Source organism: Moschus berezovskii, chromosome 14 (genome assembly GCF_049115385.1).
Source record: "Moschus berezovskii isolate FMDL1 chromosome 14, NW_MosBer_1.0, whole genome shotgun sequence".
Lineage (NCBI taxonomy): Eukaryota > Metazoa > Chordata > Mammalia > Artiodactyla > Moschidae > Moschus > Moschus berezovskii.
Genome location: NC_142473.1, coordinates 4,605,675 through 4,849,467, shown reverse-complemented (window position 1 = coordinate 4,849,467; position 243,793 = coordinate 4,605,675). Strand labels below are relative to the sequence as shown.

The window sequence follows — 243,793 nt, the reverse complement described above, 5'->3', positions numbered from 1 at the left end:
AATCACAGCACGCCAGGCCTCCCTGTCGATCACCAAATCCCGGAGTTCACTCAAACTATGTCCATCAAGTCGGTGATGCCATCCAGCCATCTCATTCTCTGTCGTCCCCGTCTCCTCCCACCCCCAATCCCTCCCAGCATCAGAGTCTTTTCCAGTGAGTCAACTCGTCGCATGAGGTGGCCAAAGTATTGCAGTTTCAGCTTTAGCATCAGTCCTTCCAAAGAACACCCAGGATTGATCTCCTTTAGAATGGACTGGTTGGATCTCCTTGCAGTCCAAGGGACTCTCAAGAGTCTTCTCCAGCACCACAGTTCAAAAGCATCAATTCTTCGGTGATCAGCTTTCTTCACAGTCCAACTCTCACATCCATACATGACCACTGGAAAAACCATAGGCTTGACTAGACGGACCTTTGTTGCCAAATTAATGTCTCTGGTTTTTAATATGCTATCTAGGTTGGTCATAACTTTCCTTCCAAGGAGTAAGCGTCTTTTGATTTCCTGGCTACAATTAGCATCTGCAGTGATTTTGGAGCCCCCCAAAAATAAAGTCTGACACTATTTCCACTGTTTCCCCATCTATTTCCCATGAAGTGATAGGACCAGATGCCGTGATCTTCGTTTTCTGAATGTTGAGCTTCAAGCCAACCTTTTCACTCTTTCACTTTCATCAAGAGGCCTTTGAGTTCCTCTTCACTTTCTGCCATAAGGGTGGTGTCATCTGCATATCTGAGGTTATTGATATTTCTCCCGGCAATCTTGATTCCAGCTTGTGCTTCTTTCAGCCCAGCGTTCCTCATGATGTACTCTGCATATAAGTTAAATAAGCAGGGTGACAATATACAACCTTGACGTACTCCTTTTCCTATTTGGAACCAGTCTGTTTTTCCATGTCCTGTTCTAACTGTTGCTTAGTATCTGTCAATAGGAGAGATGTACTAAGGCTATATATAGGGAACTGGGAAAATACAAGGTGATCTCATGCAGTGCTTCTCAACTTTAGTGTACATTACAATTATCTGGACAGTAGAAAAATTACCTTTAGGGGACTAAAGACAAATCACCAGATTAAGTAAACCCTTGGTCTCAGAATAATTACCAAAATGACTGACTAAAGATACAAACTTTGTTTCACAGGGAAGAACAAAGACAAAATACATCATGATACATGAAATCAATCATTTAAGAGAAGTGTTACTTCTTTAAGTTTCAGATTCAAGAATAATGATACTACTCTCAAGACTTTTTCTACAGATTAGGTCAGATAGTGTGCAGTAAGTGCTTTCCTAATTCATAATATACCACTACTATCACTATTTCGTCACCATCATCATTACTATTGGATACAGAGGACATTCTCCCCCACCCCCATTCCCAGTTCCACACATTTATTATCTATTTTAAAAATCAAATGTCCACTTACTGAGTTCCAGTTTATTGACTACTGGCACCATTTTTAAACTGGTAACATTCTAACTAGCTTCAACTGCGTATATTAAGATTTCAGTACATGGATGAAATGACAATTTTTGTCTAAACTACTGACTTAGTCAATGGAGTCACAGAAGAAAGCATAAAGCTTACAAAAATGTATACTGTTTCCAAAGCACCGATAGATGAGTGAACTGTTTTGGAAAGTAACCCACTTTAGACAACCTCTGATGTTTCCTACATTGTTTTCTGACTCTCACATTATATACAGATGGAAACGAAGGAATAAAACATCTATAATCTTCATCATTTCATAGTTAAATTTTTGGGCCATTTAAGTAATCCCCACATAAATATCTGCGGTTTTAACATTCTGAAACTGAAACACAGTTAAAGAGGTGCTCAGTCAGGCTAAGACAGGATTCCTCAACTTCAGCAACATTGCTATTTAGGGTTTGACCATTCTTTTGGGGGAGAGGGGAGAGTGGGAACTGTCCTGTGCATTGCAGGATGTAGGCATCCCTAGCTACTATATGCCAGGAGGAATATGCCCAACTTTCTAATTCTGACAACCAAAAAATGTCGCTAGACATTGCCAAATGTCTTTTGGGGGCCAAAGTCACCCCCAGTTGACAACTACTGAGCTAGAATTTTACACAGACATAATTGGAAACTCTGAGTGCATAGATTATAAAAGACGGGTGTGTAATTTTACTAAATTAAAGTGTACAGTACAACAATTTCTGCTATACTGTTTATGCTAGGGCACATAGTTTTCATAGAAGACTTAAGCATATATTACCCACAAATAATTATCTTTTTCGTATTAAAAACACTAATATTCAACAGGGGAAAAACAACAACAATACAGCTAACCCTGCAACCATTTTTAAACCTAAACTTATACTTTACAAACATTTGATAAATGGAGACCTAGATAAATCACTGCAAGTGTCCTTCCTTCTGAATTCGTAGTCTTTCACTACTTGAGTTTCTTTTCAATCTGCAGCTTCTCCAATTCAGATTCGAAAAACTGCAGCCTATCTTTTTCCAGTTGTGAGCGTTCTCTCTCAAGTTTTAACTTCTCAGTTTCTATATCCTGTGGCTGATGTATGGACTTTTCCCCTTGACCAAGTTCACTTTCCAAAGACGGCTTCTCTGAGCTGATTATCTGTAACCTCAGCTTCTCTCTTTCAATCTGCAACTGCTCCTTCTCCAGCTGAAGTTGCTCATGCTCCATATCTAAATGTCGCAGCCTCTCTTTCTCAATGTGTAGGCGTTCCTTCTCGACCTGCAGTCTTTCAGCCTCAATATCAAGTCTTCGTTTTTCCAATTCTAATTTCTGTTTCTTTGTTTACAAGCAAATGGGGCTCATCATATGCAGACCTAGATGGTGTTAAGTTTAGAGTAAAAAATTCATCAATGTGGGGGAAATCAGGAAGTTCATTTTCCCTTCTGCAATCTTGTATGACTGATGACATTTCTTCTTCCTTTTCAATCTCAAATTCAGGACTCTGGGGATCTCTTTCTTCCTCCTTGGCCTCAGGATCCACCTTCATCCCTGAAATCTGCCACATTTTGCCAATCAAAACTTGTATCACTTCGGAATCCAATCTTTTCATCTATCTCTTCAGTGAGTCACCTAAATCAGATGTGGGAACCAACTAGCTTAATGTTCGCCTTCATCTTCTTTCTCTTCATAAGGGCTCGACAGTCAAGGTACCTTCTTTTCACTTCTGTCCTTGTTCTCTGTTCTCCTTCTCCTACAGCATTTGCACACTGTGCAATCTCCTCCCAAGCCATTCACTTCATCACATTAATTGTCGTTATTAAGCTGCTTAGAAAAAATTACTTCCTTTCTGTAATTTCTTTCAAAAGGGTCTGAGTTTCTTATACACTGAAAATTTCCTTTTCAATTGCTTTATTTTCTAACTTCAATGCAGTTTTTACAATAAGGGAAGATGTGAAAAGAATTTGAGAAATGCTACAAAGTACGAAAATCAAGGACAATTCCTTGTTAGTACTTTGTTTAAATCAGTTTTCCATTCATCTACCAGCACAGGGGTTGGATGTTTCCTGCTAGCCTGGTGGCACCTCCTCCTGAATTCAGTATTTTTAATGGGACTCCCAGATGACCTTTTTTTCGGAGGAAACTTTAAGGAACACTGCCTGACACATATATTCCTGGGTAGGCATCCCGTAACAAAAATTATTGGTTAGACCTTAATATTTCATTTATCAAGGAAAGAAATTTAGATGCTTTAAACTACTAGAATAATTCTCTTTGTGACAATTCCTAGAAACAAGTATTTATTAATTTGTGCTTATAAATGAAATGTGAATTGTATTTAAATGGAAGAATATTGTGGTATATTTCACTCCTTCAGGAATAGATCACAAGGTGAACACTATTTGTAAAGGAAACAAACAAACAAACAAAATACTCATTTGTTGAAAGTTTTTTAAAGATTTTTTGAATTCCAATTAATGTTTCATAACATAAAAGGTGGTTAATCTCTAAAAGGGAAAAATTAGACTAGTTGGAATTTTAAATGAAAAGGCTAGACAAAGGCTTTTCTTGGTTGAAAATGTAAACTAACTTTGCACCATGTATTTTACTCAAAGTTAGGTAAGGGTAATTAATTTCCCATGGAAAGACTCACTAATGACTAGTAGAACAGAATCAGGTTAAAGAAGCCCTGAATTTGGAAGAAATGCAAAAATATTTATCAGGTGCAGTGAAATCTAACTCTATAAATACTATGATGATATGCTAAATATTTTAAGATGGTCCCACATATTTCTTAAGTTTTTCATGAATATTAAGTTTGCTAGTTTAGGTTTAGTTTCATCAGGCTTCATAGAAGTCTTCAAAATTGGAAAATTTAATAAGCCCAAGGAAACTTTACCCTGGAAACATAAGTTTTATAAAAGTAATTAAAATAAATTGCAGTTTTAATTAATGTTCACTAGGTAGATTGGTTTAGTGCCACATTGTCTAAAAATTCAATATTTTATAGTTTCAAAAACCTCAAAGCACTTTATAAACATTACTTTGAAACTCCATATTCATAGTGAAAAGAGTAATTACGTTTCAGGATTATTTTTTCTCTGAAAAATGTACATATATATCAATTAAAATCTGTATATTGGCCAAATTGCTAGTTTTTTACAAAACATATTTGCAACTTACACTGTAACTGAATAAGAGCCTGTAACAAAATATTAAGTAATTCTTAAGTTTAAATGTGTTTTTCATTTTCTGAGTACAGAGATTAAATTTTGTCTTTGAGGGGCTTTTGTTTCGCAGTGAGGAGAAGGATAAATTCAGGAAATTCAAAATTTAGGGAAAGAACTTCCCTAAATGCCAATGCATCAGTCTGAGATTATGAACCACTCTATTTAATGACTTAAGAGGAAAACTTGCAAGTATTAAAATGCTGACCAAGAGAGACCTCTGGTTTCAGGGTAGCATCCCCAACAACCTGGTAACAGGCTAATTCCCTCCAGTATCCTTACATTTTAAATTAACTACAGGGATTAAAGAGAAGAAGGTGAATCATTATTTGCTGGCAAAGTAAACTACAGAAGCTGGAAGCACATGGAGAATTGGAGGTAATAAGGGAAGAAGTCTGGAGCAGTAAGGTTGGACCAAGGATTTGATGACAGACTAAGAAATGAAGAGAAAGCAACTAGCATTATGTATGTAAGCATGTGGGATAGAACAGTTGATTTTTTAAGGGTTAGGATTCCATAGATCAACTGTTTCAACCTGAGCAGTATTCTAGAAGAGGGTTTGGGAGTCAAGGTTGTTTAGCAAATCACAACTGATCACACAGGAATACCAGAAATGTGATGGCAAATGGGCCTGTCCAGAAAGAGGAAAAATTGAACTGGAATTAAGACAGCATCTGTCCAATGTAAACATCTTAAAATAAGTCTTGTTATGGTATGATTTAGTCTTTCAGACTCTGGACCTCGTCACTAGTTCACCCGTACATATTAGGTAGGAAGGATGCTTATACCCTGGCATCTGGCTGATTCTTGTGTTGCTGATGTCCATGGAAGTAGGGTTGGACAGTGCCTGACCTTGGACATTCAGCTAGCTTCTACTGCTTTCATTTGTGGCGCAGGGACATTCGGTCTGTTTTTTCTTAGCTCATGCAGCACCTCAAGGTCTCTCTCCATCTATGATTCATTTCAAATTTAGCTGCATTTTATTCACTCAGCCCAACATGTCCACCTTGAAGTCTATGCTGCTCTGTCCACAGTTACAGAGCCAGTTCTAACAGTAAACCCATCTCAACCACCACTCTCTCAGGAATTCTGAGATTCATCAGAGCCACTCAGGGCATCTGGGGAAGGGGGTGGCAAGAAAATGAGAGCCTTAGCATTCACCTTTTTCTACCATTTTTATTTCTAGTAACAATAAATGCAAACAATATATATTCTTTTCTGAGATACACTTTAATACATTAATAATTATTTTATATAATTGAAATGTTTACTACATATTAATATGGTTAACATGGATCTGAAAAAAATGATTTTATTTCTCATTGCATATGGTAAATGCTCATATTCTACTAATAAAAAATGAAATAAATCACTTAAGTATGCAAAGTAGCTTTGCGCACAGTCTCCCCTGTGGGAAAAGGTCACTAAATCTATTATGTTCTTGTAGGGGAAACGGGGGTTGTATGTCTACTAATGATACTTTCAGTCATTGTCTTATCTATTACTGAATTTGAAAGGAAACACAGAATTAAATATTATAATTAAAATTCAAGGAGAACAAGTAATCCTTAAGCACTAAAAAAATTCAATGAGTTAGTTTGAAAGTATAATTTCACTTTCAAGTACCAAATATACATATACAACACAACTATACAACCAACTATACATGTTCTCCAAATGTGGGCAATGTACTATGTAACGCAATTTCATTCTTAAATAAAAAGTACTTCATTATTAATTTACTAACAAAGATATACAACATATACTAACAAAAAGTTGCATAAATTAGCTAGCCCAGACTTTTAACATAAGGATATCAAACATTACAAAAAGAACTAACACATACATTGATAACTAAAGTACAATGTGTAGCACTCTTAAATGTAAAATCCTAATGTAAATAAACTTTTTGTACATGAAAATTGCAAAATATGCAGTTAAGTCTAACCCATTCAGAAACAATATAACTATAATAAATTTTGCTTCATATATTGGCTTGATAGAATGTTAGTTTATTAGATGCGTTATTAATATGCAAGCACTGTGCTGATTGCTAGGTCCAGAAATGATAATATCCCTATTCCTAAGAGTTTCCAATTAAATAAGACAGATATGTAAAGAAGTATTTACACTACAATGTGAAACTCAGAGAATTGTACTCAAGTAATTCCAGCAACCTTGTTACCCTTGGAACCAATAGCATAATTTGTTGATCTAGTTAGTGACTGTTTTGGTTTCTATTTTTTGTACATGCTTTAGTCTCTCTTAGAAGTATTATTAAAATTCTGAAAACCATACCTAATGACAAATGATCAAAACACATTAAAATCTGGCTTCAGAATTCCTCTCCCAGAAAATGTTTGTGATTATGTCGATAGTTGATAGAAGGAGAGATAGCAAGGCTCTACCTCACAATGGATTTAGAAGAGCTGATTAAGGGAATGAAGTGCTTGCTTTATTAGAAGATTATGCAATGCTCATCATGCTCAACACACCAAAAAAGCAACAGAGCTAGGATGGATTTTTCTGAGCAAATGTACAAGTAGAAGGTATGTAACCTTGGCCACTGTGGCAAGTTTTAAAACGTTAAGCATTTGAACAAGAAGGAAAGTGAGGACTTGATTTTAGAGGAATGGAAGACATGCTATTTCCAATACTTATGGAGACAGCAACCTAAGATCAAGGATTGCAAGTTATTACAGGGAGGCAGAGTTGCTTTCAACCTTAGGAAGAACTTTCTAACAGAACTGTTTAAAAATGGAGGTAGTGAGCTCTTTACCCAGAAAGAACTGAATTAGAATGTGAAGAGAAAATCATCTGTCAAGGGTATTTTATAATTTAGAGGGGCTTTCCATACAAGGCTGGAAGCTGTATTAGATTTTAAGGTTATCCTCAAGTTTGAATACGAATCTATAATTTAGAAAAGTTTATCTCTTGATCAGTGTGTAATACCATGCTGTGATTAAAATCCCTACTGTAATATTGTGTTGATTAAAACCCCTATTTGTAAATTAAATTTGATTAAGCATCTTACTGTAATCAAATATATTTATAGACTTTTAAGAATTACAGATATCTTTCAAATCACATAATCTTTAACTAGATTCACTACATATAGCTATATCGCCACATTTGCAGTGAAATAAGAACAATCATTCAGGACAAAATTTTAGGTAATGGTCTTTGTAAAACAAATGTGCACTTATGGTAAACAGAAGGAGAAATCCCTATTAGCAGCTCACTGTAAATGTCAGCACCCTTTACAGAGTTTTTCCTAGGAGATTTTTAAAAAAAGAACAAATTTCCTTCAACAAGAATGCTCCTAAACTGATGTAATTTTATGATTCACATCTTATTGAAATCTTGAGTATGCAGACATTAAAATCAATTACTCAGAATGCCTAAATTCTAAACAAACTGGAGGAAGCAATTAGTCAAAAGGCAGAAAAACATCAAGATAAAAATGTGCAAATAAAACATAGAAATCTTTGGTTGTGTACTCCTGTGTAGGAATTTACTTGGGCTAGTTCTCTGACACATGCCATAGTTTTTGATATTTAGTCTTATTTCAAATATGGCTTTATAAAGTGGAGTGAATTTTGTTAGTTGAACAGAAACTGGCTTCCTTAAAAACTTGAGCCTTCGTTTTTAGGTTGCCAAGAGCTGCCCATTGGAAGGCATTTTTTTGTTCTTACACATTCAATTCTAAATATATGGGTTTCCAAACACTGGATCCAATTAAACTGAGAATGATGATCTAAAATATATTCAACAAAATATTTAACCATTATATTTATTGCTTGCAAATCTTAAAAGGTAAACAGATGTCTCCCTCTATATTTGACTCTGATTTTCAAATCAGATGCCTTCATTTAGGTACCTAAGAAAGGTTGGGGGCGGGAGAAGGGGACGACAGAGAATGAGATGGCTGGATGGCATCACCGACTCTGTGGACATGAATTTGAGTGAACTCCGGGAGTTGGTGATGGACAGGGAGGCCTGGCGTGCTGTGATTCATGGGGTCGCGGAGAGTCGGACACGACTGAGCGATTGAACTGAACTGAACTGAACAGAACACATACTCAATTGCTCTTCTTGGTATCTGGGGAAAATGGAATCATGTTGCAGGATGTGGTTGCTCTCAAATACTATTCTAGCTTTCAAGAGTAACATATAATGAATACTGTTGTGATAAAGACTGCTTCCCAAACAAAAATTGAGAATTATATGAATGCAGTTAATTTGATTATGCAAATATTCTTCATACCGCTTTTGTTTCACAGGGAACAGATGAACAGGTGCTCTACATTATAAATCAAGTTTGAAGATAGTTCTAAAAATGTTCATTAACTTTGATATCATATAAATGTTGAATTTAATCTTTTTTATGCTTAACAGTGACACATAACTATTTTCAATTTTAGCGGACACTAGGATACTCCTATGGACATGAGTTTGAGTGAACTCCGGGAGTTGGTGATGGACAGGGAGGCCTGGCGTGCTGTGATTCATGGGGTCACGGAGAGTCGGACACGACTGAGCGACTGAACTGAACTGAGGATACTACAATACTGCAACTTTTTTGCATGCATAATCCATTTACCAGGGCAAATGATAAACAATTTGGAAATGTTATTTAGAATTTTGCTACAAGAATGAAAGCAATCTGGATAATGAGTTTAATTATTTTGTCTCTTACAATGCAGCACTGACTGAAGGATGATAATGAAAGGAAAGGAAACTTCAAAGAAAAGAAGACTAAGGGAAGAAGTCATAAAGGGATATTGTTTTCTAATCTTACAGACAGGAAAAACGGCTCCTCCTGGGTAGAATAGACTTGAAAGATCACTGAGACTTGTGCAAGAGATCGAGAATAGAGGGCCAGGCCAGAAATAATATATGTGGTTCTTGGTGAAGCCAAAATGATTGGCAAGAAGGGAATGATAATACCAGTTAAGTCACTGACCATGTGTACATGTGCCTCAGTTCCTTGAGGATTTTGAACACCCAAAACCATTTTTCAATAACCATTTAGTAGATCAAATCAAAGTGTTCCCTTTACCAGAGGATGCAAAATTGGAGAGAATAAGATTAACTGCTAAGAGAGCCAAGCCCAGTATAGACTGCTATAATGCCAAGGAAAAAGAACAGTAAGTAAAGGAAGAGTTTGAGGTTTTATGACTAGACAGACTACTTTTTAAAGTTATAACTGATGAACACTCAGGTAAAGATGTAAAGGGATGACAGTAAGTGAAAAACGATCAACAAGTTTCCTGCAGCAATTGAGGAAACTAAAGCAGAAAGCCTTGTGCATTGAAAAGTGTTTAAAATCAAATGTAGAGGGAGTTACTTATGGCTTGGAAACAAGGATACTTCTAGTAACATCAGGAACCAATGGCCGTGGCTGCTCTGTGACAACCCAGAGAGGTGGGGTATTGAGGGAGGTGGGAGGAAGGCTAGAGAGGGAGGGGACGTATATATGCCTATAGCTGACTCATGTTGATGTGTGGCAGAAACCATCACCACATCGTAATTATCCAAGTAAAAATAAAATTAAAAAAAATCAATGGCCAGTGAGAAGAATGGTAGAAATCAAGATATAATAATGAAACAAGATCAGGAAGGGATTCTATTTTGCTTTAGTTTCTCCTTTCTGGAAATATTTGTTTATATATGTCTAAATGAACAATTTTGTCACCCACTGTGTTATGGTCTTTCTCAAATAACTTGTTTTCAAAGTGCCACATAACACACAGAGAAAGCCTCCACTGAATTTTCTTTCTTATGCACACAACACACATCCACAGAGACAGAGAGAGAGAAAAGGGCAGAGCCAACAAAGGTACGTAGGGAGGAAGCCACCAATTCTACAGAAGAATTTTTATGCAACTATCGTCTGATTACAGACAATCCCTGATTTTGGAATTGCATGATAATTTAGTCTAACATTCTATTCCATTTTGAAAAATATATTTGAAATTTATGATTGCATAAATTTATATGGTAAAATAAAAGGACCTTCATTTAGGTACATTTCTACTTCTAAAGAATATTTACAACAGATTAACATTTACTACAGTGTGTGGGAAACTTCATTTGATTCCAGAGAAATACAATCTACACATTACCTGAGATATAAATCAGGTCCTAAAACCTAAAATACCTGTATCGATAAAACTGATTAAAGAAACATATCCTCTTACAAGGCAGAATCATCTTAGCTGAGAACAAGGATGATTCTCTCTCATTGTTTGGGTTACAGATAATTAAACATCTAATAAGTTGCAAGTTTCACATATCTACTATCAATACCAAAAGCCCAGTCACATTTTTAAATTTAGTAAGTAATTCACAATGAATAATGTGCTGAAGAAGAAAACATACACAGCACTTTACAGCTGGTATACATCACCACAAAAAACTGACACGGTACTGAGATGTTGAAATTTCTTACTTCAACTCAAATTTGGACATGCAAAAGTTTAAGAAATGCCAACAGTAGTAGTCCACTTATCTAGAGGTCAGATTTTCTATATCCTCGCTTACACTGGAATCTGGCAATGATATGGAAAAGTATTTTAGGACTACCATCCCAGAATCCAAGAATGTCACTAAAAGGGTTACATGTCAAGATAAAATCAGGTCAGGTATAACTTGACTAAATAAATCAAGAAAGTTAATTTACTGAGCTTGAGCCAGAAAATAAAATACCTCTAAAAACTGAGACCAACTAACACTAAAACTAATAGAATAAGCAAATTTTAAGACATTTCAATAACTGCCAACAGCATTACAGTACACTATGCTCTTAATGAAGAGTTGAATCAAAAAATTAAAACATGTTTAGTGTACAGTTTTAGAAGGCTGGGGAAATACACTTCATTTCAGAAAATTTTCTGACTGAAAAATAGTGAAAGAAAAGAAAGGGCTTAAAAATAGCTAACCAATGATCAGAAAAAAATAGGAATTCAATTACTCTTATACCTGTAGTAACAAGATAGGATTCTCACCTCTAATATATTTTACACTTCATATAGTATAAATAAGTCATTTTTACTACCTAAAGAGACTTCTCCCATTTACATTGTCCAATTCTGTGAAGTGTGATTTGTTTTTCTGTCGTGGTTAAAGTACTTTAAGAATCAAAACATCAAAGCCTGAGTTTTACTTATATATGGAAATACTAATATCCTAGATTCTCCAAGATTAAATTAAATACAGTTTTTGGTAAAACGTATTGTGTATTTTAAGTTTCTGGGAACTGCTAATTCATATATAGTATACATTCATAGTATTTCTCTAATATAGCATACATTCATAGTAATTCTCTTATAGGTCTATTTTATCTTACTCAGCTGTAAAGACCTTTTTACCAATAATTAAAGTTAATAAATTTACTGCAGGCTTCTAGAACTTCAATTGCTTTAGAATGTCTAATCATACACTATTTTTAGAAATGATTAGAAAACCATGGGTCTCTGTATTTATTAAACTGAATCACCTGGCAGTAAAATTCAGTTAAGGCTCTTGGCATTGGTGAAACTTCTTCCCACTCAGACCTGCTGCTGTGATAGACCTGAACTTCATCTGTGATTTCATCTGGTGCATAATCACCACCTAATATATAAATTTTATCTTCAATTCCAACTGCACCGGCATTGAAGCCTGCACATTCAAAAGATCCTTCACCCTTCCAAACACAAGTATCTGGACAAAAACTATAAACCTTATAAGTGGAAAGGTCACATATATAGAGTGTGCAGTTTACTGGGACAGCTTTAATTAGCGTTGCATGAAAAAACTGCCCGAACTCTGCTACTAGTTCAGACCACTGATCAGTTGTAGCATTGTAGTTGAAAAAGCAATCAAGTGATGGGTTAAAGGCATCTGTAATTTCTACCTCTGATCCTAGAACATAAATTACATCTTGGCATGCACTTGCTTCAGGATAGTATATGCCCCTGGGTAATGGGCTAACAGACACCCATTCTTTGGAAAGAGGATTGTAAGATTCAACATCTAAGAGACTTTTAATGTCCTGAGATCCTCTAGTTTTTCCACCTATGACAAATAACTTATTGAGAGCCATAACTGATGTATGCATGGTTCTTGGTGTTTTCATAGTTGATACCAGGAAAAAATCATTTTTGACTGGACAATAGCACCAGGTTTGATCAGTGGCATCATGATATGATTCTGCAATATGAAGCCGAACTGTTCTACAACATGGCCCTTTGCAACCACCTGTCAAGAATATTTTCTCCCCATAACTAGAGAGACTAGATCCTGGCAAATCAATCAGGTGTGACTGTGGCAGTATCTTCCATGAATCACTTTTAATATTATAGCAAAACGTATATTGAGCTTCTCCATTTTCCTCAGTTTTGTGAACAAATATGTATTTTTCAGTTGTGGATGGTCGAGCATCAGGGAAAAGTCCACCAGAACCTTGCACACACTTAATTGCGTCCATGATTATGTCAAAACAGTTTGTGCTTTTGAGTAAACACTCTTCATTGAGTAGACAATCTTGAAGTGTCTCCTCAGATAACTGACATAATCTTACTTTTTTAATCAAATAAGGCAGATGTTTTTGCCTTGATTCTAAGTTATGTTTAGTCCAACTAAGGACAACTTTGAGTACAGTTTCTTCTTCAGGAACATTTAATTCATCTGATTCCAGACACTTTTGCAGTACTCCAAAATTCATCTCTAAGAAATCACTGGATTTAAATAATAAAGAAAAGTGATGTTGTACAAAGTATAAAGCATGGTCAAACAAACGGGCAGAGCCATAACTATCTGATATAGATAATAATTGTAAACAATTGACAAGATTAATACTTTTTATTAAAAAGTCACTGCAAGCTTTGGATAGGAAGGAAACTTGAAGAAATGATGACAACTGGAAGAACATTTCCACATTATCATCTGTTATCTTTGTTTTTCCAGTATAGGCATAATCAAGAAATGCTTTTACTGCTTTGGAGGACAAATTAGTAATGGTAACACTTCCACCATCTCTTTCTTTCATGTTTACTTCAAACATAGCCCTGCAAAAATGAAGAACACAGAAGAACAAATAAACAGGAATATTTTATTCCAAGATAATTTTCAATATGACCTTAAAGAGGTTTCCTTCACTCTTAGGTTGATATAAAATACATTTACCAAATACATTTTTAAAGCATCATAATAAATTAATATCTACATTAGAGACCATATTATTTATCTGTAAAATACACATATTACACAATACCACATTGAAAAATATATGGATTACAGCTTAACCATAGCAATGAATCCAAAGGCTATAAAAAGATTCAAATTTTGTGTCTGATTTGATGTTCTTATATATTATTCATAACATTGGGGTAAAATCTAATGGCTGAATTTATTTACCTATGGATTAATTTAGTTCAACTCTGCAGGTGGTAACTAAAATTACTTAAAATACAGGATAAACTTACATATACATTATCCCCACCTAACAGTGATACGACTCTAAGAAACTGGGAACATTTTTGGCTCATTTTAAGCAAAAATATAAATTATTTGGAAATGTTTAGGCAGGAGACTAAGATATATTTCACGCCTGGCTTTACTAAGAACAATATTGCCATCCATCCTTAATTAACTTTATATCCAGAGTTACTAATTTTTATACTTTAAACAAACCCATTAGGATGGTTTTCAGTAGAACTGCAAATAAAAATTAAGGTTAAAGAGGAAAGAGCTACAACAAAGAACTAAAGGCTGCCAGTTGAACATTCGTCAAGACTAAAGACCATCTGACTTTGGGCCTGGTTTAACACTGGTTTGCTTTTGTACTAGAATTGTTCAGGATACCTTTGTGAGCAGTGCCCAAGTACTCTGCAGGCATGCTTAGTTGGTTAGTGTGTTAGACTCTTTTCAACTCCATGGACTGTAGCCCGCCAGGCTCCTCCATCCATGGGATTTCCCAGGTAAGAATACTGGGGTGGGATGCCATTTCTTCCTCCAGGGTATCTTCCCAACCCAGGTTTCAAGCCCACATCTCCAGCACTGCAGGTGGATTCTTTACCATCTGAGCTATGAGGGAAGCCCCAAAGTAGGACTGGGGGAAAACTAAATTTCATTATTAAAGTCTGTTCTAGAGAGTAACTAAAGCTACTAAAGAAACACTGGGGTCCACCTGAAAAATATGAGGAGGCTTTCAAATACAGAACACTCCTTAGGAAAAGGATGATAAATCCCCTTTCTAATAGGGATATTCAATACTTCTTAATGTAATAACAAATAAACATGGTTACAAAATTTATACATGTTCCACATTGTGCAGGATATTTCAATAATGTGATCAACTTAGAAACATTAACCTGTGGTGATAATCGTATTAGATTATTAAGATATCTATAGGCAGTTTAAGGTAATAATAAGAGGGTGGCCTCTAGATCAGGGCTGCCTTATTAACTGTGTGACCTTGGGGAGGTATCACTTAATCGTACTTCAAATTCTTCTGAAAATGAGGATACTAGTAGTACCTATGTCACCGAGTTATGAGAGGAACAACTAAGTTAACTGATGCAAAATATTAGCTGTTATCGGAGTAGGAAATGGCAACCCACTCTAGTATTCTTGCCTGAAAAACTCCATGGACAGAGGAGCCTGGCGATCTACAGCCTATGGGGTTGCATAGCAACTGAGCACTGAGCACATTAGCTGTTACTATCATTTTGAGGAAAAAAAGTTTTCTAAAATTGTATGCATTTCTAATTTACCATCAGCTTCCACACTGTCTCTGAGAAGACATGTAATGTCTTCTATACTTCATCCTATTCATCTTTAAAGTATTCAGTTAACTTCTATCTCAAATTTACTTGTTATCATAAACTGGTTATACAATAGTGTGCTTCTTTTTGAATCTTGTCTCCAGGGACTCTACATTTCAATCATAATTTTTATTTTCCAAAAACATTATAAAGGGCATTTACCATGCACTGTATACTTTTCTGCTATTTTTAATTTTATATACCCCAATATTCCTGTAAGTTTATAGCCCAATACTCCAGTGAGTTTGATCATAACACAAAATTATGTATTAATGGCCTTATCCACAAGAGTGTAAATTATACAGACCTTCTAACTACATTTGTACACCTTTTTATGTGAACTATATACTCATTTAGTAAAGTATCATATATATCATAAAAGATTCAGGTCATTATAAAACTGTCATTTGTTTTACTTCAGAAGAGGTACAAATTTTACAAAACATTGTTTTAACAGTAATTTTTAAACATTTGAAAACAGACCCCTAAAAAGCTAAGCAGTAGGCATAAGTCCACCATAAAGAGTAGAGGACTGCCAATTCAAATGCTCACATGAACTTCTTATTCTGTTAACATTAAAGCTTTATAAAGAAATAAGACTGTATGTTCACACCAAATCATTTCCATTTTTTGGCTAGATTTGGAAATAATTTCAGCAAAAAAAAAAATTAAGCTAATGATAATAATAATAAATAATAACAAATTCAGCTTAATAACAATTCAACAATAATAACTGAAAGTAGTGGACACTAATCAATTGTTATTATTTAGTCTCTAAGTAGTGTCTGACTCACTGCAACCCCATGGACCATAGACTACCAGGCTCCTCTGTCCATGGGATTTCCCAGGCAGGAATACTAACGGTTGCCATTTCCTTTTCCACAGGATCTTCCCGACCAAGGGATTGAGCCTGCCTCTTCTGCATTGGCAGGTGGATTCTTTACCACCAAGACACCAGGGAAGACTGACCTAATCATTGCATATATGTTATTTCTTTCAACTCTCATTAATGACTTTATGAACAAGATTCTATTTGTCTTATCCTAATTTTTTACAAATAAAGAAACTGAAGCATAACGAGACTAAGTCACATAAGTTCAGTCTAATAAGTGGTGGAGCTGGAATTTAGATTTAGGGCATGTGCCTAAAGAGGCCAAATACTTACCTATTATACTGTACTGCTTCCTTTAATGAAGAGGTGATATGAAGGATAAGGGAACAAAAAAAATAGTTCCTTGGAAGAAAAACTGAATTCAAAGGGAGGTGGAAAGAAACTAGTGGAACCTGAAAATGGGAGAGCATAAGGCCAGTTAGGGCCCCTGTGGAAGCTGAAGAAGAATAACTTAGGTGACCTGAGAGAAGAAATGAAAAGAATACATGAAGACATATAGTCTAGTTAGGCAAAAAGCTAGTAAAAGGTGTAGTTCCCCTTGTCCTCAGTAAACTGTGACGTAGCACTGAGCCACTGCTCTCAAATTCAAAGCAGGAAACCCTAGAGAAACTGGTGTTTAGTGACTTCCACTGGGGGTCGAGTGGGTGGATAAGACTCTACGCTTCCAGTTCAAGGGGCACGGTTTGATCTCTCATCAGGGAACGAAGATCCTGCATGCCACATAGGGCAGTCAAAAAAAAAAAAAGGTTTTTAGTGAGTAGTAGATATCAATAGGAGAAGGAAATGGCAACCCACTCCAGTGTTCTTGCCTGGAGAATCCCAGGGACGGGGGAGTCTGGTGGGCTTCCGTCTATGGGGTCACACAGAGTCGGACACGACTGAAGTGACTTAGCAGCAGCAGATATCAATAAACTTGCTGAATGAAGTACAACCTGTAAGATTTAATCTTGAGCGATAAGGGTGTGGTTTAATTATATGTTGGTAGTAAAACACAAGTTAAATTAAGGGTTAAAACCAGTATAAGTTAACTTGTATCTAGATGCTTTTATATCTTATATCTTGCTCTTTTTTTTTATCAAGTTTGTTAGAGATTTAAATTCTGCTTACTTAGAATTGCTTCTAAAACTGAACTTAATGCAAAATACTGCAATTAGGATTTAAGTTTATTAAAGTATGACTAGGAGGGCTGAAGGTCAGAATGTCAGCAAGAGAGGTTTGCCTGTCTGATGAATAGGTCTCAGAGGCATTACCTTCATACAGTTACCACAATACTAAGGTCATGTGTCTGACCCTTAACCACGAAGAATCAGAAACCCACTGTCATCATAGTCGATTCTAACAGTGTTATGACTAGTGCATTCTTTGCAGGATGATCTACTTGGGGAACTGAATTATACTCAGAATCAGAATCAAAACAAGTTGAATGCTCTCCAGAAATTGCTCCGGAAGTACTTTTCCTCACTTTAGGATGATCCAGGCTAAAGAGCAGAGAAACTCTCCATGTTAGAGTCCCTCTTCCCTGGACAATCCATGGGATACAACCCATGTCCAAAATGTATTTTTTCTCAGATGCTTCATTTTCTTTGAGCTTGGCTTCCATTTCTGCTCAGTCTATCCTTTCCTCTTTTGCCAAATTATACAGTGCAGGGGACCTCCCAAACAAAACTCACCCCACATCAAAACAATTTTATTTCCAGAACAATAAGGACTAATGTTTAACTTTGGGAAATCCTAGCCTGGGAAGACTTGAGCTTTAAAAAAGGTAGTCTTATATTTTCATATTAAAAAAATCATTAGTTAATCTAGGTTCTAAGTATCTCTTTTTAAGTATTAAAGATTACTATTCCATGTTCTTAGGGGAAAAATTGAGTTACAGTCATAAAAATAACTTAATTAGTGGTGTCATAAAATCTGAGGGATAGACAGACAAGGTAAAAGTACCTGAAAAAGTCACTGCATGCTGCTAACACACAACGATGACATGGGATTATTTCATCTTTCATGATTATTTTGAAATCATAAAAGATATTTTGTTCTCGAAAATTCTGTAGTATACTTAAGATTTTCTGTCCATGATCTTCTGACACAAGGAAGTTGCTTTTCTTCTCAGGTGGAATTCCATTACATGAGCCTTTTTGATTGAAATCATATGAATTATCCATAGCCACTTCTATCTGTTCTTAGAACTAGAAGGAAAAATAAAAAATCACTGATTTAGCAGAGTCTTAATGAATTTTCAGATCCAAAATTCGCCCTCTTAGTGTAAATCACAAAAAAGTGCTCACTAAAAACAATCATAATGGTAAATCTTGTCCCACACACTTGTTTTCATGACATGTAATGGTAAATTCCTTTTAAATTTTTATAAATATTAAGCTCACTGAAATAAAAAGTATGCTATTTAGGGATAAAGTTCGAGGCTGTATAATTGCATTAAATAGCACAATTATAAGTTGTATCAAAAACTGACATAGAATCTGATTACATGTCTAGTCTTGTTACATAATAAGAGGTATCGCTTTTATAAGCAAGTATCATTTGAGTATCTATCCAACAAACCTCTCTCTGCTCCCATTCTTTTCCTTCTGGTAGCAAACCAGATGTTAAAATGTTGATGCTGAAGCACAGGTACATGTCTTCTGGGATTACACTTTTAAAAAACTGGTTGAAAAAGAAAAGCTTGTTAAATTAACTGGTTATAGCCTTTAGTATGGAGAAGGCAATGGCGAGCCACTCCAGTACTCTTGCCTAGAAAATCCCATGGATGGAGGAGCCTGGTAGGCTGCAGTCTGTGGGGTCGCTAAAGGTCGGACACGACTGAGCAACTTCACTTTCACACATTGGAGAAGGAAATGGCAACCCACTCCAATGTTCTTGCCTGGAGAATCCCAGGGACGGGGGAGCCTGGTGGGCTTCCATCTATGGGGTCACACAGAGTCAGACAAGACTGAAGTGACTTAGCAGCAGCAGCAGCAACCTTTAGTAAGGTAGGAAAAGTCAACATTGGTTCAAGCTGTAATATTTGAAAGCAGGAAAGCCTTTTAAATGAGGTCAGAAATCCAAGATAGTTAAAGGACAGATTAACTGTGACTTTCCCAAATTTAGTTTTGAGCATAAAAGTTTATACCACAAAAAGCAAGGAAACAGAAAGACAGTAAGACTGGGATCTAGGTGAGTCAGAGAAATAGGAAACCTTGATTGCTTAGCATACTTCTGTTCTGGTTATTTATTGCTTTGCAAATCACCCCAAAACTTAGTGGCTTAAGACAACTTATTCTCTCATGGTTCTGTAGGGTTAGATGGAGCTTCTTATTTGCAGGCTTTCATATGGTCAGTCAGGTGGCAGCTCAGGCTGAAGGCCTGATCAGGTCAGAGTCAGGTGGCAGCTCACCTGAAGGCCTGATTCACCTGGGTGAGATGTCCAGTACGATTTCCTCACTCACATCTCCTTCAGGTGGGATGGACAGCTAGAACAGACAGGGCTCTCTCTCCCTCTTGATGCACTCTCCATGTGACCAGCTTAATGCTTCCTCATAGCATGGCAGTCTCAAGGTAGCTAGACTTCTTACATGGTAGCTGTGTTCTAGAGGAGGAGTTTCAAGCGCAGGTGAAAGCGAGATGCTGGAGAAGTAGTCTGAATTGTCCTACATCATCAATCAAAGCTTCATTCTAAGACTGAGACAGTCAACTCTGTGTTATCCAAAATAGTAAGCATGAGCCATGCATACCAATTTAAACTATTTAAAATTAAATAAAAATTAAAAGTTTAGTTCCTTGGTCTAACCATATTTTAAGTAGACAGGGACGGGGGAGCCTGGTGGGCTTCTGTCTATGGGGTCACACAGAGTCGGACACGACTGAAGTGACTCAGCAGCAGCAGCAGCTATATGTAATATGATGGTTACTTTTATGTGTCAACTTGATTGGGCCATGGGGGTATCCAGACATTTGGCTAAACACTGTGTCTGGGTTTGTCTGTGAAGGTGTTTTTGGATGAGATGAACATCTGAATCAGCAGACTGAGGAAAGCAGGTTGCTTTACTTAATGTGAGTGGAACTCACTGAATCCATTAAAGGCCTGCAAAGAACAAAAGGTCCTGTAAGAAAGAATTTTTTCTGTCTGCCAGACTGTCTTTGAGTTGGAGTATCAGACTTCTCCTTCCTTGGGATTAAAACTTGGATTACAACTTTACTGCTAGTTTTACTATTAGGACCCGTTTTCTGATGTTAGGACTGCTCAGCTTCCAAAAGCACATAAACTAACTCTACAGAGTAAATCAATCTATCTATCTTCCCTCCAATTGGCTCTGTTTCTCTGGAGAACACTAACACATGCGGCTAATGGTTACTGTAGTGTACTGTATGATACAGCAAATAAGGAGTATTTTCATCATCACAGAAAGTTACTGACTATAAAATAATGTGCCTGTGTTAAGAGTGTGTGTGCACACATGGGCAGGGGGCAGTAACATGATGCAATTTGCAGTATTAGAAAAATAAGTTACCTGTAGTCATTTTGTGAGCAGTGTTCTGAGTAACTGTAAGGAGGGAGATATATTAAGAATGAAAGTGGGAGTGAACTTCTGTGGAAATGAAAGAATATGGAAATCAAATAGGTAGAGATGAAAAAAGGGAAACTTTCAAAAACAGTATCTTTAAGGGTATAAAAAATGGATGCCCCATTCTGCAGATTTAGGTACAGGATCATGACAAATCATAAATTGAGGATTCCTGTAGTAGATTTCCATTTTCACTTCTGCGCATGCTACGCATGCTTTAATATATTGCCAGTATGCAAAGGTTTCAAATTGGGTGATTACAGATCTTAGGAAGTCGAATTGTTTCTGATTCTGACAGCATGCCTCACTTTCTGTGTGCCTCACAGATTTGATGTTATTACCAAATGTTGTTAATCTGAATTTAGGAAAATTCCAAATTGGCTGCTTACAAGCTGGAAGGCACAGTAATGATGAGAAACTGCTCTGGAAAAAAACATATTCAAGGAATGGCTCTAAATGTGAGTGCCAATAGTTACAGTTTTACTCTAGCCAGGTCAAAGCTTTGTTTCCACGTTGCCATTGTTTACTCTCTGACCTCCAGATCTTAGAACCTTACTGTTGTCATCTAGGAAATAAAGTCTCAAAGGACATTACTGGTTTCAAATTTCTAAGATCAAACAAAGCAGATGCAAGACACACAATATGAAGGAACAAATGGTGAATTTGTTCTGCCACTCTCCTTTAGAGAGATGCTACAGGCATCTGATGGAACTGCAGTTGCTGACAAATCACGAAAAAAAATCACAAGAAGGGAGAGAAAGAAGGTCAAGTATCACCCAAATTCATCATCAGTAACCACGTCTATTTGGTGAGACAGCATATCAAACTGTTTCTCTAATGTAGCCATGATAATGTAGCCATGGACCATCAAGGGTCCCTGAAACCCTCTCAGGAGCCTGTGAAGTTAAAATTATTTTCATACAAACATTAAGTAGTTGCTTTTCTCACTATTCTGACACTTGCAATGATGGTACAAAAGAAATGTGAATGAAATTGCTACCATCAAGAAATACACCTATTTATTGTATTCACCCCAAGCACTCGGAAGGTGGAAAAAGTCAACTTCACTTAAAACTGTCCTTCAGTTCAGTTCAGTTCAGTCGCTTAGTCGTGTTCGACTCTTTGCGACCCCATGAACCACAGCACTCCAGGCCTCCCTGTCCATCACCAACTCCCTGAGTTCACTCAAACCCATGTCCATCGAGTCGGTGATGCCATCCAGCCATCTCATTCTCTGCCGTCCCCGTCTCCTCCTACCCCCAATCCCTCCCAGCATCAGACCCTTTTCCAGTGAGTCAACTCATCACATGAGGTGGCCAAAGTATTGGAGTTTCAGCTTTAGCATAAGTCCTTCCAATGAACACCCAGGATTGATCTCCTTTAGAATGGACTGGTTGGATTTCCTTGCAGTCCAAGGGACTCTCAAGAGTCTTCTCCAGCACCACAGTTCAAAAGCATCAATTCTTCGGTGATCAGCTTTCTTCACAGTCCAACTCTCACATCCATACATGACCACGGGAAAAACCATAGCCTTGACTAGACGGACCTTGGTTGGCAAAGTAATGTCTCTGCTTTTTAATATAGTGAAGTGCTAAAAATTCCGGATTTTATTAAACCTTGCTCCTTATGGATACATCTTTTAACTTCTGTGTGACCAAATGGGAAGACCATATAGAGCACTTCTGCTATATACCCAAGAACTATGCCGTCTTGAGGAAAAGTACAGATGCAGCTACCATTTATGCAGAATGTCAAATGACAGACACATTATGGCTATTCTATCTTGGGTATTTGGCAGATATTCTCCAAAGTGAAGGAAGTGAACCTGCCATTTTGAGGAAAAGAACCGAGAATATGTGTTGTCAATAAAATTGAGCTTACAAACAAACACTCACAAAGAATGAAGTGTCATAAAGGGAGAAAGATAATAAGAGGCTTAGGCTCCAAAGAAATGTAAGACAGAAAACAGTTGTATTTTCTTCAGAGAAAAAGAACCAACAGGCCATATATTTGGCTATAAGCCTATTTGTTATATACATAACTACTGGTATACGTGTGATATCTGTGTGGGCTGTGTGTGTACATGCATGTAGGTAAATATAGTCTATATGCATATCAGTTCAGTCGCTCAGTTGTGTCCGACTCTGTGACCCCATGAATTGAAGCACGCCAGGCCTCCCTGTCCATCACCAACTCTCGGAGTTTACCCAAACTCATGTCAATCAAGTCAGTGATGCCATCCAGTCATCTCATCCTCTATCATCCCCTTCTCCTCCTGCCCCCAATCCCTCCCAGCATCAGAGTCTTTTCCAATGAGTCAACTTTTCGCATGAGGTGGCCAAAGTATTGGAGTTTCAGCTTCAACATCAGCCCTTCCAATGAACACCCAGGACTGATCTCCTTTAGGATGGACTGGTTGGATCTCCTTGCAGTCCAAGGGACTCTTAAGAGTCTTTTCCAGCACCACAGTTCAAAAGCATCAATTCTTCGGCACTCAGCTTTCTTCACAGTCCAACTCTCACATCCATACATGACCACTGGAAAAACCATAGCCTTGACTAGACGGACCTTTGTTGGCAAAGTAATGTCTCTGCTTTATTTATTTTAATTGGAGGCTAATTACATTATTGTATTGGTTTTGCCATACAGTGATATGCTATCTAGGTTGGTCATAACTTTCCTTCCAAGGAGTAAGCGTCTTTTAATTTCATGGCTGCAATCAGCATCTTCAGTGATTTTGGAGCCCAAAAAAATAGTCTGACACTGTTTCCCCATCTATTTCCCATGAGGTGATGGGACCGGATTCCATGATCTTAGTTTTCTGAATGTTGAGCTTTAAGCCAACTTTTTGACTCTCCTCTTCCGTTTTCATCAAGAGGCTTTTGAGTTCCTCTTTACTTTCTGCCATAAGGGTGGTGTCATCTGCATATCTGGGGTTATTGATATTTCTCCCAGCAATCTTGATTCCAGCTTGTGCTTCTTCCAGACCAGTGTTTCTCATGATGTACTCTGCATATTAAGTTAAATAAGCAGGGTGACAATATACAGCCTTGACGTACTCCATTCCCTATTCGGAACCAGTCTGTTGTCATACACATAATTGGCTCATAAAATTGTGGAGGTCCCAAGATTATGGTTGGCTAGTCAGAGACTCAGAACAGCCAATGGTGTAGTTTCACTTTGAATCCAAAGGTCTAAGAACCAGGACAGCTGATGGTGTCAGTTCTACTCTGAAAGCTGGTAGGCTGGAAACCTAGGAAGAGATTATTTTTCAGTTCCAAGCCAAAGGCAGGAAATGACTAATGTTTTATTCAGGTCTTTGGTTGATTGGATGAGGCCCACATGCATTAGAAGAGGCAATAATTTACTCAGTCTATCTACTCAAGTGTTATTAATCTTATCCAGAAACACCCTCACAGACATATCCAGAATAACCATTTGACCAAATGTCTGGGCACCCAGTGCCAAGTCATCACAACAGTGCAAACAGTGAAACAGCGCAAATCTTAAGAATGTTGATAAATCCGATCTAGGATGCAAAAGAATACTCTAAGTTAGAGGCTACAGAGAAAATCATGGTGCAAATCTTTACTTAAGACTGTTGAGGTTAATTCCCTAGTTGTCCAGTGATTAAGACTCTGTGCTTTCACTGCTGGGTCCTGGGTTCAATCCTCTGTGAGGAACTAAGATTTCCCCAAGCCGTACGTTGCAGCCAAACAAAACAACAACAAAAAAGAATGTTGGTAACATCTGATCTAGGATTAAAAAAATATTCTGAGTAGGGTACAAAATCTTTGTACCAATAATTATATATGGCTATTGTCCCAATGGTAATTCCTTACCTCACAAGATATACTACTTAAGTCACTTATAAAACTATGTTTATAAAATATGCATGCCTTTCCTCCTTTTCTAATAACTACAAAATCATATCTTCCCAGAGCTATGACGTAATATGAAATAGAAGCAGGGCTCTGGAATAGAATGGGCTTACCTGGTGGCTCAGACTGTAAAGAATATGCCTGCAATGCAGGAGACCCAGGTTTGATCCCTGGGTCAGGAAGATCTCCTGGAGAAGGAAATGGCAACCCATTTCAGTATTCTTGCCTGGAAAATTCTGTGGACAGAGCAGACTGGTGGGCTAAAGTCCACGGAGTTGCAAAGAGTTGGACACGACTGAGCAACTAACACACACAGAGTAGGATAGACTTGAGTTCCAATTTTGGTTGTGATACTTGTGATATATTTGAGGCAAGTAACTACAAATCTTTGATTCTCATTTTCTTCATTTGTAGAATAAGGATAAACTTATTTATCTAGTTGTGTCGCTGAGATTAAAAAGTAATATATAATTTAGCATTTACCGTGTGCTAATGAAAGACGCTTGCTCCTTGGAAGGAAAGTTATGACCAACCTTGATAGTATATTAAAAAGCAGAGACATTACTTTGCCAACCAAGGTCCGTCTAGTCAAGGCAATGGTTTTTCCCGTGGTCATGTATGGATGTGAGAGTTGGACTGTGAAGAAGGCTGACCGCCGAAGAATCGATGCTTTTGAACTGTGGTGTTGGAGAAGACTCTTGAGAGTCCCTTATACTGCAAGGAGATCCAACCAGTCCATTCTAGAGGAGATCAATCCTGGATGTTCATTGGAGGGACTGATGCTAAAGCTGAAACTGCAATACTTTGGCCACCTCATGCGACGAGTTGACTCACTGGAAAAGACTCTGATGCTGGGAAAGGTTGGGGGCGGGAGGAGAAGGGGACGACAGAGAATGAGATGGCTGGATGGCATCACCGACTCTGTGGACGTGAGTTTGAGTGAACTCCGGGAGTTGGTGATGGACAGGGAGGCCTGGCGTGCTGTGATTCATGGGGTCGCGGAGAGTCGGACACGACTGAGCGACTGAACTGAACTGAACTGAAATGAAAGTTAGTGTGTGTGTGTGTGTTTAGTCACTCAGTTGTGTTCGAGTCTTTGTGACCCAGGGACTGTAACTCATAAGGCTCCTCTGTTCATGGGCTTTTCCAGGCAAAAATACTGGAGTAGGTTGCCATTTCCTCCCCTAGGGGATCTTCTTGACCCAGGGATCACACCTAGGTCTCCTGCAATACAGGAGCCACCAGGGAAGCCAGTTTTCTATTAGAAGTCCATTTAAAAGTCAAAAAATCATTTAAATGACATTAATCAAAATATTTATGTCTATAAGGTGACGGGGAGAGGAGAGTAGAAGCAGTTGTTTAATAATTCCTTTAAGAGCAGAGAAGGCAATGGCACCCCACTCCAGTACTCTTGCCTGGAAAACCCCATGGACGGAGGAGCCTGGTAGGCTGCAGTCCATGGGGTCGTGAAGAGTTGGACACGACTGAGCGACTTCACTTTAACGCACTGGAGAAGGAAATGGAAACCCACTCCAGTGTTCTTGCCTGGAGAATCCCAGGGACAGGGGAGCCTGGTGGGCTTCTATCTATGGGGTCGCACAGAGTCGGACACGACTGAAGCGACTTAGCAGCAGCAGCAGAGCTTAAGAGAAAGTTGAGCATAAGAGCTATCACTGCAGAGTGGTTCTACATGGAGTATCGATGAAAGAGGAGAGAGACAGCTGGTGGAGACATGAACCAACCTTCTCTTTCTGACTCCATGATGATGGAAAGGAATATTTATAGGGATGAGCCAGGGAGTACTTACACACACAAAAGAGGAGCATAAGAGAGCAAAACGCCAGCATGATTGGCACTAGACAGACAGACATGGGTTAATGCGGTGCAAAGGATCAAAGTATTTTCTCAACAACACAATGAGGTCAAGGTGTTATCCTTGGCTTGTTTCTCAAGTTCATCAACGGGCTGAAGCATCCATACTCTGTAACAGCAATGTAGGGTTTCTCCATGGCCTGCCTCAAAGAATCAGAGAAGTGGCTGACTCAGTCGATAGTGCCTAGACATCCACTGGAATTGCTCCAGCTTCTAATCCACTTACAGACATGTATTTAAAGCCTTCTTTATTAGAGGAAGGTAAATGCTGAAGATGGAAAAATAAATTTATCTCCTACAAGCTTAGATTCTTCTGGGTTTTTAGAAGTTCCCTCAAAGTTTAGGATTATAGGTGTTGACAAAGATATTTGATCCACACGTGACAACAGAACTTACTACCATGACCTCCAAGCCATCTAATCAGGGAGAGATGAAGGAAAAGATGTGGGTAGATACAGAAGACTTGTTTCATAATACTTTCCATTCTGTATGCTTGATTATGTACATCTGTATACATAAAGTTTTTTTTACAATTTACAACTTAATTTTAAAATATATTTTCACTAGACATTTCAGAGTAACTCTATTATTCAACTCTTTAATGTGGTCATAATTACCACTAGAAACTACCAAAATTTAAGTAGTATCATACTGGTTTTCCCCCCATAACTCTATTATTTTTCTAATTCTCATCTAGATGAATAGCTTCTATACTCTCCAAGTCAGACAACTGGAAGTTATATTTCACCAATGATACACACTCATTTTAAAACAACTTCTTTCCCTCCCTATTTGTCATTCTTTTAGTTCACGCTCTCATCACTCTCACTTGGGATTGGATTGGGGTTGAATTGCTCCAACAGCATCCACACTAATATTCCTTATTTTGTAAACTTTTATTTAAAATCTTTGGGTTTTCAAACCGCATATACAGTGAAAATATAAGTTAAATGAGGTACAGCATTCCTGCTCTTACAGGTTTATAGGCTAGTGTTGTGAGAAATAAGTAAACTGTGAAAGTTAGTCACTCAGTTGTGTCCAACACTTTGCAACCCCATGAACTGTATGTAGCCTGCCAAGCTCCTCTGTCCATGGGATGAGGCAAGAATATTGGAGTGGGTGGCCATTCCCCTCCAGGGGATCTTCCCGACCCAGGTCTTGAACCTTGGTCTCCTGCATTGCAGGTGGATTCTTTACCATCTGAGCCACCAGTGAAGCCCCAGGTAAAATGTACAAGGGTCATAAAAGCAATATGAGCAAGTACTATGGATGCATAGAGGAAGAACAACATTCAGACTTGCTGTCAAGAGTGGAGAGGACAGAATTGAGAGGGGAGGACCGAGGAAACCATTCTGATGAGTATGGTACTTGAGCTGTTAACAAAAATGGTTATCAAAGAAGATGAGACTGACATTTCAAAGAAAAAAAAATTAAGTTGTAAGTGCAAAGGCATGGATAAAAGTTATTATGGCCCTATGGAGAAAAACAAAGTTGAGGACAGGGGACAGGATAAAAGAAAGCTTAAGTGGTAAACAGGGTGAAACCTCATGAAAGGGGGTGTGGGTTTCACTCTATAGGTAATAGAGAACATATAGTAAACTTTTAAGAAGGATTGGCATTATACCACTGGATTTACATTTAGAAATTCTGCTAAGAATACATCAGTAAGTAACAAAGATGAGGCTCTTACTCTCACTGAGTTTACTATCTATTGAGACAGATATGCATGTGCAGTGGCACTGGTAATGAGTATCAATTTTTAAAAATCCACTTTAATGAAAAACAACTTTAATTTTGTTAAGTTACTGAGATGCAGCTATTAAAACAAATAGGATTGTTTTTTAAAATTTTATTTATTTCTGGCTGTACCAGGTCTTCACTGCTGCGCACAGGCTATCTTTGGTTGCAGTGACTGGGGGCTCAGTAGTTGCAGTACACAGGTGCTAGAGTACAGGCTCAGCAGCTGTTGAACACAGGCTTAGCTGTTCCTTGGTATGCAGAATTTTACAGGACTAGGGATTGAACCCATATCCCCTGCACTGGCAGGCAGCTTCTTAACTACTGAGCTCCTAGGTAAAACCCAAATAGGATTATCTTAACTGATGACTATTAATTTTAATCTCAGCAACTCATTAAACATTTATTAATCTAAATATTTATCTGTTGATTCTTTACTGTTTGGTTTAATGCATAAAAAATATATCGTTTGTAAATACTGAGATTGCTTTCTTTGTATTATTTTTTACCAATTTCTTTTTTTGTACTACAGTAGTAGCTAAGACCTCCTGAACACTGATGAATAAAAGCAACATGGGTTTCAATACTTTAAAAATATCCCTATATAAGTGTGTATATAATTTATACCTAATTATTTATACTAAGTTATTATATAAATATATAAATAATCTGGAACTTGTATTAGAGTAAGTCTAAATTACTGAAGCTAATATTTCATAGATAAGAAGTGAACACAATGATATATACACACAGTAATTTTATTTCTATGACTAGTAATAAAAGTAAAATGGCTTTATTAGAAATTTTCAAGTATTGAACTAATAATATATTAGTATTTCACAAGGGTATTCACTTTTGGAACGTGCTTAAAAGTTAAAACCCTCCATGTTTACTTTATGTACAGTGGTTAAGCAGAGAAGCTGAAATGTCCTATTTGGTCAATTTGGCTTGAATAAATTTCTGTATGTACACTTAATCAACAATTACAAGCACTATCATAGATAAAGGGCACTGGAAAATATATGAAAGGGAAAGAGGGAACTAATCCACAAGATAAGTAAATCCACTGAAATTAATAAAAATCAATCAAAGAAGACAAGTAGAATTACTAGAGAAGAGTGTTAAGGGTAGAACACCAAGGATAATTAACCTTAAGGGATAGACAAACTAAGCTGAAGAATTGTTTATGCAGCATCTGCTACATACCAGGTGACAGCCTAGATGTAAAAAAAATATGAGAAATATAATCTGTAGAAGACACAGGTGCAAAAGTTCTAGAGCTGAGAAAAAACATAAAAAGAACAGGGAGAGAAATGGAGGAAAATTAATTGGGAGAGATGGTGGAAACCATAGGCGGAGAATTTAAAAAATGAAGTAGCTCCCATATCATCAAAGGCTGAAAAGTTTAGGTAAGGTAAGGACAGAAAAGAAGTCACTGATGATTTGAGGGTGGCATAGGGAGAGGCCAGATTACAGTGATTTTAAGAGAGGATAATGAACATATTTTATATAAATTTTAAGTTCAGTGAGGTTGGAACTAGAGGACCATGTAGATTCTAAGGAATTTTATTTTGCTTAACTTAAATGGGAGATATTTAAGTAAGCAAATGCACTGAGAAGAAAGGGGGGAAAAGTGGAGGAAAAATTTTGATAATGATTACAACAATCTAAATTAAGCACTTTTTATTGTTATTCTTCAGTCAAAAGTTGAATCTGACACTTTGCAACCACATGGAATACAGAACTCCAGACTTCCCTGTCCTTCACTATCTCCCGGGACTTTGCTCAAATTCATATGCAGTGAGTCAGTGATGACATCTAACCAACTCATCCTCTGCTGCCCTCTTCTGCTCTTGCTGTCAATCTTTCCCAGCATCAGTGTTTTATACAGTGAGTCAGCTTTCCCATCAGGTGGCCAAAGTATTGAAGTTTCAGCTTCAACATCAGTCCTAATGAATATTCAGGACTGATTTCCTTTAGGATTGACTGGTTTAATCTCCTCGCTGTCCAAGGGACTCTCAGGAGTCTTTTCCAGCACAATTTAAAAGTATCAATTTTTCAGTGATCAGCCTTCTTTATGGTCCAGCTCTCACATCCAGATATGACTACTGGAAAAACCATAACTTTGACTAGACATCCTTTGCTGGCAAAGTGATGTCTCTGCTTTTTTAATATACCAACATGATTTGTGACAGCTTTTCTTACAAGGAGCAAGCATCTTTTCATTTCATGGCTGCAGTCTCAGTCCACAGACATTTTGGAGCCCAAGAAAATAAAACCTGTCACTGCCTCTACTTTTTCCCCTTCTATTTGCCATGAAGTGATGGGACCAGAAGCCATGTTCTTAGCTTCTTTGAATGCTGAGTTCAAGCCAGCTTTTTCACTCTCCCCTTTCACCTTCATCAAAAGGCTCTTTAGTTCCTCTTCACTTTCTGCCATTAAGAGTGGTGTCATATGCATATCTGAAGTTGTTGATGTTTCTCCAGGGAATCTTGATTGCAGTTTGTAAGTCATCCAGCCCAGCATTTCCTATGATGTAGTCTGCATAGAAGTTAAATAACCAGAGAGACATATAGACTTGTCCTATTCCTTTCCCAAATTTAAATCAGTCAGTTGCTCCATGTCTGGTTCTAACTGTTGCTTCTTGACCTGCATACAGGTTTCGCAGGAGACAGGTAAGGTGGTCTGGTATTCCCATCTCTGTAAGAATTTTCAACAATTTGTTGTGATCTACACAGTCAAAGGCTTTAACACAGTCAAAGAAGAAATATGCGGTTTCTTCCCCTAGAATTCCCTTGCCTTCTCCATATCCAACGAATGCTGGCAATTTGATCTCTGGTTCCTCTGCCTTTTCTAAATGCAACTTGTATATCTGGAAGTTCTCAGTTCATGTAGTGATGAAGCCTACCTTGAAGGATTTTGAGCAGAACCTCATTAGCATGTGAAATAAGTGCATCTGGACAGTAGTCTGAACTTTCTTTGGCTTGCCTTTCTTTGGGACTGCAATGAAAACTGACCTTTTCCAGTCCTAGGGCCACTGCTGAGTTTTTAAAATTCGCTGACATGTTGAGTGCAGCACTTTAACAGCATCAGCTTTTAGGATTTGAAATAGCTCAGCTGGAATTCCATCACCTCCACTAGATTTGTTCATAGTGATGCTTCCTAAGGCCCACTTCACTTCACACTGCAGGATATCTGGCTCTAGGTGAGTGACCACACCATTGTGTTTATCTGGGATAGGAAGATCTTTTTTGTACAGTTCTTCTGTGTATTCTTGCCACCTCTTCTTAATATCCTCTGCTTCTGTTATGCCCTTATCATTTTTGTCCTTTATTGTGCCCATCCTTGTATGAAATGCCTCCTTGATATCTCCAATTTTCTTGACGAGATCTCTTTTCGATTGTTTTCCTCTATTTCCTTGCACTGTTTATTTAGGAAGGTCTTCTTAACCCTCCTTGATATTTTCAGGAACTCTACTTTCAGTTATGTATCTCTTTCCCTTTCTCCTTTGCCTTTTGCTTCTCTTTTTGTATAGCCTCCTCAGACAACCACTTTGCCTTCTTGCATTTCTTTTTCTCTAGGATGGTTTTAGTCTCTGCCTCCTGTACAGTGCTACGAACTTCTGTCCATAGTTCTTCAGGCACTCTACCTACCAGACCTTATCCCTTGAATCTATTTGTCACCTCCACCATATAATCATAAGAGATCTGATTTAGATAATACCTCACTGGGCTAGTAGCTTTTCCTACTTTCTTCTATTTAAGCCTTCATTTTGCAATAAGGAGCTCATGATCTAGCCACGGTTAGCTCCATGTCTTATTTTTGCTGTATGTATAGAGCTTCTCCACCTTTGGCTGCAAAGAATATAATCAATCTGCCTTAGTTACTGACCATTTGGTGATGTCCATGTGTGGAGTCATCTCTTGAGGTGTTGGAAGAGGGTGTTTGTTATGAGCATGTCTTAACAAAACTGTCAGCCTTTGTTCTGCTTCATTTTGCACTCCAAGGCCAAACTTGCCTGTTACTTCAGGTATCTCTTGACTTCCTACTTTTGCATTCCAATCTCCAGTGATGAGAATGACATCTTTTTTTGGTGTGAGTTCTAGAAAGTCTAGTAGGTCTTCACAGAACTGGTCAAATTCAGCTCTTCAGCATTTGTGGCTGGGGCACAGATTTGGATAGTCCTGGGTGTTCATTGCAAGGACTGATGCTAAAGCTGAAACTCCAATACTTTGGCCACCTCATGCGACGAGTTGACTCACTGGAAAAGACTCTGATGCTGGGAAGGATTGGGGGTGGGAGGAGAAGGGGACAACAGAGAATGAGATGGCTGGATGGCATCACTGACTCGATGGACATGAGTTTGAGTGAACTCTGGCAGTTGGTGATGGACAGGGAGGCCTGGCGTGCTGTGATTCATGGGGTCGCAAAGAGTCGGACACAACTGAGCAACTGAACTGAACTGAATATTGGTCTGCATTGGAAACAAACCAAGAACATCCTATTGTTTTTGAGATTGCACCCAAGTACAGGATTTCAGACTTTCTTGTTGACTTGAACATGTCCAATTTACCTTGACTGATGGCCCTAACATTCCATGTTCCTAAGCAATATACTGTTCGTCAGACTTACTGTCACCACCAGAGAGGTCTACAACTGACTGTCGTTTCCTCTTGGACCCAGCCACTTCATTCTTTCTGGAGCTATTAGTAACTACCCTGTGCTCTTCCCCAGTAGCCTACTGGACACCTTCTGATCTGGGGAATTCATCTTTCAGTGTCGTATCTTTTTGCCTTTGCATACTGTTCATAGGGTTCTCACATCAAGAATACTGGAGTGGTGGGCCATTCCCTCCTCCACTGGACCACATTTTATCAGAACTATTCACTATGACCCGTCCATCTTAGGTGACCCTGCATGGCCTGGCTCATATCTTCATTGAGTTACGCTAGCCCCTTCACCACAAAAAGGCTGTGATCCATGGAGGGGAATTAAGAACTTACATCCCTATCAATGCAGATCTTTTTGGACCTTTAAAGCAATAAACTAGAGAAAAATACTATCTGGTAAAACTCCCCTTTCTGTTAATATGTAAACATTAATAAATAAATGAATGATTAGAGACTCAAATTTCATAGTTTGTGATATAACAGACCTGACAGTATTAGACCTTATAATTAGCAATTTATAGAGCTATTTTATTCAATATTCATAATCCTTTAAGATTAACAATTAGTTTTCCAAAGTGGGAAATTGAAGCCAAGATTAAACAATAAGATTTAGACACAAAACTAATAAAACTATGCTTGCTTCACTCAAAGTCCATATTTTTAATACTATTTTGACCATGGATTTTAATATTAAATGAAAGCTCACAAAGTATTTTACTGTTCAAAAGATCCAAATATAAATGTACTGGTCAAAACTTACCATGACAATTTAAGGTCATTCTGAATAAGAAAGACATATATGATGATAATAAGAGCTAACATTTAGTCAGTACCACATGTCAAAGTTACGGTTTTTCCAGTAGTCACGTGAGTTGGACCATAAAGAAGGTGGAGCGCTGAAGAACTGATGCTTTTGAACCATGGTGTTGGAGAAGACTCTTGAGAGTTCCCTGGACTGCAAGGAGATACAACCAGTTAATCCTAAAGGAAATCAATCCTGAGTATTCATTGGAAGGACTGATGCTGAAGCTGAAGCTCCAGTACTTTGGCCATCTGATGCAAAGAAGTGACTCACTGGAAAAGACCCTGATGCTGGGAAAGACTAAAGGCAGAAGGAGAAGGGGATGACAGAGGATGAGATGGTTAGATGGCATCACCGACTCAATGGACATGAGTTTGAGCAAGCTCCAGGAGTTGGGGATGGACAAGATGCCTTGTGTACTGCAGTCCATGGTGTCTCAAAGAGTCAGACAGGACTGAGCGACTGAACTGATGTTGGAAAAGCTTCAATGAACAATTACAAAGTAATTACATTGTTGTTGTTTAGATTCTAAGTTCTTTCTGACACTTCTGTGACCCCATGGACTGTATCCTGCCAGGCTCCTCTGTCCATGGGATTTCCCAGGTAAGAATACTGGGGTGGGTTTCCATTTCTTCTCCAGAGGAATATCACAACCCAGGGGTTGAACCTGTGTCTACTGCATGGCAGGCAGATTCTTGACTACTGAGCCACCAGAGAAGCATGCACACATATATATTATATACATTGGTCCCTTGGTAACCAAAGGGGGTTGCTTCCAAGACACACCACCGCATCTAATACGAAACTCCACAGATGCATCATATTCCATGTTACTGGGTAGAATCAGCAACATCAGACATCAGAAAATGTCTATACTACCAAAGGCAATCTACAGATTCAATGTGATCCCTATCAAATTATCAAATTATCTGTGATGACATTTATCACAGAACTAGGACAAAAAATTACAATTCATATGGAAACACAAAAGACCCCAAATAGCCAAAGTAGTCTTCAGAAAGAAGAATGGAGCTGGAGGAATCAACCTTCCTGACTTCAGATTATACTCAAAGCTACAGTCATCAAGAAAGTATGGCACTGCCACAAAAACAGAAATGTAGACCAATGGAACAAGATAGAAAGCACAGAAATAAACCCACACACCTACAGGTACCTTATTTTTGACAAAGGAGGCAAGAATATAAAATGGGCAAAGATAGCCTCTTCGATAAATGGTGCTGGGAAAACTGGACAGTTATATGTAAAGGAATGAAATCAGAGCACTCCCTAACACCATACACAAAGATACACTTAAAATGGAATAAAGTCCTAAATGGAAGACCAGAAGCTATAAACTCTTAGAGGAAAACATAGGCAGAACACTCGATGATATAAATCAAAGCAAGATCCTCTATAATCCACCTCCTAGAGTAACAGAAATATAAACCAAAGTAAGCAAGTGTGATCTGATTATACTTAAAAAGTTTTTGTACAGCAAAGGAAACGATAAGCAAGGTGAAAAGACAACCCCCAGAATGGAGAAAATAACAACAAATGAAACAACTGACAAAGGTTTAATTTCCAAAATATCCAAGCAAGCTCATATAACTCAAAATCAGAAAAACAAACAACCCAATCAAAAAGTGGGAAAAAGACCTAAGATTTTTCTCCAAAGAAGACATACAGATGGCTAACAAACACATGAAAAGATGCTCCACATGATCATTACTAGAGAAACACAAATCAAAACTACAGTGAGATATCACCCCACACTGGTCAGAATGGCCATCATCAAAAGGTCTACAAACAATAAATGCTGGAGAGGGTGTGGAGAAAAGGGAACACTCTTGCACTGTTGGGGGGAATGCAAACTGATACAGCCACTATGGAAGATGGTATGGAGACTCCTTAAAAAACTAGGAATAAAACCACAATATGACCCAACAATCCCACTCCTAGGGATATACCCTGAGGAAACCAAAACTGAAAAAGAAACATGTATTCCATTGTTCACTGCAGCATTATTTACAATAGATAGAACGTGGAAGCAACTGGATGTCCATTGACAGATAAATGGATAAAGAAGTTTTGGTACATATACACAATGGAATATTACTCAGCCATAAAAAGGAATGCATCTGAGTCAGTCCTAATGATGAACCTAGAACCTATTATACAGAGTGAAGTAAGTCAGAAAGAGAAAGATAAATATCATATTCTAACACATATACACAGAATCTAGAAAAATGGTTCAGTTCAGTTCAGTCGCTCAGTCGTGTCCGACTCTCCGCGACCCCATGAATCACAGCACACCTGGCCTCCCTGTCCATCACCAACTCCCGGAGTTCACTCAAACTCATGTCCACAGAGTCAGTGATGCCATCCAGCCATCTCATTCTCGGTCGTCCCCTTCTCCTCCAGCCCCCAACCCCTCCCAGCATCAGAGTCTTTTCCAGTGAGTCAACTCATCGCATGAGGTGGCCAAAGTATTGCAGTTTCAGCTTTAGCATCAGTCCTTCCAATGAACACCCAGGATTGATCTCCCTTAGAATGGACTGGTTGGATCTCCTTGCGGTAAAAGGGACTCTCAAGAGTCTTCTCCAACACCACAGTTCAAAAGCATCAATATTCAAGAATTTATTTACAGGGCAGCAATGGAGAGACCAAACACAGAGAACAGACTTACAGACATGGGAAGAGGGTAGGAGAGGGTGAGATGTATATGGAAAGAGTAAAATGGAAACTTGCATTACCATATGTATAAAAAGAATTTGCTGTATGACTCAGGAAACTCAAACAGGGGCTCTGTGTCAAGCTAGAGGGGTGGGAAGGGGAGGGAGATGGGAGGGAGGTTCCAAGGGGAGGGGATGTATGTATACCTATCGCTGATTCATGTTGAGGTTTGACAGAAAACAAAATTCTTTAAAGCAATTATCCTTCAACAAAAACAAAATTAATTTTAAAAATGGCTGGCAAAGTATGGTCAGTCCTCTCAATCTGTGGATGCAGAACCTGTAGATATGGAGGACTGAATGCATGTACAAAATATGTAAGTGATGTAATACTTAAAACAACCACTACAGAGTCTATACAAAGAGATACACCCAGAGTCAGGAAAATGGAAGATGGAATCCTAAAAACGGTTCAAGTAATCCACAGAAAGAAAGGAAAAAAAGAAATTAAAAACAGAATAAACATAAAACAAACAACCAGAAAGCAGACTTAAGCACTAAAATATCAACAACTGTACTAAATTTAAATGGTACATACACACACACACACACACCACATATATATATATATATATGTATCAATTTAAGGCAGAGAACAGCAGAGATTTTGTTTTTAAGTTACCCCAATTTTATCCTTCTTACAAGTAAGTCACTTCAAACAGAATGATACAAGTAGCCTAGAAGTCAAAGGATCAAGAAAAATATACTATACAAGCATGAATTAAGAGAAAACAGGTGGGGCTACATGAATATCAGATAGAGAAGATTTCAGCAAGAAAATGTATCAGGGACAGAGAGAAATATCACATAAGGTCAATCTACCAAGAAGACAGGGTAAACTGAAGTGTGTACATCAAACAAAAGAGCTGAAATAATGTGAAGCAAAAAAGGATAGGTCTGAAAAGAACAGAAAAGTATTTATTTTAGCTATAATGCTGGAGACCTGAATACCTTTCTCTCTACAATTAACAGAACAAGAAAACAGTAAATCAGCAATGATATATAAAAACTTGGTAACACCAGCAACCAACAGAATCTAATCAACAGAATATACATGAGTTTTAAGTGCCTCTGAAACATATATTAAGGGTGGCCATATTCTGACTCACAAAAAGAAACTTCCAATGATTTAAAAGAACTGAAATCACACACGCACTATGTTATGTGGCCACGATGAAACAAGACTAGAAATTAAGAAAATGGTTAACACTAAAATCTCCCCCACACCTAGAAATGAAATAACACACTTCCTAACAATCCATGAGGCAAAGAGAAAGTCTCAAGGGAATTTTTTTTAAAAAAATACATTTAATTGGAACAAAAATATAACATATCTAAATGTGTGGGATGTAGCTAATAACAATGCTGAGAGAAAATTTAATCTCAATAAATGCCTATGTTATGAAATAAAGGTCTCAAACCAATAACTGAAGCTCACACCTTAGAAAACTAGAAAAAGAAGAGCAAAATAAATTCAATGTATGCCAGAAAGACGAAATGATGAAGAGCAAATATCTATGAAGTCGAAAATTTTAAAATGCAGAGAAAAATCAATGAAACAAAGAGCTTATTCTTTGAAAAGTTCAATAAAGTAGACCAACTTACAGCAAGACTGACAAAGAAAGAAGAAAAAAAGCACAAACTATTAATATCAGGATTGAAGCAAGGGAATTACTATAGGCCTTGTAAACATCAAAAGGATAAGGGAGACTACCAATATAAATAACTGTTCACATAACAATTTAATAGTACAGATGAAATGGACTAATTCCTCAAAAAGTACACATTAGAACAACTCACTGAAAATGAAATATAAAATTTGAACAGCTATGTTACTATTAAACAAATTAAGTTTTCCAGAAGTTTAAAGAATGGATACTAAACCTATACAATTTCTTCCACAATATAAAAAAGGAGGGAATACTTCTTAATTAATTTTATAAAGTCAGTTTTACTGTAGCACCCCAAAGAAACTACAAAAAAAAAGCCCGAACTATAAATTAATACCTTCATAAATATGATGCAAAAATTATTTTTAAAAGTTCAGCAATAAATAAAAGAAACTTTATATTACAACCATGTAGTTTTATCCAGGGATGTAAGAATTTTCAAGTATCAAAAGATGTAATCCACCTTTGAAGGATTCTGTGAAAGAAAATCAACATAGTAAAAACATTAAAAATTCAATACCTATTAATGAGAAAAACTCTTCAGCCAATAAGAAATAGAGAACTTCCTCAAATTGATAAAGAACATCTACAATAAAATTTATCGATAACATTATATACTAAAGGGTAAGCGAGCTGGACAGGAGGTCAAACCAGTTAATCCTAAAGGAAATCAATGCTGAACAACCCTGGAACGATGGATGCTGAAGCTCCAATACTTTGGCCACTTGAGGCGAAGAGCAGACTCACTGGAAAGGACTCTGATTCTGGGAAAGATTGAGGGCAGGAAGAGAAGGGGGTGACAGGATGAGACACTGGATGGCACGATTGACTCAATGGACATGAGTTTGAGCAAAGTCTAGGAGATAGTGAAGGACAGGGAAGTCTGGCGTGCTACAGTCCATGAGGTCACAAAGAGTCAGACATGACTTAGCAACTGAACAATAACAAGGAACTGAATGTTCTAAGATGAGAAAAAATGACAAGGATATCCACTCTTACCACTGCCTTTCTTTTTTTTTTTTTAGGTAATTAATTTATTTTTTATTGGAGGCAAATTATTTTACAATATTATATTGGTTGGTTTTGCCATACATTGATATGAATTTGCCCCGGGTTTACATAAGTTCCCCCTCCTGAACCCCCCTCCCACCTCCCTCCTCCCTTTATCCTCCCTCTGGGTCATCCCCGCATGCCAGCCCCGAGCATCCTATAACATGCATTGACCCTGAACTAGTGATTCGTTTCACATATGACAATTACCACTGCCTTTCATCATAATACTGGAAGTTCTAGCCAGCACACCAAAGCAAGAAAATACCATAAAAAACATACATATTTGAAAGGAAGAAATAAACTATTTATAGACCTTAAACTTATCTTTGAAAAAGTATTTGATAAAATATATGTGTATATATATATATAAATACAAATACATATTTGTATATGTAAATACATATATATATAGGCTTCCCAGGTGGCACTAGTCGTAAAGAACCTGCCTGCCAATGCAGGAGACATAAGAGACGTGGGTTCAATCCCTGAGTTGAGAAGATCCCCTGGAGTAGGAAATGGCAACCCACTTCAGTATTCTTGCCTGGGAAATCCTATGGACAGAGAAGCCTGGTGGGCTAGAGTCAATGGGGCTGCAAAGAGGTAAACATGACTGAGCGTGCACACGCACACACATACACAAATAAATAAGTTCAACAATGCCACAGGATATAATAACACATGAAAACAGTCATTCTATAAAATAGCCATGAATACATGGAAATCAAAATTAAATAGATAATACTACTTACAATATCAAAGAAGGGAGACAGGGAAAGAGAAATTGATAGGTATAAAACTAACAAAATATGTACAAGGATTCATAAACTGAAAACTACAACATGCTAATCAAATAAGTCAACGAAACCTAAATATATGGTAAGATATGCCTCATTTATGAGTTAGAAAAATCACCATAGTAAGTATGTCAGTTCTCCCCTTACTGACTATACTGGTTTAATACAATTCCTATCAAAATTCCAGAAAGGTTTTTCTAAAATATCAGTTCAGTTCAGTCGCTCAGACTCTTTGAGACCCCATTAATCACAGCACGCCAGGCCTCCCTGTCCATCACCAACTCCCGGAGTTCACTCAAACTCATGTCCATCAAGTCGGTGATGCCATCCAGCCATCTCATTCTCTGCCGTCCCCGTCTCCTCCTACCCTCAATCCCTCCTAGCATCAGACTCTTTTCCAGTGAGTCAACTCGTCGCATGAGGTGGCCAAAGTATTGGAGTTTCAGCTTTAGCATCAGTCCTTCCAATGAACACCCAGGATTGATCTCTTTCAGGATGGACTGGTTGGATTTCCTTGCAGTCCAAGGGACTCTCAAGAGTCTTCTCCAGCACCACAGTTCAAAAGCATCAATTCTTCAGCGATCAGCTTTCTTCACAGTCCAACTCTCACATCCATACATGACCACGGGAAAAACCATAGCCTTGACTATACGGACATTAGTTGGCAAAGTAATGTCTCTGCTTTTTAATATGCTATCTAGGCTGGTCATAACTTTCCTTCCAAGGAGCAAGCATCTTTTAATTTCATGGCTGCAATTATTCCAAAACATATATGGGATGATAAGGAAAGCCGAATAGCTAACACAAATTTGAAAAATAATGTGAGAAGTATCAGTCTACCTGATTTTAAGACTTGTATAGCTACAGTAATCAAGATTGTATGATACTGGTGAAGACTAAAAACACAGATCAGTGGAAGAGAATATATAAAAACAAACAGTCCCACTCAAGTAAAGTCAACTGATTTTTGACCAAAGTTCAAAAGTAATTCAAAGAATGGTACTGAAGCAAATGATATTAAAACAAATGGATATCTACAAGCAAAAGAAAAGTGAACCCTGATCTAACCATCACCCTTTATACAAAAATTAATTCAAAATGCATCATAAATTTAAAGGAAAAAATTTAAACTATAAAACTTTTAGAAGAAAGAAATTATAGGAGAAAATCTTTGTGACTAGAGGTTAGTCAATATGAGTTCTCAGATATGACAGAAAAAGCATAATCCATAAAACAGAGGAAAAAATTGATAGGTTGAATTTTACCAAAACTAAAGTCTTTTCCTTTGTGAAAGATCATGTAAAGATGATGAAAAGACAGCGATGGCCTGTAAGAAAATACGTGCAAATGAAATCTAATAAAAGATTCACATAAAGAACTCTCAAAACTCAATAGCTTGAAAAAACCCAAACAATCCAACCAAAAAATAGCCAAAGGGCATGAAGAAATATTTGGCCAATGAAAACATACAAATGGAAAATAAGCGCGTTAAGAGGTGTTCATATCATTAGTCATTAAAGGCATAATTCATTCTATTAAACTTCACAGATATTGCAGTTTTGATAATCTGTGGCAACCCTGTGCTGTCAGATGATGGTTAGCATTTTTTAGAACTGAAACGTTAAATTATGTACAGTGTTTTTAAACATAGTGCTATTATGATGCTGGGAAAGGTTGGGGGCGGGAGGAGAAGGGAACAACGGAGAATGAGATGGCTGGATGGCATCACCGACTCTGTGGACATGAGTTTGAGTGAACTCCGGGAGTTGGTGATGGACAGGGAGGCCTGGCGTGCTGTGATTCATGGGGTCGCGGAGAGTCGGACACGACTGAGCGACTGAACTGAACTGATTAATATTAATACTTACAGTACAGAGTAAACGTAACTTTTATAAGCATTGGGAAAAACAACAACTACATATAACTGGCTTTATTGCAATACTTGCTTTATTGCAGAGGTCTGGAACCAATCTGTCTATACATCCAAGATATCCCACTATGAAAAAATGTAAAGTTAGGATCACAGTGGAAATATTATTACCTGTTAGAATTGCTAATATATTATTAAAAACAGTGGTAACACCAAAAGCTTGAGAGGATTCAGAGACACTACACCATTCATACATTGCTAATAGAAATTATTTGCTAGTTTCTTAAAAAGTGGTTTAGCTTGTGTTTTCAAGACTATGATGCAAGATCCCCAACAATGCCTTGCTGGCTTTGACGCCTGCTTTGCTGCTGTTGCTGGCCCAGGTAGGGAAGCTAATTCCTAGCTTTACTGGTGAATGCAACCCCAGCCCCACTTACCTGGAAACCTGCCCAGAGCACCCAGGAAACAGAGCAGCTCAGAAACACTTGAAGAGCACCAAGCCAGTGATTCTGTCTGACCAAGGAACTTAGTGAGCAGTTCTGACTGATTAAGATCCTTAGCCAGCAAGTCATACCAGCTGTGAATGCTGTTACATGGCCCCCAGGTTGGATAGCAAATTCAAAACCTGGCCTGAATAGAGCTTCCATGCCTGCCCAATCAGAAAAACTAAACAGAAAACTCAGGAAGCTATGTAGCCCCACCTACCACCCTGCTTACAACAGCAATGGAGCAGAAAGCTGAGCCAAAATGGCACCATCAAAGGAAAGTAATAAAGTTCCAAGCTGACCCTAAAGAAACGGAGACCTCTGAACTGTGTACAAAGATTTCAGAATAATCCCCTCAACGAAGTTTAGTGAGCTTCTTTAGACATTAAACAAAATTAGGAAAACAGTGCATGAGCAAAGCAAGAAGTTCAACCAAGAAATAAGCCATTAAAAAAAAATTCTAGAGTTGAAGAACATGATGACTGATCTGAAGAATTCAATGGAGAGCTTTAACATCAGACTTGGTCAAGCAGAAAAAAGAATCAATGAATAGAAAACAGGGCATTTAAAATCATTCAGTTGGAGGAGCAAAGTGCAAAAAAGTAAAATCATCTATGAGAACCATAAGATAGCATCAAATGAATAACAACTGCATTATGAGAATCTCAGAAGAAAAAAGAACAGAAAATATTTTTAAAGCAATAATGGCTGTGCAAACCTGGGGAGAGATATGGATATCAAGAGTCATGAGTCCCAAAGGATGCCAAATAGACTACTCCAAAACAGCTATAGAGACACATTGTAATTACACTGTCAAAAGTCAGACAAGAAAGAATTTTAAAAGGAGCAGAGGAGCAAAACATCATATACAAGGGACCACTCCCAACAGACTATGGTCAGATTTCTCAACAGAAACTTTGTAGTCCTGGACAGAGTGGGGTGATATATTCAAAATAATGAAAGAAAACAAAACACTGTCTTCAAGAATACTACACCCAACAAAATCATCTTTCAGAAATTAATGAAAGATAAAGACTTTTCTGAAAAGACAAAAACTGAGTGAGTTCATCTCCACTAGATTTGCCTTAAAAGAAATAATAAACGGAGTTCTTCAAGTAGGAATGAAAAGATGATAAAAACACATGAATGTAAGTGTAAAGCTAACCAGGTAAATAGATGAAGTCAGTTTCTCTAATATTATAATGGTGATACATAATTCAAAATTTTAAAATAAATATTAATAGATAACTATAACTAAAATAATGTATTAGATGCACAATATAAAATACATATAAACTAAAACATCAATAACTTAAAATGAAAAAGTAAAAATATAAAGTTTATATATGCAATCGAAATTGTGTCAGATTAAAACAATAAGTTAAAAACATAAATTTTACGTAAGTCTCATGGTATCCAAACAAAAAACCTATAGTAGTTACACTAATGACTATGACAAAAGAGTCAAAGACTGTGAACAGAAAGTTGCTCAACCGTGTCCAACTTTTTGCGACCCCATGGACTATACAGTCCATGGAATTCTCCAGGCCAGAATACTGGAGTGGATGGCCATTTCCTTCTCCAGGGGATCTTACCAACCCAGGGATCGAACCCAGGTCTACTGCACTGCAGGTGGATTCTTTACCAACTGAGCTATCAGGGAAGCCAGTCAAAGAATATTACTACAAAAAGTCAAGTCACAAAGAAGAAAGATAAAAAAGAAATTCAACACTATTAACAAAACAGCAGCAGAAGTCTTTACCTATGTAGAAAATTCCATAGACTCCACCAAGAAATTTAAGCAGTAACAAATTAAGCAAAATTACAGTAAAAATACAAATACAACATACAAACATACAAAATACAATATCAACATACAAAAATTGTTGTTCAGTTCTTAAGCTGTGTCTGACTCTTTGCACCTCATGGACTGCAGCATGCCATGTTTCCCTGTCCTTCACTACCTCTTTGCTCAGACTCAAAGACCACTGATTCATTGATGCCATCCAATCATCTCTTTCTCTGTCACCCCATTCTCATCCTGCCCTCAATCTTTGTCAGCATCAAAGTCTTTTCCAATGAGTCGGTTTTTCCCATCTGGTGGCCAAAGTATTGGAGCTTCAGCATCAGTCCTTTCAGTGAATATTCAGGGTTGATTCCTTTAGGATTAACTAGTTTGATCTCCTTTCTGTCCAAGGGATTCTTGAGAGTCTTCTCCAACACCACAGTTTGAAAGCATCAATTCTTCAGCAATTAACCTTCTTTATGGTCCAACTATCACAGCCATACACAACTACTGGAAAAACCATAGCCTTGGCAATATGAACCTTTGTTGGCAAAGTGATGTCTCCGCTTTTTAACACACTGACAAGGTTTATGATCGCTTTCTTTCAAGGAGCAAATATCTTTTCATTTCATGGCTGCAGTTAACATCTGCAGTGATTTTGGAGCCCAAGAAAATAAAATCTGCACTGTTTCTACTTTTTACCAATCTACTTGCTATGAAATGATGGGACCAGATGCCAGCACTAGTTTTTTGCTTTTTCACTTTCTTTCACTTTCATCAAGAGGCTTTTTAGTTCCTCTTCATTTTCTGCCAATAGAATGGTATCATCTGTATATCTGAGCTTGTTGGTATTTCTCCTGGCCATCTTGATTCCAGTTTGTAATTCATCCAGCCCAGCATTTCACATGATGCACTCTGCATATAAATTAAATAAGCAAGGTGGTCTGGTTTTCCCATCTCTTTAGGAATTTCCTACAGTTTGTTGTGATCCACACAAAGACTTTAGTGTAGTTAATGAAGCAGAAGTAGATGCTTTTCTAGAATCCCCTTGCTTTTTGTGATCCAATGGATGTTAGCAATTTGATCTCTGGTTCCTCTGCCTTTTCTAAATCCAGCTTGTTCACCTGGAAGTTCTCAGTTCACATACTGTTGAAGCCAAGCTTGAAGGACTTTGAGCGTTACTTTGCTAGCATGTGAAATGAGTGCAACTGTACAGTAGTTTGAACACTCTTAGGTACGGCCCTTCTTTAGGACTGGAATCAAAACTGACCCTTTCCAGTCCTGTGGGCAGTGGTGAGTTCCAAATTTGTTGGCATATCAACTGCAGCACTTTCACAGCATCAACTTTTAGGGTTTGAAATAGCTCAGCTCGAATTCCAACACCTCCACTAGATTTGTTCATAGTAAAGCCTCCTAAAGCCCACTTGACTTCATATTTGAGAATGTCTGGTTCTAGGTGAATGACCACAATACTGGGGTTATCCAGCTCATTAAGATCTTTTTTGTGCAGTTTTGGTCACTGTCTCCTGTACAATGTTATGAACCTCCATCCATAGTTCTTCAGGTACTCTATCAGATCTAATCCCTCGAATCTATCTGTCACTTCCACAGTAAAATCATAAAGGATTTGATTTAGGTCATACCTGAATGGCCTAAGGATTTCCCCTACTTTATTCAATTTAAGTCTGAATTTTGCAATAAGGAGTTCATGATCTGAGCAACAGTCAGCTCCAGGTCTTGTATATGCTAAGAATGAAATTAACTATGAAGTAAATAAAACATTCCCACTTATGGCAACATCAACAACAATATAATACTTAGGAGTACATTAACCATGTAGGTCAAAAAATTAACACACCAAAAAGTACAGGATACTAATGAAAGAAACTGAAGAAGACACAAATAAATGTAAAGATATTAAATGTTCTTGGATTTGAAGAATTAACATTATTAAAATGTCTGTACAACACAAAGCCATCTACAGAGTCAATATAATTCCTATCATGATTTCCCAGGCATTTCTCTCTCTCTCTCTCTCTCTCACACACACACAAATAACAGAAAAAAAAAAATCTTGCAATTTATATGGAACTATCATAGACACTAAAGAGCCAAAACAATCCTGAGAAAGAACAAAGCTAGATACATCATGTCTTGATTTTAAACTATATTACAAAGCTACAGTAATCAAAACAGTATGCACTAGGACAAAACCAGATACACAGACTAACGGGAAACATATGAGTTCAACTAATGTTTGACAAGAAAGCCACAACACAGTGGTAAAAAGACAAATTTCTTCAAAAATTGAGCTGGGAAAAATGGACATTCACATGCCAAAGAATGAAACTACATCCCTATTTCACAATATCCACAAAAATTAACTCAAAATTAATTAAACTAAAGACTTAAATGTAAAATCTTATACCATAAAACTCCCAGAAGAAAAATGAGGTATAAGCTCCTTGACCACAGTAATAGCAATGATTTGGGGGGGAGGCGTATGACATCTAAAGCACAGACACAAAAAAATAAAACAAATGGGATTATAGCAAACCAAGAGGTTTCTGTACAGTAAATGAAACAATCTACAAAACGAAAAGGCAATCTATAGAATGTGACAAAATATTCTCAAACCACACATCTGATAAAACATCAATATCCAAACTGTATAACAAACTCAAACAAGTCAATAGCAAAAAAATCCAATAATACAATTAAAAATGGGCAAAGAACTCAAAAAGATTTCTTTTTCCAAAAAAGATATTCAAATGGCCAACAGGAACATGGAAAGGTACTCAACGTTACTAATCAAAACCCTAATAAATCACCTCACACTTGTTGGCATGGCTACTGTCAAAAAAAGAAGCAATAACAAGTGGTGTTGGGGATGTGAGAAAAGGAAAGAAACCTTTGTATACATCTGTTGTGAATGTAAACTGGTATAGTCAAATAGAAAACAGTTTGCACGTTTCCTGAAAAATTAAAGATAGAAGTACCACTTCATGCTTCAGTCGTGTCCAACTCTTCGCGACCCATGGACTGTAGTCCACTAGGCTCCTCTGTCCATGGCATTTCCAGGCAAAGATACTGGAGTGGGTTGCCATTTCCTCCTCCAGGGAGAAGTACCACATGATTCAGCAATTCAACTTCTGGGTATACACCCAAAATACATCAAATCACCATCCTGAATAGCTGTCTGTACCCCCACTTCACTGTAGCATTTTTCACAATAGCCAAGACATGGAGACATTGTAAAGGACCATGGGTAAATGAAAGGATAAAGAAAAAATGATACACACACACACACACATACAGAGGAAAATTATTCAGCCATAAAAAAGAAGGAATATTGCTAGTTGTGACAACATGGATTGACCTTAAGGGCATTATGCTAGGTCAGATGGAGAAAGACAAATATTGTACGGTGTCACTTACATGTGGGATCTAAAAACCTAAAGTCATAGAAAAAGAACAAATTAGTGTTAGCCAAAGGTGGGTGGCTGGGTGTGTGCAGGAGAGAACTGGGTAAAGGGAGTAAGAATATACAAATTTCCAGTCATAAGATAAATAAGTTCTGGAAATGTAACATTCAGCATGATGACAATAGTTAACAATACTATGTGGAATACCTGAAAGTTACAAAGAGAGTAGAGCTTACAAGTTCACATCAGAAGAAAAAACTAACTTCAGGAGAGAGATGCTAACTTATTGTGGTAATTATTTAACAATACATGGATGCGTGTGTTCATCTGCTCAGTTGTGTCCAACTCTCTGTGACCCTTTGGACTTAGCCTGCCAGACTCCTCTGTCCATGGGGTTTCTCAGGCAAGAACACTGGGCAGGGTTGCCATTTTCTCTTCCAGGGGATCTTCCCAATCCAGGGATCAAACCCATGTTTCCTGCATCTCCTGCATTGCAGGAATCATGATGTATACCAAAAATACAATGTTATATATAATTATATCTCAATAAAACTAGGGGGCAGGAAACTAAACACATATCATACAACCCAATAATCAGACCTAGGCATTTATCCTAAGAGAAAAATTTATGTGGGCATAAAAACCTGTATATAACTTTTCATAGCAGCTTTATTTATATAATCAAAAACTGGAAACAACCAAAATGTTGCTAAACGGATGAGTATACAAACTGGTACATCTATACCATGAAGTATCAGTTCAGTTCAGTTCAGTTCAGTTCAGTCGCTCAGTCGTGTCCGACTCTTTGTGACCCCATGAACCACAGCACGCCAGGCCTCCCTGTCCATCACCAACTCCCGGAGTTCACTCAAACTCATGTCCATCGAGTCGGTGATGCCATCCAGCCATCTCATTCTCTGCCGTCCCTGTCTCCTCCTACCCCCAATCCCTCCTAGCATCAGACTCTTTTCCAGTGAGTCAACTCACCTTTAAAAAGGAACAAATTACTATATACACAATTTAGATGAATTACAAGAGCATTATCATGAATGAAAATTCAGTCTTTAAAGGTCACATAATAATTCCACTTCTAAAATATTATTTAAATGATAAAATTATAGGTATGAGAAAGAGATTAGAGGTTTCCAGGGACTGAAGACTCTTGTGGGGGGTTGGAGGAAGTGGATATACACAAAGGAGACTTGATTATGACAGTAGCCACAGGAATCTAACACAGGTGATAAAATAACATGAAATTATACACACACTGTATCAATGTCAAATTCCCGGTTTTGAATTTGAACAATAATTATGTAAGATATAAAATTGGGGAAATTGCGTGAAGGATACATGTGATCTCGCTGTACTAGTTTTGTAACTTCCTGTGTATTTGTAGTTACTCTTTTAAAAATGAAGAGAATAAGACGATGACATATAAATTCAAATCAGAAACTATTTTGACCTTACAGTTTTGTTCTTGTTCAAAACACTCAGAATATTCAAAGAAAATTTCCTTTTATTTTTGGTGTAACTGGTTCCTCAGTTTTTAAAAATAAGTTGAATGTAAAACAACAAGAAGATATACAAATCTGAGACTTTCAAAAGGAAAAATCTCTATTTCTTCATTGTGGCACAGACCTTGAGAACATCAATTTTAAAAACTCAACCATAAACTATTTTATATTAAGTTCACTAATGTTAAAAAGATGAATGTAATTTGGATTGTTAGATTAAGTCAATTACTGAGTCTCACTGTTCATGAAGAATTAAAGAATTAAACTCAATGATATAAGTATAAAGAGTTCTTTGGGGGACTTTCAAAATGGCAGAGGAGTAAGACTATACCATAAAGTAAGACTATACTATAAAGGAAGGTGGGGAGATCACTGTCCCCTGCACATACATCATAAATGCATCTGCATGTGGAACAACTTGTTTGGAACACCTTCTAGATGCTGGCAGAAGGCTCCAGACTTCCAAAAAGGCAAGCTAATCTCCACAGAATGAAGTAGGGCAAAAGATACAGGAAAAATGAAAGACAAAGGACTTGGGATGGGGACCTGAACCTCAGGGAGGGAGCCGTGAAGGTGGAAAAGTCTGCACACTCAGAAACCCCCTCATGGGTGGGGACAAGAGCATCTTCAGAACCTCAAAGGGGAACGCAGCAACATTAGGAAGGCAAAATGAAAGAATTCACCACAGAGATAACTGCTGACCAGTACTTCCCAGTTGAGACGCTGTCTGCATGACCACTACAGTGATTTGGGGCTGGGTGCTGAGGCTCAGGCTTCAGGCACTGGACCCCAGGGAGAAAACTGGGGTTGACAGCAGTGATGCTAATCTGAGGGAACTAGTTCAAGACAGCTGAGGGAGTCCAGGGTAAAGCATGGGCCTTCCGGAGAGTCAAAGGATCACTGCTGCAGGGAAACACTAATTCCACGCATGCACAGACTACAGGACTCTGCCTTTGTGAGAGCCATAGATGGAAAAAGCCACAGATGTGGACTGCAACCCCAGAGGCAGGTACACTGGCCACCACTGTCAAAGCTGGCCAAAGTGTCAGGTGTGGCACTAGCCACAGCTGCAGTTTACGATCCCAGGGTGGGGAATGCAGGCTGACTGGTCACCTCCAAAGCCAAGGCAAGGGCCAGAGGTTGTTGACAAAATGCCACTGTGGTCCCAACCCCAGAGGGAGCAGCTTTCACCAAGCAGTGAGCAAGCACAGGTCACTGCCCACACCTTGCGGGGAGACTTTGCAGCTTGGCTCTGCTAAGGGACACACGAACCAAGGCCAACTCCCCTGAGGGAGCACATGACGGCCTGACTATAGCAACTTCCTGTAGGCCTCCACCTCAGTGGGCACTCCCGCATGTCCCAGTTGTGTCTGCCACATCACTCCCTCTCCCAAGTCAAACTGAGCAAGCGAGCCTTGATCAGCTGCTACTCTCGTTCACTCTTGTCTGGGTGGGAAAGAGACATTGGAGGGTGGCCTACAAGCAGAAGCAGGGCCAAAACCAAAGCTGAGCGCCAGGGGTTGTAGGATGGAAGAAGAGGAAGGGAATGTGCTCCTCTAGCCACAAGTGCAACAGATTAAATCCCCACAAAGAGCCTAAGGCTGTGGACTTTGGGGGCAATTGTGGACTTTGGGAGCAAGAACAAGCTGGAATAAGACCAGATCTGAGTCTGAGCTGACCGTACAGCACCCACAACAGGTCCAGAGACCTTCCCAGAAACGTTGGAGGACTTCCTGAGTAAACAGAATGCCTAGTGCGCACTGGACGCAAGGACAACGGAGGATTCAGGAGGACATTCTTCTCTCTATATATGTATGTATGTATTTTTTCTTTTTCATACTGTTGTAATGGTGTTATTATTCCTTTTTTATTTTTTAATTTACTTTTCCTTTTTAAAAACCTTTTACTTTTGAATAAATTTATCTTTTTCCTATTTTTACAGTACTCTAGTTATAGTCCATTTTTTCCCACGTTTTTGATCTTGTATTTTTGCTACTCTAGTTTTTAGTATTTGTTTTCACTTAGCACTTGTTTATTGGCTTGAATGTACTCTTCCTTTTTTGGTTCCTATTTTTATTCTTTTTTTTTTTTTCTATTCTCTTTATGAGTATGAAAGCTCCTTTGTTTATTCTTGTCTGTTGATTGTTGCTTGTGTTGCTTTCACCATTTGTCTTGGGTTTTGTCTGTCCATTTTTTTTTCTTTCTATATTTGACTTCCTCTTTTTCCTTTTGCTTTTCTTTTTTTTTTTACTCTTTCCCCCTTTTCTTTTTTTAATTAATTAATTTAATTAAAAAGAAGAAATTAAAGATAAAACATTGAGATAAATTTTAATTAAAAAAATTTAAAAAGACACTAGATTGATCTGACATTATTCCTTCCAAAGGGGCATCACTGGATGCCGATGACAACTGGCTTTTCTATTAAGAGCTCAGAAATCAAACCTTCAATAATTGTGTTAGACTCTTATCCACTGGTCAAAGGTATTCAGAATCCAGTCTGACCTTCAGTTCTCTGGTACTTATTCCATTCTTTCTGAGTCCTCAACGGTGAGTTAGAGGGCTTAGGCTAAATTTTCTCAGTTCCATAAGATATCTCTTGCCCCAATAAGGAGATTTGAAAATCTTTACAAATACTATCATTCATAGACTTCCCTGATGGCTCAGACAATAAAGCGTCTGCCTAAATGCGGGAGACCTGGGTTCAATCCCTGGGTTGGAAAGATCTCCTGGAGAAGGAAATGGCGACCCACTCCAGTATTCTTGCCTGGAAAATCCCATGGATGGAGGAGCCTGATAGGCTACAGTCCATGGGGTCACAAAGAGTCGGACACGACTGAGTGACATTCATAAACCTTGAGAATTCTTGGAAAATCAAACCACTTTCAAGTACACCATATGATTCTCATGGAAACTTCATAAATCTCTTGTCTGCCTCATAAAGTAATATTCCCACATATTCCTGTTGAATACTTCCTTCTCTTGTCTAGAAACAGGAGATTTTCCTCTTTTCTAAGGCTTTTTTTTTTTTTTTCTGCTGGCACCGCATGGCATGCAGGATCTGATCCTCACCAGGGATTGAATTTGTGTCCCCACCTGGGTTCGGCCTCCCCTCCGCCTGCTTCCAGATCTGGGTTGCATTGGTAGATGTCAGCTCACTGCCAGGTCCTTCTCCCTTCCTCCTCTTAAAGCTGAGATTATAATGGCTGAAGACTTCACTCTCTCTCGGTCTCCTCTCTCTCTCTCTGCAATAGGTTAAAGTTCAGCCTGCAAAATATTAATTCTGTATTTGAGCCCCATGGCTGCTCTCTCACACTTGGCAGTTGCTCTTTTCACCTCACTGAATCCTTCAGCTTCCTGGTTTCAGGTCCCCTTTGTACAGGAATTACATAAACAATTCTATTGTTAGGACTGTTTTGTTTGCTAGCTTTTCAGGAGGGATGGATTAAATTTGGAGAGAGCAGATGACCACTTTGGTTTTAGTCTTCTTTGTTTCCATAAGGATCTCCACTCATGAAAGCTTAAGAAGGCACAGTTCAGCTCAAGCAAGCAGTAGAATCCACACTCCCTGTCTCCAGGTTGCAGGTGTCTTCGTACTCCACCATCTTTAATTAACTATCACTGATCACCGGTATCTGCTAGAGTGTGAGGTGCCCTAATTATCCTCCCCTCTTATTTTTTGTTTTTTTCCTCTTCTCTCACTCCTTTTTTGTGCCCTTTATGGCTTTTTCTTTCCCTTTTGTGCTGTGTAGCTTGTGGAGTCTTGGGGCTACAGTAAGGAGTTGGGCCTGAACCTCCAAGGTTGGGCCTGAACCTGAGTTCAGGGTGTTGCACCATGAGAGAACTCCCAACCCCATGGAACACTAAACAGCAAGAGCTCTCCCAAAGGCTGCCATCTCAACACTAAGACCATGCAACACACAAAAGGCCAGCAAGCTCCAATGTCAGACGCCTGATGCCAAACCATCAGCAAAACATGAACACAACACTGCTCAGTAGCAGAGAGGTGTCCCAAAGCCATGCCTTGTTTACAGACACCCCAAAACAAACCACTGGATGCAGTACTACCCTTCAGAGAGACAAGATCCAACTCCAACCACCAGAACGCAGGCACCAATCCCCACCAACAAGTAAAGCTTCACAAGGCACTGGTCCAAACCTACCAGCTGGGGACTAAGTCCACAACATGAACTACGACCATGCAGTTACAGAAAGGAGACCTCAAGCACAGTAAACTAAACAAAAGGAAAAGACAGAGAAACATACAGTAGATGAAGGAACACGGTAAAACCAACAAAACCAAACAAATGAAGAAGAAACAGGCAGTCTACTTCAAGAACAATTCAGAGTAATGAAAGTAAAGATGATCCAAAAATGTGGAAAATGGAAGCACTGATAAACAGAATAGAGGCACGGACTTAGAAGATACAAGAAATGTTTAATAAGTACCAAGTAGAAAAAAAGAACACATAATCAGCAATGAAAAACACAATAACTGAAATGAAAAATACACTAGAGAAAACCAAGAGCAGAATAATTGAGGCAGAAGAATGGATGAGTGAGCAGGAAAATAAAATGGTGGAAATAACTGAAACAGAGCAGAATAAAGAAAAAAGAATGAAAAGAAACAAAGACAGTCTCAGAGACGACTGTAACATAATTAAGCACACCCAACATTTGAATTATTGAGGTCCCAGAAGAAGAAGACAAATAGAAAGGGTATGAGAAAATATTTGAGGAGATTATAGTCAAAAACTTCTCTAATATGGGAAAGGAAATACCATACAAGCCAAGGAAGCCCAGAGAATCCCACACAGGATAAAACCAAAGAGAAACAGGCCAAGCCACATATTAATCAGACTAACAAAAATTAGACACAGAAAACCTATTAAAAGAGCAAGGGCAAAACAACAAATAATGTACAAGGGGATTCCCATAAAGCTAATAACTGATCTTTCAGTAGAAAGTCTACAGTCCATAAGGGAGTAGCAGGATATACTTAAAATGATGTAAGGTAAAAAACATAAAACCAAGACTACATTTTAGAGTAAGGATCTCATTCAGATTTGACAGAGAAATCAAAAGCTTTATAGAGAAGCAAAAGTTAAGAGAATTCAGCACCACCAAACCAGCTTTATGACAAATACTAAAGGAATGTCTCTAAAGAGGAAACACAAGAGAAAGAGAAGAGCTACAAAAACAAATCCAAAACAATAAAATAAGTGGTAATAGGACCATGCATATCACTAATTACTTTAAATGTAAATGGATTAAATGCTCTAAGCAAAAGACAGAGACTGGATGAATGGATCCAGAAACAAGACCCCTATGTATGCCATCTACAAGAAACCTACTTCAGACACAGGGACACACAGAGATTGAAAGTATGGAGCTTAACTTAAAAGATATATTCCATGCAAGTGAAAATCAAAAGGAAGTTAGGAGTAGCACTACCATACCAGATAAAATAGACTTTAAAACCATTACTGGAGACAAGGAAGGACACTACATAAATATCAAGGGACTAATCCAGGAAGAAGATATAACAATTAAAAATATCTATACACCAAACATAGGAGAACCTCAATATATAAGGAAATGCTAACAACTATAAAAGGAGAAATCAACAGTAACATAATAATAGAGGGGGACTTTAAAAACCTCACTCACCCCAATGGACAGGTCACCCATACACAAAAATTACTAAGGAAACACAAGTTTTAAATGATACATTGGGCCAGATGGACTTAATTGATTTCTATAGGACATTTCATCCAAAAACCATAGATTTCACTTTTTTCTCTAGTGCGTAAGAAACAAAATCCAGGAAAGATAATATCTTGGGGTCACAAATTAAATTTTGGTAAGTTAAAAAAAAAGTAAAACTAAAAATATATCAAGCATTTTTTTTAACCACAATGCTATAAGATTAGATATGAACTACAGGATAAAACTGTAACAAAAATCACCAACAAAGGGAGGCTAAACAACATGCTTCTACATAACCAAGAGTTCACTTAAGATCTCAAAGAGGGGAAAGCAAAAAAGGAAAACACAACAACTCAAAACCTATAGGATTGAGTAAAACCAGTGCTATAAGGGAAATTTATAACAATATAAACCTCAAGAAACAAACAAACAAAAATCAAATAAACAATCTAACCTTACATTTAAGCAACTAGAAAATAAGAACAACAACAGAAAAAACCAAAGTTGTTAGAAGGAAAGAAATTATAAAGATCAGAGCAGAAATAAATGAAAAATGAAGGAGGCAATAGGAAAAACCAGTGAAATTAAAAGCTGTTTTTTTGAGAAGATAAGCAAAACTGACAGACTGTTAGCCAGACTCATCAAGAAAAAAAAGGAGACAACTCAAATCAATAAAATTAGAATAGAAAAGGAGAAGTTACAACAGACAATAAAGAAATACAAAGGATTATAAAACACCACTATGAGCGACTATATGCCAATAAAATGAACAAGCTGGAAGAATCGGATGAATTATATGAAAAGTACAACCTTTCAAGAGTGAGCCAAGAAATAGAAAAAATGAACACACCAATCACAAACACTGAAATCAAAACTCTAATCAAAAAATCTTCCAACAAAAGCCCAGTGCCAGATAGCTTCAAAGGCAAGCTTTATCGAAAGTTTGGAGAAGAGCTAACGCATATGCTGCTCAAACTCTTCCAGAAAACTGCAGAGGAAGGAACACTCCCAAACTCCTTTCATAAGGCCACCATCACCCTGATACCAAAACGTGACAAACATACAGAAAAAAAGAAAATTACAGGCCAATACCACTGATGACATGTACTGCATGCTTTCAGGTCTGATTCTTTGCAATCCCATAAACTGTAGCCCACCAGGCTCCTCTGTTCATGGAATTTTCTAGAAACCACTAGTTTCCCATTTCCTACTCCAGGGGTTCTGCCTGTCCTGGAGATTGAACCTGTGATTCTGAGTCTCCTGTAATGGCAAGTAGATTCTTTTACCACTGTGTCACCTGAGAAGTCAATAACTAATAAACATTGATACAAAAATCCTCTACAAAATACTAGCAAACAGAATCCAACAACATATTAAAAGGGTCAGACAGCCCCTTATCAAGTGGGGTTTATCTCAGGAATGCAAGGATTCTTCAACACACACAAATCAATCAATGTGATACACCATATTAACAAACTGAAAGAGAAAACCATATGATAATCTCAATAAAGGCAGAAAAAGTTTTTGCAAAATTCAGCAACCATTTATGTTAAAATAAACTCTTCCAAAAAATGGGCACAGAAGGAATCTACCTTAACAAAATAAAGGTCGTTTACAGCAAACCAACTGCAAACATAATTCTCAATGGTGAGAAACTGAAAGCATTCACTCTAAGATCAGAAACAAGACAAGAGTGCCCATTTGTGAGATAGGGTGCCCTATTATTCAACATAGTTTTGGATGTTCTAGCTACAACAATCAGAGAAGAAAAAGAAATAAAAGGAATCCAGACTGGAAAGGAAGAAATAAAATTCTATTTGCAGATAGCATGATACTGTACATAAGAAACCCTAAAGATACTATCAGAAAATTACAAGAGCTAATCAGTGAATATGGTAAAGTTGCAGGATACAAAATCGATACACAGAAAACACATTCATTCCGATATACTAACAATGAAAAATCAGAAAGAAATTAAGGAATCAATCCCATTTACTACTGCAACAAAAAGAATAAAATACCTAGGAATAAATCTACCTAAGGAGACAAAAGAACTGTATTCAGAAAACAATAAGACACTGATGAAAGACATCAAGGATGATATAAATAGATGGAGGAATATTCCATGATCCTGGCTTGGAAGAATCAATATTGTGAAAATGACTATACTACCAAATGCAATCAGCAGATTCAAGGCAATCCCTATCAAATTACCAATGGCATTTTTCACAGAACTAGAACAAAAAATCTCACAGTCTGTATGGAAACATAAAAGACCCCAAATAGCCAAAGCAATCTTGAGAAAGAAGAACGGAGTTGAAGGAATCAACTTACCAGATTTCAGACTATACTAAAAATCTAGTCATCAAGACAGTATGGTAGTGGTGTGAAAAGAAAAGTATAGACCAACTGAACAAGATAGAAAGCCCAGAGACAGACCCATGCACTTAGGGGCACCTTATCTTTGACAGAGGAGTTAACAATACACAGCGGGGAAAAAGATAGCTTCTTCAGTAAGTGGTGCTGGGAGAACAGGACAACAACGTGTAGAAGAATGAAATTAGAACACTTCCTAACACCATACACAAAGATAAACTTTAAATGGATTAAAGACCTAAATGTAAACTATAAAACTATAGTTTTATAGAAATTATAGAAACTATAAAACTCTTGGAAGAAAACATAGAACACTGTATGACATAAATCACAGCAAGATGCTCTATGAACCACCTCCTAGAATAATGGAAATAAAAACAAAAATAAACAAGTGGGACCAAATTAAACTTAAAAGCTTTTGCATAGCAAAGGAAACTGTAAACAACGTGAAAAGACAACCCTCAGAATGGAGAAAATAATAGCAAATGAAACAACTGACAAAGGATTAATCTCCAAAATATACAAGCAGTTCATACAACTCAATGCCAGAGAAACAATCCAATCAAAAAGTGGGCAAAAGACCTAAACAGACATTACTCCAAAGATATATGGATGGCTAATAAACACATGAAGAGATGCTCAACATCACTTATTATTAGAGAAATGTAAATCAAAACTACAATGAGCTATCACCTCACACCAGTCAGAATTGCCATCATCAAAAAGTCCACAAAAAAGTTCTGGAGAGGGTGTGGAGAAAAGGGAACCCTCGTGCACTGCTACTGGGAATATAAATTGACAAAGCCATGATGGAAGACAGTATGGAGATTCCTTAGAAAATCAGGAATAAAACTACCACATAACCCAGCAATACCACTTTTAGGCATATACTCTGAGGAATCCAAAACTGAAAAAGACACATGTACCCCAGTGTTCACTGTAGCACTATTTACTATAGCTGGGACATGGAAGCAACCTAGATGTACAGCAACAGATGAATGGATCAAGCAAGAAGCTGTGGTACCTATATACAATGGAATACTACTCAGCCATAAAAAGGAACACACCTGAGTCAGTTCTAATGAGGTAGATGAACCTAGGTCCTATTATACAGACTGAAGTCAGAAAAACAAATATCATATATTAATGTATATATATGAAATATAGAAAGATGGTACTGATGAACCTACTTGCAGGGCAGCAATGGAGAAAACACAGAGAACAGATTTATGAACAAGGGCAGGAGAGAAGAAGGAGACAGCAAGATGAATGGAGACAGCAGCATGGAGGCACATACACTAACATATGTAAACAGACAGCCAAAGGGAATTTGCTGTATGACTCAGAGAACACACTGGGGCTCTGTAGTAACCTAGAGGGGTGGGAAAGGTTGGGAGGTGGGAGGAAGGTTCAAGAGGGAGGAGACATATGTACACCTGTGGTTAATTCATGTTGATGTATGAGAGAAATTAAACCAATATTGTAAAGCAATCAATCAATTTAAAGTAAATATAATTATAAAAAAATTCTCCAGAATGTAGGTAGAAAAGGAACATACCTCAACACAATAAAGGTCATGAATGTTCATTGGAGGGACTGATGCTAAAGCTGAAACTGCAATACTTTGGCCACCTCATGCGACGAGTTGACTCACTGGAAAAGACTCTGATGCTGGGAAAGGTTGGGGGCGGGAGGAGAAGGGGATGACAGAAAATGAGATGGCTGGATGGCATCACCGACTCTGTGGACATGAGTTTGAGTGAACTCCGGGAGTTGGTGATGGACAGGGAGGCCTGGCGTGCTGTGATTCATGGGGTCGCGGAGAGTCGGACACGACTGAGCGACTGAACTGAACTGAACTGAACAACTAATCCACAGAAAAACATTATTCTCAATGGTGAAAAACTGAAAATGTTTTAAGATCAGGAACATGATTAAGGGTGTTCATTCTTAACACTATTATTCAATACAGTTTTGGAAGTCCTAGCCACAGCAGTAAGAGAAGAACAAAAAATAAAAGGAGTATAGATTGGAAAAGAAAAAGTAAAATTCTCACTGTTTGTAGATGACATAATACTATATATAGAACGCTAAAGATGCCACCAGAAAATTCCTAGAGCTAATCAATGAATACAGTAAAGTCAGAGAATATAAAATTATTAAACAGAAATCCCTTACATTCTTATACACTAAAAATGAAAAATCAGAAAGAGAAATTAAGGAAACAATTCCATTCACCATTGCAACAAAAATAATAAAATAGATAGGAATAAACCAACCTAAAGAGACAAAATACCTGTATGCAGAAAACTATAAGATACAGATAAAAGAAATCAAAGACAACACAAAACAGATGGAATGATATACCATGTTCTTGAATTGGAAAAATCAATATTGTGAAAATGACTATACTACCCAAAGCAATCTCCAGACTCAATGTTATCCCTATCAAACTACCAATGTAATTTTTCACAGTACTGGAACAAAAAAATTTATGATTTGGAAAAACAAAAGACACCTCAATAGCCAAAGCAATCTTAAGAAAACCAGAGGTGGAGAAATCAACCTTGCTGACTTCAGACTATACTACAAAGCTACAGTCATCAAGAGTATGGTACCAGCACAAAAAAAGAAATACAAACCAATGGGACAAGAAAGCAAGCCCAGAGATAAACCCACATACCTATGGGCACCTTATTTTTGACAAAGGAGACTATACAATGGAGAAAAGACAGACTCTTAAATAAGCAGTGCTGAGAAAACTGGACAGCCACATGTAAAAGAATGAAAAGAACACTTTCTACCACCATACACAAAAATAAACTTGAAATGAATTAAAGACTCAAATGTTAGGCTAGCAACTATAAAGCTTTTAGAGGAAAACATAGGTAGAACAGTCTCTGACATAAGATCCTCCTTGACCCACCTCTTAAAGTAAGGGAAATAAAAACAAAAATAAACAAATAGCACCGGCATGAATGCTTGGTGGTGTCGGTGTGGCTGACTCTGTGACCCTATGGGCTGTATGTAGCCCACCAGAATCCTGTCCATGGGATTCTCCAGGCAAGAATGCTGGAGTGGGTTGCCATTTCTTCCTCAAATTGATCCTTCTGACCCAGAGATCAAATTCAAGACTCTTGCCATCTCCTGCAGATTCTTTTTTTTTTAATATAAATTTATTTATTTTAATTGGAGGCTAATCACTTTATGCTAAAGCTGAAACTGCAATACTTTGGGCACCTCATGCGACGAGTTGACTCACTGGAAAAGACTCTGATGCTGGGAAAGGTTGGGGGCGGGAGGAGAAGGGGACGACGGAGAATGAGATGGCTGGATGGCATCACCGACTCTGTGGACATGAGTTTGAGTGTACTCCGGGAGTTGGTGATGGACAGGGAGGCCTGGCGTGCTGTGATTCATGGGGTCGCGGAGAGTCGGACACGACTGAGCGACTGAACTGAACTGAACTGAATCACTTTATGGACAGGGAGGCCTGGCGTGCTGTGATTCATGGGGTCGCAAAGAGTCGGACACGACTGAGCGACTGAACTGAACTAAACTGAATCACTTTACAATATTGTAATGGTTTTGCCATACATTGACACGAATCAGCCACGGGTGTACATGTGTTTCCCATCCTGAAGCCCCCTCCCACCTCCCTCCCCATCCTATCCCTCTGGGTCATCCCAACACTGAGTCACCAGAGAAGCCCCAAATGGGACCTAATTAAACTATAAAGCTTTTGCTAGGCAAGGAAACAATATACAAGATTAAAAGACAACCCTCAGAATGGGAGAAAATATTTGCAGATGAAGCAACTGACAAAGGATTATTCTCCAAAATGCTTAAGCAGCTCATACATCTCGATATCAGAAAAACAAATAGCCCAATCAAAAAATGAGCAGAAGACCTAAACAGACATTTATCCAAAGACATACAGATGGCCAATAAACACATGAAAAGATGCTCAACATCACTCATTATCAGAGAAATGCAAATCAAAACTACAATGAGGTAGTTTTTTGTGACCTCACGCAGGTCACAATGGCCATCATCAAAAAATCTACAAACAATAAATGCTGGAGTGGAAGCTGAGAAAGGGAACCCTCCTGCAAAGTTGGTGGGATGTAAAGTGGTATAGCCACTATGGAGAACAGTATGGAAATTTTTTTAAAGACTAGCAATACAAATACCATATGACCCAGCAATCTCATTACTGAGCATATACCCTTAAAAAACCACAATTCAAAAAGATACATGCACCCTAATGTTCACTACAGCACTTGTTTACAATGGCCAAGACACAGAAATCAATCTAGATGTCCATCAACAAATGAACGGATAAAGTGTAGTACATATATACTATGGAATGAGTGAGTGAAAGTTGATCAGTTGGGTCCGACTCTTTGTGACCCCATGGACTATACAGTCCATGGAATTCTCCAGGCCAGAATACTGGTGTGGGTAGCCATTCCCTTCTCCCGGGGATTTTCCCAACACAGGGATCGAACCCAGGTCTCCCGCATTGCAGGCAGAATCACTACCAGCTGAGCCACTAGGGAAGCCCAAACTCAGCAATAAAAAGGAAGGAATTTGAGGTAGTAGTAGTGAGGTGGATGAAGGCCTGTCACACAGAGTGACGTAAGTGATAGAAAAACAAAAATTGTATATTAAAACATACATATGGAATCTAGGAAATAGTACTGATGCACCTATTTACGGAGAATAAATGCTGACCCCGACATTGAGAATGGTCTGTGGACACTGTGAGGGAAGGAAAATGTAGGACAAATTGAGAAAGTAGCATTGACATAAATACACTATCATGAGTGAAATAGGTAACAGCAGGAAACTGCTGTAAAACACAGGGAGCCCAGCCCAGTGCTCTGTGACAGCCAGAGAGGTGAAATATGGGGTGCAGGGGGTGTGAAGGAGGCTCAAGAGGGAGGGGATATATATCTAACTATGATGCGTCATGTTGATGTGTGGCAGAGACCACCACAACACTGTAAAGCAATTATCCTCCAACTATAAAACAGCATTCTTATTTCTATTGATACAAAGATAGTCACTAAAAGCAAACTTTACTTTTCAAGTATTCTCAAATATATTAGGATCATACACAGCTAGTCACTTTTATAAAAGATAAAGCCCACCAACCATGTACTCTGAACAGGATAAATCCAAGAAGCTGAAACTTTCTAGTCTTAAATTTGGTTTGAGTAAGTCTCTAATAATACAAGGCTCCCCTGGTAGCTCAGAGGGTAAAAGAAAGTGAAAGTTGCTCAGTTGTGTCTGACTCTTTGCAAACCCATGGACTATATAGCCCATGGAACTCTCCAGGCCAGCACACTGGAGTGGGTTGCCATGCCCTCCTCCAGGGGATCTTCCCAACCCAGGTCTCCCACATTGCAGATGGATTCTTTAACCAACTGAGCCACCAGGGAAGCCTGAATCCACCTGCAAGGCGGGAGACCTGGGTTCAGTCCCTGGGTTGGGAAGATCCCCTGGAGAAGGGAACAGTTACCTCTCGAGTACTCTGGCCTGGAGAATTCCATGGACAGAGGATAATGGTGGGCTACAGTCCATGGGATCACAAAGAGTAGGACATGACTGAGTGACTTTTACTTTCACTACCAATATTAGTGTATTTTGAAAATGGCAAACAACCTAGGATTGAGAGGTGAAGGAGTAGGGTCCCAGATGATCCATCACTGACTAGTGACCCCTGCTGACGCTCTTTAAGGCTCTGGTTTCCTTAACTGCAAAGTGGACACCCTAAATTACATTGTACTGCAGTGATACTTAAATGACATTAATATTAATGTTGTCAAGTGGAATAAATAGTAATGGTCAAAATCAATAATAATGTATACTTAGCAATAAACATTATTAAAAGTTAAACAATTCTTAAATCTGGGTAAAAGATTTGTAGGCAATTCTTTCTTTCCAAAATATTCTATAAATTAAATATCATATTTCACTAATTTTAACACACAACTTTTCATACTTAACACATCTGAAATTGATAGAAATGTATCTAATAACCACTTTAGTTAAACAGCAGTCATAACATATTTGTTATTACATGTGTTATGTGCATCAAAATGTGAAAGATGTGTATCAGTCTTGGAAGAAAACCCTGAAAATAAAAATGGACATTGACTTTGTTTAAAAATGATACATCACTAATGCTCCTGATCACAGAGAACAATATTATATAGAAAAACATGGACACTACAACTTTAAGTTGAAGGTGAATAGAAGAGTTAGACTCTGAATGGGAGTATCTCAGCAAATTAATTTTGCTTACTTTTAAATGTGTGTACAAGGCTGATATGATTATTTTTAAAAGGGCTTGCCATAAGAATGAAAACTTCCAAGTCATGAAAAGCTGTGTCACAGTTAAATGACATTTTTCTATTCACCTTCCTGCTGAAAACACTGAATCAATTTTCAAAATTTCACTTGTTTTTTTTCCTTTTAATGTCTTCCATTAAAATTTGACTTAAAAAAATTTAGTCACTAAAAGTACAGGCACCAAGCCTAATAATTAAACCTTTGATATTAAGTAACAACAAAGGAACGTATGCAAATTGATAGAAGGGGAATATCAAACTAAAGCTGTGCTATGACTGATGCAGTCTCTGATTTCTTTAAGTCTCTCACTGATAGAAGTTTGGTCACTGACATTTCTAGCTATTTTATTTCAATATTTATTATAGAGTGCTAACTCTATGCCAGGTACTGAATTACACACTAGAGACAGCAAGGAGAATAAAGGCAGACACGATCGCTGCTTTCCTGATGTTTAGTATATAGAAAAGAAGACTGACAAATTATAAATTATAATAAATGCTGTGAAGAAACAAATTAAAATGAACAGTGGATGGTATTCAATTGCAGATAATGCAACGATAACAGAGAAAACTTACATAACCTTACTCTGTGCCAGACTCTGTAACTGCATCTTTACATACTCTTTAATCTCCAAAACAACTACTATAAAATAGATACTACTATTATCTTGATTTTGTAGACCCAAGGAATATAAGGCTTAACATACCTGAAATTAACATATCACTTTTGTTAGGCAGAAGTCATGCCATATTTGTCATTACCTATGTATGTGAATTAAAATGTGGAAATGGTTTAACAGTGTCTTGAAACAAAATTGTGAAAATAATAATGGATAGCAAGTAAGCAGGGTGATAGGCTATAAACCCAGAAAGTCTGGCGCCAGAGAACACGCTTTCTTCAATCCACTATAATTTCAGGGAGCACTTTCCTGAGTTGGTGTCATAAATTAACACCTGAAGGATGAGAAGGTAAGGGGTGGTGAGAGAAATTATGCATTAAGCCCTAAAGTGGAAAAGGGTCCTTCAGTTTTAGGATATGACATAAGGCCAGCATTGTTGGAGTGTAGTTAATGAGAGCAAATGTTGGAGAGACAAGCCTACAGAAGGCTAGTGCTACCTAGTGCAGGATCTTGTAAGACACAGCAACTGGAATTTTGTTCTAAGTGCAGCTGGATTTCAATTATATCGCTCAGTTGTGTCTGACTCATTGCAACCCCATGGACTGCAGCATGCCAGGCCTCCCTGTCCATCACAAACTCCCGGAGCTTAATCAAACCCACGTCCATTGAGTTGGTGATGCCATCCAACCATCTCATCCTCTGTTGTCTCCTTCTTCTCCTGACTTTAATCTTTCTCAGAATCAGGGTCTTTTCCAATGAGTCAGCTCTTTGCATCAGAAGGCCAAAGTACTGGAGTTTCAGCTTCAACATCAGTCCTTCTAATGAACACTCAGGACTGATCTCCTTTAGGATGGACTGGCTGGATCTCCTTACACTCCATGGGACTCTCAAGAGTCTTCTCCAACACCACAGTTCAAAAGCATCAATTCTTTGGCACTCAGCTTTCTTTATAGTCCAACTCTTACATCCATACATGACTACTGAAAAAACCACAGCCTTGACTAGACGGACTTTTGTTGGCAAAGTAATGTCCCTGCTTTTTACTATGCTGTCTAGGTTGGTCAGAGCTTTTATTCCAAGGAGCAAGCGTCTTTTAATTTCATGGCTGCAGTCACCATCTGCAGTGATTTTTGGAGCCCAAAAATATAAAGTCTGCCACTGTTTCCCCATCTATTTCCCACGACCTGATGGGACCAGATGCCATGATCTTTGTTTTCTCAATGTTGAGCTTTAAGCCAACTTTTTCACTTTCCTCTTTCACTTTCATCAAGAGGCTCTTTAGCTCTTCTTTGCTTTCGGCCATAAGGGTGGTGTCATTTGCATATCTGAGGTTACTGATATTTCTCCCGGCAATCTTGATTCCAGCTTGTGCTTCTTCCAGCCCAGCGTTCCTCATGATGTACTCTGCATAGAAGCTAAATAAGCAGGGTGACAATATACAGCCTTAACGTACTCCTTTCCCTATTTGGAACCAGTCTGTTGTTTCATGTCCAGTTCTAACTGTTGCTTCCTGACCTGCATACAGAGTTCTCAAGAGGCAGGTCAGGTGGTCTGATATTCCCATGTCTTGAAGAATTTTTCAGTTTGTTGTGATCCACAGTCAAAGGCTTTGGCATAGTCAATAGCAGAAATAGATGCTTTTCTGGAACTCTCTTGCTTTTTCAATGATACAGCGGATGTTGGCAATTTGATCTCTGATTCCTCTGCCTTTTCTAAATTCAGCTTGAACATCTTGAAGTTCACGGTTCATGTATTGCTAAAACCTGGCTTGGAGAATTCTAAGCATTACTTTACTAGCATGTGAGATGAGTGCAACTGTGTGGTAGTCTGAGTATTCTTTGACATTGCCTTTCTTTGGATTGGAATGCAAACGGTCCTTTTCCAGTCCTGTGGACACTGCTGTTTTCCAAATTTGCTAGCATATTGAGTGCAGCACTTTCACAGAATCATCTTTCAGTATTTGAAATAGCTCAACTGGAATTCCATCACCTCCACTAGCTTTGTTCGTAGTGATGCTTCCTAAGGCCCTCTTGACCTCATTCCAGGATGTCTGGCTCTAGGTGAGTGATCACACCATCGTGATTATCTGGGTCGTGAAGACCTTTTTTGAATAGTTCTGTGTATTCTTGCCACCTCTTCTTAATATTTTCTGCTTCTGTTAGGTCCATACTATTGCTGTCCTTTATTGAGCCCATCTTTGCATGAAATGTTCCCTGGTATCTCTAATTTATTGAGGAGATCTCTAGTCTTTCCCACTCTATTGTTATCCTCTATTTCTTTGCACTGATCACTAAGGAAGGTTTTCTTATTTCTCCTTGCTATTCTTTGGAACTCTGCATTCAAATAGGTATATCTTTTCTTTTCCCTTCTGGTTTTCACTTCCCTTCTTTTCACAGCTATTTGTAAGGCCTCCCAGACAGCCATTTTGCTTTTTTGCATTTCTTTTTCATGGGGATGGTCTCGATCCCTGTCTCCCGTACAACGTCATGAACCTCCATTCATAGTTTATCAGGTACTCTGTCTATCAGATCTAGTCCCTTAAATCTATTTCTCACTTCTACTGTACAATCATAAGGGATTTGATTTAGGTCATACCTGAATGGTCTAGTGGTTTTCCCTGCTTTCTTCAATTTAAGTCTGAATTTGGCAATAAGAAGTTCATGATCTGAGCCACAGTCAGCTCCAGTTCTTGTTTTTGCTGACTGTATAGAGCTTCTCCATCTTTGGCTGCAAAGAATATAATTAATCTGATTTTGGTGTTGACCATCTGGTGATGTCCATGTGTAGAGTCTTCTCTTGTGCTGTTGGAAGAGGGTGTTTGCTATGACCAGTGCGTTCTCTTGGCAAAACTCTATTAGCCTTTGCCCTGCTTCATTCTGTACTCCAAGGCCAAATTTGCTTGTTACTTCAGGTGTTTCTTGAGTTCCTACTGGATTTATGGAAGACTGAACTAGACAGGGACATAATCTGATTTATTTTTTTTTTAATAATCCATCTGGCTGATGTGTAAAGAATGAGTTGAAAGAAATTAAGATAAATAGAGTCTAAGTTATTCATTTATTCAACAAATATTAGAAAATTTATGAAGTAACTATTATTGTAGTAAGCACTATTCCAAAGACTGGACACAGAGTCAAAAATATTAGAGACAAGGTCCTCCCCTGTGGAGTACACTTCTGAGTTGTGAACACACATACAAACTCATACATCCACAATTTCTCCCACTCTACTGAACATTTTCTATCAGTATACAAGTTTTACTATCTCCCACCTTTAAACAAACATCAAACAAAAATCTTTCATTTGACCTTGCACTCTCTGCTAGCTATCATCCTATTCTTTTATTCCCAGAAAAAATTCTTTAAAGAACTGTCTGCAGTAAATTTGCAACCAGTTATTATCTCAACCCACTACAATCAGGTTCTTCTCTTTCACTCTATTAACATTGCTTATGTCACTGAACCAAAATTTTTTTAATTTGTATGGAAAACAAAAGATCCTAAATAGCAAAACAATCTTAAAAAAGAAGAATGGAGCTGGAGGAATCATGCTCTCTGACTTCAGCCTACACAAAGCTAGAATAATCAAAACAATATTGTACTGGCACAAAAAATCACCCACACAGATCAATGCAAAAGGTCAGAAATCCCAGAAATAAACCCACACACTTATAGTCATTCAATTACAACACAAGAAAGAAGACAGTCTCTTCAATAAGAGCTGCTGAGAATAGTGGACAGTTATAGGTAAAAGAATAAAATTAGAATATTCTTTAACACATATACAGAAAGAAAAAAAAAAACCCTCAAAATGGATTAAAGATCTAAATGCAAAGCCCAATATTATAAAACTCCTAGAGGAAAACAAACTCTTTTACATAAATCCCAGCAACATTTTTTGTATCTCTCCCCTAGAATATTGGAAACAAAAGCAAAAATAAACAAATAGGATCTAATTAAACTTATAATCGGTTGCACAGAAAAAGAAATCATAAACAAAACAAAAAGACAACCTACAGAATGGGAGAAAATATTTGCAAACAGTGCAATGAACAAAGTCTTAATTTCCAAAATATAGAAACACTTTATATAACACAATATCAAAAATAACAACCAACAAAGCTAGTGGAGGTGATGGAATTCCAGTTGAGCTATTTCAAATCCTGAAAGATGACGCTGTGAAAGTGCTTGATTCAATATGCCAGCAAATTTGGAAAACTCAGCAGTGGCCACAGGACTGGAAAAGGTCAGTCTTCATTCCAATCCCAAAGAAAGGCAATGTCAAAGAATGCTCAAACTACTGCACAATTGCACTCATCTCACACACTAGTAAAGTGACACTCAAAATTCTCCAAGCCAGGCTTTAGCAATATGTGAACCGAGAACTTCCAGATGTTCAAGCAGGTTTTAGAAAAGGCAGAGGAACCAGAGATCAAATTGCCAACATCCGCTGGATCATGGAAAAAGCAAGAGAGTTCCAGAAAAACATCTATTTCTGCTTCAGTGACTATGCCAAAGCCTTTGACTGTGTGGATCACAATAAACTGTGGAACATTCTCAAAGAGATGGGAATCCCAGACCACCTGACCTGCCTCTTGAGAAACCTGTATGCAGGTCAGGAAGCAACAGTCAGAACTGGACATGGAACAACAGACTGGTTCCAAATAGGAAAAGGAGTATGTCAAGGTTGTATATTGTCACCCTGCTTATTTAACTTATATTCAGAGTACATCATGAGGAACGCTATGCTGGAAGAAGCACAAGCTGGAATCAAGATTGCTGGGAGAAATATCAATAACCTCAGATATGCAGATGACACCACCCTTATGGCAGAAAGTGAAGAGGAACGCAAAAGCCTCTTGATGAAAGTGAAAGAGGAGAGTGAAAAAGTTGGCTTGAAGCTCAACATTCAGAAAACAAAAATCATGGCATCTGTTCCCATCACTTCATGGGAAATAGATGGGGAAACAGTGGAAACAGTGTCAGACTTTATTTTTTTGGGCTCCAAAATCACTGCGGATGCTGATTGCAGCCAGGAAATTAAAAGACACTTACTCCTTGAAAGGAAAGTTATGACCAACCTAGATAGCATATTAAAAAGCAGAGACATTACTTTGCCAACCAAGGTCCGTCTAGTCAAGGCTATGGTTTTTCCAGTGGTCATGTATGGATGTGAGAGTTGGACTATAAAGAAAGCTGAGTGCCAAAGAATTGATGCTTTTGAACTGCGGTGTTGGAAAATACTCTTGAGAGTCCTTTGGACTGCAAGGATATCCAACCAGTCCATTTTAAAGGAGATCAGTCCTGGGTGTTCTTTGGAAGGAATGATGCTAAAGCTGAAACTCCAATACTTTGGCCACCTCATGCGAAGAGTTGACTCACTGGAAAAGACTCTGATGCTGGGAGGGATTGGGGGCGGGAGGAGAAGGGGACAACAGAGAATGAGATGGCTGGATGGCATCACCGACTAGATGGACATGAGTTTGAGTGAACTCCGGGAGTTGGTGATGGACAGGGACGCCTGGCGTGCTGCGATTCATGGGGCTGCAAAGAGTCGGACACGACTGAGCGACTGAACTGAACTGAATCATAAAATAGAAGACCTAAACAGACATTTCTCCAAAGACACACAGGTGGCCAACAGGCACACAATAAGACGCTCAACGTCATTCATTATAAGAAAAATGCAAATCAAAACTACAGTGAGGTCCACCTTACATAGTCAGAATGGCCATCATCAAAAAAATCTACAAACAAATGCTACAGAGAGTGTGCAGAAAAGGGAACTCTCCTACACTGTTGGTAGCAATATAAACTGGTACAGCCACTATGGAGAACAGTATGAAGGCTTCTTAAAAACAAAATGGAATTACCACATGATCAAGCAATCCCACTCCTGAGCATATATTCAAGAAAGAGGAAAAGTCTAATTAGAAAAGATACATGTACCCTATGTTCACAGCAGCACTATTAACAATAGCCAAGACAAGGAAGCAACCTAAATGTCCATCAGCATATGAATGGATAAAGAAGATGTGATACATATATATAAACACAATATTACTCGGCCATTTAAAAGAACAAAATAATACCATTTGCAGCAACATGGATGGACCTAGAGATTATCATACTAAGTGAAATAAACCAGACATAGACAAATAAATATCATATGATATCACTTACTATGTGGAATCTAAAAAATGATACAAATAAACTTACTTAAAAAACAGAAATAAGCTCACAGACATAGAAAAATAACTGATAGTTACCAAAAGGGAAATAGGGGAAGAGATAAACTGAGACTTGGGAATTAAAGGATACACACTACATACAGAAAATAAACAAGGACCTACTGTATAGCACAGGGCACTATATTCAAAGTCTCGTTTATACACACACACACACATATAATGTAATCATTTGGCTGTATACTCTAAATATTGTAAGCCACCTATACTTCAATAAAATAAATAAATAAAACAAACAAAAATGAAAATAAACTGTTCATGTCAATGTCACCACAGTTTCAACTTGCAGTCAAATGCTAACTTCTCTCCCCTCATCTTATAACCTCTCAGAAGTGTTCACACTGTTAACTAGTTCCCCGTTCTTTTCTGTGCCATAACACTTTTCAGATTTCCTCTCTCCTTAGCTTAAATAAAGAGGCCTATAGCACTGTGCTTAAGAGCATGGCCTTAGAAACTTAGCTCTGAAGACTGGTTCAGGAGTGCTTGTCATGGAGGATAGACACAGGAAGAGAATGTTTCCCTTTCCTGAACAAGATAGAAAACTAATCAGTATTTCAGGTTAGAAATGACTGTGGTTTAGACTAGAGACTAGAAACAGATTTTAGCTCTATTTTAGAAAAAGAACCATAGAACTTTGAGACAGGTCAGATACAGGAACTAAAGGAATAGGGGAAATCAAGATTTTGCAATAGAATAAAAAACTAATGAACACTACCTAAAAAATCACCCAATTTTAGAGATGGATTTCATTTCATACTTTTCTACTAAAACTGATACTTGGGAGAAGTTATGTGATATACCCAAAGTCACAAAGATAACTGGTGATAGAACTGAAAATAGAACACAAGTCTCTCATAATCCTAAGAAGCCACAAATCAGGATCTGGCAAGATGAATGCTCTCAGAAGCTTTAGTCCTTTTGTTCCCCTAACCAATGCAGTAAAAAATACTGCAATACATTTTTGCGTTTATTGCATATAATTAGGCAAGCTATTAACTGCACACTTTATATGTCTTTAAGAAAAAAGTAAAGAAAGTAAAGGTAGAATATAAATATCAGTATTGGTTTAGGAAGAGTAAAATCTATTAAAAGTTCATCAAAAACATTTGCTGAAGTAAGGACAAGATACACAGGAAATCCCCCTTGAGCAGTTTATATTCTAATTTGCAAGATAACACACATATAAATAATTCAGGCCAACAGAAGAGATTTCATAAGATAGTACTAGAATAGCTGTTAAACGAATTGTATAGACTATACATATATATATATATAGTACGCTGTGGTAGTCCTTTAGATTTGAGCTAAGCCTTCAAGGACAAGTAAGAATTTTAAAAGTAGATGGGGAAGGGGATTACATTAAACAAACCTAATAAAGAGTGTCGATTAAGGTAAGGCTCAGGGCTAGGGGTTAGGGAATGGGAAGAGTGAGCTTTTAAAACATGTTCTATGGAGACATTCTCTTTGGTATGACATTTGAGCTGAAACGTGAATGACAAAGAGAAACAAGGAATGTGATGATGGAAGCTGCGGAGAATATTCTGAAAGAACAAGTACAAATAACCACTACATTACCTGCCTACATTAGGCTCTATAGATTGAATACACAGAGCTTAGTTGAATAGTAAAAGGGTAGACCATAATTCCTAAATCTGAGTTTAAGTAATCCCATATATTCTCTTTCTCATCTCAGTTTCTGCATCAGTAAAAATTACTGCATAGAACAAGTGAGATAATGAACATATAAGTGGTTTATAAATTGTAAAAGTCAGTTCAAATAAACAAGAATGGAAAAGTTTTAATATGATGCTTAGCTACATAACGTTAAAAGTAGAGAAATTAGTCACAACCATTGCTGTTATCAGCACCTCATACTTTACCTATCTTTACATTTTCTCTTTCTGTAGTTTTTTGTACATGTTTCATCATCTTTGCCAGACTGTAAGCAGATGATTCATGGGGTCGCAGAGAGTCGGACACGACTGAGCGACTGAACTGAATTGAACTGAAGCAGATAAAGCACCTGACACGGTTTTAGTATTAGCTAAATTGATATGTGAAGCGAGTAATTAATTTTACAGCCTTTTGAGGATTTGTGTTTGCTTGTGTTCAAGATCCCATTTAGTTGGAAATGACTGGAGGGGGCTGATATCACGAAAAGGTAACAGAAACAAATATAAATGAAAACAGAGTAGAACCCGTTTTAAAGAAGACGGAAGTAAGTCGCAGATAACAGTTAAGTACTACTGCTGGCCTTTAGTTAATACTTTTTGGCAGCCAAAGGAAGAAGGGAATTGGCTGAATCACACAGTGTGGCATTTAATCAAGGATGGGCATTTATATTCATCTACAGATCTCAACTGTTCCCTGGCCCCAAACCCGCAAGATCTTTGATCACAAACAACTGAGCAAAGGCGCAGAGCAACTATGAAGGGCTCCTGAAACTATTTAACTTGGTTCCGTTGCTTTTAGAGCCAGGACCCGTAATAACAACGGAACCACCGGCGCCTCAACAACAGAATCCTCAATTTTCTCCCCAGGGCGGTCCGGCCTTGGCAACCGCAGAAACAGCCCCTGGCTCCCTTGACGACCTCGGCACGGCTCCGCTGCTCGCCCGAAATCTCGGCTTCAGGCGGGGGCCGCGCCGCTCCAGGAGTGAGGCAGGGCTCGGGGCCGGGGCGGGCACAGGGCCGGAGGGTCCTCGGGGCGCTCAGGCCTCCGAGGTCAGGTGTTGGGGGGAGGCAACCCGGGGACCGGGAAACAACTCCCGACGCGCTGCGCCCTCTCTCAAGGGAGTCCCCAGCCCCGACGCAGGAGGAGCGGCAGGGGCGGCCGAGGCCAGAGAACCCTCCGCTCTACGGACGATGGGACCTGCCCTGGCCCGGGAACAAGGCGGGCCCCTCACGCTCCCCTGGCGCCCCTCGATCACCCACCTGCACCGCGGTCTCGGAAGTCTCCAGCCCGGCCTCTCCGCTAACGAGGCCTGGCTGCGATTGGCTCCTGCCGCTGTCGCGCTGCCTCTTCTTCAAGTCTGAGCTCCGGCCCGTACGCGCCGCGCCTCCGTCCCGCCCCTCGCGCCCCTGAGGCCCCGCCCCGCGCGCGGTCACGCGCTGCCGCAGAGCGCAGAGGACGCAGAGCGCAGAGATGGGTCCCGGTTTCCGCTCCCGAGGAGGCGGTGGCGGAGCGGGTGACGCGCAGTAAGGGCCGCGGGTGAGCCACATCCCGCGGACGCACGCTAGTGAGCCGCGCCCCGCCCACGCACGCGGCGCCCCGCCCACGCACGCGGCGCCCCGCCCACGCACGCGGCGCCCCGCCCACGCGCGGGAGGACGCACGCGGCGCCCCGCCCCCCGCGCGGCGCGGGGCAGCTGGGAGGGACTCCGCCCGCGTCCGCGCCATAGAGCCCGGGGCGGCGGCGAGGCCTTCGGTGGATGGTTCTCCTCGGCCGGCGACTCTGCGTGCTGCCGGCGATGGAGGGCGTGCGCTGGGCCTTTCCCTGCGGCACGTGGTTGCCCAGCCGCGCTGAGTGGCTGCTGGCGGTGCGATCGATCCAGCCGGAGGAGAAGGAGCGCATCGGCCAGTTCGTCTTCGCCCGGGACGCTAAGGCCGCACTGGTACCGCGGGTCTTTCGCGCTTCGGGTCGGGGAGCAGCCGTCGGGGTGGTGGGCCGCGCAGTAGAGACCCCACACGCGAGCCTCGGCGGCCTCCCCGGACAACTCCGGGGTGTGCCCGGCCTAGTCTCTGCCGCCTTTGTCGTCGCCTCGTCCGCAGAGAAAATCATCCCCTCCCCCGTTGCATTTGAAAAGAGAGGGCCTGCTAAACCCTGAAATAGCTGTTGCGGAGCTCTGTCAATAGGATTTTCCTTATTTTTAAGTGTTAATCACATTTTTAAAATTTCCTTGCATGGGCCCATAGCACAGTCTCAGCCTGTTAAATATCCCACCAGTCTCCCTGTTCGCCGTGCACGTGGTAGGCCCTAAAAAATATTGACAATATCACTTAGTTTAACCTTGCACACCATAGAACTGGAAGAGTCTAGCCTCCTTTTACCGATAAAACCGAAGCCAAGGACGGATGCGGTCTTAGGCCTACCTTGTTAACTATTTAGCTTTGAAAACACTATTTTGAATATAATCGTTTATTTTACGTATATATTTTTAGCAACAAATGGAAACTTGGCTTTCAAAATGATGTCTGCATAGCGCAATATGGCACAGCTTCTGAGTGCCATCTCGTCAAAGACTGTCATTATCCTGAAAATGTCCCTCTGTCAAAGGACTTTTTCGTTTGAAATGCAGACTATTTTTGAAGGCACACTGGTGAATATTTTCGTGAAATTTAAAGTGTTGGAGTATTTAAAAGTCAGTGTTAGAACTGAAGAAAAAAAAACCTGAAAGATTTTGCAAAAGTTGTCTAACTTGTTTTCTTATGTCCTCGGGTATTTTTTGTGATTTTAGACCTTAATCGGAGAGAGACTGAAATGGGTGGGTGTGAAAAAAGATAGGTTATGCCTTGCTGTTGTGGAGGCAAGTGATAAGCACATGTGATCTAGAAACACTTGCACATGTGCACAAAGATGTAAGTACAGCAGGATTGCCCACTGGAGAACTTTTTTTTATATAATAGCAAAACCAGAGCCAGCCTAAAATATCCAGTAATAGCTGGATAGTCAAGTTGTGGTACCTGATACTATGAAATATTATGCTACATTTAAAAATGCACAGGCTAGTGGTTATGTGCAAACATAAAATAATCCCCAACACTTAGATTGAAAAAGTTCATACATGGTAGAATAGTACATATAGTGGGATTTCAAATGGATGGATAGCAAATGAGCATATATTTGGATACTTAGAGAAAAGATGAAGGATGAATACTTGTCAACGTTGGTTACTTGTTGATGGGATGGAGGGAATTGCTAAAGAGGGACTTCAACTTTTCTGTCTTCATAAGCATTTCTTAAATCTTAATGCAGGATATTTAATACCTAGTTTTAAAACTTTAAGAAGTGAGTATTTTAGAAACCACAAAAATAAACTTTGTATGTTATAGGCAGTTTTACTTGAATCTTTAATATAGACAGCAATACTTACCAAATGTTTTATTAACAGGCTGGTCGTCTGATGATAAGGAAATTAGTTGCGGAGAAATTGAATATACCTTGGAATAATATTCGTTTGCAAAGAACTGCAAAAGGAAAACCAGTTCTTGCAAAAGACTCATTGAATCCTTACCCCAATTTCAACTTTAACATCTCTCATCAAGGAGACTATGCTGTACTTGCTGCAGAATCTGAGCTACAAGTTGGAGTTGATATAATGAAAACTAGTTTTCCAGGTAATGTTGCATTTTTGTAATACATGAGTTATTAAATGTCTTGTCTTAGTTCTTGTGCTGTGCTTAGATGCCCAGTTGTGTCTGACTGTTTGTGACCCCAGGACTGTAGCCCGCAAGGCTCCTCTGTCCGTGGCATTCTCCAGGGAAGAAGACTGGAGTGGGTTCCCATGCCCTCCTCCAGGAGATCTTCCCAACCCAGGACTGAACCCAAGTCTCCTGTATTGCAGGCGGATTTTTTTACCCTCTGAGCCACCAGGGAAGACCCAGTTTTATCCCTTTGTCAGGAAGATCAAACTGGTGGGCTTCCCTGGTGGCTCAGACGGTAAAGAATCGACCTGCAATGCAGGACACTCAGGTTCGATATCCTTGGTTCAAGAAGATCCCCTGGAGAAATGGTTACCCACCTAAGTGTTCTTGCCTGGAAAATTCTGTGGACAGAGGAGCCTGGTGGGCTACAGCCCATGGGGTCACAAAGAGTCAAACATGACTGAGTGACTAACACTAATTAACTTGTTTAAAAAATAATAATCTCAATAGTGAAGTATACTATAATCTCTAAGCAGAGATAATATGTATTTGTATTATATCTAAATATAGTTCTTTGTAGCACATTTATATACAGTGAAAAGAAAGAGCAAACAGTTACTAAAATATGTATATTTTGCCTTAGAAATTTGCAGTTGATGACTGTAGGAACTGCTGACATTTATTGTGTGGTTGACTATACTTAAGTAATTTTAATAGAACGTAGGCTCTCTCAACTCCTCTGTAATTTGCATCATCACTAACATCAGTGAGCACTTACTGTGTGCCAAGACATTTTACTCAGTGCTTTATGTATATGTTGAGTGGGACTTCTCGGAAGATAAGTAACAGGATAAGAAGAAAGCTGCTAAAATAAGAGAACCAACATCTTCCTAATTTCATTGTGCAATTTCTTAATCTCCACACTACATCCACCACAGGTTCTTTGCTTGTGTTTCCCTTGGACTGGAATATTTGTGATAATGTTGTGCCCACCTGCATTTCTGCACAGATAACTTATTTATTGGTTAGCTTCCACTTCAGTCTTATTTTAGGGAAGCCTTTGTGGACCTTCAGAGTAAGTGAGGTTGCTTTGTTCTAGGCTCTCATAAAGTATATTTCCTTCATTCCAATAATATACTTCATTTTATAGTTATTCATCAGGATGATTGTCTTCCCACTGTACTATCACATCTAGCACCTTAGCTAGTTTGAAGTAATGCATAATAAATATTTGTTAAATGAATGAATAAGCATTCTGTGCTACAATAGGAAGGCTTCAGAATATGGTTGTGACTCTCATCTCTCCCTTATGTTGAGTTTTCCCACCAGCTGGTTTTTCTCTAACCTGTTCATAAATCTATTACAACTCTATTCTTTGTTCAGAAGGGAGCTGTACTAATTATAACAGGGGTTCTTGACCCCAAATAAGTATCATTTTTTTAACCTCCTGAAATTGTTCTCTACGTTTTGTATGCTCAGGTATGCTTTTCTCAAAGAGGATTTGGTTTTCTGCCGGGTCATAAAAGGTGTATTATGAAAGAACCACTGCTCTAGAGGATTCAGAGTGAGCATGCAAATGAGCCTATAAACTTCACAGTTTTCTGTGTTTCTTTGTGAATTTTCCCTTAAAATCAGAAATTACTGGAGAGGCCATTGCTCCTTAGAATGCACTCAGCACAATTACATAGTAATGGTTGGCTCATCAAGTTGATATCTGCTTGGAAATTATGCCTGTGAGACACAGATTTAATAACAGTTGGTTTAGTGGGCAGTGTTGTGTTATGGTCAATTCAGTTCAGTTCAGTCGCTCAGTCGTGTCCGACTCTCCGCGACCCCATGAATCACAGCATGCCAGGCCTCCCTGTCCATCACCAACTCCCGGAGTACACTCAAACTCATGCCCACAGAGTCGGTGATGCCATCCAGCCATCTCATTCTCGGTCTTCCCCCTCTCCTCCCGCCCCCAACCTTTCCCAGCATCAGAGTCTTTTCCAGTGAGTCAACTCGTCGCATGAGGTGGCCAAAGTATTGCAGTTTCAGCTTTAGCATCAGTCCCTCCAATGAACACCCAGGATTGATCTCCTCTAGAATGGACTGGTTGGATCTCCTTGCAGTATAAGGGACTCTCAAGAGTCTTCTCCAACACCACAGTTCAAAAGCATCGATTCTTCGGTGTTATGGTCAATATTGGATTAACAAGTAATTACTAAAGCAAAAAATGAAGATTCTGTTTTCTGTTAATTATATTTCATTAGCCTTTTTTATCCACCATCTTTTTTCTTTGCTTTGATTTGCCTAATCACAGTATCCAGGCCTTTCATTGCCAAAAAGCTGTTGACATATCCAGTAATGCACTGAGGAAGAGGTATTTTCCAGTTTTAATTAGTATAGTTGCTCTGTCACTAATGTTGAAAAGATTAATGGATGCAACATTATTTCTCAGGAAGTAGACACTGGTTTATTTCACTGGCAATTCGTTGAATTACTCTGCTTCTCAGGGTGAGGAAACTGAACAGGAGACGTTCCTAAGATTTGCTAAATGTTGGAGCGTAAAACAGTATAGCAGCAAGAGAAGTATTGTACTTTGTTCTGAATGTTGTTATTAAGATTAACTAACTTCCATCTCAAGATGAAGTTAGACTTTGGGGGCATCATCAGTATATTGAAAGACTTAGTTCCATTACTTCCATTTTGTCTGCAGGGCATGGTAACCCACTCCAGTATTGCCTGAAGAATCCCACGGACAGAGGAGCCTGGTGGGTTACAGTCCATAGGGTTGCAAAGAGTTTGGACACAATTGAAGTGACTTAACGTGCAAACATCACGTAGGAACTTGTGGAGTCTTTCCTTGTCGCATTAGACATTCCTACTAGGTGCAGATCATTTCCCACCTTCTCCCAGTTCTCTTTGTTGCTGTGGCAGGGTAGGAGAGAATATATCATGGATTAAGAAGTTTTTGGGCTTCTTCCTTCTAGCCAGATGCCCACAGTTAAGGACGCTGTTGCACCTACCACTGTTTTCTCTGGCTAAGGGAGAGTAGAACCTTATACAAAAGTAACTGGTGTATACTTGGCACTCAGTAATTATTTGTTTAATGAATATCCAGAGAAGGAGTTGTTAATATAAGATATTGGGGCCACAGTATAGATAAATTGCCAGTGCAATGTAATCCTAACCCTGGGGGTGGATGTTTTGTAAGTCATCATTATAATCTGCTGTACCCAGTTGGGAAATATTGGTTGTTTTTCCTTCCTTTTCTAATAATTTTAGTCTACCACTAAAGACTTTTGCAGTTAGAAGTATAAGGACAGTTTTGTGACTTGTTCAGTTTTGTACCCATACTTATAAGATAAGGCAAGTTAAGGTGAAAGTGAAAAAGCACCACAATATTGTAAAGTAATTAGCTTCCAATTAAAGTAAATTAATTTTTTTAAAAAAGATGAAAGTTGCTCAGTTGTGTCCGACTCTTTGCAACCCGATGGACTGTAGTCCATGGAATTCTCAGGCCAGAATACTTGAGTGGGTAGCCTTTCCCTTCTTTAGAGGATCTTCCCAACGCAGGGATCAAACCCAGGTCTCCCGCATAGCGTGCAGATTCTTTGGCAGCTGAGCTACAAGGGAAGCCCAAGAATACTGGAGTGGGTAGCCTATCCCTTCTCCAGTGGATTTTCCTGACCCAGGAATCAAACTGGGGTCTCCTGCATTGCAGGCAGATTCTTTACCAACTGAGCTATGAGGGAAGCCCAAGATAAAACAGATAAAGTGTAAAAATTATTAGAATTTGGAAAAAGACCCAAAATACTTTTCCCCATGAGTTTCTACTTTGTAGTTCACGTTTTTGTTATAAACTTTTCTGGATATTAATTGGCAGGACACAATGACTCAGTATTTTGAGATTTAATGCTAATTTAATAGCTTTGAAGTGAGTGCGTCATAGAACTGTTTCTCTTGAACAGTTGCTACCTAAATTAAGAACAGTAAGTATAAAGTAAATGATGGTATTATATGATAGCTTTGGTAGAGTCTGTTTGTTGTCTCCTTCCACCATACTAATGGGCAGCACTGTTTCAGTGGCTTCTTAATTGGTTCCCCTTCTTTACTTCTGTTCTCACTCAGTACCTTGTCTGTAAAGAGTTCGAGTGGTCTTTACAAATTTCTTTAAAGCAATTGTGTTAAAACTTTTAGGTTGGTTCTTAATAAAATTCATTCCTTTTAACATGACTGTGTCATCTTGTCCCTTCTCTTTATCTCTCTTTTTGTATTTTTATCTGTTCTCTGTTCTCCACACCCATCTTTTATTACCTTGAATGTAGCAAATTTTTTCCTGTTCAGGGTCATTTAAAAAATGCTGATCTCTTTGCCTGTTCTTCTTCTTCTCACTGTTCTTGAGTACCGGAGATCTGAAGGCTGAGAAGTAACCAGTTCCAGTACCTCCTCAGAAAGGGCTTTCCTGACAACCTGCTCTTGTTTTCTCTCATGGCCTTTCTCGTTTCTAATTATAACTTAGTTATTGTATTATTATCCTTCATTTATGTTCCCTTCATTAAATAAGTTCAGGAGCCATGCCGACCTAGCACTTGGTGTGTCCAGCACAGTGAAGGTGCTTAGTAAATATGCTTCAAATGTACAAATAATAGAAATTCTCAATTTCACTTAAAATATTCCTTCAATTTGTTGAAAAGTTGGTTTGCAGCTACAGTAAACAGAGATGTTCATATCAGATTCTAGTTGGAGTATAAACGGTTCTCATTAGTGAGTTGTGGTTACAAACAGTTCTTCCTTCAAGTTTTCTTCCTTCAGTTCAGTTCAGTTCAGTCGCTCAGTCGTGTCCGACTCTTTGTGACCCATGAATCACAGCACGCTGGGCCTCTCTGTCCATCACCAACTCCCGAAGTTCACTCAAACTCATGTCCATCAAGTCGGTGATGCCATCCAAACATCTCATCCTCTGTCATCCCCTTCTCCTCCCTCCCCCAATCCCTCCCAGCATCAGAGTCTTTTCCAGTGAGTCAACTCTTTGCATGAGGTGGCCAAAGTATTGGAGTTTCAGTTTTAGCATCAGTCCTTCCAATGAACACCCAGGATTGATCTAATTTAGAATGGACTGGTTGGATCTCCTTGCAGTCCAAGGGACTCTCAAGAGTCTTCCCCAGCACCACAGTTCAAAAGCATCAATTCATCGGCGATCAGCTTTCTTTATAGTCCAACTCTCACATCCATACATGACCACTGGAAAAACCATAGCCTTGACTAGACGGACCTTTGTTGGCAAAGTAATGTCTCTGTTTTTTAATATGCTATCTAGGTTAGTCATAACTTTCCGTCCAAGGAGTAAGCGTCTTTTAATTTCATGGCTACAGTCAGCATCTGCAGTGATTTTGGAGCCCAAAAAAATAAAGTCTGACACTGTTTCCACTGTTTCCCCATCTATTTCCCATAAAGTGATGGGACCAGATGCCATGATCTTTGTTTTCTGAATGTTGAGCTTCAAGCCAACTGTTTCACTCTCCTCTTTCACTTTCATCAAGAGGCTTTTGAGTTCCTCTTCACTTTCTGCCATAAGGGTGGTGTCATCTGCCTATCTGAGGTTATTGATATTTCTCCTGGCAATCTTGATTCCAGCTTGTGTTTCTTCCAGCCCAGCGTTCCTCATGATGTACTCTGAATATAAGTTAAATAAGCAGGGTGACAATATACAACCTTGACGTATTCCTTTTCCTATTTGGAACCAGTCTGTTGTTCCATGTCCAGTTCTGACTGTTGCTTCCTGACCTGCATACAGGTTTCTCAAGAGGCAGGTCAGGTGGTCTGGTATTCCCATCTCTTTCAGAATTTTCCACAGTTTATTGTGATCCACACAGTCAAAGGCTTTGGCATAGTCACTGAAGCAGAAATAGATGTTTTTCTGGAACTCTCTTGCTTTTTCCATGATCCAGCGGATGTTGGCAATTTGATCTCTGGTTCCTCTGCCTTTTGTAAAACCTGCTTGAACATCTGGAAGTTCACGTTTCACATATTGCTAAAGCCTGGCTTGGAGAATTTTGAGCATGACTTTACTAGCGTGTGAGATGAGTGCAATTGTGCGGTAGTTTGAGCATTCTTTGGCATTGCCTTTCTTTGGGATTGGAATGAAGACTGACCTTTTCCAGTCCTGTGGCCACTGCTGAGTTTTCCAAATTTGCTGGCATACTGAGTGCGTTACCCTCCAATAATCTCGCTAGCTGCTTCTCTCCTTTTGCATCTACATCAGATTCAGTTTCCAACTTTGTTACTGTTGCAATCTACAGTCTCCAACTTAAAATGTTTCAACTTTCAATTCAGTTCAGTTCAGTCTCTCAGTTGTGTCTGTGTCCGACTCTTTGCGACCCCATGAAGCACAGCACGCCAGGCCTCCCTGTCCATCACCAACTCCCAGAGTTCACTCAAACTCATGTCCATCGAGTCGGTGATGCCATTCAGCCATCTCATCCTCTGTCGTCCCCGTCTCCTCCCACCCCCAGTCCCTCCTAGCATCAGACTCTTTTCCAGTGAGTCAACTCATCGCATGAGGTGGCCAAAGTATTGGAGTTTCAGCTTTATGATGGTTTAAAAGCAATTCAGTAGAAGCCATACTTTTAATTGTGACATTTTCTCAGGCTAGCCATATGTCCTAATTCTAGGCAGCAGCAGGGAGCCACAGGCCCCAGTCAGCTACAGTCACAAGGTAAACACCCAGTACAGCCTTTGTTTTGTTCACTTTCAGTTCAGTGTTCAGTGCATTTCGTGAGGTATTCTACGCTCCAGTATAAAATAGACTTTTTGTGAAATGATTTTGCCCATTTGTAGGCTAATGTCAGTGTTCTGAACACGTTTAAAGTAGGCGAAGCTAAGCTCTGACGTTTCATAGCTTAGGGGTATTCAATGCATTTTCAATCCTAAAATATTTTCAGCTTAACAGTGGGTTTATCAGGACATAATTTCATCATGAATCAAAGAACTGCATTCCACTGTCATTTCTGATCTACATTTTAATCTGATCTACATTCTTCTGGATTTTGTAAGATATTCTTTGTTAAAGCCTTGTTTTGGGGGTTTTTTGTTTTTTTTTTTTAAACTGGGAGATTTACAGCTGTCAAGCAGCTTAAATAAGTCACACTTCTTTTTGTGCTCTGAACTGCTACTGGAAAAGCAGATGTTTATTGGCAGGTAGTTTTCCTTTTTCCCAAGTTACAGAATAGGTCTTTCCCACTGTGCAGAGGAATTCAGTGGGATCACAACATAGAACTAGTATTTATTGAGCAACGTCTGTGTGTTAAATGCTAAGAATTTGCAGATACAAAATACTGAAAAATTCTATGGAACTCGGTTAAATGAATTTAAAGTCTTGAGGAAGGAACTGATGTCTAAGAAGAGTATGCAAAAGTGAGCTGGAACTTGTCTTACCCTTGTTTAAACTTATACTCGGCTTGCTGCTGGGAAGGAAAGCTATGACCAGCCCAGACAGCACATTAAAAAGCAGAGACTATTTTGCTAACAAAGGTCCGTCTAGTCAAGGCTATGGTTTTTCCATTCGTCATGCATGGATGTGAGAGTTGGACTATAAAGAAAGCTGATTGCCGAAGAATTGATGCTTTTGAACTGTGGTGTTGGAGAAGACTCTTCACAGTCCCTTGGACTGCAAGGATATCCAGCCAGACCATCCTAAAGCAGATCGGTCCTGAGTGTTCATTGGAAGGACTGATGTTGAAGCTGAAACTCCAATTCTTTGGCCACCTGATGCAAAGAACTGACTGACTGGAAAAGACCCTGATGCTGGGAGGGATTGGGGGCAGGAGGAGAAGGGGACGACAGAGGATGAGACGGTTGGATGGCATCACCGACTCGATGGACATGAGTTTGAGTAAACTCTGTCAGTTGGTGATGGACAGGGAGGCGTGGCGTGCTGCAGTCCATGGGGTCACAAAGAGTCGGACACGACTAAGTGACTGAACTGAACTGAACTGAGGTATCCTAAACAAAAAAGCATGATGTTAGTGAAAAAATAGACAACTAGTACTGATTAGTGCTTATATGTAATATTTCAATTCAGTGGTTAAAGATTATTTATTAAATGGTACATTAATCCTTAGAGTAATAGCTTGTTGGCTACTTGAATTTGCTCTTCCATAAACTGCTTATTAATATTGTCTAACCCATATATAAAAGCTCTTTATGTATTTTGGATAGTGACACTTCTTTATTATCTGTTACAACTATTTTCTTTTTTTTTAATTGTATTTATTTATATATTTATTTTCAGCTGTGCTGTTTGTTCCTGCGTGGGCTTTTCTCTAGTTGTGGAGAGCAGAGGCTACTCTAGCCGTGGTGTGCCTGCTTCTCACTGCAGTGGCTTCTCTTGTTACAGAGTGCAGGCTTCAGTAATTGCATTACATGGGCTCAGTCGTTGTGGTGCATGGACTTAGTTGCTCCTTGGCATATGGGATCTTTCTAGATCAGGGATCGAACCCGTGTCTCCTGCTTTGGCAGACAGATTCTTCACTGAGCCACCAGTGAAGCCCCTACAAATATTTTTCCCACTATATTATTTGTTTATCTTGAATTTGGTTTTGGGTTTTTTTTTAATGTATGAATTTTACTTATCTTTTTTTAAATTAATATATCTAACTTTTCCTTGATAAATACTGAACTCTGTCTCATTTGAGAAAAATAAGTCAGTAAAAGATATACTCCAACAATAGGTTGTAGAGTCTCTTAGTTTTTGTTTTAAAATTTTACCTTTTTTTTACCTTTAAATCTTTAATTCCCCTAGAATTTGTGTGTATATATTTTACATCATATGGCACAAAAGTTTTAGCACCATCAGCATAGGATAGATTAGGAATAAACATGTAAAGTGCCTGGAATTATTAAGTACTTTATAAGTAAATGTTAGTCTAAGGTGGTTGTGATAGTTGTTACGTGTATAGAATGGTGTTTCTGAAATAGTGATCGGGTTGTTACAATCAGCCAGGACGCCTGTTCAGGTTCCTTGAAACTATCTCAGACCTCTCAAACTAGAATTTCTTAGATGCAGCCAGTGATTCTATACTCAAAACAGTTTCTCAGGTGATTGTTAGGCATAGTAGTGTTTGGGAAACACTGTATTAGATGTAAATTTATGGAACCAACAAAAAGATTGTAACTTGTCAACTTTTTTTAATGAGTAAGATTATCTGAAAGCCATTAGATCCTTGTTTCATGATGTACAACAAAGTTAATTAGAATTGGGTTTTAACAAAGGTTACTAGAACACAATAGAATTGTATATTTGGCCAGACTTCTGAAAGAAGGATACCTTTTAAACTTAGAAAGGTAAGAAGAACCCATACAGTTAGCGGATGTCATTGATTTCATGTTAAGTCTCTTCTCTCTCACAAATGGGCAGATAAGACACACAGAGGTTAATATGGTTAATATTTCAAGTACTTTGTAAGTATTGCTAGAAAAGCCCCTTAAAACTTACCTAATGAATGGACTAAGGGCTTGATAAAACATTTCACAAAAGAGGAGCGATATATATATATAACAATTACTGCAGCACCCTTAAAGCTAATATTTATTAAGTGCTTACTAGCTCCAGGCCCAGACCATTTAGATGTTTCTTTCTTGAACTACCCAACTCTTTTTTCCCTTTCTTATAGCTTAAGAAACAGCCATAGAGAAGTTAAATAATAGTAAAGAAGTGATGATACCAGGCACAATGGCTGTCATCAAAAATAAATGCTGAGAACTTCCCTGGTGGCCCAGAGGTTAAGACTCTGGGCTTCCACAGCAGGGGGCACGGGTTCCATCCCTGGTTGGAGAACTAAGATCCCACATGCTGTGTGACACGGCCAAATAAATAAATTAAGTAAAAATTTAATAAATACTGGGGAAGGGAACCCTCCTACACTGTTGGTGGGACCTAGAGAATGTCATACTGAGAGAAGTAAGTCAGGTAAAGAAGGAGAAATACTGTATGACATCCCTCATATGTGGAATCTAAAAAGAAATGATACAAAAGAACTTAACTTACAAAATAGAGACTCAGAGACTTAGGGAATGAATTCATGGCTGCCAGGGGGAAGAGGGGAAGGGGTGGTTAGGGAGTTTAGGATGGACATGTACACACCGCTGTATTTAAAATTGATAGCTAGCAAGGACCTACTATATAGCACATGGAATGCTGCTCAATATGTGGTAGCCTGGATGGGAGGAGTTTCAGGGAGAGTGGATATGTGTATGTGTATGGCTGAGTCCCTTCGCTCTTCACCTGAAACTATCACAACATTGTTAATCACCTGTACCCCAATACAAAATAAAAAGGTAAAAAAATTGATAGAGCCAAGATTTGAACATTTGACTACAGTGGCATAACACTAAAGCTGAGTATATGAATGTGTCTGTATATATAAATTAAATTGTTTGCATTTATGTATTAGTTTCCTAGGGCTCCTTTTTCCCTGTATTCTCTCTTGTGTGTCTAAATGTTTCTTCTTAAAGGACACCAGTCATTGGATATAGGACCTACCTAATCCAAGATGATGTCATCTTAACTTCATTACGTCTGCAAAGACTGTTTCCAATAAGGTCACATTTTTAGTTTCTGTGTGGGCATGAGTTTTAGGACAACTAGACCCTCACAGTTCAAACCTGCCTTATTCAAGGCTAAACTATATAAATTATTTTTTTAGTTGTGACCTTGATTAATTGGTCATTGCAGAACACTTCGTTAATATCTAGTGCTGCTTTCTCTAAAGATTTAGCTGTAAGGGGGGAATCCTGTTTTTCTCAACCTGGTTAGTGATTCATTCTATAGAATTTTTTCAGTTATTTTATGTTTATGTATGTACTTTATGTACTTAAGTTCTTACCTGTCTATTAAATCGAAGGTTGTAATAGACATGAATTGTGTTGGTTTTACTTGGCGGCTTTGCCAATTTATGTAACTAATGATTGTTCCATCTTCAGCTAGTTTGAGGGTGTTCTATTCTGATATTTCCTACTGATTTCTTAAATTCCAGTATCGAAGATAAACTGAATCCTTAACAGAGTACTCATCCAGCACGTGTGTATTTTCACTTTAAGTCACAGTGTGGCACTGTGGTTCTTTGGCTGAATATTTACAAAGCTGTTTTCTGTTGCTGTCAGTCTCTTTTTTTGTGGCATATGATGCTCTCAAAAGTATGTGAAAATAGTCATAGCAGAATTTTTTTTTTAGTGTGCATGATCAGTTATGATTACTTTTTTCAGTGATTGTGCTAGATTGCTTTTTTATGTTAAATGAGTGTTTTTACTAGCATGACTAAGTTTTTTCTTTGATTGCCCCATCATATTTAGGTAAAAATCAGAGGACTTCTTGAAGGTTATGATATTTTAGCTTAAAGAAACCAACGAACATAATGACACTATAGATAAGAACAGGCATATCTGTTAAAATTTTAGGTTTTTTTGGATAGTATTCTGTTAAAGCTGCAGTTCCATTCAAAATGGGCTTCCCTTGTGGCTGAGCTGGTAAAGAATCTACCTGCAGTGCAGGAGACATGGGTTCGATCCCTGGGTTGGGAAGATCCCCTGGAGAAGGGAATAGCTACCCACTCCAGTATTATGGCCTGGAGAACTTCATAGACTGTATAGTCCGTGGGGTTGTAAGGAGTCTGACACCACTGAATGACTTTCCCTTCCACTCAGAATATAAAATGGTGTCTTCCAAATTCAAGGTAGCTGTTCATTCTGTTGTTATTATTTATCCTATTTGTAACAGAATCTATTCAAAATAAAACAGTTTATGATTTATTTGTATTTAGTGTTCCTAGTACTTTGGCCACCTCATGAGACGAGTTGACTCACTGGAAAAGACTCTGATGCTGGGAAAGGTTGGGGGCGGGAGGAGAAGGGGACGACGGAGAATGAGATGGCTGGATGGCATCACCGATTCTGTGGACATGAGTTTGAGTGAACTCCGGGAGTTGGTGATGGACAGGGAGGCCTGGCGTGCTGTGATTCATGGGGTCGCGGAGAGTCGGACACGACTGAGCGACTGAACTGAACTGAGTGTTCCTAGTGTTTAAAATCTCCAGATTTTCTTCTGTCACTTTTGAAAAAACAAGCTTACCGTCTTGAAGCTTACTTTCTGTAGTGTTTTACATGTCAAGCCAGGATATACTAGTGATGCTTGCATTTTAACAAGACAGTCTTTATTAAGGGGCTTAAGGAATAAACACCAGGCTATCAAAGAGTGTTCATAGCCCCAAAAGGGTTAGAATCCCCCCCAGAACTCCTAAGATCCCAGTTTAATATTTCAGTGCTTTTGCATGAAATGACTTTACAGCTTTGCAGAGCTATTTTAGAAAGTAACAGCTCTGTGTGTTGGAGAAGGCAATGGCAAGCCACTTCAGTACTCTTGCCTAGAAAATCCCATGGACAGAGGAGCCTGGTAGGTGGCAGTCCGTGGGGTAGCTACAACTCAGACATGACTGAGTGACTTCACTTTCCCTTTTCACTTTCACACATTGGAGAAGGAAATGGCAACCCACTCCAGTGTTCTTGCCTGGAGAATCCCAGGGATGGGGTAGTCTGGTGGGCTTCCGTCTATGGGGTCACACAGAGTCGGACACGGCTGAAGTGACTTAGTAGCAGCAGCTCTGTGTGTGTGTAATCTACCTTTTTAAAAATGTTATGGTCTTTATGAAATTTGTTACAATACTGCTTCTGTTTCAACTTTCTGGCAGTGAGGCATGTGGCATCTTAGCTCCCTGACCAGGAATGGAACCTGCACCCCTTACATAGGAAGGCGAAGTCCTAACCACTGGACCTCCAGGAAAGTCCCAGAAATGATAGCCTTATAACATTAATATGAATACAAACAATAAACATTAGTTGATTCATAAAAATGGATTGTAAAGTTTTCTTGAGAGCCGTAGAGGACTAAGGAGTGGATAGATAAATCAGATGAGTCTGATGAACTTGAAAATAATTGAGGATCTTTGCCTTGAACTGCTGCTGCTACTGCTGCTGCTAAGTCACTTCAGTTGTGTCCGACTCTGTGCGACCCCATAGATGGAAGCCCACCAGGCTCCCCCGTCCCTGGGATTCTCCAGGCAAGAACACTGGAGTGGCTTGCCATTGCCTTCTCCGTTGCCATTTCCTTCTCCAATGTGTGAAAGTGAAAAGTGAAAGTGAAGTCGCTCAGTTGGTCCGACCCTTAGCGACCCCACGGACTGCAGCCTACCAGGCTCCTCCATCCATGGGATTTTCTAGGCAATAGTACTGGAGTGGCTTGCCATTGCCTTCTCTGTTGCCTTGAACTAAAGGACCACATATCATTGGAGGACAAGAGGAGGCTATTTTTATTATTTCGAAGTCGGGATGGTGGGGGAATTATGGGCAATTCTGTGGAAGAGCTGGTTTTTAATATTTTCTACTCTTGAGATAACCATGGAAAAGGTACTTTTGGAGTGGATGATATAGTGTGCATTCTAATTTTTGAGTTCTCATGGGGTTAGTTAGTGATTAAATGCCAGTAAAGCTTGAAGTAGGGGGATTTGACATCCTTTTTCTTTCCGGACATGCTATTGTTTGAGGCAGTTGGGAATGTCAGATTTTGAAGATAAGCATTTTAGAAATGGAAGTTCAGGAGTAGACAAACTATCTTAACAGAACCTGCAGAAGGACTATTTCAAGAGGCTTGCTGGAAGTATTGTAATCATGAAATAAGGATATAGGGCAGTAGAGCATTTAATTTACCAGGTAATAGTTTACATACATTTATTCATATAGTAAACATTTATGATTTACTTACCTTGTTGCTGGGCTTCCCTGGTGGCTCAGACGGTAACAAATCTGCCTGCAATGCAGAAGACCTGGGTTTTGATCCCTGGGGTGGGAAAATGCCGTGGAGGAGGGCATGGCAACCCACTCCAGTATTCTTGCCTGGAGAATCCCATGGACAGAAGAGCCTGGCGGGCTACAGTCCATAGGATCACAAAGAGTCGGACACAACTAAAGTGCCTTAGCACACGTGCACCTTGTTGCCAGATTTTTCTGATAGACCACTTAGGCTGTAATTGTGTGAGAATAAGAACCATTACCGATTTGTTTTTAACCATTAGTTCAGTTCATAATGGTATAATATTTGTACACATTCTGCATAATTGTGAATAAGTAAATGGATGATGATAGAAGGTTCCTGTTTAGTAGTAAAGATAAACACATAATTAGAACATTTTGAAAAGTGTAATATGAAAATCATACTATAATTATAATTTGTAATATATAAACTAAAAATTTAACTTTTTTTTCGTATTTTTTTGTTCTTTTTTTTATTTTTATGTTTATTGGAGGCTAATTATTTTACAATATTATATTGGTTGGTTTTGGTATACATTGACATGAATCCGCCCCGGGTGTACATGAGTTCCCCCTCCCGAACCCCCCTCCCACTTCTCTCCTCCCCTTATCCTCCCTCTGGGTCATCCCCGCACACCAGCCCCGAGCATCCTGTAACATACATCGACCCTGAACTGGCGATTCGTTTCACATATGATAATATACATATTTCAATGCCATTCTCCCAAACCATCCCACCCTCACCCTCTCCCACAGAGTCCCAAAGACTGTTTTATACATCTGTGTCTCTTTTGCTGTCTCATATACAGGGTTATCATTTGCATCTTTCTAAATTCCATATATATGTGTTAGTATGTTATATTGGTGTTTTTCTTTCTGGCTTACTTCACTCTGTATAATAGGCTCTAGTTTCATCCACCTCATTAGAACTGATTCACATGCATTCTTCTTAATGGCTGAGTAATACTCCATTGTGTATATGTACCAAAGCTTTCTTATCCATTTGTCTGCAGATGGACATCTAGGTTGCTTCCACGTCCTGGCTATTATAAACAGTGCTGCAATTAACATTGGAATACATGTGTCTCTTTCAATTCTGGTTTCCTCGGTGTGTATGCCCAGGAGTGCGATTGCTGGATCATATGGCAGTTCTATTTCCAGTTTTTTGAGGAATCTCCATACTGTTCTCCATAGTAACTGTACTAGTTTGCATTCCCACCAACAGTGTAAGAGGGTTCCCTTCTCTCCACATCCTCTCCAGCATTTATTGCATGTAGACTTTTGGATAGCAGCCATTCTGACTGGTGTGAAATGGTATCTCGTTGTGATTTTGATTTGTACTTCTCTGATTATGAGGGATGTTGAGCATTTTTTCATGTCTTTGTTAGCCATCTTTATGTCTTCTTTGAAGAAATGTCTGTTTAGTTCTTTGGCCCATTTCTTGATTGGGTCATTTATTTTTCTTGAGATGTAGGAGCTGCTTATATATTTTGGAGATTAATCCTTTATCAGTTGCTTCACTTGCTATTATTTTCTCCCATTCTGAAAGCTGTCTTTGCACCTTGCTTATAGTTTCCTCTGCTGTGCAGAAGCTTTTGATTTTAATTAGGTCCCATTTGTTTATTTTTGCTTTTATTTCCAATATTCTGGGAGGTGGGTCTTGGAGGATCCTGCTGTGATTTAGTCAGAGAGTGTTTTGCCTACGTTCTCCTCTAGGAGTTTTATAGTTTCTGGTCTTACATTTAGCTCTCTAATCCATTTTGAGTTTCTTTTGGTGTATGGTGTTAGGAAGTGTTCTAGTTTCATTCTTTTACAAGTGGCTGACCAGTTTTCCCACCACCACTTGTTAAAGAGACTGTCTTTTCTCCATTTTATATTCTTGCCTCCTTTGTCAAAGATAAGGTGTCCATAGGTGCGTGGATTTATCTCTGGGCTTTCTATTTTGTTCCATTGATCTATATTTCTGTCTTTTTGCCAGTACCATACTGTCTTGATGACTGTGGCTTTGTAGTAGAGTCCGGCAGGTTAATTCCCCCAGTTCCATTCTTCTTCCTCAAGATTGCTTTGGCTATTCTAGGTTTTTTGTATTTCCATGCAAATTGTGAGATTATTTGTTCTAGTTCTGTGAAAAGTATCGTTGGTAGCTTGATAGGGATTGCATTGAATGTATAAATTACTTTGGGTAGTATGCTCATTTTCACAATATTTATTCTTCCAATCCACGAACACGGTATATTTCTCCATCTATTAGTGTCCTCTTGTACAAGTCTTTTGTTTCCTTAGGTAGATATAGTCCTAAGTATTTAATTCTTTTCATTGCAACAGTGAATGGAATAGTTTCCTTAATTTCTCTTTCTATTTTCTCATTATTAGTGTATAGGAATGCAAGGGATTTCTGTGTGTAGATTTTATATCCTGCAACTTTACTATATTCATTGATTAGCTCTAGTAGTTTTCTGGTAGAGTCTTTAGGGTTTTCTGTGTAGAGGATCATGTCATCAGCGAACAGTGAAAGTTTTACTTCTTCTTTTCCAATTTGTATTCATTTATGTCTTTTTCTGCTCTGATTGCTGTGGCCAAAACTTCCAGAACTATGTTGAATAGTAGTGGTGAGAGTGGGCACCCTTGTCTTGTTCCTGACTTTAGGGGAAATGCTTTCAGTTTTTCACTGTTGAGGATAATGTTTGCTGTGGGTTTGTCATATATAGCTTTTATTAAATTTATCTCTTAATTGTGGGAATCAGATTCTTTGAGTTCTGTTGATTTTTTGGATGCTGTATAATATTTTATTGTCTGGAACAGTGTTTTTTTTTAAATGAGCCAATAGAAGTCAAAATATATTTTTATTTTGAAAAATCATATTAGAATACATATTTAAAAACAGTTATTGTGAAGGGAATAGTATATATAAACTTTCCATTCATGTTATTCACTTGAACACTTCTTAGCTTTCTACCAATTCCCCAAAAATTATAAAGAAATTGTTCCCTGGTTTTCCTGTTAAATAGCAAAGTAAAATTCTAAACCCCAGGACACTGTTACTCTATTTTTTAAGGTACTTATTTTGGATTTCTGATATTCTACTGTATATAGGAAACTTCCCCTAGTTATTTTAAGATTTATAAAAATTTATCAAATTTTTGGTGGGCATCTGTTTATAAAACCATGTTTTTTCTCCTTAATTATTTAGTAATTCAGAGAATTTCACCATTCTCTTAAGTTACCCTTCTATTTCTGCACTAACCCATGCTTGTCTTGTCTGTTATCCTTTTAATTCTCAACTTTCTTTGATATGCTGATACTTTGTTTAGCAAAATTGTGAATGTATTGGCAAGTAAGGTTGGACTATTGTTTCCTTTTGTGTGCTATCTTTAACAGTTTGGTAATTCTCTGTTTCCTCAATTGACAGGTCGTGGTTCAATTCCAGAATTTTTTCATATTATGAAAAGAAAGTTTACCAACAAAGAATGGGAAACAATCAGAAGCTTTAAGGATGAATGGACTCAGCTGGATATGTTTTATAGGAATTGGGTATAATTTCTTTCTAGTTTTAAGAGTAAGCCCCTTTGAAAGCAGGAGCAAAAGTCCATTGGTAACCCTGTATTTTGTACAGTGTTCGAAGTACATAAGTCACTACTTGGGAACTTCATGACTTTTATGTATACATTGTTATAATGACATTTAAGAAAATTTAACATGTTTAATACTCAATTAGAAGATCCTTACTCTTAAAGCTAAAATAAGACATTTTATTTATCATTATTAGTAAAGTTTAATGGTTTCTGTCTTAAAGAATCTCATACATATTAGAACTTATTTTAAAAACACTTACATAATATTTATTATGTACCAGAAGACATTACTGTAAGCCCTTCATAAGTTAGTTAGTTGTCATAAAGAAGGTGCTATTATTATTGTATGTTACACATGGGGTAATGGAGGCATGGGGAGCCCAAATGGTTTGTCTTCAGCTTTCACAGCTGGCTGGCCTCTGTGCTAGTATAAAGGTAAAAATAAGTAGTTTATAGTTGTAATGTAGTAGAGAATTTAAAATTCATATGTTTTGACAGTTGAAGATTTTATGAACAATTTTATCTACTAAAGCTCTAAGAGAAAATGTCTGTCTGTATCTTAGGCACTGAAAGAAAGCTTCATAAAAGCAATAGGTGTTGGATTAGGATTTGAATTGCAACGGCTTGAATTCGATATATCCCCGTTAAACCTGGATATAGGCCAAGTTTATAAAGAAACACGTTTATTTTTGGATGGAGAAGAAGAAAAAGAATGGGCATTTGAGGTAAGAAATTTATCAGAATTACTATAAGAATTTTCTTATTTTGTGAGTGTGAATATAAGCTCAACTTGGGAAGGCTAGTCGTTGAAACTTGACGCATTTGGAATCCAGTCTGGGTTCTCTGAAGCGGAAGTCAGACATACTGGGAGCACATGTAACGTCCAACCTGATGTGTGAAAGATAAGTCATGGTACATAAAGTAAATGAGAAAGGGCAAGGAGCCCCTGTCATAGAACCACCAAAGGCTGCCATCCTGTCACTGTGCTGAGGTGAGCGGGGTGGAGAGAGATGCTGATTCAGGCTGATAAGATCATGTAGGGCATTACGAGTCGGTTACTATTTTGGTCTCTTACTTGTTTGATTTCTGTCACTAGCAGTTCTTGGTTGCTAATGAGAGAAATCTTAACAAACTCATTTTAGCCAAAAAGACATGATAGGTTATTAGAGTGATTCATATAACCAAATTGTAGAATTGGCTAGAATTAGAGACTGGAAAACTCAAAACTCTTTTTATCTTTTCTCTTTTGCCTTCCTGGCTTCAGTTTTCTCCCACCCACATTTCTCATTCTGTGCACCAGCTTTCTTAACCTTATCTAGTTAAGGTTCCTTATATGGCAGGAAGCATGACTGTCTACCACTCTTACGTGTAACAATTTACAGTTTAAAAACCCGCAGAGATTGGTGAACTCATTGGTTCAAGCTGTAAAAGCTCCAGAAAAGAGATTCCATGGCTTAGGTTAGATATTAGTTGCCTTTCTCTTGACCAGACATAGCCAAGGAGGTGTGTAACAACTGGTATCAAGTGTCCATAGCCCAGCCAAATGGTCTGTACTATAATGTGGTGGTTCTTGCAGTCATCACCTGAATTGTGTGCAGAGAACGTCCGTATCCAGAATAGAGAATTCATAATGAGTAGGTAAAATAGGAGATGTTCATTCATTTTCTCAAGGGAATTTAACAAGTTGTAAATAGAGAGTTGTAAGATCAGAATCGTATTTTAAGACCACATTCTCTGTATGGTGGTATCTGGAGGTTAAGGAAGTGAAGTGTCAGAGAAGTTATCAATTTTGTGACTTACCGGACTGTCTGTTGAGATACTGAATATTAGAAAACAAGTGGGATTTAAGTGTGAGATTCCATAGAAACATCTAAGTGAGCAGGCGAATAGAGTGAAAGACTGGGCTAAAGGAAAAAAGGTAATCATTAACATGTGAGTGGTAGCCAAAACCATGGGATTTACAGTTGCAGCAGTGAGTGTACCTAAATTAGAATTTAGAAAGACCTAGTACAGTCCTGAGAATGCTGTTTAAAGGTGGGGTGGAGAGGAGACAGAGGAAGAATAACCAAAATGTAAATTAAGAAAGTAGAGGCTTCCTTGGTGGTCCAGTGGTTGAGAATTTATCTTTCAGTGCAGAGGACACAGGTTCGATCTCTGGCCAGAGATCTAAGATCCCACAAGCTGCAGAGCAGCTAAGCCTGAGTTTCCCAACCACTGAGCCCCTTTGAGCTCTGGAGCTGGTGACTCAACAGAAGAACCCGCACAGCACAAGGAAGATCTCATGCTGCAATGAAGATCCATGCAGTCAAATAAATATATATAAATATTTTTAATGACAGAAAGTAGTCTTCGGTGATCCAAAGGCAGAAAGTTAACAAAATTGCTGATGTACCAAGTAAGATAGGGATTCTGTCTGTTAAAGAGTAAATTATATTTAGCACACTGTGTTTTTTAATACAATTAAAATTTTTTTTCTCATTATGAAAGGGGCAGATGTCAGCCATTTCATTAATGGAGATTCCTTTATTCTTAATGGTGCCAGATGGAATAGACCTAGTAGCAGGTTGAGGAGGAAAGAATCAGTGATTGGGCCAGCCATGCTTCAACTTTTTAGGTGACAAAGATGTCTGAGTTCCTGTGGGCCTGTGAGATGCTGTAGTAAAAGGGCCTGAAGTATCTTGAAAAGATACCTGAGGATTTCCAAAAGAAAGAGGCAGTGAGCATTCTACTGTGTATTAATTGCTGAGGGTAGGAAATACAAGAAGTCAGCTCTTAAATGCACTACTAGGCCCACGCAGTGGTATAGGGCAGAGGAACAGGTAGTGTTTCTCTGAAAATCCCTCAGATGCCCACTAAGCTAGCGTTTGGATACTTGATGTGACCCAGGGTTCTAAAAAGTGGGTTGCAACAGTGTTGATCATGATTTTGCCTGTTCTCCATCACTTTCCTCTCTGCCACCTGCCTGAAGGAAAGCAGAGGGAGAGGAAGGGGAGTCCAGGAAGAATGTATCTTAAGAATTGAAATAGGATTTTTTTTTAAGCTGAAAGTGACTGAGAAGCTATCAGGTTTGCCTCAGAGCTTGTCCAGGAACTGGGAATGGAGATCCAGCAGGGCACATTTGAAAACATCTATGGAAGAAAAATTCTTTATTGAATTGAATGTACTTGAGCGTTTTGTCCGTTCAGTGTACCAGTTAGGAAAATATACAAATAATATGTTCAGTTCAGTTCAGTCACTCAGTCGTGTCCGACTCTTTGCGACTCCATGAATCGCAGCAAGCCAGGCCTCCCTGTCCATTACCGACTCCCAGAGTTCACCCAAACTCATGCATCGAGTTGGTGATGCCATCCAGCCATCTCATCCTCTCTCATCCCCTTCTCCTCCTGCCCCCAATCCCTCCCAGCATCAGAGTCTTTTCCAGTGAGTCAGCTCTTCGCATGAGGTGGCCAAAGTATTGGAGTTTCAGCTTTAGCATCAGTCCTTCCAGTGAACACCCAGGACTGATCTCCTTTAGGATGGACTGGTCGGATATCCTTGCAGTCCACATATATTTAAGTGTGGACTATTTATTATACTGTAAACAGGCCTAGGAAGAGAGAGTGATCTTAACAGAATGAGTCTGGTGGTATGGACAGCCAGAAGCCAGGGTTTGAGGGGAGAATGATGAGCCTAGAGTCAGGGGAGGCATGCCTTGAGTCAAGGAACACAGATGGGAATTCCTGTTGGGGCATCTCTGAGTACCTGCACAAGATAAAGAACCAGCCTTTAGGCATGCAGCGGAAGGATGTCTGTGATCACAGTGGACACCTGTGGTGTAAGTGATCTTCACTGGCCTTTCCTCCCCTTCTGCACTCTTTTCATCCACTGAATTCACCCACACTGGATACTTGATATGACCCAGGGTTCTAAAAGCTGGAATACAACAGTGTTTTTACCTTGCCTGGTGAGGCATAGTGAATGAGGGAGCACCCGGAGTCAGGAAGAGATGTATCTCATGGAGTTTCCCAGGGTGCACTAGTGGTCAGGAACCCGCCTGCCGATGCAGGTAGACTGAAGAGACTGGATTTGATCCCTCAGTCAGAAGGATCCCCTGGAGGAGGGCATGGCAGCCCAATGCAGTATTCTTGCCCGGAGAATCCTATGGACACAGCAGCCTGGCAGGCTGCAGTCCGTATGGTTGCACAGAGTCAGACACGACCCAGGCAACTTAGTAGGCACACATGTATCTCACAGCTGGAAAACTAATACTCTGGAAGTATGAATTCTTATGCCAGTGTTTTCATAGGCTCTCAGTTTTCATAACCAGTTTCTATTTGGAAAGTTAAAGTTACCATCATAGTTTAAAATGATGAGATTAGATGAAACAAATTCTTTGCTTTACTTTTGAAAGGAGGCGTTTTCAACAGTAGAAAGAATAACATTTATGACAGATTTTATTCAGCACTTTACCATTGGGAAAGCATTGTAAAACTTGAATGTTTTAAGTTAAAACTTTGTATTTTATCTTATAAACTAAAATTATACTAAGAAAATGACATATAATTTAACTGAAGCAGATTAATCTTTGTAGTCTAATGCTAAACTACCTCTTGAAAAAATAAAATATTGTTTCTTTGGATTTGTTGGCAATTTTAAGGAAATTTTTGCTATTCATAATTTTATGGATAAAAAGCTGTAAACTTAGAAAAATCTTTAAAATTTTGAAAGTCTTAAAATTAAGTCTTAAGTTCAGTAGTATTGAACGTATTGCCTTAACTTTAGCTAACTAGTTTGCTAGTTTCATTTCCTTTTTCAGCTAATAGACATACTTGGCAGAAGGGATTTAGGGTAAAGTTAATTGCATAGAACTTTTATTCTGGTGAGACATCGAATATTAATGTTTGATAACTGGAATCATTGTCAAATAACTTCTTTAGTTTTGTGGTGTTAATTTTCATATTTATGTGATGTAGATGTGATGTGGTGAGTAGATATGGTGGATCTTTATTTGAAATCAATCTCATTGAATTTTGGCTCATTGTGAGGTAAATAGACAAATTGAGCAGGGTACCTTGGCATTTTAGAGGACAGACTGAATGAAAATGATGTGCTGCCCATGGTTAACACTGATATTCCACCTTAGATACAGACACCACAAAACTGCTGGTCTAAGTAGTTTTCCAAAAGTAATTATAGCCAAAACACCTCTGTGTTACAGTGTTTGTATTATCAGTATATTCAGTGTAAAGAATGGGAAGACTGTGTTCAAAAAGAATAGTTCTGTTTATAATGTTAATAACAAACTTTAGCCTATTAAATCTTTCTCATACTTAGTTATTTTTTTCTCTTGAAATATTTTCCTAAATTTATCTCATTTGAATTTCTTTTATTTGTTTTTTACAAATTTGGATACCTTAAGGTATAAAGATACACAGAGGAGGATAAAGGATGAAAAGTTTCTAACATTATTTCTGATTATAGTTTCCTATTTCAAATGATTTCTTATGGAGTACTGCCTTAGTAAAGTGGCTTTTCAGTGAAATTTTGTTTAGTTGTTAATAGTTGTTCATACTTTTCTCTAGTAGCTGCCTCAGTGTATATTTTAAAGCCCCCTCTCCATTTGTCTCACACATAGGGGAAAATAGGAAGTTGCATATTTTTTAAGTTGTACCTATGAGTTTCCACATGATTTTCCTTAAACTATAATATGTAGTTAACTAAATGCTTATAAACCAATATTGCAGACTTTTTTTTAAAATCACTTTAAGCATGTACAAAACTAGCATCACCAATGAGGGCAGGTGGCTCTCTAGACATGCCTCTAGGTATGATGCTTTATCTATATGGTATTCCTATTAAGAATCTATAATCTAAATAAACATTAACAGCCATCAGAAAAAAATAAGCAGTGTTTATTAATAAAAAAGTGGGGCATGGAGCTTATATCTTAAAATATTAGTGTCATAAAGGACTAAAAATTTAGCAAGACATGGCAACTGAATGCAATACTTGACCACAGGCTGGTTCCTATACTGAAGGTGGGGAAATGGTATAAAGGACATTATTGTATTATTCACAGAATCTGGAATACAGAGAGTAGATTTAAGTATTATTTCAGTGTTAAATTTATTGAAGTTACTATTTATTGAAATTATTAACTACTGTGGGTATGTCAGAGTGTCCCTATTAGAAAATACATTGCAATATTTCAGTGTAACGGGCCAAAATGTATGTGACTTTACCTTAAACTATATGTGTGTGTGTATGGTGGTTGGTTGTGAGATTTTTTTTAGATGAAAATAGAACTGTATTTAAGTTTCTGTATTTAGTATTCTCTGTTTACTTATGTTTTCTTTTTCAGGAAAGCAAAATAGATGAGCACCATTTTGTTGCAGTAGCTCTTAGGAAACCCAGTGGATCTCAACATCAGAATGTAAGATTTCTCTGTTTGCCTTTTCTTTTTTTTCCTAAAAAGCATGTATTAAAGTTGAATTTGTTATTGATGGAAATAATTGTTTGTTTTATATCAAGTAGAGGTTTTAGCTTTTTGGTTTTTTTTAATGATAGACTTTAGAAGTGTTAATTATCTAATCCTTAAGATCACCTGGGGTTTCACAGAAATGTTTTTAAAATATATTACCTGCTACTTCACATTCAAATACACTTAAATATTACAAAGAAAAAATTTTGGTAATACTGTTCCAATATTCATATTTTCAATAGAAATTCAAGATAATTACTATCTTGGTCATCTTAACAATGGTTTTTTTCCTGGTGAAGTGGGGCTGTCTTGAATGTAAGAAAAGTTATGACTAGCCTAGACAGAACATTAAAAAGCAGAGAGGTTACTTTGCCAACAGAGGTCTGTCTAGTCAAAGCTGTGGTTTTTCCAGTAGTCATGTATAGATGTGATACTTGGACCATAAAGAAAGCTGAGTGCCAAATAATTGATGTTTTTGAACTGTGGTGTTGGAGAAGACTCTTGAGAGTCCACCGGACTGCAAGGAGATCCAGTCAGTCCATTCTAAAGGAAATCAGTCCTGAATATTCATTGGAAGGACTGATGCTGAAGTTGAAACTCTAATACTTTGGCCATCTGATGTGAAGAACTGACTCACTGGAAAAGACCCTGATGCTGGGGGCAATTGAAGGTGGGAGAAGAAGGGGTGAACAGAGGATGAGATGGTTGGATGGCATCACCAACTCAATGGACATGAGTTTGACTAAACTCCGGGAGTTGGTGATGGACAGGGAGGCATGGTGTACTGCAGTCCATGCGATCGCAAACAGTCCAACTCGACTGAGCAACTGAACTGAACTGAATATAATGGTACTAAGTTGAGGAGTAGTGAATAATGGGATTTTCTGTCAAATTGATCTCCTTCCCCTTTTTATAGTGCTCTCCTAAATTATTCCCAAAGTGTCAAATGTGTGAGAGACCTTATGATATATTCTAGCATAACATCAATTCTTCCAATTAAAATCTGTTTTTACTTTCTTTTCCTATTAATTGGTAAGTTGGGAAATTTTTTAAGAGAAACCTTAGGGTCTTGACTCTCAGTCTACATACAGTTGTGATTCTATAGAAGTATTTATTTAAGGAATACTGATAATGTTACAATAATTGAAATTAAATGCATATGATTATTTTAGGGAATCTGCATAAGGGAATGTAGTGTGATCAGTATATTTTCATCATTACTTCTAGGATAAAAGCTCAATACAGATCATGCCTTTGATTGATTAAAAAAAGTAAAATTCTTCATAAATTATTTTATTTTAAAAGGGACGACATGTTAAAATTGACTCCTTTTATCTGAAGATGTTCTGAAACAGGTTAGCTGTCCTTGTATGCTGAAGTCTCAGCATTGCTCTTTCTGCAAATACCTTATGATTCCTTAGAGCTTTATATTTTTTGTAACATTTGCACATAGCAGTACTGTATTTCCTTGAAGAGAGTCTGTTTGGGCAGCAGTATCACAGTGAGAAAAGGGCAAGGGTTCCAGTCCCAGTAAGCTTGTATACATTGACTGATCTTACTGAGCCTGTTTCCCCATCTACAGAATTGAGGTAACATAACCATATCAACGTCGGAGAAGGCAATGGCAAGCCACTCCAGTACTATTGCCTGGAAAATCCCATGGATGGAGGAGCCTGGTAGGCTGCAGTCCGTGGGGTCGCTAAGGGTCGGACACGACTGAGCGACTTCACTTTCACTTTTCACTTTCCACTTTCACACATTGGAGAAGGAAATGGCAGCCCACTCCAGTGTTCTTGCCTGGAGAATCCCAGGGACGGGGGAGCCTGGTGGGCTTCCGTCTATGGGGTCACACAGAGTCGGACACGACTGAAGTGACTTAGCAGCAGCAGCAGTAACAACGTAGTAATGAGAATTAAATCATGTGAAACATATTGACCCTGTAAAAGCACTGCAGAAGACCCAAGTACTGTCTTTACTAGAATGTATAGAATGTTAAAGACAGTCCACACTGGGCTGAGTTTATGAACAAGGGCTGTATCAGAGTGTAAGATATAATTTCGATTTAGTGTTGAATGAATCACTTACTAATGAAGTGCTGCATCTCTTAGTAGTTATGGGAATTTTATTAGATGCACCCTCTAGAGTATTTCTCAGAAGATTACCTGGTGGTCTCTCCCTGTCAGAATAACCCACCTGTTAAAGTTATCTATTTGGGGATCCTTTTCTATTGAATCAGAATTGTTGGACGTATGGCTCAGTAAATCTACATTTTAAACAAATACCATAGGCATTGTTATCTACAAAAAGTTTAAGAATCAGATTATTTCATATTATTCTTGATTTGTTTATATTGACAACACTAATAGAAACAATTATCTAAAATCCCACTGTTTTTTAATGTTATTGAAGTGTAATTTAATATTACTGAAATGTGATTACTGATTTATTTTCCTAATTATAAAATTGACCATAAGATTAATATGCATTATAATTTTGAGGTAATCTAAGGGTCTTTTTCCCCCTTTTAGGTTACATCTCAAGATGATTCTAAAGCAACCCAGAGGCAGTTTACTATTCTCACCTTTAATGATTTAGTATCATCTGCAGTTCCTATGACCCCTGAAGATCCTTCATTTTGGGACTGTTTTTGCTTTACAGAAGAGATTTCAATAAGAAATGGTACAAAATCATGATATGATTTTCTGAGTAACAAAGGGAAGTGAAAACTAGTCTTCTGTATTCACTAAAAAATAAATGCCTGAGAGTATCAAATTTTATTTCACAAAACATTTTTTAAAAGAAGAAACAACTTTTCCTATTAAAAAGGCAGACTCCCAGATCAAGAATACATGTTTACCTCTTCTTCCTCCCCAAAGTCACATTGGATTTGCTAAAAAAAAATTAGAAATCGATGGTAGAGTGTTAAAGTGATAAAACGGAATACACAAAATAGAGATTGTTCAAATTCCTATTTTTCAGAGATAACTATTTTAGAGGTACTTATCCTTAAAACATGGAGTATCTTCCCAGATCTTTTTCTTGGCAAATGATTCCCTATTAATATACTTTTTTTTAATAGAACATACTGTATCTCATTTTTCCCTTGACTCTACGTCTGAGGTCCATAAATATACTGGTGTAGCATAACTTTTAGTGCTGCTTAAGTATTCTGTTTTCCAGCTACTATCAAGATGCAATTGACCAGAGGTAATAAGGTTTAACTGTAATTGACTTAGTAACCAAGCACATTTATTGTGTCACATACAAACAATTTAGAGTTGCCATTAGGGCCTTTATTTTTGCCTCCACCTTAGCTTATTTGTTTCGCTTTAGGCTGGTCTCCCTCATGCATCTGAAAGGCAGAAAAGGCTCTTTTGCCTCTCACATGTCAGTTTTGTTGGTGAGGAAGGTTTTTTCCTCTTAAGAGCCCCCAGAAAATTTACAAAGTTTCTGGTGACCCTGATCAGGTCCCTGAGAAAGCCGAACTTGACATTCTTGGCTTCTGTGGAAAGGGAACTCTTGGTAAGGAAGAAGCCTAAGGCAGAGTCCAGGGGGAGTGATACCTAGGGTAGGCCCACTGCCTGCTGTGAGAAAAGTGTGCCGCCACAGCTGACTTATTCTGTCCTCTCTGCTAGGCATTTTGAATGTCTGCACGTTTTACTGTAAGCAGTGGTTTATTGAATATCCTTATAGCCACATTTTGAAGTATATGTTTAATTATGTCCAAAGGAAATATATTTAGAGCCTCGATAAGTATTGCCAAATTGTTCTTAAAAAAGGCTGCATAATTTATACTTCCAGTTAGTATTATATGTTTGATCATTCTCTCACCACCCCCACCCTCTCAACCTACAGAGTCTGGTCATCTGTAGATAGGATCTTCTTTAAAAAAAAAAATTTAATCTTTGCCAATATAGGTTAAAAATGGTACCTTATATTTTAAAAGTGTGTTTCTTTCATTACAAATGAGGTTGCTATGGCAGTGTTATTATTGGCTGTTTGTATTCTTTTTGTATGAACTGCCTGTTCATTATCTTAACCTGTTTTTATTTTGGTAAATAAGACTTAAAGTACAAACATAATATGTAAGATGCAAGACCATCATATTGATGACAGAATCTATTCTATGGTTGTAGTGCATGTCTTGGGGAGTTTGAAGTCTTATATTAATAATTGTTAAATGTCAGAAGTGAAATAGTTTCATTGTTTCTATTACTAAAGTGAAAAGTTGTGTTTAAATTGTATAAAATTAGGTATTTTGCTTAAGTACAAGAAAAATTTTGAACATTTTATTTTTTACTTAATTAAGCATGTGCAGATATTCCAAGCATAGTAAATACCTTGTTTTAAAAGGATCGAGTAGCATTTGTAGCAGAGGAAGCGTTGTTATCCGTAGCATGAGTATAATGGTGATATGAAAATGCTGCCATCTGTCTTGTTATAACATTTCTGAATTTTATGGATCAGGCACCGACTGTGCTGCGTTTCCGGGGGTTGCGGGGGACAGTGGGTGGAGATCTGTTGTTTAAGATTTCACATAGAATCAAATAAATACACGTAGTTTAGATTCAAGTAGGTCTATAAAAATTTTTTTCTAATAAAAATTACCATTCCCTTGACCTTCTCCTATTTCCTGTCCCCAGAGTGAGCTGTTTCACTGAATTTTTTGTTGTTATTTATTACCATATCTCTAAATAGCATGCTTATATTGCTTTACCTGTTTCCAGTTTGAGGCATTTCTTTAATTCCTAATATAAAACTTTGGTCTGCTGCTTCCCAGCCATTACACTTTCCCTTCCTGCTCCCCTTTTCCCAGTGTATGTAATTCAGTGTTTTCGTTATTGACTGTGATTAAGAATGTATGCACGATTGAGATTATGTAGCACTGTACAGCTAAGTGATGTGTTACTCTTACCCTGTACTGCCTTTTTATTTCTTTCACTTAATAATTAACTTTGTGTAGGTTTCTGTGTACTTATTGCTAATTAAACCCAAAACTCAACCTTCAGACATTCCAGTTGTTTATTAGTTTCATCCATCTTGAAGAAGTTGCTTCTGAAGCAATAATCCGTTTTGTCCATTCCAAGCTTTTTGCCTTCTGTGGCTAGTGCACAGCTGTCATCATGGGATCTCTTTTCACATCATCCTAGGAATTACTTCTGTCTCCCTTATGTTGGGGGCTCACCAGGTGGCTCAGTGGTAAAGAATCCACCTGCCAGTGCAGGAGATGCAGGTTCAGAAAGATGAGTCAGGAAGATGCCCTGGAGGAGGAAATGGCAACCCACCATTATTGCCAGGATAATCCTATGGACAGAGGGTCCTAGAGACCACAGTCCAAGAGTCAGGCAAAACTAGCACACACCCCTATGTTGGATTCCCTGATGGCCCATTTTGTGTCTCATGTCCTTTACTGCTTCATTTGTGTGGGTCATTATCAAGTAACTTCTTCAGAACAAAGGGGGTATAGGGATACATTTATTTGCAGAGTGGTATAGGAGATCTAATTTCTTCTTACAGATTACACCATTCAGTTCCCCCACCAAAGCACCCTGTCGCCAATTTTTGAGTCCTGAGCTGGGCTGGACTACAGCACTGTTTCATACCCGTATTTTGCTGAGTCCAGAAGCATTCTTTGCATTGTACTATACTGCCCAGTATTTATAGCTTCATTGGTTTCTGTTAATATTTTCAAGTGAATAATAAGTCTCGGGTATATTGTATGGTAAATGTTGCTAATTCAGATATCATAGAAACAATTTATATATAAATTCTGATATATTCAGGTAAAATGTTGCCTTAATTCTGATTACTATCTTAAAGTGTTGTTACAGCACTAACCAAGTTTCTTGTGAAAATGCTTCCTCTTCCAGAAGATTTATAAAAAGTATTTTTGGATAAATACAAGTTTCTGAACTGGGTAAGAAAAGATTCTGGTGAGAAACCTGATGACTGTACAAAGGTTAACAAAAGGACCAAATGAATTGGCAAATATGCTTATAACTTTTATGGTTTCTGAAAAATTACTGGTTTGAATCTGTGTTTTCTAATAGTAATTTGGTAAAATGGTATTTTGGAGAAGGAAATGGTAACCCACTCCAGTATTCTTGCCTGGAGAATCCCATGGACGGAGAAGCCCGGTAGGCTACAGTCCACGGGGTTGCAAAGAGTCGGACACGACTGAGCGACTGAACGAACAAACGAATATTTTCCTACCTAGGAACTCTGATGGATTGACTTTTTAAAATGAATCTGTGTGTGTATGTGTGCATATAAACATATTCACGTACCCTGTGTTCTTCAAACTCAGGAAGTGAAAATATTTGGATATATTTTCAATTAAAATATTTGCTATCCTTACTACTAAGTATCTGAAACTCAAACTAATTAGATTTGGGTAACTAAATAGCCCCTCACTGACTGAATTTGAATTTAAACAGCTCAAGAGATTTATGTGTGTATATATATAAAAACATATGTATGTTTTTGTATTTGTATATACATAAATATATGTATACTTAAATATATTCATCTTTGATCACATATTCATAAGGATAATTCCATCTAATACTTGTACTTCCCAGGTAGCGCTAGTGGTGAAGAACCTGCCTGCCCGTTGAAGGAGACATAAGATTCAGGTTCAGTCCCTGGGTCAGGGAAATCCCCTGGAGAGGGGCATGGCAACCCACTGCAGTATTCTTGCCTGGAGAATCCCATGGGCAGTGGAGCCTGGCAGGTTACAGTCCATAGGGTCGCAAAGAGTTGGACACGACTGAAGGAACTTAGCAGTAGCAGCAGTTCTTGATCATTTTAATTTAAAAGGGCTATGAGGAGAACTAACAGTTATTTTATGGGGAAATATGCCACCAGAGTTTGTGAATTTGAAATTGGCAAAAGTCTTTGCACATAAAATATCTTTTGTCTGTCTTAGAGTATCTATGTTAGAATACCTATCTTCCATTATAAGTGCTTCACATGTATCAAACAGTCCTCATAACTTTGCAGGGTAAGTCCTAGTATCCCCTTTTTACTGATGGGTAAAATAAGGTACTGAGATGTTAAGCAGTTTACTAATAAAGTAGATGGAATTATATAGTGGACTCCACATTTAAACCAGGTAGCCTAGATCCAGAGTCTGAATTGAAGTGTACTGAAATACAGTTGATATGCTGTAAAGAATGAAAGTGATCCTGGGGCAAGGATGATAAAACCTGGGAGCCTTAATTTGTAGCTTTTGCTGATTTCATTAAATAATACCAGGTCACCAACACCTAGGTTTATCACTGTCTTGCCACATTTGCCTCAAATTTTTTATCCCAAAGATAGTGCCTAATAGCTCCCACCCCTGAAACCAAGCAGGACTATGTGGGGCTCCTGGGCATGGAAGCCTTTCCATGTTTTCCGTTTCTTGTTTGTACAGTATAGACTTCAGCCTCCATGACCTCTGAGTTCCAAAGGATGGGTTCAAACGGTTGCTAATCAAGGAATGGAGGGAGTGCCGAGACAGGAGGAACAATTAAACAGTAGTGTGCAGGGTCATGATTCTGCCTCAAGGGATACATATAACAATATCTGAGCTCTTCCACAGAACTAAAACCCCCAACAAGTGGAAGATGTTTACTACTTGCGCATTCTTTATTCCAGAGAAGGTCACAGTTTGAGAACCACAGAAGCTCATCAGAAGACCACCTGAGGCCAGATTAAAGCAATGCAGGCCATAAACATAACTCATTCTCATCAGCAATCCTACCCTTGAACCACTGCTATTAAACTCTTCACCAAATCCTCCCTGACTTGGGGTACACAGTTTTGAGGGCATTAGCCCACTGTGTTCCCTTTACCCAGAAAGGCAATAAAGCTCTTCTTTTCTACTTTGGGATTCAATTTGGCACTGATGCACAGAGTCTGAGTTTTGCCATCACCCCCAGTCCTATTCCTTTTTCCCTCTCCAGGGATAACTTGTATCACTTGTAGTTTTGTGGACTTAACTACTTGTGTATGCATCCATAGTCTATGGGTAATGTTATATACTTATACAGCCTATGTTTTCCTATTATAATTGAAACATCAGGATTGGATGTCTTCAAAGTGCCAACAGTAGGAGAATATCCACTCAATTGAATTATACATACCCTTGAGCCATCCCAGATGGTGGTAATGGTAAAGAACCTGCCAATACAGGAAACAAGAGATGAGGATTCAATTCCTGGGTCAGGAAGATCCCCTGGAGGAGAGCATGGCAACCTACTCCAGTATTCTTGCCTGGAGAATTCCATGGACAGAGGAGCCTGGGGGCTACAGTTCATAGAGTCGCAGAGTCAGACACGACTGAAGTGATTTAGAATGCACGTACATACATACATACCCTTAAAGGTAGGTGGTCACCGTTAGGAGTTACCATAGGACACCTGGAGGCATTCATATTTTATCTAAATTTTTGGAAAGAATCTTTATGATGGAAGCAATACAGATAATAGTAAAGTATAATGTAAACTTGCCCAACTTTTAAAAAGGACAGCAGAGGAACTTCCTTGCCTAGGAATATTCAGTCACAGTTCCTTCAGGATCATTTTCCAATGGAAAAATTAAATAGGAGCCAACATTAGAAAGACAAAAAGTGAAGTTTGTTGAATACTTAATCAGAAGTAGAGCCTGATGCTTGGCATAATGTCTACCTTTGCAAATCACCTTCAAGAAAGCATCTATGTGCTAAATGTAAAGCCACTCTACCAGCCTGGAGCTCAAGTAGTAGGTTAGTGGAAGCCCAGAGTTTTGGTGGTCCCATCACTTCATGGCAAATAGATGAGAAAACAATGGAAAAACTGTCAGACTTTATTTTCTTGGGCTCCAGAATCACTGCAGATGGTGACTTAAGCCATGAAATTAAAAGATGCTTGCTCCTTGGAAGAAAACTTCTGACCAACCTAGACAGCGTATTGAAAAGCAGAGACATTACTTTGCCAACCAAGGTCCATCTAGTCAAAGCTATGGTTTCTCCAGTAGTCATGTGAGAGTTGGACCATAAAGAAAGCTGAGTGCCAAAGGATCGATGCTTTTGAACTGTGGTGTTGGAGAAGACTCTTGAGAGTCCCCTTGGACTCCAAGGAGATCCAACCAGTCCATCCTAAAGGAAATCAGTTCTGAATATTCATTGGAAGGACTGATGTTGAAGCTGAAACTCCAATACTATGGTCATCTGATGTGAAGAACTGACTCATTTGAAAAGACCCTGATGCTGGGAAAGATTGAAGGCAGGAGAAGAGGGTGACACAGAGCATGAGATGGTTGGATGGATATGAGTTTGAGTAAGCTCTGGGAGTTGTTGTTGGACAGGGAAGCCTGACGTGCTACAGTTCATGGGGTCACAGAGTCAGACACGACTGAACAACTGAGCAGTAGACTGTCATATCTGTTTGTACTTAGCACACTTTCTGTGCTCTTCCCAGTGCCTTAATAAGGAAGCCTGATAACCTGGCCATCTAAATCTGCTCCATCCTTCACCCTCCTCAGTACCCAAGAAGTTGACTTCTATGCACTATATTAACCAGAATTCCTTTTCCTTGGTAGTGTTGCAAATGGGCGAAGCCATTAGAAGACTGGGTGGGAAGGGAAAGAGGTCAAGGAGTTTATTCTTTTGCCTTTTCTCATGCAGTGATTTGGAAGTTACTGTATTTCTCCACATTACAACTCCTGATGTAGCCCAGAAGTAGATCTCACAGGTTCAGCAAGTGGTTTTCCTTAAATTTTCTCCTTATGAGTAGAAACATGGTGCTTTTGCTTAACCCAGGCTGCTTCACCAACTCTTGTAGTGTCCTTTATCCTTGCCCGCACTCTTTGTTCACCCCATTCCCATTTCCTGGTGCAATCCTGTACAGTATAGTCATTTGTACCACGAGTAGCTCTAGGAAGCAGAGCCTCAGTGTAGGGGAAATGATGTTTGTGGCGAGAGGTGATTTCACCTTTGTTCACATTGTCCCTAATGGTGTTGCGGGGTGTTGGAGAACAATGGGTTAAGATCGAGTGGCTGTGGCATTCAGTCACTGTGGTCACGGTGGGGATTACAGAGGTTGTGAGAGCTAGTCGTTTGGGATTTTTATTTTTTGGCTATGCCACATGGCATGTGAGATATTAGTTCCCTGACCAGGGATCAAACCTGTACCCTCTACAGTGGAAGCACAGAGTCTAAACCACTGGAGCGCCAGGGAAGTCCTGGGCTAGTTTTTTTGAATGTCCAGGAGATAGGCACAGGAAAAAGGATAAATTGAAAGCAAGTGTGAAACTTCAGAAAACTTAACTGTGGCAGCTTTAGGGAATATCTTGTCCTTCATAATTGACAGAAGGAATCCTTCCTCTTTGAGGGATTCAGTCTTACTCCCAAGAAAATAAAGCTTTCAGTGACTTCACCTAAGAAAATTCCCTCAGAGGATATCAGGGTCTATACCTGACATCCACCTTTACATTTTGGAAAACAATAAGTTAAAATGCCAGCATATCCCAAGTGAGTACAAGGTTGAGCCCAAGAGAAGGCACCTGTACAGGATATTACCACTTTGCATTCGTAGGAGTCTAGGAAACAGTGTGGAAGTAGATTCTAAGGGTGTCACACCGAAAGTGTGACGTAGGATAGGCCAGGATTATTGATACTGTTGTACTCACATGGGAAATGTGATTTAATGTATTGGCTTGGAAACCTGGGAATGACAGCAGTATTAACACAATAGCTGCCTACAGTCAGCTCGGTGGAAATGTCAGAACATTCGGAAGGGTCCAGAGTCTTTGGGAGATGGGAATGTGGGCTTGCTCATTACCAAAAAGTTGGTTGCTTACAAGGAGAGAAATGTATTCTCTCACACGTCTGGAGGCCAGATGTCTAAAATCTGGACTGAGATTAAGGTGTCAGCAGGGCTATACTCTCCGGAGGCTCTCGGGCTCCAGGGAAGATCAGTTCCTCGCCTCTTAGCTTCTGGGGGCTGCCAACACCGCTCAGCTGGTGTTCATATCACTCAAGTCTTTTTCAAGGACACATTGCCTCTTCTTTTACTGTGTGTAAAGTTTCCCTCCGCCTCTCTCACAAGGATGGTTGTGACTGAATTTATGGCCCACTCAAATAATCTAGTACTCTTGCCTAGAAAATCCTATGGATGGAGGAGCCTGGTAGGCTGCAGCCCGTGGGGTCGCTAAGGGTCGGACACGACTGAGCGACTTCACTTTCACTTTTCACTTTCACACATTGGAGAAGAAAATGGCAACCCACTCCAGTGTTCTTGCCTGGAGAATCCCAGGGACAGGGAGCCTGGTGGGCTTCCGTCTATGGGGTCACACAGACAGTCGGACACAACTGAGGTGACTTAGCAGCAGCAGCAACGGCAGCAAATAATCTAGGACTCAAATTTCTTAAACTAAGTCATATTTATGGGGTTTTCTTGCCATATAAATTACATTCACAAGTTCCAGGGATTAGGGATTGCTATCTTTGGGGATAGTTATTCAATCTACTATTATATAGTAAATGGTGTAATTATCATATAACTATACCATGGGATACTATCACTTGGCAATAAAAAAGAATGAACTTGATACACACTACAATCTGGGTAAATGGCCAGAAAATTGCACTGAGTGAATAAAAGTTATGAAAGTATACATAGTGTATGTATTTACATTTTTATATATATATATACACACACACGTATATAAAGGATATATATAACATACTTTAAATGATGAAATTATAGAAATAGCAGATTAGTGACTGCCAGGGTATAAAGAGGTGGTGGGAACAGGAAAGAGGAAGGTATGGCTGCAGTAAGACCAGGGATCCTTGTTGAGACCCCTTGTTATGTATCTTGATTGTATCAATGTTATGTATCTTGATTGTATCGATATCAAAATTCTGATTGTAATATTGTTCTGTAGATTTGCATGCATAGTAACAGGATATCTCTAGTATTTTACAGCTACATATGAATTTCCAATTATGTCAAAATAAAGTGCATAATTTAAAAATATCCTACTCAACAACTAAAAAACAACCCAGTCAAAAATTGGGAAGAAAACCTAAACAGATATTTCTCCAAGGAAGACATCTAGATGGCCAATAGGCCATAAGAAGATGCTCAGTATAGCTAATTATTAGAGAAATGCAAATCAAAAGTACAATATATCACTTCACACCAGTCACAATGGCCATCATTAAAAAGTGTACAATTAACAGGAGAAACAAAATGGCAGAGGAGTAGGTGACATGGAGTGCATCTCTCCACTGATGCATCCAGTAATACACCTTCAGACACAGAAGCTTTTGCAGGCCACCAGCTGAGAGCAGGCGGGAATCCTTGACCACTGGAAAGGAATATATAGACCCATGCAAAATTTGGCAGGACAAATGAAGGAGGAGAAAAACCCTAGAGTGAGCAGGACTGGTCCTACACTGCTGGGTGGGGGAACTGGAACTGCAATTGTTTGGGACAGAGGAGAAGCATTTGAGACTGTTGGAGAGTACAGCAGTGATCTGCGACAGGCGGAATGGAATGAGAACCATACAGACAATCTTTGCCACATCTGCAAGACACTGGACAGGGATGCAACTCCCCTGGAATACACGGCGGCTGGGAGCTGACCTAGGAATTGGAGAGCAACCCCAGGACAAAGTCTACTGTTGACTGTAGGGAGACTGCCCAAGGGGATATTAGCGAGGAGACCGCCATGAGAAATGCCTTTGGGCAATACTGCTGAGTTACACACAGAGGGTGGGGCCATCACCGTCAACTCTCTGCCTACATGCCAGCACCAGCAGCTGAACAACAGAGAAAGACCTCAGACAGGGTGGTCCCCGACACACCAAGAAATGGAGAGGAACCCCAGCCGAAGGGGAAGGGCGGTTAAGTGCCTAACCAAGGACCCCAGCCAGGGGGGCCACTTAAGTGCCTGAATGCCTCAAGCAACAGAGAAGGACCAGTCAGGGAGGTCCTTTGAATGCCAGCTGGCAGTTAACTTCAGTTCCTCAGTCATGTCCAACTCTTTGCGACCCCATGAACCGCAGCACACCAGGCTTCCCTGTCCATCACCAACTCCCAGAGTCCACCCAAAGCCATGTCCATTGAGTCGGTGATGCCATCCAACCATCTCATTCTCTGTCGTCCCCTTCTCCTCCTGCCCCCAATCCCTCCCAGCATCAGGGTCTTTTCCAGTGAGTCAACTCTTCCCATGAGGTGGCCAAAGTATTGGAGTTTCAGCTTTAGCATCAGTCCTTCCAAAGAACACCCAGGACCAATCTCCTTTAGAATGGACTGGTTGGATATCCTTGCAGTCCAAGGGACTCTCAAGAGTCTTCTCCAGCACCACAGTTCAAAAGCATCAATTCTTTGGCACTCAGCTTTCTTCACAGTCCAACTCTCACATTTATACAGGACCACTGGAAAAACCATAGCCTTGACTGGACGGACCTTTGTTGGCAAAGTAATGTCTCTGCTTTTCAATATGCTATCTAGGTTGGTCATAACTTTCCTTCCAAGGAGTAAGCGTCTTTTAATTTCATGGCTGCAATCGGCATCTGCAGTGATTTTGGAGCCCAAAAAAATAAAGTCTGACACTGTTTCCACTGTTTCTCCATCTATTTCCCATGAAGTGATGGGACCAGATGCCATGATCTTAGTTTTCTGAGTTTTCTGAATGTTGAGCTTCAAGCCAACTTTTTCACTCTCCTCTTTCACTTTCATCAAGAGGCTTTTCAGTTCCTCTTCACTTTCTGCCATAAGGGTGGTGTCATCTGCATATCAGAGGTTACTGATATTTCTCCTGGCAATCTTGATTCCAGCTTGTGCTTCTTCCAGCATAGCGTTCCTCATGATGTACTCTGCATATAAGTTAAATAAGCAGGGTGACAATATACAACCTTGACGATTAGGTAAGGCTGATAAACATGTAAATTTTTTTTTTTTACACATTATGACTTTAATACATTTTATCTTGGGATTCATTTTTAAAGCAAAAGTCATCTCTATTAGTTTGCAACCTCGAGTTTCCTGGGTGAAATCTGACATTGGCCCCCACACAGGCAGGATGAGAGACCGAGGAAAGCAGCAGACCACTCCAACTTGACAGGTGGCAATTTAATAAGTAAGGGGGCTTATATAGGAAGCCTGTCCAGCAGGGTGACTGCATGATGAGCTGAACTCCCCTCCTGCCCTCCAGAATCTTAAAAATTTGTATAGCGGCCTTAACTGGGTTTAGTCATGTATGGAGTTCAAGGAAGTCCCAACAACGCATTGCTCTCCCAAGGTCACATCCTTGAAAGGGTTCCCATAGTGGAAACAGTAGGAAGAACATACATTCCAAGGACAAGGGTTGGGGTGAGGAGCCTCCATTGCCTGGGTCAGTCCACATGCTCTCAATGACCTTTGCTGAAAGGTCTCCAACAATCGCCAAAATAAATTACACCAAGTTATTTTTCTTTTTAATAACTAAGGGTTCTAGAATGGCAATGACATTACGCGATTATCTTCTATTTCTGCAGTTGTTGACACTTGGAAGATGCCAACTCTCTCTCCATTTCCTTCTCTATAGAACTGGTTGGCTTTTCTCACCCCATTTCTTCTAAGACCTTTTCTAAAGAAAAGACTGTGCATCAATTTCATTGCTTTTTATCCAGCAGTGCAATAAAAATTTTACATTTATAATCGTACAACCTATTAAAAATCAGGATTTGTTTATTTCCCTTGATACCAGAAGTTAGACTTTTTCTAAATTCTCTAGAATTTCTCATCTGACTTAAGGGATAAATTTCCTAGAGGCAAGAGACTTCCCTGGTGATCCAGTGGTTAAGACTGCTTCCTTCCACTACTGGGTCTGTGGGTTTGATCCTTGGTCAGGGAACTGAGATCCCACATGCTGGGCAGTAAGGCCCACCCCAAAGGAAGAAAAAACAAGTAAAGGATGAAAAAGAAAAAGAAAGTAAGGGGTAGAAGAAAAGAAAAAGTGAAAAAGAAAAAAAAAGATTCCCAGAGACTAAATCTGTGAACAGGAGTGTTTTTCTGATATATGAAACTCAGTATTGAAGAGTTCTTTTTCTAACTTTATCAGTTCAGTCTGTTCAGTCACTCAGTCGTGTCCGACTCTTTGCGACCCAGTGAACCACAGCACGCCAGGCCAAGTAATCACTGCAATCAGCATCCACAGTGATTTTGGAGCCCCCAAAAATAAAGTCTGACACTGTTTCCACTGTTTCTCCATCTATGTCCCATGAAGTGATGGGACCAGATGCCATGATCTTAGTTTTCTGAATGTTGAGCTTCAAGCCAACTTTTTCACTCTCCTCTTTCACTTTCAAGAGGCTTTTGAGTTCCTCTTCACTTTCTGCCACAAGGGAGGTGTCATCTGCATATCTGAGGTTATTGATATTTCTCCTGACAATCTTGATTCCAGCTTGTGCTTCTTCCAGGCCAGCGTTCCTCATGATGTATATTTTAGCCCAATTTTTGAATATGTTTGAAAGATCTAAACAAAATACCAAAGATTTTAAGCAGAATCAATGATTATATCATTTTTGAGTGTTCATTCACTGGTGAATGTTTGGAATGCCTAGCAAAATCTAAGAAAAACATGACTTTAAATAAAATTTACTTGAATGATAATAAAACAACTTTGTGGCTAGCCAAATTCTGAAATCTGCCTTAAGCACTTCTGATGACATACGCGGGAAACACTTGGCAATGTCTGGAGACAGTTTTGGTAGTCACAACTGGGTGGTGGGGTGGGAGATATACCTAGACTAGAGGCCAGGAATGCTGATAAACATCAACTAATACACAGGATGTTCCTGTGTATTATATGAATACACAGAATACACAGAATTTGAATACACAGAATTATTTGGCCCCAATGCCAATAGAGTGAAAAACCATGACACACGATTACCTTTCTGTATGGACTTCAAAACCTCATTGTTTAAGGTGCAGACTAAAATCAAAAGCATAGATGAAAGGATCCATGTAAATACCCTTTTCTTCCTTTTGATTCTTCTTGAAAGTCATACATATCTTCAAATAAGAAACATGCAAAGAACAGAGAAGCAAATCTGAACTCTAGTACTTTTTCTAGTATGTGTCAATGAAAGACTATTTCTTGCTCCTAGATTTGGTCCCTTCAATCAGGATACATCTTCTTCGTGAGTTATTATATTTGGGTTTAGAAAAACCTGAGAGACATCTGATTTTTTAATAAAGGTAGGCTCACATTCTCATTTGTTTTTTTATTGCTAAAAATTGCCTTAAGACAGCTGTGTCTGAAAAAGGAATTCCAATGACCACGCAGGAGTCAGTGCCTATGAACAAATATTAATTCTCCGGTGATGTTCTCCTAACTTCCAAGCACTGTTTCAGTCAGTTCAGTTCAGTTCAGTCGCTCAGTCGTGTCCTACTCTTTGCGACCCCATCAATCACAGAACGCCAGGCCTCCCTGTCCACCACCCACTCCCGGACTTCACTCAAACTCATGTCCACAGAGTCAGTGATGCCATCCAGCCATCTCATCCTCTGTCGTCCCCTTCTCCTCCTGCCCCCAATCCCTCCCAGCATCAGAGTCTTTTCCAGTGAGTCAACTTGTCGCATGAGGTGGCCAAAGTATTGGAGTTTCAGCTTTAGCATCAGTCCTTCCAAAGAACACCCAGGATTGATCTCCTTCAGAATGGACTGGTTGGATCTCCTTGCAGTCCAAGGGTCTCTCAAGAGTCTTCTCCAACACCACAGTTCAAAAGCATCAATTCTTCGGCGATCAGCTTTCTTCACAGTCCAACTCTCACATCCATACATGACCACTGGAAAAACCATAGCCTTGACTAGACGGACCTTGGTTGGCAAAGTAATGTCTCTGCTTTTCAATATGATATCTAGGTTGGTCATAACTTTCCTTCCAAGGAGTGTCTTTTAATTTCATGGCTGCAATCAGCATCTGCAGTGATTTTGGAGCCCAAAAAAATAAAGTCTGACACTGTTTCCACTGTTTCCTCATCTATTTGCCATGAAGTGATGGGACCAGATGCCATGATCTTTGTTTTCTGAATGTTGAGCTTCAAGCCAACCTTTTCACTCTCCTCTTTCATCAAGAGACTTTTGAGTTCCTCTTCACTTTCTGCCATAAGGGTGGTGTCATCTGCATATCTGAGGTTATTGATATTTCTCCCAGCAATCTTGATTCCAGCTTGTGCTTCTTCTAGCCCAGCATTCCTCATGATGTACTCTGCATATAAGTTAAATAAGCAGGGTTACAATATACAGCCTTGACATACTCCTTTTCCTGTTTGGAACCAGTCTATTGTTCCATGTCCAGTTCTAACTGTTGCTTCTGACCTGCATACAGGTTTTTCAAGAGGCAGGTCAGATGGTCTGGTATTCCCATCTCTTTCTGAATTTTCCACAGTTTATTGTGATCCACACAGTCAAAGGCTTTGGCATAGTCAATGAAGCAGAAATAGATGTTTTTCTGGAACTCTCTTGCTTTTTCCTAGCAGAGACAAAATGCTGAATATGTTATAATAGAAAGTGAAGCAAGAAAAAAAATTAAGTAGCAGTTTACTTTTATATTTCATAAGCCATTTCTTTCATTAAACACATTTTCGGACCTACAAATTTCTGCTTCTCTGAGATCCCCTGGCAGATGGGGCTATGTCATTCAATTCATGGTGAGGACTATTAGATTTTCCTGAGGCTTGATTGAATAATTAAAGTGATAAACCAAATATGACTGCTTTTATTCCGTTTGCTCAGCATTAATAAGACCCATCATGAAAAGGGAAAATGGCATCAGTTTAGAACTACTCATTTGGTAAATACCAAAAAGTTCCACATATGGAATGAGCAGTGAAGTATTCTGAGTTTCAAGGCTCTGGGCCCACAGTGGAAACAGATTTTCTCTTAGAATCTCATTTCCTTCAAGTCCTTATAATTAGCTGTAATTAGCTAGGTAATGGAGAAGGTGATGGCACCCCACTCTGGTACTCTTGCCTGGAAAATCCCATAGGCGGAGGAGCCTGGTAGGCTGCAGTCCATGGGGTCACAAAGAGTGGGACAGGACTGAGCGACTTCACTTTCACCTTTCACTTTTACGCATTGGAGAAGGAAATGGCAACCCACTCCAGCGTTCTTTCCTGGAGAATCCCAGGGACGGGGGAGCCTGGTGGGCTGCCATCTATGGGGTCACACAGAGTCAGACATGACTGAAGCAACTTAGCAGCAGCAGCAGCTAGGTAATACAGAGTTGACCCTTAAACACAAGGACTGGGGTGCTGACCCTCTTCATAACCGAAAATTGAATTAGCTGCTGAAATTCTTTTGCCTTTTCTTATTCCTTGAAGTTTTTCTTCTGTTGGAGACCTTGACATCTGGCAAGGGCATTTGAAGACAGGAAGCCATTTTGTTTGGATTCTTGAAAGAAATTCTTTGTTGCATATCCTACTAAAGTCATGAGAAAGAATTAAATGAATATCAAGGAAGAACTTTGGGATCTTCAAGGATCCAAATACCTAAAATAGAAAGGGCATTCCTGCTTGAAATGATGGGGAAAGGAAATACCTTATCTATATTACATCTTATTTATTCCTCACAAAACTGTAACAAGATAGATACTATCTGCATATTACATGTGAGAAAACAGGTCATTTGCCATAAGGCAATCATGATTTGGACACAGATTTATCTGGCTCAAAATTTCCTGCTCCTACTCTTAGCCTTCTGCTTTGCCTACAGGGAAAGTTTCAGGCATTTTGCTGACCTGTGCTGAACAAAGTAGCCACTAGTCAAATGGGGCTCATCTGAATTAAGATGTGCCATAAAATACACTAGAAGCAATGACAGATATTTTCTTGGGCAGAGGATGAGATGATTAGATAGCCTCACAGACTCAGTGGACACAAATTTAGGCAAACTCAGGGAGATAGTGGAGGACAGAGGAGCCTGGAATGCTGCAGTCCATGGGGTCACAAAAAGTCTGACATGACTTACTGACTGAACAACCACGTAAATACACATTGCATTTTGAAGATTTACTATAAAAAAGTAAAATATCTCAATAATTTAAAAGTATTTGTATCATACTGGAATGAATGCTTTGGATGTATCAGGTTAGATGATGTGGATTATTAAAATTAATTTCAGTCATTTGTGTTTTAATGCAGACACTAGAAAAAAAAAAATTTAAAATTACCTATGTGGCTCACATTATGTTTTATGTAGCAGCAATGATTTTAATCATTTCCACTTAGGTTCCCAGAACTGAAATTGTAGGTTTCCCCAGGGAAATTTTTAGGAATTTAAAACATCAATATGCTACACTCAATCTTTCTTAGTTTACTGTCTTCTGAACTTAATAAACATGGATCTTTAATTCTCTCTAGAAAAGCACTCTGTCTTACACAAGTTGAATTGTCATCCTATGAACCTACAGAGGGACTAGAGCATCCCATGGTAACTAATGAAGTAAGCCATTATCAATGATTTTGTGATCATGTTTGGTACCTCCCTGAGTCAAAGCAGTGCAATAAATTCCTTGAGTCATTTCAGGTAGGCTGAAGATGGCACATGTTTTCATCAGGAATGGAGAACTGATGCAATTTCATTTTGGTATGGGACATAGGTCTTAGACCAAGTTTTACTTCTCTGAGCCTCTTTTGTTTTTTCTTGACCCCCTCTGGGCCTCTTTTGATCATGATCTCCTAGCATAGTGGTAAATGCAATAATAGATGCCAATGAATTGAAACAAATGAATGCTTTCACATCCATAGTATATGGATTTCATTGTTGTAAGTTGTGAGCCAGAACAAATGTTTGGGCCCTGGTGAAGCACATTTAAGATTTGTAAAAGCAAAGTCAACTAATTTCATTGTGGGTCACTGTCCCTTGAACAATGACAAAGTCACCTCTTCCTCAAGCACATAGAGTTAAGCCTTGTTATGCAAAATAGATTTTATTTTTTGAAAAGTTCTTGAGATAAACTCTTTTAGACTACTGAAAATTTTGTTTGCAAATAGATTTATTTAGTCTTCTTAAAGGCAACTCGTAAACACAGGTAATACAGAGTTGACCCTAAAACACAAGGATTGGGGTGCTGACCCTCTGCATAACTGAAAATCGAACTTTCTCATTGGAACTGTATCTGTGGTTCTGCATCCACAGATTTAACCAACTGCACAGGTTGTGTGCACGTAGGAATGCGTGCTCAATTGTGCCCAACTCTTTGCCACCCCATGCACTGTAGTCCACCAGGCTCCTCTGTCCATGGAATTTTCCAGGTAGGAATACTGGAGTGGGTTGGTATTTCTTTCTCCAGCATGGGTTGTGTAGTACTGCTTATAAATGGACCTGCACGATACAAATTAATGTTCAAGGATCCACTGAGTAGTGAAAAGAATGATTAGTGCACATCTTCTGTGGACTGAGGAGTCAGAAAATACTAAGAAGAGTATCAAATTGCTTTGTTGGGACTTCCTGGCGGCTCACTGGTTAAGACTGTGCACTTCCAATGTGAGGGGTGTGGGCTGGATCCTTGACTGTGGAACCAAGGCCCGCAGGTCATGAAGCACGGCCAAAAAGAAAAAAAAAAAATCACTTTGTTACATACCTGAAATATGTAATATTTTATGTCAAGTATACTTCAATTAAAAAAGAAAAAAAAATAAAAAATGAAATTAAAAAACCACCAAGGAAGGTATAAAGGAAGCAAATAATACAAGTTCCACCCTCAGGGATGGAAGGGATTTCTCTAATATGTAGAAATTTGCTCCCTAGGACTGGGTGAGTGATTGAAGACTGAAAAAAAGGAAGAAGTCACATCTCATTTTCTTAGAAATAAAGCAGCTCCTTTGAAGTCATACTCATAGGGAAAGCTTATATATGATTTTATAATCACGAATGCAACTCATTCCCAAGTAAGAAAGGAGCCATAGGCTCTGTGACTTTCAGGTAACCAGGTAGCCTCATTTAGCAGTCTAATAGGGTAGTTGGGGTCTTATTCTACTGTCATTTCTATCAGCTATACCTTGACATATGGTATCACTACATTCAGTTCAGTTACCTAGTCGTATCCGACTCTTTGCGACCCCGTGAATGACAGCACGCCAGGGCTCCCTGTCCACCACCAACTCCTGGAGTTCACTCAAACTCATGTCCATCGAGTCGGTGATGCCATCCAGACATCTCATTCTCTATCATCCCCTTCTCCTCCTGCCCCCAATCCCTCCCAGCATCAGAGTCTTTTCCAGTGAGTCAACTCATCGCATGAGGTGGCCAAAGTATTGGAGTTTCAGCTTTAGCATCAGTCCTTCCCATGAACACCCAGGACTGATCTCCTTTAGAATGGGCTGGTTGGATCTCCTTGCAGTCCAAGGGACTCTCAAGAGTCTTCTCCAGCACCACAGTTCAAAAGCATCAATTCTTCGGCGATCAACTTTCTTCACAGTCCAACTCTCACATCCATACATGACCAATGGAAAAACCATAGCCTTGACTAGATGGACCTTTGTTGGCAAAGTAATATCTCTGTTTTTTAACGTGATCTCTCACCTGGAGCCAGACATCTTGGAATGTGAAGTCAAGTGGACCTTAGAAAGCATCACTACGAACAAAGCTAGTGGAGCTGATGGAATTCCAATTGAGCTATTTCAAATCCTGAAAGATGATGCTGTGAAAGTGCTGCACTCAATATGCCAGCAAATTTGAAAAACTCAGCACAGGCCACAGGACTGGAAAAGGTCAGTCTTCATTCCAATCCCAAAGAAAGGCAATGCCAAAGAATGCTCAAACTACCGCACAATTGCACTCATCTCACATGCTAGTAAAGTCATGCTCAAAATTCTCCAAGCCAGGCTTCAGCAATACGTGAACCGTGAACTTTCAGATGTTCAAGCAGGTTTTTGAAAAGGCAGAGGCACCAGAGATCAAATTGCCAACATCCGCTGGATCATGGAGAAAGCAAGAGAGTTCCAAAAAAACATCTATTTCTGCTTCATTGACTATGCCAAAGCCTTTGACTGTGTGGATCACTACATTAGGTCAGATTAAACAGAAATCAACCTCTCACTTTCTGCCAAAACCCTTCTATCAAAGGAACTGATACCCTGAAATAGAGTTATCTCCTAGCCAGAGATCACAAAATAACCAAAGCTCTCCTAAGTCTTAAAAACACTGTCAGAATGATTCAGTTCATATGTCATCTTTAACTTTTCTGAGATGATCCAATCTTGTTTTAACCTAAAAACTGCCACATATATTTGATTAAATAACAATGTTACTTAGTTTAAGGTAACTGGGTCACATGGGCTGGGTCAAAAGAGACAAATACTTTGGTGGACATTTAAAAAATATAAGCATAGAGGGTGGTCTAGTGGTTAGGACTCTGAGCTTTCACTGCCAAGGATGCAGAATCAATCCCTGGTTGGGGAACGAAGATCCTGCAAGCCTCAGAGTACAGCCAAAGAGAAAAAAAGTAAATAAATAAATAAATATGTTTATATACATACACACACACACACACAGATACATATAACCGAAGAAAAGGCCCATTAGTTCAGCTCCCTTTCCCCAGTGTGTCAATTCTGGTGCTGAGAAGTTGAGAGGTAACTCTTTTGTTTTAGTTACAGAAGGGCAAAGGAATAGGAAGCTGCTGCTGGAGAGATGGACAGAGTCAAAGCTAAACAAATATATGCTGGATAGATAAGATACACACAGGTATAAGAATTATTCACGCTTTTTCTTGGTTGTTTAAAACCTTTATTTTTTTATTTATACTTATGCTTTTGTTGTTATCTACAATGTGGCTTTTAAAAAACACCTGAGCCACTTTGTGGTTCTCGCCCCAGTATAATCATCTTAGAATTCCTTTTCTCTTGTCAGTTTGACTTTGTGTGGCTTCTATAAAATGAGGATCCTGAAAAAGAACCCTTCCTGTGATCCTGGGAATGAGGTGAGCAGGGCCCAGCTCAGCAGGACTGGACAGGTAAAATTAGCTGGATGGCAAATAGGCTATGATCACCTGGGCCAAGGTACAGTTGTGCGCATGTCTTAAGGGTCGTGCTGACTCACCAGGAGAATAAGGATTATGTAGGTTGACCAGGGTGGGTGAGGTAGAAGGGTCCACAGGATTGTGTGGATTGTGGAAGGAGAGGCAGTATATAACATTCGTAGATTAAACATCTATGGTTCTATTAACAAAAAACAAATATCTAGTTTTCTCAATTTTTTTTAAACTTACGAAGATTCAAGTCATTAATATGTTCATTCTTACAGTTTACAGTGAAAGCAAATGGCTATGGTGATGCAGAGAAGACAGCTGAACTGCACCAGTATATTTAAGATTTTTAAATAAAATTCTGAGTTACCTGACCTTATAAAAATACATATTGATATACTAAATACTCCACAAAGCTCTAGGATGGGGGATATTTTAAATGTAAAAATACATTTCTCTTGGATCAGCACCAAAAATATCATTAGTTTTCTGTACAACCTCGGACAAGTTTTTCAATATAGACAATTTAAAATGATTTGGTAAAAATCACAAACGCCATGGAAATCATTAAAGATAAATCCAAACAACTTTCAAATACATTTTGACATCAAGGTCAGGCAATTCACTTGGAGGGATAGTATCGTGAGTACCACTGAATTACTGTCCTAAGACTTTTGATGTCAACTTTGTACAATGGGGATATTTCACATCTCACACAAAGCAGGCACTCGGACTTAAAAACTTAAGAAAATTATTAGAACCGTTATTAAGACTGAGGTGAACAATTTGTGCAGCCTTCCACAATTTCAAAGAGGTAGTGATAGATACCGGTCCTCCTGGCGATGTCAAATGCCGTTTCCTCCAGGCTGTTTTTCAGACCTGGCTTGATGTAGCGGTTCATCAGGAGGAGCTCCAGGGTGTCTTTGCTGTCTCTGTTCCCAGCAGCAAGATGTAGGGGGGTCAAGAGGCCTTTCGTTTGGGCATTGATATCTGCATCATGCTGCAGTAAGAAAGAAGCCACTCTCGCATTATTCCACTTACAGGCACTGTGCAGGGGTGTCCAGCCATCCACGGTCACCGCATGGACATCCGCCCCGTGTGCAATCAGCTCCCGGACCACGTCTAAGTGCCCACTGTAGGCTGCTCGGTGGAGCGGTGTGTACTTGTCTTCATCTCGAGTGTTCACGTGGGTAGCCCTTTCTGAAAGCAGTCTCCGCACTGTGGTCAGCTGAGAAGAAAACAGGAGATCTTTCACAAACCCAACATGAAACAAAACAGAAAACAAAGAACATGAAACGGTCTAGTGGTGTTAGATTTAATTAAGTTAAATGAAAACTTCCTTGTTAGTAGATGACTGTAAAATAAACATAAGATTTCTTTTGGGGAGGAGAAAAACTGATTTAACAATGAACAAGTCAGTGTTAATTACAAATTCTTTTGGGATTTTTTTTCCCTCATAAACTTGATTTTATGAACGTGATTCTCTGAAAACCAATCCATACGTTTATTCCTGGTCCAATTAAGGCTTACTGCAGTAAAGTTACAGTTAGATGAACAATACAGGCTAGAATCATGTTTGATATATTATGTGTCATTTGTGAAGAAAACATAATAATGGAACATTCATGTTCTGATCTTTCGGTAGTAGGATTATACACCAATATGCATGGTGTATAAAACTTTAAAACATAAACTTTTATCAGTAGAATACAATGCTAACAAGGAAATCTAGAGATTAAGCTCAATTCCTTCTAACTAAAATAACCTCAGACACCTGTTTTCATGAAGTGATTTTTTTTCAGTTTTGTCTGAGGACAAAGCGAGCTTCAGGGACAGGTCCTCTGGCTTCCAATCTAGTAGTTTTTCTACTAAATTAAGGTTTCTTTTTTAACTGTTCTTTTCTTTTTTTACCCGATTTTTTTCAGCAGCCCAAAGAAGCAATTTGCTTGGATCCTTTTCCATTGTTTTTTCTTGCAGCTGATACCACTCTTCAGTTTTTTCATCTTGCTCTTCATCGTCATCAGAATTCCCTACCCAGAGACTTTGGGTACCAGTGGGAATAAGGTGTCCATGTGTTTCCAACAGTTCAAGCTGGTTGAAGTGTTCGGAAAAGTCCAAGGAGTTCTCTGAGTCTGATTTTTCATCATTTACTTTCTCTTTTTCCATTTTTACTACTATTTTACATATAAATCATTTCAACCATCAAGATATAAATAATCTCTCCAGAGATGATTATGTCTGCTTTATTTTATTCATCAAGATCTGAAAACACAAACACAAAAATTAGGAGCAAACCAGTAACTGAGGCTTTATTAATAGCATAAATAAGTCTTGCAAACATACACAAATATACTGTCTAAATTTTTGGTTTTTATTAAACTGGTTTTACTCTTTGCATTCATCAAATATTGGAGCTGACAGATTTCAGTTATCTTTATTTTTAATGGCCTAATACTAATTTTTTATTGTTTTCTTCTACTAAGTCAGTAGTTGTGACTCTGACTTATTTTGAATCTATTGGTTTAGATACTATGTTGTATTATACTAACAGTTGATTAATGCTTGAAGTTTTTAAATTATACAATAAAAACGAGAACATTCACCATTTTTATAAACTAGACACATAGATGCTATAGAAGAGAAGCAAAAATTTTTATTTCCTAAAAACTACTTCCAAGAATCAGATTCTTAGAGATGGAATAGTCCGCAGAGGACACATGTCCCAATCTCTCATCAATGCAGATATCTTTACCATGACATCTATAATAATCATCCTCTTTATACTTGAACAATTTTTGGCTTAGGAAAATTCACAGCTTTAAAAAGTAGTCCTATTCACTGACAGACAACTATTGTTCTTAGTTGGGTTCTTGTTGTGAAACAGGATTTTGGCTGTCATTCACTCCTTCATTTAACAAAGATGACAAAAACACCTGGCATGTGCTAGTCTCTTCGTGTTATGTACTTGTCCTTAGTGGCTCAATCACGTCCAACTTTTGCGAACCCTTGAACTGTAGCCTGGCAGGCTCCTCTGTTTAAGGGATTTCCCAGGCTAGAAATCCCTGGAGTGGGTTGCCATTTTCTTCTCCAGGGGATCTTTCCGATGCAGGGATCAAACCTGCTTCTCTTCTTTCTCCTACATTGGCAGGCAGGTTCCTTACCACTGCACCACTTTGGAAGCCCGCCAGTCTCTAGGTATTGGGATTCAATAATGAACAAAATCCATGTCTTAACTTCATGAAGTTTACCATCTAGTCAGGAAAACTGGCAAAAACAGCATTAAGTACTATGATAAGACTGTAAACAGATACAATAAATATACAGGAGGACCATAATTAACCCAGTCTTACGGGGTTACGGAGGGCTTCCCTGGTAGCTCAGTGGTAAAGAATTTGTTTGACAACGCAGTAGACATAGGTTCAACCCCTGGGTTGGGAAGATGCCCTGGAGAAGGAAATGGCACCACACTCCAGTATTCTTGCCTGGAGAATCCCATGGACAGAGAAGCCTGGTGGGCTACAATCCATGCATTTGCAGAGTTGGACATGACGTAGTGACTAAAATACCACCACCAAGGGATTACAGAGGGCTTCCTGAAGGAAATGATATTTATTCTGCTAGGCTGTCATAATAATTTATAAACAATATCAGCTTAAAGAGTTATGCAGGGGGGCAGTCCCAAGATGGTGGAGGAATAGGAAGAGCAACTTCTCCCCCCACAAATTCATCAAAAGGTCATTTTAATGCTGAACACCTTCCACAAAACATCTGAAAGCTAGTGGAGGACACCAGGCATCTAGAAAGGCAGCCTATTCTCTTCAAAAGGAGGTAGGAAAAATATAAAAGACAAAAAGAGAGACAAAAGAGTTAGGGGCGGAGACCCGTCCTGGGGAGGGGGTCACGAAGGAGAAGTTTCCAAACACCAGAAAACTCTCACTGGCGGGTCTGTAGGGAGTTTTAGAATCTCAGAGGGCAAGATAACCAGGAGGAAAAAAAACACCAAAACCCACAGAATAGGTGTCTAACCACAACTCCCAGCAGAGAAATAGCCCAGATGCTCGCATCAGCCACCAGAGGCTGGACAGGGAGGTGCAGGCTGCATCCTTAGGGTAAGGACCAGGCCTGAATGCCCTGAGGACAATCTGAGGGAGCTAACGTGAGACAGCAGCCCAAACTGTGGGATAGCCAGATAGAGAAAAAAACTTTCCTGCGAAATGCTCTACCTTAATGCACAGCCTGGCCCACTCACACAGCAAAGGATTGAGTAATCACGAAATGAGAGCTAGCCAGCTGCATACAGTCCCCTCCCCGTCAGAGGCAGGGAGGCAGGCGGGCAACAGCCAGAGCCAGAAGGCAAGGAGCTGCTCCAATCTCAGCCTCAGAGACTGGCATCCTCCACCAAACTGTGAGCAGGCCCCCAGTTGCTAACCCCATCTTCCTGGTATCCTAGATGGTTGACATCTGCCAGGAGAGTCATAACCTGAGATCAGCTTCCCAGAGGAGACACATGGCACAATTGAGACCAAAGAGGTGATTAAGATGCATGGCCTACCTGGGGCAGTGTGCTCTCCAAGCATGTGGTCTCCTGAGCTGCTCAGACCTGGGAAGGGCACAAAATGCACGGCCAACAGAGTCCGTGCCCTTGTAGAATACCTGAGAACCTGAACCCAAGCGGCTTAGACCTGGGAAGTGCATGAAACCCAGGGCCCGCTCCGGACACTGCTCTCCAGAGCACCCTGAAGCCTGAGCAGTGTAGAACCAGAAAGCACATACCATGAGCTCGGGCAAACCCAGTGTGGTCCAGACACTGTTAGCACTCCCCAAACACGCCTAGTGATATCTGTTTGCAGGGTTCCTCCCTCCCCAAAACACAACTGAACAAGTGAGCGTAAATAAGTGACCACCTTTGACCCCTTGTGTCAGGGCGGAAATTAGACACTGAAGAGACTTTCAAACAGAGGAAGCCAAAATATACAAAGAAGGGCAAACCACTCTGGAAGTGACAGGTGCAACAGATTAAAACCCTGAAGTTAACATTGAGTAAGCATTAGAGGGGGCCTATAGACCTTGAGTAGAAGTACAAGCTGGAACAAGGAACTATCTGAAACTGAACTGACCCCACGCTGCCCACAACAGCTCCAGAGAAATTCCTAAGTATATTTTATATTATCACTTTTTAATTTTTTAAAAATTTAAGTTCTCTACTACTTTAATTTTCACTTTTATAACCTACTATTACCTTGTGAAACAAAAGACCCTATTTTATTTTTTTTAATTAATTAGTTTATTTTTTATTGGAGGCAAGTTATTTAACAATATTATATTGGTTGGTTTTGCCATACATTGACATGAATTCGCCCCAGGTGTACATGAGTTCCCCCTCCTGAACCCCCTCCCACCTCCCTCCTCCCTTTATCCTCCCTCTGGGTCATCCCCACATGCCAGCCCCGAGCATCCTATAACATGCATCAACCCTAAACTGGTGATTCGTTTCACATATGACAACATACATGTTTCAATGCCATTCTCCCAAATCATCCCACCCTCACCCTCTCCCAGAGAGTCCCAAAGATTGTTCTATACATCTGTGTCTCTTTTGCTGTCTCGTATACAGGGTTATCATTTGCATCTTTCTAAATTCCATATATATGCGTTAGTATACTGTATTGGTGTTTTTCTTTCTGGCTTACTTCACTCTGTATAATAGGCTCCAGTTTCATCCACCTCATTAGAACTGATTCAAATGTATTCTTTTTAATGGCTGAATAATATTCCATTGTGTATATGTACCAAAGCTTTCAAGCAAATTTCAAATATATATTTTTTATAATTTTTGTGATTCATTTTGTTTTGTGTTTTTAATATTGTATTTTTGAGAATCTAACCTCTACTCTATATTTTTAATCTTTGTGTCTTGGTATTTTTAAATCAATTTTGTACCTTTAAGAATCTAATCTTCAATATCCACGTTTGCTTAGGGCTATGCTTAGTGGCTTGATCGCTCTCTCCCGTTCTAACTCCCCGTCTTCTTGTCCTGTTCACCTCTATTTCCTTCCTCCCTCTTCTCTTCTCTATGTAACTCTGTGTACCTCTCCGGGTGTCCCTCACTGTGCAGAATCTTTTCACCATCAACCTTAATGTTTTATCATCAGTGCTGTATGCATGGAGAAGTCTTGAGGCTACTGTAAGAATAAGACTGAAAGCCAGAGGCAGAAGGCTTAACTCCAAAACGTGAGAACATCAGAAAACTCCTGATTCCAGGGACCATTAACAGACAAGAGTTTATCAAAAGCTTCCATACCTACACTGAAACCAAGCACCACCTAAGAGTCAACAAGTTCCAGAGCAAGACATACCATGCTAATTCCCCAGCAACGCAGGAACACAGCCCTGGGCATTAAAAGACAGACTGCCTAAAGTCATACCAAACCCACAGACACCCCAAAACTCACTACTGTACACTTCATTGCACTCCAGACAGAAGAGATCCAGCTTCACCCACCAGAACAGATAAGAAAACTTGACAAGCCACTAGTACAAACCCACCCACAGGGAGCAGGCACCACAATAAAGAGTAACCACAAAGACCCAGCATACAGAAAGGACACCCCAAACACAGCAATTTAAACAAAATGAAAAGGCAGAGAAATATTTAGCAGGTAAAGGAACATGATAAACATCCACTAAACCAAACAAAAAAGAAGGAAATAGGGAGTCTACCTGAAAAAGAATTCAGAATAATGTTAGTAAAATGCTCCAAAATCTTGAAAACAAAATAAAAAGACTAGAGACAAGGATTGAGAAGATGCAGGAAATGTTTAACAAGGACCTAGAAGAAATAAAGAAGAGTCAATCAATAATGAATAATGCGATAACTGAGACCAAAAGTACCCTGGAGGGAACCAACAATAGAATAACTGAGGCAGAAGACAGGATAAGTGAGGTGGAAGATAGAATGGTGGAAATAAATGAAGCAGAGGAGAAAAAAGAATTTAAACAGATGAGGACAACCTCAGAGACCTCTGGGACAATGTTAAACACCCCAACATTCAAATCATAGGAGTTCCAGAAGAAGACGACAAAAAGAAAGGGCATGAGAAAATACTTGAGGAGATAACAGTTGAAAACGTCCCTAAAGTGGGGAAGGAAATATTCACTCAAGTCCAACAAACTCAGAGAGTCCCAAGCAAGATAAAGACAAGTCAAAACACACCAAGACACATATTAATCAAACTAACAAAGATCAAACACAAAGAACAAATATTAAAAGCAGCAAGGGAAAAGCAACAAATAACACATAATGGGATCCCAATAAGGATAACAGCTGATCTTTCAACAGAAACTCTTCAGGCCAGAAGGGAATGGCTGCTAAGTCGCTTCAGTCGTGTCCGACTCTGTGCGACCCCACAGATGGCAGCCCACCAGGCTTCCCCGTCCCTGGGATTCTCCAGGCAAGAACACTGGAGTGGGTTGCCATTTTAATGGCAGGACATACTTAAAGTGATGAAAAAGAAAAACCTACAGCCCAGATATTTATACCCAGCAAGGATCTCCTTCAAACGTGAAGGCGAAATCAAAAGCTTTACAGACAAGCAAAAGCTGAGAGAATTCAGCACCACCAAACCCGCTCTTCAATAAATGCTAAAGGATCTTCTCTAGACAGGAAACACAGAAAGGGTGTATAAACTCGAATGCAAAACAACAAAGTAAATGTCAACAGGATCATACGTATCAATAATTACCTTAAACGTAAATGGGTTGAATGCCCCAACCAACAGACGAAGACTGGCTGAATGTATACAAAAATAAGACCCCTATATACAGTGTCTAAAAGATACCTACCTCAAAACAAGGGACACATACAGACTGAAAGTGAGGGGCTGTAAAAAGATATTTCATTCAAATGGAGACCAAAATAAAGCAGGAGCAGCAATCTCATATCAGATAAAATAGTATTTGAAATAAAAGCCATGAAAAGAGACAAAGAGGGACACTACGTAATGATCAAAGGATCAATCCAAGAAGAAGATATAAAAATTATAAATATATGTGCAGCCAACATAGGAGCACCTCAATACAAGGCAAATGCCAACAGGTATTTAGCATAAAAGGATAAATTAACAGTAACACAACAATAGTGGAAGGCTTTAATACCCCACTCACACCTATGGGTAGATCAACCAAAAGAAAATTAGCAAGGAAACACAAACTTTAAATAATACACTGGAGAAGTTAACCCTAATTAATATCTATAGGACATTTCACGCCAAAACAATGAATTTCACCTTTTTATCAAGTGCACACAAAACATTCTCCAGGATAGATCACATTCTGTGCCGTAATTCTAGCCTTAGTAAATTCAAAAGAACTGAAATCATTTCAAGCATCTTTTCTGATCACAGTGTGGTAAGATTAGATGTCAACTACATGAAACTCCAATACTTTGGCCACCTTATGCGAAGAGTTGACTCACTGGAAAAGACCCTGATGCTGGGAGGGATTGGGGGCAGGAGGAGAAGGGGACGACAGAGAATGAGATGGCTGGATGGCATCACCGACTCGATGGACATGAGTTTGAGTGAACTCTGGGAGTTGGTGATGGACAAGGAGGCCTGGAGTGCTGTGATTCATGGGATCGAAATGAGTCGGACAGGACTGAGTGACTGAACTGAACAGGAAAAAAAACTATAAAATACAAACATATGGATGTTATTTAGATAACATGCTTCTGAATAACTAACAAATCATGGAAGAAATCAAAAACGAAATAAAAATCTTCAGAGAAACAAATGAAAATGAAAACATGACAACCCAAAACCTATGGGATTCAGTAAAAGCAGTGTACATTGGAAGGACTGATGTTGAAACTGAAACTCTAATATTTTGGCCACCTGATGCAAAGAGCTGACTCATTTGAAAATACCCTGATACTAGGAAAGATCAAAGGTGAGAGGAGAAGGGGACGACAGAGGATGAGATGGTTGGATAGCATCACCGACTCAATAGACACGAGCTTGAGCAAGCTCCCGGAGTTAGGGATGGACAGGGAGGCCTGGCATGCTGCAGTCCACGCGGTCACAAAGAGTCAGACATGACTGAGTGACTAAACTGAACTGTACTAAACTGAATTGAAAAGCAGTGTAAAGGGGAAGGTTCATAGCACTAGAAGCTTACCTCAAGAAACAAGAGAAAAATCAAATAAACAACTTAACTTTACATCTAAAGCAACTAGAAAATGAAGACATGAAAAACTCCAGGGTTAGTAGAAGGAAAGAAATCACAAAAATTAGGGCAGAAATAAACGAAAAAGATGGGGAACACATGTACACCCGGGGCAGATTCATGTCAATATATGGCAAAACCAATACAATAATGTAATTAGCCTCAAATTAAAATAAATAAATTTTTTAAAAATTTAACAAAATTAGAAAAAAGAAAAAAGGACTATAGCCAAAATCAGCAAAACTAAAAGCTGGTTCTTTGAGAAGATAAATAAAATAGACAAACCATTAGCCAGACTCATCAACCAAAAAAGGAAGAAGAATCAAATCAACAAAATTAGAACTGAAAATGGAGAAATCACAACAGACAACACAGAAATACAAAGGATCATAAAAGACTACTATCAGCAACTATATGACAATGAAATGGACAACTTGAAAGAAATGGACGAATTCTTAGAAAATTATTACCTTCCAAAACTGAACCGAGAAGAAATAGAAAATCTTAACAAACCCATTACAAGCACAGATATGGAAACTGTAATAAAAAATCTTCCAAGAAACAAAAGCACAGGTGAATTCTACCAAAAATTTAGAGAAGAGCTAACATCTATTCTATTCAAACTCTTCCAGAAAATTGCAGGGGAAGGTAATTTCCCAACCACATTCTATGAGGCCACCATCACCCTAATACCAAAACCAGAAAAAGATGCCACAAAAAAAGAAAACTATAGGCCAATGTCACTGATAAACATAGATGCAAAAATCCTCAACAAAATTCTAGCAAACAGAATCCAACAACATAATAAAAAGATCATACATCATGATCAAGTGGGCTTTATCCCGGGGATGCAAGGATTCTTCAATATCCACAAATCAATCAATGTAATACACCACATAACAAATTGAAGGATAAAAATAATATGATTATCTGAAGAGATGCAGAGAAAGTCTTTGACAAAATGCAACAACCATTTATGATAAAGACTCTCCAGAAAACAGGCATAGAAGGAACATACCTCAACATAATAAAAACCATATATGATCAACCCATCAGTTCAGTTCAGTTCAGTTCAGTCGCACAGTCGTATCCGACTCTTTCTGACTCCATGAATCACAGCACACCAGGCCTCCCTGTCCATCACCAACTCCCGGAGTTCACTCAAACTCATGTCCATCAAGTTGGTGATGCCATCCAGACATTTCATTCTCTGTCATCCCCGTCTCCTCCCGCCCCCAATCCTTCCCAGCATCAGAGTCTTTTCCGGTGAGTCAACTCGTCGCATGAGGTGGCCAAAGTATTGGAGTTTCAGCTTTAGCATCTGTCCTTCCAATGAACACCCAGGATTGATCTCCTTTAGAATGGACTGGTTGGATCTCCTTGCAGTCCAAGGGACTCTCAAGAGTATTCTCCAGCACCACAGTTCAAAAGCATCAATTCTTCAGCGATCAGTTTTTTTCACAGTCCAACTCTCACATCCATACAATGACCACTGGAAAAACCATAGCCTTGACTAGACGGACCTTGGTTGGAAAAGTAATTAGTCTCTGCTTTTTAATATACTATCTAGGTTGGTCATAATGTTCCTTCCAAGGAGTAAGTGTCCTTTCATTTCATGGCTGCAATCAGCATCTGCAGTGATTTTGGAGCCGAGAAAAATAGTCTGACACTGTTTCCACTGTTTCCCCATCTATTTCCCATGAAGTGATGGGACCAGATGCCATGATCTTTGTTTTCTGAACGTTGAGCTTCAAGCCAACCTTTTCACTCTCCTCTTTCACATTCATCAAGAGGCTTTTGAGTTCCTCTTTACTTTCTGCCATAAGGGTGGTGTCATCTGCATATCTGAGGTTATTGATATTTCTCCCGGCAATCTTGATTCCAGCTTGTGCTTCTTCCAGCATAGCGTTCCTCATGATGTACTCTGAATATAAGTTAAATAAGCAGGGTGACAATATACAACCTTGACGTACTCCTTTTCCTAGTTGGAACCAGTCTGTTGTTCCATGTCCAGTTGTAACCTGCATACAGGTTTCTCAAGAGGCAAGTCAGGTGGTCTGGGATTCCCATCTCTTTCAGAATTTTCCACACTTTATTGTGATCCACACAGTCAAAGGCTTTGGCATAGTCACTGAAGCAGAAATAGATGTTTTTCTGGAACTCTCTTGCTTTCTCCATAATCCAGCGGATGTTGGCAGTTTGATCTCTGGTGCCTCTGCCTTTTCTAAAACCTGCTTGAACATCTGGAAGTTCACGGTTCACATATTGCTGAAGCCTGGCTTGGAGAATTTTGAGCATGACTTTACTAGTGTGTGAGATGAGTGCAACTGTGCGGTAGTTTGAGCATTCTTTGGCATTGCCTTTCTGTGGGATTGGAATGAAGACTGACCTTTTCCCGTCCTGTGGCCACTGCTGAGTTTTCCAAAATTGCTGGCATATTGAGTGCAGCACTTTCACTGCATCATCTTTCAAGATTTGAAATAGCTCAACTGGAATTCCATCACCTGCACTAGCTTTGTTCGTAGTGATACTTTCTAAGGCCCACTTGACTTCACATTCTGGCTCGAGGTCAGTGATCATGTTATCGTGATTATCTTGGTCGTGAAGCAAGCAAACATTATCCTCAATGGTGAAATATTGAAAGCATTTCCCCTAAAGTCAGGAACAAGACAAGGGTGCCCACTCTCACCACTACTATTCAAGATAGTTTTCGAAGTTTTAGCCACAGCCATCAAAGGAAAAAAAAAAAAAAGAAATGAATCCAGTTTGGAAAAGAAGTAAATCTCTCACTGTTTGCAGATGACATGATCCTCTACATAGAAAACCCTAAAGACACCACCACAAAATTACTAGAGCTAATCAATGAATATCGTAAATTTTCTGGATATAAAATTAATACACGATATCCCTTGTATTCCTATACTATAGCAATGAGAAAATAGAGAAATTAAGGAAACAATCCCATTTACCATTGTGATGAAAGGAATAAAATACTTAGGATTAAGTCTACCTGAACAATAGACTTACATAACGAAAACTATAAAACACTGAAGGAAATCAAAGATGACACAGATAGATGGAGAAATATACCATGTTCATGGATCTGAAGAATCAATAGAGTGAAAATGATATACTACCCAAAACAATCTATAGAATCATTGCAATCCCTGTCAAGCTACCAACAGTATTTTTCACAGAAGTAGAACAAATAATTTCACAATTTGTACAGAAATACAAAAAACCTCGAATAGCCAAAGCAATCTTGAGCAAGAAGGAATAGAACTGGAGGAATCAACCAGCCTGACTTCAGACTATACTACAAAGCTACAGCCATCAAGACACTATGGTACTTGCACAAAGACAGAAATACAGATCAATGGAACAAAATAGAAAGCCCAGAGATAAATCCATGCACCTATGGACACCTTTCCTTTGACAAAGGAGGAAAAAATATAGAATGGATAAAAGACAATCTCTTTAGTGGTGCTGGGAAAACTGGTTGCTGCTGCTGCTGCTGAGTCACTTCAGTCGTGTCCGACTCTGTGTGACCCCATAGACGGAAGCCCACCAGGCTCTCCCGTCCCTGGGATTCTCCAGGCAAGAACACCAGAGTGGGTTGCCATTTCCTTCTCCAATGTGTGAAAGTGAAAAGTGAAAGTGAAGTCGCTCAGTCGTGTCCGACCCTTAGCGACCCCACGGACTGCAGCCTACCAGGCTCCTCCATCCATGGGATTTTCTAGGCAATAGTACTGGAGTGGCTTGCCATTGCCTCCTCCGGGGAAAACTGGTTAACCACCTGTAAAAGAATGAAACTAGAACACTAACAGCATACACAAAAATAAACTCAAAACAGATTAAAGATCTAAATATAAGACCAGAAACTATAAAACTCCTAGAGGAAAACAGGCAAAACAGTCTCTAACATAAATCACAGCAGGATCCTCTATGACCCACCTCCCAGAGTAATGGAAATAAAAGCAAAAATAAACAAATGGGACCTAATTTAACTTAAAAGCATTTGCACAATGAAGGAAACTATAAGCAAAGTGAAAAGACAGTCTTCAGAGTGGGAGAAAATAATAGCAAATGAATCAACTGACAAAGAATTAATCTCAAAAATATAGAAACAGCTCATGTAGCTCAATACCAGAAAAAAAAATAAATGACCCAATCAAAGAACTAAACAGACATTTCTCCAAAGAAGACATACAGGTGGCTAAGAAATGCATGAAAAAATGCTCAACACCACTCATTATCAGAGAAATGCAAATCAAAACCACAATGAGGTACCATCTCACCCTGGTCCGAATGGCTGGTATCAAAAAGTCTACAAGCAATAAATGCTGGTGAGGGTGTGGAGAAAAGGAAACCCTCTTATGCTACTGGTGGGAATTCAAACTAGTACAGCCACTATGGAGAACAGTGTGGAGATTCCTTCAAAAACAGAAAGTAGAATTGCCATACAACCCAGCAATCCCACTGCCGGGCATAAACACCAAGGAAACCAGAATTGAAAGAGACATGTGTACCCCAATGTTCATCGCAGCACTGTTTACAATAGCCAGGACAGGGAAGCAACCTAGATGTCCATTGGGAGACAAATGGATAAGAAAGTTGTGGTACATATACATAATGGAATATTAGTCAGCTATTAAAAAGAATGCATCTGAATCAGTTCTCATGAGGTAGATGAAACTGGAGCCTATTATACAGAGGGAAGTAAGTCAGAAAGAAAAATACCAATATTAACGCATATATATGGTCATGTATGGTTGCGAGAGTTGGACTGTGAAGAAGGCTAATCGCCGAAGAATCGATGCTTTTGAACTGTGGTGTTGGAGAAGACTCTTGAGAGTCCCTTATACTGCAAGGAGATCCAACCAGTCCATTCTAAAGGAGATCAATCCTGGATGTTCATTGGAGGGACTGATGCTAAAGCTGAAACTGCAATACTTTGGCCACCTCATGCGACGAGTTGACTCACTGGAAAAGACTCTGATGCTGGGAAAGGTTGGGGGCGGGAGGAGAAGGGGACGACGGAGAATGAGATGGCTGGATGGCATCACCGACTCTGTGGACATGAGTTTGAGTGTACTCCGGGAGTTGGTGATGGACAGGGAGGCCTGGCGTGCTGTGATTCATGGGGTCGCGGAGAGTCGGACACGACTGAGCGACTGAACTGAACTGAACTGACTGATGGAATTTAGAAAGATGGTAACAATGACCCCATATGCAAGACAGCAAAAGAGACACAGATGTAAAGAACAGACTTTTGAACTATGTGGGAGAAGATGAGGGTGGGATGATTTGAGAGAATAGCATTAAAACATGTATATTACCATATGTGAAATAGAAGATCAGTCCAAGTTCGAGGCAACATGGCACTCAAAGCCAGTGCACTTGGACAACCCAAAGGAATGGGATGGGGAGGGAGGTGGGAGAGGAGTTCGGGATTGGGGAACACATGTACACCTGTGGATAATTCATGTCAATGTATGGGAAAAACCACCATATTGTAAAGTAATTAGCTTCCAATTAAAATAAATTCATTAAGTATAAAAAAGTACAGCATATCAAAGTTTAACCACTTAAAGAAAATGAGTATAATAAATATTTTAAAAATATTTCTCAGCTTCCTAATTATATTTGTTGAAATCTTTTTAGTCATTTAAGACTCTTCCAAGAAGTTGCCTCTCTCTTAAGTCTTTCTTGAGCCTGCATATTAGATCTCTATATAGTTTCTCCTGTTTCTTGTTGATACATACTGTCTTATCACTAATTTTATTCTTGTTTAGCCTCTAAAAAGATTGTTAGCTTAAGGATAGGGACTATATTTTACTTACATACATTTATGTCCGACTTACATACAACAAGGATTAAAAATATTTGCATAATTAACATGATTAAAGTGCTATCACATGATTTTGCTTGGAATGGATTCTAAGAAATCTTAGAGTTACTCATGCTCCTAATACGGACTTCTTTCTACCTAATTTTCATGAGTTTTAATTGAATTAACCCTAATGCATTAATGCAAAGAAATATAGGAAAACAATAGAATGGGAAAGACGAGATCTCTTCAAGAAAATTAGGGAACGAACATTTCATGCAAGTTCAGTACAGTTCAGTCGCTCAGTCGTGTCCGACTCTTTGCAATCCCATGAACCGCAGCACGCCAGTCCTCCCAGTCAATCACCAACTCCTGGACTCCACCCAAACCCATGTCCATCGAGTTAGTGATGCCATCAAACATTCTCATCCTCTGTTGTCCCCTTCTCGTCCTGCCCTCAATCTTTCTCAGCATCAGGGTCTTTACAAATGAGTCAGCTCTTCACATCAGGTGGCTGAAGTATTGGAGGTTCAGCTTCAACATCAGTCTTTCCAATGAACACCCAGGACTTATCTCCTTTAGGATGGATTGGTTGGATCTCCTTGCATTCCAGGGACTCTCAAGAGTCTTTGCCAACACCACAGTGCAAAAACATCAACTCTTCGGCCCTCAGCTTTCCTTATAGTCCAACTCTCACATCCACACATAACCAGTGGAAAAAGATGCAAAGATCGGCTCAATAAAGGACAGAAATGGTAGGGACCTAACAGAAGCAAAAGATATTAAGAAGAGGTGGCAAGAATACACAGAACTGTACAAAAAAGATCTTCACGACCCAGATAATCACGATGGTGTGATCACTCACTTAGAGCCAGACATCCGGGAATGTGAAGTCAAGTGGGCCTCAGGAAGCATCACTACAAACAAAGCTAGTGGAGGTTATAGAATTCCAGTTGAACTATTTCAAATGTTAAACGATGATGCTGTGAAAGTGCTGCACTCCATATGTCAGCAAATTTGGAAAACTCAGCAGTGGCCACAGGACTGGAAAGTCAGTTTTCATTGCAATCCCAAAGAAAGTCAATGCCAAAGAATGCTCAAACTACTGAACAATTGCACTCATCTCACAGGCTAGTAAATTCATGCTTAAAATTCTCCAAGCCAGGCTTCAGCAATACGTGAACCGTGAACTCCCAGATGTTCAAGCTGGTTTGAGAAAAGGAAGATGAACCAGAGATCAAATTGCCAACATCCGCTGATCACTGAAAAAGCAAGACAGTTCCAGAAAAACATTTATTTCTGCTTCAGTGACTATGCCAAAGCCTTTGACTGTGCGGATCACAATAAAGTGTTGAAAATTCTGAAAGAGATGGGAATACCAGACCACCTGACCTGCTTCTTGAGAAACCTGTATGCAGGTCAGGAAGCAACAGTTTAGAACTGGACATACAACAACAGACTGGTTCCAAATAGGAAAAGGAGTACACCAAGGCTGTATATTGTCACCCTGCTTATTTAACTTATATGCAGAGCACATCATGAGAAACGCTGGGCTGGAAGAAGCACAAGCTGGAATCAAGATTGCCAGGAGAAATATCAATAACCTCAGATATGCAGATGACACCACCCTTAGGGCAGAAACTGAAGAAGAACTAAAGAGCCTCTTGATGAATGTGAAAGAGGAGAGTGGAAAAGCTGACTTAAAGCTCAACCTTCAGAAAACTAAGATCACGGCATCTGGTCCCATCACTTCATGCAAATAGATGGGGAAACAGTGGAAATCGTGGCTGACTATTTTTTTTGGCTCCAAAATCACTGCAGATGGTGACTGCAGTCATGAAATTAAAATACGCTTACTCCTTGGAAGGAAAGTTATGACCAACCTAGAAAGCATTTTAAAAAGCAGAGACATTACTTTGCCAACAAAGGTCCCTCTAATGAAGGCTACAGTTTTTCCAGTGGTCATGTATGGATGTCAGAGTTGGACTACAAGGAATGCTGAGTGCCTAAGAATTGATGCTTTTGAACTGTGGTGTTGGAGAAGACTCTTGAGAGTCCCTTGGAGTGCAAGGAGATCCAACCAGTCCATCCTAAAGGACATCAGTCCTGAGTGTTCACTGGAAGGACTGATGTTGAAGCTGCAACTCCAATCCTTTGGCCACCTGATGTGAAGAGCTGACTCATTTGAAAAGACCCTGATAATGAGAAAGATTGAAGGCGGGAGGAGCAGGGGACGACAGACAATGAAACAGTTGGATGGCATCACGAACTTAATGGACATGAGTTTTGGTAAACTCCGGGAGTTGGTGATGTACAGGGAGGCCTGGTGTGCTGTGGTTCATGGGGTCGCAAAGAGTCGGAAACGACTGAGAGACTGAACTGAGCTGAATGCATCATTAAATTTTAATACTAGTGCCAAGAGGATTAAAGTCAATAAATCTATTATGACCAATACCTTCTCTGGGCCTGTTATTTTGTAGCACAATGCAGTGTTAGTCGCTGAGTCATGGTCAACTCTTTGTGACCCCATGGACTGTAGCCCACAAGACACCTCTGTCCATGGAATTCTCCAGGCAAGAATACTGAAAAGAGTTGCCATTCCATTCTCCAGGGGATCTTTCCCACACAGGGATAGAACCTGGATCTCCTGCATTGCAGGCATTCTTTACCGTGAGTCACCAGGGAAGAACCTATTCACAAAGAAGGACTGCACTAAAGAATTTTCAAAGATTGTTCAGTTTTTCAGATCATTCAAGAGACCCTATTAGAAAGGTTTTTATATTCTAATATTTTCACTTTTTTCTCAAAACTATTCTCTGAAGCTTACAATGCAATATACATCTATTCATTAAACACTTAATAAATACCAGTAAATAATGTAAAGTTCACATATTAATTACAGCATCCACAGTGACATTATTGGGGCTTCCCCTGGTGCCTCAGCAGTAAAGAATCCACCTGCAATGCAGGAGACTCAGGAGAGATGGACTCGATAACTGGGTCAGGATCTCTTGGAGGAGAGCATGGCAATCCACTCCAGTATTCTTGCCTAAAGAATATCATAGATTGAGGAGCCTGGCAAGCCACAGTCACAAGAGTCAAACAGGACTTAAGCTACCGAGAGTGTAGGTACAGCACAGCAACATTATAGCACAGATCTTGTGCCCCTCCTCTCCTTTTTATAAAACTCTTTTTTAAAATTTGAATTTACTGTTCCAAGTAAAATAAATTACATACAAAAATTTCTTAATTTAATTTAAAAAACAAACTCTGGTGCATCTCCCTGATTCAAGATTTAAACAGTCGATCAAGATTTCTACTTGATGATACTGCAACAGTAGGAACTCGGTTATGTTTTTTAAAGATCACATTCCACAAACTAGGTCAACTCTTAAACAGCTCAGCGACACGGGGAGCCATAAGCCCCATTAGACATGCGAAGGCGCGGAAGTTTATAAAGATTAAAACAACTTTCAATAGAACTAAAAGCCCAGATTTTCTAATTCAAAAGTTTCACATTATTATTATTTTTTAATGCACTGTCAGCACAAAGCAATACAGATGTGCTGAACCTGGGGTCCACGGAGACAATAAGGAGACGAAGGGAAAGGCTTGTAAACTAGAGGCCGAATGTTCACTCTCTGAGGAGGGCAGTGACAGAGACGGCCACCAGTCCCGACCCCGGCACTGGCCGGTTACTTCACAGGCCCAGGAGGCGCGTCTGCGGCCTTCCAAACCGCTAAGCCCAAAGAAACCGCTCCAGCCCTACCGAGGACATACTTCGCGGCTGGGTTTGCAGAGCTCACCAGGTGTCCACAGGGGCTCGCCCCTTTCTGTTCAGGAGCTCAAAGGTGGCGCCAAGCGACCAGGAAGTGTGACCCCAGACTAGAAATAGCTACCCACCTCAGAGTCGGAAAATCGCCGCCGGGAACCTCGCTTCCGGGTTCTGTCTCCTCGGCTACTCAGGATTGGCTCCTGTACGAGGGCGGGGCCTCGCTGCAACTTTTCTTGCGACCTCGCGGCACTCGACAGCCAATGAGAGGAGTTGAAGCGCTTGCGTCATCAACGAGGTATCGCGAGAGAAGGCGACTCTGTTACTCTCCCGCCTAATTCAGGTTTACCAACAAGCCGGTTCTGAGACGCCATCCTGTGAGGTGCTGTTGCTTTTTTTGTCGCGATTATCCCTCCTTCTTCCCGGGTAAAAGCCAGCCTCGGGTCCCCAGGGTGCGGCTGTGGAGAGTCCAGGTGTGGGGTAATTTGCGAGTTGCTCTCTCCGTCTGCGGCGTCGCGGGCGGAAGCCTGGAGAGGACTGACTTTGTGGGAAGCCGAGTAGGCTCGGGAAGAGCTTGGAGGTTTCGCGATTTCTGTGGTGCGGGCACGCCGAGGTTTGGGATCATTACCGAACCGGCGATCTAGGCGTGGGAGGGGTCATTCCACGGTGGCAGCCTCTCCTCCTCAAAAGTGAAGGTGAAAGTAAAGTTGCTCAATAGTGTCCGACTCTTTGCGACCGCGTGGACTGTAGCCCACTAGGCTTCTCCGGCTATTTTCCTTCAACGACGTGTTTTTGTTTATTCAAACGTGGACCCCTTATCCTTTCAAAACAAGCCCGTGTTTACGCAGGATATACAGGATCTCCTTAGGCTCCAGAGTAGCCCTTGCATGCAACTTGAACATTGCTGTTCAGTTATTCGTGTGCTAAACCGGAAGTATTGCGTGACTCTTTTGCCCATTAATTTAACAAACATTAGCTTCCCACTGGGCACGCAAAAGGAGCTAGGAGAGTTTAATTATAGTGGTAAAACTGGAGTGGCACTGGAGATACGCTATTTTTGTTTTGTTAACATTAAAAATAAAAATATAGTAGGTGCTTAAGTGAAAATGAGACTCTTCCAAAATTGCCAGTCTGCATTTTAAAAATGTGTTTTAAATAAAAATTTGTTTTAGAATTTGGAATCGAGTGAGTTTTCTGACCTATCTGAGCACCGGACCCAGGGGTACTTGGAGAGGGAACTGGTCTCGGAGGAGGTGGACTGACCATAGAAATGAGTCCTGCGGATGCCCTGTAAGCACCTTTCTTCCGAAGTCTTTGTTGGTTTGGGTTTCTACCAAATAGCCTATCGACTATGATCACCATAGAAGAAAACTTACTTAGGAATTAAAGAGCTTGCATGAACACAAGTGTTAGGCGTCAAACAAAGTATTCGGAATGGTTAACAATTCATACTGTATGTTTATTAATGAAAGATAATATGCAGCTGTGGATTGGGGTTTTGCAGTAGGTTGGCATATTGCTGTATAAATTTATGTTCTTAGGTTTTTGTCTTAAGCTATTGAAGTTATAAATATTCTTGAACTAAGTCTTACTAGCTAATGCAAGTCTTTTACACATTTTTAGAGGGATAAATTGCCGTAGTACTGAAAAAATAGCAAATGAATCTGACTAAAATGAAAATAAAAGAACTAGGAAAAGTAATGTGGGAAAAGCTTTCAACTTGGAGTCTTTCATCCCGGTTTTAATTTCTTGATTAGTATTGTTTGACCCTGAGCCAGTTAGCAAGCCTTTAAACTTCACCTCAATTTCTTCATTTGTATCATCAAGTTAAAATGACTCTCAGATAAATTTTCATATTTTAATGAAAAAGCTCAAGTGAGAATACTTTATAAATTGCTGTGGAAGTCTGGATAGTAATGTGATTTGAAAGTATTCTGACTTAATCTGTATGTATATAGCAGTCAGAACTGTCCATATCATTTTAAAGTTTCTGAAGAGACATCTTTTCTGGAAAATTCTCCTGTGTATAAAGATTTGAATTTTAAAGATATATAAGAGTTTGTTTTTAAGTTCGTATGTTTTAGTGAAAACAGCCTGAATTTTAATCCTGGCTTTTAGTACCATTTCTACCATTCTGTTTCATGATAAATCAATTAATTTCTAGTATTTAACCTTCAGGTTTTTCAGAATCAATAATGCTTAACCTCTTTACATGTGAGAGTTGAGATGAGATCAGAGATACCAAATTATTTTAAAGACAGTTAAAAAGTCACATTAAGTTTAAGAGAGTGTTAATAACTAACATATTGCTGCTTCACATGAAAGTATGGAATCTTTGGAGTACTACCAAATTTAAATGGCATTGTAAACTTGGCCAGATTTGTTAATGGGAAGCTAACTTTGTATGGAGAGTAGTCAAGCAAGCCTCTTCAGGGACCTGGATGTAAGTTACTAGCTTATTAGAATAGAAATCTACTTATAAGAGGAGTGCTTTTTAAATTAACTAGTTAATTCTAATTTTCCTGGAAAAGTGCAGAGTAGATAAATAGCAAGTTTAGATACTGGGATCAAATTCTCTTAGATTTTTCCTGTGGAACAGAGTAGGAAAATAAATTTTCAAATCCAGGTTACATATGAGTGTATAAAATTGCTTGTAACACGGTTATATATTTTTGAAGCAGTTACAGAGCCTTTTAAAAAGTGTGTATATATTCTACATTGTATTAGTGGTAGGAAAATTGTGATGTTAATAAACTAGTGAATGCTTCAAATTTTCAGATCTTGTTTAGAGCTGGAAAAATGATTTTATTTCATAATTGCTATTTTATACATTTAGTTTAGATTTTTTTTTAGATTTAACTTGGTTTAGATGCTCAGTTTGCTTGAACATTCAATTCTTTCAATATTGAAGTGTTTCTTCTTTTTAAATACAGCGATGATGAAAACACATTTAAAATCTTGGTTGCAACGGATATTCATCTGGGATTTATGGAAAAAGATGCCGTGAGAGGAAATGATACATTTGTAACACTTGATGAAATTTTAAGACTTGCCCAGGAAAATGATGTGAGTTTGGTTTGCATTTTTGCAATTTCTACCAAGTTCCTGTACTTAGTCTTTTTACTTTTAGAGTTTTGTTTTATATGTTCTTGTGCTCAGATTGCCTGCTTAAATTATAAGTATGCTAAAAGTCCAAATCAGATTTTGTGTGCCTTATTCCCTGAATTCAAGTAGGAGTGACTTTCGTAAATAAGTCTGTAAAAATTTATGAAAATTGATGAAGTGTTTATTGAGTGCAGCATGTTTCTGTTTGAACTGTAAAGATGACTGTTACAGTTTCTGCTTTCAAAGAACATACAGCAGGCAAGTCAGTATGTGAGATATGATAAATGTCTAAAATGCTCAGATGCAAGGTCATATGCGATAGGAGTCATAAGAAAATTATAAACAGCATTTCCTGGGAGATTAGAGGTAGAAGAGATCACATTTAGAATAGGACAGTAAGATGAGATAAATTAAGTGGCATTTAACTTGGGCTTGGAAGGGATATAGCAGCTGTGTTGGCTCACTGGTGGGTCTTGTGTGAGAAAGAGGGCTGAAAAACTAGAAATGTGGCTTGAGCTTCAGTGAGAGCTTCAAATGCCAGATTGAGGAGTTTGTACCCAATTAATAGAAAGTCTTCTGGCAACAGAGTCTAGCATGAAGTCAAGATAAGATTGAGGCTTTTTTGAAGAGGTGGCTTGCAATGGAAAAAAGGAATACAAGAACTATTACAAAAATAGGGTTTGCATACTTTGATTAGGAGATGTGGATGAGGGAGAAGGGATGACAGTATCTCTGAAGTGTATTAAGTTTGGGTGAATGGTGGTACCGGTAATAGAAGTAAGTTTTAAATAAGGAAGATTTCTTTCTTATTTTCACACTTCCTTATTACATACTTCATTATGTGGGAAGGTGATGAATTTTGATTTAAGCCATTTGAGTTGGAGGTTCCAATAGGATATTCAAGGAAACCTTCTGGCAGACAGACAAAATGCCCATCTAGAGCCCAGAAGACAACTGGGGAATAAACATAAATTCAGGTGACTTGCAAACTGTTATCTTCAACTTTGACTTTTCCTCAGAGTTCTGTTCAGTTTTTCTGAAAGTCCTTTAGTTCGTATTTCTAAATATTTATGAGTGGAACCTCCCCACTATTTTCTGCCTTTATGTCTATAAACTTAATTCAAAACTTTTATTTGCTGAACTACAGTAACTCCCCTTAGGTTTTTTTTTTTTTTTTTTTACAGCATAGCAGACAGAGTGAACTTATAAAATAATAAATCAGATCATGGCACTCTGCTGCTTCAAAATTTAAGTGGCCTTCCATTAAATCTAGAGTAAAAATTAAACTACAAAGTTCAATATGATCTGGCCCCTACTAGAAGACTTCATCTCCTTTGACTCTGGGTGCTTGGCTTGTGCTCCATCTACACCAGGGTGTATGTTCTACTCTGGGACCTCTGTGTGTCTGGTTCTCTTCCTGCTCCGAGCATCTTGATTTTGTCAGGGTTTACTTCTCAGTTCAAGTTTTATCTTTTTGGAGAGGTCTTCCCTGATAACTCCAAACAGTCTTAGCACAGTACTCATTTATTTTTTTATAGCACCATCTGAAATAATTTATTGGATTATCTACTTGTTTATTTTCTTCTTCACTGGAAGGTAAATTAAATGAGAATGAAGATTCTTTTCTGTTTGCTCATGTGTATCCTAGTACTGCGAAAAGATCTGCCAAGCACTAGGCACTCTCATAAATGTGTTCATGAATGAGGGAATGTCCAGTACTGTCTCCTTTTACCCTGAAGGCAAAGTAGGTCAAGGGAGGTTTGTTTCCTGCTAGAGAATCCTGTGTCCTTTTCTATGCTAAGGTGCTGAAGAACTATGTCTTTCCCTGAGTGCAAGCTTTTTTTTTTCCTTTACTGTGTCATTTCCTTTCCTTCTGCTTCCTCTCCCTGCACTGTTTAATCCTAACTGTCCTCTTCTTTTCACAGCCCCAAGCTGGTACCTCCGAATGCATGTTATATTTACTTTCCCCCATCTTTTGTGTCTATTTCTTCTTCCTGAAATCTAAATTTTTCCTGAATTTTAAGTCCTCTAAATTGTGGGCAGTGGCACCCCACTCCAGTTCTCTTGCCTGGAAAATCCCATGGATGGAGGAGCCTGGTAGGCTGCAGTCCATGGGGTCGCTAACTAAGAGTGGGACACGACTGAGCGCCTTCACTTTCACTTTTCACTTTCCTGCACTGGAGAAGGAAATGGCAACCCACTCCAGTGTTCTTGCCTGGAGAATCCCAGGGACGGGGGAGCCTGGTGGGCTGTCGTCTGTGGGGTCGCACAGAGTCAGACACAACTGAAGCGACTTAGCAGCAGCAGTAGCAGCAGGCTTCTAACCAGCCTTATCTCTACTCTTTAGTTCTGTCAGCCTGATCTCTACTCTCTAGTTCTTCAGAGTCTTTTTTTTTTTAACTTTTAATTTTGGAGCAATATCATTCTTACAGAAATATTGCAAGAATCATACAAATAATTTCTTACCCTTCACTGAGATTTTCTTACACTGAATGTGTGTGTGAATATGTATTTGTGTCTTAATCGCTCAGTTGGATCCAACTATTTTGACCCCATGGACTGTAGTCCCAAGCTCCTCTGTCCATGGGATTTTCCAGGCAAGAATACTGGAGTGAGCTGCCATTCCCGTCTCCAGGGCATCTTCCAGACCCAGGGATCAAACCAGGGTCTCCTGCATTGCAGGGAGAAACTTTACCATCTGACCCACCAGCGACGCCCTTCCTCCACTTTTACATTTAATTTATCCTCTCTCTCCATACATACACACACAGACAGACTCACTTTTTCTGAACCATTTGAGAGTAAATTGCCTGTGTAACCAGAGTGCACTTGTCAAAACCAGGGAAACTGATGTTTCTCCAGTACTATCATGTAATTCTAATATGCTGCCAATTTTCCCCACAACAAATGTAGCAGTTTGGGGGCAGGTCAGTGCTGTTAGATCCTAACCCAGAATTACATTTTACGTTTGTCGTGTCTCTTTAGTCTCTTATAATCTGGGACATTTCCTCAGTCTGCCTTGTCTTTCATGACTCTGGCTTTTTTTTTTTTTTTTTAACAAAGTTGTGATAGTTTCAGGTGAATAGTGAAAGGACTCAATGGATATACATGTATCCACTCTGCCCCAGAGTCCTCTGGTGGCTCAGATGGTAAAGAATTTGCCTGCAATGCAGCAGACCTGGGTTCTATCCCTGGGTCGGAAAGATCCCCTGGAGAAGGAAATGGCAACCCACTCCAGTATTCTTGCCTGCGAAATCCCATGGACAGAGGAGCCTGGCAGGCTACAGTCCATGGGGTCACAAAGAGTCGGACACTGAGCACTCAAGCACTCTCCCCAGACTCCCCTCCCATCTAGGCTGCCATATAACTTTGAGCAGGGTTCCCTATTCTATGTGGTAGGTCCTTGTTGGTTATCCATTTTAAATAGAACAATGTGTCCATGCCATCCCAAACTAACTATCCTTTCCCTCCTATTCTTAACCCCTGGCAACCATAAGTTAGTTCTCTGAGCATGACCTTGACATTTTTGAAGAGTCACAGGTTATTATTTTTGTAGAATATTCCTTGATTGGATATGTCTGACATTTCCTCCTGAGTAGATTCATGTAGGGCAGGAATACCTCAGAAGCAAGTTGTGTTCTCAGTGATCACTAGAGTCACAAACCAGTTTTTAAAGATATTAAAAATTTTTTTTTTGCTCTTGATAACATAAAGCATACCACCCTAACCATTTTTAAGGATTCAGTTGAGCGATGTTAAACACATTTGTATGTTTGAGTAACCAACCTCCAAAACTCTTTTAAACAACTCTTTCCCTTCCCCTCCCTTATAAAAATATTTACTTAAGTTGTCTTCTTTATGGCTTTGATTGTGATCATTTTTTTCCTTTGCTCAAATCATGTTTAGTTTTGAAGACCTCACTTAAATTTTAATTGCAGTTTCTCTGACTAGTGTAGGGGCCAGAAATCTTTTCCTTCTTCCCTTCTAGGTTCTCTGACTGGTCTGATGACAGATTAGGGCTTCCCAGGTGGCACTAGTGATAAAGAACTCACCTGCCAATGCAGGAGACATGCGATGTGGGAAGCACCCCTGGAGAAGGGCACAGCAACCCATTCCAGTGTTCTTACCAGGAGAATCCCATGGACAGAGGAGCCTGGTGGGCTATAATCCATAGGATAGCAAAGAGTTGAACATGACTGAAGCAATTTAGCATGCACGCAAGACAGATTAATAGACTAAAAAATTGCATATGTGGGTTGTTGTTCAGTCACTCAAGTCGTGTCCAATTCTTTGTGACCCCACAGACTATAGCCCACCAGGCTCATCTGTCCATGGTATTTCCCATGCAGGAGCCCCACAAAAATATGATACTCCCAGCAGTGAAGTAATGGGGGCTTATCTTCCATCCTGATCTAAGGAGAAGGGGAAGGGAGTCTGGGGCTTTAAAGGGGAGGAAGACAGTGCATAGGAAGATGGGAAGAGCAGATGTTTGTTAAACAAGTGTATGCTGTGCCATGCCCTGTGATGAGTCTTTCTGACCAGAAATTATCTCTGGTAATAGCTCTTCTCCTGGTACATACCCCCTGTCTAAATTCTTTCAGTCAATTAGAAGAGAAGCAAAAAAGCTTTTCCTGACTCTGCTGGATCTTAATTGCCTTCAGCTGAAAACAGTTTACATGCAAACTGGTTGGTTTGGGGTGACATATTCTGCTGGCCCTCACTAGTGTAGCCCACAGTGATCCATACTGCTGGGTTCTTTTGTATAATTAAGAACTTAAGTTTCTTTAAATAGATAGTTCACTTCTTGGAAGTGTGATGAACTTTCTGTGTGATTTCCTTTCTTCTCACTGGTTGTTCCTGAATGCTCTTCCTCAAAACCTCATTTACCCTTCATAGTGCAACTTACATGCCACCATGATAGCCCATCCTTCCCAGACTTTGTCCTCAGATGAATTTCCTCCTCTCATTTAGAATTATTAATAATTGTAGTGTCATCTCTACTCCTGGTTTGTTTATATATCCGTTCTAGTGTGTCAGAGTCTGACTTATGTTTAGATGCATAGCAGTTTTTCTCTCCTACTGGATTTTGAATAGAATAGGGGTCATATTTTATTCATCATACTCAGTATTATGGTACATTGTATTCAGTGAGGGCAGGGACATTTTCTGTTTTGTGGATTGCTATTTCCTGAGCTGTCACTGCCTATAGGAAGTCTAAATAATTGTTGAATGAATCAAGTGAATAATTTGGATTGAATCAGCTCTTCCTTCCATGTTGTCGTTTAGTTATTAAGTTGTCTCTGACTCTTAGTGACCGAATAGACTGTAGCGCGCCAGGCTTCTCTGTCCATGGGATTTCCCAGGCAAGAATACTGGAGTGGGTTGCCGATTCCTTCTCCAGGGGATCTTCCTGACCCATGTGTCAAAGCTGGGTGTCCTGCTTGGCAGACAGATTCTTTACCACTGAACCATTCCTTCTATAGGTTTTAGTAAAGTGCAAAGTTTATGTTTGATTTGGATAATTAAAAAAAGTATCACTTCTGGTAGCATGAGTTAGAGACTTGATATAGTAATTTAATTTGAAGATGGCTTTTTGAAGGTGGCCTGGGAACCTAAGTGGGAGTCAGATTAGTAACCAGATTGGAAGGGCCTTTAAATAAAATATGAAAGTTTCAATCTCCACACGTAATGCTATCTTTTATAAAATTTTTTTCTCTCTTTGGTCTATAGTTTTAAAAATTTTACCTATAAAGCATACTAATTTTCACACTATTTTCTGTTGATTAGGTGGATTTTATTTTGTTAGGTGGTGATCTTTTTCATGAAAATAAACCCTCAAGAAAAACATTACATACCTGCCTCGAGTTATTAAGAAAATATTGTATGGGGGATCGTCCTGTACAGTTTGAAATTCTCAGCGACCAATCAGTTAACTTTGGTTTTAGTAAGTAAGTATATTTAAATGCTTCAATGAATGTTTCCTTGTGTCTATGATATATAACATTTCCTATGTAAGATGCATGAACACATAAACAATTAGTCATCTTCTCTTCATTATAAGCTATTTCCTTGGCAGTTGTAGTTCTTTGAATTTTCTGTACATAATTATATTAATTTGTATTTCCCTAATTAATAGATTGAGTAACTTCTCAGATTTTTATTGTACTTTTGGGATCTCTGTTCATATCCTTTGTCCATTTAAAAAGTTTGGATTTCTTTTTTTTTGTTTTGCTTTTCATGTTGAATTTGCAGGAGCTATTTATATATTCTAGATATCAAGCCTTTGTTATGCATATTTTTTTCCCCAATCAGTGGATTGTCTTGACTGTTCACAGGACCTTTTGTTGACAGAAGTACTTAATTTTGGTGTTCATAGTCAAATATGTGACACAACTGAGCGACTTCACTTTCACTTTTCACTTTCATGCATTGGAGAAGGAAATGGCAACCCACTCCAGTGTTCTTGCCTGGAGAATCCCAGGGACGGGGGAGCCTGGTGGGCTGCCGTCTATGGGGTCACACATAGTTGGACATGGCTGAAGCGACGCAGCGGCAGCAGTCAATATGTTGTTCTTTAAGATTTGTGCTTTGGGGACTTATTGACAATATTTTCCTAGAACCCCAGGTCATAAAGGTATGTCGTTTTTCTTATACATTGTGCAGTACCACACTGCTTCTGGTTAAAATGATCTTAAAGTTGTCTTCTGCCTATGCCAGTGTCTCGGTCTTTTCCTAAAAGACACTGACAGTTTTGAAGTGTACTGGTCAGATATTTTGTAGAATGTCTCTCAATTTGGATTTTCTCATGATTAGACTAGGGTTATTGGTTTTGGGGAAAGAATATTCTTTATAGTTGAATTGCCCTTCTCATAGCATATTAGTAATATATGGCATCAACATGACCTGCGCTGGTGACATTAACCCTGATCACTTGGTTAAGATGGTGTCTTACAGGTTTCTCCACTATCAACTTAATATTTTTCTCTTTACATTCACTGTTTTTTAGAAGTGAGTCTCCAAGTCCAGCCCACACTGAAAGAGGGAGTTACGTTTCGCTTCCTGGAGAGAGTAAGGAGTGTCAAAGAATTTATGGGCATGTTAAAGCCACCACTTACTAAAATTAGTAAAATTTTAGGAGAGGCTCTGCAGCTATTCCCTTTCTCTTTAATGTTTGTCCAGTAATTTTAGCATTTGCCAGTGGTTCTTTCCTACAGCTATTGTAACTATAGTGTCCTCACAGTGATTTCCTGTTTCCCACATTTTTTCTGCCATGTATTAATTGAAATTCTTCTATAAAGATTTGTCCCTTGTGCCCCATTTGTTTATTTATTTATTCAGTTGTCTATATTAGTAAGAACTTATTAAATCATTTATATTAGTATGAACTCATTTTTTTCCTTTGAGTTGTAATTTAACATTATTTTGATAATCTGTTTTGTTGCTCAAATAAATTGTTCCAGCTTTAGCCATTGGACACTCTTTCAGACGGGCTCTTGTGTCCTGTCAACGTACGCTAATCTTTTTTCCCCATCTTTCTTACTTTTGGGCATTGGAAGATGCTCCAGGCTAATTCTGTATTTTCCCAAGCTTTATACTCATGGAGTCTTGGTTCCTTTTGGAATGGTATTTGGAAGCTAGAATCTAGATACTCGGCGTGCATATGGCTATTGTCTTGTGGTGCTTCTGGTTTCTCTTAGTGCACAGAACTTAAATATATATATGTAAAAATGTGTGCGTATGTATATGTGTGTGTATATATGTATATATATGTGTGTGTCTGTACATATGGGTATATGTGTATATGTATACACATATACATATATATATATAAAGTAACCCATGAAAACAGACATCAGTTCAGTTGCTCAATCGTGTCTCTGACACTGCAACCCCATGGACTGCAGCACTCCAGGCCTCCCTGTCCATTACCAACTCCTGCAGCCTGCTCAAACTCATGTCCATCATGTTAGTGATGCCATACAACCATCTCATCCTCTGTCATTCCCTTCTCCTGCCTTTCCCAGCATCAGTCTTTTCCAATAAGTCACTTCTTCCCATGTGGTAGCCAAAGTATTGGAGTTTCATCTTCAGCATGTCCTTCCAATGAATATTCAGGACTGATCTCCTTTAGGATGGACTGGTTGGATCTCCTTGCAGTCCAAGGGATTCTCAAGAGTCTTCTACAACACCATAGTTCCAGAGCATCAATTATTTGGTGCTCAGCTTTCTTTATGGTCCAACTCTCACATCCATACATGACTACTGGAAAAGCCATAGCTTTGACTAGACGGATCTTTATTGTCAAAGTAATGTCTCTGCTTTTTAATATGCTGTCTATGTTGGTCATAACTTTTCTTCCAAGGAGCAAGTGTCTTTTAATTTCATGACTGTAGTCACCATCTGCAGTGATTTTGGAGCCCCCAAAAATGAAGTCTGTCACTGTTTCCACCGTTTAACCCTCTATTTATCATGCTGTGATGGGACCAGATAACATGATCTTAGTTTTCTGAATGTTGAGTTTTAAGGCAGCTTTTTCACTTTCATCAAGAGGTTCTTTAGTTCTTCTTTGCTTTCTGCAGTAAGTGTGCTATCATCTGTATATCAGAGGTTAGTGATATTTCTCTCAGCAGTCTTTATTCCAGCTTGTGCTTCATCCAGTCCAGCATTTCTCATGATATACTCTGCCTAGAAGTTAAATAAGCAGGGTGACAATATACAGCTTTGATAAACTCCTTTCCCGATTTGGAACCAGTCTGTTGTTTCATCTCTGGTTCTAACTGTTGCTTCTTGACCTTCATACAGATTTCTCAGGAGATAGGGTAGGTGGTCTGGTATTCCCAACTCTATGAATTTTCCAGTTTGTTGTGATCCATACAGTCAAAGACTTTGGCATAGTCAATAAACCAGAAATAGATGTTTTTCTGGAACTCTCTTGCTTTTTGGATCATCCAGCAGATGTTGGCAATTTGATCTCGAGTTCCTCTGCCTTTTCTAAATCCAGCTGGAACATCTGGAAGTTCACAGTTCACGTACTATTAAAGCCTGGCTTGGAGAATTTTGAGCATTACTTTACTAGCATGTGAGATGAATGCAGTTGTGTGGTAGTTTGAGCATTCTTTGGCATTGCCTTTCTTTGTGATTGGAATGAAAACTGACCTTTTCCAGTCCTGTGGCCACTGCTGAGTTTTCCAAATTTGCTGACATATTGAGTGCAGTACTTTCACAGCATCATCTTTTAGGATGTGAAATAGCTCAACTGGAATTCCATCACCTCCTCTAGCTTTGTTTGTAGTGATGCTTTCCAAGGCCCACTTGACTTCATATTCTAGGGTGTCTGGCTCTAGGTGAGTGATCACACCATTGTGATTATTTGAAGATCATTTTTGTATAGTTCTTCTGTGTATTCTTGCCACCTCTTAATATTTTCTGTTTCTGTTAGGTCCACACCATTTCTGTCCTTTATTGAGCCCATTTTTGCATGAAATGTTCCCTGGTATCTCTAATTTTCCTGAAGAAATCTCTAGTTCCCATTCTGTTGTTTTCCTCTATTTGTTTACATTGATTAATGAAGAAGGCTTTTTTATCTTTCGTTGCTGTTCTTTGGAACTCTGCATTCAAATGGGTATATCTTTCCTTTGCCTTTTGCTTCTCTGCTTTTCACAGCTATTTCCATTCTTATTTCTTACCTATTTGTGTATATATATATATTTAAAAAGGAGTTTATATTGGGAGGTAAATTTTTAGAGATTTTTGTATGTAAGAAAATGAGTACTTTTAACTTTGGGATTGATAATTTGGCTGGGTATAGAATTGGGTTTCGAAAGATTCTTACAATTTTTAACATATGTCCTTGTTTTAAAAAATTCTAATCACTTGTTAAAGAGATTGTCTTTTCTCCATTGTATATTCTTGCCTCCTTTGTCAAAGATAAGGTGTCCAGATAAGGTGTCCATAGGTGCATGGATTTATCTCTGGGCTTTCTGTTTTGTTCCAATGATCTATATTTCTGTTTTTGTGCCAGTACCATACTGTCTTGATGACTGTAGCTTTATAGTAGAGCCTGAATTCAGGCAGGTTGATTCCTCCAGTTCCATTCTTCTTTCTCAAGATTGCTTTGGCTATTTGAGATTTTTCTGTATTTCCGTACAAATTGTGAAATTATTTGTTCTAGTTCTGTGAAAAATACCATTGTTATCTTGATAGGGATTGCACTGAATCTATAGATTGCTTTGGGTAGTATACTCATTTTCCCTATCTTGATTTTTTTTTTTTTCACTTCACTATTCTTTCATTCCATGAACATGGTATATTTTTCCATTTATTTGTGTCCTCTTTGATTTCTTTCATCCCACTCCAGTATTCTTACCTGAGAAATCCCATGACAGAAGAGGTTGGTGGGCTACCTTCCATGAGGTTGCAAGAGAGTTGGACATGACTTATCAGCTAAACAACAGTAGCAAATGTTTTCAAACCTTCTTTCCTGTTCTCTTTCTGAAAATTATATTTTATCCACTTTTTAATATCCTCTATAACTTTATTTCTTTGTACTACATTTTGGATAATTTTCTGTTCCAGTTTACTAGTTCATGTAGAAAAACAGAACAACAACAAAAAAAAAAACAGGGGAACTCTGAAAGAGAGAACTACTAAGTAGTGTTTAGCTCAGTTCAATCCCTATCAAAATATCAATGGTAGCTTTCATGGAAATAGAACAAACAACAGGTACAGGAAAAGGTGCTCAGCATCACTAATCATTGGGGAAATGCATATGAAAACCACAATGGGATATCACCTCATACCTGTTAGGATGTCTGTCATCAAAAAGATAAGGGAGAACAAGTATTAGGGAGAATGTGGAGAGAAGAAAACCCTTGCGCACTATTCAGAATGCCAGTTTATGCAGCCAGTGGAAAACACTGGTGGTTTCCCCTCAAAGACGGAACCACAGTGTGATCCAATAGTTCTCCCTTGGGTATATATCCAGAGGGAATGAAAACAGTATCTTAAAGAGATAATCTGCACTGCCAAGTTCCCTGCAGCATTATTCTCAGTAGCCAAGATAAGGCAGTGGTGGCAACAGTGTACATATCCATCAGTGGAAGAATGGATAAACATGTAATATATATATGTGTGTGTATATGTAATACATACGTGTTACTCAACTGTGAGAAGAGACATCCTTTCATCTGAGACAACGTGCATGGACCTTGAAGGCTTTATGCTAAATAAAATAAGTTAGAGGAAGAGACAAATAATGTGTAATATCACTTATACAGTATAGGGAATCTGAACTCATATAAATGGAGACTGGAATTGTGGTCACCAGGGCCGGGTGTTGGGGGAAAAGTGGAGATGCTGGTCAAAAAGTATAATTTTGATTAAAAAATAATTACATTCCTGTAAGGTCGAAACGGCCCCGTGCTGTTAAATAAAGGAACCCAGATGCCAAATAGGTAATGTAGCAGGCTTTAATGGCTAGGCGCCCCCGGGCGGAAGACCTAACAGAGCGAGGTCCAGAAGTCCGCGCTGAACAAAGGCAGAGAGCGACTTACATAGCCTCTCAGTAAGGAGTAGCATAAGTCTTCCCAAAAAAGGCGAGGTCTGGAGTGGTGGTCTCTCATAGGTCAGCTAGTCGAGGTGGTGAGACAGGGTTGGTCGCTCTGGAGGTTAGGAGGGAGGGTTGATTTTGGTCGAGAGCTGTTGCGTCAGAGACTTCAGTGGTTTGGTGGGACTTTTTCCCGCCGGCGGGAAATGAAGAGAAGAAGCAGCAGCCAAGATGGCCTCCGAGGTCCGGCCTTACAATTCCTAGGATCTAATGGACAGCATAGTATTAGTTATAGTTAATAAAGTTTCTAAGACAGTAGATCTTAAATGTTCTCACTCAAAAAAGGAGATGGTAACTGTGTGCCATGCTGGCAGCTGTTGAAGGGAGTGTGTGTTAAGCTTACAGTGGTAGTAAGTTACAGTGGTTATCATTTTGCAGTATATGAATATTTCAAACCAACGTATTTGTATACCTTAAAGTAACACAGTGTTGCATGTCAGTTATGTCACAATAAAGCTGAAAAAAAAATCTTATAATGCTACAATAATAAAAAATGTGGTATGACTCATGAATTGATAGGCAGGTAATTGGAAGAGTATGGAAGTTCCAGAAATAGCCTCAATACATGTGGGAATTAGTATTTGATACAGGTGGTGTCACATATCTCTGTCACATATCTCCAGGAAAATATAGCTTATTCAATAAAAGAACTAGAAGAAACTGTTAAGCATTTAAAAAAATCTGGATGTGGAATAGACTTTTCTAAGTATTGCACAAATCCAGAATCCATAAAAGAAAAGATTGATGTTTTTTCCTTTGTAAATTTCTGTATGGCACGAGCTGCCCATGGAAGTCAGAAGTCCAGATTCAACCAGAAAGAACATTTTTAATTCATGGCAAATTAAGGTCTAATTTTCTCAATAGATAAATAATTTTTTTAAGTCAGTTAAAAGAAATTCATGAGTTAATAAAAAAAAGTTAGGTGAAGAATATGGACATTATTCACTGAAAAGGAAATAAAGTGACATTTAAACATATTAAAAGAATATGAAAGATACGGGATGAAGTATACTGAGATACTTTTCTCCTATAGGATTTATATACATCAGTAATTCTCAGTCCTGGGTGTGTATTATCTTTACCTCAGAATCTTAAAAAATACTGATGCCCAGTCTCTAGGTCAGTTAATCTCCCTGATTGTGTCTCAGACATTGGTGGATCTTCAAAGATCCCTAGAGAATTTTGCTGTGCAGCTAGGGTTTAGAACCACTGGCATAAGACTGAAGAAGTTTGATCATACATTGTACTAGTGGAGTAAGGGGAAATGGTCTCATGCATTGCCATTTTATTATATGTAAGTTATACCACCTCAATGGGGGGAAATTGGCAGTATTCAAATTTACAGGTGTACTTTTTGACCTGACAGTGTCCTAGATAATTTCCTATACTCTCACAAGGGCACCTTTGTAGAGGATTACTCACTGTAACTCACTTTGTGAAACAAAAGACTGGAAATGGCCTAAATGTCCATTGATAGGTATCTACTTAAACACATTATAATAATCCATACAGTGTCTGGCTAAAAAAGCCACAAGGAAGCACTTTATATACTGATATGGAATGATTTACAAAGTATGTTAAATGATAAAGGCAGGGTCCAGAGGTCTGTATTGTGCTGCCATTTGTGGAAGAAGGAAGATGTATTTATTTGCATTACAGGTATAAGATATTTTTGCACAGATAAAGTAGAAATTGCTAGTGTCATTTCCTCTGAGAAGAGGAGCTTGGTGACTAGGGACAGGAGTAGTGTGAAAATTTCTCATACAAGTAGTGAGTGATAGAGCTGGAATTCTTAATCAAGGTCTTTTGTATTCCAGAGTAGATGTATTTCTTCCCCTCCCGCTTCTACAATACAAATACAGACCTTACACAAAGACTTTCAAAATTTTGAAAACCTATTAGCTTACTATTCAGATTATCAAATCGTTCGTACAATTCACAAGCATCATATACTGTAAGGTTTTCTTTTCAAGTGCAGTACTTTGAGATCTTTTCAAACTTGAATGTTTGCCTATGATTGAATTTTTTTTTAAAGCTCCAAACTAGTAGTGATCTGCCAACTTAGATCATCCAGTTTGCCTGTAGCAGTATTAAGTTTTTGGAGGAGGAAAATGGAGGAAAGAGCTTTTGTCTCTTACAGAAACTTTTTCTTTCTTTTTTAAGGTTTCCATGGGTGAACTACCAAGATGGCAATCTCAACATTTCAATTCCGGTGTTTAGTATTCACGGCAATCATGATGATCCCACAGGGGTAATTATTGTGTTGCTGAAATTTTAGAAATTTTCCATTTAATTTGTCTATGGGAAGCATTCTTCCCCCTTTTCCCAGCAACTTTTAGTCAGATTGACTCAGAGATTCAAATTGACTTTTTATCATTCATATAGGCTTTTAAACTGCTTTAGATACTTTAAAAAATCTGAGATAATAATTGATATATGAGATACGCTTTTATTTCTTGGGTGCCAAAAAAAGTTAGCAATAAGTAACCAGTAGAAGGAATAACCTTTAGGAATAAATAAATGTTGGGAATAACCTAACATTTGTATAATGCTTTACAGATTACCTGGTGCTTTTATCTCAAAAATCTCACTGTAGGAAATAATTGTTTCATGAACAGTTTTAAATCTAAATTAGATCATCTTATTTGTTTGATAAGGAAGTACAGACCATCTTTAGCTTATGATGTTTCGAGCTAAGATTTTTCAACTTTACAGTGGTGGGAAACTGACATGTGTTCAGTTGAAACTGAATTATGAGTTTTGATCTGTTTTTGGGCTAATGATTTGTGGGAAGATACTGTCTTGTGATGCTGAGTAAAGACAGTGAGGCCCAGCTCCCAATCAGCCACCCCAACCCAAGGGTAAACAGCTGCCACACTTAAAACCATTCTGTATGTGTATGTAAAATACAGCCATTCTGTTCTTCACGTACAGTAGATTATCCAGTAAACAATACAGGATACTCAGTACTTTATTGTAAAATATTTATACTTTTTCCCAACTGTAGGCTCATGTAAGTGTTCTGAGCATGTTTAAAGTAGGCTCGGTTAAGCTATGATTTTCAGTAGATTAGGTACTTTAACTGCATTTTTGACTTACAGTATTTTCAATTTACTATGGATTTATTGGTACCTAAATCCACTGTAAATTGAGGAAGATCTCAAATAATAAGGATCCTAAAATAATCTCAAAATATTATTTTATTTTTTCTGGTCATTAATGTATTATAAATCACTATTTAGCTAGTCTTTTTTTCCTCACCTCTTGAGAGGTCTGCTTAATATGACAACTGATTCCATAACTGGTTTTATTTTTCAGTGGACAAGACATGATAAGTTTTGATGAAATGTTAACTTTGCATTTACCATGTAATTCTACTCACAGTGATAGAAAAAAGGATAGCGCATACTTTACTATTGTAATCTTGTTTTGAAAAGGCACTGTCTTCATCTAGGTTTTTATAACTGCTATATAGAATATACTTTTAATGAGTAATAACATGATATGCAGATTATTTATTTTTAAATATACATTAATATTCTTTGAAAATATTTTGCATAGGCAGATGCACTCTGCGCCCTGGATATTTTAAGTTGCGCTGGATTTGTCAATCACTTTGGACGTTCAGTGTCTGTGGAGAAGATAGACATTAGTCCAGTTTTGCTTCAGAAAGGAAGCACAAAAATTGCTCTATATGGTTTAGGTAAGATGGCTTTATATTACTATTTATGTTGATAAATGTTTAATTGTTTAAGCAACTAGGAAATCAAATTCTGCAGTTCACTTTGTTGCTGTTTGGAAGGAAGTGAGGCAAGTCTAATTATTCCTTATGGGTGACTTTAAAAAATGTTACAAAGTTTTGGTGGACATTTTTCATTATTTTATAAGTGCCAATATGGTAAAGAATCTGCCTGCAGTGCAGGAGACCCAGGTTTGATCCCTGTGTCAGGAAGATCCCCTGGAGAAGGGAATGGCTACCCACTCCAGTATTCTTGCCTGGAAAATTCCACGGACAGAGGAGCCAGGCAGGCTACAGTCCATCAGGTTTTAAAGAGTTAGACATGACGGACCGACTGACATTTCATTTCATTTCAATAGTCCTTGAGATTTGTTTTTAATAGCAGTTTCGATGAAAAAATATTTTTCCCTTAGGCGGGAGGAGAAGGGGACGACCGAGAATGAGATGGCTGGATGGCATCACCGACTCTGTGGACATGAGTTTGAGTGAACTCCGGGAGTTGGTGATGGATAGGGAGGCCTGGCGTGCTGTGATTCATGGGGTCGCGGAGAGTCGGACACGACTGAGCGACTGAACTGAACTGAACTGAACTGATCTATTGTTTATTTTTTCTTTCTTTTTTTTCTTATACTCAGACAAGATACCTGAACATTAGAACTGTAGAGTAATTTAGAAAAACTGCATTTTGATATTTTGGAAGTCTTTGAAAGGTTTAAAGTTTCACTGTCCAATACAGTAATCATGTAGATATCAGGCACTAGAAAAGTGGCTAGTCTAAATTGAGTCATGCTGTAAGTATAAAGTACATATTAGATTTCAATGACTTAGAATAAAGTGTAAAATACCATACTCAGATATTGGGTTAAATAAAATATGTTAAAATTAATTTTACCAATTTCTTTTACTTATTTTAATGTGGCTACTAGAAAATTAAAAATTACATATTTGGCTTGTTTTGGTGGCTCACATGATATTTTTATTAGTGCTAGTTTAGAACCGTCATCTACAATGCTCAGAAAATTTGCTTTATCAAATTCTGTAATTTGTTTAGTTTCCAGTAGGTAAAAGCTTGTTTGATAGGCTTTATTATATGTGAATGGAAGACTATTTTTGTTGTTCTTCAGTCGCTAAGTGTCTGACTCTTGTGACCCCATTGAGTTCATCCTTCACTATCTCCTGGAGTTTGCTCAGATTCATGTCCATTGAGTAGGTGATGTTATCTAACCATCTCATCCTCTGCTGCTCCTTTCTTCTGTCTTCAATGTTTCCCACCATCAGGGTCTTTTCCAGTGAGTTGGCTCTTTGCATCAGGTGGCCAAAAGGAGTTTCAGCTTCAGCGTCAGTCCTTCCAGTGGATATTCAGGGTTGATTTCCTTTAGGATTGACTGGTTTGATCTCCTTGCAGTCCAAGGGACTCTTCAAGAGTCTTCTCCAGCACCACAGTTTGAAAGCATCAGTTCTTTTGTGCTCAGCCTTCTTTACGCTCCAGCTCTTACATCCATACGTGACTGCTGGGAAAACCATTTTCAGCATGCGTTCAGAGTGTATTTTTTGTGTCTTCATTTGGTTAAGTTCAGTTTGATGTTTGTTATATGAATACAGTAGTTTTATTGTTTTTGATGTGTATCATTTAGTCGCTTAATCATGCCCGACTCTTTGCAACTCCATGGACTGTAGCCCACCAGGATCTTGCATCCATTGAATTCTCCAGGCAGAACACTGGAGTGGGTTGCCATTTCCTAAGTGTTATAAAAATTATGCTTCATGTTAAACCAGTTTTAAAGTACCCCAAGGGAAATTGAGAAAAACTCATGCTGTAACTAACCTTAACGTAGTTTTCATTATTTTTTAAGTGATTTTAGTATAATAGAAGCCTTAGTACTCATTTCTCTTTGTATATGTCTTTAAAGAATAATTAAGAAAAATTATGTATATGTTTTTAAAGAATAATTAAGATGGATGGTTTATTTAAATGCTTTCTGTAGGAAGTGTAGAGTCTTTGCCCAAGTTACATAATTTTGCCAACAAATAGAAAAGCATCATGGCAATCTCTATTTTAGAGATACAGAAGATGAGATCAAAATATTGTCTGATTTTTGCAAGTGATAGAACAGGTAGTAAAATAAACTAAAAAAAAAACACTACTGATAGATATTTTAATCACTGTAATGTTAGGGATCATATCTGAAGAAAATGATTGATACTCACACTTTCAAACCAAAGACAAACCCCGTTATGCCTTACTCACTGCCAGAAGCAAACTGCTTCTATCATCCCTTTTTTCCCCAAGCTCTCATCTCATCCTGTTCTGTTTTCCTTAACTGGACTCAGTCTCTACCCTCCAGCGGCTACTGTCACCCTAGCTCTGTATATGCTGCTGTTGCTAAGTTGCTTCAGTCGTGTCCGACTCTGTGTGACCCCATAGACAGCAGCCTACCAGGCTCCTCCGTCCACAGAACTCTCCAGGCAAGAATACTGGAGTGTGATGTCATATGCTAGAGCCCGTTTTAGTTAGCATATTCCTCATATCATCAGTCCCTGAATGCTCCCTGTGCTGTGCAACTGTCAGTGACACTGGCCCACGAGGCTCCTGTGTCCTGTGCAGTTTTCTCCTGGCCTCTCATAGTCTCTAGGGCGGAAGGGCTGGAGGGCAAGTCCCTGCTCTCCTTGCTTCCCGCTGCCACCTCCATCCTTCCTTTTCAGACACCCTTGAAGCTAACTGCCAACCGGTAAACTGCCCTTTCCATTACCTCAATTTTCTTATCTGCTTACCTTCCAATTTTGTCAGTGTTCTCAGTGCTTCTGCAGCTAAGTAGATCAGCCTTCTAATGCCCTGGATCTTCATGTCTTTCCTTTTTTGTCCCAGTCATACATTCCACCATCATTTCATTGGCAGCACTAGAAGTTCTCTCTAGAAGCTAGACCTCTTCTAGCTCTTACACTTCTCAAGTGTTGGCTTTTCTTCCCTAATCACTCTGTGAAGTAGTAACTTTGTCCTCCCACTGATAACTGGCTTCTTAGCATTCTGACTTTTTTTCCTTTTATAGTATTTAAAATTACAATTTGAATGTTTATTTTCTTTGACCTCTACTAGACTAAGATGATCCTTTGGGGGATTAGGAAGAGTTATTTAAAAGTCATTAAATTATTTAAAAGCACACTTCAGTTCAGTGGCTCAGTCGTGTCCGACTCTCCGCGACCCCATGAATCACAGCACGCCAGGCCTCCCTGTCCATCACCAACTCCCGGAGTTCACTCAAACTCATGTCCACAGAGTCGCTGTTTTTATTTAAAAGCATAATATACATAAAGCTATTAAGTACATTTTAAAATCTCACCCCTTTTAATGTCATTTCCTGTGTATTTTACAATGTATATGTTAGATCAAAAGTACACATAGAAAAAATAGAGTAGAAAACAATATTATTAAAAATTTTAATAAGACTGTGAGCATAGAAAACAGATTTTTATTCTACATTTCTAGATTTGAAGGTATGTATGCTTGACATGGAAAACATTCTTTGAATGCAGCTAACTGCTCAGCAGGTTTCCCCAGTGGCTCAGCAGTGAAGACTCCCCCTGCCAATGCTGGACACTTGTAGGAGACTCGGGTTCAATCCCTGGGTCGGGAAGACCCTCTGGAGGAGGAAATGGCAACCCACTCCAGTACTTCCCTGGGAAATCTCACGAACAGAGGAACCTGACAGGCTACATACAGTCCATGGGGTCACAAAGAGTCTCACACAACTGAGCAACTAAACAACTGCTCAGTAGCTATCAGGCATGAACTTGGAACGTTTTCATTTGTGAATGTTGATATCAGATTTCACATATCTCTCTGATAGGAAAACGAGATACTCAGAGAAGCACATAATTTAGAAGCAAAACTTTTAAAATAATGTGATGTCTATTTCAGGATCCATTCCAGATGAAAGGCTCTATCGAATGTTTGTCAATAAAAAAGTAACAATGTTGAGACCCAAAGAAGATGAGAACTCTTGGTTTAACTTATTTGTAATTCATCAGAACAGGTAAAAGTTTTGTCTCTGAAAATTCTTGAGTCAAATATTGAGGTTCCCCAAATCTCTGTTTCTAAGCTTACCTATATTTTAGTAATGGGTTCCTTATTATTTGAAAGCTGTCAGTGCAGGATCAGGCAAACTTAGATATGCATTGTGTGACTGCATCTTGAAATCATTTTCAATATATATTCATACTTATTAATACAAACAAGTATTTCTAGCATATGGGTAAGGTATACCAAAAACTATAAAGTGAATGCTCCTAAATTCAGAAGGAAGTGGAACATGAGCAGTACATTACCCCATGCCCTTTTCTGACTCTTATCTTTTTCCACATACTTTATAGGGAAGCACTATCTTCGCTTTTTATTTAATCTGTCCATAGCTTTCTTTATTGTTCAATTACACACTTATTCATAATGAGTCATCTTTATTTGGTTTTGGTATAACTGGAACCATGCTTTATATTTTGCAGTTGGCTTATTTTTGTTCAGCAGTATGTTAATTCAAAGTGAAAGTGTCAGTCATTAGTCGTGTCTGACTCTTGCGACCACAGGGACTGTAGCCCGCCAGGCTTCTCTGTCCATGGGATTCTCCAGGCAAGAATACTGGAACAGGTAGCCATTCCTTTCACCAGGGAATCTTCCTGACCAAGGGATCAAACCCAGGTCTCCTGCATTGCAGGTGGATTTTTTAGCACTGAGCCACCAGGGAAGCCCTCTGTTACTATGACTCATTTTGCTGCTTAACAGCATAACTCATTTTCACTGATGTATGCATTTCAGCTTTTTCGCCTGTTGATGAATGTTTTGTTATTTCTAGATTTTTTTTTTAATCTTTTTGTTAGGAACGTTCTTTTTTTTTTTTTCTTTTTTTTAGTATATGTGCTGCTGAAGCAAGCACAGGAATATTCTTATACATTACTCCTGGTACATTTATACAGGTGTTTTTCCAGAATGTTAAATATAGGTAGATCAGCTTTTTTTTGTTGGTAGTTTTAAGAAATTTAATCTAGTAGCAGGGTATAAGGTTGATTGAAAGGAAATAGAGATTTGAAGAAACAAGATTTATTGTGTGATAATTATAGTAAAAAAGTGTGAGATGGTAACAGTGGTGGCAGTGAAATGATACATAAGGAACAAAGTTGAAGTTATTGAAAAAGAATCTGAAGGGATCTGTGGCCTGATTATATAATTTCTTCTTATTATTATTAAATATTATTATTTGTTGAAGAGGTATTTATTGACTGTAGAATACTCTGATACTTGTTCATCACAACTCAGTGAAAGAAAGGTTTTAGGCTGCAGTGTTATGTTGCCTTATGTATATTCTTGAATAAACATGGTGAGTTTCAAAGGAGGAACAGGACAGGGTTTTGATACGTGTGGTTTCCATGTAACAGACAGGGAGTTTGTTCCTTCTCTTGCTGAGGGCTTTCCAGTTCTGCTACACTTTCTGCTTTCCCCAAGTAGGGATAAGTCAGAAGGAACAGTCATAAGCCATTTCATACCAGAACGAGAGGTGGAGTGGCAGCATTGGTAGGGGGAATGGGTAATATAATGTTGGTATGGCTGGTTGCTGTTAAGGGTGATGTTAATAATCTTGATCATTTGATTAAGGTGGTGTAGACCAGGTTTCTCCACTGGAAAGGTCACATCTTCTACTTTATAATAATAAATATTTTGGGAAAAATACACTGAGACTGTGAATATCCTGTTTCTCCTTAGACTTTGGCCCACAGGCTTTAGCATCCACTGGTGAATCTTGATGGGGAAGCAGTGGCTGACTTTATTTTTCTGGGCTCCAAAATCACTACAGATGGTGATTGCAGCCATGAAATTAAAAGACACTTACTCCTTGGAAGGAAAGTTATGACTAACCTAGATAGCATATTAAAAAGCAGAGACATTACTTTGTCAACAAAGGTCCGTCTACTCAAGGCTATGCTTTTTCCAGTGGTCATGTATGGATGTGAGAGTTGGACTATAAAGAAAGCTGAGCACAGAAGAATTGATACTTTTGAACTGTGGTGTTGGAGAAGACTCTTGAGAGTCCCTTGTACTGCAAGGAGATCCAACCAGTCCATCCTAAAAGAGATCATTCCTGGGTGTTCATTGGAAGGACTCATGTTGAAGCTGAAACTCCAATACTTTGGCCATCTGATGCGAAGAGCTGACTCATTTGAAAAGACCCTGATGCTGGAAAAGATTGAGGGCAAGAGGAGAAGGGGACGACAAAGGATGAGATGGTTGGATGGCATCACCGACTCAATGGACATGGGTTTGGGTGGACTCCGGGAGTTGGTGATGGACAGGGAGGCCTGGCGTGCTGTGGTTCATGGGGTTGCAAAGAGTTGGACACAACTGAGTGACTGAACTGAAGTGCATCTTGTTTCCAGTAATTAATGCTGTGGTGTTGTTTGTAACTTGTTAAATTTCCCCTATTCTTTCTATAATTATTGACTGAAAGTCTTCTGTTAGGAAAATTTGTCATTCTCATTTATTTATTTATTCATTCCATTCATTTATTTATGTTACTATAGACTCAAGATATTTATTTTATTCTTTGAGGTACAATCCAGTATTACCAGTTTTTGTTGTTGCTTACTTTGTTTCAACTCTGACCATTGAGAGCTTTTTTTATTTTGGCTTCTGTGCTCTTTCAGCAAGCCCTCTTCCTTTTTGTTTTTTGAACTATGTCATTAACCTTCCAGTCCTACAAGATGTTCCAGGCTCCTCTTGTATTTTTCTCCCAAGCCCAGGAATCAACTACTTCTCCAAGGAGCCCTAATTGCTTTCATCAGAGAGTGGTATTTAGAAACTCAGATATGGCGACTAAGTGTGCTTACTGCTACTGCATGTCTCCATAGCCCTCATGACTAGAGTTAAAGGAATATATGTATATTTACTAATTCATGCATACATGTCTGTATGTATATATGTGTTTGAGCAAACTCCCGGAGATTGTGAGGGACAGGGAAGTCTGGCATGCTGCAGTCCATGGAGTCGCAAAGAGTCAGACAAGACTGAGCGACTGAACAACAAATATATGTGTTTAAAAAAAAATACAAACCCTAGCACAAGTTGTACTAATTCGAATCCAGCCCTACATGTTTCATTTTTGTCTTCTCCCTTATTTGAGACTTCCTTTTCTAATGGAAACCTGGATTGTATCATCTTTACTTATTTTTTTAATCTTAATTCACACATAAAATAATTTTAAAATTGAGAAAATTTGCCAGCCAGGATTCAGTGTTTGTATATTATTTTAGTCCATAGCCTTACTATATCTAGTAAAAACACCACTTTCTAAAGTTACTTAGGTCAGTTCCTTTTCCCCTACCCCTTCATTGTGGTTATAATAGGTTTTTTTTGTAATGCTGTTAGGGTCATTTTTCACCTTCAGCATTCTTACATACTTATTGTTTTCAGGGTAAGTATGTTTTCAGGGTCTTGTAAAAAAAAAAAAAAAACAAAACTGATTTTCTCATATTAAGCAAGAATTTTTGAGCCTTTTACATTTTACTTTATTTCCTGTTTGTTTCTATATGTTGATCAGTTTTCTTTTTCTTGCAGCGAAAGAAGGTAAACCCTAAACAGATTTTGTCATGCAAAATATTTCCACAAGGATGTTCTAATCAGCTTCTATGTCATAAGTCAGAGTCAACCCACCAGCGGTAGTTCTCCCTTTTCCAGTGCTCCAGGAAGGCACACATACATCATGTTTATTTGAGTTATTCTGCATCTCTTTAGTCATTGTGATAGCATTATTCATTTTTTACATAAAAGTGTTTTTTTACATAAACTTCCTAGATACATGAGCTTCTTTGATTTCACTTCCTGCTCTTCCGTGCATTCATTCTGCTCAGCTACACTAGTCCCCTTGCTGCTCTTGAATTCACTGGACACATTCCCATGTCAGCACCTTTGCCATCAGTTCCTCCCTCTGCCTAGGTCTCAGGCCTTCCTGGTCCCTCATCTCCATACTCTGCTACTTGTCTCCTGTCAGAGAGGCCTTTCTTTACCACCCTGTGTATAGTAGCCTCTCTTTTACGTGTAACTTTTCCCTTTATTTTTCTATATAGCACCTATCACTATCTGACAAAACTTTATATAAAAAACATAGATATATATTTGTATATGTGTATATGTATGCATGTACATGAGAATGTTGTGTTATTGCTAGTTTCCCCCATTTGATCAAGGACTTTGTTCGTTACTATGTGCCGGTGCCAGCCGGCAAAGAGAACAGGTCCGGACCGCAACGATGTAGAAGCCTGAGAAAAGAATTAAGGAGTAAAGAATGGGGTCAAGAGGACTGAATGCTCGTGAGGCAAATCAGCGACTTTATTGAAAAGGGCCAGGGTTTTTATACCAAGTGAGACAGGGAACAGGGTACATAAAAATACCAAGTCATTTACCAGGTTAGTTATTGCATCTATAGAAGATTACAAAGGCTTGTTTGCTTTCTAACACAAGCTTGGCATTAAGACTAATGCTCAGGAGATAAGAAAAACTAGTCAGAAGGCTATAAAGATTAGGGAGTACATTCTTAATCTATTTTAAGAGATAAGGAAAACATACCTACATAAATCTGGGGGAAAAAACAAGAAACCTAGCAAAGGATTATTTGCTGTGTTTTTCTCAAGGAAGAACAAATAAGGCCTGGTAAATGTTTTATGACTCTCTTTTGGGCTTCCCTTGTGGCTCAGCTGGTAAAAAAGCTGCCCACAATGCAGGAGACCTAGATTCGATCCCTGGGTGGGGAAGATCCCCTGGAGAAGGGAAAGGCTACCCACTCCAGTATCCTAGCCTGGAGAATTCCACAGACTGTATAGTCCCTGGGGTCACAAAGAGTCGGACACGACTGAGGGACTTTCATTTTCACTAAGGGGTGGCGGGACAGGGAACAGCACTTGCAAGGCATTCCCAGGGTCAACATTTGGAGCCTTGTTCAGGCCGGCTCCCCACAACTATGTCTTCAGGATCTAGAAGAGACCTGGGAAACCTGACACATACAGACACTCAGTAAATGTTGAATGAATGAATGTTGACTTGCCTCAAGTTGAAGTAGTTGAAGACTTGTACTTAAATTCTCATTGATATAAATCAGTATTGTGGAAAATTTTTTTCTCATCTTCCTCTCTTTGGGTTTTCAAATACCTTTTAATAATAGCAGCTAATCTAGGTATAAAATAAGGGTTTGGAAATCACATTCATACAATATTTTATTTAATATTGAAAACTCTTATTTCTTATATAAGACTGACATTCTCATTATTTTAATCAGTAAAAGAAACATGTTAAAAGTGATGAGACATATTCAGAGATTTGACTTTAAAGCTTAGGTTAAATTCACTGTCATCTTCTGTTTTCTGTTTGGTATACACTCAGACCAGTTTATAGGTTTTTACTCTTTCTAGAGCTCATGATTTTCTGGCTTTCCCACAGGGAGAATTATTCCTCTCTACCTTTTGTGATCTGCCTCTGTGTAGAACTGACTGCTTTCTCTTTTGAGGCTTTTACTTGTCTGTGTCCTGCAAGCTTGTAAACCCTTTGACATTAGGAATTAGATATTATCTTTGTATCCCCAACCCCTTGAATACATTCTGACTTACAGAAGGGATAATAAGTCTTTAGTGACTGGAGAAAGACTTATTAGGAAGTTTTTTTATATCTCTGGACATTTATAATACTTGTTTTTAAAAATCTTGGCATAGGAGTAAACACGGAAGTACCAACTTCATTCCAGAGCAGTTTTTGGATGACTTCATCGATCTTGTTATCTGGGGCCATGAACATGAGTGTAAAATAGCTCCAACGAAAAATGAACAACAGCTCTTCTACGTGTCACAGCCTGGAAGTTCAGTGGTCACCTCTCTTTCCCCAGGAGAAGCTGTAAAGAAGTGAGTAACGATTCTATTTTCCAAATCAATTCTTAAAAATATTTGCTATAATAATCTGATCATCTCATAGGCCAAAAGTACTGATAGTGCTGTTACTTATATGGTAAATTTCTTTGTAAAGACTGATCATTCCATATACTGTTACTATTTTCCCAGATTTTAAACTGTTTTCAGCAGGAGAAGACCCCAGTGGTATTAATGATTTTGCTGTTCATTAGGCCAATTCAAGGCTAACATGTTTTATTAATTAAATTTTAAGTTAGAATGCTATAGCAGAGTTGATGGATGAGTAGATTTTATTCTGGGGAAGAAGAATGTTTACATTTTTTCCTGTGATATAACATTAAGATCAAATTACTAAAAGTCTTCCTTGGTGGTCCAGTGGTTAAAAATCTGCCTTGCATTGCGCGAGACACGGGTTCAATCCGTGATCAGGGAACTAAGATCCCACATGTCACGAAGCAACTCAGCCCAGGCGCCACAACTACTAAGCATTTCATGCCACAACTAGAAAGTCCACAGCCAAATCAATAAATATTAAAAAAAGATCAAATTACTAGACATTTTAAGGAGGGGTGGTTGTAAGGATTTTGTAGACATTAACAAATATGATCATTTTGATGTGCACATCTTCCTGAGGAACTTTACAATGTGACCAGTCTTTCATTTCCCTCCTCATTTCAGACACGTTGGTTTGCTGCGTATTAAAGGAAGGAAGATGAATATGCAGAAAATTCCTCTCCGCACAGTGAGGCAGTTTTTCATGGATGATGTTGTTCTGGCTGATCATCCAGACATTTTTAACCCAGATAATCCTAAAGTAACCCAAGTCATACAGAACTTCTGCTTGGAGAAGGTAATTCTTCTAGATAAAGGTCAATGAAATCTCTTTTAGTTGAGAGGTTATTTACATTGAATTAAATACTAAAGTAGACTAGAGGGAAGACATTACATTTGCTATATTCTCATGAAACCTTTAAGGAATCACTGGTCAATAAATGAGTTTAAGCGTATCGAAGGTTTTTTTTTAAGTCTTTGAGATGGAAGAATGTTACATATAGAAGAAACTTTAAGCCCCCCTCCCAGATCCTTTCCTCCTTCTCAGAGACGTATGTATAATCGCTTTTCTCTTTTTATCCTGATTTGATAATTTGTTCATTTTATTAATGAAAGCAGTAACTTTGATTAGGGAATGGCAGGATACTGTGGTAGATGAGGAGAACCTTAGCCTAGTAATCTCCCTCACACATCCTTTCACCCTGAAATCTACCTTCAGATAAAACCTTGAAATGTGTCTGCTAGGGCTTCCCTGGTCGCTCAGCTGGTAAAGAATCCTCCTGCAGTGCAGGAGATCCTGGTTCAATCCTGGGTTGGGAAGATCCCCTGGAGAAGGGATAGACTACCCACTCCAGTATTCTTGGATTTCCCTGGTGGCTCAGATGGTAGAGTCTGCTTACAGTGCAACAGACCTCAGTTCGATCCCTGGAGTGGGAAGATCCCCTGGGGGAGGGCATGGCAACCCACTCCAGTATTCTTGCCTGGAGAATGCCATGGACCGAGGAGTCTGGTGGGCTACAGTCCATGGGGTTGCAATGAGTCAGACATGATTGAATAGTTAAGCATAGCACAGGGACCATGTCACTTCAGTGTAAGTCCCGTGCCTCCTCCCATACAGATCACCATCCTTAAACCTCTGCAGAATTTCTTGACCCATTTTGAAGTTGGATGAATGCATTTGATAATATGGAACTTGACATCTTAATACAGTAAGTCTCCTATGCATGAACCTTCAAGTTGCAAACTTTGAAAGATGCGGACATGCGTTTGCATGTCCCGTCACTTTAATTAGTTCACATGTCTGGTGTACATTGTCACATGCATGCATCCTCTGCAAATGGCTGTATTCTGGTGTACTGCACTACACTGTACAAAGGGCTTCCCTGGTGGCTCAGCAGTAAAGCATCTGCCTGCAGTGCAGGAGACATGGGTTTGATAGCGGTTGGGAAGGTCCCCTGGAGAAGGAAATGGCTAGCCACTCCAATATTCTTGCCTGGACACTCCCAGGCAAGAAGAGTATGGCGGGCTATAGTCCATGGGGTCGCAAGAGTCTGACACAACTTAGCGACTAAACCACCACAACCACTGTATAGAGTATAGTAGTACAGTATCTTTATTTCAAGCTGAAGAATGTCTGGAAGGAAGTGTAAAAGCAGCAGTGATGTACCTGGTGCTGTTGTACTTTTCAAAGTGCTACATTTAAGATTAAAAATGTTTTCTTTATTTTTTGTGTTTGTTTTTATGTATTATTTGTGTGAAAAGTATTATAAACCTATTTGTGCATGTGTGCCAAGTCGCTTCAGTTGTGTCTGACTCTGTGCAACCCTTTGGACTGTAACCCGCCAGGCTCCTCTGTCCATGGGATTCTCCAGTCAAGAATACTGGAGTGGGTTGCCATGCCCTCCTCCAGGAATCTTCCTGACCCAGGGATCGAACGTGCATCTCTATGTCTCCTGCATTGGCCGAGTTCTTTACCAATAGCACCAGCTGGGAAACCTATTATAGTACAGGATTATGTAGCCGATTGTGTTAGTTGAGTACCTAGGATAACTGTTGGACTTTCGAACAAATTAGACTTACAGATTTGCTGTTGGAACAGAAGTCGTTCACAGTTCTTACTCTGTGTATGCTCTTCTGCTTTGCATTCTCATGAAAAGCATGATGATAATGATAATTGCTTGTATATTCTGGACACTGTTGACAGCATTTTGTGCTTAATCCACTTAGCAATGCTATAGGATGGTAGAGTCTACCATCCACATTTTATAAAAAGAGGGGCTGAACCTTAAAGTGAGGCAAGTGTGATAACCACTAAACTGCAAAAACGCCCACTGGAGCTGAACCTTAAAGTGACTCACCCAGTGGCACAGCTTTACTAGCAGCATGTAGCTCACATAACTGAAAGGTTTAGGTTTGCTGGTTTCAAGGTGACCAGATCCAGAGACTCAAGATAGCAGGTCCTTCTGTCTCTATTTCCATGTTTAGTCCTGTGCCACCCAGTCCTGTGGGTTTTATCTTAAGCTTCACTATAAGGAAGTCTGTCATGCGGTGGCCCACAGACTTACATTGCCTTTACAGCTGAAAGAATAATTTTTTTCCCAGTGGTTCCAGATAAACCCCTTAAACGTTGAGTTTCCCTGGACTGAGGTCATGTACTTGTCCCTGAACCCGATCTCTCAGGCGAGGGAGATGGAGCATGAGTGAGTGGATTGTCCCGGCCTACTCAGGAAGCACAGGGTCTCTCAGCCTTGGCACAGCTGACAGTTTAGACTGGGAAATGCTTTGTTGTGGGAGCTTGTTCTGTGCACAGTGGGATTTTTACAAGTCCTCTCTGACCTCTACCACTAGATGCCAGCCAGAAGTACCTCTTCCCCCTAGTCATGACAATATCTTTATTTTGAGGTTGAAGAAATGCTTGAAAATGCAGAACGGGAACGTCTGGGAAATTCTCGACAGCCAGAGAAGCCTCTTATACGACTGCGAGTAAGTCCTATTTAGATGAATTCAGCTTTATTGATTTTCAAAGGAGAGTTTTGTACAGTTTACATGAATTTTTTTTTTTTTTCAGTAAAGTAGCAAAGAGAGTTCGTATAGTAAAAAGAGCTATCATCATTGGTGAAGAAAATAATAAAGCAGTCAGTATTTGATTTAATCGAAGTTTCATTCCTTTCTATAAACTTTTTATTTTATATTGGGGTATAGCTGACTAAAAATGTTGTGACGGTTTCAAGTGAACAGTGAAGGGACTCAGCCATACATATATGTGTTCTCCCCCAAACCCCCTTCCCATCCAGGCTGCCACACAACATTGGTAAAGTTCCATGTGCTCTGTATATAGTAGGTCCTTGTTGGCTATCCATTTTAGTTCATTCTGATAGGTTTGATGTTTTTGTTTTCTTGCTTCCTTCATTTCTAAATAACGTTGTCTTGACTAGGTTGGCCGAGCTCTCGGATTTCATCGCTTGCGGCTCCCCACTCTCCCCTCCTTCCAGGCACTCAGACTTCTTGCAGTGCCTCAGACATATCAGACCCGCTCACTTCCTCCAAGTTTGCTCACATCACCCAAGTAGTCACCTCAGTGGACCCCAGCCTGATTAAGATTGTAACCCCCAGACCCTCTCTCCAGCACTATTGATTTCACTTACCCTTCTCTACGTCTTTTTTTTTTCCCCACAACACATCCGCCTGAACTATGACATCCAATTTGTTTGTTTATTTATTTTGGTTATTATTTGTCCTCAGCTACCAAACTATCTGCTTTATGGAAGCATGGAACTTTGTGAATATTGTTAACTAATGTAGCCAAAGATCCCAGAACAGTCCCTGGGAACTGCTGCTGCTGCTGCTGCTGCTAAGTCACTTCAGTTGTTTCCGACTCTGTGTGACCCCAGAGACGGCAGCCCACTAGGCTCCCCTGTCCCTGGGATTCTCCAGGCAAGAACACTGGAGTGGGTTGCCATTTCCTTCTCCAGTGTGTGAAAGTGAAAAGTGAAAGTGAAGTCGCTAAGTCATGTCTGACTCATAGCAACCCCATGGACTGCAGCTGACCAGGCTCCTCCGTCCATGGGATTTTCTAGGCAAGAGTACTGGAGTGGCTTGCCATTGCCTTCTCCGCTGGGAACTGCACGTGCTTGATAAATACATGGCAAGAACTGACATTTCAGAGTTAGAAAATTCTAAGAAATCGACGTGTTTCCTATGCCTCTAAACCTGCTTATCTTTTGCATCATGATACTCACAAATAACAAGACTTCTTTTTTTTTTTCACCCCTGTGCCTTTCTCTTCTAGCTCCTACCTTTTCTGATTTTCTTCCCCCTAAAATAATACATTGTCTATATTGCTCATATAACAGTTTCTTCCTCAGTCCACTATGATCAAGGCTGTGACACCACCATCTCAGGTGGAAAATGCAACCTTCAATTGTCAAATCCAGTAGATTTTTTTCATCTTAGTGAGTCACTCTTCAGCATTCTCTTCTACACGTTTTCTTTGTTTCTTCCTATGTTTTAGTTAGTCCTGTGTCCAGCCTAGGCATATGATCACCTATAGAATGATGACTCCCAAATTTTGACCTACCCCTGAGACCTCCTTGTTGGAGTCCAAGAGTCCTTCTAAAGCCTTGTGCCCAAGGGATATGGCTCTTAAACTGCAGCGGCACTGGCATCACCTGGGAAATTCTTAAAAATACAGAATCTCAAGCTCCATATTAAACCCACTGAATTGCATTTTAACAGCATTCCCCCAAAGATTTATATGCACATGAAAATTTGAGAAGCCCTGGGCAGACTGTCTGGTTTGATTCCGGCTCTGTCACTAGCTATGTGACCTTGAGCTGCTGGGTCTCTTGTCCCTGGGTTTGTGCTTCCTAGATTTGAGTAAATTCTCTCCATCTCGTTGTCATTGCTGTAGCTGAGTCCAGCTTCCTACCTGACTCTGCTCCAGTTTCCTCCTGGCCCCACCTCTAGCCTCTCCAGACTACTGCCAACACTATCTTTCTAAAATATGCTATTGCATGCTTTTCCTGCTGAAAATGACTTAATGACATCCCAACTCTAACAGGAATGAGCCTAAACTCTTATGTGGCTTTCCAGACTTGACATGATCTGGTCTAAACCTACCTCGTTGCTTCTACCTCATTACCTGCCAGCACCTCCTAGACTCCAGTTTCTGACTGAAAGTTGCTGTTTCCTAGGCCTAGTGGAGTTTATTTCACTCTTTCGCATGTTTGCTCACACTGATCCTGCTTCATGGAATGTACTTTTCTTCTTCTGAAATAATCCCCTTTAATACTTAAGCTTCCCTCTTCAACAGAAAGTTTTCTTGACATCCCTTCAGAGTAGCTACTTCTTCCTTTGTGTCCTCAATCTCCTCTTTATGTACTTCTTACAGCACTATTCAGGTTCTGCTTGCAGCTACTTCTTTACATGGTTTGTCTTCCTAGGCAGCTTCTTAGTTTCTTTCCAACCAGGATGCTGTTTTATTTATGTTATATCTGGCCCTTGGCAGAGAACTTAGACGTTGGGGACACTTCAGTAAAGTTTGCTTAGTGAATAATTTTGTAGCGTTTAGAAGCAGAAAATTACTGACTGAAAATAAAACTAGACTGGAGTTCAGTTGTTAAAAATGTGTTTTGGGGAGACTCCCTAGCTTGAACATTTGGCATTTTTTGGTTTAGAACATATCAGCTGTAGAGATGGTTTGTCTGGGTAGTAGAAACATAACTGCTTTAAGAGAATCACACAGATCTCTTTATCAGAGCAGAAGCACCATGTTTCTCATCTATGTCTGCCTGATACTGTTAAAACTAATCAGACTTAAATTGGAAGTTGGGATTCCTTTTCCCAAACACATTACTAGCTCATTAATGATAAAAAGAAGAAATATCTTCCTGTAGGTAGTATTCCAAAATGTATTGGCTAGATGACCCTCACTGATTCACTAATTCAGTGAATAGATGTTTATTGAGTTATTGAGTGCCTTCTTTTCTGCATGTGAGAGTGGGGGGTGAGCAGTGATGATAAAATAGACAAGGCTTACAGGAGGCGGAGGTGTGAGAAGAGATAAAATAAACAAATAGCAAATATGTGAACAGATTCTTCAGTTCAGTCGCTCAGTCATGTCCGACTCTTTGTGATCCCATGAATCTCAGCACGCCAGGCCTCCCTGTCCATCACCAACTCCCAGAGTTCACTCAAACTCATGTCCATTGAGTCGGTGATGCCATCCAGCCATCTCATCCTCTGTCATCCCCTTCTGCCCCCAATCCCTCCCAGCATCAGAGTCTTTTCCAATGAGTCAGTTCTTCACATGGGGTGGCCAAAGTATCAGCTTCAACATCAGTCCTTCCAATGAACACCCAGGACTGATCTCCTTTAGAATGGACTGCTTAGATCTCCTTGCAGTCCAAGGGACTCTCAAGATCTTCTCCAACACCACAGTTCAAAAGTATCAATTCTTCGGTGATCAGCTTTCTTCACAGTCCAACTCTCACATCCATACATGACCACTGGAAAAACCATATCTTTGACTAGACGGACCTTGGTTGGCAAATGTCTCTGCTTTTAATATGCTATCTGGGGTGGTCATAACTTTCCTTCCAAGGAGTAAGCGTCTTTTAATTTCATGGCTGCAATCGGCATCTGCAGTGATTTTGGAGGCCAAAAAAGTAAAGTCTGACACTGTTTCCACTGTTTCCCCATCTATTTCCCATGAAATGATGGGACCAGATGCCATGATCTTAGTTTTCTGAATGTTGAGCTTCAAGCCAACCTTTTCACTCTCCTCTTTCACTTTCATCAAGAGGCTTTTGAGTTCCTCTTCACTTTTTGCCATAAGGGTGGTATCACCTGCATATGTTATTAATATTTCTCCGGGCAATCTTAATTCCAGCTTGTGTTTCTTCCAGCCCACCGTTTCTCATAATGTACTCTGCATTTAAGTTAAATTAGCAGGGTGAATATACAGCCTTGACGTACTTCTTTTCCTATTTGGAACCAGTCTGTTGTTCCATGTCCAGTTCTAACTGTTGCTTCCTGACCTGCATACAGGTTTCTCAAGAGGCAGGTCAGATGGTCTGGTATACCCATCTCTTTTAGAATTTTCCACAGTTAGTGATCCACACAGTCAAAGGCTTTGGCATAGTCAATGAAGCAGAAATAGATGTTTTTCTGGAACTCTCTTGCTTTTTCCATGATCCAACGGATGTTGGCAATTTGATCTCTGGTGCCTCTGCCTTTTCTAAAACCTGCTTGAACATCTGTAAGTTCACGGTTCACATATTGCTGAAGCCTGGCTTGGAGAATTTTGAGCATTACTAGCGTGTGAGATGAGTGCAATTGTGAGGTAGTTTGAGCATTCTTTGGCATTGCCTTTCTTTGGGATTGGAATGAAAACTGACAGAATCTTAGCTAGTGCTAAGTGTGACAGAGAGTCTATGTGGGGTGGAGGTTAGGTGTAGTCTGGAGAGACTGGTGATGTGGTACAATGCTGGTTCCCAGAGCATCCTTTGAGAACAGCTGGTTTAGGAAAATGATTATTTCTGTTAGGAAGAGATGTAGTGTCTTTCTTTGTAAGGGGCTTGGTGCTATAAGAGACGTCTTTAGAAAAAGCCTGCCTTGAGAACCATTGTTAGTTCTAAATAGAAATCGTGAGCCCTCTTGTACCTGCAGTTTCGTATCTGCAGATACGGAGGGCTGAGTGAACAGTGCCATTTTATACAAGGGACTTCAGCATCTGCAGACTTTGGTGTTCCCAGCCAGGGGTCCTGGAATCAATCCCCCTGAAATACCAAGAGAGAACTGTCCCATGTTTTGAAGGTGATCATTTCTCAAAGCTCAGACTTGCTTTTTTTCCTTCATGGATTTTCCCAGTGTTTATTTTTGTCTGATATGAAGGCTTATCCTTACGTGATAAACCAATTAATAAATGTATCTAGTGCCAGCATTCTATTTGGATATCTGTTTTAAAAGTTTAAGAAAACTTGTTTAGAGATGTCACATCCTTTTCAGATGATATTCCTGGTTCCTAGACTGTTAGTTTTTACCATGGGGAGATACAGTTATTCTGACATTGTGGGAATTCTTGCTGTACCTTGATTCAATCAAACAATGTTTTGCAGAAGCATAAACTTTTGAAGCTTTATTTTTTCATAGAATAAATGGTGTAACATCCTCACGATCTTGAAAATGAATTGTAGAACATTAACATACAGTACTAACTTAAAAGTCTTACCCATAAATACTGAAATTGGTGCTGTTTGCTAGTCTTTGTAACTTGTTCTGTATTTCCAGGTGGACTATAGTGGAGGCTTTGAACCGTTCAGTGTTCTTCGCTTTAGCCAGAAATTTGTGGATCGGGTAGCTAATCCCAAAGATGTGATCCATTTTTTCAGGCACAGAGAACAAAAGGAAAACATGGGTGAGCTGGTTATCTTTTTTTAAAGATATTTTTAGCACCTTTCTTTTTAAGGTATATTTTTGGCTATGCAGGGTCTTTGTTTCTTTGCAGTTTTTTCCTCTAGTTTTGGTGAGCGGGGGTGACTCTGTAGTTGTGGTATGGGAACTTCTCATTGCTGTGGCTTCTCTGTTGCAGAGCTTGGGGCCCTAGGGCACTTGCATTTCAGTAGTTTTGTCAGGTGGGCTCAGTAGTTGCAGTTCCCGGCTCTAGAACACAGGCTCAGTACTTGTGGTGCACGAGCTCAGTTACTCTAAGGCATGTGGGATCTTCCCATATCAGAGATCAAACCCATGTCTTCTGAATTGGCAGGCAGTTTCTTTACCACTGAGCCACCTCTGGTAAATTTGATCCCAGGGTCAGGAAGATTCCCTGGAGAAGGAAGTGGTAACCCCACCACAGTATTCTTGCCTAGAAAATCCCATAGACAGAGGAGCCTGGCAGAGGAGTCCATGGGCTCACAAAGAAGCAGACACAGCTTAGTGACTAAACACACATGCATGCAGGCAAAAATTAGATAGCAATCGCTTGTAAAACTGTGGGTATCAGTGAAGATACGTTGGCTTTCATAGTTTTTTTTTAAACATGCTGCTGATTAACAACACATACTTTATAGATTTAGTGTTTACATATCTATTATTACTATATATTCTTAATGTTTAGAGAATATACTCTTAAATTTTACAGCTAAATATTTCAACTTCACAGCATATGTGATTTAAGATTCCAGTCTTAAGAGATGTCCCAGAATATTAAAAAGATATATACTTAAAGGCTAATTAAGTTTTATGAAAACTAATTGCCTTTATTTTAGCATTTATCAAAAACAGGTCACCTGAATGAAATAGTGCTTCTTCATAAGAAATATTGGTCCTTTTTAAATACAGTGGCTCTTCTCCTTAGAACTGTTGAGTCAGAATTAATAGTTTACATATACACTACGTTGGTTTTTATTAACCCTGATTTAATGAGCTTCTATTTTCATAGTTAAATTGTGATCAAAATGGTGTGTACTGTTAATTCAGCCTGAAATAGTCATTTGGATATTTAAATGGTGCTCATAGAATACTGTTTTAGGGGAAAACAATCCACATCAGAGAATGGTTTTTATGCTATTAATTTTATCCAGTTATTGACGATGATTTACTTTAATCATTCATCCTTATCAGTTCCTTGGAGTTTTATTGGTATAGCATTTGTGAGAATATGGAGTTTAGAACTGGTTCCTTATTTTATTTGTGTTTCATCCATAGTCAGTTTTGTTCTGATGATCCCTTTTTTGCTTAAACAATAATTGCTGAATGGAAACAATGACCCTTTCATATATCATATTGAAAGCATGAAATTGTTTGTCATTTTGGCCACCTCTGCTACTTCAACTATGTGTGTGAAATCATGCTAATTGCTTAATCTCTCTGATGTTTAGTTTTCTTGTCATCAAAATTAGAATAATAACTGTACCTGTCTCATAGTACTGTTGTGAGGATTAGAAGATATACTGTATGTAAATGGTCTTAACATAGTGTCCGGCATAGTGAAATGTAGTAATCATATTTATGAAGTAATATTAATTCTCCCATCTTGAAATTCAAAAAGGATTTCTATTCCCTTGTCCTCATTGCTTTGCAAGAGGCATGCTGAACTTTGTGCCTCTTTATCCTGTAAGCCATGGCATAAATTTTTCCTCTGCCTAAGATATTTTTTCTCTCTTTTTGTTTAGTGAGTTACTCATTCTGCAAGTCTTGAGTCAAATGATAACAGTGTTTGCTATCTGCACATTATTTTCAGTCTTCTTGGGGAAGAAGTGTTCATTTCTCCTTGGTGTGTCATCTTTTTTGTTCTCAGCCCTGTTGTAGCACTTACCACCTTTTATTGTAATCATTAGCTATTATGGGCTGTCTCCTATAATTTTATTATTGTATTTTTCCACACCTTGTCGCCACCTGCTGGACAGTTAATATTCATTTTCCATGACAGAAGTTATGAACAGAGCATATTACTAGACCCTATGCTTTTTGACTTCTTACCCAGTACTCTTTATTCTGTACCTACTCTTTTTTGAGACAACCATCCTGCATAAGAATGCAGTAAGTCTGCTTTACTACACATGCTTCCCATTTGTTTCTCAGAGTATTAAACAGATATGTACTTATGGGCTCAGATTTAATTAATAATTTTTGCTGTTTCATCAAGGATATTCTTTAGTGAAACTGGCTGTTTGCTTTGTCTTGTTTTGAACTGTGAATATGAGGTGATAACTATAAGTAGAGCTCAGAAACACTGCCTTCACTCATCCCAAGGCACTGGCAGTTTTACTCAGGGCTGCTTTTGTATCATCACTGTAAGTGGCAATACCATGGAAAAGGTAAATAATGTCTCCGTGTTACTGTTGAGCCCCCTGAAGCAGTTTGGGGGATCCCAGAGATCTGTGTACCAAGAGACATGTTACTTGGAGATCAGGAAAGAAGTAGAGACTTGGGAGGAAAGACTCTTGAAACAAGCAAAAATGCCATATTTTTGTCTCAAAATTTACTACATTGAGCAAGCTGACATTTGTTAAAGTTTGGCCGTACCTCCTCCACTGACAGGAATGTGCAGTGAATTTGGGTACTTTAACATTAAGGTGTGTGTGTGCGCTTAGTCGTGTCTATGGACTGTAGTCTGCCACGGATTACAGTCTGTCTGTGGGATTTTCCCAGGCAAGAATAGGGAGTGGGTTGTTACCATTTCCTTCTCCAGGGGATCTTCCTGACCCAGGGATTGGACCCACGTCTCTGTAGTGGCAGGCGGATTCCTTACCACTGAGCCACCAGGAACGCCCTGACATTAAAATAGAAACTGTTATTTTTTCTCCTAATGCATATCTCTTTTTTTTTAGGAGAAGAGATCAACTTTGGCAAGTTCATCTCAAAACCCTCAGAAGGAACAACACTAAGGGTTGAAGATCTTGTAAAACAGTATTTTCAAACTGCAGAGAAGGTAATTTCTTAATTCAGTTCAGTTCAGTTCAGTCGCTCAGTCGTGTCCGACTCTCCGCGACCCCATGAATCACAGCACGCCAGGCCTCCCTGTCCATCACCAACTCCCGGAGTTCACTCAAACTCATGTCCATCGAGTCGGTGATGCCATCCAGCCATCTCATTCTCCGTCGTCCCCTTCTCCTCCCGCCCCCAACCTTTCCCAGCATCACAGTCTTTTCCAGTGAGTCAACTCGTCGCATGAGGTGGCCAAAGTATTGCAGTTTCAGCTTTAGCATCAGTCCCTCCAATGAACATCCAGGATTGATCTCCTCTAGAATGGACTGGTTGGATCTCCTTGCAGTATAAGGGACTCTCAAGAGTCTTCTCCAACACCACAGTTCAAAAGCATCGATTCTTCGGCGATCAGCCTTCTTCACAGTCCAACTCTCACATCCATACATGACCACGGGAAAAAACCATTGCCTTGACTAGACGGACCTTGGTTGGCAAAGTAATGTCTCTGCTTTTTAATATACTATTACACTTCTCCATTTGAATTAGTTGTGATCTTATAATAACAGATTTCAATTTAGGGTATGTATAATTGACAGTTTAAACAAAATGAATCCTCACAATGTTTCCATGATGTAAGTAAGGTGGTAATCAGTTACACTCATTTATAGTTACTATATATCAAGAAAAATAACTGCTTAATTAATGTTAGTTATTAACACCACAGTTATTGTGTATTATTGTTGCTGTTGTCATCCTCTTTCTTTTTATCTCTGCTACATAAGTTTGAATCTGGGATTTAATTTTCTTGCATCAGGATATAATTTCAGAATTGCTTTATTATATAGCCACAGGACGGTGACGCTACTTTTATTATCATGAGTATATGCCATTTTGAGTTCCTCTGGTTATTGTTATCTTCCTGTTGCTGCCGAAATAAATTTAGTGGTTTAAAACAATGTAAACTTAGTGGTTTAAAACAATGCAAATTTGTTATTTTAACAGTCTTGTAGGTCAGAAATTCACTTTTCTCCCTAAAATTCCTCACTAAAATTGAGGTATTAGCAGGGCTGTGTTCCTTTTTGGAACACAGCTGTAGAGTAGAATTCATTTTCTCAGCTTCTCCAGCTTCTGGCTGTTCCTACCTTACTTGGCTCAAGGCCCCTTCTTCAATCTTCAAAGCATGCAACATTGTATCTTCCTTGCTGTCTTTCCCCAGAGACATCTCTCTGACTCCCTTCCATGTCCCACTTCTGCTATAAAGGATGCTTGTGATTATACTGAGCCCACCTGAATAGTCTCTGCTCATCTCCATTTTGTATCCATCTGATTAGCAATCTTAATTCCAGTTGGAACCTTAATTCTCCTTTGACATGTAACATATTCATGGGTCCTAGAGGTTAGGATGTGGACATCTTTAGGGAGGCCACTATTCTGCCCTGGATAAGGAAATGGCAGCCCACTCCAATATTCTTTCCTGGGATATCCCGTGGACAGAGGAGTCTGATGGGCTACATACCAGTCCATGGGGGTCACAAAGAGTCAGACACAACTGAGTGACTAAACAGCAAACAGTTCTGCCTGCCACACTGGTCAACCTAATCTGATCATCAGCTCCCATTTCTGCACTCTGTGTCACAGACACTCGGGCCTCTCCGTTTTCATAGGTCCTGAACTCTGCTCCCGTGTCTTGTTTATACTTTGCTGTTTTGGGCCCGTAATATTTCTAGACTTAATTACTGTCCTTTGTTTTCTTTTGCTTCATTTTTCCTCCAGTAGCTAGATAACTTTTTTGTCTTTTTCCTTGATAAGATTATTCTGTAATTTTCCTTACTCATATAGAATTGTTTTGTAGGGAAAATACTATTTTCTGCATCAGAAAATACTATTTTCTGTCTCTTACAGAACGTACAGCTCTCACTTCTAACAGAAAGGGGAATGGGTGAAGCAGTACAAGAATTTGTGGACAAGGAAGAAAAAGATGCCATAGAGGAATTAGTGAAATATCAGTTGGAAAAAACACAGCGATTTCTTAAAGAACGTCATATTGATGCCCTGGAAGATAAAATCGATGAAGAGGTAATTTGGGGTGAAAAATCTAATCTTTAGATAGTCTCTCCTTAAGAGTAGCTCTGCATTTCTTTCTGGTAAATCACTACTTCTCTGATTTGTTCAGTTTCCTCATCTATAAAATTGAGATCGTAAAATGAGGATTAAATTATAAAATGTCTAATAAGTGTCTAGAACACAGTCTCAAAAATGATTGATACCTAGTGAATGTTAAATGCTTTAAAATGAACCTCATAGGGAGAAAATGTCTACTTCAACTTTTTAGTAAGTTTTGATTGAGATTTTGAATTTCACTTAGAAAATGCAGTTCCTATAAGCATAAAAGCAGAGGAAAAGCTCTTTAGATTTGACTACATAAAAATTTTGAATGTTTGCGTGTCAGATTGTCAAAACAACAAAATTTTTTGACATGGTACTGACATGGAAAACACACTTGTATGTGGGCAGAATAAGAGGCTAATATTCTTAATATAATGTTAAAGGGCTCTTATGAATCTTAAGAAGATTACTAAGCATTTCAATAAAATAATGAACGGAGGACCTGAATAGGTAGTTCACAAAAGAAATACAAATGGCTAATAAGCATATGAAAATGGTATTTAGCCTATGATAATCAAAGAAACTCAAATTAATTTTTCATTTGTCAAAGTAGCAACAATTTGTTAAAGATATTTGGTATCCTGATGGTAGAGTTAAGTTTGAACAGCCGTACTATAAAGGATTTTGGCAGTGTATGTCAAGAGGCTTAAGATTTGCCCTTTAACTCAGCCCTAGGAAATTTTCTTAAGACAATAATGAGACAGAGATTTGAATGAGATGTAATTTATATCAGTGTTACCTGCAGGGGAGAAGTCAGAAAGGTTTTGGTAAAATAAATGTTGGCACATAGATAGTATAGAATACTATCCGTGTGTGCTAAGTTACTTCAGTCGTGTCCAACTCTTTGCAATCCTTGGGACTAGGATCCTCCAGGCTCCTCTGTCCATGGGATTCTCCAGGCAAGAACACTGGAGTGGGTTCCCATGCCTACCTCCAGGGGATCTTCCTTATCCAGGAATTGAGCCCATGTCTCTTGAGTCTCCTGCATTGGCAGGTGGGTTCTTTACCACTGGTGCCACCTGGGAAGCCCATAGAATACTATGCAGCTATTAAAAATTATACTTTAAGAACATGGAAAAGTATTTTCAGTGTTAAGTGGGAAAATAATTCCAAAGAAGTAAAGCTATACACAGTGTGATCCCAATTATTTTTGTTTTCTATGTGAGTATGTGTATGTGTGCATGCAAAAAAGTGGAAGAAAATATTCCAGATGTTATCAGTGGTTATTTCAGGTAGTAGGATTATAAGGGATCATTTCCTGTGTTTTCCAAATTCTCTCTAAGCAGAAGAACAAAGTATTATTTTTAAAACTCATTCCACTTGACTTTTATTTTTGTGCTTTTAATTATTTAGCATAATTCTTTTAAAGCCTAATGATGTCAGGTACTGTACAACCAGTAATATTAAATGCCAGGTACTTTCACAGGGAAGGCAGATAATTCACACTTTAAAACCCCTTACTCTGTGATTCTGGATGTGTTAGGTTCATAAATTTTTAGCATGGGTAGATTTCTCAGTTAAGTGCCATAAATATAATATGACCATCCCCCTGCTGCTGCTGCTGCTGCTAAGTCGCGTCAGTCATGTCGACTCTGTGCGACCCCACAGAGGGCAGCCCACCAGGCTCCTCCGTCCATGGGATTCTCCAGGCAAGAACACTGGAGTGGGTTGCCATTTCCAAAATGTAAAACTATAAAACTCTCAGGAGATAACGTAGGAGAACCTAGATGACCTTGTGTATGGTAATGACTTTTAGATTCAGCAACAGAAGCATGATTCATTAAAGAACTAATTGATAATCTAGACTGCATTAAAATTTAAAACTTTTCGGGCTCCCGGCGGCGCAGACGCGAGAGACGCCCGGCTCCCGGCGCAACTGACCACGTGCAGAATCGTGGCTAAGAGGAGCTGCCCCGCGCCCAGAGTTAGGGCGGTGGCCGAGAGGAGCTGTACCACGTCCAGGAGGCGGTGGCTGCTTGGGCACCGGAGGGCCGGGAGGAGCTGATCCACATTCACAGCAGGAGGGGCGGCCTTGAGGAGATACCCCTCGTCCAAGGTAAGCTGCAGCGGCTGCGCCTTGCTGGAGCAGCTGGGAAGAGATACTCCACGACCAAGTGGAATATAAGAATCCAGTGTTCTGGGGAGGAAGGAACAAGACGGCGAGACCACTTTCTTCCCCACAAATTCATCAGAAGAACATTTGAACGTGGAGTAAAGTCCACAAAACAACTTCTGAATACTGGCAGAGGACATCAGGCTCCCAGAAAAGTAGCCCATTGTCTTCTAAAGGAAAGAGAAGAAATCCAGCTCCACCCACCAGAACACTGACACATGCTTCCCTAACCAGGGAACCCGGACAAGTCACCTGTCCAACCCCACACACAGCGAAGAAACTACATAATAAAGAGAACTCCACAAACTGCAAGAAGAGGGAAAGGACACCCCAAGCAAAGCAATATAAGCAAGATGAAGAGGCAGAGAAATACCCAGCAAGTAAAGGAACAAGATAATTGCCCACCAACACAAACAAAAGAAGAAGATATAGGGAATCTACCTGATAAAGAATTTCGAATTTTGATGGTGAAAATGATTCAAAATCTTGAAAGTAAAATGGAGTTACAGATAAATAACCTGGAGAAAAGGATTGAGAAGATGGAAGAAAGATTTAATAAGGACTTAGAGGAAATAAAAAAGAGTCAATATACAATGAATAATGCAATAGATGAGATCAGAAACACTCTGGAGGGAACAAACAGTAGAATAACAGAGGCAGAAGACAGGATAAGCGAACTAGAAGATAGAATTGTAGAAATAAATGAAACAGAGAGGAAAAAAGAAAAACGAATTAAAAGAAATGAGGACAATATTAGAGACCTCTGGGACAATGTTAAACACTCCAACATTCGAATCATAGGAGTCCCAGAAGAAGAAGACAAAAAGAAAGACCATGAGAGAATACTTGAGGAGATAATAGTTGAAAACTTCCCTAAAATAGGGAAAGAAATAATCACCCAAGTCCAAGAAATCCAGAGAGTCCCCAACAGGATAAACCCAAGGCGAAATACTCCAAGACACATATTAATCAAATTAACAAAGATCAAACACAAAGAACAAATATTAAAAGCAGCAAGGGAAAAGCAGCAAATAACACTCAAGGGGATTCCCATAAGGATAACAGCTGATCTTTCAACAGAGACTCTTCAGGCCAGAAGGGAGTGGCAAGATATACTTAAAGTGATGAAAGAAAATAACCTACAGCCCAGATTACTATACCCAGCAAGGATCTCATTCAAATATGAAGGAGAAATCAAAAGCTTTACAGACAAGCAAAAGCTGAGGGAATTCAGCATCACCAAACCAGCTCTCCAACAAATGCTAAAGGATCTTCTATAGACAGGAATCACAGAAAGAGTGTATAAACTTGAACCCAAAGCAATAAAGAAAATGGCTACGGGATCCTACTTTTCAATAATTACCTTAAATGTAAATGGGTTGAATGCCCCAACCAAAAGACAAAGGCTGGCTGAATGGATACAAAAACAAAACCCCCATATATGTTGTCTACAAGAGACCCACCTCAAAACGAGGGACGCATACAGACTGAAAGTGAAGGGCTGGAAAAAGATAGTCCATGCAAATAGAGACCAAAAGAAAGCAGGAGTAGCAATACTCATATCAGATAAAATAGACTTTAAAACAAAGGCTGTGAAACGAGACAAAGAAGGAAACTACATAATGATCAAAGGATCAATCCAAGAAGAAGATATAACAATTATAAATATTTATGCACCTAACATAGGAGCACCGCCATATGTAAGACAATTACTAACAAGTATGAAAGGGGAAATTAACAATAACACAATAATAGTGGGAGATTTTAACACCCCACTTACATCTATGGATCGATCAACTAAACAGAAAATTAACAAGGAAACACAATCTTTAAATGATATAATAGAAGAGTTAGACCTAATAGATATCTATAGGACATTTCAACCCTAAACAATGAATTTCACCTTTTTCTCAAGCGCACACGGAACCTTTTCCAGGATAGATCACATCCTGGGACATAAATCTAGCCTTGGTAAATTCAAAAAAATTGAAATCATTCCAAGCATCTTTTCTGACCACAATGCAGTAAGATTAGATCTCAATTACAGGAGAATAACTGTTAAAAGTGCCAACATATGGAGACTGAACAACACGCTGCTGAATAATGAACTAATCATAGAAGAAATCAAAAGAGACATCAAAATATGCATAGAAATGAATGAAAATGAAAACACAACAACCCAAAACCTCTGGGACACTGTAAAAGCAGTGCTAAGGGGGAAGTTCATAACAATACAGGCATACCTCAAGAAACAAGAAAAAAGTCAACTCTAAAGCAACTAGAAAAGGAAGAAATGAAGAACCCCAGGGTCAGTAGAAGGAAAGAAATCATAAAAATTAGGGCAGAGATAAATGCAAAAGAAACAAAAGAGACCATAGCAAAAATCAACAAAGCCAAAAGCTGGTTCTTTGAGAAGGTGAATAAAATTGACAAACCACTAGCCAGACTCATCAAGAAACAAAGGGAGAAGAACCAAATCAATAAAATTAGAAATGAAAATGGAGAGATCACAACTGACAACACAGAAATACAAAGGATTATTAGAGAATACTATCAGCAATTATATGGCAATAAAATGAATAACCTGGAAGAAATGGACAAATTCCTAGAAAAGTACAACTTTCCAAAACTGAACCAGGAAGAAATAGAAAATCTGAACAAACCCATCACAAGCACGGAAATTGAAACTGTAATCAAAAATCTCCCAGCAAACAAAAGCCCAGGTCCAGACGGCTTCACAGCTGAATTCTACCAAAAATTTAGAGAAGAGCTAACACCTATTCTACTCAAACTCTTCCAGAAAATAGCTGAGGAAGGGAAACTTCCAAACTCATTCTATGAGGCCACCATCACCCTAATCCCAAAACCTGGTAAAGACCCCACAAAAAAAGAAAACTATAGGCCAATATCACTGATGAACATAGATGCAAAAATCCTTAACAAAATTCTAGCAATCAGAATCCAACAACACATTAAGAAGATCATACATCATGACCAAGTGGGCTTTATCCCAGGAATGCAAGGATTCTTCAATATACGCAAATCAATCAACGTAATACACCACATTAACAAACTGGAAAATAAAAATCATATGATTATCTCAATAGATGCAGAGAAAGCCTTAGACAAAATTCAACATCCATTTTTGATAAAAACTCTCCAGAAAGTGGGAATTGAAGGGACATACCTCAACATAATAAAAGCTATATATGACAAACCCACAGCAAACATTATCCTCAATGGTGAAAAACTGAAAGCATTTCCCCTAAAGTCAGGAACAAGACAAGGGTGCCCACTCTCATCACTACTATTCAACATAGTTCTGGAAGTTTTGGCCACAGCAATCAGAGCAGAAAAAGACATAAAAGGAATACAAATTGGAAAAGAAGAAGTAAAGCTTTCACTGTTCGCTGATGACATGATCCTCTACACAGAAAACCCTAAAGACTCTACCAGAAAACTACTAGAGCTAATCAATGATTACAGCAAAGTTGCAGGATATAAAATCAACACACAGAAATCCCTTGCATTCCTATACACTAATAATGAGAAAATAGAAAGAGAAATTAAGTAAACTATTCCATTCACTGTTGCAATGAAAACAATTAAATACTTAGGAATATATCTACCTAAGGAAACAAAAGACTTGTACATAGAAAACTATAAAACACTAGTGAAAGTAATCAAAGAGGACATGAATAGATGGAGAAATATACCATGTTCGTGGATTGGAAGAATAAATATTGTAAAAATGAGTATACTACCCAAAGTAATTTATACATTCAATGCAATCCCTATCAAGCTACCAACAATATTTTTCACAGAACTAGAACAAATAATCTCACAATTTGTATGGAAATACAAAAAACCTCGAATAGCCAAAGCAATCTTGAGGAAGAAGAATGGAACTGGGGGAATTAACCTGCCGGACTTCAGGCTCTATTACAAAGCCACAGTCATCAAGACAGTATGGTACTGGCATAAAGACAGAAATATAGATCAATGGAACAAAATAGAAAGCCCAGAGATAAACCCACGCTTCTATGGACACCTTATCTTCGACAAAGGAGGCAAGAATATAAAATGGAGAAAAGACAGTCTCTTTAACAAGTGGTGCTGGAAAAACTGGTCAGCCACTTGTAAAAGAATGAAACTAGAACACTTCCTAACACCATACACCAAAATAAACTCAAAATGGATTAAAGATCTAAATGTAAGACCAGAAACTATAAAACTCCTAGAGGAGAATGTAGGCAAAACACTCTCTGACATAAATCACAGCAGGATCCTCCAAGACCCACCTCCCAGAATATTGGAAATAAAAGCAAAAATAAACAAATGGGACCTAATTAAAATCAAAAGCTTCTGCACAGCAAAGGAAACTCTAAGCAAGGTGAGAAGACAACCTTCAGAATGGGAGACAATAATAGCAAATGAAGCAACTGATAAAGGATTAATCTCCAAATTATACAAGCAGCTCCTGCAGCTTAATTCCAGAAAACAAAGTGACCCAATCAAAAAATGGGCCAAAGAACTAAACAGACATTTCTTCAAAGAAGACATAAAGATGGCTAATAAACACATGAAAAAATGCTCAACATCCCTCATCATCAGAGAAATGCAAATCAAAACCACAATGAGATACCATTTCACACCAGTCAGAATGGCTGCTATCCAAAAGTCTACATGCAATAAGTGCTGGAGAGGGTGTGGAGAGAAGGGAACCCTCTTACACTGTTGGTGGGAATGCAAACTAGTACAGCCACTATGGAGAACAGTGTGGAGATTCCTCAGAAAACTGGAAATAGAACTGCCATATGATCCAGCGATCGCACTCCTGGGCATACACACCGAGGAAACCAGAATTGAAAGAGACACATGTACTCCAATGTTCATTGCAGCACTGTTTATAATAGCCAGGACATGGAAGCAACCTAGATGTCCATCTGCAGATGAATGGATAAGAAAGCTTTGGTACATATACACAATGGAATATTTCTCAGCCATCAAAAACAATGCATTTGAATCAGTTTTAATGAGGTGGATGAAATTGGAGCCAATTATACAGAGTGAAGTAAGCCAGAAAGAAGAACATCAATACCGTATATTAACGCATATATATGGAATTTAGAAAAATGGTAACCTGAACCCTGTATAAGAGACTGCAAAAGAGACATAGGCATTTAGAACAGTCTTTGGGACTCTGTGGGAGAGGGTGAAGGTGGAATGATTGAAGAGAATGGAATTGTAGCATGTATATTATCATAAGTGACCAGTCCAGGTTCGACGCATAAATTTTCCTCTGTTCATTTCTTTGCAAAAAAAAAAAAAAAAACTTTTCCTCTACAAAAGACTAAAAAGAATGAGAAGACAAACCACAGATGGGGAGAAAATAGTTACAAAAGAAACATCTGATGAGGGATTATTATCTAAAATATGCAAAAATCTCTTAAAATTCAACAATGAGAAAATTTTAAAAATCCAATTAAAAAATTGACCAGAGACCTTAACAGACCAAGATAGACTATTGACAAGTGAGCATATGAAAAGATGCTCCACATCTCATGTCATTCGGGAGATGAAGCTACTACACACTTATCAGGATGGCCAAACTCCTGAACACCAGCAGCACCAAATGCTGGTGAGGATGCAGTGCAACAGGAGCTTTTACGTTGCTGGTGGGAATGCAGAGTGGTATAGTCACTTTGGAAAACAGTCGGGCAGTTTCTTATAAAAGTAAACACACTCTTCCCATGCTCTTCAGCAATCATGCTCCTTGGTATTTACCCAACAGAGGTGAAAACAAGTCTAAACAAAACCCTGCACATGGTATTTATAGCAGTTTTATTCATAACTGCCAAAATTTGGAAGCAACCAAGATGTACTTCAGTAAGGAAATGAATAAGTGAACTGTGAAACATCTAGACAAGGAAATGTTATTCTGTACTAAAATGCAATGACCTATCAAGCATTTAAAAGACATGGAGGAACCTTAAATGCATATTACCAAGTGAATGAAGCCAATCTGAAAAAGTAACTTGATGTACTGAACATGATTCCTTACTGTGTAACATTCTGGAAAAGGTAAAACTATGGACTTGGTAAAAAGATGTGGTTGGGTGGGGGTGGGGTGAAAGGATGAATGGATAGATTCACAGAGGTTTTTTAGAATAGAGAAACTACGCTGTATCAAACTAAAGTGGTGGATTATACATGTATACATTATACATTTGTCCAGCCTCATAGAATGCACAGCACCCAGAGTGAACTTTAAGGTAAATTCTGGAGTTTGGGTGATACAGAGTATGGAGTGTGGAGTATCAGCTGAACAGTTCTGGTGGGGGATGTTGATGTTAATAGGGGAGGCTGTGCATATGTGGGACAGGGTGTATGGGAAATCTAGGTAACTTCCTTTTAATTTTCTTGTGAACCCAAGCTACTCTAAAAAAAGTAAATAAATAAAATAAGCCCCCCTCCTCATACTCTACTCTCCAAAAGGACCATCTACACCTGGAGTGACATCATGACTTTTGACAGAGAGAGAGAGAGAGTGTGTGTATGTGTGTAGCATGGGGGCTAAGCATGTGGACTGCAGACTGGATGACCTTACTTGCTATGGAACTGTCAGTGGCCTATTTTAATCTCTCTGCCTCAGTTTCCTCATCTATGAAGTAGCGTTAATAGAACTACCATCAAGTTATTGTGAGGATTAAAAGAATACATGTCAGTCCTCAGTACACTAGCATATAATGCCTGCTCTGTACTTTTTCCCTGACTCTCATTTCTTGTCTGTGAATGACTCAGTGCTTTTGGTATATCATATGCCACCTGGAGTACTATTACATGGTATGCCATCTTTTAGAAAACAATTATTTTTCCTATATTTCCCCCTTTTACTGAATCATAACAAACATGTTGCTATTTCTTTTAACAAAACTCTGGAGCCTAGATCTTATTTCCCTTTAGCTCTTACTCTGCTTCTTTGTTCATTTGTCACAGCAGAATTTTTTTCTATATTTGCTGCTCAGAATCTTTGCCTTCATTTTTCTCTTAAACCTATTCATTCTGGGGTTTTGACCCCATCTTTCTAGTGCATTTACTCTGGTCAAAGTACCAGTGACCTCCGGTGCTAAATTCACTGTCCATTCTCCATCTTAAATCTCACTTGACCACTTCTTAAAGCCTTTTTTCCATTGGCTTTTAGGGCTCCACACTCTTTTGGTTGTCTTCCCACCTCATTTTCTGTGTCTTCTCAGTCTCTTTTGATTCCTGTCACCTCTCTAACCCTCTTACATGGGAGTCTTCAGAATTCAGTCCTTTGACCCCTTCTGTATCTACACATTCCTTTAGTATCCAACTTCCTGGCTTTAACTACGAGCATCAATTTGGTGATGACTTTTCAAAAGTCTCGACCAGACCTCTTCTGTCAGCTCCAGTCTTCTGTAGAGCCTGCTGGACATTTCCACTCAGGTGTTCAGGAGACCTCCTCAGCTTCCAATCTGAGCCACTGATCCTTAGCCCCTAGTCTTCCTGTAAGGTTCCAGTGGAAGCACTATTCTTTCATTTGGTCAGACGATCAACCTTGAAGTCATCCTTGATTCCTCTCTTCCTGTCACCTGTATACTGCCTGGAAATCCGTTAACTCTACCTTCAGAATCTGTACAGATGTGACTGTTTCTCACCACCTCCGTCACTGTCGGTGGTCTAAGGCATGGCTGTTTCTCACCTTAGTTACTCCTACTGTCTCCAAACTGATCTCCCTGTTCTGCTCATGTTTCTTGTCCTCCACTCTCTGTTCTGTCCTCAGTTCTACTGTTGGTGGTCCTAACGTAATTCAGATGAAGTCACTCCTGCCAGAGAAGAAAAAGCCCTTACAGTTGTTCCCAAGGCCTTACTGGGTCTGGTTTCTGTAACTTCTTCAGGCACTTCTCTGCTCAAGCCCAGCATCCTCCTTGCTGTTTTAAACATACAGTGTTTCTGCCCTGGTGCCTTTGCATGTATTCTTTCTTTTGATTGGAATGATTTCCCCCTACTTGCGAAGTTCATTCCCTACCTTTTAAAATCCTTGCCACTTTCTCATTTTATTACCTTCTCAGTGAGGCTTTTGATGATCTCCTGTAGCCTTTTTGGCACTCTCTGTCCCTCTTCCTGCAATATTTATCTAGGAGCACGTAACACCTTTTGCAAAAATGTCACAGGTTCACATACTTGAAAGGACTCTTTAAGACTCCACTGAGCATACTCACTTAAGGTTTTTATTTAAAGGCAGCTGGTACAGTACGGCAAGAGGGAGGAGTATAGGCAGGCATTAAGGATCTGGGAAATGCGAGGCATCCACTCCTCTCCTTACATGCACACCGCAAACCCAGGACTGGACACATGGCAAGATATGTGCAGAAGTTGACACGGTTTTTTTTTTAAGCCCCTCTGGTAACATAAGCCATGCTAACTGCTCATCCAGGTAGGAAACCATCAGTAAATTGGCACCGGGAATGCCAGAGGCTCCTCAGAGGTAAGGACAGAGTTTTCCCAGTCTAGCTGATCCCAACTAGACTTGATCCCATACACCTTCTAAAATACAATATAGCTTATTTTGTTTCTGATTTTCTAACACAGACACATGTACACGGTGATTATAAGCTCCTTAAGGGCAGACTTTCTGATTCTTGTTCATTGTTGTGTTCCCCACCCCTATAGTAGTACCTGGTACTTAGTGGCTTGGCTCAGTAAGTATGTGCCAAGTAAATTACTAATTAAATGGAGCGTATCTCCAGCTGCATAACTAAACTGTAAGAGCTTTGTGAGCAGCAACTGGTAACAAAGGAAGCTCTGTATCCTTCATGGCACCAGGACCAGGGTTTGCAGTCATTAAACTTTCAGTGGTTGACTGTTAACAAAATGGCTCTTCAAGGGCCCACCCACTTGGGACACTATTTTAGAGAGCCTCTTGGATGACTTACAGCCAGGTACCTAAGAATAAACTGTGTAGTGTAATAACTCAAACCTGTTAAAAGAGAGGTTTTTGTTCTTAGCTATTTTACTGAAGTATAACACCCATAAAGCATTGCAGGTTTTTCCTCTGTAGTCTGACTGGCTGTTTTTCAATGACAGGGGCCATTTTGGCAGCAGGTAGAGTCTGATGCTAGGAGGGATTGGGGGTGGGAGGAGATGGGGACGACAGAGAATGAGCTGGCTAGATGGCATCACCGACTTGATGGACATGAGTTTGAGTGAACTCTGGGAGTTGGTGATGGATAGGGAGGCCTGGCGTGCTGTGATTCATGGGGTCGCAAAAAGTCGGACATGACTGAGCGACTGAACTGAATATAATTTTGCTATAGCCAATTTTTCTTAGAGTACATTTCTGAATTTTTAATGTAAGTCACTGGAGGAGGCAATGGCACCCCACTCCAATACTCTTGCCTGGAAAATCCCATGGATGGAGGAGCCTGGTAGGCTGGCTGCAGCCCATGGGGTTGCTAGGAGTCGGACACAACTGAGCGACTTCACTTTCACTTTTCACTTTCATGCATTGGAGAAGGAAATGACAACCCACTCCAGTGTTCTTGCCTGGAGAATCCCAGGGATGGGGGAGCCTGGTGGGCTGCCGTCTGTGGGGTCATGCATAGTTGGACATGACCGATGAGACTTAGCAGCAGCACTGGGAAAATATGACTTCTTTAATCTTTTGTGAAGCAAAGCTATATTTGAATTTCCAAGTTTTATGTTGAAATGTAAAGCATCTGTTAAGCAGTTTGTATTTACATAACAGACATGTTTGTAACATATTTGTGAATTTTTCTGTTATAATCCAGGTACGTCGTTTCAGAGAAAGCAGACAAAAGAATGCGAATGAAGAAGATGATGAAGTGCGAGAGGTAACTTTGCTGTTAGTCCCTTTGCATATTTGTCAGCTTGTTAAATCAGAGTAACTAGTAGGTTTACTTAGTCAGCCCACAGGGTCTTGGTTTGGTGGGTGGGACTGAGCAGGGGTTAGCTAATGACAGCTGCCTTTGACTTATTCCAGTTCAACCTACGAGTATTCTGGGTGCTGATATTCTCTTTTTAACCTTCTGCTATTGCTGAGAACTTAACTAATTGTTGATACGTGTATGGAGTGGGAGGGCAGGGGGCAGGAATAATATTCTGAAGAGTTCTTATTAGTCAAAATAATTCCCAACTGCTATTAGAGCATCTTATCAATATAAGATAAAACCTTACCCCACTGAGCTGATATTGTTTGCAGCAAAAAAAAAAAAAAAAAATTTAGTGTTTTGGTTAGCAGTGTCATTAAAGGTAAATACAGTGTCCACTGGTATTTCTAAAATGTAGAAATTTGCTTGATTGCCCTCATCACTGTCTTTTCCATCTCTTTGTAGATTAGGAATTTGAGGTTAGCAACTGTTAACTTAAATTTTGGGCCTCTGTCTGGTACTTGGTGAATTCATGATTGAAATTCAAATTCAAGTATATTTTCCTATTTTCTAATTGCTGTAAGTGTTGGATGATTGCTGTCTAGTACTTAAAACTATTTTATCAATTATTTATTTTGGACTTTTGATTGCTTTCCTTCAACATTTTCTATAGTACCTGTTATGGGTAGCCATTGTGTTTTTTATTAGGGATATAAATATGAAAAAGATGGTCTGGGTCCCTCTGAGAGCCTCAGTTTAGTACGTGAGACAGAGATATGCAAAAATAAAAATTTAAACCTTATGACCAGAAGTTTCATCCTCACTGAATTTATACAACTGTCCCATTAGTCCATTTTTATTCCCTAAATATTTCAGAACTGTAGCTGACAGGTGTACTCTTGCCTGGAGAATCCCAGGGATGGGGGAACCTGGTGGGCTGCCTTCTATGGGGTCACAGAGTCAGACACGACTGAAACGACTTAGCAGCAGCAGCAGCTGACGGGTGGTGAATTGGAAAGAGCTGGAACTGCTCACAGGGACCACAGCCTTGTCTAACTCAATGAAACTATGAGCCACTCTGTGTAGGGCCACTCAAGATAGATGGGTTATGGTGGGGAGTTCTGACAAAAAATGGTCCACTGGAGAAAGGTATGGCAAATCACTTCAGCATTTTTGCCTTGAGAATCCCATGAAAAGTATGAAAGGCACAAAGATCTGACACTGAAAGATGTACTCCCCAGGTCCGTAGGTGTCCAATATGTTATTGGAAAAGAGTGGAGAAGTAACTCCAAAAGGAATGAAGAGATGAAGCCAAAGCAAAAACAACACCCAGTTGTAGATGTGCTGGTGATGGAAGTAAACTCTGATACTGTAAAGAAGAATATTGCATGGGAACCTGGAATGTTAGGTCCATGAATCAAGGTAAACTAGAAGTCATCAAACAGGAGATGGCAAGAGTGAACATCAACATTTTAGGAATCTGCACTAAAATGGACTGGAATGGGCGAATTTAATTCAGGTGACCATTTTATCTACTACTGTGGGCAAGAATCTCTTAGAAGAAATGGAGTATCCCTCATAGTCCATAAGAGTCTGAAATGCAGTACTTGGGTACAATCTCAAAAATGACAGAATGATATCTATTCATTTCCAAGCCAAGCCATTCAATAACACAGTAATCCAAGTCTATTCCCTGATCAGTAATGCTGAAGAAGCTGAAGTTGACTGGTTCTATGAAAACATACAAGACCTTCTATATCTAACACGCCAAAAAGATGTCCTTTTCATTTTAAGAGAATGGAATGCAAAAGTAGGAAGTCAAGAGATACCTGGAGAAACAGGCAAGTTTAGCCTTGGAGTACAGAATGAAGCAGGTCAAAGGCTAACAGAGTTTGGCCAAGAGAACGCACTTGTCATAGCAAACACCCACTTCCAACAACATAGGAGACGACTCTACACATGGACATCACCAGATGGTCAATACCGAAATCGGATTGATTGTATTCGTTGCAGCCAAAGATGGAGAAGCTCTATACAGTCAACAAAAACAAGACTGGGAGCTGACTGTGGCTCAGCTCATGAAATCCTTATTGTCAAATTCAGACTTAAATTGAAGAAAGTAGGGAAAACCACTAGACCATTCAGGTATGACCTAAATCAAATCCCGTAACGATGACACAGTGGAAGTGACGAACAGATTCAAGGGATTAGATCTGATAGAGTGCCTGATGAACTCTGGACGGAGGTTCGTGACATTGTACAGGAGACAGGGACCAAGACGATCCCCATGGAAAAGAAATGCAAAAAAGCAAAATGGCTGCCTGAGGAGGCCTTCCAAATAGGTGAGAAAAGGAGAGAGGCCAAAAGCCAAGGAGAAAAGGAAAGATATACCCATTTGAATGCAGAGTTCCAAAGAATAGCAAGGCGAGATAAGAAGGCCTTCCTCAGTGATCACTGCAAAGAAATAGAGGAAAACAATAGAATGGGAAAGACTAGACTTCGTTTCAGGCAAATAGAGATACCAAGGGAACGTTTTGTGCAAACATGGGCACAATTAAGGATAGAAATGGTATGGACCTAACAGAAGCAGAAGATATTAAGAAGAGGTGGCAAGAATACACAGAAGCACTGTATAAAAAAAATCTTCATGACCAAGACAACCATGATGGTGTAATCACTCACCAAGAGCCAGACATCCTAGAATGTGCCAGCAAATCTGGAATACTCAGCAGTGGCCACAGGACTGGAAAAGGTCAGTTTTCATTCCAATCCCAAAGAAAGGAAATGCCAAAGAATGTTCTAACTACTGCACAATTGCACTCATCTCACATGCTTCAGAGTAGTGCTCAAAATTCTCCAAGCCAGACTTCAGCAGTATGTGATCCGTGAACTTCGAGATGTTCAACCTGGATTTAGAAAAGGCAGAGGAACCAGAGGTCAAATTGCCAACATCCGTTGGATCATCAAAAAAGCAAGAGAGTTCCAGAAAAACATCTACTTCTGCTTTAATCACGATGCCAAAGCCTTGACTGTGTGGATCACAACAAACTGTGGAAAATTCTTCAAGAGATGGGAATACCAGACCACCACCTTACCTGCCTCCTGAGAAATCTGTATGCAGGTCAAGGAGCAACAGTTAGAACTGGACATGGAACAACAGACTGGTTCCAAATCGGGAAAGGAGTACATCAAGGCTGTATATTGTCACCCTGCTTATTTAACTTATATGCAAAGTACATCATGAGAAATGCTGGACTGGATGAAGCACAAGCTGGAATCAAGATTGACAGGAGAAATATCACTAACCTCAGATATGCCGATGATACCACCCTTACGGCAGAAAGTGAAGAGGAACTCAAAAGCCTCTTGATGAAAGTGAAAGAGGAGAGTAAAAAGTTGGCTTAAAGCTCAACATCCAGAAAACTAAGGTCATGGCATCTGGTTCCATCACTTCATGGCAAATAGACGGAGAAACAATGGAAACAGTGACAGACTTTTATTTTGGCGGGCTCCAGAATCACTGCTGGTGATTGCAGCCATGAAATTCAAAGACGCTTGCTCCTTGGAAGAAAAGCGATGACCAACACAGACAGCATATTAAAAATCAGACATTACTTTGCCAACAAAGATCTGTCTTGTCAAAGCTATGGTTTTTCCAGTAGTCATGTATGGGCGCGAGAGTTGGGAGTATAAAGAAAACCGAGCACCAAAGAATTGATGCTTTTGAACTGTGGTGTTGGAGAAGACTCTTGAGAGAGAGTCCCTTGGACTGCAAGAAGATTCAACCAGCCTATCCAAAGGAAATAATTCCTGAATATTGATTGGAAGGACTGATGCTGAAGTTAAAACTCCAATATTTGGCCACCTGATGCGAAGAACTGATTCATTTGAAAAGACCCTAATGCTGGGAAAAAATTGAAGGCGGGAGGAGAAGGGGACGACAGAGGATGAAATGGTTGGATGGCATCACTGACTCAGTGGACATGAGTTTGAGTAAACTCTGGGAGTTGGTGATGGACAGTAAAGTCTGGTGTGCTATAATCCATGGGGTCACAATGAGTTGGACATAACTGAGCAACACCAAACTGAACTGAATTGATACTGTTTAGAATTTGACTAAAGAAGTTCAAGGCTTTCTCAAGGTGTAATTCACAGCTTTGTAGAATTATTTAGCTCAGAACATGAATGCCAGTATCATACTTAAATTACTTAAACAGACAAACAAAAGCATTAGTTTTTATTTTAGAGATAAAAACATGCTTTATTGTCTTGTTCACATAGTAAAACTCTCAAGTATTTTCTTTAATTGTAGGTTCCTATTTAAATAGAAAGCCAAATATCAGTAGTAAATATTTTAGGCTTTGCTGGCCATCTGTGGTATATGTCACTTTTCTTTTTTACAGCCGTTTTAAAATGTAGAAACTGTTCTTAGTCTGATCCAAAGTTCATAGTTGGACTGGCCTCTGATTTCTTTCTTATGTTCTATGTGAATTCAATTCAGGGTCGATATCTTTTTTTAAGCTGTAATACCAAGTGCTGTTAATGGAGTGAAGAGGCAGCCAGTAGGATGAGAGAACATATTTGCAAATCATATATCTGATAAAGGATTAATAACCAGAACATATAAAGAGCTCTAAAATTCAACGAAACAACCTGTTTTAAAAATGGACAGAGGGCTTGCCTAGATATTTCTTTAAAGAAGAGATACAGTTAACCACTAAGCACAGAAAAGATGCTCAGTATCACTAAACACTAGGGAATTCTGATCAAAACCATTAGGTACACTTTGTATCCCTTTGAATGGCTGTTCTCCAAAAAATTAGAAGGTAGCAAATAATGGCAAGAAAATGGAGAAATGGGAACCCTTGTGCATTGCTGCTGTGCTGCTAAGTTGCTTCAGTCGTGTCCAACTCTGTGCGACCCCATAGACGGCAGTCCATCAGGCTCCCCCGTCCCTGGGATTCTCCAGGCAAGAACCCTGGAGTGGGTTGCCATTTCCTTCTCCAATGCATGAAAGTGAAAAGTGAAAGTGAAGTCACTCAGCAGTGTCCCACTCTTAGCGACCCCATGGACTGCAGCCTACCAGGCTCCTCTGTCCATGGAATTTTCCAGGCAAGAGTACTAGAGTGGGGTGCCAGTGCATTGCTAGTGCGAAGATAAAAGCTACTGTGGAAAACAGTATGATGATTCCTCAGAAGGTTAAACATGGAATTGCTGTATGATCTTTACAAATCTAAGTGGTGAAAAATTATTTCTTATTGTTGTTTTTAATTCATACTTTTTTTATTACTAGTAAGTCTGAGTAATTTTTATAAGTTACATTATATGAAATACTTTTTCATGTTCTTTACATAGAGTATTATTTTTTTTGCCTAGGTCATTGGCCTTTCTCTAATTGATTAGTAAGAGCACTCAGGTGAAAGTGTGTGCACACTCATACTGAGTGTTCCTGTAGCAGAGTTAGGGGTTTTTGTCATGCAAAAGAGGTCTCCTTTTGTTCCTGAGGGCTTTTTGTTTGTTTGTTTAAATCTGGAATAGGTAATGAATCAAAAGCTTTTTTGGCATCTGTGAAGATACCCCTGTGGGGTTCTTCCTCCTGTGTTCTGTTATTATGGTGAATTATATTATTTTCTCTTCTATTATTGACACGTCCTTAGTATCACTTTATGAACCCCCTGGTAATGGGTGTACTGGTCTTTCAGTGAGCCCCTGGATTCCTTTTGTTTGCTTTGATATTAATAAGTAAGATACTGTAATTTTTCTTCTGTGCATGCAGTCCTTTGTCAGTTTTTGGTACCATGTTATGCTGGCTTTATAAAAAGAAATTGGCAGCTTTCTTTCTTAATGTTGTCGAAATAGCCATGGAATCATCTGTTCTTTGAAGATTTGGTATAATTTACCTGTGATACTCTCTAGTTGTGGTCATTTTCTGGAGTGTAGTTCTTTTAATAATTTTCTCAAAATGTTGTTTGTTAATTAGTCTGTTGAGACTGTCTTGGTTTAGTTGAGGTCATTTGTTTTCCAAATTACTTAGAATTGAGCAGAGTGCTTTCTCATAATTCTTTTAATTTTCCTTAGATCTTTTCCCCCCTCCATTCTCATTTATTTTCTTTAACAATTCATTTTAAAGTAGTTTCATCTGTTCTGGTACTCAGTATTTTTATTTTAATTTTCTAGATATTCTGTAATTTTTGTTTTATTTTGCAATTTGAAGTCAGGGTATTTTCATTTTTAATTTTATTGCACTGTGATGAGAAATTATGATATTCTTTTTTGTTATTTAGAATTGATCTTTTTCTTAGCATTCCATTATATATCAGTTAAACCATTTCATGGGGTCTTGAAAAGAAGTATATTATTTATTTTCAGAGTACAGCGTTCAACATACATCAATTACATCTACCTTAGTATGTAATTTAGGTCTTTATATATATTTTTTAATGTACTGTTATTTATTGCAGTTGTGTTCTATGAAGTCACTACAAACACTGAGTATTATAGGCTCTTGCCAGCCACTGGTTACAAAAATCTTTGCTAACTGATTAATGCAGTACCTTTTCCGTGTGTGTTTCTGTTTGAGGACACCTTATTCAGTATATGTCATTGATTCATTAACATTGAACTTGTGGCCAATAGCCCTATAACTCATGCCTGAATGATGCTTATCTACAAGTGTATTTGCTCCACAAGGCACATCTTAGCTTTCTGCACTTAGGAACAGTAAACACCGCTTCATCTGTACACCTGGAGCCATTTTAAAAGTAAAATCACCATCTAAAAGCACAAAATTGTGAACAGCATGGCTCTACATGTGTTCCGAAAAGGACACTCATTTACAAGTACGAGAGCTGAAACCAGAAGGCTGAGTGTCACATTGTTTGACATCATCTGGGAGTGTGTGTGTCAGGCAATTAAAAATTTTCACCACTCTGCACATGCCCATAAATGACCACAGAAACATCGGGAATATTGTTTTGGGGTTACAAAAACATTTTGGCAAGTAGGTGAATTTGCATATATGGGATGTGAAAATTATGAGCGTTGGCCATACTTTATCTGGGACAAGAAAGATGAATTGAAATCTTTACAGTTTTTTTCTTTATGTTTTTTGTTGTATTCCCTGAAGTTTTTTCTTTTTGATTTGTAATGCCTTGTTGAGCACTTGTAGTGAGTTAGCTGTTCCACTCCAGCAAGTGCCTCATCGTGAAGCTTGGTTCCCTTCCACCACCACTTCACTCCTGCTTCTGCCCTGCCTGCTTTGTTCTCATCTCCTCAGTTAGTCCTGTCTGTCCATAGTTCATGGATCACAGAGAGCTTGGAAATGCTCTAGCTGCCTGTTCTTAGACCCAGAACTTGTCATTCTAAGCAAGAGAGACTGTTGTCATGGTCTCTTGGGTAGGATAGATCAATTTTGTAGCTCTTTACAATGTCTGAAACTCTTCAACCTTCTCCTTTAGCCAAGCCAGATATTCACACTCCTTACCCATTAACTCTTCCTCCTAGTCTTTGTATTCTGTGGGTAGAGCATTTTTCTAATTTTATTGAAAACATTAAAAAATTTTTTTCTTCTTGTTACATTTTGATAGATTTAAAGGAAGAGATCAGGGCAGCATTGCTCTTTTTGTTTTTAATCAGGAAATATATAGTCACTTCACTTATTCAGGATATTTCATTAAGTCTCAAACTGATCTTTTCTAGACTGTTTCTTTTCAAATTAAAATTTATTAAATTAAAATCTTGATCCTAAGGTTTTTTATCCTTTTCCAGGCTTTCACTTGTTTTGTTCTACTTAATTCTTTTTATATATATATTTGTAAGAAATTATTGCTTATGTTTTTCTGATTATAAAAGTCATATTTTAGAAAATGTATATTGTAGCAAATTTGTAATATTCAATAATAATGAAGAAAAGCACCCTCAAATGTCATCACTCAGAGATAGAAGCTATTTTTTGTGAGTTTTTTTTCTTGTTATTTATCATTAGCCTATTGTAAAGAGAAGTTTAAATGATGACAGTCTCTTACAAATGGTGGTGTTGAATTAGGTGTGCGTGCATGTGTACTAAGTTGGTTCCATCATGTCCAACTCTTTCCTACTCTATGGACTGTAACCCACCAGGCAGGCACCTCTGTCCGTGGGATTTTCTCCTCTTGTTTTCCTGACAAGAGGAGATTGTCAGGCCCTCCTCCAGGGCATCTTCCCAACCCAGGGATAGAACTCGTCTCTTATGTCTCCTGCACTGCCAGGCAGGTTCTTTACCACTGGCACCACCTGGGAAGCCTGTTGAATTAGGATTGATTGCTAACTCCTGCCAGAATTGCCATTCCTCCCAGTTTTGAAACTTCTGATTTTGTGAAATTTTGTTATCCTTAGTATGCCTTTCAGAAGATCTCGTTTTATAGGCAGTATTGCAAATCGATCTGGCGAATCACAGCACTAAATTTGGTTGCTTTGGAAATGAACAGAAATCATTCTGTCGTTTTTAAAATTGCATCCAAGTACTGCATTTCGGACTCATTTGTTGACCATGATGGCTACTCCATTCCTTCTAAGGGATTCCTGCCCACAGTAGTAGATATAATGGTCATCTGTGTTAAATTAACCCAGATTTTAGTCCATTTTAGTTCACTGATTCCTAGAATGTCTACATTCACTCTTGTCATCTCCTGTTTGACCACTTCCAATTTGCCTTGATTCATGGACCTAACATTCCAGGTTCCTATGCAATATTGCTCTTTACAGCATCAGACCTTTCTTCTATCACCAGTCACATCCAGAACTGGTTATTGGTTTTGCTTTGGCTCCATCCCTTCTTTCTTTCTGGAGTTATTTCTCTGCTGATCTCCAGTAGCATACTGGGCACCTACTGACCTGTGGAATTCCTCATTCAGTATCCTATCATATTGCCTTTTGATACTGTTCATGGGGTTCTCAAGGCAAGTATACTGAAGTGGTTTGCCATTCCCTTCTCCAGTGGACATATATTACAGTAATCCAAGCCTATGCCCCAACCAGTAATGCTGAAGAAGCCGAAGTTGAACGGTTCTATGAAGACTTACAAGACCTTTTAGAACTAACACCCAAAAAAGATATCCTTTTCATTATAGGGGACTGGAATGCAAAAGTAGGAAGTCAAGAAACACCTGGAGTAACAGGCAAATTTGGCCTTGGAGCACGAAATGAAGCAGGGCAAAAGCTAATAGAGTTTTGCCAAGAGATCGCAGTGGTCATAGCAAACACCCTGTTCCAACAACACAAGAGAAGATTCTACACATGGACATCACGAGATGGTCAACAGCGAAATCAGATTGATTATATTCTTTGCAGCCAAAGAGGGAGAAGCTCTATACAGTTAGTAAAAACAAGACCAGGAGCTGACTGTGGGTCAGATCATGAATTCCTTATTGCCAAATTCAGACTTAAATTGAAGAAAGTAGGGAAAACCACTAGACCATTCAGATATGACCTAAATCAAATCCCTTATGATTATACAGTGGAAGTGAGAAATAGATTTAAGGGACTAGATCTGATAGAGTGCCTGATGAACTATGGATGGAAGTTCGTGACATTGTACAGGAGACAGGGACCAACACCATCCCCATGGAAAAGAAATGCAAAAAACAAATTGGCTTTCTGAGGAGGCCTTACAAATAGCTGTGAAAAGAAGAGAAGCGAAAAGCAAAGGAGAAAAGGAAAGATATAAGCATCTGAATGCAGAGTTCCAAAGAATAGCAAGGAGAAATAAGAAAGCCTTCCTCAGCAATCAATGCAAAGAAATAGAGGAAAACAACAGAATAGGAAAAACAAGAGATCTCTTCAAGAAAATTAGAGATATCAAGGGAATATTTCATGCAAAGATGGGCTCGATAAAGGACACGCAGAGTGAAGAGGAACTCAAAAGCCTCTTGATGAAAGTGAAAGAGGAGAGTGAAAAGGTTGGCTTGAAGCTCAACATTCAGAAAACAAAGATCATGGAATCTGGTCCCATCACTTCCTGGGAAATAGATGGAAAAACAGTGGAAACAGTGTCAGACTTTATTTTTTGGGGCTCCAAAATCACTGCAGATGCTGAGTGCAGCCATGAAATTAAAAGACGCTTACTCCTTGGAAGGAAAGTTATGACCAACCTTGATAGTATATTAAAAAGCAGAGACGTTACTTTGCCAACCAAGGTCCGTCTAGTCAAGGCAATGGTTTTTCCCGTGGTCATGTATGGATGTGAGAGTTGGACTGTGAAGAAAGCTGATCGCCGAAGAATTGATGCTTTTGAACTGTGGTATTGGAGAAGACTCTTCAGAGTCCCTTGGACTGCAAGGAGATCCAACCAGTCCATTCTAAAGGAGATCAATCCTGGATGTTCGTTGGAGGGACTGATGATAAAGCTGAAACTGCAATACTTTGGCCACCTCATGCATCGAGTTGACTCACTGGAAAAGACTCTGATGCTGGGAAAGTTTGGGGGCGGGAGGAGAAGGGGACGACGGAGAATGAGATGGCTGGATGGCATCACCGACTCTGTGGACATGAGTTTGAGTGTACTCCGGGAGTTGGTGATGGACAGGGAGATCTGGCGTGCTGTGATTGATGGGGTCGCAAAGAGTCGGACACGACTGAGCGACTGAACTGAACTGAACAGAAGCTGAAGATATGAAGAGGTGGCAAGAATACACAGAAGAACTATACAAAAAAGATCTTCATGACCAAGATAATCACGATGGCGTGATCACTCACCTGGAACCAGACATCTTGGAATGTGAAGTCAAGTGGGCCTTAGAGAGCATCACTATGAACAAAGCTCGTGGAGGTGATGGAATTCCAATTGAGCTATTTCAAATCCTGAAAGATGATGCTATGAAAGTGCTGCACTCAGTATGCCAGCAAATTTGGAAAACTCAGCAATGGCCACAGGACTGGACAAGGTCAGTCTTCATTCCAATCCCAAAGAAAGGGAATGCCAAAGAATGCTCAAACTACTGCACAATTGCACTCATCTCACACGCTAGTAAAGTCATGTTCAAAATTCTCCAAGCCAGGCTTCAGCAATATGTGAAACGTGAACTTCCAGATAGATGTTCAGGCAGGTTTTAGAAAAGGCCCGAGGCACCAGAGATCAAATTGCCAACATCTGCTGGATCATGGAGAAAGCAAGAGAGTTGCAGAAAAACATCTATTTCTGCTTCATTGATGATGCCAAAGCCTTTGACTTTGTGGATCACAATAAAGTGTGGAAAATTCTGAAAGAGATGAGAATACCAGACCACCTGACCTGCCTCTTGAGAAACCTGTATGCAGGTCAGGACGCAACAGTTAGAACTAGACATGGAACAACAGACTGGTTCCAAATAGGAAAAGGAGTACGTCAAGGTTGTATATTGTCACCCTGCTTATTTAACTTCTATGCAGAGTACATCATGAGGAACGCTGGGCTGGAAGAAGCGCAAACTGGAATCAAGATTGCCTTGAGAAATATCATTAACCTCAGATATGCAGATGACACCACCCTTATGGCAGAAAGTGAAGAGGAACTCAAAAGCCTCTTGATGAAAGTGAAAGAGGAGAGTGAAAAGGTTGGCTTGAAGCTCAACATTCAGAAAACAAAGATCATGGCATCTGGTCCCATCACTTCTAGGGAAATAGATGGAGAAACAGTGGAAACAGTGTCAGAGTTTTTTTGGGTTGCTCCAAAATCACTGCAGATGGTGATTGCAGCCATGAAATTAAAAGACGCTTACTCCTTGGAAGGAAAGTTATGACCAACCTAGATAGCATATTAAAAAGCAGAGACATTACTTTGCCAACCATGTCCGTCTAGTCAAGGCTATAGTTTTTCCAGTGGTCATGTATGGGTGTGAGAGTTGGACTGTGAAGAAAGCTGATCACTGAAGAACTGATGCTTTTGAACTGTGATGCTGGAGAAGACTCTTGAGAGTCCCTTGGACTGCAAGGAGATCCAACCAGTCCATTCTAAAGGAGATCAATCCTGGGTGTTCATTGGAAGGACTGATGCTAAAGCTGAAACTCCAGTACTTTGGCCACCTCATGTGACGAGTTGACTCACTGGAAAAGACTCTGATGCTGGGTGGGATTGGGAGCGGGAGGAGACAGGGATGACAGAGAATGAGATGGCTGGATGGCATCACCGACTCGATGGACATGAGTTTGAGTGAACTTCGGGAGTTGGTGATGGACAGGGAGGCCTGGCGTGCTGTGGTTCATGGGGTCGCAAAGAGTTGCACACGACTGAGCGACTGAACTGAAATTTGATTGGTGGTGGAGAAGGCTTCTCTTGTATTGCATTTTTTAGTGTGACTATGAGGAGAAGGGCACAGCAGAGGATGAGATGTTTGAACGGCATCATCACTGATTCAATCAACCTGAGTTTGAGTAAACTCTGGGAGATAGTGAAGGACAGGAAAGCCTGGCATGTTGCAGCCCATGGGTTTGCAAAGAGTTGGACACAACTGAGCGATTGAACAACAACAACAGCATAATAAGTGAAAAATAATAGTTTAGACAGTTTGGAAATAAGAGATGTTCACCAGAGTGACCAGATTAATGACTTGTGCGGATGCTGCATTGTCCACTAACATGTGCTTTCCTCTTATCATCCCTGTCAGGCCATGAGTAGGGCCAGAGCCCTCAGATCTCAGTCAGAGGACGCCGCTTCCGCCTTGACTGCTGAAGACCTTATGAGTATAGATTCGGCAGAACAGATGGCTGATGACTCTGATGATAGCATCATAGTGGCAGCCAACAAAGGAAGAGGCCGAGGAAGAGGCCAAAGAGGAGGAAGAGGGCAGAATTCAGTGTCAAGAAGGGGGTCGCAGAGAGGAAGAGGTTAGCCCCGAGTACTGTCTTCCCTCCACATTCACACTTGGCAATTGTGCAGGAAATTCAGAATTGTATTCCCATTGGCAGAATTCAGTTACACGGTCCTTCAAAAATGTATCTTTATAATGTACTGAGACAGGCTTTAATGTAGTCTTGATATACACATTTCACTTAAATACTGAATAGCCACATGCACATGAAGTTTTTAATATATATTTTTTTACATGATAAAAGATTTTAATACCTACTCTCCTATTTTTTAAAAGAATTTTACTGTGTTTGGGAATTTTCCTGAAGATCCCGTGGTTAGGACTTGAACTTTCACTGCTAAGGGTGTGGGTTCAATCCCTAGTCAGGGAATTAAGATCCCTTTAGTCTCACTGCACAGCCAAAAGAAAAAAGTTTCACAGTTTTTCTTAGACATTGGGTATATTTAATCGATACATTTAGTCTCACATATACAAAGTAATAGTGAATGAAACACTTAAAGAAAATGATTAGCTAAGGTAGGAAGAAAACTAGAGATCATAAAAATTATTTTTGTTAACGTCATAAGATACAAATGCCCGCATTATCATGAAATGGCTTTATAAAATTTGTTTACAAAGAAAAAGTGCCCTCAAACAATTTGATATCTTAATGTTAGTTAACAGTAATTACCAGCATTATGTTTACTGTGACGCTGTTGTCATTGAATTGTCCAAATAATAAAAACTAGTCACCCAATGACTTCCTAATGAAGTATAAAAATCCCTAGGAATATTTTAAAATTATTTTTATTAAATGTTTATCTATAGGAATTTTAAACTGGTTAAAATGGATAGTACTTTAGTTAAAAATCTCCAAAGAGAAAAGTCTTCATATTCTAGTGATATTATTTTATTATTCTTGCATTTATAAATATTTTCCTTAAATTTTAAATGGAGCAATATGAACCAGATGGGGCCCAAGTATAGTCTTTGCAAATTGATCAGACTCCAAATCTTTCTTCTTATATATATATATTTGGCATTTTACACATAAACTGTTTTGAGATAACTGTTATTAGATTTCATTTTGATTTTATTTTTTTAAAGAAAACTTTAGCTACTGATGGACTGTATATTAACTGCTCAATATTCTAACAGCAGGCACTAGTCTGGAGATTTCTACTCAAGGCAGAGGTTCAAAGGCCACTACATCAACATCTAGAAATATGTCTATTATAGATGGTGAGTATAGACTGCAAGTGATTATCTTGCAGTCATTTATAAATTCCAATGCAAGAAGATCCAGGAAACCCCATGAATAAGTCTTACTGGTTTGTGTTGTCGTCACTGGGGAGTCAAAAGAGTTATTGGAATCACAGGATAAATTATGTTAATTTAAAAGACCTTTGCCATTCAGGGGGGCTGTTGAAGAACGTGAGCTCTAAAATGTAATTTTTTGACAGATGTTATGATTTCCCTTTAATAGAGGGATCACTGAGACATAGAAAAGGCAGTTGGTCAGTGTATCAACAGTGATGAAGGGACAAGGAACTGCTTCTTAACATACTATTAACTTGCTTTTCTCATACTGCTTTTGTCCATCTCTACTGTTAATATAGTCATGTGAGCTGCATTCAAGGGAAAATTACAGTCAGAGTTCTATGCATTGATTTTGTGTATGTGTTGTGTCTGAAAGCTAGCCTCAAACTAAGGGAACCTATTTTACTGTTTTGATAATAATATAGCATAAAAATTAAACCATTTTTAATATTATAGTTTATGAGATCAGCAGAAATTATAAGTCAGATTTGTGAAAATATATGTTAAAATAGGTGATTTTTTTTCTCCTTTCAATTGACAGTATATCCATATGTATTGTATTTATATTATTATTAGAAATTAATTTTTGACAGATTGGAGAATTGGATTAAATCTTACAAGATTAAATTTATAAAGGGTAAATACATGCTGTATATATGTCCAAGAGGATGGCTGCACAGAGAGAGTTCTGAGAAGTATATGATATTAGCAGGAAACCAAGTAAGAAAGACTTAGGTCACTAAGGTTGTGCAAAGGTTGATCTAACTGTCTCAGTCTGATGGTGCCTGACAGGCTGTTGTTGAACCGTGAAAGACACCAGGATTCTTGCTCTTCGGAGGAGAGGAATTCAATCTGGGACCAGTGATGAGGCTCAATCACTCAGAGATTTTGTGTGATGAAGTTTTATTAAAGTATAAAAGATATCGAGAAGGCTTATGGGACATAGACATCAGAAGTGGGAGGAAAGAGTGCCTCCCTGCTAGCCTTTAGCTGAGCTGCTAGCAGGCTGCTAGTTGGAGAAAGGAAATATCTCAAAACTCAGAGAGCGGCACCAGGCCCCTCACCCACAACATGCATTTTGACATAACATTGGCACAAGGTGAGTCACTCTGGGCCATAAAGAGATTGACATGAATCTTGAAGAAAGGCAGGTTTTCAAGCAAATGTATAGTTCCATTAACATAGATTAGGAGAACAATTGAATGAGTAAAACATACTGGTTTGTTGAGCCATTATCAGTTAGACATAGTTCATTAACATAGCTTAAGAAAAACATTTCCATAAGAAAAATACATTGGTTAGCTCAAGGTTTGAGAAAAGTTAAGTTCAGGTAGAACCAGGTGTCATGGCAACACAGAATTTTAAAAGAAACCTTTTATTTTTGTATAGAGAGGGAAAAAAATCTGATACTTGTAGTTTGTTTCCTCTTGCCTCTTAAGAGAGGTAAAATCCTCTGACGCTTGCAGCCTATTTCCTCCCTTTGGCAACCCTTAGCCTTCCTGCCTGTTACCCTCTCAGTGCCTAAAGCAGTATTTATAGAAGTAGTGCTTCTCTACAGCAAGTAGTACTTCTCTACAGCTTCTCTCCCTCTGTGCTGATTGGATGTATCATGTCAAGAATACTTTGCTCATCTTTGGAACCATATTTCAAAAAGGATATCAGCTTTATATGATCATTCAGAAGAGAAATCATATAATATAAAAAAACCTCTTAGAAGGAACTTAGGATAGCTAATCTGGGAAAAATTGAAATCTTTACATTAATGAAGTTCTATCATGTCAAAGATCGAATAGATGTGATTTGCACAGTCTAAAGCTGAAACTCCAATACTTTGGCCACCTCATGCGACGAGTTGACTCACTGGAAAAGAGTCTGATACTGGGAGGGATTGGGGGTGGGAGGAGACGGGGACTACAGAGAATGAGATGGCTGGATGGCATCACCGACTTGATGGACATGAGTTTGAGTGAACTCCGGGAGTTGGTGATGGACAGGGAAGCCTGACGTGCTATGTTTCATGGGGTCGCAAAGAGTCGGACACGACTGTGCAACTGAACTGAAAGACAGTGGTTTTAAATCTGTTTTAAGTTATAGATTCTGCAAGCTACATATCCTGTCTTTAAATAAGTACTCATGCAATTATATTTCATTTCAAAGGGTTCAGGGATCCCCTAGAAGCCCATCCATGGGCTCTAGGTTAAGAACTTCTCCCCAATGAGGACAGATGGGAAAAGCTAATCACACACAGATTTAAGTTTATTATATGATAAAAGAGACCTGGAAGACTTAAGAACAATTTCACGAACTCCCTCTTTTATAGACAAGGGAATTGAGCTAAATATTTTGCCTTAGGTTGATAAAACCACTGATAATGTTGTAGGAAAGGGGACCCCTTCCAGGGCCCAAAACTGGGCTCTTGTCTAACACTCGGAAAAGAATTGTCCGAGGAGACATGTGCTGACAGAGCAAGAGATTTTATTGGGAAAGGGCACCTGAGTGGAGAGCAGTACGGTAAAGGAACCCAGGAGGACAGCTCTGCCCTGTGACTCCCAGTCTCGGGTCTTAGATTAGTTTCTGAGTGGTCTTTGGCCAGTCATTCTAATTCAGAGTCTTTCCTGGTGGCGCTCGCATCGCTCAGTCAAGATGGGTGTTAGCAAGAGGGATTCTGGGAAGTGGACGGACACATGGTGTCTCCTTTAGACCTTTCTGACCTCTTCTGGTTGGTGATGGCTTATTAGTTTCGCATTCCTAATCAGGATCTCCTGTCATAAAACAACTCATGCAAATGGTTACTATGGCGCCTGGCCAGGGTGGGTGGTATCAGTCAGTGTGCTTCCCCTAACAACTCCCCTCTGAGAGACTTCATACTCAAGATACTTCTTGGGAATTGGGGTGGAGGTCTCTTTCTTCTGTAACTTCTTCCTGCTGTGCATGGGCGTAGGCCTGCCTAGCAGAGCAGAAGTCTCTCTCTACCTGATCTAAGTTGGGGTGTTCCACATCTGAAACCAGCTTCCACCCTTGTAGCAACAGCAGTTTAATTTGAAACTGTTGGCTCCTTTCAGAGATGAAATAGAAAGGGGCCAAACAGCAGACCTAACAGGATGGTCATCACTGGTCCCCAGAAACAGGAGGCAACATTTGGGGTGAGGGCTGCAGAGTTTGTAACTTTTTGTTTTGATTGGTTGGTGGTGAAGCAACAGAGCCATGTTCCAGGAATCTTGTGTTCAGTCTGAAGTTACCATGTTTCACCTGGGTGGGGGCTCCAGTTCTGTAGACGAACTTAAAGACATTGTTATGCATATTTATTTGGTAGGAACCAGGACCCTGTCTCAAGGCTATACCACCATTTGATTGTTACTGTTTCTGTATCCCCTCCCTTCCCTGATAAGCAATTGTTTGAATTCACTCTTTGGAACTCAGGGAAGGTGAAGGAGGCTGAATGAAGCCTATATCCTACAGATAAGAAATGGAGAACACAGAACAGATCTGTACTCCAGAGCCCCACAGAGTCTTCAGTTCAGTTCAGTTCAGTTGCTCAGCCGTGTCCGACTCTCCGCGACCCCATGAATCACAGCACGCCAGGCCTCCCTGTCCATCACCAACTCCCGGAGTTCACTCAAACTCATGTCCACAGAGTCGGTGATGCCATCCAGCCATCTCATTCTCCGTCGTCCCCTTCTCCTCCCACCCCCAACCTTTCCCAGCATCAGAGTCTTTTCCAGTGAGTCAACTGGTCACATGAGGTGGCCAAAGTATTGCAGTTTCAGCTTTAGCATCAGTCCTTCCAATGAACACCCAGGATTGATCTCCTTTAGAATGGACTGTTTGGATCTCCTTGCAGTCCAAGGGACTCTCAAGAGTCTTCTCCAACACCACAGTTCAAAAGCATCAATTCTTCGGCGATCAGCCTTCTTCACAGTCCAACTCCGTACATGACCACGGGAAAAACCATAGCCTTGACTACACGGACCTTGGTTGACAAAGTAATGTCTCTGCTTTTTAATATGCTGTCTAGGTTGGTCATAACTTTCCTTCCAAGGAGTAGGCGTCTTTTAATTTCATGGCTGCACTCAGCATCTGCAGTGATTTTGGAGCCCAAAAAATAAAGTCTGACACTGTTTCCACTGTTTTTCCATCTATTTACCATGAAGTGATGGAACCAGATGCCACGATCTTTGTTTTTTGAATGTTCAGCTTCAAGCCAACCTTTTCACTCTCCTCTTTCACTTTCATCAAGAGGCTTTTGAGTTCCTCTTCACTTTCTGCCATAAGGGTAGTGTCATCTGCATATCTGAGGTTATTGATATTTCTCCCAGCAATCTTGATTCCAGCTTGTGCTTCTTCCAGCCCAGCGTTCCTCATGATGTACCCTGCATAGAAGTTAAATAAGCAAGGTGACAATATACAACCTTGACGTACTCCATTTCCTATTTGGAACCAGTCTGTTGTTCCATGTCCAGTTCTGACTGTTGCTTCCTGACCTGCATACAGGTTTCTCAAGAGGCAGGTCAAGTGGTCTGGTATTCCCATCTCTTTTAGAATTTTCCACAGTTTATTGTGATCCACACAGTCAAAGGCTTTGGCATCATCAATGAAGCAGAAATAGATGTTTTTCTGGAACTTTCTTGCTTTCTCCATGATCCAGCGGATGTTGGCAATTTGATCTCTGGTGCCTCTGCCTTTTCTAAAACCTGCTTGAACATCTGGAAGTTCACGATTCACATATTGCTGAAGCCTAGCTTGGAGAATTTTGAGCATGACTTTACTAGCGTGTGAGATGAGTGCAATTGTGCAGTAGTTTGAGCATTCTTTAGCATTCCCTTTCTTTGGGATTGGAATGAAGAGTGACCTTTTCCAGTCCTGTGGCCATTGCTGAGTTTTCCAAATTTGCTGGCATATTGAGTGCAGCACTTTCACAGCATCATCTTTCAGGATTCGAAATAGCTAAATTGTAATTCCATCACCTCCACTAGCTTTGTTCGTCGTGATGCTCTCTAAGGCCCACTTCACTTCACATTCCAAGATGTCTGGCTCCAGGTGAGTGATCACGCCATCTTGATTATCTTGGTCATGAAGATCTTTTTTGTACAGTTCTTCTGTGTATTCTTGCCACCTCTTCTTAATATCTTCTGCTTCTGTTATGTCCATACAATTTCTGTCCTTTATCGAGCCCATCTTTGCATGAAATGTTCCCTTGGAATCTCTAATTTTCTTGAAGAGATCTCTAGTTTTTCCTATTCTGTTGGTTTCCTCTGTTTCTTTGCATTGATCACTGAGGAAGGCTTTCTTATCTCTCCTTGCTATTCTTTGGAACTCTGCATTCAGATGCTTATATCTTTCCTTTCCTCTTTTGCTTTTCACTTCTCTTGTTTTCACAGCTATTTGTAAGGCCTCCTCAGACAGCCATTTTGCTGTTTTGCATTTCTTTTCCACGGTGATGGCCTTGGTCCCTGTCTCCTGTACAATGTTACGAAACTCCGTCCAGAGTTCATCAGGCACTCTATCAGATCTAGACCCTTAAATCTATTTCTTACTTCCACTCAATAATCATAAGGGATTTGATTTAGGTCATATCTGAATGGTCTAGTGGTTTTCCCTACTTTCTTCCATTTAAGTCTGAATTTGGCAATAAGGAGTTCATGATCTGAGCCACAGTCAGCTCCTGGTCTTGTTTTTGCTAACTGTATAGAGCTTCTCCATCTTTGGCTGCAAAGAATATAATCAATCTGATTTCGCTGTTGACCATCTCGTGATGTCCATGTGTAGAGTCTTCTCTTGTGCTGTTGGAAGAGGGTGTTTGCTATGACCAGTGCGTTTTCTTGGCAAAACTCTATTAGCCTTTGCCCTGCCTCATTTCCTGCTCCAAGGCCAAATTTGCCTGTTACTCCAAGTGTTTCTTGACTTCCTACTTTTGCATTCCAGTCCCCTATAATGAAAAGGACATTTTTTTTGGGTGTTAGTTCTAAAAGGTCTTGTAAGTCTTCATAGAACCGTTCAACTTCGGCTTCTTCAGCATTACTGGTTGGGGCATAGACTTGGATTAGTGTAATATTGAATGGTTTGCCTTGGAAACGAACAGAAATCATTCTGTCGTTTCTAAGATTCCATCCAAGTACTGCATTTTGGACTCTTTTGTTGACCATGATGGCTACTCCATTTCTTCTATGGGATTCCTGCCCACAGCAGTAGATATAATGGTCATCTGAGTTAAATTCACCCATTCCAGTCCATTTTCGTTCACTGATTCCTAGAATGTCGACGTTTACTCTTGCCATCCCCTGTTTGACCACTTCCAATTTGCCTTGATTCATGGACCTAACATTCCAGGTTCCTATGCAAGCCGTGAAATTAAAAGACGCTTACTCCTTGAAAGGAAAGTTATGACCGGCCTAGATAGCATATTAAAAAGCAGAGACATTACTTTGCCAACCAAGGTCCGTCTAGTCAAGGCTATGGTTTTTCCCGTGGTCATGGATGGATGTGAGAGTTAGACTGTGAAGAAAGCTGATCGCCGAAGAATTGATGCTTTTGAACTGTGGTGCTGGAGAAGACTCTTGAGAGTCCCTTGGACTGCAAGGAGATCCAACCAGTCCATTCTAAAGGAGATCAATCCTGGGTGTTCATATGAAGGACTTATGCTGAAGCTGAAACTGCAATACTTTGGCCACCTCATGCGACGAGTTGACTCACTGGAAAAGAGTCTGATTCTGGGAGGGATTGGGGGTAGGAGGAGAAGGGGACGACAGAGAATGAGATGGCTGGATGGCATCACCGACTCAATGGACATGAGTTTGAGTGAACTCCGGGAGTTGGTGATGGACAGGGATGCCTGGCATGCTGTGGTTCATGGGGTCGCTAAGAGCCGGACACGACTGAGCGACTGAACTGAACTGAGCTGAGAGTTACACTGTTACTATCATTGATCTCATATGGGACTATATATTATTCTATTAAAGGCCTCAGATACACATTTGGCAGTGCATGAAACAGCAATTTTGTAAAACAAGTGAAATACAAATAACATAGCCAGCAGTATTAGTAAAGTCATAAGTAAGACTGAAGTTAAGACATTCCATTAGATGTAGCCCAGTATATCTCAGGTTATCTGACTTAGTCTACTCTGTAGAATCTTTATCTTCCAGGGAAATTATATATTGGCACCATCTAAAAGGCACATAGCCCAGTTTTTTAGTGTTACTAGACTGATTGTCTTTAGTATGATTTAATTGTTTCCAACACAGAGGACACTTTAAACCTAAATTACCATAGCCTTGTGTTATTTATATAAATCCATCCTATAATTGTGGGAGATTTTTTTCTCCTTTGCTGAAACTTTTCTTGTTGTTCTGATTGAGCTTGAGTAATAGAAAAAGCTCAAATTGATGGCCAGAGTCAGAGCAGACATTATTAATTGGCCTGGTGAGGGGATTCTATATAGTAATATCACAGTGACCTGAATATGACTATAATTTTTTTAAGTAAATTTTCTCAGGGCCAACAGGTTAGAGTCTTGTAGTAGAGAAATTTACCAAGGTAACCCAGAACTACCAGATTACCAACCAGGACACAGGTAATTGGCCACAAACCCGACAATTGGATTAATTTCTAAAACTAGCATAGGATCAGGCCTTTGATAGAAAAGCATTTGATTTATATGCAAAGGTCTAAGAAGTTAAGAAAACATTATTAAATGATCATACGAATCAGGCCCAACATCTTGGGCAAGCTCTCTACCTCTGATGTCGTCATCTTCTCATCCTGGTGTGGTGTAGTTTCTCCTGATAAAAAAAGCCTTTCCATCCAGGTTGGAGGCAGTCCCTTAAATTATGTCTTTTTCCAGTCCTGGTTGCAGGTCATGAGGCATCTGATCTTCATCCAAAGATAGATTACTGAAATAAGCTTTAGAAACAAACATAGGGTGTTTTTTTATTTAATTAAATTTTACATTAATATCAAAGAACTATCTAAGAAATTATTCTTACTACCTCTATTGATAGACCTCCTTTAAAAAACTGGGATTTAACATTTATCGAAACATCTTTTTCTCCCTAAAATTACCCTCATTTTTATTAAATATAACCAAATTAAGGCTAGCTTGTTTGCAAAATAGGTCTGTTCTCACTAATTTTGGTCTGATGATTTATATAACCATAATTGATCACAGATTTTTATTTTGCTGAAACATTTATGGAATCTCGGACTGAACTTTTAAAATAAAACAGGGCTGGGAAACTCACACCAAAGGATTATCACAGATTTTGCCTAACAGATCTAGGTGGATTCTTCTCTTTTTAAGGTCTCAAAAATTCCTTCAGATTTTTGTACCTGTTAGTGAGATAACCTTCTTAGATCATTTGATAAACTTACTGGAAACCTAAGAGTTTGAAATTTCTGGAGGAGTCAGATAAAGAGAAAATATAATAGTTTTGTTTATAACTTACAATTTTACCAAATTATTTTTATAATTAGTTTGAGAGGAAGTTTTTCCCTACTCCCGGAAAACACAAGATTCAAACCTGTAATTTTCAGATAGAAACCATAAAAGTTATAAGCATATTTGCTGGTTCATTCAGTCTTTTGTTAACTTTTGTGAAGTCATCAGGTTTTTCGTTAGAATACCAGGACATATCAAAATGTTAAGAACTCCATATAATTTCTAGGATATCTGTATTAGTAATTTTACTATACATTATAACATGAGCGGATTTATTACTCATTTGATAAAATTTTTTATGTAATTTAACCAACCAAATAAACACAGTTTAATATCTCTCTTTGGGATGTTTTAGGGGCCCTCTGAAGCACCCCAAAGTTAGCTAGAGGTCAAAGGAACTTCAAAAAAGTTCGATTTAGGAAGTTTTATCGAAAAGATCAATTAAAAGCATTTAGAACATTTGGTCAGATTTAGTCAGTGTTGATGAGTGTATCATTTAGCTTGTTGATATGTCACAATGGGTGTAAATACCAAGGCTCAAGGTCTTGTGAAAGCCAGCTCCGCCATCTTGTAACTAGTTGGCTGTAACCAGTTTTTTTATGGCTGTGTCATTCCTAACAAAATCCATTTATCTAACTAATTGTAATCCAATTTTAGAAAATGCTGATCATGCATAACTCTTTAGTATTTTTCGTACTTTTTTTTAATTGAAAACACACTTCTTACTTTCCTTTAGCAACCAAGAACTAACTTTTATATTACCTTTTTATAGATTGGTAAGCATAAATACCAGTGATAATTTCTAAAATCCTTGCTTTCTTAGAACATTTTGGGATGTCACCGAACATTATTCATTTATAGTCCCCAATCTCTTTAGTTTTTCTATAAAAGGAAATTAGTGTTTAGTAGTAAATGTTTCAAAATCTTATTTTATTTGGAAATGACCTATTTAATAGACTTCCAACACTTAGCACAACCCTTAGAAATTCAAGTTACGCCAATCTGGAGAGACTATTTTAGACAGATATTCCTTTTTTTTTTTTTTTATCATAATTCTGTCCTGGTACATTTTATTTTTTCCAACATTTGTGATTTAAAATCCCATGACATTTCTTCAAGGTGAAATTCTGCTCGAATTTTCAACAAGATTAGTTTGTTTCCAGCCAAAATAAATATCATTCAGGTTCAGCAAAACTTCAGAAAGGCACCAATAAATGCAATGAGGTCCACGTAAACACCATGACAACCGTTTGCACTTAGCTAAAGGACTTCTACTTTTAAAAATCAATGAAATAATTCAACTGTGTGAGTTGTAATGTGTTGCTAATCACTAGACAGATATTCCTAAAGAATAATTATTTTTAATAGAGCTTATCTAAAAGCTCATATCTCATTTATATTTTTTAGAAGTTTTTTCACTCAAGGTAATTTCCTTGTTGACAAACTTGTAGCAGATATAATATCTAACTTATATTAAACCTACGTACAATGAAAATATTTTACTTAATGTTAATTACTCTAAGACATGTCTATATTAGATAGATCAACAAACAAACATTAATATCAGGTATTTAATACTGAATATTTCTCAGTTCACCTGAACCTGGAATTTATTGTTTAATTTAGAATTATTTGATTTGTAAGTGCTTACCTTTCTTTAAGCTAATTAAATAGAGCTCATTTACAAATTAACTTCAGAAATATTACTCAGAGACAAAGACATACCAAGACATATTTCGACAGACACAGTGCAAGATCTAGCTTCATTTTCTAAGTTTTTAGTCATGAATTAGATATAAATTAGATATAAAATTTACTAGTTTATAAAAAACAGTTGGAATAAATAAAACTTTTAAAGACTTTTTCCCATTTTTCCTCTGTCTCAGGGATTAGAGATGGTCTAGGTAAGTGTTCCTGAGAACAGAGCCAGAGCCCTGGTCTCAAGGCACAGGGAAAGAAAATCAACTTCTAACAAAATGGCGACAGGTCTAAACCAAATTGTAGCCAGACAAAGCAAAATGGCCATCAAAAATCACAACACAGAACACAGAGTTAAAACACACATATAGACCTGCAGTCTTTATCAAACACTCCCTCAAATATAAGAATACAGTCTCAGAAAACCTCCTATAGAGACACAAAACTTCAGATCCAAGTACTAACAGAGTAAAGGAAAATATCTCAGGTCTTCACTGATTTCAAAGGGAGGAAAGGAAACCAGGTTGAAAGAAGAGGGAGGAGGTGGGAGAGGGGGGCAAAAGGGGTGGCCTTACAGACGTTTCCTGCCACTTGCAGACACCCAGGTGTTTACGGGACTTTTCCCTGGGCCTCCAGAGAAGGGAGGACTAGAACTCGGCCCTACCAGAAATCAGACCAGAACCAGAATTCGAGTTCTCTGCCAAGAGGAGGTGATCAGTCTCCAATCCTCAGCTTACGCTGAGGCCCTTCGACCAGATTCCTGGGTCCAGGACCGGGGGACTAGAAAAACGGGGAAGGATAGGAAGGACTAAGGAGAGGAAAGAGAGAGGTCAATAAAGTCTCTTGTTCCTTACCAGTCGGGGCATTCTGGCCAGTTGGAGGAGGAGTCAGGAGGAGACCAGGGACAAAAGGGTCCCAGTTGCGGCCACTGGGTCTGGTCCATTGGCAGGCAACCTGGCCCCCGAGTACCCCGAGTGGTCAGGCTGTCAGTTTCAGCGAAGAAGAATCCCCACCAGAGTCGCCATTTGTTGTAGGAAAGGGGACCCCTTCCAGGGCCCGAAACTGGTCTCTTGTGTAACACTCGGAAATGAATTGTCCAAGGAGACACATGCTGACAAATCAAGAGATTTTATTGGGAAAGTGCACCTGGGTGGAGAGCAGTAGGGTAAAGGAACCCAGGAAAACATCTCTGCCTCGTGACTCACAGTCTCGGGTTTTAAATGGTGATGGGATTAGTTTCCGGTGGTCTTTGGCCAGTCGTTCTGATTCAGAATCTTTCCTGGTGGCGCACACATCGCTCATCCAAGATGGATGTTAGCGAGAGGGATTCTGGGAAGTGGATGGACACATGGTGTCTCCTTTAGACCTTTCCCGACCTCTTCTGGTTGGTGGTGGCTTATTAGTTCCGCATTCCTAATCAGGATCTCCTGTCATAAACAACTCATGCAAATGGTTACTATGGTGCCTGGCCAGGGTGGGCGGTTTCAATCAGTGTGCTTCCCCTAACAATAGTACTAATTTATGAGACAATTGCTAATTGTCTGCAACTATTATTACTAATGAGACAATTACTGGATGCCTGTCAACAGCTCAGTGGAAAGTGAAAGTGTTAGTCGTTCAGTCATGTCTGACTCTTTGTTACCCCATGGCCTGTAGCTCGCCAGGTTCTTCTGTCCATAGGATTTCCCAGGCAATAATACTGGAGTGGGTAGCCATTTCTCCAGGGGATCTTCCAGACTAGTGATCAAACCCGGGTCTCCTGCTTTGCAGGCAGACTCTTTAGCATCTGCTCAGTAGGATCGGTACTTAATATTTTCTGTTTTACAGAAAAGAGAACCACGGCTTTGAAAAGATAGGCAGTTTATCTAAGGTCTCATAGCTGGTAAATTCTGGAGCTTGAATTGAGCCCCCACATTCTCTGGCCTTCAGGCCAAGTAGTTAAGCACTATACCAGTTTCCAGAGCAAGATAAAATAAGAGATTGAGCTAATTGGTTGATTGAGCTAATTGGTTCTCAGTAGTCTTTGCATTATACAGAATAGCCTGTCAATCAACCCAAACATGGAGTAAGCCACCTCAGAAGGAAATGACCTGTAACTCCATCAGAAGAAGTTTTTCAGTATTTTTTGGATGACAGATGACTTTGGAGAAAGGATAAAGACATCAGATGTATTAAATGATTCTTAAAGAACCTTCTTATCAGAAGTTCTTCTGCTATGTTTTTAGTCAAGAATTATACAATATTTGTGTAGAGCCAGCTGAAATCCTTTTGACTTCTTAAGTATATTGTCTCTGTTGCCATTTAGAAAATGGCATCTAGAAAGATACTGAGACATTCTTCCGTTCCGTTCCATTCTGTCGCTCAGTCGTGTCCGACTCTTTGCGACCCCGTGGACTGGAGCCTACCAGGCTTCTCCATCCATGGAATTCTCCAGGCAAGAATACCGGAGTGGGTTACCGTTTCCTTCTCCAGGGGATCTTCCCGACCCAGGGATCGAACCCGGGTCTCCCGCATTGGGGGAAGACGCTTTAACCTCTGAGCCACCAGGGAAGAGACATTCTTAGCAGGTCTAAAATAAAAGCAGAGAAGGGGAAAGGAAATGAAAAAAAAAGCACTATAAAGAATCTGGGCTGAGTTCAACATATGAAAAGTTCTGTGACTTTAGATGAGTCACTCACTCTCCTAGTCTGTTCACATGTAAATTGGGACTAATCTTGCCAAATTGGATTATTCTGAAGATTAAAAACAAAAAACCTGGGAATTTGCTGGCGGTCCACTGGTTAGGACTCTCCTGAGCGTCCAGGTTCAATCCATGGTTGGGGAAGTAAGATCCTGCAAGCCAGATGATAGGGCGCCCCCCACCCCCACTCCCCAAAGGCTGGCACATAGTAGGCTTTTGTGAAATGTTAATGTTAAAAAAGAGAGAGATTATTGAAATAAAGAGGGCGTTAGGAAAGGAGCATGAATGAAATATGAACACTTCCTTGGTAAGCCACCACAGTTTGGTTAATGTGCAACACAGAGGCATGGACATTGTAAATTACCTGCCTTTTGGGCTCCAAAATCACTGCAGATGCTGATTGCAGCCATGAAATTAAAAGACGCTTGCTCCTTGGAAGGAAAGTTATGACCAACCTTGATAGTATATTAAAAAGCAGAGACATTACTTTGCCAACCAAGGTCCGTCTAGTCAAGGCTATGGTTTTTCCCGTGGTCATGTATGGATGTGAGAGTTGGACTGTGAAGAAGGCTGACCGCCGAAGAATCAATGCTTTTGAACTGTGGTGTTGGAGAAGACTCTTGAGAGTCCCTTATACTGCAAGGAGATCCAACCAGTCCATTCTAGAGGAGATCAATCCTGGATGTTCATTGGAGGGACTGATGCTAAAGCTGAAACTGCAATACTTTGGCCACCTCATGCGACGAGTTGACTCACTGGAAAAGACTCTGATGCTGGGAAAGGTTGGGGGCGGGAGGAGAAGGGGACGACGGAGAATGAGATGGCTGGATGGCATCACTGACTCTGTGGACATGAGTTTGAGTGAACTCCGGGAGTTGGTGATGGACAGGGAGGCCTGGCGTGCTGTGATTCATGGGGTCGCGGAGTCGGACACGACTGAGCAACTGAACTGAACTGAACTGAACTGAACCTGAGCCCAAACTGAGTTTTTTCATCATGGCTTTGTTCAGTTTTTTATTTGTTTGCTTGTTTTTTTAATTAATTTTTTACTTTTGACTGCACTGGGGCTTCATTGCCATGCACCGGCTTTTTCAGTTGCAGTGAGCAGACTTCTTTAGGTGGCTTTTCTTGTTGCAGAGCACAGGCTCTAGGGCCTATAGGCTCAGTAGTTGTGGTGCATGGGTTTAGTTGCTCCATGGCATGTGGGATCGTCCCAGACCAGGGGTGAAACCCACATCCCCTGCATTGGCAGGCAGATTCTTAACTACTGGGCCATCAGGAAAGTCCAAGCTTTATTGTTTCATGTGACACTTTCCCTGACACCAGTGGACAGAGTTAATCACTCAAACTGAGCCTTCTAGTTTCCACTGTTCTTGTTAAGAAATCCGCTGTTAGTTTAGCTTGTTGCTTGTTTTTTTAAGTAGTCCATTTTTCCTCCAGCTGGCTGTCTTTGGTGTTCCCCACTTTCACTATGATGAATCTAGATGTTCAGTTCTTTTATTTATACTGCTTAGAATTTATTCAGATTCATGAAACTGTGAATTGGTGTGTTTTATCACTTCTAGTAATCCTTTGCTGTTATCCCTTCAGACACTACCTTGTTCTGTTCTTATTCTTCTAAGATTTTAATTAAATATAACCTATTCACTCTGTCCTCCCATTGGGAAGTAGAACTAACTTCCCAGAGTAATTAAAAGTGTTAACTGAACTATACATATCCATTACTGAGCATAGCACTTGATAAGAATCCAGTCAATGATTGCTGTTGTTATTAATAGTATTAGTGGCAGTGTTTACAATAAACTTATGAAAATGGATCTTCCATGAATTAGTCTAAATTTGTCTTTTATACAGTTGGTTTGTTGGCTCAGTGGTTTTACATTTAACTGGTTACATCCAACATTGGGCCTTTTTTTGAAAAATAAAACTGATTTTTTAATATAGTCTGTGACAGAATAACCATAAAGTACTAGCTATAGTTGCTGTAACTTTGGGACAAAAGCCACTTTAAAACTATAGCTTCTGTGTTTGTATTCTAAATGGGGGAACAAAGAGATAAATAAAGGTTCAATTCTATTATAACAAACTACATGGAGTGTAGAGGTTTGTTACTGCATTGGAGTTTTATTGGGAAATGTATTATTAGATATTACATTTATAGCCAGCAGCAGTTGTGAATAAGAGTGGACAGCACACGTTTTTCCACAGAAGTTTGTCTACAAAGGGTTCAGTTCAGTTCAGTTCACTTCAGTCGCTCAGTCGTGTCCGACTCTCCGCGACCCCATGAATCACAGCACGCCAGGCCTCCCTGTCCATCACCAACTCCCGGAGTTCACTCAAACTCATGTCCACAGAATCGGTGATGCCATCCAGCCATCTCATTCTCCGTCGTCCCCTTCTCCTCCCGCCCCCAACCTTTCCCAGCATCAGAGTCTTTTCCAGTGAGTCAACTCGTCGCATGAGGTGGCCAAAGTATTGCAGTTTCAGCTTTAGCATCAGTCCCTCCAATGAACATCCAGGATTGATCTCCTCTAGAATGGACTGGTTGGATCTCCTTGCAGTATAAGGGACTCTCAAGAGTCTTCTCCAACACCACAGTTCAAAAGCATCGATTCTTCGGCGGTCAGCCTTCTTCACAGTCCAACTCTCACATCCATACATGACCACGGGAAAAACCATTGCCTTGACTAGACGGACCTTGGTTGGCAAAGTAATGTCTCTGCTTTTTAATAGACTATCTAGGCTGGTCATAACTTTCCTTCCAAGGAGTAAGCGTCTTTTAATTTTCTGGCTGAAATCAGCATCTGCAGTGATTTTGGAGCCCAAAAAATAAAGTCTGACACTGTTTCCACTGTTTTTCCATCTATTTCCCATGAAGTGATGGGACCAGATGCCATGATCTTTGTTTTCTGAGTGTTGAGCTTCAAGCCAACCTTTTCACTCTCTTCCTTCACTTTCATCAAGAGGCTTTTGCGTTCCTCTTCACTTTCTGCCATAAGGGTAGTGTCATCTGCATATCTGAGGTTATTGATATTTCTCCCGGCAATCTTGATTCCAGCTTATGCTTCTTCCAGCCCAGCGTTCCTCATGATGTACTCTGCATATAAGTTAAATAAGCAATTCTTACTAGGAGAATTTTGGACTTTGTGGGGTTGTTTGAGCATTTGACTTCTTTAAATCCTCTGTCTTTTTATCTCTTCTTGCCCTATTGTTTGGCTTTGGGGTTATCTTGGGGGAGATCTTTTTTTTAATGTTAGCAAACTGGTAAGGCTTAGGAGAAACTTAAACCTCTTATGGGCTGTTTAAATTTTATTCTAGGTTTTTAATATTCTGCTCTTAATTCCAGTGTGTGTGGGGTTGGGGGGTGGTTCCGCACACCTCCATGCAGTTCTCAGACACCTGCTGGGTGTCCTACAAGTCAACTCAGTTCGGACACTGACTACCCAGAGACAGCATCAGATTCCACAGGGGAGAGACCCAGCTCCACAAGACCACCTGCTTCTCTTCAGATGCCAGTCACATGTTGGAATATTGTTGTTCCCATACTTCTGACCAATTGGCCATAAATCAGAGGTTCCCATGACTCCTTCTTTGATTCAGTTTACTTGCTAGAGTGACTCACAGAACACAGGAAACTAGTTTACTTACTGGATTACTGGCTTATTACCAAAGATGTTAAAGATATGAATCAATAGCCAGTTGAAGAGATACTTAGGGCAAGGTCCAGAGCAAAGGAGCTTCTGTCTGTATCAATTTTGGGGTCTAGGAGTGGTGGCATGTGGAAACATCCTGATTCATTCCCTGGAAGCTCTCTGAATCCCCTCCTTTTGGGTTTTTATCTAGGCCCCACTACGTAGGCATGATTGGTGACATTATTGGCTGTTGGTGATTGATTCAACCTCCAGCTTCTCTACCCTCCCCAGAAATCAGGTTGGGGACTGAAAGTTCCAACCTTCTCTTCCTAGTTGGTTCCCTGGTACCCAACCTCCCTCAGTTGTGGTCCCAAAGTTGCTTTGTTAACATAGTAAAAAACACCTTGATGGCTCTCATCATTTCAGGAAATCAGCGTTTTAAGTGCTCCCTGGGCTTCCTGGTGGCTCAGATAGTAAAGAATCCACCTGCGATGCAGGAGACCCTGGTTCAATTCCTGGGTTGGGAAGATCCCCTGGAGAAGGGAATGGCAACCCACTCCAGTATTCTTGCCTGGAGAATTCCATGGACAGAGGAACCAGGCAGGCTACAGTCTATGAGGTTGCAAAGAGTCAGACACAACTGAGTAGTCGACTAACACTGACTGGCTCGGGGGGCTCTCTGCCAGAAATGTGGGTGAAGACCAAATTATATTTCTTATTGTAAAATCATAATATCATAGTCTTGGGAAGAATAAACTTCATGATTCTAACCACATTTACAAAGGTGAAAATGTAAGGATTTATACGAAAGTTATTGTGAAACAACGGATATACTGTTTTCTAGAATTCCCTCTGGACAGTTACTTAGATACTGAATATTTTTAACACAGTAGAGGAGAGTAAGGAAGCTCTTACTGGGACAAGTGGCTCCTAACACAGTGTAGCCACAAGGAAACAGATTGCCAACTGTAAGAGAAGACCTGAGGAGGCTACTTTCACTTATTTGGAATTCAGTCTACTTGGTGATCAGATTTTATCCTTCAGGTATTTTGCTGTAAAATACTTTTTGCTATAGATGTCTTTATGAATACTGCTTATTACTTTATTTGAGTAAATCAGAAAAATCATTTGAGACTGACAAGTAGACATATAATTCCATCTCCCTTCAGATTTTAAGAAATGTAAGTGGTTTTGTAATTAGTCATCATGAGCTTTTACAGATAAAACTTAGGAAATACTCAGCTAAAGAAGCATGCAGATTTTTCTAAACTGTTTTAAGAAAAACATAATGGATGTATCATCTTTTTCATTGTAGCCTTTAAATCTACAAGACAGCAGCCCTCTCGAAATGTTGCTACTAAAAATTATACCGAGGTAAGGAAAAAAAGCTTTATAGTTGTGGGCTACTTTATATTTTGTACATTATGATTGTCTTTTTTCTACAGAGTAAATAAAAGAAGAAAAAAATGTAAAATGTTAAAACTGTTGAGAACTTTACTGATTATATAGGCTGAGGGCTTCTAGGAGTTTTTATTTTGTTTTCTCTCTTTTAAAAAAGAAAGAGTGAATCACCTTGATTGTATATCAGTAAATATGTGTCCCCAGTAATAGTTTTAAGAATAATAATGTTGAACCAGAAGGGGCCATGCGTGGAAAACCGTTACAGAAGATGGGCATTCAGTGCACAGAGAGGTCTTGTTTCTTGTTGGCGTCCTTTTGTTGCTTACGTACTCTGGCTGTGTCTTAAAGGCTGAAGCTAGACTCAAGGCAGATTACAAGGTCTGAGTTTATGGACCTCTGTGTGACTCTAGATTTAACATAAAACTTCTGCTGTTCCTTTGGATTCCAACGAGAGTCCAAAATTGGCTTGAGTCTCCTCTTCCCTTGTTTTCAAAACCCACGTGTCTCACTTTTCAAGCACCATTCTTGGCTTCTGCCTCCGAGTGCCTGTGGTCCTCCCCCACCCCCCCGCTCCCCCAGATAAAATAATCAAAAATGCCTTCACATATGCCAGACGTTTCTGGAATGGGAGTAGGGGTTAAAAATCACACCTCGCTGAGAGTCACTGCTCTGTATCATACCGCCCTTCAGTTCAGTTCAGTCTCTCAGTCATGGAAAATAGATGGAAATACAGTGGAAACAGTGTCATACTGCCCTAGCAGCGTTCAGTTCATCCCTTCCTGGTCTCTTTGAGCTCGTGATGCGGCTGACCTCCTCCTCTTCCAAAAAACTTCTCTGTCCTGCTCCTACTATTGCTCTTTTATCTCTCTTAATTTCATCTTTTTTTTTTTTCCCACCTTTTCTTCCTATTATACAACTGTCTCTGAGTGTACTGGTCCTTTTATCCTGACCTCCATTTCATTATTCCGTCAGCTGTTGCCCCCTATTGCTTCATATGTGAAAACAAACAAAATTTCATCATGTCTACAAGGAAGCTTCTCTTCTAGATTTTTCTTTTATAATGGAAGAATATGAGTTCAAAAGAGTTAAGTCATGGCAAACTAACTTTTTCTTTCATTTTTTTAAATTGGGGATACATAGTGGTGGTTTAGGGGAATGCTGAAGGCGTTAGATTCCTTCAAGGTACATAAGACAATCTTCTGATAGTTTCATGGACAAAAAATATTGTCTAGATTCATAGCTGATTAGACAGCTTCATTTAATGGTTTTTGACTAATAGTTCTGTGTTAACCTGTTGAGGGAGTGGATCTCAAGTGCTATTTTTTTCACTGTTTTGTCTTTGACTTTATCAGTTAGATGAAGACATAGCAAATGTGTGTATTAAGTGTCAAGATAACAGAAATATATAATAGGTAGTATTGTGGATTATAGAATCAAGAATCATAAATATCTTTAGTGAGGTTTAAAGTCAACAAGTGGTATTTAACAAGGATAAATGTAACAGAAAAACAGATATCCAGTACTTCCCACACAGTCTTATATACTTCATTTTTAATTAGAGATGAAACAGCGATGATCTTTCATTTCAAACCCAAGAGAATCACAGGGCACTGTCTGCACATGACCCTATGTGAGTCATTCACCAGTCTAGGTACATGTTCCTGTAGGTACCCAGGCTGCCATGATACAGTATAGAAGTGAGCTCATATATATTATACAGAAAAATACATAGAATGAAGAGTTGTCTTAGGGAGGAGGTCAGGCAGAGCTTTAGGTTTTATGGGTGCTGCTCACATGGTTTCTGCCTCCTTTTTTGTATATTTTTATAAAAATATGTATTTTTAGACTATTTAATGCATTTTTATTCAAATTTTCCATCCCCACAAAGACTATTTTCTGTTTCTCCCTCTTAGGTGATTGAGGTGGATGAGTCAGATACCGAAGAAGACATTTTTCTGACTACTTTCAAAACTGATCAAAGGTAGGTGTAGTCACTTCCTACAAAAAGAAACATAAGAAAAAATTAAAAATTGTCCAGAATTCTTATACATTTTTCTAAGTCATGGAAATCTAACAGATTCATTTTCAACTAGTTATGTATTTGTTGTTGCTGTTTAGTCACTAAGTCATGTCTGACTTTTTGTGACCCCATGGACTAAGCTCCTCTGTCCATGGAATTCTCCAGACAAGAATACTGGAGTGGGGTTGCCATGCCCTCCTCCAGGGGTTCTTCCCGACCCAGGGATCAAACCGTCATCTCCTGCATTGCAGGCAGATTCTTCACCACTGAGCCACCTGGGAAGCAGTCATGTATATATAGAAGTGAAAAACAGACCAGGAGCTAGTTCATAGAGTCAATGCATCATTATTACAGGTATTTTCAGTGACAGTTTGAATAACTTGTCATTCATTTCCTTTTGCCTTTATTACCCGGTGATTTTCTTGTTAGAGTACTGTGTTCTCTCCAATTAACAGAAAATAGCTTTGTATTTTGTTAATATTCAGTTTCAGCTTTTAGCACTTCCTGTATGTCAGGCACCATTCTAAGCCTTTGCATATGAATTAGCTTGTTTGCTGCTTACAGTCACTCCAGGAGGTAAATGTATTTATAACTCTGTTTTCCTCCCTTTTGCCTTTGAAGAAAGTGAGGCATGGTAATTTAAATAACTTACCTGAGGTCACCAGCCAGTCACGGACCAGGCATTCTGCTCCAGGACTCACCTCTGCCATTGCTTCTTCTTTTATTTAATTTTATTGAAGTATTAGTTGATTTACAGTGTTGTGTTATTTTCTTCTATACAGCACAGTAGTTCAGTTATACATATATATACAGTCTTTTTCACATTCTTTCCCATTATGGTTTATCCCAGGATATTGAATATTGTTCTCTGTGCTGTACAGTAAGACCATGCTGTTTGTCCATTCTATATATAATAGTTTGCATCTGCTAATTCCAGACTCCCAGTCTATCCCCTTCCCACCCTTCTCCCTCTTGACTAGCATGAGTCTGTTCTCTGTGTAACTCTATTTTTGTTTTGTAGATAAGTTCATTTGTGTTGTATTTTAGATTCCACATATAAGTGATATCATATGGTATTTGTCTTCCTCGTTCAGACTTACTTTGCTTATTATGATAATCTCTAGGTTCATCCTCTGCTGTTGCTTCTTAACATAATAGATTAAACTCTCAGACCTCTGCATGTAATAAGAGTCATTTAAATGACAAGAGACAATTTAAAAATTAACATTTTGGCAAGAAATCTGAAATCAGCCTTGGCAGATTTGTGTTCCTAATGACAGCAGCTGGGTGACACGATTTAGGTTGTTTGGGGGAAATTATTTAGTAATAACATGGTTTATATATTTATTTCAGTCATAATTGGAAGTATTAAGCTCTACCACTTACTGAGTATGGGCCTTGTACAAGTTTCTTCTGTGCTTCAGTATCCTCATTTGTAAAATGAAGACAAGAATATTCATCTCCAAGGGTTATTGTGAGGCTTAGAAGTGAGTTAATGTTAGTGAAGTGCTAAGTACAGTACTGATAGCTTAAGGTAAATGGTGCTGGATTTGTGGTCTCCAAAGGAGAAGATTTAACTCTGGGACCAAAGATGCAGTCTCAGTCACTCAGAACTTTGTGTAGCAGAGATTTTATTAAAGTGAAAGTAATAGAAAAGTGTTCTAGCAAAAGGCACAGGAAGGGGTAGAAGAGTATCTGCCTTGCTAGTTTAAGCAGAGCATTAAATATATTTAAACATTAAATATATTTATATAAAAGCATTGTATACTTTTCAACTGGCTGTTGAGAATAGATAAAAAGAATGCCTCAAGGCTGTGAAAGTTTTGTCAGTCCTCTTTTTCCATACATCTTGCGCTTAAAAAATGCATGTCCTTGAGCAAGAGATAGGGCTTACAAGGTCTATGTGGCGAAGACAAAAGAATGTGAAAAAGAAAGAATGTTCACCTCCTCCTTAAAGGGGCCTTGGATTCCCTATCAACCTGTCTAAGTTAACTCTCTCAGTACTTCACAAAGTAACACCTCTATAAGGAAGAACAGGCTAGGGAAATAGAATGAGAATAATAGGAAGAATGGTAGGCAGTGAAAGCACTAATATTCTGGTGGTTAACCTGAAAAAGGAAAGAACTTTCAGCTGTAAAACTCCCTTCTGCTGGATAGGCAATGGTGGTCCACCCACTTTTCCTTGGAAAAATTACAGCAAACTCTACCTTGTTGTGGGCTTCCATGGTGGTTCAGACAGTAAAGAATCTACCTGCAATGTGGGGGACCTGGGTTAGATTCCGGTATCTGGAAGATCACTTGGAGAAGGGAATGGCAACCCACTCCAGTATTCTTACCCGCAGAAGTCCATGGACAAAGGAGCTTGGCAGGCTACAGTCCAGTCCATGGGGTCGCAAAGAATCGGACACAACTGAATGACTAACTCTACCTTGTTGTACTGGGAATGAGGAGACCCTTCCAGATTTGATAGAACTGGTGGTACCCACCCTCATCTTAAAGCCACGAGCAAGAGAAGACACGGTCCCATCAGGCCAGGGGGAAGAGGAGAGATGGAGGGGATCCTGTTAAACCTCACAATGAGGGGAACTGACATTTCGGGGCACCTTTTATGTGCCAAGGCCAATTTAACATGTTATCTTATGCTTGTGACAGTGCTCAACTGACATAATTGGCCGAACATCTCTAGACAGGAATTCTGACCTGTGGCTCCAAATTATATCTGTGCAAAAGTGAAGAAGACTTAGAGCTCCTGCACACAATTTAATACACCCTCTCTGCCTTAAAGCTCATCAAATTAAACTTTTTTTTTGGTCATTCATAACAAAAGCCATTTATTTATTTGTCCTAGCAGTCAAGCAATATAGCCATTCTTTCCTTCCAGCACTGATTTCTAAGGATAGGGGACCTCTTACAGACTAGATCTGTCGGTCTGTGGGGTCCTCTGGTGTAAAATTAGGGGCCCCTGCTGTGATCACATGAGCCAGCGTCTGGTGTAGATGTCTGGGCACCATTGGTTATTTGTCTGGGGAGATAGCAGCAGGCAGAGTCAGGTCTCAGTGCGTGCTTCTTTCTTAACTTTCCACTTCCCCCAGCCCCTGCATCCACAATGCCTCGCCTGCCGTGGTGGGCTTCGGCTTTATGCTTTTGATGTTCTGTCTTCCTGTCACAGATGGAAACCAGTCAACAATGACCAGTTCCAGCTTAGGTCCAATACAGAGAGGTAGGGGCATCCCAGTTGGATCGGTTGATAAGTTCCTTGATGTGCTGTCTCTGAAGCTGTGTTGCTATTCAAGTTTGCTCGTCACATCCTCCTTTACCTTTGTGCCTGAGAACCTGTGGGTTTTTCTGTTTCCATCTGACACAAGACCTCTTGTTTCAAACAGTTTGTCCAGACAAGGCCTTCAGTTCTTTTGCTGTAGTAACATTCCAAAACGTGGTAATAAATCGTTGGCTAGAAATTCACAAAAGCTGCTTTCATTTGTGACATGAGCTGGCCACCTTTTTCTTAAAGGGTTAGGTAGTAAATATTTTAGGCTTTGTGGGCCAGGAGACAATATTGGGGATATTATGTAGGTACTTAAACAACCATTTAAATGTACCCATTTCAAAAGGTGAACACCATTCTTAGCTCACCTCTGTGGGCAACAGGTAGGCTGCATTTGGCTTGCTAACCAAGATTGCTGGCCCCTGTTCTAAGATAACTTAGAATTTTTGTTAGTAAAAAGACAGGAATATGAATTCCGTTACTACAAGTTAAGCTTTTCATAAAAGCAGATTCCTGGTTATCTTGGTTACTGATATTTCCCAGGGCCTATCATTTAGTACTTGGCAAGGATCAAGTACTAAACAAATATTTGCTATTCGATTTGGACAGAACATGAATAATATTAATGAGGCAACCCTAGAAAGCAATGAGGCTTTTCCAAGATCCTTTTATCCTTTTATGGAAACATAGCTAATAGTTGAATTAAAATATTTCAATGTTACCATAATTTTGAGGAATAGAGGATAGTAGTAGATACGTGTTAATATATGCTAAGAACTATGATAATATAAGAAAACATCTGTGAAATGCTTCATACATGTCAGTCACTGATCGAAGTGTTTAGGTATATTAACACATTTAATCTTTCTTTAAGTGGCTATTGCTTTTTATTTTTACTTTTGAAATTAATTTTTATTGGCGTATAATTGCAGTACTGTGCTAGGTTCTCCTGTAGAGCAAGATGAATCAGGGTACGTATACATACATTCCCTCACTTTGGGACTTCCTTCCCAGTCGGGTCAGCGCAGTGCAGTGAGTAGAGGTCCCTATGCACACAGTGTGTTCTCATTAGTTATCTATTTTACAGATAGCGTCAACAGCATGTGGGCCTCCCTGGTGGCCCAGCAGGAAAGAACCCACCTGCCAGTGCAGGAGATGCAGGTTTGATCTCTGGGTCGGGAAGATCCGCTGGAGAAGGAAACGGCAACCCACTGCAGTGTTCTTGCCTGGAGAATCCCATGGACAGAGGAGCCTGGCGGGCTGCATTCCATGGGGTCACAGAGAGTCAGACGGGACTTGGTGACTCAGCAACAACGACATAAAGAGTACATACACGTCAGCGCAGTCTCTCAGTCCCTCCCACTCCTCCCCCCGCCTTGGTGTGTGTATGTTTGCTCTCTGCGTCTGTCTCCATCCCTGCTTTGCAAATAGGTTTACCTCTCCCATTTTTCTAGATTCCACATGTGCCTTAATGCAAGATAATTGTTTTTCTCTCTCTGACTGACTTCACCCTGTATGACAGTTCTCTAGGTCCATCCACATCTCTACAAATGACCCAGTTTCATTCCTTTTTATGGCTAACACATTTCATCTCTAAAAAAAGTATTATTATCCTTGTTTCATATCTGAGGAGATTGCTGCACAGAGGCTGAGTACCTTGCTGGAAGCCATGTAACTCGACCAGGGCAGAACTGGAATTCAGACCTTGACCTCAGTGCTTTTCCTCACACACCTCTGAGCTTTTACTGCCTCTAATGCAGCCGGAAGAGAATGTACTAGCTGTTTTTATTTATGGCTGCTACTAAAATGAAAAATTTGGCAAGAAAGGCTCCTGTGATGAATTTTTGGTTCATCTTCTCTGTTTTTCTCCTATTTTACCTCAGAGGCTCAAGCACTTCATCATCAAGCAAACCTATGTCCCAGAGCCAGATCGCCAAAGGGGTTGACTTTGAATCAGATGAGGTAATAAAGTACTAAGTTAAATACTAAATAATTTAAGTGTTTATAAAATCTGAATAGGAATTGCTAAGCTAGTTGTTGAAAATTATTTCTGAATATAGTTTCATTGATCACTTTCCTTGGAACCATAGTTAACGTGGAATCAATGAGCACCCTCTGTTGAGTGCCTGTCAATGGAAATGTCTCAGACGTGAAAGACCTGAAATTTAACGTCTAATATTCACTCAGCTCTTATTTCACCTGCCCAGGTAACAGTAGGATCAGAATAGTTTTTTTAAGCTTTTGTTTATGTTTGGAGAAATAGCGGTGATAATATCATAGAAGTTGTTAATGTTACTTTTTAATAGATTGTTTATTAAATCTTTATTATATGCTCTACACATTTCCTATATAAGGATGCATGGTGGTAGTTTTCAACTGTGGTAGAAACATGAACATAAAACTTACCATCTCAAGTTTTAAGTGTATAATTATCAATAGTTCACTAGTGTTAAATATATTCACATTGTTGTGCACAGCCTCCAGAACCTGTGCATCTTCCAGAACCAAAAATCTATACCCATTGAACCACATCTTTCCATTTCCCCTCTCCTCAGCCCCTGGCAACCACTCTAGTGTCCCTATGATTTTGACTGCTCTGATACTTCAGATCAGTGGGGTTATGCAGTGTTCGTCTTTTTCCTCCTGGCTTATTTCACTGAGCACAGTGTTCTCCAGGCTGATCCCCATTGTAGCATCTGAATCACGCCTGTGACTTTGAGCTTCACCTGCTGCCATCACGTTCCCTGTGTCCCAGATGTGGTTTTGAAACAGCTTGAAGAGAGATTCCCCAGAACTCGGGCTACAGAGAAAAATGGCAACATGAACTCATACAGTCTGTCTATTAAATACTAACCTGTTGCCTCCAGGAGAGAAGTGAGCAATTGTTGATGCATTTGTTAATTCCAGAGCATCTAGATATACATATGGTTATATTTTACTTAAAAAAAATGTGTATACTTCAAGTTAACTGCCAAAGAGAACTATTAGTAAATTCTCTACTATAATTTGGATTTAACTCATTTATAAATCAGTTCTGCCTTTTATGGTAGCAGAAAATGAATCAATAAGTGAGAACGAATTTGTATTTCTTGAGACATCCATATATCACTAGAGATAGCTAACTTGGTGAACATTTGAATGTGTTAACATCGCCAACAGAGCCTAACACCAAATAGTTATTCCTTTTTAGTAATATCTTGAAAGAAACATAAACCAGAACTTCAAAGTTTTGCTTTCTTTTTTGAATATTTAGTTATAAAATATATAATCATTGATTTCTGTTATCTGCATTAGATCATGTGTTTGGGGCTTATTTTAGGTTTGTTACCTTTCATTCTCTCTAAATTCTTAGCAAACATCTGATTTTCTTGCCTGTTTATACTGTACATGTAATAAACAACCCAAGAGCATAGGAACTCATTGAAACTGAAATAGCCCATCTACTTCTGTTTCCAAAAAAATATCTGAAAGATTGCTTTGCTAGATTGTTTCTTGCATCATTCTGAGAGTAGCAGATCTATTTCTGGCATTATATGGGTAGTGGGATTAAAAATTGCAGTTATTTCTAAATTGGATCATGTGGCTTCATTAATTGTTTGGCTTTCAATTTCTGGAATATTAGATATACCAGTTATAAAATGTAAACTGAAAAAAAAACCCTGTTTAAAAACCTAATAGAAATGACTTGAATAGTATTTATATTTTTGGCTTTCCCATACCTTATTTGCTTTTTGTAGGATGAATAACTGAGAGAAATATATTGATATACATTATAGGTGTATATATATATACACACTCATATAGAGCAGGATAAATTTTTATTTTTAATGCTTGCTAAAAATTCAGTTGAGCTTATTTATTTTAACAATGAAATGGCTACTAAGGAAGGGAGAAAGAAAAAAAACTGACGGTTTGTATTTGTGGAGGAAATAGAAACATGAAAGCCTCCCTGATGTGAAAGGAGAAGATGGCTCTTACTGGCATTGTTTGCCCATAAGCACGTCTGTCTTATCTCAGTGAAGCAAGGAACAGTCACTAATTTTTACATTTGAATGTCATTTTAGGACGATGATGATCCTTTTATGAACCTTAGTTCTTTAAGAAGAAACAGAAGATAATATATTTAATGGCAGTTTGAAGTTTTTAAGATTCTGGAAAAATTGAAACATTGCAGACTAAGAGTACCAGTTGAAGATTTTTTGAGTATTGATGTTAAATGAAGAATTTGAATCATTCTTGCTTACACAGAGGTGGAGAAACTAATGTATAAAAATTTATGTTTTTTAATATCATTTCCTGACCATGACTCAGCAGTCTGAGAAACTTCCCAGTTCAAGGGCATATAGAGTAGCATTGGTTCTCCTTATTTTTTAATCTGGTGTTAATGTTACCTGTATTATAAATGTTCTATAAAACTTAGGTTATCTGACATACAATACTTTATTTATACTGAGTGAGAGCTTTGTGTAAATATCATTCTTGAATAAGGACTAAAATAAATCTACCACTGTACATTTCTGCTTTATAATCAAACACTGTGTCAGTATTTTAAGGTGATGCTATTTAGCCAGAGTTGAGGAAAAGAGCTTTACCCCTTTTTATAATTTTAGTAATTTCTAGACATCCTGGATTTCCTGCACTGTAAAACAGTTTATATGAAACAGTGCCTAAGCTTACTGTGTGTTACTCAATGTGTGTTCTTTTTCAATATATGTTCTTTTTCTAATGCTTGTGAAGGTATCAGCCAGAGACTTTGAGTGATTACATATATCCTGTACTTTGAACAACTCAATAAAAGTCGGTATCAAAAAATAAAGTGTGTCAGAATTATCATTACTTATTCCAGTTGTAGCAAAGATTCTAAACGATTATGCTTCCATTGAGTGGTAGTAATTTCCAACATTATTTTCCATTATTAAAGTTTCTCTCTCTTCCTTAATCTGTTTGTAAGAGGAAAGGGTTAAAATAGTTTAACCATATTTTCTTAGAAATATTGAATCTTTTTTTTTTTCTAGATAGACTGATCAGTTGACCCTTATGGTTATATTAGATTAACAATGAAGTATCACTTCTGTGGAATATCAGTGCCAAGATTCCTCATTATTAATATTTTATCTCAGCATTGGGCATGGGCAATTCCAAAATCTTAGAGAAGCAGCTTCTGTTACTTTTTCTTACTTTTAAGTAAAAGGAGGAAATGGCTCTTACTCCTTCTAAGGGGGACCAAAGAATTTGACCTCTTCACATTTAAGTTCAATAACCTTATTTTCCTTTTTAAGACTGTTAAAAGACCCCATGAGAGTGTCCTTTTCATCTTACAATGCAGCTGTTTATTCAAAACTCCTGAAGGAAGTTACAGATCTTGGTGGTACAGCAGCCTGACATTTCTTCATAGGCAGAAGCAAACACTAGATGGTGCAATAGTCCTGGTCTTTGGTATGTTCAAACCTAGAATGTGTCAAACTCCAAAAGACAGCATTAGCTTAGTGGCTGGCCTCTATATCATAGCCCTTTGAAAGGGCCTAAGTCAAGAATTGCAATGTAGCCCTGGTTTCTTTAAAAATATTTTCTGGGGAGGGAACAAGATGGCGGAGGAATAGGACGGCGAGACCACTTTCTCCCCCACAAATTCACCAAAAGAACATTTGAACAGAGCAACTTATGAATGCCGGCAGAAGACATCAGGCACCCAGAAAAGCAGCCCATTGTCTTCGAAAGGAGGTAGGAAAAAACATAAAACATAAAAAGAGACAAAAGAGGCAGGGATGGAGCTGCATCCCAGGAAGGGAGGCTTAAAAAAGAGAGAAGTTTCCGAACACCAGGAAACACTCTCACTGGCGAGTCTGTGGCGAGCCTTGGAACCTCAAAGGGCAACATAACTGGGAGAAAAATAAATAAAACACAGCTTACGCACCCAACGGTAGCTCCCAGCGGAGAAGCAGCGCAGACGCCCGCATCTGCCATTAGCAAGCGGGGTCTGGGCAGGGAGGAGCCAGCTGAACTGCTTAGAGTGAGGACTGGGCCTGAATGCTGCAAGGGCAATCTGAGACAGCTAACTGGAGATAACAAAGCAGACTGTGGGATAACTACCCCACGAAAAGGTGAAAAGCCCTAACCTAAGACTCCACCAGTCCCGCTCACAGAACAAAGGACTGAGCAGAGCTAGCTGGCTGCGGACGGCCCATCTCGGCCGGGGAGGGCAGCCAGAGCCGGAAGGGGGCAATCGTGGCCCCAGAAAGACACCCGATACCAAACTGCAGGCAGGCTTCGTTGCTAACCAAGACTTCTTGGGTTTCTGGCCGATCAGCATCACCTGAGAAGGTGCGCCGGTTGTACACCCAGAAAACCGAGCAGGAGGGACCAGGGAGGCGATAAGTCGCAGCAACTGCGCTCACCAAACACCTGGTCACCTGAGCTGCTCAGACCGGGGAAGGGCACAAAACGCAGGCCCAACCAAGTCTGTGTCTTTGTGGAGTACCTGAACCTGAGCGGCTTAGACCTGCGATGTACATGTAGCCCAGTGCTGGCCTCAGACAGTTCTTGGCAGAGCAACCTAGAGCCTGTGCAGTGTAGACTGGGACAGCACATATGCCGTGAGCGGTGGCAAACCCAGTGTGGCCAGGACACTGCAAGCACTCCCCATGGATGCCAGAGATATTTGTCTTCAGTGTTCCGCCCTTCCCAGAACAGGACTGAACAAGTGAGCCTTAAAAAGTGTCAACCACCGCCCCCTAGTGTCAGGGCAGAAATTAGACACTGAAGAGACCAGCAAACAGAAGCTAAAACAGAGGGAACCACCTTGGAAGTGACAGAGAAGTCTAGAGGCTACTGCAAGAATAAGACTGAAAACCAGAGGCAGGAGGCTTAAGTCCAAATCCTGAGAACACCAGAGAACTCCTGACTCCAGGGAACATTAATCGATAGGAGTTCGTCAAATGCCTCCATACCTACACTGAAACCAAGCACCACCCAAGGGTCAACAAGTTCCAGAGCAAGACATACCACACAAATTCTCCAGTAACACAGGAAAATAGCCCTGAACTTAAATACACAGGCTGCCCAATGTCACTCCAAACCCATTGACATCTCATAACACATTACTGGACACTTCATTGCACTCCAGAGAGAAGAAATCCAGCTCCACCCACCAGAACACCGACACAAGCTTCCCTAACCAGGGAACCTTGACAAGCCACCCGTCCAACCTCACCCACAGCAACAAAACTCCACAATAAAGAGAACTCCACAAAATGCCAGAAGACGGAAAGGCCACCCCAAACACAGCAATATAAGCAAGATGAAGAGTCAGAGAAATACCCAGCAAATAAAGGAAAAGGATAAATGCCTACCAACCCAAGCAAAAGAGGAAGAGATAGGGAACCTACCTAATAAAGAATTGCGAATAATGATAGTGAAATTGATCCAAAATCTTGAAAACAAATTGGAGTTTCAGATAAATAACCTGGAAACAAGGATTGAGAAGATTCAAGAAAGGTTTAATAAGGATCTAGAAGAACTAAAAAAGAGTCAATATACAATGGATAATTAAATAGATGAGATCAAAAACACTCTGGAGGGAACCAACAGTAGAATAATGGAGGCAGAAGATAGATTAAGCGAGTTAGAAGATAGAATGGTAGAAATAAATGAAGCAGAGAGGTAAAAAGAAAACCGAATTAAAAGAAATGAAGACAATCTCAGAGACATCTGGGACAATGTTAAACACCCCAACATCCGAATCGTAGGAGTCCCAGAAGAAGAAGACAAGAAGAAAAACCATGAGAAAATACTTGAGGAGATAATAGTTGAAAATTTCCCTAAAATGGGGAAGGAAATAATCACCCAAGTCCAAGAATCCCAGAGAGTCCCAAACAGGATAAACCCAAGGCGAAATACCCCAAGACACATATTAATCAAATTAACAAAAATCAAACACAAAGAACAAATACTAAAAGCAGCAAGGGAAAAGCAACAAATAGCACACAAGGGGATCCCCATAAGGATAACAGCTGATCTTTCAATAGAAACTCTTCAGGGCAGGAGGGAATGGCAGGGCATACTTAAAGTGATGAAAGAAAATAACCTACAGCCCAGATTACTGTACCCAACAAGGATCTCATTCAAATATGAAGGAGAAATCAAAAGTTTTACAGACAAGCAAAAGCTGAGAGAATTCAGCATCACCAAACCAGGTCTCCAACAAATGCTAAAGGACCTTCTCTAGACAGGAAACACAGAATGAGTGTATAAACTCAAACCCAAAACAATAAATGGCAACAGGATCATAGTTATCAATAATTACCTTAAATATAAATGGGTTGAATGCCCCAACCAAAAGATAAAGACTGGCTGAATGGATACAAAAACAAAACCCCCATATATGTTGTCTACAAGAGACCCACCTCAAAACGAGGGACACATACAGATTGAAAGTGAAGGGCTGGAAAAAGGTATTCCATGCAAATAGAGACCAAAAGAAAGCAGGAGTAGCAATACTCATATCAGATAAAATAGACTTTAAAACAAAGGCTGTGAAAATAGACAAAGAAGGACACTACATAATGATCAAAGGATCAATCTAAGAAGAAAATATAACAATTATAAATATATATGCACCCAACATAGGAGCATCGCAATTTGTAAGACAAATGCTAACAAGTATGAAAGGGGAAATTAACAATATCACAATAATAGTGAGATACTTTAATACCCCACTCACACCTATGAATAGATCAACTAAACAGAAAATTAACAAGGAAACACAAACGTTAAATGATACAATAGACCAGTTAGACCTAATAGATATCTATAGGACATTTCACCCCAAAACAATAAATTTCACCTTCTTCTCAAGCGCACATGGAACCTTCTCCAGGATAGATCACACCCTGGGCCATAAATCTAGCCTTGGTAAATTCAAAAAAATTGAAATCATTCCAAGCATCTTTTCTGACCACAATGCAGTAAGACTAGATCTCAACTACAGGAGAAAAACTATTAAAGATTCCAACATATGGAGGCTGAACAACACACTGCTGAATAATGAACAAATCATAGAATAAATCAAAAAGTAAATCAAAATATGCATTGAAATGAATGAAAATGAAAACACAACAAACCAAAACCTGTGGGACACTGTAAAAGCAGTGCTAAGGGGAAGGTTCATAGCAATACAGGCATACCTCAAGAAACAAGAAAAAAGCCAACTAAATAACCTAACTCTACACCTAAAACAACTAGAAAAAGAAGATATGAAGAACCCCAGGGTTAATAGAAGGAAAGAAATCTTAAAAATTAGGGCAGAAATAAATGCAAAAGAAACAAAAGAGACCATAGCAAAAATCAACAAAGCCAAAAGCTGGTTCTTTGAGAGGGTAAATAAAATTGACAAACCACTAGCCAGACTCATCAAGAAACAAAGGCAGAAAAACTAAATCAATAATATTAGAAATGAAAAGGGAGAGATCACAACAGACAACACAGAAATACAAACGATCATAAGAGACTAGTATCAGCAATTATATGCCAATAAAATGGACAACTTGAAAGAAATGGACAAATTCTTAGAAAAGTACAACTTTCCAAAACTGAACCAGGAAGAAATAGAAAATATTAACAGACCCATCACAAGCACGGAAATTGAAACTGTAATCAGAAATCTTCCAGCAAACAAAAGCCCAGGTCCAGATGGCTTCACAGCTGAATTCTACCAAAAATTTAGAGAAGAGCTAACACCTATCCTACTCAAACTCTTCCAGAGAATTGCAGAGGAAGGTAAACTTCCAAACTCATTCTATGAGGCCACCATCACCCTAATACCAAAACCTGACAAACATGCCACAAAAAAAAGAAAACTACAGGTCAATATCGCTAATGAATATAGATGCAAAAATCCTTAACAAAATTCTAGCAATCAGAATCCAACAACACATTAAAAAATCATACATCATGACCAAGTGGGCTTTATCCCAGGGATGCAAGGATTCTTCAATATCCACAAATCAATCAATGTAATATACCACATTAACAAAATGAAAAATAAAAACCATATGATTATCTCAATAGTTGCAGAGAAAGCTTTGACAAAATTCAACATCCATTTATGATCAAAACCCTCCAAAAGGCGGGAATAGAAGGAACATTTCTCAACATAATAAAAGCTATATATGACAAACCCACAGCAAACATTATCCTCAATGGTGAAAAATTGAAAGCGTTGCCCCTAAAGTCAGGAACAAGACAAAGGTGCCCACTCTCACCACTACTATTCAGCATAGTTTTGGAAGTTTTGGCCACAGCAATCAGAGCAGAAAAAGACATAAAAGGAATCCAAATTGGAAAAGAAGAAGTAAACTCTCACTGTTTGCAGATGACATGATCCTCTACACAGAAAACCCTAAAGACT

At 39.2% G+C, this 243,793-nt stretch overlaps 4 protein-coding genes and 1 pseudogene across 17 annotated transcripts; 2 read left to right on the top strand and 3 right to left on the bottom strand.

The window, feature by feature from the left end:
- Positions 1 to 2,372: 2,372 nt before the first annotated feature.
- Positions 2,373 to 9,636, bottom strand: LOC129554912 (uncharacterized; annotated as a pseudogene).
- KBTBD3 (kelch repeat and BTB domain containing 3) lies at positions 4,729 to 73,971 on the bottom strand. 8 transcript variants are annotated; one of them, XM_055422831.2, is made up of 3 exons: positions 73,462 to 73,597; positions 18,312 to 18,556; positions 4,729 to 13,720 (listed from the first exon to the last, which is right to left on the bottom strand). In XM_055422831.2, exons 2-3 carry the CDS (start codon positions 18,530 to 18,532, stop codon positions 12,118 to 12,120), a joined length of 1,824 nt encoding a protein of 607 aa, XP_055278806.1. In that variant the 5' UTR covers positions 18,533 to 18,556; positions 73,462 to 73,597; the 3' UTR covers positions 4,729 to 12,117. The 8 variants fall into 8 exon arrangements, with proteins under 8 accessions (XP_055278806.1, XP_088698994.1, XP_055278807.1 ...); XM_088842868.1 differs by lacking the exon at positions 73,462 to 73,597 and adding an exon at positions 52,314 to 52,475; XM_055422832.2 differs by lacking the exon at positions 73,462 to 73,597 and adding an exon at positions 33,850 to 33,979.
- Positions 73,870 to 104,776, top strand: AASDHPPT (aminoadipate-semialdehyde dehydrogenase-phosphopantetheinyl transferase). The gene is made up of 6 exons (XM_055422838.2): positions 73,870 to 74,141; positions 75,639 to 75,864; positions 93,146 to 93,267; positions 93,872 to 94,033; positions 99,649 to 99,720; positions 102,297 to 104,776. Exons 1-6 carry the CDS (start codon positions 73,959 to 73,961, stop codon positions 102,459 to 102,461), a joined length of 930 nt encoding a protein of 309 aa, XP_055278813.1. The 5' UTR covers positions 73,870 to 73,958; the 3' UTR covers positions 102,462 to 104,776.
- A 17,463-nt stretch (positions 104,777 to 122,239) lies between these two features.
- On the bottom strand, positions 122,240 to 141,860 carry ANKRD49 (ankyrin repeat domain 49). Of its 3 annotated transcripts, none has more exons than XM_055422840.2 (3): positions 141,716 to 141,860; positions 124,672 to 125,022; positions 122,240 to 123,988 (listed from the first exon to the last, which is right to left on the bottom strand). In XM_055422840.2, exons 2-3 carry the CDS (start codon positions 124,924 to 124,926, stop codon positions 123,527 to 123,529), a joined length of 717 nt encoding a protein of 238 aa, XP_055278815.1. In that variant the 5' UTR covers positions 124,927 to 125,022; positions 141,716 to 141,860; the 3' UTR covers positions 122,240 to 123,526. The 3 variants fall into 3 exon arrangements, with proteins under 3 accessions (XP_055278815.1, XP_088698996.1, XP_088698997.1); XM_088842870.1 differs by lacking the exon at positions 141,716 to 141,860 and adding an exon at positions 141,593 to 141,713; XM_088842871.1 differs by lacking the exon at positions 141,716 to 141,860 and adding an exon at positions 141,619 to 141,638.
- Positions 141,861 to 141,870: 10 nt separating this feature from the next.
- Positions 141,871 to 238,204, top strand: MRE11 (MRE11 double strand break repair nuclease). 5 transcript variants are annotated; one of them, XM_055422827.2, is made up of 20 exons: positions 141,871 to 141,966; positions 142,757 to 142,874; positions 144,518 to 144,650; positions 150,477 to 150,637; positions 158,458 to 158,545; positions 159,856 to 159,997; positions 163,950 to 164,064; positions 169,775 to 169,960; positions 170,645 to 170,816; positions 173,420 to 173,500; positions 178,808 to 178,934; positions 181,849 to 181,949; positions 183,848 to 184,021; positions 196,040 to 196,102; positions 208,756 to 208,975; positions 210,097 to 210,180; positions 228,018 to 228,076; positions 230,017 to 230,084; positions 235,272 to 235,350; positions 237,453 to 238,204. In XM_055422827.2, the coding sequence occupies exons 2-20, from the start codon at positions 142,855 to 142,857 to the stop codon at positions 237,504 to 237,506; spliced, it is 2,127 nt and encodes a 708-aa protein (XP_055278802.1). In that variant the 5' UTR covers positions 141,871 to 141,966; positions 142,757 to 142,854; the 3' UTR covers positions 237,507 to 238,204. The 5 variants fall into 5 exon arrangements, with proteins under 5 accessions (XP_055278802.1, XP_088698991.1, XP_055278803.1 ...); XM_055422828.2 differs by having other exon boundaries at positions 141,940 to 142,057; XM_088842865.1 differs by lacking the exon at positions 237,453 to 238,204 and having other exon boundaries at positions 234,476 to 235,341.
- Positions 238,205 to 243,793: the final 5,589 nt, after the last annotated feature.

Excerpts from the sequence above, each read along its gene's own strand:
- MRE11 (XM_055422827.2), top strand. The coding sequence starts at position 142,855 with ATGAGTCCTGCGGATGCCCT. Across the intron at positions 164,065-169,774 it reads TTTGTAATTCATCAGAACAG|GAGTAAACACGGAAGTACCA; the intron begins GTAAAAGTTTTG and ends ATCTTGGCATAG. Across the intron at positions 173,501-178,807 it reads AGCCTCTTATACGACTGCGA|GTGGACTATAGTGGAGGCTT; the intron begins GTAAGTCCTATT and ends CTGTATTTCCAG.
- KBTBD3 (XM_055422831.2), bottom strand. The coding sequence starts at position 18,532 with ATGGATAATTCATATGATTTCAATCAAAAAGGCTCATGTAATGGAATT. Across the intron at positions 13,721-18,311 it reads GCATGCAGTGACTTTTTCAG|GGCTATGTTTGAAGTAAACA; the intron begins GTACTTTTACCT and ends TCATTTTTGCAG.
- AASDHPPT (XM_055422838.2), top strand. The coding sequence starts at position 73,959 with ATGGTTCTCCTCGGCCGGCGACTCTGCGTGCTGCCGGCGATGGAGGGC. Across the intron at positions 74,142-75,638 it reads GGGACGCTAAGGCCGCACTG|GCTGGTCGTCTGATGATAAG; the intron begins GTACCGCGGGTC and ends TTTTATTAACAG. Across the intron at positions 94,034-99,648 it reads AAAAAGAATGGGCATTTGAG|GAAAGCAAAATAGATGAGCA; the intron begins GTAAGAAATTTA and ends TTTCTTTTTCAG.
- ANKRD49 (XM_055422840.2), bottom strand. The coding sequence starts at position 124,926 with ATGGAAAAAGAGAAAGTAAATGATGAAAAATCAGACTCAGAGAACTCC. Across the intron at positions 123,989-124,671 it reads GGGCTGCTGAAAAAAATCGG|CTGACCACAGTGCGGAGACT; the intron begins GTAAAAAAAGAA and ends TTTTCTTCTCAG.